General features: G+C 37.8%; 1 protein-coding gene, 1 long non-coding RNA gene and 1 pseudogene across 8 annotated transcripts; 2 read left to right on the top strand and 1 right to left on the bottom strand.

The window, feature by feature from the left end:
- Positions 1-69,287: 69,287 nt before the first annotated feature.
- On the bottom strand, positions 69,288-98,732 carry LOC308652558. Its single transcript, XR_014022821.1, has 3 exons — positions 98,604-98,732; positions 95,712-95,825; positions 69,288-71,199 (listed from the first exon to the last, which is right to left on the bottom strand). It is a non-coding gene; the product is annotated as an uncharacterized lncRNA (long non-coding RNA).
- Positions 98,605-215,317, top strand: ARHGAP12 (Rho GTPase activating protein 12). Of its 6 annotated transcripts, none has more exons than XM_081300470.1 (19): positions 98,605-98,740; positions 114,637-114,675; positions 117,049-117,810; positions 165,184-165,444; positions 171,673-171,813; positions 172,959-173,039; positions 181,893-182,018; positions 185,486-185,560; positions 192,070-192,131; positions 196,444-196,525; positions 201,976-202,077; positions 202,419-202,517; positions 205,288-205,390; positions 207,161-207,277; positions 208,735-208,833; positions 211,152-211,229; positions 211,333-211,467; positions 211,719-211,821; positions 212,769-215,313. In XM_081300470.1, exons 3-19 carry the CDS (start codon positions 117,133-117,135, stop codon positions 212,941-212,943), a joined length of 2,517 nt encoding a protein of 838 aa, XP_081156596.1. In that variant the 5' UTR covers positions 98,605-98,740; positions 114,637-114,675; positions 117,049-117,132; the 3' UTR covers positions 212,944-215,313. The 6 variants fall into 6 exon arrangements, with proteins under 6 accessions (XP_081156596.1, XP_081156599.1, XP_081156598.1 ...); XM_081300471.1 differs by lacking the exon at positions 98,605-98,740 and adding an exon at positions 107,153-107,313; XM_081300473.1 differs by lacking the exon at positions 171,673-171,813 and having other exon boundaries at positions 212,769-215,315.
- LOC308652106 (non-histone chromosomal protein HMG-14-like) lies at positions 125,911-126,212 on the top strand (annotated as a pseudogene). Its single transcript has one exon. The product of its transcript is annotated as a non-histone chromosomal protein HMG-14-like (transcript).
- Positions 215,318-288,358: the final 73,041 nt, after the last annotated feature.

The raw sequence follows: 288,358 nt of genomic DNA, 5'->3' as shown, positions 1-288,358 counted from the left end.
GTTTCTGAGACCAGTTGTCCCCTGTGTAATCCTCTCTCCCTGTTTAATTTTCTCCTGGTCACTTAAGTATACTGTAAGTTGTGCAGCATGTGTTTACTGGGCCTATATTTTGGGCCAAACTTGGGTTTACTAGGAATCAGCTTCCTCCATTGTGGGACCCCATGACACAGTTGCAAAATTACTCCTTTGTTTGTCCTCCACATGCCATATGGAGAGATGGTGGCTTCTTTCCCCACACATGGGTATTGTGCAACACGTCCTTCAGGTTTGTTGGGCAATGTCCTTGGTCTCTAAACACTCTGTACCTGGGCATGCCTTGGGCCTCCCAAAAATGTGGGTTCCTTTAATTCCCTTATCCCTCCACTATGTTCACAGAGGAACCTTCCTGGCTGGAGCTTCTGGCCAGGCTGTAGCAGCGACTGTGCCACTGGGGATTTTTTTTTCGTATTTTACTATATCCAATGTCCTGTATCCCCAGCCAGCTTTGAATGTCCAGTTTTAGATTCTAGTAAAGTCTCCATCCACTCCCCTTTCTTTTCTTTTCTTTCTTTCTTTCTTTCTTTCTTTCTTTCTTTCTTTCTTTCTTCTTTCTTTCTTTCTTTCTTTCTTTCTTCTTTCTTTCTTTCTTTCTTTCTCCCCCCCCCCTCCTCCTCCTCCTCCTCCTCCTCCTCCTTCTTCTTCTTCTTTTTTGGTTCACCTACCTTGCAGAGAAGCTTCCTGTCTGCTTTCTTCTTTACACTCCACAGAGCAGCCAGGAACACGACCTCCTCTATTCCACCATCTTGGATCTCCTGAAAGTTCTTTTGGGGATTGTTTTTATGAGAAAGTGACTTTTGACAGCCCATTGGAAAATAAGATTGTATTTTTCAGTAGCCCAATGGAAATGGCATTGTTAGGAAAAGTCTCCATGAAGCTATTCATACACATTTCCTGACACCTGTCACTTCACAACATCTCATCTGGCAAATTGACTCATAGATTCAATTTGCAGTGGCTTTGAGAGCCTACTACCACCACCCTGATGTTTTACTGTAGGTACTGGGAAAGTATTTGCAATGTTTCCAATTTTAGCTTTCTCCATTCTTTTGCCAATTTCTGCTGTGTATCTGCGGGCAGCAAAAGTAAACCAGATCTTTGAACCAATATTGGACTGCCAATCATGTCCTCATTTTCCCACACTCCCTCCCCAACACTGAGATCCTGTTCAAAAGGCTGTCCGAGTCTTTCAACTTTCTCATTGGTGATTAAGTGTAGGAATTAAAAACCTTCTGTGCTGTTATTGGTAACTTTCCTTCAGTGGGCAGTAAGTCCACCCATTTAAAAGTGTAACCTCTAGTTAGTGTATGACACAGACCTTCTCTTCTTTTGTAAATTCATGCAAAGTCTTTCATGAGAACATTCATAATAGCTTCATCTTTAAGAACTGAAAGTTCACCAGATGAGGTGGTGCATGCCTATGATCCCAGCCACTCCTGTGGCTGAGACAGGAGGATTGCAAGTTCAAAGCCAGCCTCAGAAACTTAGTGAGAATCTAAGAAACTTAGAGAAACACAGCTTCAAATTTAAAAATAAAATGAGCTGGGGATGTGGCTCAGTGGTTAATGGTCTCTGGGTTCAATCCTGCAAAAAAAAATCAAAATATAGCCCAGGATTCTAATGCATACATCTACCAAGCCTGGCTGAAGAAAAGAAATTCACCATGGGAAGCCTGAAGCATGGAACCCTATTCCTTTCCAAATCTTTATGCTTGACATGAGGATCCAAAAAGACCTCATTAACTCACTGACAAACAGTTCTTAAATGTGACATATCTTGATATATCTCTAGTGATATAAATCAGATGAGCACCTTTTTGGGGACATGGAGAGTTAGCATGGAGAAAGGGTGAGAGGCAGGGCACAGGATGGGGCATGAGCAATCTATTTTCAGTAAAATAGAGGTTCATTGTGTAAAGGGTTTCATGGGATGTGCACATATAAAACCTATGAAATAATATTCTTTAAGTGTATAAAACTCATAGTTTGTCTATTCTATTTTGATACAACAATTTCTCAATACTCAGACACAGGAGTGTGTTCCAACCAAAGTATACAATTCAAGAATGGAGAGTCCTGTTTGGACCATTTCTACAGGCTGTCATAAAGGTGGATATTTCAAGTCCTCTTCCCTGAGACAAAGAATATTTGAAGAAGTTCTGGCTCCACCCATCACCTCATATATTTGCCACTTCTTTCTCCACCATCTAGGCAAAGACCAAGGAAGACTCAGGAACTGAGACACATGAACTAGAAACAACAGGAGCTCCCTCTGGAACCAAGGGCAGATCTGAATATCACTGCATTAGAAGGCAGAGTAGCATCCGTGGCAGTGACTTCAGGTTCTACAGTTGGCTGTGGATCTGGAGTGCAGATGCACTAACTCGGGTGATGGGAGAGACACATGTGGGATAGGATTGGTCAATGCTCATGGGGTTGCTGGGAGAAGGGATTAGAGGAGAAGTGGGAGAAGAAAGAGGAGCAAGAGAATCTATGTACATGGGGGTTGGGGACTTCTTTCAGCAGATTGTAGGGATGAGAGAGAAAGGCTCCAAGATAGATGTGGAGAGGTTAAAAAAAAACTGGAGGTGCTGAAGCTCTTGTCAAGTGAGGAGGGTGTTGATCCTCACTGGCCAGTACCCTCACATTGGTGCTTGATCTACAAGGAGGAAGAGGGCTAGTGGGAGGAGGTAAAGGAAGACAACTAGGTATTCTTCTCTCATCTCTATTGGGCTTGGGGGAAATAAGAGAGACAGGATCAGAGTCCAGCAGTACGGTTTGCAAATTGGGAAATGGAGGAATAGCTGGCATCTGGCATCTGTCAATGAGTGAGGTTAATGCAATCCCTGCTGGGACCACAGGTGGGGAGAAGGAAAGAGCAGGCTAAGTGGTGGTCCAGGCTGTAACAGCCTCCACTGTAGCTCTGAGGTCTCTGTGTCATCCTCCAAGCTTCTGTTCTACTTGAGACCCAGAACCTTCTTCTGCAGGATGCCGAGACTTCCTCCAGAGAAACAAGAGGAGGCTTAGGAGGTGAGGGAAGCTCACCTTGACTTCTCAGTTTGGGCAGTGGCAGGGCTATTGGCATGGGCCTCTTTCTCTTGAGGGGCCTCTGGCTAGCAGCTATGTGTGGAGGACAGCTTCTGTATGAACCACAAGAAGGCCTTTTTTCCCTGAACTCTTTTACCTGATTCCTGGAAACCTAGAGAGCTGGGCAGATGTTCATCCAGCCCTTCCATGACCCCATTCTCTGGCAGGTGGGTGCTGTCTGGGGCTGCCTAGGGGAGCACTGCTGCCTCTGCATCAGGCTGCTCAAGAGTGTCAGCACACCTGCAGCAGGGCTGAGCCAGTTAAGGACTGCATAAGGGCCAGAGCAGAAGTTCCTGAGAGCACATGGTCCCATAGCACATTATTTCCCTCCTGAGGCTCAGGATTGGGCTACACTGCAGAGAGTTCTCCCTGGACCTCCAGGGATTTATCTGATGCTACTTTCCCATTCCTAGAAACATGCATTCCCCATTCTCCGGTCATCTGTCACTTCCTGTCTTTGAGCCTGATCTTTTTCCTCCTCTTTCTTCTCCTCCTCCTCCTCAACTTCCAGGGCTTCTCTGGGGTTCTCACTTCTATTTCCTTAAGAGGAGGACAAGGGAGGTGAGCTGGTGTCATGGGTTCCACAACCCAGTGGAACTGCTCAGGTGGTGAAGACAGGAAAATGTATAGGTGCTGGAGAGGAGGGATCTTTAAGGTTCTGGAGGGTCAGAATATACATGAGTTGAGAGTTGACAGACAGGACTTTTTCCGTGAGTCCCCTTGGATAGAGATTGGAAGTTGCCCAGAGACGTGCACAGCCTGCAGGAGTAGAACTTTGTAGAAGCCAATTAACCAAGGCACAAGAGGACAGGGTCTTGGTTGAAAAGCCTGCAGACAGGGTGCTTGGCAGATTCTGGAAAAGCAGGGGCAAGGAGCTGGAGTATTCAGGCCAGGCCAAAGGGTAGGCAACTGGTTGACAAGGGCGGGCAGTGCAGAGGCACCTGCAACTGCGCTGAGCACATTTCCCATTTAGAGTACTTCTTAAGGGTCCGATCCCTAAAGCAGAGAAGAGATCAAGGGAGTTTGACTTGGACACAGCATCCAGGGAAGGCCAAATGCACACTGTTCATGAACTGTTCCACCCAGCCCTTGTGACATCTGGCTAGAATGAGTGACACAGAATAAGCATGCAACCAGCTCACTGTAAAAGCCTGTTTTGCCAAGAGAAGGTGCCAGGGCTATAGGCTCACTACCAGGAACAGGGATGTGGCCCTGTTCTCTGCTTATGTGTGTCATCTGGTAAGCCACTATGTGGGGACTGTTGGGACTGAGCCCCATCCATCATTACTCCTGTGTCCTGTGTTCTGGTTCTGAAGGCTCCTCAGTATCACACCCACAGCACTAGCTTGAGCACTGTTTTAGTCCGCTTTTTAATTGCTGTGAGTAAAGAATCTTACCAGAATAATTGTAGAAGAGGACAAGTTCATTTAAGAGCTCATGTTTTCAGAGGTCTCAGTCCATGTACGGCCAGCTCCATCATGGTGAAAGAGTATGGCAAAGGGAAGGAGCTTACATGATGACCAGAAGCAGAGAGAGAGAGAGACTCTACTCCCTGGATACAAAATATAGACCCTATAGCCATGCCCCAATGAACCACTTCCTCCAGCCACATCCCACCTGCCTCCAGTTACCAGTTAATCCCATCAGGGATTAATTTACTGATTATGTTAAGGCTATAACCCAATCATATCTCCTCCAAACCTTCCCGCATTATCTCACACGAGAGCTTTTGGGAGACAACATCCAAACCATAATGAGCACCCAGTGCCTGTGCATGACCTATGACTCACACAAAATTTTGGCTTTCTCTCCATATCACTATGCTTAATGTGAGGATTCAGAGATCACACTGTACTAACTCATTTATATATCTTTCTAAAGAATGACATATCTCTAGTGATAGAAAGCAGATCACCTGCCTGGGGACATGGAGAGGTAGTGTGAAGGAAGGCTAGAAGGCAGGGCACAAGCAAATTTTTTCCAGTAAAAGTCAGGTCCATGTTCCTAACTGGGTAAAAGGTCACATGGGAATGTTCACACCAAAACCTATGAAACCATATTCTTGAAGTATGTGGAGCTCATGATTTGTCACTTCTATTTTGAAACAACAATTTTTCAAAAGCAAGGCACTTTGAAATTTGACTAACATCTAGAGCGTCTGTTGTGTATTCATTGATCTGTCTGGCCTCTCTGTGCCATTAGGGCAGCCACTTCAGCTCCTGGTCCTGGAACCCAGAACATTTGCTAAAGATCTGGCTGTCCATGTCACCACACAAAAAACCTCTTCTTTCTCCACTTCCAGGTCAACAAGGAAGGAAAATGCAAGAATGGAGACAGATGAAATAGAAACAACAGGATTTTACGAATCATCCAGGAAAGAGGAAGGCCATTGAGGCAATATGTGTGGAGAAACCCAAGCCAGGTCCAACCTTAGGAAAATGGCCCAAAGGCCGAATCATCCAGGGTAGTTGTCAAGCCAGGGTAGGGGGAGTGTCGAGCTGAGCATCCACAAAGCTCTCCTTTGTGCTCCACTTTGAGATGCCTCAGATCCTGGACTTGGACACAGGACCTGGGTTGAGCAGGTCAAACCCCAAATTCCTTCAATCGTGGCATGAACAGTACCCCAGGCAGCCATAGGGGTGGGAGTGATCCTGGCAGTAAGTGAAGCACCATCCATGGGGCCAGTCCACCTTGTGTCAAGTCCCTTCAGAGATCATGTTGCTGTGCTCATGTGCACAGGACCAGGGTTCTGAGAGAAATCTGGTCAATAATTGGGTGTACCTCAAATGGGGTCTGGGGTGACAGCATATCCCCAACTCCTGGCCACCTGTGCTACCCAACTCACTTGTTGAAACCCTGTACTGGGTTTCCTGATAGCCAAAGTGTTTTGCTGTCACTGTCCATGAGGAGCCCTTGCTGTAAAGCAAGGGGTGGCCCCTGGGCTGCTCCCATGGTGGAGAGCTGTACCCAGTCCCTGAACCCACTATGCATGCCAACTTTTGGAGCTGGGGGTGGCAGCTTCCCAGAACCAGGAAGCATCATGGAATATGGGCCCAAGTGGCTGTGAGAGACAGAAAAAGACTGGAATATGATAGCCATACAAAGAGGAGTGGCATCCATAGCATCCTCAGTGGCAGGCTGGAGGATGATGGTACAGAGGCTCTACCCACTAGCAAGGCTGCCTGTGCCCGTTCCATGAGCAGGAGCACCAGGAGCAGCAGAGCCTTGTGGAAAAAGGCCCTACATTGTTGCCCAAGAGGTGGGCTGAGGAATGGTCACTGGTATAGAGGAATGATGAAATCTGGGATGTTGGGGAAGAAGACACTAGGTGCAGGTGGGTCAGTAGGGATAGGTCACTTTCCTGGCTGACTGTGCAGCTTAGTTCAGTACACCTGGGGGGAATGGGCAGTAGCTCCCTTTGAAGCCAGAGGCAGATCTGAAGATTACCACCTTAGAAGGCAGAGAAATGTCCGTAACAGTGATCTTGGGTTCTACAGTTGGCTGCCAGATCTGGAGCACAGATACATTGGTTCTGATGGTGGTAAAGAGACTTACTGGAGGTAGAGATGGGCCAATGCTTATGGGGTTACTGGTGGAAGGGACGGGAGTTGGGGTAAGGTAGGAAAGGAGGAGGAGGAAGAGGAAAATCTATCAACACTGGGGTTGGAATGTCCTATCTCTAAGCCACAGGTTTGTGGGAGAAGGGCTGTTGGTAGGAGATATGAGGAGGAGAGAAGTTATAAACACCCCCTGGCCAGAACCCCCACAATTGGCCTGGTCCTAAAGGGAAGAAGGGAGCCAGTTGAAGGAGGCAAAGGAAGACAAATAGGGATTCCGCCCTCATCACTATTGGGTGTGGGGAAGAGAGAGAGGCAGACAGGATCAGGGGCCCAGCAGCCTGGTCTGCCAATTGGGAGGTGGCAGGAATAGCTGGCATCTGGCAAGTGTCAGTGGGTGGGGTTAGTGGGCCTGCAGTCCCTGCTGGGGGCCAGGTAGGGAGAAAGAAGGGCAAGTTGAGTGGTGGTTCAGGCAGCCACGCCTCCACTGTACCCTCTTAGTCCTCTTTGTCATCCTCCAAGTTCTTGCTCTTCTTTGAACCCAGAATCTTCTTCTGCAGGGTACCTGAGTCTTTCTCCAGAGAAACAAGAAAAGGCTTAAAGGTGGGAGCAGCTCACCTCAATTTCTCGGTTTGGGCAGCAGCAGGGCTTTTTGCATTGGCCTCTTTCTCTTGTGGGGGCCTCAGGTTCTTCCTGCCCCTGCTCTTTTTTCCCACCTCTTATTCCTCCTTCTCCTAGGTCACCTCCACAGCCATCTCTGTTTGGGGCTGCTCTGAGATATTCACCTCTATTTCCTTGGGAGAGGTGAGCTGGTGTGATGGGCTCCACAGCCCCGTGAACGTGCTTGCATGGCAAAGGCAAAAGAATGGGTGTGCTGCAGGGAAAGAGGGATCCTTCAAGTTCTGAGGGGTGGGAACCTCCATGAGTTGTTAGTTGATAGCACTGGCTTTCCCAGGAGTCCTTCCAGGACACCGACTGGAGGATCCCCAGAGAGTGTGCACAGCCTGCAGGAGGGGGACTCTGTATTATCCAGAAAACCAAGAAATTCAAGGACCGGGAATCTGGTTGAAGAGCAGGGTGATACCGGGGAGGAGCAAGAGTATCACGGGCCAAAGGACCAGCGACTATCAGAGAGAGATAGGTGGCCTGGCACATTTGGACCCCGCGGACTGAGCGGACAGCCCATTCAGAGCACTTAATGCAGGTCCGATCCCCACACCAGTGAAGACACCAAGAAGTCTTGACCTGGACATAGCCGTTCAGTGGAGGCCAAATGCACCACTATTTACGCACTGCTCAGCCCAGCCCTTGTGACAGACGTCTGGCTGGAACAAGTGACGCAGAGGGCGAGGAGCCAGCTCACAGTAAAACCTAGTTCCGTCTAGAAAAGGTGACCCAGAACCAAAGGTGAGGGCTATTGCTCACTACTGGGATATACACCCTGCTCCTTGCACATGTGTGTCGCCATGTGAGCCACTATGTTAGTACTGTGTCCTGGTTTCCAGTTTGGAAGTCTCCTCGGTGTCCGGCCCAGGGCGCTAGCTTGGGCATTGACCTATGGCCTGTGTGTGGCCAACGCTCTTCTCTGGGACGTGGAGGCCTATGGAGCGAGGGAGGGGCTTCACTGAGAAGGGGGGGCGGGGGGGGGACAAGTGGGAGCGAATTGCATAGGCGGGGACTTAGGGCATGAGTAGGAACTTGGGGCAGCTCTGCATGTCCTGTTCAAAGCACAGGGCCAGGGCGAGTCAGATCCTGCTAGTCCCATTTAGCAATCTCTCTAGTGCCTCAATGCCACCTTGGAAACTGTGTCCTATCCTCAAGACATGGGCTGCCTCACCCACTGAGCCTGCGCTTCCAAGGAGAGGTAGCAGTGGCCTGAGTGACTGGATGGTGTGACCCGCCCCACCCCTTCCTGAGAGCACAGGGAAGCACATCTGTAGTCCCAGCAGCTTGGGAGGCTGTGGCAGGAGAATCGTAGGTTCAGACCTAGCCCTAGCAACTTAGCGAGGCCCTATGCAACCTAATAAAATCCTGCTCAAAATAATATATAAGAAGGGCTGGGATGTGGCTCAGCCCTTAAGCATCCCTGGGTTCAATCCCCTGTATAAATAGATAAACAGTAATCCCTACAACCCTCCTGAGGTCTGTTACCTAATAGTGACCCAACCAAGCCTTGCACCCCCAGATAAGTTCTGTTCATATATTGGAAAATGCCATAATTTTGTTCTTTTTATGGCTGAGTAATATTCCATTGTGTATATATACATTATGTATATTTTATATATATATATATTTTTTTCTTTATCTATTAACCTGTTTAAAACCTCCTCAGTTGGTTTTCATAGCTTTGCTATTGTGAACTGAACTGCATAACAGTGCATAAAGACTGATGTGGCTGAGTCACTGTACTATGGTGCTTTTAAGTCCTTTGGGTATAGACTGAGGAGTGGGATAGCTTGGTTAAATGATGGTTCCATTCCAAGTTTTCTGAGGAATCTCCACACTACTTTCCAGAGTGGTTGTACCAATTTTCAGTCCCCCCAGCAAGATGAGTCTACCTTTCTCCCCACATCCTTGCCAACATTTATGGTTACTTGTATTCTTGATAATTGTCATGCTGACTGGAGTGAGATGAAATCTCAGTGTAGTTTTGATTTGCATTTCTCTAACTGCTAGAGATGTTGGACATTTTTTAATATATTTATTTACAATTTGTATTTCTTCTGTCGAGTGCCTGTTTAGTTCATTTACCCATTTATTGGTTGTGTTATTTGGTTTTTTTGGTATTAAGTTTTTTGAGTTCTTTGTGTATCCTGGAGATGAATGCTGAATCTGAGGTGCAGGTGGCAAAGACTTTCTCCCATTCTGTAAAGTCTCTCTTCACGATCTTGATTGTTTTCTTTGCTATAAAGTAGCTTTTTAGTTTGATACCATCCCATTTATTGATTATTGATTTTACTTCTTGTGATTTAGGACCCTTGTTGAGGAAGTCAGTTTCTAAGGCTTCATGATGGAGAGTGAGGCCTACATGTTCTTCTAGTAGTCACAGGGTTTCTGGTCTAATGCTTAGATCTTTAATCCATTTTGAGTTGAGTTTTGTGCAGGGTGAGTGATAGAGTAATTTCATTTTGCTATATGTGGATTTCCAGGGTGAGAGATAGGAGTTAAATTTCATTCTACCACATATGGATTTCCAGTTTTCCCAGCACCATTTGATGAGGCGGCTATCTTTTCTCCAATGTGTGTTTATGGCACTTTTATTTAGTATGAGATAACTGTGTTTATATGGATTTATCTTTGTGTCTTCTATTCTGTTCCATTGGTCTGCATGTCTGTTTTGGTGCCAATATCATGCTGTTTTTATTACTATAGCTTTGCAGTATAGTTTAAGTTCTGGTATTGTGGTGCCTTCTGCTTCACTTTTCTTGCTGAAGATTGCTTTGTCTCTTTTGGGTCTCTTATTTTTCCAAATGAATTTCATGACTGATTTTTCTCTATGAAGACTGTAATTGGAATTTTAATAGGAATGTTATTAAATATGTATAGTGCTTTTGGTATTATGACCATTCTGAGAATATTAACTTTGCCTATCCAAGAACATGGGAGATCTTTCCATCTTGTAAGGTCTTTTTCAATTACTGTCTTTAGTGTTCTCTAGTTTTCATTGTATAGGTCTTTCACCTCTTTAGTTAGATTGATTCCCAAGCATTTTATTTTTTTGAGGTTATTGTAAAGGGATAAATTTCCTAATTTCTCTTTTGGCTGATTCATCATAAGTGTATAGGAATGCAATTGATTTATGGGTGCTGATTTTATATCCTACTACTTTGCTGAATTTGTTTATGAGTTCTAGAAATTTTCTGGAGGAGTTTTTTTTTTTGGTGGGGGGTCTTATAAATACAGAATCAAGTGATCATCCAATGGGAATAATTTAAGCTCTTCTTTTCCTATTCATATCCTTTTAATTTCATTCTTCTAATTGATCTGGCCAAATTCCAGGACTATGTTGAATAGAAGTGGTGAAAGAGGGCATCCTTGTCTTGCTCCAGTCTTTAGAGGGAATGCTTTCAATTTTTCTCCATTTAAAAAGATGTTGGCCTTGGATTTAACATAGATAGCTTTTATAATGTTGAGGTATGTTCCTACTATCCCTAGTTTTTCTAGTGTTTTGAACATGAAAGGGTGCTGTGTTTTGTCAATGCTTTTTCTACATCTATTGAGATAATCATGTGGTCCTTGTCTTTAAGTCTATTGATGTGATGAATTACATTTATTGATCATTCCACAGCAGCCTTGCCCAGAAACCCTACATGGATCCAAGCTGTCTGGATTCGGTCACCTGTTTGAATAAGAAGTAAGCAAAAGATGGAAAAAGGAAAAGTGAAATTTATGCAATTTGAGCAGCAGTTACGATTCATAAAAACAAAAGCCAGATGATGTACATATGTAGATGTGGTTGGCCTGAAGAGCAGGTAAGAGGGACCATCCCCATTCTCAACTTTCTTGGTGCCCTGATAATATTAGGGCTGTGATCTTTCAGTCTCTGCTCTGGGCATGAGGAAATTACTCTTGATTCAGAGGAGGGACTTCAAAATTCAGTCTGATTCATCTCTTTCTCTTTATATCTGCTTCTCCGCATCTATCTCTCTGGGCCTCTCTGATGCTGAATTTCAACAAATTCAGAGATGATTCCTTTATAAATTTTGAGTGGAAGCATCTCATTCTCTGATCTTTCTTAGCAGTGAAAATGCAAGGGGTTGCAAGGCCAAATACAGAATAAGAGCAATTTGAGAACTCACACAACCCCTACCTAAGACACTAAACTTTGCGGAGACAGGAGGAGTACCCCTCCTCCCTCAAGTGAACTTCTATCTTGCCTTTTATTGAAATCACTGCTTTTTGTTTTTTAGGTTTTTTTTTTTTAATACCAGAGATTAAACCCAGGAGTGCTTAACCACTGAGCCACATCCCCAGCCTTTTTAATTTAGTTTTTATTTTGAGGTAGGATCTAACTAAGTCCTTAGGGCCTCACTTAGTTGCTGAAGCTGGCCTCGAATTTGCAATCCTCCTGCCTCAGCCTCCAAAGCCACTGAAATCACTGATGTGCCACTATGCTGGGTTTGAAACCACTTTTTGTTTCATCCTAAGACTCTTACCACTTGTGTTTGCATTCCTAAAATTACAGTTTAACTACTTTTGAACTTTATATGATGGAATATCACTCTTCATATTTTTTATACATTATTTGATCTTTTTCTAGGGCTTTGAAATGTAATGTTAGGTTATTTTATGTCTTTTAATTTTTTTTAATGAATGAGCTCAATGCAATGAACTTTCCTCTTAGAACTGTCTTCATAATGTCCCAGACATTTTAATATGTTGTGTCATTATTTTCATTTACCTCTAAGTATGTTTTTATTTCATCCCTGATTTCTTCTGCTGTCCGTTATTTAATATCATATTATTTAGTCTCCAGGTGTTAGTGTAGGCTGTATTTTGTATTTCACCATTGATTTCTGATTTCATACCTTTTTGATCTGATAGAGTGCAAGGTATTATCTGTAGTTTTTTGAATTTGCTACATTGTTTTGTTGCTTAAAATGTGGTCTATTTTAGAGAAGGATCTGGGTGTTGCTGAAAAAAAAGTACATTTAGTCATTGATGGATAAAATTTTCTATATATGTCTGTTAAGTGTAATTATTAATTGTATGTTTTAGTTCTATAGCTTATTTATTTTGTTTTTGTTTGGAGGATATATCCAGTGATGAGAGAGACATGTTAAAGTCACCTAGTATTATTATGTTGTGGTCTGTTTGATTCTTGAAGTTGTGAAGGGTTTTTTTTTTTTATGAATGTAGATGGTCCATTTTCTGGGGCATAAATATTTACAATTGTTATTTCTTGTTGATATATAATTCACTTTAGCAGTATGAAATGACCTTGTCCCTTCTGATTAACTTTGGCTTGAAGTCCACTTTATCTGATATAAGCATAGAAACCCCTGCTTGTTTACAAGATCCATGTGACTGACATTTTTTTTTTACCATCCTTTTGCCTTCAGTCTGGGATGTCTTTGCCTACGAGGTGAATCTCTTGGAGAGAGTATATTATTGGGGTCTTATTTTTTAATCCGATCTGCCAGCCTATGTCTTTTGATTGATGAGTTTAGGCCATTTATAGTCAATGTTATTATTGAGATATGTTTTTTTATTACTTGTCCTTTTTATTTCTTTCGGGTTTTTAATTTGAATTAGTTTCTCCTTTGATTGACTATTCTTCTAGTGTATTTCCTCCTTCTTTTGCTGTTTTTCACTTTTATTTTTTATTTCTCTTCATGAAATGTCTTGTTGAGTATGTTTTGTAGTGCAGGCTTTCTAGTTGTAAATTCTTTAACTTTTGTTTACCATAGAGGGTTTTTATTTTATCATCAATCCTGCAGCTTAATTTCGCAGGATATAATATTCTTGTTAGGCATCCATTTTCTTTCAGAGCTTGGTACATATTACTCCAAGACCTCCTAGCTTTGAGGGTCTGAGTTGAGAGATCAGCTGATATCTGGATTGATTTCCCCTTTCAATGTTACCTGTTGGTTTCCTCTGATAGCCTTTAAAATTCTATCCTTATTCTATGTTAAGCATTTTCATAATAATTGGCCTTGTTGTGGGTCTGTTGTAATTTTGTGTATTTGTGGTTCTGTAAGCTTGCTGTATTTGATTTTCCATCTCATTCTTAAGGTTTCAAAATTTTTCAGATACTATTTCATTGAAAAAATTGTTCACTCTGTAGGTTTGTATCTTTGAGTCTTCATCTATCCCAATAAGTCTTATATTTGGCCTTTTCATGTTATCCCATATTTCTTGGAAGTTTTGTTCATGGTCTATTAACATCTTTTCTCCACAGTCAACTTTATTTTCAAGATTATATATTTTGTCTTCATTGCCTGAAACTCTGTCTTCCAAGTGCTCTAGTCTGCTGGTGATACTTTCCATTTAATTTTTAATTTGGTTTATTGATTCCTTTATTTTGAGCTTCTCTGCTTGATTTTTTTTCAGAATCTCTATCTCTTTATTGTGATCTTTCACTTCCCGTATATTCTCTCTGATTTCACCCCTTACCTCACAGATCAGTTTAACTATGAACATTCTAAACTCCTTCTCTGACATTTCTTCCACTGTGATGTCAGTGGATTTTGTTATTAGAGTATCTTGGTCTGTTTGGGGGCAATTTGTTCCCTTGATTTTTCATGTTTTTTGTGTGTCTACCCATCTAACAGTATGGATCTGAAGTAGTAGAGTTTCAACTGTGTGAACTTATAGTGATCCTGAAGGTTTCTAGTACCTCAGCATTTAGGGAGAGACAAATAATAACAACAAGCAATTAAACAATATACAGCAATTAAACATTAAACCAAATAATTCCTGCTATGACATCTTCAATGTTAATCATCATAATAAACATAAATGATGTGATCAGTTATTGCTTGCAATAAAACAGTAAGTTTTCAAAAGGATTTACAGTTTTGAATGGTGAAGAAGTGGCGTAGGATGTAGTGATTATGAGGGAGGGGGAGAGGAAAAGACGTAAAAAATTAAAGGCAGAGTGAAACAGAGATCAATATAGATTGGCATTAGCAGAGATAAAGAGAGAAAAACTATGGAAAAGAAAAATTTTTTAAATAAAGAATACAAGAATAAAACTGAAATATTCTAATCCAACATCATAGTCCTCAAAATACTGATCCATGAAAAATGACTGCCTTCAAAAAAATTCTAGAAATGAAAACACACACACACACACACACACACACACATGAACATGTATAAGTGTCCATGAACCATTCAGGTCACAATTAAACAAAGAAAACAGAAGGGGCTGGGTTTGTGGCTCAATGGTAGAGCACTTGTCTAGCATGTGTGAGGCACTGGGTTCAATTCTCAGTACCACATATAAAAGACTCAGGCCAACTACCATGGTGAGTTTTTTCAGCTTGGTGGATGTCTACATTACAGGTGTTCGATTTTTAGATTTTAAAAAGGAAATTAACCAGGAATTGAACTCATGGCTGGCTAACCACTGAGCTCCAGCCCAAGCCCCTTTTATTTTTAATTTTGAGATGGTGTCTATGTTGTTCAGGTCCTAAGTTGCTGAGGCTGACTTTGAACTTGCAATTCTCCTGTCTCAGCCACAGAAGTGGCTGGGATGACAGGCATATGCCACCTCACCTGGTGACTTTTCAGTTCTTAATAATAAAGCTGTTGTGAATGTTCTTGTGAAAGACTTTGCATGGATATACAAAGGAAGAGAAAGGCCATGTCATATGCTAGGTAGAAGTTTCACTTTTAAATGGGCAGATGTACTACCCACTGAAGGAAAGTTACCAATAACAGCATAGAAGGTTTCTAGTTCCTTTACTTCCTCCCCAATGAAAAGTTGAAATATATATTCTGATTGCTTTTTGAACAGGATCTCTTGGGATGGGGAGAGTGACACCAAAGTTTGAATAGGATCTTTTCTTAGCATTGAAGAAGGACTGTGGGAGAACAAGGATGTGGTTGGCAAGTCCAATATCTGGTTCAAAGTCATGGTTTACTTAAATATGTGACTTCTGCTCTCTGAAGATATACAGCAGGAACTGGCAAAATAATGAAGACTAAAGAATTGAAAATACTGCAAATATCCTCCCAGTACCTAGAGGAAAACATCTGGGTGGTGCTAGTAGGCTCTCAGCGCCACTAGAAGGAGGAATCCATGAGTCAACTTGCCAGATGAGAATGTTGTGAAGTGACAGGTGTCAGGAAATGTGTATGGGTGGGTTCATCCAGACCTTCTCTAGCAAGGCTTTTTCTATTGAGTTACTGAAAATAGATCCTTCTTTTCTTGTGCAAACAATCCCCAAAATAAGTCTCAGTGCACTGTAAAGTGCTAAGAATAAATGAACAATGTAAACGACTTTCTCCTCCTTCTCCTCCTCCTCCTCCTCCTCCTCCTCCTCCTCCTTCTTCTATTATTATTATTATTATTAGTAGTAGTAGTAGTAGTAGTAGTAGTAGTAGTAGTAAGGCTTAATATTCACAAAGACAGTTTATGACTTTTTTTTTCATCTTCAAACCTACTCCACAGGTAGGCATGATTGTCCTGTTGGATATTATCTACCCTCTATCCTGAGCTCAGAAAAGCTGAATGTTAACATCTGTGAATGCTGAGTTTCGGTTTTGTCCTATGGAGACACTTGATTTTTTAATATTTCTTTAATTTTAAGATGACAGACCAAGGACAGAGATTATCTTAGTGTCCATCCTAAAACCATACTTTAATAAATGTACACTACTGCCAAAATGAGTGGATCAGTGAAAGCAAGAAATTGTGGAAGTCTTCAACCATAGACAGGTTTTCATCCATTCTTGGAAATCAGTAAGGGGACAGAGAATTGATGACAAAATTGCCCATTCAGAGTACATCATGCTTGTCCAATCCCAACATCAGAGAAGGGACCAAGGGACAGTCCAGTTGGGGCCAAAGGCACACTGTGCACTGTTCAGCCTAGCCCTTGTGACATCTGACTGCAATGAGTGATAGAGAGAGGACACACAGGCAGCTCACTGCTAAGCCGGATTCTGTCAAGAGAAGGTGACCCAGAAAAAGGGTGAGGCCCACTGTCCACTAACAGCCTTCATTTTCTAGCTTCTAGGGATATGACCCTACTCCAAGAACATGTGTAGTGAAGTATGAGCCACTATTTCGGAACTGTTTGTACTGTGGCCCCATCCAGCATTGCTCCTGCATTCTGGTTGCAGGATCTGAAAGCTCTGTGGTCCCTGGTTAAGGCTCTACTTTGGGCACATAGTGCCTTGTGAACGTCTAGAGCGTTCGGGTCCCTGGGTAAGGGTCGCGAAATAACCGGGACACAGGGGATGCAGAGCCAAGGCAGCAATTGCAACTGCATGCTGAGGTTTATTTGCAAGTTCCTTTTATATTCTTCTTCTAACAAAGCAAGCAATTCTTCAGTAACACTTTACCCGCATTGCCCAAAAATCATGCCTCAGCGGGTACACAGAGCTAAATTCAGATTGTTCCTGTTCATTTGATAAGTACCCTCCCAAAGTTCTTTGTAAACATTATCTAATCCCCGAATGTACTGTTCCCAGGTCCAGTATGCAGGAAGCTTCTTCCTCTTGGCCAAACCTTGCAGAACTTGTGACTTGCGATAAGGGGAAGAGAACTTTTCCTCCTCCTAACTGAGGTTTGCCTCAGCTGACCTAAATCACAGCCACAGCTCTTGCAAAAAGTCAGGCCTGAGGAAGCTAAACTCTGCAGACTCAAACCCCAACAGTGCCTATGTGTGGTCAACACTCTCCTCCTGGGCACAGAAGCCAGTGGAGGGAGTGTGTAGGAGGGGGCCTTACAGGGAGTTTGGGGAGAGGGCAGAGAATTGGGGCAACAATGTAAGTCCTGCTGAAAGCCCAGCAGTAGGGCATATCAGATCCTGCCAGTCCCCTCCAGCAAACTCTCCAGTGTCTGGTTGAAACCTTTCAAAGAGGGTCCCTTTATCAAGGCCACCAACCACTGAGCCTGGGTTTTTGTGGAGAGGGAGCCGTGCTCTGAGCTGACTGGAGGCCGTGATCTGCTCCACCACTTCATGGTGAGAAGCTTCCATTTACTTTTTGGAAGGCATGTCCTAAGAATACACCCTTCCTCAAGTCAGTCAGCTGGTAGTGTGGCCCAGCCAGGCTTTACATCCAAACTGTGTGACTCCATAGCTAATATTCTTCCCCTGGTGCCCCCATATGATATATGGATGTATACTATATTAACTTCCCTTCTTTCATAGTTCTTTACCCCTGAGCATCATGTTTTATCAGTAAAGAGCACATCATTCATTACCCAGGAGGAGGTCCACTCAGAACAAGAACAAGGTCAACATTAGGATCTTGTCTTCTCAAGAAGATTCAAGACACTGGATGGGGTGGCACACACCTGTAATTCCAGTGGCTTGGGAGGACGAGGCAGGAGGATCCTAAGTTCAAAGCCAGCCTCAGAAATTTAGCCAGGCCCTAAGCAACTAAGCAAGACTTTGTCTCTAAATAAAATATAAAAAAGTGTTGGGAATGTTGTTCAGTGGTTAAGCACCCCTAGGTTCAATCCAAACAAAAAAAAAAAAAAAAGAAAAGAAAAGAAAATTTAGGCCACAAATATCAGCAGAGCTTCATCCATTCATCCCTCTGCCAAATGAACCCTGCAGGACTGTTCGCTTTTATGTTGACTTCCAGGGATCCAAATGTGTAAAGGTCATATTCTAGAACCACTGGGTTCATGCAGAATGAAATCCAGCAGTGTCTTGTTACACAACGTGATAAGAAGCCAGTTGATGTGGCCTTCCTTGAAGACGTTGTCAAAGCCAATATACCATGAATTTTCAAGTGAACAGGGGAGCAGTGTGTTGGATTCAAGTCAGATCAACTGAAGGTGGTCATTTTGAACATGCCACTGGGTCCACTTTTCACCACGCATTATTGTCTCCTTTTTTTTTTTTTATTGTTGGTTGTTCAAAACATTACATAGTTCTTGATATATCATATTTCACACTTTGATTCAAGTGGGTTATGAACTCCCATTTTTACCCCGTATACAGATTGCAGAATCACATCAGTTACACTTCCATTGATTTACATATTGCCATACTAGTGTCTGTTGTATTCTGCTGCCTTTCCTATCCTCTAATATCCCCCCTCCCATCCCCTCCCCTCCCCTCTTCTCTCTCTACCCCCTCTACTGTAATTCATTTCTCCCCCTTGTATTATTTTTCCCTTTCCTCTCACTTCCTCTTGTATGTAATTTTGTATAACCCTGAGGATCTCCTTCCATTTCCATGCAATTTCCCTTCTCTCTCCCTTTCCCTCCCACCTCTCATCCCTGTTTAATGTTAATCTTCTTCTCATGCTCTTCGTCCCTACTCTGTTCTTAGTTAATCTCCTTATATCAAAGAAGACATTTGGCATTTGTTTTTTAGGGATTGGCTAGCTTCACTTAGCATAATCTGCTCTAATGCCATCCATTTCCCTGCAAATTCTATGATTTTGTCATTTTTTAATGCAGAGTAATACTCCATTGTGTATAAATGAAACATATTTTTATCCATTCATCTATTGAAGGGCATCTAGGTTGCTTCCACAGTCTTGCTATTGTGAATTGTGCTGCTATGAACATCGATGTAGCATGTCCCTATAGCATGCTCTTTTTAGGTCTTTAGGGAATAGACCCAGAATGGGAATAGCTGGGTCAAATGGTGGTTCCATTCCCAGCTTTCCAAGAAATCTCCATACTGCTTTCCAAATTGGCTGCACCAATTTGCTATCCCACCAACAATGTACAAGTGTACCCTTTTCCCCACATCCTTGCCAGCACTTGTTGTTGTTTGACTTCATAATGGCTGCCAATCTTATTGGAGTGAGATGGTATCTTAGGGTGGTTTTGATTTGCATTTCTCTGACTGCTAGCGATGGTGAGCATTTTTCCATGCACTTGTTGATTGATTGTATGTCCTCCTCTGAGAAGTGTCTGTTCAGGTCCTTGGCCCATTTGTTGATTGGGTTATTTGTTATCTTATTGTCTGATTTTTTGAGTTCTTTGTATACTCTGGATATTAGGGCTCTATCTGAAGTGTGAGGAGTAAAGATTTGTTCCCAGGATGTAAGCTCCCTATTTACCTCTCTTATTGTTTCTTTTGCTGAGAAAAAACTTTTTAGTTTGAGTAAGTCCCATTTGTTGATTCTAGTTATTAACTCTTGTGCTATGGGTGTCCTATTAAGGAATTTGGAGCCCGACCCCACAGTATGTAGATCATAGCCAACTTTTTCTTCTATCAGACGCCGTGTCTCTGATTTGATATCAAGCTCCTTGATCCATTTTGAGTTAACTTTTGTGCATGGTGAGAGAAAGGGATTCAGTTTCATTTTATTGCATATGGATTTCCAGTTTTCCCAGCACCATTTGTTGAAGATGCTATCCTTCCTCCATTGCATGCTTTTAGACCCTTTATCAAATATAAGATAGTTGTAGTTTTGTGGATTGGTTTCTGTGTCCTCTATTCTGTACCATTGGTCCACCTGCCTGTTTTGGTACCAGTACCATGCTGTTTTTGTCACTATTGCTCTGTAATATAGTTTGAAATCTGGTATCGCTATACCGCCTGATTCACACTTCCTGCTTAGCATTGTTTTTGCTATTCTGGGTCTTTTATTTTTCCATATGAATTTCATGATTGCTTTATCTATTTCTACAAGAAATGCTGTTGGGATTTTGATTGGCATTGCATTAAACCTATAGAGAACTTTTGGTAATATCGCCATTTTGATAATGTTAGTTCTGCCTATCCATGAACAGGGTATATTTTTCCATCTTCTAAGATTTTCTTCTACTTCTCTCTTTAGAGTTCTGTAGTTTTCATTGTATAAATCTTTCACCTCTTTTATTAGGTTGATTCCCAAGTATTTTATTTTATTTTTTTGAGGATATTGTGAATGGAGTGGTTGTCCTCATTTCCATTTCAGAGGATTTGTCGCTGATATACAGGAATGCCTTTGATTTATGCGTGTTGATTTTATATCCTGCCACTTTGCTGAATTCATTTATTAGCTCTAATAGTTTCTTTGTAGACCTTTTTGGGTCTGCTAGGTATAGAATCATGTCATCTGCAAATAGTGATAATTTAAGTTCTTCTTTTCCTATTTTTATGCCTTTAATTTCTTTCGTCTGTCTAATTGCTCTGGCCAGTGTTTCGAGAACTATGTTGAACATAAGTGGTGAGAGAGGGCATCCCTGTCTTGTTCCAGATTTTAGAGGGAATGTCTTCAATTTTTCTCCATTCAGAATGATGCTAGCCTGAGGCTTAGCATAGATTGCTTTTACAATGTTGAGGTATGTTCCTGTTATCCCTAGTTTTTCTAGAGTTTTGAACATAAAGGGATGCTGTACTTTGTCGAATGCTTTTTCCGCATCTATCAAGATGATCATATGGTTCTTATTTTTAAGTCTATTGATGTGGTGAATAACATTTATTGATTTCCGTATATTGAACCAGCCTTGCATCCCAGGGATGAATCCTACTTGATCATGGTGCACAATTTTTTTGATATGTTTTTGAATCCGATTCGCCAGAATTTTATTGAGGATTTTTGCATCTAGGTTCATTAGAGATATTGGTCTGTAGTTTTCTTTCTTTGAAGTGTCTTTGTCTGGATTAGGAATCAGGGTGATGTTGGCCTCGTAGAATGAATTTGGAAGTTCTCCCTCTTTTTCTATTTCCTGAAATAGCTTGAAAAGTATTGGTATTAGTTCCTCTTTAAAGGTTTTGTAAAACTCTGCTGTATACCCATCCGGTCCTGGGCTTTTCTTAGTTAGTAGTCTTTTGATGGTTTCTTCTATTTCCTCAATTGATATTGGTCTGTTTAGGTTGTCTATATCCTCCTGACTCAATCTGGGCAGATCATATGACTTAAGAAATTTATTGATGCCTTCACTATCTTCTATTTTATTGGAGTATAAGGATTCAAAATAATTTCTGATTATCTTCTGTATTTCTGAAGTGTCTGTTGTGATATTGCCTTTTTCATCCCGTATGCTAGTAATTTGAGTCCTCTCTCTTCTTCTCTTCGTTAGCATGGCTAGGGGCCTGTCGATTTTATTTATTTTTTCAAAGAACCAACTTTTAGTTTTGTCAATTTTTTCAATTGTTTCTTTTGTTTCGATTTCATTAATTTCAGCTCTGATTTTAATTATTTCTTGCCTTCTACTTCTTTTGCTGTTGTTTGGCTCTTCTTTTTCTAGGATTTTGAGATGAAGTATGAGATCATTAACTTGTTGATTTTTTCTTTTTTTAAGGAATGAACTCCAAGCAATGAATTTTCCTCTTAGAACTGCTTTCAATTTGTCCCGTAGATTCCGATATGTTGTGTCTGTGTTTTCATTTATCTCTAAGAATTTTTTAATTTCCTCCTTGATGTCTTCTATAACCCATTGATCATTCAGTAACCTATTGTTCATTCTCCAAATGATGCATGATTTTTCCTTCCTTCTTTTATCGTTGATTTTCAGTTTCATTCCATTATGATCAGATAAGATGCATGGTATTATCTCTACTCCTTTATATTGTCTAAGAGTTGCCCTGTGACATAATATATGATCTATTTTTGAGAAGGATCCATGTGCTGCTGAGAAAAAAGTGTAACTGCTTGATGTTGGGTGGTATATTCTATATATGTCAATTAAGTCTAGGTTATTAATTGTGTTATTGAGTTCTATAGTTTCCTTATTCAACTTTTGTTTGGAAGATCTGTCTGTCTAGTGGTGAGAGAGGTGTGTTGAAGTCTCCCATGATTATTGTATGGTGGTCTATTAGACTCTTGAACTTGAGAAGAGTTTGCTTGATGAACATAGCTGCACCATTGTTTGGGGCATATATATTTATGATTGTTATGGCTTGTTGGTGTATGGTTCCCTTGAGCAGTATGTATTGTCCCTCTTTATCCCTTTTGATTAACTTTGGCTTGAAATCTATTTTATTTGATATGAGTATGGAGACTCCTGCTTGTTTCTGAAGTCCATATGAGTGATATGATTTTTCCCAACTTTTCACCTTCAGTCTATGTATGTCTTTTCCTATCAAATGCGTCTCCTGTAGGCAGCATATTGTTGGGTCTTGTTTTGTGATCCATTCTACTAGCCTGTGTCTCTTAATTGGTGAGTTTAAGCCATTAACATTTAGGGTTATTATTGAGATATGGGTTGTTCTTCCAGCCATATTTGTTTATTTATGTTACTAAACATGGTTTGTTTTCCTCTTTGATTATTTTTCCCCCCTTTACTGTCCTACCTCCCACTGTTGGTTTTCATTGTTATTTTCCATTTCCTCTTCCTGTAATGTTTTGCCGAGGATGTTTTGAAGAGATGGTTTTCTAGCTGAAAATTCTTTTAACTTTTGTTTATCGTGGAAGGTTTTAATTTCACCTTCCATCCTGAAGCTTAATTTCACTGGATACACGATTCTTGGTTGGAACCCATTTTCTTTCAGTGTTTGAAATATGTTATTCCAGGATCTTCTAGCTTTCAAAGTCTGTGTTGAGAGATCAGCTGTTATCCTAATTGGTTTACCCCTAAATGTAATCTGCTTCCTCTCTCTTGTAGCTTTTAAAATTCTCTCCTTATTCTGTATGTTGGGCATCTTCATTATAATGTTTCTAGGTGTGGATCTCTTATGATTTTGCACATTCTGCGTCCTGTAGGCTTCTAGGATTTGGGATTTTGTCTCATTCTTCAAGACTGGGAAGTCTTCTCGTATTATTTCATTGAATAGATTGCTCATTCCTTTGGTTTGGACCTCTATACCTTCCTGTATCCCAATGACTCTTAAGTTTGGTCTCTTTATGTTATCCCATATTTCTTGGATGTTCTGCTAATGGTTTCTTAACAGTCTTGCTGAGCTGTCTATGTTCTTTTCAAGTTGAAATACTTTGTCTTCATTGTCTGATGTTCTATCTTCTAAGTGTTTCTACTCTGCTGGTAGTATTCTCAATTGAGTTTTTAAGTTGGTTTATTGCTTCCTGCATTTCTAGGATTTCTGTTTGTTTTTTGTAACCTCTATCTCCTTGTATAGTTGATCTTTTGCTTCTTGGATTTGTTTATGTAATTCATTTTCAAAGTGATCTTTCATTGTCTGATTTTGCTGTCTAATGTCTTCCTTGAGACTCCAGATCATCTGAAGCATGTATATCCTGAATTCTTTATCTGACATTCCATCTGCTGCAGCTATTACCTCTTCTAAAGTTGAGTTGACCTGCATTGCTTGTGGTCCTTTCTTTCCTTGTCTTTTCATACTGCTCATGTTTCTTTCTGCTTGGTGAAACTGTTGTGTTTTTGAAATTTTCCCCCTATTTATTTATATTGCTCTTGTAGAGTTGGAAAGTCTCCCTTGCAAGGGCGGGCAGCGGCTGCGCTCCTCCTCCAATTGGGGTGATCTGTCTACCACGCCCACAGACCCCTGGGCCTGTTCTGCCGGTTGGTCGCAGGTCTGCCTACCTTGCAGGCGCAGGAGGCGGCTTGCTCTGCCCCTACTCCAATTGGGGTGACGTGACTACCATGCCAGCGGGCCTCTGAGCCTGTTCCAGGCGCGGGCGGCAGCTCTGCTCTGCCTCTACTCCAATTGGGGTGACGTGTCTACCATGCCGGCGGGTCACTGGGCCTGTTCCTCCAGTTGGTCGCAGGTCTGCCTACCTTGCAGGCGCGGGCGGTGGCTCTGCTCTGCCCCTACTCCAATTGGGGTGACGTGACTACCTCGTCGGCGGGTCGCTGGGCCTGTTCCAGGCATGGGCAGCGGCTCTGCTCTGCCCCTACTCCAATTGGGGTGACGTGACTACCACGCCAGCAGGTCGCTGGGCCTTTTCTGGGCACAGGCGGTGGCTCTGCTCTGCCCCTCTGGCTTGTTGACAAAGTGAGAGAGACTCGGGTGTATGTGACTCACTTTCTTTACCAGGAGACCAACTGTTTCTGTCGCCACTGGTATCGATAAAGTTATCTCCTCCGCCGCTTTCTGATGATATCAGATCTCTGCCATGTCGGTATCCCATGCAAATGGCAGCATTTCGTTCCCTTTGCCGGGTGACCAAAGCAACGGGTGAGTCCTGACCAGCCCTCACAAGCCCCGTCTCAATCCTGTTGCCACTGCCTATGAAGGCTCCGTTGGTATTTACCTCCACAGTATTCAGCAGGACCCGGACTGAGAAGCAGTTTCCGTGGGTTATTTAGCCCTGGGCCAGAGCAGTTCCGGGAGCCGGAATTTGGCCGCTCCAGGCTCGGTGTATATTCTGATAGGAGCAGGCTCCAAGAAGCAGTTTCCGCAGGTTCTTTAGCACTGAGCGTGAGTAATTTGTCTGCGAGACGCAGGCGAATGGCACCCTGAAGTTTCCTGTTCTATAGCTGAATGAGCTGTGATCAGTCGAAAACAGGGATGGTGACGTCAGCTCTCCAAGATGGTGGCCGCTGGCTTCCTCTGTGGTCTGACCGGTGTGGAGAACCGAATTGGACCGCTTCCTTCCCCCGTCTCAAACCCAGAATTCAGCACTGAGTGCAGTGATTGCACAGCTGGCAGGAGCCCACAGAATCTGTAGCGCTGTATCTTTGCGTTGCTATCTCGTCGTTTCCCAGCGCGCGCCGCAGACTCTAGCCGCGGGGCGATTTGCTGAATAAGCAGCGTGACCCTCCTTGCGGACAAATCGCTCGTGTTTGAGCCCCCGTAGCTGATCCTCGTGCAATGAAAACCCTTCCTCCAGGTTTTAGAGCACCCCAATTTTGCTGGAAATTCCGAACAAGATAGCTTTTAGCCGTTCTAACTCGTCATTCTCCCGCACAGTGACGCGGTACACCGGGGTGATGCACTCCCTTCGCTGCCATCTTCTATATTTCCACATTATTGTCTCCTTAATGTCAATTGAGGTATCCAAGAAAGAGGACATGCTCTTGGATATCAGGACAAGGGAAATACATTCTATTATTCTAGGAGATGGGATATCAGCATGATGAGAAAGATTTGGAAAATTCTACACATACATGACTTTATCTATCCTGACCCTTGTTTTCTTTCCTTTCTTCATGTCAGTGTTTTTTTTCCTCTCTCAAGGGTAAGGACACATAACAGACACATGGCTTGCAGAATTTTCAGAACAAAAAAATGATAGTTATCAGGAAAAATATCTCTTATATAGGTTTTAGTGTTTTAAAATTGTTTAAAAATGATTTGGACATATTCCATATGTTTCAACATTTGCTTTGGCCCTCTTCCCAAAAGATCCCTTTCCTGCTACACCTCAACAAGTTTGATCTTCCATCCCCAACAAATTTTGAGATTGGGAGGACCCAAAACTTTTTCCTTTGACCCAAATTGAGTCTTCCAAAACTACTAGAGAAGCCTTCTAAAACTACTAGAGGAGCAGAAATGATCTACATTTATGACTTTCACACTACCTGCTTGAGAGTTCAGAGAGAGTTCAATAAGGGAAAAAAAATTTGGTTTGTTTCTTTAAACAGAAATGAGCTAGTAGGAATCTGAGACAAGATTTTGAACATAGGCACTGCAAAACATGACCTCAAATCAGATTTCCATGAAAGCAATCAATTACAGTGAATTTTTCCCATGGTTTTGTTTTCCTATTATTTGTTTTGCTTAGTTTTTCTTTTTTAACCAAAGAATTGAATTCATTTACTATTGCTTGAATGTTGAGCCTCACAATAGTAAAATGGAGTTAGGAAAAGAATGTCCCAGGGCCCCAACCTGCACAGCCCATTAATTCAGAAACCAGCTTGGGGTAATGGGAAATTAGAAAAAGGAAACAGACACACATAGAGAAAGAAAGCTGGGACCCAGAGCTAGCTTAGCATGTTTATTATATAGGTTTTATCACCAAAAGGATTTTCTGGGAGAAAGTTTCTTCAAAGCAGGCAAGTTCAAGAATGAAGCCAGACAGACCTTTAACCATGCTAACGAAGAGAAGAGGAGAGAGAACTCAAATTACTAACATACGGGATGAAAAAGGCAATATCACAACAGATGCTACAGAAATACAGAAGACAATTAGAAATTATTTTGAAAACCTATATTCCAATAAAATAGAAGATAGTGAAGACATCGATAAATTTCTTAAGTCATATGATTTGCCCAGACTGAGTCAGGAGGATACACACAATTTGAACAGACCAATATCAATGGATGAAATTGAAGAAGCCATCAAAAGACTACCAACCAAGAAAAGCCCAGGACCGGATGGGTATACAGCAGAGTTTTACAAAACCTTTAAAGAAGAATTAATACCAATACTTTTCAAGTTATTTCAGGAAATAGAAAAAGAGGGAGCTCTTCCAAATTCATTCTATGAGGCCAACATCACCCTGATTCCGAAACCAGACAAAGACACCTCAAAGAAAGAAAACTACAGACCAATATCTCTAATGAACCTAGATGCAAAAATCCTCAATAAAATTCTGGCAAATCGAATACAAAAACACATCAAAAAAATTGTGCACCATGATCAAGTAGGATTCATCCCTGGGATGCAAGGCTGGTTCAATATACGGAAATCAATAAATGTTATTCACCACATCAATAGACTTAAAGATAAGAACCATATGATCATCTCGATAGATGCAGAGAAAGCATTCGACAAAGTACAGCATCCCTTTTGTTCAAAACATTAGCAAAACTAGGGATAACAGGAACTTACCTTGAAATTGTAAAAGCTATCTATGCTAAGCCTCAGGCTAGCAACATTCTGAATGGACAAAAGTTAAAGGCATTCCCTCTAAAATCCGGAACAAGACAGGGATGCCCTCTATCACCACTTCTATTCAATATAGTTCTCGAAACACTGGCCAGAGCAATTAGACAGACGAAAGAAATTAAAGGCATAAAAATTGGAAAAGAAGAACTTAAATTATCACTATTTGCAGATGACATGATTCTATACCTAGAAGACCCAAAGGATCTACAAAGAAACTACTAGAACTAATAAATGAATTCAGCAAAGTGGCAGGATATAAAATCAACACGCATAAATCAAAGGCATTTCTGTATATCAGCGACAAAACTTCTGAAACGGAAATGAGGAAAAACACTCCATTCACAATATCCTCAAAAAAAATAAAATACTTGGGAATCAACCTAACAAAAGAGGTGAAAGATTTATACAATGAAAACTACAGAACCCTAAAGAGAGAAGTAGAAGAAGATCTTAGAAGATGGAAAAATATACCCTGTTCATGGATAGGCAGAACTAACATTATCAAAATGACGATATTACCAAAAGTTCTCTATAGGTTTAATGCAATGCCAATCAAAATCCCAACGGCATTTCTTGTAGAAATAGATAAAGCAATCATGAAATTCATATGGAAAAATAAAAGACCCAGAATAGCAAAAGCAATTCTAAGCAGGAAGTGTGAATCAGGCAGTATAGCGATACCAGATTTCAAACTATATTACAGAGCAATAGTGACAAAAACAGCATGGTACTGGTACCAAAACAGGCAGGTGGACCAATGGTATAGAATAGAGGACACAGAGACTAATCCACAAAGTTACAACTATCTTATATTTGATAAAGGGGCTAAAAGCATGCAATGGAGGAAGGATAGCATCTTCAACAAATGGTGTTGGGAAAACTGGAGATCCATATGCAACAAAATGAAACTGAATCCCTTTCTCTCACCATGCACAAAAGTTAACTCAAAATGGATCAAGGAGCTTGATATCAAATCAGAGACTCTGCACCTGATAGATGATAAAGTTGGCTCCGATCTACATATTGTGGGGTCGGGCTCCAAATTCCTTAATAGGACACCCATAGCACAAGAGTTAATAACAAGAATCAACAAATGGGACTTAATTAATCTTAAAAGTTTTTTCTCAGCAAGAGAAACAATAAGAGAGGTAAATAGGGAGCCTACATCCTGGGAACAAATTTTTACTCCTCACACTTCAGATAGAGCCCTAATATCCAGAGTATACAAAGAACTCAAAAAATTAGACAATGAGATAACAAATAACCCAATCAACAAATGGGCCAAGGACCTGAACAGACACTTCTCAGAGGAGGATATACAATCAATCAACAAGTACATGAAAAAATGCTCACCATCTCTAGCAGTCAGAGAAATGCAAATCAAAACCACCCTAAGATACCATCTCACTCCAGTAAGATTGGCAGCCACTATGAAGTCAAACAACAACAAGTGCTGGCAAGGATGTGGGGAAAAGGGTACACTTGTACATTGCGGGTGGGACTGCAAATTGGTGCGGCCAATTTGGAAAGCAGTTTGGAGATTCCTGGGAAAGCTGGGAATGGAACCACCATTTGACCCTGCTATTGCCCTTCTCGGACTATTCCCTGAAGACCTTAAAAGAGCATGCTACAGGGATACTGCCACATCGATGTTCATAGCAGCACAATTCACAATAGCAAGACTGTGGAACCAACCCAGATGCCCTTCAATAGATGAATGGATAAAAAAAAATGTGGCATCTATACACAATGGAGTACTATGCAGCAATAAAAAATGACAAAATCATAGAATTTGCAGGGAAATGGATGGCACTAGAGCAGATTATGCTAAGTGAAGCTAGCCAATCCCTAAAAAACAAATACCAAATGTCTTCTTTGATATAATGAGAGCATCTATGAACAGAGCAGGGAGGAAGAGCAGGAAGAAAAGATTAACATTAAACAGAGACATGAGATGGGAGGGAAAGGGAGAGAAAAGGGAAATTGCATGGAAATGAAGGGAGACCCTCATTGCTATACAAAATTACGTATAAGAGGTTGTGAGGGGAATGGGAAAATAAACAAGGAGAGAAATGAATTACAGTAGATGGGGTAGAGAGAGAAGATGGGAGGGGAGGGGAGGGGGGATAGTAGGGGATAGGAAAGGTAGCAGAATACAACAATTACTAATAGGGCATTATGTAAAATTGTGGATGTGTAACTGACGTGATTCTGCAATTTGCATTCGGGGTAAAATTGGGGGTTCATAACCCACTTCAATCTAATGTATGAAATATGATATGTCAAGAGCTTTGTAATGTTGTGAACAACCAATAAAAAAAATTAAAAAAAATAGAAGCAAAGCTTGGCTACAGGAGCAGCGGTGGCTTACTGGAAAGGATGCTGTGGCTTACTGGAAAGGGCGCTGTCTGAGAATCTGGAGTTTCTGCCCTGATTCTGCTTTGCAATAGCTATGTACCTTCAGGTAAATCCCCTTCCCTCTTTGAAACTAAGTTTTCTCGTCTGGCAAATGAGGATGACCACACTCTTTGATACCCCTGTGAGTGTGAAGGTGGTGTGGTGCCTGATATGGGTACTTGGTGAACTATCAAGCCTTATGCAAAAAAGGTTATCCCAGGACTCAGGAGAAGTGGGGTTAGGTGTTTGAGAGACCAGCTGCCAGGACCCCACCATTCTTCCTAGACAAAAGAAATCTACAGAACTCTTCAGAGGCTCTCTGAAACCACACTTCCCTCCTCCTAGCAGCTTGGTTTGATTGTCTTGCAGATGGCCCTTTAAGGAGGCCACTGTCTTCCCACTCTCTCCACCCACCTGCTTCTAGCTTCAGCCCTTCAGCAAATGCTGGGCCAAAATTTCCTCCAGCCTGGACTAACTCCACTGCCACCTCCACACTGCCCCTCCACCCTCTCTGGGTGGGCTGGGAACACAGGATCACATCTTTTGGGGGAAATGGGCAAGTGACACTTCTAGTGGCACCCAAGGCCCCACGTGGCTCTCCTGGATGCTCCTACCATCAGTGTTTGCTAGCAGACCTGCAAGAGCATACTAGCTCCACTAAATTTCTGGGGACAAAAAAAGGAACTACAGCAACTTGGGAAGCTGAAGCATGAGGATTGAAAGTTCAGCAACTTAGACCCTCAGAACTTAGCAAGATGCTGTCTCCAAATTAAAAAAAAAAACAACAAAAAACAAACAAACAAACAAAAAAAAGAATGAAGCCAATTATAATCATCTACTCACACTCATTCTTCTCTACCCCTAACAGTTAGTGTCAGAAACTTCCCAGTGCAGGAGCAGACTCCTGTTGCTAGACAGTCAGAGACCCTAAGCCAAGTCACTACGATCCATAACTCCCTCCTTTTTATTACTTCAGCACAAGTGATGAGCTATTATTTGGAGTTGTCAGATTTCTTCTCAGAAGATGCAGCATCCTATTGTTGTAACACAAAAGAATATTAGTAGCAAACACATAACTCCAAAAATGTACTACTTTGTATGTTTTAACATATTCCAGAGATTAAAGCCATTTAAGTCATCATGTATTTGTCTAGCAATTCATATGGGATCCATAAGATCATTTTTGCTCTTCTTAATATCCTGGATGTGATGATGTAATGCCATAATGTCTAGATTGTTTTTCTACCAAATGCCTATTAAGGGATTTTTAACTTTTTCCCGATCCCACTAAGAAGCATAATATCTTGCAGCTGTAACAAACAAATTTGTAGCTAGCATGGCAGTGAAGCTGCTGTCTGAACTTAAGAGCAACAGACTCATTTCCTATATTTATGACCATAGATTCTCAGGCATTCGATTTAGTTTCTGTTTTATCATCAAATCTACCTGGTTTTGCAGGGCTTTGGAAGGATTCTGAGCCAAATCATTAAGAAAATGAGCATTTTGAATGCTTTGGGATAAGGTTATAGTGGATGTCACAGCAGAGACCAAAACAGATATCAAAGTAACTATTCCAAAAGCAATAATAGCAAGAGCATGCTGGTGTCTTTTTCAGCTGGATATGAATCTGTTGTAGGATGTGAACTCCAGTATCAAAATACCAGGGTTCTGAAATGCTAGCTGGGATTAAAACAAAGGAGGGTTGCTGTAACACGAGCACTCTCTATCTTCTATTATACCTAGTAATGCAATTAGTCAGATTACAACTTTGACAAGTTAAATGGTACTTTTCTCCTGTCCTATGTACTTTTATATTCCCAGAAATTAAAACATAAGGGGATTGTACACAAGCCTGTAGCCCATAGCAGGGAGTCACTTTACAGGTCTTTTGCACAAGATTAATTAGGGAGCTGTCCATATATGCCGTTCCCTATCCACAGGGGCAGATGAACTTGAGGTCACTCATGTGAATTTCCAGGGACACCAAATAAAACACAAACACACACTTTACCTTTAAACAAGCTTCAGGATGGCGCCTCTTCTCTTGGCCTCAAGCTCCCCAAATGGGAGAGTGAGGGATAGTCAGGAGAGACTGGTGAGAGAAAGAGCGAGCACGTTCGGAAGTGGGCTTGTATTGGGAGGACCCTCATTCTTAGAAAGTTCCATCCAAAAAAGGTAAGAAGGGGCGGAGTTACAAGGGACATCTGAGTGTAATTGGACCCAAGGGCTGTAGGGCAATGACTACGTCTGAAGATGCGTCTTCAAACTTCTGGGACCAGGGCAATGTCCAAGTCACTATGAGATGGAGTGACAGTCAAAGCCTCTCCACTCCAGGAGGGAAAACACAAATCATTTGGAGTGGCTCCCCACAGGTATAATTGATGAAATCTAAGGAAGCTGTCAAATGCCACAGATTTCTTTGTATGCCACTGTCACTGAAGGTCAGAACATTACTTACAAATTCTCCAGGAGTCATAAATTCCTGATGTAGGTGCCTCTTATCAAATCTACAAGACCAAGGCCAGTCCAGGATATGTCCACTTATGATGGAGACATTATGTTACACTGGCAAAATATTAGCACACTCCACCAATTTAGGAAAGGCATCCAATTCTATTGTAGTATAATTAGGGCAATAGGGTATTTGTGGCTGTTTCATAAGAACCATGGTCATGTCATTGGGGAGTCCCATTTTTATCATTGTCTGGACATAATTTTTAAAATCCTAGGGGCCAGTGATTTGACTCCCCTGGCTCCCAGTACATTTAAAACCAATTGTATGAACAGGAATAATCTGTTTTACCTGAAAAGACCTCCCATCATGAATGTATCATTAATAAACACTGGAATGGATTCTCCTGTCCACAGCTAGGTGTACTAAAGGTGGATCTGGGAAATCAGTCCAATAAGTTTCCCCATAAACCCTACTTACCTAACAGCTCAGTGAAGCCAGCATAGCCACAAACATGGTGGATGGAGATTTAGTACTTCCCTGCTGTTTGACCATCTGCTGAACCTGATGTGTCAGGTTCTTCAGTTGTCCCCATATTGGCAATTTGGCATTCTGGGTCTGCCAAGTCTTCTTCACATTCTTCTTCTTCCTCAGCATCTTGTTCCAGGTGGAGGTTAGGGTCTACACCTCTAGTGTGAGCTTCAGTAATTTGAACTGCAACTCAAGATACTCCATGGTGATGATGAATAGCATGCTCAGGTACCCAGAAAGGATGAGTTGCAACTTCTGGAAAGACATAGTGCAACCTCTACCCTGCATTATCATGGGATCTGATCTGGTCCTTTCCATTGTCCTGTTTGTAAGTCTCTCCATCAGTCTAGGCCTGATGGACCTACTTCAGTGGAAGCCATGTGTCACTTAGTAGCAGTGTGACCCTCACATCACTGTTTGAAAAGGTTAAAACAAAGAGAGCATGATTCAATCAATTTTGTGGGGTTCTATCTCCCCTCTTTTTTGTAATTGTAATTTAAGGGATAAGTGAGCCTACTTTACAATGGCCTGGCCTTGAGGATTACAAGTGATAGCTGTTTGTGATCAGTATGATATTGATTATAAATATTGTCAAAAGGAGGAACTGGTATAAGCTGGAGCATTATCAGTTTTAATTTGTAGAGGATGGTCCAGCACTGTAAAAGCAGCCAAATAGTGGGAAATGACTTAATGAGTATTTTCTCTTGTTCAAGTGGTGGCAAAAATGGAGCAAAAGCAAGTGTCAATACTAACATGAACATAACACTCTTTGTTAAATTCAGGGATGTGAGTTACATCCATCTGCCCACTGGGTTGGCTGAAAACCATGGGGATTAACCCCAGGTGGTTGATTAACCCCATGTATTACACAATGAGGACATTGGCAAACAATTTGGAGAGCTTGTTCTTAGGTAACATGGACTTCCTGGCACAAGCTGAGAACTTTTTGATGTTGTAAAATATAAGAGGCTTGAGCTCAGTCATAAGGTGACAGTTGCTGACAGGCTGCAACAAGACAAACAGCCAGTTTATTAAGAAATGGCCTGGAAGTTAGCCTTACATCCGGTTTGTCCCTCAGATGATGGCCTATTATCTTAAATCAACTTAGGTTGTTATATTGAAAGTTGTACTTTTGTAAGGCACTAACAAACAACAGTTATAATAAAGTATTAAAAAATATAAAATGAAATTAACAAGAATAAAAATGTATTTAGTTTGTATAATAGCAATGAACTAACAAACATAATTATTATAATCCCAAATCTTTAAATTTTAGTTTGAATAATACCAGCTTTTAAATCTTATACCTTAAAGACTTTTGTATGCTTGGAAGATATGAACACATCCAGTATACAAAGAAGCCAGTAACAGCACCATAATTACACTGATGCTTTTATGTTAACTAAGAACTCATCTGATTGCCCATTCAGATCATGTAGTGTGGGCCTCACCTGAAACCAGAAAAGAGACCAAGGGACTCTTGGTCAGCTAGACACAACATCTTCTGGAGGGCAAATGCACTCTTGTTCAGCTCAGCCTTTGTGACATCTGGCTGGAATGTATGTTTGGGATAGGACACTAAGTGAGGTGGTGGTGGTGAATCCCTGTTTTGCTAATTTGTCCAGTTCCTGGGATATACAGCTGCTTCTTGCAGTTGTGTGGAACCCCTTGGGCCAGTACTAGCGATTGTTGGAACTGTGGGCCAAAGGGACCTATAATTTTTTTAAATATTTTTTTTTTAGTTGTAGTTGGACACAATACCTTCATTTTATTTATTTATCTTTATGTGGTGCTGAGGATGGAACCCAGGGCTACATATGTGAGAGGTGAGCACTCTACCACTGAGCCACAACCCCAGCCCAAAGGGACCTATAATTTTTGAAAGAAATTTTCTAGAGTTTGATTTTTCAGGCCTCAGATGGACTAAGTCATCAAGTGGCTCATTTGAGCAGAGTGTTGAACACCAGTCCTAGCTTCTTGACCCAGCCTGGAATTCTGCTTGCTCACTGTAGAAAGAACAGTGAATTGTCATTTGTAAAACTTAAGGTGACTCTTTGGTTTCTTCTTCTCTTTAATCTGTGGTGTTATGTAATGCTTTCTATAGCTATAAATATCATATATGAAAGGTTGGGTCTGTTTTAATTAAGCCTCCTTTATCAATGATTTTATATGAAAACAAACTAACAAGGTCTTTCAAACAAGCACTTTTTTTCCCCATCAAGTAAATATTTCCAAATTTTGAAATTTTTAAGAGAAAAGTTTTATGAAAGTGTGCTAAAATACACATAAGATAAAAGTTATCACTGGCCACTTTTAAATTGTACAGGTTCAATAATGTTGGGGGAGAAGCAATTTTTAAAGGAAAACATACACAGAATTTAGTTAGCACTGGAAGGACTTATGTATTTTGTCATGAGTGTGTTTGACGATATACACCAAAATATTTGTTTAATGTACTTCAATTCATATTAGCTTGCCAGAATAATATTAACATTATACTAGACTTTCAAATGTTTCCTTTGTAGATAAAATTAGAATCTGTGGTAACTATTTAAAATATTTAAAAAATTAACTTATTTTTCTCCCACTTACTTAAGAGCCATTTGGAATTTAAAATAAAGTATTGTAATAACATCTAAGCAATCCCAACTAAATGCCCATTGTTTCTTGAGAGAGAGACAAGATACCAACAGTATGAAAACACCCACATTAACATCTCAGATATATTTATTTGTTCTCTGAATAAAAACTTAGGCACGCAGCTTTTCTATACAATAACTGGAATTGTGTACGGACCCCCCTCCACACTGCTCTGAAAATGAACTTTTGTTTTACACAGATGTAGGCGAATTAGAAAGAACAAGGCCTACAGTTTAAGGCTAGAACAATTAACTCAAAAAAAGGGGTCTTTCTTCTCTTAGGAGACCAAATGTATATGTTTATAGCCAACAGGTTAAGGCAGACTTGGCATCTTTTAGTTGTGTCCCTTTTGAAAGTGGCAAGTACTTTTTGAATACTACTGTCAAGGGACCTGGAACATATAGGAAGAAGCCCAAACCTCTTCCTGGTCTCCTGTGCCCCAGTATCATCGGTGAAGGGGACCAAGTTCTTCCCACACTCACTATTGTAGTAGCTAGTTCATTCCAAGGTCCACTTGCTAGAGGATTGGGCCCACCAAGACTTATTCGACAGAGCTGGGAAACTGCCCCAGATCCTTAAGCAGAATTCTTACACAGGAGGAGGCCCTTCTTAGGAAGGCTGATGAAAAGATGCTGGTTACTAAAGAATGTTGAGTGTCAGGTCGGTGACTTAGAATAAAGCAGCCCACTCGGGAAAGAAACATCAATCAGGCGCCCACAGAAACGCCTGTCAATCAGCGGGATCTCCTGGTTTATACCTGTCAATCAGCAAGACCTCCTGACCAATCCTGGATCTCAGCCAGTTCCCTTCGACCAACTCCAGCGGGACAAGGGACTCTAAAAACATTTCCTGTCCCAAGCCCTTCCCTTCCTACCATGAGCCCTATAAAATTCCCATCCGTTCAAGCTCCCATGTGGTTTCTCCTCAGACTCTTCTCCTGTCCACTCTGTTCTGATGGAATTCTGCCTGGGAGTGATATCTCAAATAAAGCCCTGTTAGGTGGCCTTTTAAAATCTGCCTCCTTTGGTCCCTGCTCGCCTTGCCTGATCTCACAGCGAGGTCTAGATCCCCGAGCCTGGGCATGGAGGAAACATCAAAAACCCTTCATCCCCACTCCCTGCACATATATGCCATGATATTAATTCTTTAATCCAATAATAGCTCCACTGAGATCTTCGCAGCAGCATAACTCTCCAGTGTCTTCCATGGCTGTAGCGATTGGTCACAGCCCAGAATGGACCACACTTCAGCTTGACTCGAGTTTTCTCCTCCATACTTACCTTAGCTCTCAGTGTTCTTATCCACCCCTAAAACATTGATTTAATGAATTTTGCAGTTTCCAACCAGATGTATGGTATCCTGTGGCCACATCCAGGTCATTTAGCATTTCCTCCTAACCCTCTTAGCCTCACTTGGATTTAGATTACTCCTGCAAAGAACGACTCTTCAGCTGCTGCTATGTTAAGTGCAGCTTGCTTTATTCATTGCCCAGCCATTAAAAATAACTCATTAGTAAGAGTTTTTGGTTACAAACAACCAAAATAGATTCTGGCTAACTTAAGCATAGAAGGAGTTACTGAAACTAAGAGGGGGCCCATGAACACAGTGGGATGAGAAAGATACAGCTGGAATGGGCCAGGACCAGAGAATTCCAAAACAGCTCAGGAGTTGTAAGAAGAGTCACATTGCTAGCCTCACCCACAGTGCCACAGTGACACTAAGATTGCCCCCTGAAAGCTCTCCACTGCCTTGGGAATCAAAGCTTCTTGGTTTCTGTGAGAGGAGGATATGAGCTAAAAACTGCCCTGCCCACAGAGGGAGAAAGATTATTGCCATGAGAAAACCAAGATTTTATAAGAATGCAGGATAATGCTGGACTCCCCAAACCCTATATATGTCTGCTATAGATAAAATGTACACTGGGTATACTGGTGCAGGTGTGTAATCCCAGCTATTCATGAATCATGAAGATCACAAATTCAAGAGCAATCTGGGCAACTTAGCAAGACCCTATCTCACAATAAAATAATAATAATAATAATAATAATAAAAGGCTTTTTGTGATATAGTTCAGTGATAGAGTACCCCTGGGTTCAATCCCCAGTAATGCAAAAAAATTATAATAATATGTTTGTGTATATGTATATATACACATATAAATACATAATAATAATAATAATAATAATTAGAGTTTATTTAAATCATACATGCTCATTGTTCAAAACATTTTAGCATAGTTTTTTTATATTTTTTCTAAAATTGGGATTATATTGTATTGGTATTTTTATCATAGCCAACTTTTTTTACTTAATATCTTGTGATCATTTTTGAATCATTAATTATTTGCACCGTGATTTTATCTCGTGATACTATGGTATTTCTTCTCTGTATTTATTTTAAATCACTTAAAGAATTTCTATTTAGTTTTAACCATTATAAATAATGCTGGGTTGAATATATTCTTCTTTCTTTTCTTTTTTGTTCAAGTACATTGAAACCTTCCCATATTTCAGGCACTAAGCTAGAAGTGCTTTATGTGTACTTTTTCATTAATTCCTATGAATATTCCCATGAGGTAAGTACTATTATTATCTCCATTTTACGGATGAGGAACATGCTGAATGGTGGCTGTGAATAACTTGCCTAAGCTCACACAGCTGCTGACAATCCCATGTTAACCCAAGGTCACCCAGCTAGAAGGTGGCAGAACTGGCTCTAGTGTAAACTCAGGCTTGCCTGACCCCACTGCTCAGGCTCCGAGCCTCTTATCCTCCTTCTCAAGCAGAAATCATTGGGTGATCCAAGAACATTTCCTTAGGGTAAGCTTGGAGAAGTGAAATTGAGGGAGTAAAGGCTTTTGATATGCACTGTGGATCTGCCCTCTAGAAGGTCTGCACCAATTTACACCAACACCCAGAAATCTATTTGAAGCTCCTGTTTTCTATGCTCTTGGCCCATATCTGCTACATATGCTCTTCAGAAACCCTTTGCTCAGTGCCAAAAAAAGGTGTGTATCTTGATTTAAAATTTTTTCATGTTTAATATTATAATACAATCTGCCTTTTATGATTGCCTACTGTGTTTCAAGGAGAACGTCGGCCCTGAAAGGGCAAAGATTATTATTTGTTTTGTTTACTGCTGATTCCCCAGCACCTATCCAGCAAATTGTGTGGCATACAGTAGTCACTAAATAAAAATCTGCTGAATAAATAGATGAATAAGTGAATGTGCTGGGCACTGAGGTCAGCCCTTAACACAGATTATCTCATTTAGTCCTCACAACACCTGGATGCCTTCACTAGTATGAATACAATGAATTCAGGTCTGTCTGACCATCAGGTTTGGATCTTCAAGTAGGACTGCCCATCTCTCTCTCTCAGTTTTCCCTAGAATCCCACCCCCTACATACAAATTCTCTGTACAACAAATAGCCTGTATTTTCAATGTCAGATCACCCCAAATACATCTACAAATTTGGTAAAAATATTTCCATTAATTTTCCCATAATGTCATAACAGACAAGCTATCTTAGTTCATATTATGCTGCTATAACAAAATACCACAGACTGGGTAACTTATAAACAATAGGATTTTATCACAGTTCTGAAGACTAGGAAGTCCCGATTGAGGGGCTGCATCTAGTGAGGGCCTTCTTGCTATATCATAACATGTTAGAAGTTATCTCATGGCCAGAGAGCAAATGAGAGAGAGCAAGTGGGCACCATACTCATGCTTACAAGAAACCCACTAATTCATAACAACATTAACTAATTTGTGAACACCTCATTAGGCCCCACCTCCTGACACCGAAGCATTTTAAGTTTCCAAAACATGAACTTTGCAGGGTATATTCAAACCAGAGCACAAGCCCTTTGATATTGTTGGTGGTGGGTTTTTTGTTTGTTTTGCTTTGTTTATAATACTGGGGTTAAAATCTAAGCATGCTCTACCACTGAGCTACACCCCAGCCCTTTTAATTTTTTTATTTTGAGACAGGATCTTGCTAAGTTACTCAGGATGGCCTTAAATTTGCAATTGATCCTCCTGACTCAGCCTCCCAAGTCACTGGAATTACATGTCCCATGGTGCTGGCAAGCCCTTTGATTTTTAAAAATTATTCAAAATGAGCTTTATTTATAAATTTAACTTTGTGATTGAGCTTGTGCCTTTGATACTTAAAACAACAGTTTTGCTCCTCAATAAGAAAAGCATGCTTGATCTTGTCACAGACACATTTAGGGCATGTAGGTACCACTGGCCCTGCTAACATATGGTTTTGTTTTAAACAACCCCATGAAAACGTCAAGGCTCATGACATTGTTACCAAAAGCTCAATCTTTGTCCCCAATGCCAATCCAATAAATGGTTTTGAGAAAAAGGAAAAAGAAATTTTATTGCTTTGTGAAAAAAAGGAGAAGCAAAGGAGACTCCTGTCCCAGAGGCTGTGATTTGGCCCATCAAAGGGAATGGGGTGGGGGTGGGGCTTATAAAGAGATGATTCAAAAGCTACATTCCATATGTTTTCTGTCAGAACTTCATTCATTTGTTAATTTGGGAGATACTCATTTCTGAGATCTTCTGGTACCGACCCCAATATGAATTACTTCTTTTCTGTAGTGGGTAGATGCTCAAGGACAGATAACTCTGCATAGCATGAGGAAAAAAGATAATTCTGTTTCTCCTGAGATTAGGGAGAGGGAAAGATTAGGGGGAGGAGGGGAAGAGGAAGAGAAACACATCCTTTCAAAACTAAGTCACACTGGCAGAGCAGCAAGGAATATATTAAAAGCATAAAATGGACCACTGTTTACAACATGAACCCCTCATGCTCAGCCGGGGGAACACAACACATCTGGATATTAGTCCTGTCCCACTCTAAGGTACAATTCTATTACCAGATATTCAGGCCAACCTAGTTTTATTACAGTTGTATAGGAAGATAACCATGATGGAATGTCAAACACTGGACTATTGGGAATGCCTCTAGACATCATCTTCAAAAGAGGAAAAAGAAATAAAAATTTTACTTATAAAATTGGAAAGAACTCTATGTATCAATGTTGGCTTTGACCTTTTGTTATATATTTTGCAAATATCTTCCATTATTTTCATGTACTTGTTTATTTATGGCATTTTAAAATTTGCAGATGTTTTATCGATTTGGGTAGCACAATCTATCACTCTTACCCTGGATGGTTTCTTTCTTTGATATTTTCTTTCTTACTCTAAGTTGGCTAATAAGTATGTGATTGTGGTCTATTTCAACTTTTGAGTATATAACCCTACTGCTCTCAGGCTTATTTTAAAAGGGAGATGTTTTTCTTATCCTCTTCTCCCCCTTCCATTCCCTCCCCTGGGGGGTGAGAAACAAGATAACCTTTTCCCTACTAGGCAAGTTATCTGTCCTTGAGCACATACTCACATAGGAAGGAGCTATCACTGGAAGATCTAGGAAGGGAGTATCTCCCAAATTAACAAGTAAACTTCAACACACCATCAGGGAATACCTGGGACCCTCACTTGGGGCACACCTGAAATATAACCTTTGAAGAGCTTCTTTAAAAACCCTCTATTTTCCCTTATGGGGAGAACCATAGTCTCTGGGACTGGAATTCCCTGTGGTTCTCCTTTGGTAGCAAAGTAATAAAATTTCCTTTTCCTTTTTCTCAAAACCATGTCCTTGTTACTAAATTGGCATCAGGGACAAGGACTGAGTTTTGGTAACAAAATCGGGTGACCATGAAGGGAATTGATAGCAGCCCTTTCTCTGGCTTTATTGGGCATGCCTGGCACTCCAAGTAAACTCACTTCCATGCTGAGGATGTAAGGACTTGTTGAGAGCTGACTGTTGGAGAGTTAGAAAAGGATGAGTTTGCCTGGGTTGTGCCAGAGGCATCATTCCTGTGAGTAAAGGAGGGGGTGCTGAGGGACCATCCCAGTGGTATGTATATGTGTGTGTGTGTGTGTGTGTGTGTGTGTGTGTGTGTGTATACCTGACTAAGAAAAGGCTAATGCTTTACTGTAACAATCTGGCCTTTGAATGGTTTTCTGAATTATTGAACAATCTAGTAGTTGGAGTTGGTCTGTCAGAGATAAAATAAGTGAAAGAAATTCTGTATGTACAGGTATTTATGAAATTACATAATAAGGAGTCTGAATAGTCAAAAACTAAGTTGAGGATACAAAAAAGCATTGCCTGTAATGTGTGAGGATGACAGGACACCAGAAGAAAGGATTTTAAAAAACTAAATCCTTTTAACCCATTGCTGACAATCCCAGCATTGCTTCTCTGCTTGGCCTCAGGTGTTATGCTCGAATTCGAAACCTCCAAAAGACCACCAGAGACCAAGATCCATGTAAGCAGTAAAGAGGTGTTTATTGTGAGATAGTCCTCCACACTCACAGCAACTGGAGATGCTGACAGGCCCCGAGACCAGGGTTTGCAGCAGTTTTTTACACTCTTTGGGGAAGGAAGGGACTTCCCATACATCATAGCATCTCTTAGCAAATCATCACACACTGCGGGGAAAATCATAAAACAACTCTAAAACATGATTAGCAAATTCACTGGCCGGAACAAGTTGGGTAAGTGTGATTGGTTAGTACAAGAGGGGGATTCATTTGAACTGTTTGTTTTAAGCCATGAGGGGTGTACGTGCTACACCACATGGTTTCCCAATATGTTATCAACCACCATAAACCACTGGGAGGGTCATCTGGCATCCCAGGTATTTTCCCTGTCTCATGCTGATTGGTGGTTGCTAGGGAGTTGCTTTGGGTCCTCACCTACCCTGACTGAGTCAGGGACACCTGGCTCTGAAGATCTCTCCTGTTACTTGTAGATAACAACTCAGCAGGGTAGGTACCTGCCTAGGAGTGCTCTGTGGGTTTTTCCAAGGACAAGCGTCATGCCCCCTTCCTTGGACAGGCTTTGCTCTGAGGTAGAGGCTGGTTTCTCACAGGCAGTTGCAAATCATCCTGCTGTGGGTCAGAGATGCCTCCTGGACTAAAGGAAAAGAAGAGAATCCCAGGAAAGCTGCCTGGTCTGTAGAGAAATGGGCAAAGAGGACCTGGCCTCAACCCTGCCTTCCAGCCACTATTTGCCCAGGGGATTAAAATAAAAGTTTGAGAACAGGGCTCAGTTCGCACTTTTGCAGACAAATGAAGTCTATGTGGTCTGTAGACCTCACTAATTTTCTTTCTGGGTTCTTGTCTCATGGGTTCACAGAATGAAAGTCACAGATGGTGACAGAGGACAAAAATGAAAGAAATAAATTTTGTTTTGAATGAGAGGAGAAAGGATGGAACTCCCTGTGATACAAGGGGGAAACTGGCGGAGAGCTTTTCCACTTGAGTGTTTTTTCTAGTCTGGAGACTTAAGATTCTGGATAAAGAATCTGGCATTGATAAGAGTCCATGCTGAACAGACATTAAAAAGCATTGGGGCTAATTGTTGAAATCTTTGCTATTTAGATGTTGGGAGGATACTAAGGCTCTAGGCTTGGCCCATGACTTTCCAATTGGCAATGTGCTGTTGGTCCTTAAGTCTGAATGCTTCTGTAACCTCCATTTGGGTCCACCCCTCATTTTATTTTCCTGAGCTCTGGGGTAAAAGAGTGGACTAGAATGATTAACCTCTAAGGGTGGTCCTTCCATTTGGAAAAAGACTTAATTGGGGCCCATTACCCTCCCTCCTTGTTTGATGATTAATTAGGCTGTCTTATGGGGATGGGGACATGAAAGCTGCCAGGCAGAAAGACAATGGCCATGGGTTCTAGTACTACAAAATGACAACCTGGGGACAAAATAATCTCCCATTTTTAAGATCTGAGAGGATGCCCCATTTGGCCAGAGGAACTTCTTGGTGTAGCCCTACCTGTTGCCTACAGAGCTAAAATACAAGGGTCTCCTGGAGTCCCCATGTATGGAAATACCTGTGTCTTGCCCCTGCTGATTTCCACAGAGAGGTCCCTAATAGTCTCTGTATGGACAACGTGCCCTTCAATAGAGTGCCCTGGAGATAGATAGATATACGTATATGAGAGAGTCAGTCTCTGGTACAATTGACATTGAAGAATTCACTAAGATCTTAAATTTGATGGCATTGTGATTGTCAAACACCAAAGAAAAGACCACCAGCTCCAAGTTTAAATCAAAGCAAGCTTATATTTGCGTATACACAAAGAGAGCTCATCAGCAACTGTCTCCTGTAACATGGGCTAGAGACCAGCCCCCGAGCTTTCCAGGGACAAGGTTTTATAACACAAAAAGTTGCAAAGGGGGGGTGTCTTGAGAACTTACAGATAACAGGATTTTGACAAGCATAATAATACTAAGGCAGATAGTAGCTTAATGAGTTATATGGCATGACATTTCAAGGTAGGGAGTAAATTCAGATCCCAACATCAGAATTTATGAGACGCTGCTGAGGTTTCAGAAAGGGTTGTTATCTGGTCAGGGAAAGCCAGCCATAGTGAGTTCAAGGCATCAGCAGGAATTCCAAACAAGTTTAGAAATCACAGTAATTTATAGTAAAACAGAAATTAACTTCTCATGACTTTGTGATAAGATGGCTCCCAATCTTGAGATGGAATTAGGCTGAGTTCATCAGTGATGATAAGGGAGATTGGTCAAACAATAATATCCTGTGCTCCAACCCCTTGATTGCAAATTGAGAAGAAAAAAGAAAGAAAGAAAGATTCAGGCATGGGGTTTTATTTTTGTTTGTTTATGATATTTTGTTTTTGGGTTTTTTTGTATATGTAAGTCTGATCCCTCGTCTGGGATAAAATTTATTATGTAAATTAAATGTACCAATAACATACTCACCCCAAAAGCAACAACTTCCTCCTAGGAAAAGAAAACAGAGTCTGCTCTGCCAGAGGTCCACTGAAAGTGAGTAAGGCCTTTTAGCCAAAGAGGCCCCGAGAAAGGTGATCAGTATTATCTTAACCAAAATTTTGTTTTAGGAGGAAATAACTTGCCCCAGGGGGAAAATAACTCCTTAAGTGAGAAGCATTAATGAGGATTCATTCTCTTTTGTACAAATTTTTAAAATGTGAATTGAGTCAGCTTTGCCAGACACCCTACAATATGCCTGTTCTGCCTCTAAATAACCTCACACTAATGAATACCAATTTGACTTGACAGCTATAAAATATTTATTAAAATGTAATATCTATTGATTTTAAGATTTTTCTTTATCAGAGAAAAAGATGACTTAAAATTTTGATCAGGCTTAATTTTCATGAAAAACCTAAACATATGTGACTAGAAATTATATAACTCTGAAACTAAATATGTTTGAACCTTATCTAAATGTTCTGTTAAAGTTTATAAAATGAAAGTTCATGTAGGTTTAACCAATAAGTGCTCTCTTTAATACATTTTGCATCTGGCATAAAAGAGCCATACTGCCATTTGAAAACTGGCTTATATCTATTTGCTTTGGCTAAATCTATTTCTGTTCATTAATACTGCTTCCTAAATATATAAAAGATTGAAGGCTATCCTTAATTTTTACTTGAACTGCTAAATTCTGTAAACCTCTACTTTTCTGTGGATTCTGAATTTTACTGTGAAAGTTAAACCTAGTTAATATAAGGACACCTGTGTTATTGTGACATTAACTATTAGTGGCTTCTTTGTATATTGAATGTATTCATGTTCTTCTAGTATACAAGTTTTAGAGTATAAATCTTAGAAGAGTACTTTATCAGGCTGGTGGTCTCCAAACTAAAGTTGTCTGTAATGGTAATCTCTTTTAGACTTATATAGATATAGCAATTTTAATTTTAATTGCAGATTTATTTATGCCATTTAATATTCTGAATTTGGATGGGGGTAACCTGTATGTGTATATATGTGTGTATATATATATATCACACACACACATACACACACACACATATAATTTTGTGTTACTTTTTATACTGGCATGGACATTTAAATGTATTTTTGAAAGATAATGAGAGCCTGATCTGTTTCAAGGTTAATATTGTGAAACATGAAAACACTTTGACACTTTCCCACCAAAAGGGGTTAGGATCTCTCTTAGCTTGTTTGATTCATATTACAGACATAATGTTATGTTGTGTTAACCAATATGCATATAGACTTAGGAAACAATAATGAGAACGTTATAAAATGATATTTAAGAAAGAAGCGAAAAATCAGTTTCAGAAATAAAACACTTACCTAAGATTTGTCAAGAGACCCACCTCATCTGAGGAAGGACTCTGCCTCTCACCTTACTCCATGTTAGGATGGCTCCAAAGTAGGCTGGACCTAAGCTCATTTAAAGTTACATCTAAAGGCTGTGGTTGTGCTTCAGTGGTAGAGCGCTTGCCCAGCCGGTGTAAGGCACTGGGTTCATTCCCCTGCACAGCATGAAAAACTAAATAAACAAAATAAAGGTATAGTGTCTATCTACAACTAAAAATATACTTTTTAAAAAAATAAAGTTATCCAGAGCATCAGAGTAGGTCTCCCAACTACTTGCCCTCTCAGCACTACCAATTACCCAAGTGGGACCATCAACACCCATGCACAACTTTTGGCCACCCACCAGAGCAGAAATCACCCACATCGCTCCCATGCAGGGCATCAGGCAGTTTCCCACACAAAGGAATTCCAGCTGCCACTCCTGTGTGGACCCCCATCTACCAATATGGGGGCTTCCACAGTCACCACCATCTTGGGACTCTGCAGCAGCAGACATAGTTGACTAGGCGCAGTAGCCTGCCTGCACCCAGGAACTTCACACAGGCTCTGAAGTTAGCCGGCACTGAGAGCCACAGAGCTCATCTCTGAACTCAACATCCAACACCATTGCTTAGCACTCACCACCAGACCCGACACCCCATCACTGAAAGCAGGAGCCTCCATCTTGGGTCATCTTCATCACCATCTTCCAGGTACCCAGTTTCTAACCCCACCCCTCCCCAGCAGCCACTAACCTGACAGAGTGACACCCAGGTTACCTTCACCATCCTGAGGGCGGAGATACCAGCTAACAATAGACAACCTCACCTATTGGATGAAAAGGGAAGCAGGAAAGTTACTGATCTCCAACCAAAACAATCCCTGTGTCTTCCTTCAAGATTTTTTTCCCCATCCGTCTCCTTTCTTCTGCCCTCACATGCCCAAAATATGTGAAACCAAGTACTTTTCATGAATTAGGATTTTGAAGACTGGGACATCTGAATAGTATATTATAGTTGTGTTGGATATTCTATTTATTCTTTTTTTTCTTTTTTCCCACCAATTTCTATTTTAACATTTTTAATTTTTCTTGATATATGTGTTTGTTTTATGTACTCTACTGTCTTCCCACTTACTTGTCTACCAAAAATTACTTCCTCTCCCTTCTTCTGTTACTAATCTTCCTCTTTAGATTTCTCTTTCACACTTCCTAAGATATAATAACTCTATAACCTCAACTACTGTCTCCTTAGCATATCATCCTAATCCTCACCCCCAGTTATTTGTTCATGATCAGAAACTGTAAACCCTTTTATAAACCTATTGAGTATATTGTAGATAATAATTGAATTCACCATTTCTGTATACTGTGACCAAACTATAAATGTCTTATTAGCAAACATTTGTTTTTAGGGTGTATATTGTTTATATTGGGATCTGATAACATTGCCCTTCCCCTCAAAGGAGAGGTATTGTATCACTACAAGGCCCTATAAGCCTATAGGGTAAAAACAGTAACTCCTGGGATCTACAGTGTTAGAAGGGAAGACACACAAGCAATGTGAAAAGACAAGGGAAGAAAGTGCCCCAAACACATCAAGATACCACATTATTAGAATCCATGACCAACACAGCAGATGAAATCACAGAGAAGGAGTTCAGGATGTACATCATTAAAATGTTCTGCAAATTAAAGGATGATATAAGAGAGTAAACACAGGCAGCAAAAGATCATTTTGACAAAGAGCTACATAAACAAATACAGGAAGCAAAAGATTACTTCAATAGGGAGACAGAGGTTTAAAAAACAAACAAACAGAAATCCTTGAAATGAAAGAAACAATAAATCAAATTAAGAGTTCAACTGAAAGCATTACCAACTGATTAGACCACTTGGAAGACAGGACCTCAGACAATGAAGACAAAATATATAATCTTAAAAGAATGTAGACCACACAGTGAAAATGATAAGAAACCATGAGCAGAACATTCAAGAAATATGGGATAGCATAAAAAGACCAAATGTAAGAGTTATTGGGATAGAGGAAGGAATAGAGTTCCAAAGGAATGAACAATCTATTCAGTGCAATAATATCAGAAAAAGTTTCAAACATGAAGAATGAATTAGGAAACCAAATTTAAGAGGCTTACAGGATACCAAATGTACAAAATCACAACAGATCCACACTAAGGCACATTATAATAAAAATGCCTAACATGCAGAATAAGGATAGAATATTAAAAGCCAAGAGAGAAAGAAATCAGATTACATTTAGGGGGAAACCAATTAGAATATGTGCAGATTTTTCAACCCAGACCCTGAAAGCTTGAATATCCTAGACCAACATATATCAAGCTCTGAAAGAAAATGGATGCCAAACATGAATCTTATATCCATCAAAATTAAGCTTTAGATTTGATGATGAAATAAAAAGCTTCCATGATAAATAAAAGTTAAAACATTTTACAACTCAAAAGCTTGCACTACAGAACATCCTTGGCAAAATTTTCCATGAAGAAGAATTGATAAACAACAATGAAAATCAGCAAAGGGAGGAATTACACTAAAGGAAAAACTAATCAAAGGAGAAACCAAGTCAAGTTGAATACCAAAAATAAACAAAAGTGGTTGGGAATTTCAAATCATGCCTCAATAATACTCACCAATCAAAAGACACAGAGTGGCAGATTGGATTAAAAAAAAAAGACCCAACAATATGCTGCCTCCAAGAGTCTTATCTCTTAGGAAAAGAAATCCACAGACTGAAGGTGAAAGATTGGGAAAAATCATGCCACTCACATGGAAGCAAGCAGGAGTTTCCATCCTCATATCAAATAAAGTAGACTTCAAGTCAAAGTTAATCAAAAGGGATAAAGAAGGATATATCATACTGCTTAAGGGAACAATTCATCAATAAGACATAATAAGAATAAATTTATATGCCCCAAACAATGGAGCATCTACATTCATCAAAGAAACTCTTCTCAGGTTCAAGAGTCAAATAGATCACAACACAATAATTCTGGGTGACTTTAATACACCTCTTTCACCACTGGATAGATCTTCCAAACAAAAGCTGAACAACAACAACAACAACAACAACAAAAGAAAAACTATAGAACACAATCAATAACTTAGACTTAACTGATATATATAGAATATTTCATCCTTCAATGAACAAATACAGTTTCTTCTCAGCAGCACATGGATCCTTCTCTAAAATAGACCATATATTATGCCACAAAGCAACTCTTAGCAAATATAAAAAAGTGGAGATACTACCCTGCATTCTATCATATCACAATGAAATAAAATTAAAAATAAATGATAAAATAAAAAATAAAACCTACTCCAACACATGGAGAATAATATGCTACTGAATGAACAATGGGTTGCAAAAGATATCAAGAAGGAAATTAAAAGATTCTTAGAGGTGAATGAAAATACAGACACAACGTATTGAAATCTCTGGGGCACTATGAAGGCAGTACTAAGAGGAAAGTTCATTGCATGGAGTTCATTCCTTAAAAGAAGAAAAAGTCAACAAATAAATGACTTAGCTTTACATCTCAAAGCCCTAGAAAAAAAAGAACAAATCAACACCAAAAGCAGTAAAAGACAAAATAATTAAAAATCAGAGCTTAAATCAATAAAATTGAAACAAAAGAAACAATTGAAAAAAATTGAACAAACAAAAAGTTGTTTTTTGAAAAAACAAATAAAATTGACAAGCCTTTAGCCATGCTAATGAAGGAGAGAAAAAACTCAAATTACTAACATATGTAATGATAAAGGAAATATCACAACACAGTACAGAAATACAGAAGATAATTAGAAATTATTTTTGAAAACTTGTACTCCAATAAAACAGAAAAAATCAAAGGCATTCACAAGTTTCTAGAGATGTATGATTTGAAAAATTGAATCAAGATGATATACACAATTTAAACAGATCAATTTCAAGTGATGAAATAGAAGATGCCATCAGAAGCCTACCGACCAAGAAAAGCCTAGGACCAGATGGATACACAGAAGATTCTCCAAGACCTTTAAAGAAGAACTAATACCAATACTCTTAATTTTATTTCAGGAAATAGAAAAAGAGGGAGCACTTCCAAACTCATTCTATGAGGCCAATGTTACCCTGATTCTAAAACCAGGCAAAGACACATGAAAGAAAGGAAGCTTCAGACCAATATCTCTAATGAACATAGATGTAAAAATTCTCAAAAAAATTCTGGCAATTCACATATAAAAACATATCAGAAAGATAGTGCACTATGATCAGGTGGGTTTCATCCCAGGGATGAAAGGTTGGTTCAACATATGGAAATCAATAAATGTAATTCATCAAATCAATAGACTTAAAGATGAGAATCATATGATCATCTCAATAGAAGCAAAAAAAAAAAGCATTTGACAAAATACAGCATCCCTTCATGTTCAAAACACTAGAAAAACCAGGGATAACAGGAAAATATCTCAACATTGTAAAAGCTATCTATGTGAAGCCCAGGCCAACATCATTCTAAATGGAGAAAAATTGAAAGCTTTCCCTCTAAAAACTGGAACAAGACAGGGATGCCCTCTTTCACCACTTCTATTTAACATAGTTCTTGAAACACTGGCCACAGCAATTAGACAGACAAAAGAAATTAAAGGGATACAGATAGAAAAGAAGAATTCAAATTAGCACTATTTGCCAACAATATAATTCTATACTTAGAAGACCCAAAAAATTCCACCAGAAAACTTCTAGAATTAGCCAATGAATTCAGCAAAATAGCAGGATACAAAATCAACACCCATAAATCAAAGGCATTTGTGCATATCAGTGACAAATCCTTTGAAAGGGAAACGAGAAAAACTACCCCATTTACAATAGCCTCAAAAAAATAAAATAAAATACTTGGGAATCAACCTAACAAAAGAGGCGAAAGACCTCTACAATGAAAACTATAGCATGCTAAAGAAAGAAATTAAAGAAAACCTTAGAAGATGGAAAGATCTACCTTGTTCTTGGATAAGCAGAATTAATAGTCAAAATGACCACACTACCAAAAGCATTATACAGATTTAACGCAATTCCAATCAAAATCCCAATGAGATTCCTTATAGAAATACAAAAAGCAGTCATGGAATTCATCTAGAAAAATAAGAGACCCAGAATAGCTAAAGCAATCCTTAGCAAGGAGAGTGAAGCAGGTGGCATTACTATTCCAGACTTTAAACTATACTACAGAGCAATTGTAACAAAAACATCATGGTATTGGCACCAAAATAGACCTGTAGACCAATGGTACAGAATAGGGGACGCAGAGATTAACCCATATAATTACAGTTATTTTATATTAGACAAAGGCACCAAAAACGTACATTGGAGAAACGATAGCCTCTTCAACAAATGGTGCTGGGAAAACTGGAAATCCACATGTAACAAAATGAAATTAAACCTCTATCTTTCACCATGCACAAAACTCAACTCAAAGTGGATCAAGAACCTAGGGATTAAACAAGAGACCCTGCACCTCATAGAAGAAAAAGTAGGCCCAAACATCCATCATATCGGATTAAGCCCCTACTTCCATAATAACACTCCTATAGCACAAGAATAAAACCAAGAATCAATAAATGGGATGGATTCAAACTAAAAAGCTTCTTCTCAGCAAAAGAAATAATCAGTGTGGTGAATAGAGAGCCTACAATTTGGGAGCAAATTTTTACCACTTGCACATCAGATAGAAGACTAATCTCTAGGATATATAAAGAACTCAAAAAGCTAAACACCAAAACAAACAAACAAACAAACAAAAAACAAATAACCCAATCAATAAATGAGCCAAGGACCTGAACAGACACTTCTCATAAGATGATATACAATCAATCAACAAATATATGAAAAAATGTTCAACATCTCTAGCTATAAGAGAAATGCAAATTAAAACTACTCTAAGATTTCATCTCACTCCATTCAGAATGGCAGCTATTGAGAATACAAATAACAATAAGTGTTGGTGAGGATGTGGGGAAAAAGGTACACTCATATATTGCTGGTGGGACTGCAAATTGGTACAGCCAATATGGAAAGCAGTAGGGAGATTCCTTGGAAAACTTGGAATGGAACCACCATTTGCCCCAGCTATCTCACTCCTTAGTCTATACCCAAAGGCCTTAAAAACAGGATACTACAGGGATATAGCCACATTAATATTTATTGCAGCACAATTCACAATAGCTAAACTGTGGAACCAACCTAGATGCCCTTCAACAGATGAATGGATAAAGAAAATAGGTTATATATACACAATGGAATATAACTCAGCAATAAAAAAGAATAAAATCATAGCATTTGCAGGTAAATGGATGGAGATGGAGAACATAATGCTAAGTGAAATTAGCCAATCCCAAAAAACCAAATGCCCAATGTTTTCTCTGATATATGAAGGCTGATTCATAGTGGGCTTGGCAGGGGGATTATGGGAAGATTAGACAAACTCTAGATAGGGTAAAGGGGAAGGAGGAAAAGGGAGGGGACAAGGGGTATAAAAAGAAGATGAATGGAATGAGATGGACATCATTATCCTAATTCATGTATAAAGACATGAATGGTGTGAATATACTTTGTGTACAGAGATATGAAAAATTGTGCTCTATATGTGTAATATGAATTTTAATGCATTCTGCTGTCATATATAACAAATCAGAATAAAAAATTTAAAAAATTAAGTTATATCCAAAGGATACATTTTTGTTGTAAAGATTACAGTGATCTTGGGGCTGGGGTTTTGGCTCAGCTGTAGAGACATGCAAGGCCCTGGGTTCAATCCTCAGCACACATAAAAATCAATAAATAAAATAAATAAAGGTATTGTGTCCAACTACAACTAAAAAATAAATGTTAAAAAAATTTTAAAAAAGATTACAATGATCTCAAAATAAACAAGGGATATAACATATTTAAATAAGGTTTGGGATTATGAACATTATGTTTCTTGGTTCATAGCTATTATACAAACTGAAGATATTTTGCTATTGTTAATTTCATTTTGTATATTCCTCGTAATCTTTATAATTGTTCCCTATTACTGTTTTGTAGTACTCCTAATAAAACAACCCGAGTTAATTTGAATAATATGCCATCACCTGTAGAACAGACAGGATATAAGGCTGCCTTCCAGTACTAATACAATTAAATGGAAGAAGCACAGCTTCTGGGACTAGAGTTGTCTGTGCTTCTCATTTGCTAGCAAATCAATAAACCTTTTTCCTTTTTCTCAAAACCATGTCTTTACTATTAAGTTGGCATGAATTGGCGTCAGGGACAAGGACTGTGCTGTCAGTAACAAGTACACAAAAGTAAACATTTATTTGGGGAATTACTTGGATCTAGAATACAAACCTTTATTTTGTGCGTATATGAATATATAACAACAAATTCCATCAATATGTACAACTATAATGCACCAATAAAAATTAAAAAAAAAAAACAGAATACAAACCTTGACTTTCCCATGTGAACTTGACGTGATATATGGAAGCACTCCAATTCTAAACTTCACCAGACAAGCTTTGCAAAAGTTCCAGAGTGATCAAAACCACTCAGGCCCGGGGCATCAAACTGATTGGCTCCAGTAGGCTGCTCTGACGTTCTCTAGAGAGCATCTTCTATCACAGATACTACCTTAGTCACTTGCAGCCAATAACTCTGGGTTTAACCAAACACTAGGTAATAAGGACATACTTGTGTGCATATTCATGCAGTTTTTCACTTATAGCTTCAAGGAACTGACAACAAAAACTAAATAGCTTCAAAACAGTCCTCCTGTTTGGCGTGGTAGCAAGCTTCTGTAATCCCAGCTATTCAGAAGTATCACAAGTTCAAGGGCAGCCTGGGAAACTGCGTGAGATTCTGTTCCAAAATAAAATCTGTAAAAGGGCGGTGGAGATAGGTCAGTGATAGTGATGGCAGGCCCTGGGCTCAATTCCTGGCAAAAAAAAAAAAAAAAAAGATTCCTCTACAGTAGTAGAAAACATACAAAGAAGGAAAATTAAAGACTCAAATGTAATATTTGCTACAGCCAGAATTTTCTATGTACAGGAGAGAGAATTGGTTAAAATGAAGGAATCTTAATATACAGATGAATTAACTGGCAATGAGTGGTAATGCATTCTAAGTATTTACTGAATTCCAATAAATTCAAAGTAAAAAACTCTGCTTTCTGTCCCTTGCAAGAAAACCTGGAGCTTCCAAGAAGGAGAGAGGCATATTGGGTTTTACACTGAGTTCACAAACTGTCTGCACACAGTTATATCCTAGAGAAATGCTAGCAAATATAATATTGCTTCATACTATGTAATTATCAAAAGCACCCTCAGGACTTGTTGAAGGCTGCCACTGTCATATCAGAAGACATAAAGTGACAGCAGCAGTGTAAGGGATGTATGAGGATGAGGTGGGAGAGTAATTAGTTCCTAATTAAACTTATCTGAAATATGAGGGCAATTATCATAGAAAAATTCCACTCACATTACATGTAAGTTAAAAATGCTCCAGGGTATCTATTAATTTCTGAAAACAGCAGCAAGGTGTGAGCACTTTGGTTGAGGTTAACCAGCTTTTCTACCACCTACTCAATTTGCAGAAGTTACAACCTGAGTTTTTTATGAAGCTACATCATTCTACTATTTATACTCAGATGATATGATTTATAAATATAAAAATACCTTATTTTATTATGAGCTGCTGTCAAAAAAAGAGATTTTAAAGGAAATTGGTTTTATACAACGTTTTTCTTACATTGGATGCAGTCCGCTTTCTTTTTCCCTCGAAGGTATTTTTAAACCTTTCATTAGGGAGCTGTAGTCATGTAATCTACAACCATAGAGAAACAGTTTGCAAAGACAAAATCACATTTTCCTAAATGGACCTTTACTTCATGGTAATATGTTTCGGATTTTTAAACAATTAGTCAAAGTAAACTTGGTGACAATTTCAAATTACACTTGAAAATCTCATTGAACCAGTAAAAATTAGAGAAACAATTCTAAACACAGCCATAATGTAGTCTATATTTACCTTGCTACAAACTGCCATGATTGCTATATCTTTATTTAAAATTTATATTTAGTAAAATGCAATGCAGCTAGTTAGTAATGAGTTTATTCAAGGATTAAAATAATACACAATAATTACATCTAGGGAGGAAAAATTATATCACATTCAATAGAGAAAAAATTCAAACATACCACACAAGTAATTTCTGACATTTTAATAGATGTGTTTGTCTGGTCTTGTATGGATTTATCTATTTTGGGTCATTTCTATATAAAAACATAAATATTTATCAAAAAGAAATCAGAAAAGTTTGAGAAAATTGGTTTGACCTGATTTAAACATTATACAGTGTATCTATGTATCAAATTATCACATCATACCTCATAAATACAATTTTATGTATCAGTTAAAAATATATTTGATTTGAATATTTAAAACCATAAATATTGCCTTATTTATGTTTTCCAGAGCAAACATTCAATAATGAACATTTGCTGGGTGTAGTGCATGCTTATAATCCCAAAACTCAGGAGGCCGAAGCAGGAAGATTGCAAGTTTGAAGCTACCCTCAGCAATTTAGCAAGGCCCTAAGCAACTTCGTGACACCAGTTTCAAAATAAAAAATAAGAAGGTCTGGGGATACAGCTCAGTGGTGAAGCACCCTGGGTTCAGTCCCCAATATCCCACTCCCCAAAAGAATGAACTGTCCAAAATAAGCCAGAAAAGTTAAAAGCATCCAAGACACAACCCACAGTCTTTATGACCTAATATCAGAAGTGACATATTATTGTTTTTGCCATATTCTTCTCTTTAGAAGTTAGTCCAGTGCTCATAATGAAAAGGAGGGGGTTATACAAAGGCATGAATACCAGGGGACAGTAACATAAGGAGTCATCTTATAGACTGCCTACCACAACAGGAAGTCAGTCAGTCTGAGACAGTTTTACATATAGAGGAAGAAGCTAGTCATTTCTTTTCTTTTCTTCCTTTTTTTTTTTTTTTTTTTTTTTTTTTTTTTTTGTCTGAGCACCATCTATTTGGGAAATGACTCTTTGATTCTTGTTTATGTAGTTCTGGGAGGCTGACTTCCCCGCAACACATCCAATTCTGGCTCCTGGAGTAAGCAACTGGGGTGTCCTTGGCCTGCCCATGAATAATACTTCAACTTTCTGACTAAAGTAAGTAAGGGATGAGCCATTCAGAGTATTTTTTTTCAGGAATTAATATGGGCACTGAGTGGAAAAAAAAAGATCTCCCAATATCACAGCTGCTATGGAACATAGAAAACTGAAATTTCTTCCATTTTTCATGCTTGCACATAGGCCATCTTTGTTCCATGTGGGAAAAAAAAATAGTCTTAGACTGAAATCAACATAAAATAAAACAGCTGAAAGATGGAGATTTAGTGAGTTATACCAATTTCTTATAATATCTATTGCCTACCTGTGCCCAGTTGTACCTGAAGCTAGTCTTGCCATTTTTATCTTTAAATTAGTTTTGATTTTTATCACTTATAACAAAAGTGGTAATCCTTTAATATATCCAGGTGTTAGGAATATATCTTCTTAATAAAACTATCAGAGCAAGGCCCTCTATAAAATTATCTAAATATGTTGAAGTATATTTACAGTTTTTCTGCCTTATTAGTTTAACACTTAGAAAACTAAATGGGATAGATTTCCTTTTGTGTGAATAATTTCCTTAAATTTACTTTTTTCAAGATTCAGAAATTATTTTTTGTTCCAATTTACTTTACCCATAAGCTGGGAGAAATGCTGTCTTATTTACGTCCTCCCAAAATGAAACACAACATGGAATTACATGGTAGATCTTCAATAACTGTCTGATGAATGAATGAGTAAATGAATCTTCTAAATATAATTTAGATTACTTTTCCCTAAGTTTATTTTGCTTATGTGAACACCATTTTAATTTTTTCTGTCTGTTCACATAGCATCATACTCACTCCGGGTTATTCCCATATACTTGGGCTTTTTCATAATCAGAAGAACTTAGTGTCATTGTGCCTTCTCTCCTCCAAATAATTCATAAAAATCCTAAACAAGGAGAGTCACAGGGGAATGTCAGAGTTTACACGCCTCCCTCCAAGAAGCCTTTTCATCCTAAACCATTGTTTCTTGTCTCTGAGCAACTTCCCCAGGCATGACACCAGTCCCCATCCTACCACGATGATTCAATTTTGAAAACAGCCTTTTGTGTGGAACTTTGTGAAAGGCTTTTTGAAACTCTAAATAGACACCATTCATAAGCCTTTGTCCATATGCCTATGTGCCTTCTAAAAGGGCTTTAGTAGATTGATGAGGCTCAATTTCCTCTTCCTAAGCCATACATTCTCTTCTAGTTCCTTCCTTGATTCATATGTAGTATCGGCACAAAATTTATCTTTTTCAGGAAAATGGCTCAGCCCTTCCCTGATGATCTGCTTTGACTGGGTTTTTAATTGGTGGAATAATGTAGTAGAATCAGTAGAATAGTGTAGGATGAAGATTACCAAAATCAATTCTTAAAAAGAATAATAACTATGGTTAAGTTAGCATTCTGAGGTTAGAAACAGAGAAATATGGACTCACATATGTCAATATGGATAGAAAAAGTAAAGTAAGGTTAGAAGTATATGAAGTTGGTAGTTGCTAATCAAGGGTCAGGAATGTTTTAAGTTCTTTAGGTATTTGATAATGTTATTGATTTTCTTTTAAATTTTCCCTTCTTTTGATTTCCTCAACATTATACTCTCTCATCCTGCTTTTGAAGACATTCCGTCTTGGATTGTGTCCCTAGATCCTCATATTTTTGTCTCTCTAATGTGGCTTTTGTCCAGGTGCCAGCCTCGGCTTTGTTTCTGTCTACATTGTCATTTTCCCTCACTGTCCATTTCACATACTTCCTAGGTGGTACCTAGAGATGAAGAGAATACAAATGTACACTTGGGGTATATGTATGTTCTCTGAACTTCAGATGCCTAGTGAACCTTTCTACATTGATAGGCCATGGACATCCCCAAGGTATAACAATGTTCAAAACTAAATGCTTATCTCTATACAAACTAAGCCTTTTTATTTTCTGTGGAAAAAAACAACCACAACCTTATTTCATGGAATTTGAGGAGCAGCTTAACAGCACTGGGCTCTAGAAAAGCTGAAACTGAGACTCAGAAAACTCAATGATTTATCTTTCCAGACTATATGTCTACTTTCCTCTGTATGTCTTATCTATTTCCCCTGTTACAAACTGACTTCTGCTTCTCAGTCTATATGGTGGGAAACCCAAAGATTTTTATGTTCCTGCTTCAGTCTCCCAGAGCAAAGCTAGCTTCATTCCCTCTGGGTTCTAAATTCAAAATCCCAAGGAAGAAATTCACTGGCTCATCCATAATCAAGATATCTATCCATAGACCAATGTGCTATGGTTTTGATGAATGTCTCCCAAAGGTCCATATGTGTAAAGGTTTGGCCTCCCAATCTTGGACCTGAACCTCCAAAATTATGAACTAAGGAAAAATATTTTTGTTACAATTACCCTGTCTCAGGTATTGCATTATAATGATACAAAGGTGACAAACCCACAATGCGACTTGAACTTGCCCCCAAACTCACTGATGCTCTCTTCATTTTGTTTTTGACGTTTTTTCCTCCGTTCATTTTGGATTATTTTAATTGCTGAGTATTCAGCTTTACTACTTGTTTCTTCTGCTGTGTCTATCTGTTACAATTCCATCCAGCATCTCTTTCACTATAGGTACTACATTTTTTTAATTGAAATTGTTTTTTTTAGATCATCAATTTCTCTATTTAACATTCTCAAAGTTTCTTTTAGATTGTAAAACATTAGAAATACAGTTATAATTATAGTTATGGGGCTGGGGTTGTGGCCTAGTGGTAGAGTACTTGCCTGGCATGTGTAAGGCACTGGGTTTGATTCTCAGCACCACATAAAAATAAATAAACAAAATAAAGGTTTATCGACAAATAAATACAAAAACAAAAAAACTATAGTCATGTCTTTCCTACTAATTTGATCTTTGTCCAATTTGTTTGTCATTTCTGGGTTGTTTCTATTGGTCTGTTTTTCCTAATTGTCATTGAATTTTTCTGCATGTGAGCATGCCCTATATTTTTTCTTTTAAATTGGATGCTAGCTGCTGTGAATTTCACCTTCTGAGGTGTTGGATATTTTTCTATTCCTACAGCAATTTTCTTGAGCTTTATTTTGGGAAGCAGTTATATTACTTGGAAATGATTTAATCTTTTCAAAGCTTTTAAAAAGTTTCATTAGGCAGGATGAGTGCAGCCTTTATTCTAGAGCTAATTTTTCCATACTCTAGCAGCAATGTTCTTTCGATGCCCTGTGAGTGACATTGTTCTTTATTCAAGGATTGTTCCTTCCACTCTGAACCTGTGATTATGCTCTCTTTTTCTCTAGGAAGTTCTCCTCTTCTCCTTACTCTGCCATGTAAACTTGAGGTGCCATGGCCTGCCCAGACACCCAAGCTCCACCTGAGTTCCCCCTTTCTAAATCACACCATGGAAGCTCTCTCCAGGCAGTGGGCTAAGAGAATCACACAGATGACCTCATTTGTTTTCCCTCTTTCAGGAATCACTGAACCCTGCTTCTGGTACAAAACCCATTGTTTTATATATATTTGTCTCTCTCTTCATTTTTCATATTTTTATTGGTACATTATAAGTGCACATACTCGTAGGATTTGCTGTTACATATTCATACGTATTAATACATTCACGGGATATAGTAATATAATTTGATCCATATTGTACCCCAGTATTTCTCTTTTCAGTCCCCTCCTCCCTTCCCTCATTCCCTTTCCTCTCCTCTACTGATGGAGACCAGACTTTGATTTTCATAAGATCCTTTCCCCCAACCCTTTCTTTTCCTTTCTCCCCTCCAGCTTCCACATATGAGAGAAAACATATGATCCTTGATTTTCCAAGTTTAGTTTATTTCATTTTCATGCTCTCAAATTCCATCCATTTTATTTGTCTCTTTTCATTTATTTCTGATGGAAGAATAAATCCAATCCCTGTCACTCCATCTTGGCCAGAGTGAAATTCAGGTCAGTCTTTCAGAACAATCTGCATTCTGTTAAACTCTGTTGCATGTCTCTGTGCTTTTGTGTCAGCTTGAAATGCCTTCCCTCCCACTCTGTCTGACAAGACTTGGGTCCAGCACTATCTCTTCCCAAACCTTCCCATCCCTATCCCCACTTCACCATCCCTCCCATGGGTTACCTGGCATCCCAATATGATGTAAAGCTCTGTTCCATTCATAAAAACCTAAGTCCTTGTATGCACAGGTCATAATACATTCATCCTGGCATCTCCCAACCTAGCACAGTAGCTGAAACACAGGTTTTCTACATACTTTTGATGAAATGAATCACTTCTTAGATTTCAGTGGACTCCTTAAATGTAAAATTGAGCTGGACATAGTGGTGCACAGCTAAAGTCCCAGCTACTTGGAGGTTCAGGCAGGAGGATCAAGAATAGCCTGGGCAACATAGTGAGAATTCATCTTTTTTTTTTTTTTTTTAGAGAGAGAATTTTTAATATTTATTTTTTAGTTCTCGGCGGACACAACATCTTTGTTGGTATGTGGTGCTGAGGATCGAACCCGGGCCGCACGCATGCCAGGCGAGTGCGCTACCACTTGAGCCACATCCCCAGCCCGAGAATTCATCTTAAAAACAAATAAGCTGGGCATGGTGGCACATATCTGTAATCCCAGAGGCTTGCGAAGCTTAGGCAGGAGGATTGAAAGTTCAAAGCCTGCCTCAGCAATTTAGCGAGACCCTTTCTCAAAAAATAAAAGGACTGAGAATGTGGTTAAGTTAACCCTTGGGTTCAATCCTCCAGTTAAAAAAAAAAAAGAATGAAAAAGAAAATTGTAAGGTGAAATATTACATATAAAACACTAAAATGGAGGATAATCTTTACTGTTTCAGAATATTTCATAAATGGTTATCCGCTGAACTTACTTATCATTCTGTATTGCAACTACTAATATTGCATTTCTTTGAATTGAGTATGTCATTAGCAAAATCATTAGGCATGAAAGAGTGATGATTCTGAACCAAGTACTTATGTGTAGCTTTCCTTTTAGGAGGGTTCCAGATTTATTGGGCATATGTTTGTACAGTTTGCTTTGGTTACTTATGCTGAGGATGAAATCTTTTCAAATCTTTTCAGTATGTCACAGATTTTGAAAAAGGACTTGTGTACTGACAGTCATGCTGAGCAGAATTCAACTCTAAACTGCCAAGCAAACATCCTCATCATTTTGTTTCCATGTAGTGAAACGTTTCCCTCACTCAAAACAAAGTCACAGAACAATGTCAAACAGTGCATTATATCATGTTTAAGATCAACGCCTGCTTAGGGGAAATTAATGTCAAACTTTTACTTTCCATTTGTCAGGAGTTAGATATCTGCGATTCCATTATGCATCCTTTGTGGACTACATATGTTCTCCTCTGCTAAAATGTCTCCCCACACCCCATCTCTAGAACACTTTGTTTATGCAGCTTGTGCTCCAACCTACTTGAGAACTCAAATTTTATTTTTTTGACTTATGTAAAAATTGAAGCTGGGCCCAGGAGCAGTTGCCTGTATTCTCAGCTACTCAAGAGGTTGAGGCAGGAGGATCACTTGAGCCCAGGAATTTGAGTCCAGCTGGGACAACATATCAAGATATAATCTCAAAGGGGGGGGGGCGCTAAGTAGTAGAGTACATGCTTAGCATGCACAGCTCTGGGTTTAACTTTCAGTGTGTGCATGCACACATGTATACACAGAAACACCCACCCACACACACACACTCATATAATAGGTATATAATACCACTATACAATAACACTATAAAATAGGACACATTAGCAGTAGAAAACTCCCAAAACACATGAGTGCATGCATTGTGTCTATATGTTTTCATGAACAAATGAATGTATTTATATCACCTATAATCATACCACTCAGAGTATCATTAGAGTCTTTTGGTGTATGTCTTTTCAATATTGCACCTCCTATTTTTTAAATTGGAATCTGCTCCACCCCATATCTTTCCAAGTCATCTAATGTCTTTTCTAATTCCCCAAAGAAAGCTGTAAAATGTAAAATAGAATCTTTTACAAATGTTACTTTTTGTCATATTCCCTCTCTCTGTTCTATCTAAATTTTAATAAAGAATTTTTGAAGACATAATGCCTAACCCAAAAGAATTACTGTCAATTGCTAGAATTTCAGGTATAATGGAGATAAATATTTTGAGTGTTTCTAAATTGCCACATGCTGCTTCACTCATGCATAAGGTTAGCCCTGTCATATGATGAACAACACAGATAGTGTCACAAAATAGGAAGAGTAGGACTAGAAGAGATCATTTTAAAAAGTTCCAAATGTGATGTTTCAGTGGTGTTCTACCACTGAGCTATATCCTCAGCCTATTTTACTTTTATATTTTGACACAGGGTCTTGTTAAGTTGCCAAGGACGACCTCAAACTTGGGATATTCCTGCCTCAGCCTCCTGGGTAGCTGGATGAGGTATGTGCCACCATGCCTGCCTTCATTTAATTTCATTTTGTATTTGTATCTTGAGTTAAGTCAATTTCTTTCCCCATTTTTATTGAAAACAATCATACTCAGAAGTAGTCTAATTTAGGCTATGTGTTAGTCAGCTTTTCATTGCTATGACAAAAATACCTGAGACAAACCGCCAGGCATGTTGATACACACCTGTAATCCCAGTGACTTGGGAGGCTGAGGCAAAAGGATTGCAAATTCATGGCCAGCCTCAGCAATTTAGCAACACTCTGTCTCAAAATAAAAAATGCTGGGACTGTAGCACAGAAGTAGAGCACTTGCCTAGCATGCATTACACTCTCTGGTCAATTCCTAGTACTGAAAAGAATTAATATTCCTTGATAATGACATTCTTGCTTTCTTAACCATGAGGTGTGCATGTTTAAGGAGTCACATCTGGGTTATCCTGGATCTACCAATGACTAGTCATATGATCTTGTTTATCCACTCAGGGCAAGTTCTTTCTTTTCTTTTTTGTACTGGAGATAGAATGAAAAGGTGCTTTACCACTAAGTCACATCCCCAGCCTTATTTATTCATTTAGTTAGAGACAGGGTCTAAATTGCTGAGGCTATCCTCCAACTTGTGATTCTCCTGCCTTGGCCTTCTGGGTTGCTGGGGATTACGGGCATGCACCACAGTGTCTGGCTTTCGATTTCTTCATCTGCCAAATGAAGATGATAGTAGAATCTACTTCTAGATGACGTGTTCTTGATACCAAAGGATCCATACTTTTATTTCATTTTCACACATCATTTTTGGTGACTCCATTCCACCACATTATACTAAGCAAAGCAAGATAATTTCAGGATTAATTTACATAAAATATAATTGGGCATACACAGCTGTCTCACTATTCTATTTATAAATTATTCTTGTTACTATAAGTGAAATTTGACCAGTATTGCTCCTCATTTCTATTAATATTAAGTGAGAAATCAAGGATTTCTTGAGAAGAGAAAAAGAATGATTTTAATAAATTCTTAATTTATCCCCACATAAAAAAATCTATTTTTGATTCATGTTTCAGGTAATGATTTTTTCTATGTGAATCACATCAACAACAATAAAAAGTACTTACATGGTATTTACCTCTGCCAGGCACTATTTTAAGGAAATCACTTAATCCTCAATTTATAAGGTAGGTAAATTTATTATCTCTATATTAAAGGTCAGACTACATTTAACTAATAAGCAGTAGAGCTTAGATAAGAGCAAAATAGTCTGGGCCTAGGGTTGTCCTTAGAAGACTGTAGGAATGTAAAACTATAGCAGCAACAAAAACACATACATAGGACTAGGAGCTCGGTTCCTTTTGGATTTTCTTTCTTTCTTCCTTTTTTATGGGGTGGGTGGGGAGGGGAATTGAACTCAGAAGTACTTTACCTCTGAGCTACATCCCCAGTCCTTTCTATTTTTTATTTTGTATTGCTCTGTTGTGTAGGCTGGTTTCAAAGTTATGATTTACCTGCCTCAGGCTCCAAAGCAGCTGGGATTATGGGTATTCACTACTGCACCCAGTTTCCCTTGAACTTTCTTTATTTTTTGGTACCTGGGATTTAACCCAGGGGGCTTAACCACTGAGCAACATCTCTAGTCCTTTTTTTTTTTTTTTTTAATTTATTTAGAGACAAGGTCTCACTATGGTTGCTTAGGACCTTGCTACATTGCCGAGGCTGGCTTTGAATACTCAATCCTCCTGCCTCAGCCTCCCAAGCTGCTGGGAATACAGGGGTGTGCCACTGCACCTGGCTTGAATTTTCTTAATGTTTGTTTTGTATTAAAATCATGATTTCCCATTATCACTATGAAATTGAATGATAATATCCCAATTCAATTATTTTCTAGCAATTGAAATAGTTAAATAGGTTTGAGATGCAGCAAAGTTAGCAAAATATACTCAACCTAGAAAAGTATGTTGCATTACATTTTAAAATAAAGGTTTTCTGGGTGTGGTGGTACACACCTTTAATCCCAGTATCTCAGGAAGCTGAGACAGAAGGATCATGAGTTCAAAGCCAGCCTCAGCAATTTAGGGAGACCCCAAGCAACTCAGTGAGACCCCATCTCAAAAAAAAAAAAAATTAAAAGTTCTGGGAGTGTTTCTCAGTGGTTACTGCCCCTAGGTTCAATTTCCAGCATCAAAATAAATAAATAAATATTCAGAGGGTGGGATATTACAAGATAATGGAATAGGAGGCCCCAGCTCCTGTTCTCTTATAGAGACACTGACTTCATAACAACAACACGGATCAAATTGCTTCTGTGGAAACTCCACAAATCAGTTAAGAGTTTGTAGCACAGAGGCAAGTGCCAACGCAAAAAAAGAGCTTCAGGAAAATTTGTTGCATTTTGGCTGCTCTAACTTCTTAATGCAATGCTGTGTAATTGGGAGAAAACTCACAGCTCCTTACTATTTCATCAGAGGGAAGTAAAAAAATTCAAATATGCCTCTAATATTATTGGGGCCTTCCCAAGGGAATGGTGTCCATCTTTCTTGGCTCAAAATACTGAGATATAACAGAATAGTTGGGCTGAGGATTTCCCAAAACAAAGGTGAGCTCAATAGCACTCTACACACCAGGGAGACTAAAGAAGTGCAGAAAGACACCCAAAGGATGAAGAGATTTTATGATCAAGAAAAGAAATGGGCAATCCTCTCTAAATGGGAAATTACATGCGCAAACTCAGAAAACATGCATGCCAAGAAAACATTTAAGAGGTCCTAGAATCTCTAGGGCTAATTAGGAAAGATCTATTCCTGAATGAAGCCAGTCTATAAAGACAAAGAGATAGCTATTTTGCAAAAGATCATAGGCATACAAAGAAATAGGAAAACATGGCTAAATTAACAAACAAAATAAATCTCCAGAACTTCAACCTAAGGAAATGGAGATCTATGGATTATCCAAATAAGAATTTAATATAACTATTTTACAGGTACCCAATGACTTCCAGGCCTGGTGGCATATGCCTTCAAAATCATCTATCTTAAGCCAAGGCAGAAGAATTGTACATTGGAGGTAATTCTGGGCGACTTAGAGAGGCCCTGACTCAAAATAAAAATTGCAAAAGGGCTGAGGATGAATGAGCTCAGTGGTAGAGTGCCGTTGGGTTCAATTCCCAGTACCATAAAAAAAGACATATAATCAATCATAAAGACATGAACTTGTGACAACCTCAGAAAGTGAATGAGGTAGAGATGTAAAGGAGTCAAGTTTCTGTAAATGATTAAAGTTGTTAACTGTTTTAATTGGTTTTTATAGTGCATGGGGTTACAAAAATAAAATGATATTGGCTTTTATGACATTAAAATGATTTATGTAATCTGTTTAGGTTTGGACATGAGGAGGCCCCCTAAAGCAGGTGAAATGATTAGATCACAAAAGCTGTGACTTAATCATTGAATTAATCTATTTGATGGGTTAGTAATTTGAATGGATTACTGGGTGGTAATTGAATGAGGTATGGCTGGCAGAAGTGGGTCACAGGGATTATATATTTTGTTCCTATATCCTCTTGCTCTTCCTTTCTGCTTCCCATCTGCCATAAACTGAGAGCTTTCCTCTCCACACCCTTCCACCATGATGTTTTGCCTCACTTCAAACCCATCTCTGAAACTGTAAGCCAAAATAAACTTGTGGTTCTTTTTGGATATTTTGGTCATAGTGATGAAAAGCAGACCAACACATAATCCCAGTGATAATGACTTACAATATCTATAGGCAAAAAGGAAATAAGAGTCTTTTGATTTCTAAAGAAGCATCTAAGGACATTAAAAGTCATCACTCTAGCTTAAAAATGAATAAAAAGCTGAGAAAACTTGTTTTTTCCCCTCAAGTACTGGGGCTAAACCCAGGGGCACTCTACTACTGAGCTATATGGCCAGCCCTTTTAATTTTTATTTTGATACAGGGTTTCACTAAGTTGCCCTGGCTGCCCTCAACCTTTGCCCCTCCTGCCTCAGCCTCATAAGTAGCTGGTATTTCAGGTGTGTGTCACTGTGCTTAGCCTGAGCAAACTGAACCAACAATTCTTAGATCTGTCAGAAAAATGAGGATGTAAGGCAAAATGGTATGCATTTGACATGCACATAGAGAGAACTGTTAATAGAGCAAAATCATACATACACAAACGTTAGCATAAACCAGCTATGGGGTAAGAAACCAAAAGTATAATTGTAATAGATCATTCGAGGTCAAGAGGTGCAATGTTCACAAGTCTGAGAGTTATAAACTCCAGAGGAAGCCAACCACAGAGGGGTCTCAGGCTTTTGTGAGTTCTATCTTTAGGAGCTCTACCAGGTTTTCACAGTGAATATAAGACCAAATAAGTAACAACAACAATAAAAATAAAAACGTCATATTTCTTGCAAGGGGAAGGGGAAAGTAACCATTTAGAATATCAGAGAATTCTGGTTCTTCACAAACCTGTCCTCAGTTTCTGTGGTCTTATCAGATCCTAATTAACCAGGGAAAGGGAAATTCCAGTCAGCTCTAACCTTCCATGTGGTGTAAAATAAATATTCAACTTGAGTTACCTCTAATCATCCTGCCCCACCTTGGTGGACAGAGAACTCATAGAGGATAACAAATATGGGGAAAAAACATAGATGATCTTGTGTATGACAGTGATTTTTTTAAATACAACACTAAAGATATCATCTCTGAAATAAGAAATTAATAAACTGGACTTTATTTAAAAAAAAAGTCTGCTCTATAAAAGACAATGTCCAGAAAATGAGAGTTTTCAGTCACAGGTTGAAAGAAAATACTTGCAAAACATACATTTGATAAAGGTATATTATGGAAAATATACAAAAAATACTGAAAATGTAACAATAACAAAATGAAACCAGGCGTGGTGGCATAGGCCTGTAACCCCCGTGGCTCAGGAGGCTGAGACAGGAAGACTGCAAGTTAAAAGCCAGCCTCAGCAACTTAGCGAGCCTCTAAGCAACTTAGCAAGACACTGTCTCAAAATAAAAATAAAACAGGGCTGGGGATGTGGCTCAGTGGTTAAGTGCCCCTGAGTTTAATCCTTGGTAGAGGAAAAGGGAAAGGGGAAAGGAAAGGAGGAAAGAAGGAAGGAAGAAAGAAAGAATATAAATGAACAACCTGGTTTTAAAAAATGGACTAAAAACAAATATCTAACCAAAGGAGTTATAAAGATAGGAAGTAGCCTATGACAAGATGTTCAACATTATGTGTCTTTAGGGAATTCTGTATAAACATCAATGAGCTCTCACAAAATACCTTTAATTTTGTCAATATCCAAAACATTAACACCACCAAATACTGGTGATTACGTAGAGGATCGTGGACTTTTGAATTTTGCTGGTGGGATGTAAGATGCTAAAAACACTTTGGAAGAAAGTTTGGTAGTTTCTTATAAAAATAAATATGGTCATTAAAATATGCCTAGCACAACAAAATACCATATACCAGGCAGCATGTAAATAACAAAAATGAATTCCTCACAGTTCCAGAGGCTGGTAGGTCCAAGATCAAGATGCTAGCAGACACAGTTGTCTGGTGAGGGCCTGTCTCAATGCAGCAATATTCAGAGGTCTGGCCTTTGGGAAGTGATCAAGTCTTGATCACTCTGTTCTCATAGATAAGATTAGTAAGTACCCTTAGAAAAGGGTTTGAGGTCAAAGGAAGTGTTCTCTTACTCTTCTGCCATTTTGACCAGCGGGGACACAGTGTTCCTCCTTTCCCGAGGATGTAGCAACAGGCACAATCTTGGAAACAGGGAGCAGTCCTCAGCAGATACTCATCCTGCCAGCACCTTGATTTTGGATTTCCCAAACCCCAGAACTGAATACATTTTTATTGTTTATAAATTACCCAGTCTGTGGTATTTTGTTATAGCAGAACAAATGGACTAAGATAGGCACTAATCTGATCCATGACTGTTATGGAGTGGATGTGAGGTGTCTCCTAAAAGCTCACATGTGAGACAATGAAAGAAGATTCAGAGGATACATGATTGAGTTGTGAGAGTCTTAACCCAATAATCCCCTCACAGGGATTAACTGTTAATGAAGTGGTATGGTGTGGTTGCAAGAGGTAGGAATTAGGGATATGTATTTGGCTTTGGGATATATATTTGTATCTGGCAAGTGGAGTCCTCTCTCTCTGCCTTCTGATCACTATGTGAGCTGCTTCTCTCTGCCACACTCTTCCTCCATGATATTCTGCCTCACCTAGAGCCCCAAGGAATGGAACCAGCCTTCTATGGAATAAGACCTCTGAAACTGTGAGCCTTCTTATAAACCTTTCCTTCTCTACAATTGTTCTGGTTGGGTCCTTCAGTCACAGTATTGAAAAAGTTGACTAAAACAATAACCAAATCACCTCCCAAGGCTCCATCTCCAAATACCCTCACAAAGGATTAGGGTTTCAACATATGAATTTGGGGGGACTTTAACATTAAGTCTGTAGTTCCCCATGATCCAGCAATTGTACTTCCTGGTATTCTGTCAAAAGAACTGAAAAGTCTACACAAAACCTGCATGTGGATTTTTATAACAACTTTATAAATGCCAAAGCTTGGAAGCAACCACTATGTCTGTTAGCAGGTAAACAGATGAATTAACTGTGACACATCCAGAAAACAGAATATTAGTATTAAAAAGAAATGACCCAGTAAGTCATGAAAAGACATGGAGACAACTTGAATGAAGATTACTAAGTGAAAGGCTACATGGGATACTAACCATAAGACATAAAACAGTAAGAAAAGATAAAACAGTAAGAAGGTTAGTGACAGCCAGGCACAGTGGCACATGCCTGAAATCCCGGCAGTTTAGGAGACTGAGGAAGAAGGATCATAAGTTCAAAGCCAGCCTCAGCAACTTAGTGAGGCCCTAAACAATTCAGTGAGACCCTGTCTCAAAATAAAATATAAAAAGGGCTAGGTATGAGGCTCAGTGGTTAAGCACCCTTGGGTTCAATCCCTGGAACCCCCACCCCTCAAAAAGAAGGTTAGTGATTGCCAAGGGTTAGAGGAAGGGAGAGATGAATAGGTGAAACACAGAGGAATTTTAGGGCAGTGGAACTATTCTGTATAATACTATGATGGTGGATATATGTCATTAATCTTTTGTCAAAACCAAAAGTTTGGGTGTTTTGGACAATATCAATAGTGAATCCTAATGTAAATGATGTACTCTGAGTGGTAGCTTTATAGATTTTAACAATTCTACCAGTCTAACTAAGGACTGTTAATGGTAGGGCAGACTAGGCACCTGTGGGAGAAGGCATATATATAAATTTTCTGTCCTTTTCACTCAATTTTGCTATGAACCTAAAAAGAAAAACTGTTCTAAAAATAATATTTACTAAAAACAAAAAAGTAAAATCTGAAACAAAGAAACAAATAAGCCCCAGAACAACAACTACCCCTAAACAAACAAATGAGATAGGAATCAATGACCAGATTATGATTTAAAACAAAAAATAAGAAAACCTGTATTATAATAATTTTGGTATACAGAACTTACATAACAAAAAGTATTTTTAAAAGCATAAATATACGTTAATGGGAATATAATATTAGAAAGATGTAGTTGGTGGCATTGAGTATAGGAATGAAGAAATAGAGGTTTTTTGTTTCATTGATTTTTGGTACTAGGAATTGAACGCAGGGGTCCTTTACTGAGCTCCATCCTCAGCCCTTATTTTTTATTTTTTTTATTTTGAGGCAGGGTATCTCTAAGTTGCTTAGCACCTCTCCAAGTTGCTCAGGCCTTCACTAAATTCCTGAGGTTGACCTCGAATTTGCAGTCCTCCTGTCTCAGCTTCTCCAGTGGCTGAGATTAGAGGCATATGTCTTGATACTTGGCAGCACAGAGGTTTTGTATGTGGTTGAAATGATTATCAGTTTCAAACTGAATGCTATATAATTTAAGATATTTTATGTAATTTCATGATAACCACAAAGAAAAAGTATGCAGAATATACACAAAATAAAGAGAAAAAAAAATGAGAAAAGAGGCAGGGCATCTCACTGAAAAACAATAAAATCAATAAAACACAAAGGCAGGCAGAAAAGGAGTAAAGGAGGAACTAAGAAAGCTACAAAATATACAGAAAGTAATGAACAAAATGGCAATAGTAAATCTTTCCTTATGGGTAATTACTTAAATACAAATGAACTAAACTCCAAAAGCAAAAGACATAGATTGGCTGAATAGATACAAAAATAGGATCCAAATACATGCTGTCCACAGTGGCTCCATTTAAATCTAAGGACCCAGATAGAGGAAAAGAGCAAGAGTGGCTAATATCAGATTTTAAACCCAACAGTGCTACAAGAGAAAAGGTAGGACATTATGTATGGATAAGAGCCAACTCAAAAAAAAGATATCACAACCAACAGGTAAAAGAAGAAATCATAAAGGAAACTAGAAAATGTCTTTAGATAGATGAAAGTGAAAACACTGCATGCCCAAACTTATAGGACCCAGTAAAGAAAGTTAAATAAAAAACGGGGGGTGAGGGGAGTTTATGGTTACAAGTGTTTATGTTAATAAAGAAGAAAGAGCTCACATCACCACCTAACTTTACATCTAATGGAAATATAAAAATAAGAACTAACCCCTCTCCTCCTCTCCCTCCTTCAAGTTTTATGCCATGATCATCTGCTCTGTGCTGTTTCAGCTGTGGCCTCAGTCGCCTGCTGTGGAGAACATGAGCAGCTGTTCATGCAGCAGTTCTTCAGACAGGCCTACGCCTTCACTGTGAGTCAATGACACAGGGGTGGCCCACCTCCAGCAGCATCATCTCCAATGACTAGAGCTCCAAGTGCTGTATGCAGATCACCAAGCAGAAGCTGATGTTCCTCAAGCCGAGGGCCTCGTCCTGTTCCTTGGGGCCATCTTTTCGTCAACCGAAGGCTCCAGTGCTGCCCCAACCCACCACAATAGCTAATTTGGGTGAGCAGAAGGTCAGGGAGAACCTCAAAGTGTGGATCTTCCCTAAGGGCATGTGCAATGAAAACAGGGACCTGCTGTCCTTCAAGAAATGTGCCTTTTACCTGGCAATCCAACCCGTTGTACCTGTGGTATATTCTTCTTTTCCCTCCTTTTATAAACTCAAGACCAGGTTCTTCACCTCAGGGACAATCAAGATGCAGGTGCTAGATGCAACTCCACCAGCAGCCTCTCCGTGGTCAAGTTCATGGATACCTGCCATGCCATGAAGAGGACCTTACTCCATGTATCCACGATACCTCAGGAGAACTGGCCAATGAAAGGCCTGATGTCCAGCCAGCCCAGTAGCCTCCGCCACTAGGTAGGGGACCTGGGGAAGGGTAGGAGGGAAACAGAAGGTTAGGAATGGACAGAGGGACACTGTCTTCCAGGCTGCCAAATATCACTGTGTCTGGCTCCCTGGCTCTCACTTTGCCCCTGGAAACAGAAGCCCCTGGAGATCACTAATGTCTCCTCCAATAGAGTCAGCTGGACTCTTCCACCCCTGGGAGCAGGGAACTTGACCTCATGCCTATGCCTCCAGGGTCCAGTGTATGGTTTCAGGTGGGCTGAACTGGAAGGCCATGGGGGAGCCTGGGAGCCCCTGAAATGTCCAGAGCTGAGGCCAAGCCCCTGCGCTGGCCCCAGGCTGTCTGGTAAGGCTGCCTAGGGCCCACAGGGTACAGAGTCAGGCTCCGGTGTGCAGGAAGAGAAGGAGCTTGGAGACCAGTACTGCACAGTTTCATCCAACCTGGGCCATAGGCAGCTAAAGGGCAGGGTCTCAGGCTCCCACAGGGCTCAAGGAAGCCTGTGCCATCAGTGTTGTGCTCAGTTCCTTAAAAAACAAAACAAAACAAAACAAAACAAAAACTCTTGGGGCAAAAAGAAAGAATAAGGATTATAGCACAGGTAAACTAGAGAATAAGAAAATAATTTTAAAACCAACAAAATTTCTGGGTGCCATGGCACATGCCTGTAATCCCAGCGACTCAGGAGCCTGAGACAGGAGGGTAGCAAGTTCAAAGCCAGTCTCAATAATTTAGCAAGGTGCTAAGCAACTAAGCAAGAACCTGTCTCAAAATAAAAAATAAAACAGGCTGAGGATGTGGTATGGTAGTTAAGACCCCCTAGGTTTGATCCCTGTTACCAAGAAAAAAAAATTAAATTTTTAAAAAAATCAACAAAATTAACAATTTTTCCCCTTAGATCAGTAACTAGATTAAGGAGAAAAAAAGACATGAGACCCAAATAACTAAAATAAAACAGGGGACATTACAACTAATGCCACACAAATAAAAGGTATTATAAAAGACTGCTATGAATAAAATTCTATAACAACAAGTAGGACAATCTAGAAGAAATGGATAAATTTCTAGGAACACAAAACAACTGAATCAGGAATAAACAAAATATCTTTTTTTTTTTTTTAGAGAGAGAGAGAGAGAGAATTTTTTTAATATTTATTTTTTAGTTTTCGGTGGACACAACATCTTTACTGTACTTTTATGTGGTGCTGAGGATCAAACCCAGCGCCCCATGCATGCCAGGCAAGCGCACTACCGCTTGAGCCACATCCCCAGCCCAAAACAAAATATCTTAATGGTCTTATTACTAATAAAGTGATTGAATCAGTAATCAAAATCTTTTAACAAAGCAAAGTCCAGGACCAGATGACTTCATGGGAGAAATATAACAAACATTTAAAGAATTAGTACCAATTCTGCCAGGTATGGTGGCACATACCTGTAATCCCAGTGACTCAAGGTGCTGAGGCAAGAGGATCCCAAGTTTGAGGCCAGCCTTGGTAACTCAGTAAGACACTAAGCAACTTAGCAAAACCCTGTCTCAAAAAATAAAAAGGACCAGGTATTTAACTTAGTGGTAAAGTGTCTCTGGGTTCAATCCCTAATACAAAAAAAAAAAAAAAAGGATTAATACCAATCTTCTTCACACTCTTCAAAAAAACCGAAGAGGAAAACTCATTCTATGAGGACAACATTTCTGTCATCCCAAAGCTACAAAAAGATATCACAAGAAAACTACAATATCCTTTATGTATACTGATACAAAAATCCTCAAAAAAAATGAGCACGTGAATTTCAGTGGCATAATAAAAGGATTATACACCATGATCCGGTGGGATTTATTCATGAAATTCAAGGATGGATTAATATACAAAAATCAATCAGTCTAATATACCAGTATAAGGAGGGGAAACTATATGATCATCTCAATCCATGTAGAAAACACATGTGACAAAATTCATCACCCCCTCTTTTTAAAAACTCTCAACTAGGAACAGAAGGAAATGACCTCAGCATAATATTAAAAGGCTTATGTGAAAAGCCCACAGCTAACATCAAACATAATGGTGAAAGACTGAAAGCTTTTCACCTTTAGTAACAAGTGGGTCTGTATATGGTCCCTGTTGGGAAAAGTATAAACGACAGCCGTACCCCAGAGAAAAAAACCCCAACATGGCGCCTAAGGACTTCTCCTTCCTACCTTCTTCTTCTCTGCAGTGGCGCGAAAAGTTCCTGCCCTTGTGAACTCTCCCGCCGGCGCCAATTTCAAACCTCACTGGCAGGGAACCTTAGCCCCAATGAGAACTAATGCCTGGGCGCGGGAACTCATATCTGGAAGAACTTGCCAATAAACGGGTGGCCTGCCATTTATCTAAGCCCTACCATCTCCCCTTTAGTTCTATATAAGCACACAGCTTTTGCAATAAAATTGGAATTCTCCCAGCAAAGTGTCTTTGCGTGGGGAATTCTTTCAGTCCCTAAAGGCCCATGAGTTAAGTACTTAGACCTGGCCTGTGGTGCTATTGAGAGAAGGTGTGAAACCTTCAGGAGATGAGGCCTAGTAGAAGGAAGTTTTCCTCCCTGCTGCCATGAGAGGGAATCAGATTTCTCAGCCATGCCTTCCCAACCTGATGCACTACTGCCTTATCCTAGGCAGAAAACTGGGATAAAAAAGCAAATGAGAAAATTGACCATGAACTGAAATCTAAGAAACCAAGAGCCAAAAGAAAACTTTCCTCCTTATAAGTTGTTTAGCTCAGATATTTTGTCACAGTGACAGAAAGCTGTCTATCCTTGTCACTTTTACTCAAGTCAGTACTAGAAATCCTAGCCAGAGCAATAAGGCAAGAAAATGAAATAAAAGGCATTTCGTTAGGTTTATAATTATAGGTTGGCTGTGTTTTACATTTCTTACTTTAAAGATATTGTTTTGCTTTTTTCTGGTTTGCACTATTTGTAATAAGAAATTAGTGGACTGAATGGGTCTTTTCCCTTGCTTGCTTTTAAGATTTCTCTCTTTATAACTAATTTTAAGTAAGTTGATTAAAATATCATGATATAAATTCCATATAACTAGTTTTAAGTAAGTTGATTAAAATGTGATGGTATAAATTCCATTGTATTGTATATGTGGGGAATTCATTGAACTATTTAGATCTTGTAAGCATATAATTTTCATCAAATATGGAAAAATGTTGGTCAATATTTCATTTGAAATAGTCTTTCTGCTTCTACCCTCTCACCTTCCCACATCCTCTACTTTTGGATCTCTATTTATAGGTATATTATATTGTTCCATGTTGCCCCTCAGCTCATTCAACTCTATTCATTTCTATCTCTAGTCTTTCTTTACTTTGTGCTTTACTTCCGATGGTTTTTTTATTGCTAATTCACTAATTACTTTTTCTCTGGTGTCCAGTCTGCTGTTATACCTATCTAATGTATTTTTTTTTTGTATTTGAAAGATTTAGAAGTTCATTGTTACTTATACCTTCTGTTTCTTTTTTTTTTTTTTTGTCATGATTCTTTAACATGTGAAGTGGATTTATAACTACTTTAATATCTTTGTCTATCACCATATGTGCCATTTCTAGGTCTATTTCTTTTGACTTGACTTTTCTTCTCAGTATTGGCGGTATTTTCCTTCTTCTTTGCATGCTATAATTTGGTTAGATTCCAAACATTGTAAATTTTATATTGTTTGATTGATAGAGGACATTTTTGTTTGTTTGGTATTCTTTAAAATACCTTTTGAACTTTCTCCTAGGATGCAAATAAGTAATGTCAAAATTTTTGTGTGTGGTACAGGAAATTGAATCCAGGGCCTTAAACATGCTAGGAAAAGTAAATGCTCTACCACTGAGCTACATTCCCAGTCCTTTTCATTTTATTTTGAAACAAGTTTTCCTTATGTTGCCCAGGCTGTAGGATCCTCCTGCCTCAGCTTCTGGATTGAGTAGCTGGGATTCCAGGCATGCACCATCACATCCAGCTTCATTTGATTTTTCAAGGTTTACTTTGAAACTTTGTTAGTTTGAACCCAAGTAGTCTTTGGTTAGCACTCATGTGGCCCCTCCAAATGACAATACCCTTCAATGTCTCATAGTTATGTTTTTTTTATTCTAGTTGGTGAGCACACAAATTATTCCCAGCCTAATGTGACTGCCAAGGATTATTCTACTTCCTTCCTTCTCATGGTATTTTCTCTAGTTTCAGGTAGTTTCTTTCAAGTATGTGCTGATCAGTACTCAGATGAGCACCTAAGGAAAACTCTCTGCAGTTCTATAAAACTCTTTCTGTATAGTTATTTCCTCTCCTGTACTGCAATTCTACTAGATCATTTTCAACTCCATTTTCTCAACTTGTAATCCACTGGGCTCTATTTGGGTTTTCCTTTCCATGAGCTGCAACTCATACACTCTCTAACTAGTAAACAGGGACAGAGGTAGGGCCCAACTCATTTGTATTCCTGTTTCTAGGGAAAACTATCCTGAGCTTCCTGTTGACCAATGTGTGCAAACCAGTGTTTCATATATGCTAATCAGTTTCTTGGTTAAGGTGGGAGAGTAAATCCAATTCCTGTTGTTCCGCCATGGCTGGAAGCAAAAACCACTTAATGCCTTTTGATCCTACTCAATGACCTTATTCATGATCTGACATCTAGTAATAAGGCAAACAGGTCTATAATTAGAGTAATGCACTGAGTCAATTATCTATTTTATATCAGTGACATTTCTGATGTTGTTATTTTTGATGCTGGGGATTGAAATCAGGACTCATGTATACTAAGCACACTTTCTGAGTTACAATCCCAGTCCAGTAATATTTTATATTATGTTCAAAGAATTTCACCCCTCTTGAATATTTTTTAAAGACCATTATCTTTTTGTATTTTACTCCCAACTGTTTTTTTTTTCCAAAAGGAGGAAGCTTATGTAAGATTTGAAGAAATTAAACAATGGAATATGCGTAAGCCCTTCACTTAGATTCACCGATTATTACTATTATGCCACATAGGGCTTATCTCTTTTTTGCATTTTCCCACCAATTAAAAGTTCAACACCTAAATATTCATCCTGCATCTTCCATGAAGATGAAATTCTCTTATACAATAACAAAATAACATTATTCTTCCTAAGATATCTAATATTGATATCATAACATTAGCTAATATACCATTTATATGAAAATTTCTCCAATTATCCTTCATAGCTTTTCTTTTTCTAGATCACAGTCCTATCAAGAATCACTTACTTTATTTGGTAATTATGTCTCATTAATTTATTTTTATCTAGAACCATCCCTGTTATGGTCTAAATGTTTGTCAGTCCCCAAAATTCATATGTTGAAATTCTAAACCTGAAGGTAAGCTCTCATGAATCAAATTAGTGTCCTTATAAAATAAGCCCTAAAGAGCTCATTTGAGTCCCTCCCATCATGTGTACATACAACATCATCTATGAATCAGAAAGAATCCTCATCAGATACTGACTTTGCTAGCACCTTGACCTTGGACTTCTCAGATTCTAGAACTTTGAGAAATTAATTTCTTATTTTTATCAGTTACTCAGCTTTTGTTATTTTGTTGTCACAGTATGAACAGGCTAAGAAGAACTGGCCTCCCCCCACACACTTTTTTATGATGTTGGCAGTTTCCAGAAGCTTGGCCTGCTATCTTGTTTATTTATTTATTTATTTTAAAGCATTATGATTCTGTTAGTAAATTTATGACAACTTTGGAAAGAGAAACTCATTATTTTGGATTTATACTCATCCTATCACTTTGAAGACTATTCTAAATTTTGAATATGAATAAAACTCATTTAAGATCTAAAATTGCTCAATGATCCAAGAGTGCTATTATCAAGCTTAGAAGTAGAAGATAGCTAATACTGAATTATTTTTTTAAAAATATTTATTTTTTGGTTGTAGTTGGACACAATACCTTTATTTTATTTATTTTTACATGGTGCTGAGGATTGAACTCAGGACCTTGCACCTGCTAGGCAAGCGCTCTACCGCTGAGCCACAACCCCATCCCCTAATACTGAATTCTTTTTCCTAGCAAGGTGAGAAGCAATTGAGACATTTTAGCGCTATTTTTTGGTGACATTTTTGTTTTAGGATAACAGGGTTGCTTAAAAATGTGGCTCACTTTTTCACAGGCGCTATTCTTGTGTGGTCTTTATGTAAAATCAATTCTGTCATCTATTCAGTAGCTGAACTTGCTATGTACTTCCCTAAGTGAAATGGAATGGAAGAATGCTTCTTGTTATAGAACTCTGGGATATGCAGGAGAGAAATAAATTATTTTATTTTTCATGGAGGAAAAAACTAACTTCACTTCCGGAAAATTTTCATAACTACCATCTGGTAGTCAACCCGGTTTTTCCACCAGATGGCAATAACCCATAAAGGGTGAGTAGGGTGAATGGAATGTGCACAAAAGTGCAGGGCGTGAGCATTAAAAGGGCTATGAGCTCGCAATGTGGTAATGTGGGGGAAATGACGAGTCCCAGGAGAAGAGGATAAATAATGGATTGCTAAATCTGGCACACTAGGAACTAATAACATCCATCATAAAGGAGTCATGTCGTTCATCTTTGATTTATTAATGTAAAAGTTAAGAGCAAAAAGGATTGCACCATTTGTTACATTTCTTGGTTTTGTTTTTAGAATTACATATTACAGAACAGCTGATTAGAATGGAAAAGTTTTTGATATTCAAATAGAATTAATCAGATTCAGTACCAAAAAGACATTGCATGTTCCTAACAGAAGTAATAAATTCAGAGAGAGTATTTTAAGACAAAAGAGGGGGAAAGAAAGCTGAGGAATTGCTGATGAAACATGCAGATCATTTTTCTTCCCTCTACCATGACTACAAACACTTCACACTTCTCTCTCAAAATTGGAGTATACCCTCTTAGTTTTGCTTATAGGAATATAAAACAAATCCAACCCAATGCTACACTACCTCATTCAAATAATTTAGTGTACTATAACTCAACATTATTGAATATTTTCTGTGATAAGGTTTTATGCACAAGGACTTTCTCCCATGAATTGTTGGCCATTTTCTCAGGCTCTGGGTTTTGTTTCTAGGAAGTACAAATCCCTCTGATAAAGGCCATCTGCACTTAAAAACCACCCCCCCCCCGATTTTTTTTTTTTACCATTTTCCTTTCTTTAATTTTGAAAAATAACAATATGTCACTCAATTAAAAATTTTAAAAATATTTATTTGGTTGTAGATGAACACACAGCATCCTTATTTATTTTTATGTGGTGCTGAGGATTTCAAGGCAAGCACTTTATCACTGAGCTACAGCCTCAGCCCCATCAATTGAATTTTAAAAAGAAGTTCTAGCTTATCAGATAAAGATTAGAATTTTATTTTATTTTAATTATTTAGGTACTGGGGATTGAACCAGGGGCATTTTACCACTGAGCCACATTCCCAGACCTTTTTTATATTTTATGTTGAGACAGGGTCTCATTAAGTTGCTTGGGGTCTTGCCAAGATGCTGAGGCTATCCTTGAACTTGCCATCCTCCTGCATCAGCCACTCAAGTCCCTGGGATTACAGGCTATTCACATATTAGTGCAATCCCCCCCCCCCCATAGTGTTATTTCTAAACATAAGTGGGGTTTTTTTCTTCACCTTAAAAAAAAACTTTATTTTCAAGGTTGTTTCGTGGTTTTTATTAGCTGATTTCTCACATTGCATAATAACATGCATTTTCCTACGTGATTAGAAACACTTCATAAAATAATTTTAATTGCTTCACAATGTGTTAGGAGGAGGAACAGTATTTTATTATCAGATATTAGTTTATTCTCTTGCTATCACAAATAGCACTGTATGAACTCTTCAGTGTATACAAAATATTTTCCATATTTAGAGTTTCTTAGAATGAATTCCCAAATGTGAAAATACTAGTTTAAAAAGCTTAAACTTTGTGCTTTAATTTTGCTTTATATCACTTTAATTTTTTTTTAATAGAACTGACTCTATAGGGCTACTAGCAATGTATAAGAAAACAGCTTTCACACTGGAGCTATTACAGAACATTATCATAAAAACAAACCACCAAACACTTTGGGAACTGGTCTCTCATTAGTGTTTTAATTTGCACATCTTTGCTAGTGAGATGGAACCTTTTCCCACTATTTGTCAAACAACCGAATTTCCTCTTTTGTAAATTATCCAGTATGTCCTTTGTCTGTTCATCTCTTGGGGTCTTTGTTATCCCTATTTACATAAAGAGCTAACAAGCACTGCCCAGAGAAAGGCATTCTGTATGCAACACCATGGAATTCTTCCCCTTTTAAGTTATTCCAGACTCAGCATTCAAGCAGCAGTATGAAGGGGAAACCAGGAAGAGCAAGAAAGATAATTGACATATTTTTCTCAGCTGTACAAATGAAATAAAAAGCTAATGTTACTGTGATAAAATAGCTATTTCTTTCCTAACTCAAAACTCATTTTAGTACTGCACATTGTTAAGTTTGGACTATTTTCAAACCACTCATCGTATATCATGTAATACCAGGAGTACATCTGAGCCTAAGTTGGCACATGGAAGCCATGGTGATTCCATAGAATGTTGCCATTCGAGGCTCATCTTTTAAAATAATTAAGTTAAATGAAATTTCAATTTAATTAAGATGGAGCATCGTCCTTTTTTCTGTAACCACTTCCTAAAAGGGTAGTACTTCCATAGGTAATTTTTCTTCTGGATACAATTAGAGCAAGCACAAGAAGGATACATAAATACAGACTCCCTGGCTTTGATGTAGAGATGGATGGGCTGATGTGCCCTCACTCTGCACTGGTGAGCATCTAGACTCAAGCTCAAATAACAAGCTCCACTGGCAGTGGCAGGGTATAAGACCAGTCAATAGGACTCATGTGCTGACCCTGATTCTGTGACAGCTTTTGTTCCATTTCATCAATTAAGGAACTTTCCTAAGCTTCTCTATTAAATAAAATAAAATAAACCCCCCCAAAATGGGGTCAGCTAGTAGCAGTGGGTTCACTCCTATATACCCAGCTACTGGGAGGCTGAGGCAGAAAGGTCAGAAGTTTGAATCCATCCAGGAAAACTTAGCAAAATCCTGTTTCAAAATAAAAACCTAGAATTGCTGGGGATATAGCTCAGTAGTAGAGTGCCCCTGAGTTCAATACCCTTTATCCCCTCACCCCCCAACACAAGTAAATAAATAAGTAATAATGATGCATGCACAGTGGTGCATGCCTGTAATTTCAGTGATTCAGAAGGCTGAGGAAAGAGGATCACAAGTTCATGGCCAGCCTCAGCAACTTAGCAAGGCCCAGAGCAACTTAGCAAGACCTTGTCTTAAAACAAAAAATAAAGTGGCTAAGTATAACTGGTTTCAATCCTTGGTACCAAACAAATAAATAAGTAAATGGAATAATAATACTTCTTCCTATGCAAAGGATATTTGTAAGATTATGTTATAGTGCTGGGATGTAGCTCAGTGGTAAAGCCTAGCTTTGATCCTCAGCACCTTAAAAAAAAAAAAAAAAGGTATTCTAAGAGAAAAATAGTTTGAGGACGAAGAGTATTAAGTATTATTATATTGTTATCAATGTTATTTTAAAATATAAGCTAAATACCTAAATTACCTCCTTTGTCAAACATCTTGAGGTCATAAAGAGAATCAGGCAATACTGGGACTGAATGAGATTTAGAATCACTCAAGTTGATCTTCTCATTTGACAAAGGAGTAAACTGAGGACATCCAAGCTGATACTTGTCCAACATGGCCCTGATGAACAATGGCTGAGCTAGAATGTTCATCTGGGAGTCCTGAACCCTCCTCAGAAAAACTTTTTACTGCCTCCCTCCAAGACTATAGTGAATGGAAAGTTAGAAAGGACAATCAAGTAAAGAACTCCACGTTATTTCTTTTTAATGTTTAATAAAAACTGCTTTGGGCAAACCTTCCTCCTTTATTCCATGATTATAGTAAAATACCTTCTTTGTTCTTTATTTTTGCAATACTGGAGATTTAACCCAGAGACATTCTACCACTGACCTATATCCCCAACCCTTTTAATTTTTGAGTCAGGGTTTTGCTAAGTTATTAGGCTGGCTTTGAATTTGTGATCTGCCTGCCTCAGCCTCCTAAATAGCTTGGATTTCAGGTGTGTGTCACCATACTCTGCTAACTTCTTCTTTAAATAGGCTAAAAATGCATGTGTATGAGAGCCAGGCATGGTGGCGCATACCTGTAAACCTAGCAACCCAGGAGTCTGAAACAGGAGGATTCCAAGTTCAAGGCCAGTCTCAGCAGTTTAGTGTGTCTCTGAACAACTTAGTGAGACTCTGTCTCAAAAAATAAAAAGGGCTGGGGATGTGGCATAGTGGTTAAGTACCTCTGGTTCAATCCCTGGTTGCCTTCCCCACCACAAAAAAAAAAAAAAAAAAAAAAAAAAAAAGCTTAAAAATACATATACAGAAAGTTTTCTGACAATAATGTGAATTTATGAAAACTTAAAACATTACATGTTTAAAAGCTTGAGAAGAATCAAGAGCAGATTAGCAGATTTTAACCAAACTGAAGCCTCGTTTTAGAGTCATATTTGCAATGTAATATCACTCTATCAGCCAGTGTACTGCAAACACAGAACGAAGGTCACTAAAATGAAGTGGAACCAGTTTGACAGAGAGTGTGCAATCTCATTTCACCAGATTGATTAATATGGGCAAAAGTGAAATTCTTAGCTACTAAGGAGACAGGTCTGGAATCTTAGCAATTTAAAAGAAGTTCATCACAGACAAAAATCTACCCTTCTTTCCAGCTAACCATTTAAGTGAAAGTGAATGGAACTGTCTATATAAATAATATGGATTGCAATAAGGAAACTTGTAATCAATACATTACAATATCTTATTCATAAGAGACTGGGAAAACAGGCAGCAAGTTGGTTTGCATAAAGCTATAGGAAACTGCATCAGTATTCCTCAAATTATTGTGTTCTTTTAATGACTAAGAATTCAAAAGTGTAAAAGTTCACATGGAAAGTTGACACAATCATCCTAATTAAGGATGAGGGCTTTACTCCTTCAGTGTCTTTCACTATTACCCAACTTTTGCTTTCGTTCATATATTTTCCTGCAACCTAAGGAGAATTTAATATGTATGTAGATACACAAAGTCCTCTCTATTTCACTGTAAACATGCACATGAAATAGTACAAAAAAGTTAAACAGAAACATGTTAAGAAAGTTCTACATGGCAAGAATTTTTCTAGTGCTTTTTCAAAGTAGCCAGATTATTTGCTTATTTTTATTACTTTTGTTAAAATAAATCTTTAATTTAACACACTGTGGATGCTCAACAGATGCTTCAGAGTCAAGAAAAAACTCACTTGGATTGCACAGACCTTACAGAATAGGTACAGTATAGGAGTTTCACAACTCTAGATTTTAATTTGGTAGTCCTGACAATTCTCCATTCTGTGACATTACCCCAAAAGTGAACAATAAATATATCTCATTTTAGCTGTTCATTTTGATTTCTTCTCTCACTAACCTTCAAACAAAACCAGTTAAGTAGTAAAAAGAACAAGTTTTACATTCTCATTGACCTTTTACCCCAAAAGATGAAAGTGAAGATTATATTGTGATTTGTCTAAAAGACAAAAGAAGGAAGAGTCATGACATTAGGCACACAGCAAAAATTTATCTCAAAATCAATGCAAATAGACAATACAGGAATATTTAAAGAAGCCCACACTATGCTGTGGTAGAAATTGTCACAGATCACTTAGTGGCTGTGTCTTAACATCTCATATAATGGTGCCTCTAGCAACGCTGAGTGAGCGCACTGGTATTTTCCTGACTCACAGGGACAAGAGTGTGCCGCCTGCTGACTCACCCTCCTCGCTTCCTGGGGTGCCTGGGTGTTCCAAGACTCTAAGGGAGGATTAAATTAAGGTTGCCATGACAGCTACCTAAATGCTGTCATGATAACATCAACAGATGTAGTACAGAGTTCCCTGGAAGTTGAACATTTTCTTTTCCAAAACTTCAATAATTTTAATAATTAAATTTCCTCAATAACCAAGCACAGTTGATTTAAAGAATGGTAAAGTGCTTTTTTCTTAAGTAGGTAGGCTGCCACATTAAGATATGGCCTACAATTTATTTCTTTACATAAAGTGTATTCCTTCGAGTCAATGGAAATTGACACATGATATTGCTTTGTATTTTTAGAAATTAAAATGAATAATATCAAAGTTGAAATGGTCAGGCACTATGGTGCATGCGTGTAATCGCAGCGACTCAGCAGGGAGGAAGACAAACTGGAAGCCAATCTGGGCAATTTAGTGAGACACTGTTGCAAAAAAAAACAAAAACAAAAACAAAAACAAAACCCCAAAAAACAGAAAGGAGTAGGGATACGGCTCAGCAGTAAAGTTCCCCTGGGTTCAATCCCCAGTACCAAAAGAAAAAAAATGAACTGAAAAATAAAGAGTTAACAATTGGGTTTTGGTTTTTATTTATATTTATTTATTTATTTGGTACTGGGGATTGAACCCAGGGGTGCGTAACTACTGAGCTACATTCCAACCCCTTTTTATTTTTTATTTTGAGACAGGTCTAGGTTTCTTACCCCCTTGCTAAATTCCTGAGGCTGGCTTTGAACTTGTGATCTTCCTACCTAGACCTCCTGAGTTGCTGGAATTACAGGCGTGTGCCACCATGTCCAGCAAATGTTAACAGTTTTGTTTTTTTAATGTGAAAGTTTGGGGAAAAAAATATGAACACCTTAAGCACTAGCCATTAGTCAGTATCTTGTGGTAAGAGGTCTGTTTTTGTATGTGCCAGTGTTTATGCCAAGAATCTGCCTATGATAAGGTGTGCTGTCCCGGTCTTCCCTACATTCCAATGCCTACAGACATCAGTGAGAGCAGAGGCAGGGCAGAAGAAGATGTTCCTAGAAAACCACTATTTTTATTTTGAAAATCCCACATTAGGGAGGTTTACAGTACTTTTTAGGCAGATTTGCTTTATATCTCAACTACTGAAGAGTAGGTTGAGTCATCAAAATGAACATCACAAAAAATTCAATGACCTCAGGGATTATTTAAACTGGGCAAGTCTTGACACTTGATGATTTTTAAATAGTGATTTTCTCCTTTTGGTTTCATTTGGCCTCATGATGTTGGTATGAACTTTAAGAAAAGCTGGGTCTCCAAGAAGGTTCCCAAGTGGCTAACTGGGCTTTAATTCACAATGGAGCCTGGTAGACATTTGCCCATTGAGGAGTCCCTCATGTACACTATGTTCCTGGAAGGAACCACAAACTAAACTTTGTGGTCCTTGCCTGGGCATGTTCCTGTTTGAACTGCCAAGGTAAACAGCCCTTGGAAAGTCTCATTTTGCCACTGGGACCTAACCAGTGAGCTGTGATCTGTAATCAGTTAGGACTGAATGCTTCTCTTGCATTCTTCATTTTTATATAAGGGACTGAGTGGGAACCTGGGTGGAGTTTTTCTCTATATAAGGCAGTTCTTTTGGAGTATACATTGGATTTGTGGGGAAGGCTGCTTCTCCCTGTTTTTGAATTATTTTCTTATTTTGAAACAAAGCCTCCCCTTCCCTTTACCCCTTTTCCCTTGAGTTATTTTCTGGTGAATTTTTGTGGACATTCTTTGGTGTTGGAGGTGGAATCTGAAGTTGGACATACCCTAGTGTTAGAAGTGGAATCTGAAGAAACTTCTAGTTTCTTCCTGGTATTGTCCTATACCAAGGTTTCAAAGCCTGCCAGAGCCCCTTGAGCTCCATTTCCTCCCCATCAGTGCTGGGGCACATTGGAAAGTCTTCTTGGCTCCAGCCTCCCCTCAGGTAGAGGTTTTAGAAACTTTATTTCAAGTTAGGAGCAGACTCACTTATTCAAGGTATAAGGCTCAGTCCATAAAGATTATGGTGGGGACTCTCAGAGTTGTCTTACATTGCACAGGAAGGGACTTCTCCATTAGATGAGTGCAAAATAGGTAACCATGTTCTAAGACTTCTGTGGCTCAGTCACCTCCTCAGAGTCTAACTGACTTTATGAATAAAAATTATGGTAGGAAAAACTGTAATTGGTAAGTGCCTAGACCCAGCTCAAGGTGACCAACAAAGGGCTTTTTTTGAAATTCCAAAAACTTGTCTATTTTCACAATTACAACAAAGAATATAACTCTCAGAGGCAGTGAGAGGCATTCCTTTATTGGTATTTTGAAATTTCCAAAGGAGCCCAAGGAAACCCTCCAGGAAGTGTTGTCTTTTTCAAAGGGAATAATTCCAAATTAAGTGTGACCTAATAAATTAAAAAAGAAACATGTGCTAGTAATAATAAAACTAAAACCACAGGTACACAGCCACTGCTTTCCCTGTTTGTCATCTGCCCCTTCCCTGCGGCCTCTTTGCTACCTCCACTTCGCTCTTAATCCCCTTCCACTCTCCCCAAGCTCCTCTTCTTTAGCTTCCCCAACATCCTCACTCCTTACTTCAATCCCTCAGGTACTTATCTAATATATCTTTTAAGATCCCAAACTCCTTGCATTAAATCAGACATCTAAGCTATTTTCCAGGATTTCTTGAACCCCTAAACTAACTACCTTGAGTTCAAATGACAGTTCAGCCTCATCTTTAGCACCTACCAACCTGGATTTTCAGATCTTTACTAACTCATTTGTATGTTTGTAGGGAATGCACTGGTTTGGGTAGCTGTCACCAGGAAAGCCCCATTAAAGACTTTAAATGAGCTGGAGGCCTAGGATACACCATAAGGCACAAGGACTAGCAGTCAGTTTACCAAAGGCCTTTGATTTTTCCCCCCCATAAGGCAACCTTGAAAGCTATATGAGCTGGAAAGTCATACAATGTTGCACCTAAAAAAGGATAAGTCAGGGTCAAGTGCAGCAATGTACACCTGTAATCCCAGCTACTGGGGAAGGCAAGGGTCAAGGCAGGAGAATCGCCAGTTCAAGGCCAGCTTCAAAACTTAGCTAGATCATGTCTAAAAACAAAAACAAAAAGGCTCAGATGTAGTCCAGTGGTAAAGTGCTCATGGATTCAATCCCTAGTACCAAAAACAAAACAAAACCAAAGACAAGTCAGTCCTTGATTACTTTGATAGATTTGAGTAAACCTTTCAGCAAAAAGGCATTAAGGAATTGAAAGATGAAACCCTTAACTTACTTAACTCAATCTTTGTGGCTGGACTTTCTGAGGTTCTTGGCACATTGGTCAAATCTCTATTGGGCAGCAAAAGGTGCCAATGAAGTAGCCTTCCTAAGTAACTAACTGTTAAAGATCCTGGAAAAAGATGAAGAATCTAGGGTCACCTGAGTCTTAGATTGTCAGGAGAAAACTGCCAAACTAACGGTCCTCCGATTATAACAATTAAAGAGGGACACACCTCAACTGATTCTTCATCTCAGAATCAAAGGGCCTGTTTGTGGGTTTTTTTTTTCTTCTCTCTCTCTCTCTCTCTGTGTGTGTGTGTGTGTGTGTGTGTTAAACATACAGGCAATTTCAAAAAGGACTAGTTGCTTTTTGTTCATTTGTTTGCTTTGATTTTGTACTGGGGATTAAACCCAGAGATGCTTAACCACTGAGTCACATCCCCAGCCCATTTTATATTTTATTTTGAGACACAGTCTCATGAAGTTGCTTAGGGCCTCACTAAGTTGCTGAGACTGGCCTTCAACTTGAGATCCTACTGTCTCAGACTCCGGAGTTGCTGGGATTACAGGTGTGCACTACCACACCCAGCATCAAAAAGGACTCTCTTGGGGCTGAGGTTGTGGCTCAGTGGTAGAATGCTTGCCTACTACTGCATGAGGCACTGGGTTCGATCATCAGCACCACAAAAAAATAAAATAAAGATATTGTGTCTACCTAAAAAACTAAAAAATAAATATTTTTTTTAAAAAGGAATGTCTTTAAAAGAAGAAAAGAAAGTACTGTCTTAAATACAAATGCTGGCTACAACTAAACCTGATAGGGTTACTTTATCCTTCCCTTTCATACAAAATGAGGGGTGATCAAAAGATATTTTACCTACTTAAAACAAGCCAACTAAGAGAATTAGATATTAAAATTGGGAATAAACTAGTCAGAGCTCTGGTTGAATTGACATAAGACTACTCTGTCCTTAACTTTGACACACTTACAACATCCCCTCCTCAGAGCTCTGAATTCATCCAGATGGTTTAGGCTTCTAACCAACTTATGACAGTTCCCAAATCTCTACCCACTTCTTTCCAATTAGGCCCTGTCTCAGGAAGTCACTGTCTTATTCATCTGGTCGGGTACCATACTTTTGGGTAAGGATTTTCTGGAAGTATATGAAACCTAAATCTTTTTCTCCCCAAAGGGGGAAATCACACTAGAATTAACCTCACCAGAAGGCTCTGGACTTATAAAAGTACTCCCTCTCCAAGCACCCATCTATTTGTCAGCCTCATTAACCCTACAGGAATTGCCCAAGAGCCTCTGTGGTATATTCCAACACTGACCTCAGCCATATACATTAACACCTTCAGTTAAAATCCAGGTGGATCATAACAAGTCTCTTCCTCAAATCAAGCAACGAACCCTCAAGTCACAAGGTGTTGGCTGGCATATAACCCAGGGTGGAGGACTTTATATGTAAGAAACTTGTTCCTAGGCCGGGCATGGTGGTGCATGCCTCTAATCCCAGTGGCTTGGGAGGCGGAGACAGGAGGATCTTGAGTTCAAAGCCAGCCTCAGCAACAGTGAGGTGCTAAGCAACTCAGTGAGACCCTGTGTCTAAATAAAACACAAAATAGGACTGGGGATGTGGCTCAGTATCTGAAGGCCCTAGAGTTCAATCCCTGGTACTCCCCTGCTCCCCAAAAAAGAAACTTGCTCTTTGAACCAGCCCTTGCAATATTTCCATCCAACCTGTGTGCAAACTTAATGAAAGATGATGGAGATTTGCACAGAATCTCAGAGCCATTAACATCATAGTAATTCCCTGACATTCATACAGACTATAGGTTGCCTTTGGGGCAGCATGTGAGCTTTGGCACATTCTGGAAGCAAAGAGCATTTTTCACTTTCTCAGGAAAACAAATATAAAATAAAACCATGTCCTTGTCCTCTTGGAGAGCATCCAGGCTTCAAAGCCTATAACTGTCATTAAAATCCAGGGTCACTTCTCTACAGATGGAAGAAAGCAAAGGAAGCAGAAGCTCCAAGGGCTCTGGTTATGATTAAAGTCCAGGGTCAACCCTCTGTGCAGACGGAAGAAAGTAAAGTTCTTGCCAAAGAACTTACAAGAGGCCCATGTGTCACGGTCTCTAAAATGTTTCCCATTTCTATCACCTCCCAGACTCCAGATTTATACCATAGTCTATGAAGGGCTCAAGCCACTTCTCTGATGGCCAAAAGGGGAAATAGGAAAAACAGGGATGTTCATTTGATAAAAGTTAATATCCTTGGGTGGGCCCAAATTGTCCTGTCCTCTCAACCACCCTGTAAAAGGGAATTTTGTCCCCCCTTTTTTGGTGGTGGTGGGGATATTATCCTTTACTCTTGACTTGACTTAATGGAATACTAGCAAGATAATCCAATGGGGAAAGCAATATTATTGGAGACCTTCACACATTGTTGCTAAACAGACGTATCAACTTTAAAAAAAAATGTCTGTATAATAGCGACTTCATGTTTCTATGGGTTATTCTCCCTTGGTAAATGGTTCTTTAAAATCTGGCAATTAGATTTTATTCAACTCCCTACTTCACAACACAAAACATGTCGGTCATTGTTTCCATGTTTCACATTGGGTTGAAGCTTTCCCTTGCTGGTAAGCTACTTTTGTTCCACCATGTGTTTCTGTCATGATGTTCTGCCTTGTCCTCGGCCCAAAAGCAATAGAAACAAGTGACCATGGATTTAAACCTCTGAAATCAGGAGTCAAAATAAACCTTCCTATTTTTAAGTTTATTTTTCATCTGATTTATTTGTTACAGTGACTGAAAGCTGACTAACACAGAAACCTTCCTTCACTACTGCAAGGGATTCATTAACATTCTACAACATAATGCTAACTCTGTTAAATATCCCTCAACATTGAGCTCCTAAGAGGTGAAGATGACTTTTACAAGGCCTTGAGATTACATTTATTGGAAAAGACACTAGCTTAAAGATTTCCTTCATTTTCAGTGGAAGGGACCTTAGTAGGAACTCTTAACTATCCTATATATAGTTTATTTAAAGGGTAAAGACTTGGGGACTAACACTTCTCATTTTAAAAAGCTCTTGATTTCCCCACCAAGTCAACTCCTCACGCCATCACTGATACAAAAACTCAAGTTGAACAGAACCAGATGCTGAGGATAAGAAGCAGATGATAGTTGAGGGGGACAGTGAGCCTAAGGGCCCCGAAATGATTTTGCTTATCCTGATCCTTTTTATTAGGATTCTTTTTAAAAAACATATATTTTTAGTTGTAGAAGAACACAATGCCCTTATTTTACTTTACTTTATTTATTTTTATGCGGTGCTGAGGATTGAACCCAGTGCCTCACACACGCTAGGCAAGTGCTCTACCACTGAGCCACAACCCAGCTCCTATTAGGATTCTTTGGTTCTTCCCTCACCAGTCTGTACTCATAGAAGGACAACATCATTATTCAAATATCTCAACACTGGCTTCTATAGCAATCTTACCACTTGCTGGATTTGTCATGTGTTGCCTTTTGATTCTTTCCCAAGGGATAATGACCCAAATGTTACACCTATAACTAATTTTCCTCAGTTTTCCCCTTTTATGTATCTCAAGAGGTCACCTAATGAATTCATCTGTATCCCCTCATATCCCCTGTGTTTTTTTTCCTTACCCTTCCTGAATGCTTTATATGCAGCAATCCCATGGCCTACAATCAAAAAATTGAAAGACTGAGCGACAGTCAGAGGACTCTCATCTGCCTGCTCAACATTTTTCTACCTGTCAGCACTCATTTCCACTAAATTCTTACCAGAGACTTGTTTTAATAGGAGAGAGCCATTACACCAAATCCCCTTGTGTACAACTCATTCAGGTTCTTGTCTCTGGAATACCTTCAGATTCTTTTCAGATTTTTCTGTCTAATTTTGCCTCACCTCTGGGATATCTCTAATTCTGATCATTGGTTTTACAATCTCACCATAATTTTATCTAAAAATGAGCTCTTCTGGAAAATGTCTAGACAAAGATACAATCCTTCTGGTTACATCTTTGTATATGGCTACAATAAATACCCTTGGGCATGTGACTGCTTAAACTCCTGGAAGATTAGAAGGATAACATTTATTGGGGTGCTTGACTTCCCCCTTTTTCATTCTTCCATTAATGGCTCAGTGCCACCCTATAAGAATCCCCATTCTTGTCAAAGGAGGGACAATTCTATCATAAATTGTTATCCAGACAACTTCTCAGATTATGAGAATGACAGCTGTTGGCATTCCCAAGGATGAGATTTACCAGGAGAGGTTAGTTCTAGAGCTGGCTTAGATTTAGAAGAATGTCGGGATCCTGGCTAGGAATTGGCACAGCCTGGGATGAATACATGATCAGAAACTTTTCCTATGCTGTGAACAGAATCATCCATGACACCACAGAGGCCATGAGAGCCCAGCAAAGGTCTTTAGATTTCTTTTTTGTTTTGTTTTCTTTCTTCTCTCTCTCTCTCTCCCTGCCCCCCGCCCCCTCGTACCAGGGGATTAAACCCAGGGGCACCTAACCATTCCAGGACCTTTTTAGTTTTTTATTTTGAGGCAGGGTCTTGAAAGTTGATTAGGGCCTAAGTTGTCGAGGCTGGCTTTGAACTTGTGATGCTTCTGGCTCAGCTTCCCAAGTCTTTGGGATTATAGGCATGTGCCACCCGACCCAGCAAAGATCTTTAGATTCTTTTGTTCACACAGTCCTGGATAACTACGTTGCAGTAGGCTACCTCTTTCTTGTGCAACATGGAGTCTGTGCTGTCCCAAATACCTCATGTTGAACTTAGATAAATACTGCTTGCCAGGTTGAATTGGAAACTTCCAAAATCTTAAAATTGGCTAACTCCTCGAAAAAAGAATACCATCATTTTTAGCTGAACACACTCCCCTTTCTCAGATCTTTTCAGCTGGCTACCCTGGCATTGGTTCTCTCCTGCAATCTGCCTGGCAGTTTCTCCCCACCTAAACTAGGACTAAGCATCTGCCTCCTTTTAAAGACCATTCTAGTTGGGCACAGTGGTGCATGTCTGTAATCCCAGCAACTTGGGAGTCTGAGGCAGGAGAATCACAGGCTTAAAGCCAGCATTAGCAACTTAGCAAGACACTGTCTCAAAATAAAACAATAAAAAAGCTGGGATGTGGCTTAGTGGTTAGCACCCCTGGGTTCAATACCTAGTACAGAAAGAAAGAGCAGAATCTCCAAGAAGGAACCTACATGGCTTCCTGGGCCTGAATTCATAATGGACTCTGGTAGCCATTTGTTGATTGTGAAGTCACACAAGTACTCTGTTCCAGAAAGAACCACAAAGTAAACTTTTTAGCATTTGCTTGTACATATTCATGTTTCAATTGGCAAGATAAACAGTCTTTGGAGTCCTATTTTGTCAACTGGACACCTAACCGGTGAGCTGTGATTTGCATTTAACCAATCAGGACTGAGCCCTTCTCAAATATTTGCATCCACATTGATGTAAGTGGACCACAATGAGAACCTAGGTGGGAGCTTTATATAAGCCCCCTCTCTCTGTTTCTTTGAGTACCCTTTTCTTTTGTACCAAAGACTACATCTCCCTGGTTTGCAAATTGGTTTCCTTTTTTGAAATAGAGTCTCCTCCTACACCTTTTATTTCTTGAATTCTTTCCTAGTGAATTTTTGTGGACATTGGCTACTACTTTTTGGCTAAGGTGTTCCTTGGAATCCCACTCATTTCAGTTGTGTAAACATTTATCAAAGACCTGTTATGTTTCTGAACTGCTCCTTGTTTGAAAAACACTTAACTAAATGCATCCATTGGGATCTTGTCAGGAAAAAAACCCACTGAAATGAATTTAATGGAAGAGAACTAAAGGATGGGACTAAGAGGTATAGGCATGGTTACAGGAATCAGTAACGGGATGGTGAAGCACACAGAGACTATGATAGTCAGGAGCCATTTTTACTCCTGGGCCTCCAGTTGTAAGAGGAAGGACCAATGTTACAGAGTCAGGAGGAATAGACATCATAAAAGAAGGGCTGCCCAGTGGGAACAGCATCTATGGAGGTTAAACAGCCACTTTCAGAGGCTTGGCAAGGCAGGGAGTGTCGAGGAATAAATTCCCTAAGCTTTCTGTCCTCCTACCTCTATCTCCCATCAGGCCTTCCAATCAAAAGTTACAGCTTAAGATGGCCTGGTTGATACAATTCCTAGGAATTAGCCTCTAGGGCACAGAGCAGCACAGAGAAGTGTGGAAAATAGATCTGGGAATGACTGAAACCTATGGAACTCATCAGAATTTTGGAGTAAGTAAAAGTTTTATGCATGAACTCTGTTCTCTCTGAGTACCAATGCTTTGTTCGCTTTCTCTCTCTCTCTCTCTCTCTCTCTCTCTCTCTCTCTCTCTCTCTCTCACACACACACACACACACATACACACACACACACACACACACACAAACACACATATATATTTATATTTTTCTTAGCTATTTGGATAGTCTATTGCCATATATCTGACTTACAGCTTTGTAGTCATCTCGTTTGGATTGATTGGGAAATGACAAGGTTATGCTTTATATAGCCATAAAGATGACAGCATACATTTTAATATTCTAATATTGTTAACATCAATCTGACAGCACAAAATCAAATGTTTCTTCCTAAATATGGAATAGAGAAAATTCTCCATGATTGCTTACTCAGTACAATTTTGTACACCATTATAAAGGCAAATTGGCAGTACATATATTGTGTGCAATATAAATTTCCCATGCTCAACTAAAAGTGGCATAGGCCTCTGCTATTGTGGAGTTGAAGAAATCATTCAGCATTTCCAGGAAAATAAAATTAGGATACCTGACTCCATCCTGCACAAAATCCCACAAAATCAAGTTTGTGTTTCAAAACAGAAGAAAGGTTATTTTCTCTCTGCTGTCAGAATTTTCGTATTGGGCTTAAGCTCAGTTGGCTTGAGTGACTTGATTCTGCTCCCTTTATTGACTGCATACTTCCCTATTTCAGTTCCTCACTTCCATTACTGGTGCTTTCTTCTCCTCCCAAATAAATTTCTTGCATTCTAATTCTTGTCTCAAGGTCGACTTGTGGAGGAATCTAAATTAAGAAAGGCGGTTTCAATTACTACTTGCACAGATCTATAAAAGTCTATCTTCCACTACTTTCTAACAAATTATTTTTTACTAAGAGTTGGAAATCGCCATAGAATTTCAACTTGATCACTTACTGACTACCTACCATTTGCCCGGATTTTCTTCTGACATTATTTTAGCTGTGTGCTTCTGAGGCTCTTTCCCGTATATTTCTTTGTTTTCTCTTTCTAAAACTAAACCAAGGACAGACTGCAAAAAGGAAACTGTACCCGGATAAGAATGTGCTGAGATATGTTATTTAATTTAATCCTCCACCCATCCTGATAGACAAATCATATGGATTTTAGTAATGATATTTGTTTGGATGTTTATCTACTATAACAAATTACATACATTTATAGAAATTTATAGATGTTTCTAGAACCTCCAGTACTATTTCCTTGCCTTGTTTCATTATTAAAAAATAAAAAATATGATTTCTTATCTTAGCTATTCTTTACCTAGAAACATTGCTCTATTAATTATGACAAGTAGTAAATAGATTTTATGAAAGATAGTCTTAAATAATGAGTTATCAATTACTGCATAGTGCCTGTATCTGAGCTCTATTGCAAACCATATCAGTGCATTTTAAATTTAAAGGATAATAGTAGAGACAATTCACAATTAAAATATATCAAAATTATTGACTGGTAATAACTTATTTAAAGGTCAATTACTAATTTTCTTTTCTTGGGCAAATTAGGTTGGGTGGGAATTTATAAAACTGATCGTGTGAATAAATATAGTAAAAATAGTGAGATTTCATAATAAAATATTAATAATCCTTAAAGAAATGATGTTTTTAAAATTTGATTAGTATTGTAGTCAAAATTCTTTCTGAGGTTTCTGAAAACTAAACACACAAATAAATGTAACCAAACACTGAAATATAACAGTCAAAATAATTCACAGGGCTTTTGTGTAACTGTTGGAAACAGGAGGCAGTTGACATTACAAAGTGGGCAAGGGCACAAATACACATAGAAACACATGCCTTTAGTGTTTTTTCCAAAATGTATTTTTTTCTTTCTTTTTTGGTACTGGGGATTGAACTCAGTGGCACTCAATCACTGAGCCCTAGCCCCAGCCCTATTTTGTATTTTATTTAGAGACAGGTTCTCATTTAGTTGCTTAGCACCTTGTTTTTGCTGAGGCTGGCTTTGAATTCACCATCCTCCTTCCTCAGCCTCCTGAGCTGCTGGGATTATAGGCATGTGCCACAGCACCTGGCCAAAATGTATTTTTTCTTGACTTTAATTAGCAGGCAATAAATGGTCCATACAATTCTAATTTTATTGTTTAAAACAAAGGGTACAACTCATTAAAACCTTTTCAGGCAAAGTTCTACTTCAAGAAAAATAAAGCACCTTTGAATATTCACATACATTTGGTAAAATGTATGGTAAATCCCTAACTGCAACACTTGGAGCTTAAATTATTACTGTCAGGAACAGATTGTGTCAATCTGAACTAAAGGTAAAGAACTCTAAACTTTAAAAAGTTTGCTGGATATGTGTGATAGTTTGCCTGATATGTGTATGCTACAGGTAAATTTAATAAAATAATGGAAACCTATAGTTTTAATAATAAAATAAAGGTACCAGAAAATTTTTAGTTTGTTTTATTATTAATATTTGTGGTAATGGGGATTGTACCCAAGTCCGTCACAGAGCTGGGCTAGAAAAATTTTAAATTAAACATTTTAAATAGGTTATTCTCATGGTTCAAATATCAAAACATTTAAATATAAGTGGAGTGAAAAGTCCACCTCCTATGCCTCCTGTTCATTGAGTATGCATATTTAATATAAGTTTGTCCTAGTTTTCCACACATATAAGCTAATAAATGATTCTATATCATTTTATGCTGTTTTTCATTTAAAAATATCTTGTAAATCTTAATATCAAAACATAAAGAGCAGGGTGTAGTGGTGTACAATGTAATCCCAGTAATTTGGGAGGCTGAAACAGGGAGATCTCAAGTGTAAGGCCAGCCTCAGCAATTTTCCAAGTCCCTCAGCAACTCAGTGGTACACTGTCTCAAGATAAAAACCAGAAAGAAATGGGGATGTACCTCAGTGTCCCTAGGTTCAACCCCAAATACTAAGTGGGGGATGGAAAGAGAGAGAGAAAAAAAAAGTTTATTCTTGTCTCACAGTTTTCGAGGTCCTAGTTCCTGATTGGTAGGTCCTGTTGACTTGAGTCTTTGGTGAGGCTGCAGCACATAATGGTAGGAACACATGGCTAAAGCAAAACTGCTTATCTTATGGCTGGGAAGCAAAAAAGAGAAAGATAAACAGAGTTTCACAATCTCCTTCAGTGATGCCTCCTCCCCCAGATGACTTAAAGGCCTCACTCTAGCCCTAACTTTCAAAGATTCTACTATCTCCATATAGAGCTGTCCTGGGAACCAAGCTTGGATCTTTGGGGTTACTTATCCAAACTGTAGCACTTTAGGATTACCTTATCATTTCTTATATGTGGAAATGTCTCTTTGGGACAAATCCCTAGAAGTGAAATTGGAGATTCTGAGTATATATGCATTTTTAATTTTGATAGATACTGCCAAATTCCCTTTTCCCTAAAGCCTAGCCAAAGTCGTGATGCCAGATATAAATTAATGGTTTTCCATTTAGAAATACACAATAAAAAGTAGGTTGCCTATTAAAGAATTAGAAAGAAAGTGGGACAAATTTATCCAGCAACTTGCAGAGCTCATTTTCACTCAAAAATACATTCAACAGAATTTCTTGAGGATCTACCCTGTGCCAAGAGCTTTTAGGCACTTGGGATACATTCACAAACAAATCAGACTCACATTCCTGCCTGGGTGTGGAACTTACATTTGAGTTCTACATTTTGGAACTCTCTGCTTCTTCCTGAGAAGCCAGTTAAATGTCAAAATCCCGAAAATGATCTATTGAGATCCTGAGTACGGGTTCCAGACATATGCTACAAGTGTTATTTAAAAACTAGAGGCACTGTTGCATATGATTTCATAACTCTCCATCAGGTCCTTTTAAACAACACACTGGTGAGAGAGCTCCTTTTATCTGACTCCATCTGCTGTTGGTAGTGATCAGCATACTGTGGGCATTGTGGTATCATCTGAGATTAGGTTGTGAAATAGGAAATGGAGTTACAAGCAGATTTGCAAGTGTATGCAAACTGTTCGTTTCTATATCTTGCTGAAACTAAGGGCGCCCAATTCAGGTTTGGGGAATAGGCAAGACAAGGTTATCAGCACATTCCTATCAGGGCACAGTTTCCTTTTTGCAGTCCGTCCTTGTTTAGGTTATAGAAAGAGATCACAAGAAGGTTCCATGGAAAATAGTTATAGAAGCAGACAGCAGTGATGATCTATTATGCTGAACAAGGGCATGGAAAAGGAAACATGTTAGAAACTAAGAAAAGATGATAAATGTAAAGGGAATAGCAAGTGCAAAGATACAGTATAGTCTCAGAGTTATTTTTTAAAATTCTTAATTTAAGCATCTTTCTTAGAGGAGAATCTCTTGAAAAGTTAGCACCCATTAGATTTAATTTAGTAGAAGGCTGTTGGCTATAGCTGTCAAAGTCTTGTCAACATCCCAGTTGTGTTCCCTGGGGAATACAAGGAATTGCACCCAGGGTCTGGCATGAACTAGGCAAACACTACCACTGAACTACATCTCCAGTCTCATCTTAGTGGACTTTTTGCATCATTTAAATGACAGTGGGGCCCGGTGCAGTGGCATATACTTATCATCCCAGCTACTCCAGAGGCTGAAATAGGAGGAACAAAAAGTTTGAAGCTAGCCTGGGCAAGTCAGCAAAACAAGAGGACTGAGGATATAAGTCTGTGGTAGGGTGCCCTGGTTTCAATCCCCAGTCCTGGGAAGCGGGGGGTATATATATAAATCGGTATATTATAAAATGAAGCACAGCAAAAAGGCAACTCCAGAGAGTGGCTCTTGAACCATATCCTGGTTTTTATTTTTTTCTTTCTGTATTATTAAAATTTCATCCTGGTGTCACAATAGTCACAATAAACAAGTGAATAAAGAACGAGTGATTTCTGAAGCCCCAATAATTCTCAGTTTCTCTTCCCAGTTTTAAAATTCTACAGCTAGACAAAAGAGAATTTAAGTCAACATTCTCATCTGGTAGTTGAGGTCCACTGTGTGAAGCAGCAATTAATGGAAGCCAGGTCTCTCTTCTGATTCCCATTCCAGCAGAGCTCTTTCATCATTCCAACAGAATCACCATCAAAAACCTTCAATGCCTATGATTTCCTGGCTCTATGGGTTCTATGCTACTATGCAAATGTTGCAAACTGGAATGAGTTTGGCCAATGATACTGGACCTTAAAGGCTGGGGCCATGGACCCATTAATGAGCAGTCACACTGCTCTGGTGCTGTCTGAGCTTGGAGCCTCCATCCATGGGTCCCAGGGGTCTCCTCAGCCTTGAGTGAACACAGCTGGTCCAGCACTCTGCTCTGGTTGTCTAGGCCAAGGATAGCTGAGCACAGACCTGGTAATGGACTCAAAGTCCCCAGAGTTCCACTTGGTTCCCCTAAGGCAGCGTGTAGCAATTTTTGAATCTACCAGTGGGATTTCCTGACCTTTGAACAACTGCCCTAAGCCTGGCAGTAGGTGCCAGGGCGCCAAGGGAGCGGACAGGGTCCAGGCCCCACTCTTTCCCTGAGCTCCATTCTTGCCACCCTACTACTTCATCTACTTCCCGTGCGCCCTTCCATTCTTGTCTCCGCGAGCATTTTCTCAACACTTCCCACTTCATGTTTACAAAGTGCTTACGCCCACTTGGCCGCCAGCTTTCTCGCCCGCTCCAGTCCCTCGCCCCTCCCGCGACTCGGCCCCTCCTCTCCCGGATCCCAAGGCGCCGCCACCCCGTGCCCACCCGAGCGGGTTCAGGAGTCTCGCGCCCGACCGCGCGGCCCATCACGTGAGTCCGCCCAGTCCCCGCCGTCACGTGAGCGCGCCCGCCCCGCCCCCACTCCCCGCCCCGCCCCCGCGCCGGCGCGCTTCGACGTGCCCTGGAACTTACCCTCCCTGAGAGACCAGGCTGCAGGGACGCGCCGGCCAAGGCGGCCGAGGGAATGCTCTCCAGGCTCGCCTAGGTGTTCCGCGCCCACCGTGCTGGCTGAGGAGGGGGTCTCCCGCCGCAAGGCCGCCGGGCCCTCGGTAAGGAAGCCGGGTGCGGGTGCCCCAGACGGAGGGCAGGTCGGTGAGGCGCTGCACAAAGGCGCTTCTGGGCTCGGGCAGTGCCCGCGGCGGGCGGCGGGACTGGGGGAGGCGTGTGCAGGAGGCGCGGCGGCGCCGAAGGCGGGAGGTGAGGCCGGGCGCGGCGAGAGGAGTCGGGGCTTGGGGTGGGCGTCCGGGGAGGGGAGGCGGTTGCCAGCCGATTGGCCGAGAGGGTCGGGAGGGTTTAAATGGCCCTAAGTTATGCCTCTTTTGCTCCCTAGGTTTTCTGACTTCCTGTGTGCGGGCAGCGCCCGCCGCCCCGCCCCCGGGAGGGAGGGTGTCTCCGTGTGTGTGTGTGTGTGTGTGTGTGTAAGTGTAAATGTAAATGGCCAGCCTGGAGCTGCCCTCCCTGGAGGGCGGCTCTGTTTGCGGGCTTCCTAACTGCTGTAGGGTAGGTAATTCTCTGCCCACCTGGAGCGCCCACCTGGGTTCTCCCACCTGGGTCCTCCCCTGGGAGCGTTGACCTTAAACGGGCCCGCACTTCTTTGCAGTCTTAAGAGGTGCCCCACCCCTATTCGATAGGCTTTTGCTACCTTCCCGCTCTGCTTGGAGGAATCTCCTGAAAGTCCTTGAATTTAAACAACAACAACAACAAAACCCTCTTTACAAGGCTGCTGCCGTCTTGCCATCCCGGGGTAGTTGCTGGTCTTCCTAGAATGGGTGTCTTTACGTGTTGTGTCTTGTCTTACTGCAGACCCTCTGACAAGAAAAGGCCACACGGTCGTCCTTAGAGAAAAAGGCACAGGCCTTCGGTTTTAGAAGCGTGTGATGTTTTCCTTTTGCTTGCAGCAGCAGTTTAAAATGCGTTTGCAAAGACGAAAGCGGAGTGTTTAAAGTATACCTTCATTGAAAGTTCTAATGTCATTTCAAGTGAGGTTTATTATGGGTAAAAAGGCGTTCAACACGGATACACGATTGGTTTTGTCTTACTTTATGGTTAATGATGACATGCGGAAGTAGCTTTTATTGACTAGGCACACATTCCTAAAAGGCAGGTAATGTGGAGGAAAGGAATATTGAACTAAGAGTTACTCAAGTTCTTATTTAGATCTGCTATCCAAGTTGTTGAGGTGAGGCCTTAGAAGACTCAGAATGTTGCAATAAAAATATTGTTAAAAAGTATTAGTCCTTAGTATACTGCCTCTTTCCTACTTAAAAAGTGGAGAAATGGTGACCCAGAGATGTATTTATTTGTCCATATCCAGTTTTTTTTTTTTTTTTTTTTTTTTTTTAACTTGCTCCTCCTCTCCTCGTCTGAGCACCCAGTCTGGCTGCTGGTGCAATATTTGTCTCTTTGTTTTTAAAATTCCCTTGGAAACGTTTTGGAGCAAGGATTTGAAAGCTCAAAGCAGTGCCTAAGAGTAGGCAGAGAATGCATAACCCTGATCTGTGCCACCTGAAGAGCAAGCCAAGCTAGCTCTATGTTCCGCTGCTCTAGAGGTGTTTCTTTGTTGGGGGTAAATAAGGAAATAAAGCATAATATGACAGATTATATGTGTATGTTTATGTATAAGCCTCAGTATCTATTGATACACTTTTGTTCTATCAATAGAAGCTGAAGATTGCTCATTGATTCTTAATGTTATGCCACCTGTGTAGGTTAGTTGTGCTTATATAATCAATACTGTATGTATTTTTAGGTTTTAAAATTTGCTATACTACTTGTGATGCAAAGGTGAATGTAAGTAAGTGCTGTAGAAAAACAGTATTTTATTTGTAGTTAATCATTTGGCTTCTGTTTCATTAATTTGAAAATATTTACTCAGTGCTTTTTAAAAGTAGGCTGAAGCTTTATAGATTTAAGTACTTCAAGTTATGCAAGTGACAGTGCTGAGCATAATAAGGGTCATGATTTCAAAGTGACTAAAAGTGAATAGTGGTAATCTGTAGTTGTTAAACAGTAGCATTTATGTGAGAAAATGGACATTACCATTTTATAATAAATAGTTGGAGACAAAATTAAGGTTTTATCATACTCTATTTAACAATTTTAGTTATAATTGTGAATATTCACTGTTCTGTAGAATGAAACAGTTTTGAAAAGGTATCATGATACCTTTTCATGATATCACATAGCATCATTATACTTCAAATAATTCTTAGTTGAGGACTCATTGGGCCACCATCTGTGTCTTTTTTTGGGACAAAGGATTGAACCCAGGAGAGCTTAACCACTGAGCCACATCCCCAACCCTTTTTATTTTTGAGATGGGGTCTTGCTAAGTTTTTGAAGCTGGCTTTGAACTTGTGATCCTCCTGTCTCAGCCTTCTGAGCTGCTGGGATTATAGGTGCACCAGCCATTATTCTGTGCCCTTTTTTGAATTAACTGGTGTAATTGTGCCAGATCCTCATTTGGGAATGGCTTTACCATGATTCAGTCATTTTCATATGGCTTTGATTGACTTAATATCCTGAAGTTTAATTTTGTAGTTGACTTATGTTTGAACAGAACTGCCAAATGCTTGAAGCCTTTATCCCCTGTTGATAATGGGTTTTATTAAGCTTTAATTTACATGGGAATCTCCTTAACTTCTAATGTCTTAAAGTCATATGGATGCTATTCTTCTGCCCTGACCACACATACGCTGTATCTCATAGAAACACAATGCCAGCCACAATGTAATTTTAAAGTTTCTAGTACTCATATTCTAAAAAGTAAACAAGTTAAAAAAACCCAAGTAAAAACAATTAATGATTTAATTTAACTTAATTAGTATATCTGAAATAGTTTAACATGTAATCAGTATGGAAATTCCATGGTTTTTGGATGAAGTATTTGAGATCTCATGTATTTTACACTTACAGTATAACTCAGTTTACACTATTCAGATTTCAAGTTTTCAATAGCCACTTTGGCTAGTAGCAACTGTACTGAGTAACAGTTTTGGAGTCTAAAATCTAGATCAATGCAATTCTAGTTGTATTTTCAGATTGGCCCCAATAGCAACCCTTGGGAACTTGTTAAATATGTAAATTTCAGGGCTTTGCCTCATACCTGCTGAATTTAGAATATCTAAGGTTGGGATCCAGTACTCCCAAGTTTAATAAAATCTCTCCAGGAAATTACTATAGAATGTATCATAGATGGGATCTTGGAAAAGAAAAAGGACAGAAGGGTAAAACTAAGGAAATCTAAATAACTATATGGATATCATTATGTGTTAGTTTCAATTCATTAAATGAGACCAATTTACCACACTAATATTGAAAACTTATAAAATACTACATTAAGTGTTTTACACGTATTCACTATTTTAATTCTTTCTATATGTAGCATGTGCTGCTAATATGCTCCATTTTTGCAAATGACAAAACTGAGATTCAGAGAGATTAAATAACTTGTGTTAGGTCACACAGCTAATAAGAGATAGGGGATGTTCACTATTTCTTAAGTGATCAGCATTATTTGTGAATATTTTTCTACTCACAACTTTTGCTTCCTTGAGCATGCAGTGATTAATATGAATATACTGTGTCATGCTTTATAATTTACATTATAATTTGTATTTTCTACTAGTACAACTTTTCTCTTTCCATTCTCAGAAGGATCTTGTGAAGTTTATATTATTTCCTTTGTTTTACCAATAAATAAAGTGTCCAGGATCTGAGAACTGTTAAATGGCAAAGGGTAGATTTAAATTTCAGGACTCTGATTTTGAGTTCTGTGTTCTTTTTCTCATACCACAACAATTTAGGATATGAGATTATATTGGTGCCTATGAAAGTTGGCTGAAAATTATCTGTATTTTGCTATATATTATTGAATTTAAGAATTCTAGTTTTATTGAGGTATAATTTTCATATCTTAAAATATACTAACACCAAACAAAAAGAGGCAATGAACAGATACATATGACAAAGGTAGATAAATCTCTAAAGCATTATTCCGGCTGAAACATTCCTGACAGAGAAGGCTACATACTGTATAATTTGTATTTTCTACTAGTACAACTTTTGCTTCCTTGAGTAAACAGTGATTAAAGTGATACTCTTTATCATGCTTTATAATTTACTTTGTACTTTTTTAACATTTCCCTGTGTCCTCACAAGAATCCTTTGAAGTTTGTGTTGCTATTTTACAGAGGGATGTATCAGTTTGTTCATTCACTGGTTGGTAGGCCTTTGAGTTGTTTTCAGTTTGTGACTACTATGAATATTCATGTAAGGTCTTTGTGTGGACTTAAATTTCCATCTCTTGGGTAAATACCCTGAAGAAGGACTGCTGGGTCATATGGTAAGTATGTTTAACTTTATTAGAAACTGCCAAATTGTTTTCCAGAATGAAAGTACCATTTTGCATTTCTAACAGCGAGGAATATGAATTCCATTTACTGGTATTCTTACAATTTTTTTCTATCTAGTACATTTTAAAGCCATTTTGGTAATTGAGTACTGATATTTGGTTGTTTAAATCTCCATTATTTGCCCCCTCCCCATTAGGGATTGAACCCAGGGGCTACCCTTAAGACAGGATCTCTTTAAGTTGCTCAGTCTGGCCTTGAACTTGCCGTCCTCTTGTCACAGCCTCCTGAGTCCCTGGGATTATAGGCATGTGCCTCCATTATTAGAGTTTTGTTGAGGTTTAATTGCTGCATAATAAACTGAACATAGTTAAGTGTACAGTTTGATGAATTTGGTTATTTATGTACTTGTGAAACTGCTGTGCTTTAGATATAGTTTGAGTGTAGCCTTCAAGTGTTAATGTGTTGGGAGCTTGATCCTCAGTGTGGCGGTGTTGGAAGGTGATGTGGAACGTTTAAGAGTAGGTCCTAGAGGGAAATAATTCATATTGAGGGTGATGCCTTCAGAAGAAATTGATGTAATTCTTGTAGAACCTGATTCTTGAGAGAGGTTTGTTATAAAAGAGAAAGTCTGTCCTTTTCTGGGTCCTGCTTTGGTTTCCTGTATTGTGTGAGATCTTTCCTTCTCACATGTGCTTGTGTAGTTGTGCTGCCATCCTCTCTGAGGTCCTCACCAAAGCCTTGAACCTTCAGACTATGAGCTAAATGAGTGACTACATAAGAAAGTTATTTTGTTATATGGCCTCAGTTATTTTGTTATAGTAATGGAAAACTGGCTAGTACAGAAACTATTACCATCATCAACATAATTGATATATTATCTAACCCTCTCATTTCCTTGACCACTTTTTTTTTTTTTTGGTGGTGGTGGTGGTACAAGGATCCAAGTACCAGGTCCTTCCACATGCTAGGCAAGTGCCCAGCCTCTGAATTACATCTTCAGCTCTTTTAACTTTAAGACGGCATTACCCAGTTGTGGTCCTCCTTGCCCCAGCTTCCCTAGGTGCTGGGATTATAGATGTCCCTGGCTTAGTGGTAGTTTTTTTTTTTTTTTAATATTTTTTTTGCTGTAGATGGACACAATATCTTTATTTATTTATTTTTATGTGGTGCTGAGGATCGAACCCGGGGCCTCACATGTGCTAGGCAAATGCTCTACCAATGAGCTACAATCCCAGCCCTTAATGGTGGCTTTTTTTAAAAAAAATATTTTTTTAGTTTTCAATGGACTTTATTTTGCTTGTTTATATGCAGTGCCGAGAATCAAACCCAGTGCCTCACATATGCTAGGTAAACACTTTACCACTGAGCCATAACCCAGCCCTAGTGGTAGCTTTTAAGAGCACAAGTTTTTCATTTTGATGAAATCCAAGTTGATATATTCATGTTTTTTGAATTATTTTAAGGAAATCTTTTCCAATAGCTACTAATATTTTGCTTGTAGAAGTTATATAATTTTAGCCAGGTATGGTGTTCATGAGTATAATCCTAGGGACTGGGAGGTTGAAGCTGGAGGATCGCAAGTTCAAGGTAGCCTCAGCATTTTAGCAAGGCTCTAAATTTAGTGAGACCCTGTCTCAAACTGAGAAAAGTGTTGAGGGGGCTAGAGTTGTAGCTCAGCGGTAGATCACTTACCTGGCGTATGTGGGTTTGATCCTCAGTACCACATATAAATAAATAAAATAAAAGATCCATTGACAACTAAAAATATATTTTAAAAAATAAAAGGGTTGGGGATAAAACTTAGTGATAAAGACCTCTTGTGTTCTATCCCCGGGTTTAAAAAAAATAAATGGAGAAGAAGTTATATAATTTGTGTAATTGTATTTGGTGTGGACTAATGAATTCTCCTCTTTTTGCCACATGACGGTTGTTCACTTTTCTGGTTAGAAAAGTTTGTTGAAAAGGTGGATCTTGCCCATTTGAATTGCTTTTTCCCTTTTTTGAAGATTAATTGAACATGTGCACCGGCCTATTTCTGGATTTTCTATTCTGTTTTACTTATGTGTATGTTTTTATGCCAATTTCATATTATCTTGATTACTGTAGCCTTATAATAATTCTTGGTATTAGGTAGCCTTCTAACTTTGTTACTGTTTTTAAAAGTTGTTTTGGTTATCCTAGATTATTTGCTTTTCTCTGTAAATTTTTGGATCACTTTGTCAATTAAAAAAATTCTGAGATGTTGAATTGAATTGCAATGAATTTATAAGTGGATTGTGGGAGAATTGAAAGCAACATTGGGACTTTTGATCCATGATCACAATAAATCTTTTCATTTATAGATCTTTTAAAATTTCAGTGTTTTACAGTTTTTACTATATAGTTCTTTGGCATCTTTAATCTTTTTATTCCATGCTGGTGTTGTTTGATATTTTAAAATTTTAATTTCTGATTTTTGTGTCAAGTCTGAATTATCACATAGATTTTTCTAGCCTCCTTCCCTTATTGTTAAACTTTCATTCATTGAGAAACCTGGTTCTTGCCCTGGTCCATTGGATTGTTTAATTCATGAATGACAGTACAGTACTATACGTGTACAACAGCTGTACCACTGAGTTATGTTCCCAGTCCTTTTTAAAAGTTTTTTCTTTTTATTTTTGAGACAGGATCTCCCTAAATTCCTGAGTCTGGCCTCAAATTTGTGATTCTTCTGTTTCAGTCTCTTGAGTCACTTATAGGCAAGTACCACCATGCCCAGGTTGAGCTTTTTTTTTTTTTTTTTTTTTTTTTTTTTTTGAGGGGGTGGTGCTGGAGATTGAACCCAGGTCCTCATGCTTTCTAGTCAATCATTCTACCTCTGAGCCACATTACCAGTCCCCAGGTTCAGCATTTTTGACTTGTACGCTCAGGAAAACAAGTATAACTTTTATATAGTTCCTTTTGTTCTTTTCTTACTACTTATTTGCAAGGAACACTTTGGTCACTATTTTACACTCACTCCTTTGAGGTTATTTCTTGTGTTTGTAATACAGTTAAACTCTTGTAAATTTTGTCCATCCAGGACTCCTCCTTCCCACAATGATTTAATATTTGGATATGATAAAGTTCATATTTGTATTGTAAAGAACAATGGATTTGATAAGGACATAATGTTATAAATCTGCCATTATAGCATATACAAAACAGGTTTATTGATCTGAAATATTTTTACCTATGGAATCCATTCTTTCTTCCCACCCCTTGCAATCACTGTCTCTGGCATGCCATAAATTGAAATCGCTTTGTGACATTTTTAGACTGGCTTGCTTTTTTACTAGTGCTCTTGCATGCTCACATGTTCTTTTGTGTGTGTGTGTGTGTGTGTGTGTGTGTGTGTGTATTTGCATACATGTGTAGAGAGAGTGGGAGAGGTGATCCATTGTGTAGCTTTTTAGTTTTTTTGTTTGTTTGTTTGGTTTTTTGGGGGTACTGGGGATAGAATCCAGGGGCACTTAACCACTCTGTCACATCCCCAGCCCTTTTAAAATTTTATTTTGAGACAGGATCTCATTAAGTTGCTTAGATCTTCACTAAATTGCTGAGGCTGGCTTTGAACTCACTTTTCTGCCTCAACTTCCCAAGCCGTTGTGATTCCTCTCCTGTATCCTACCCAGCATCTGCAGGTGTGTGCCACCACGCCTGGCTCTATGTGTGTGTCTTTGGTGGTTGTTTAGCCTATTGCCTTTTATACTGAATGATATTCCATTGTATGGATCTCTCAGTTTATTTTTGATCCTGTTGAAGGATATCTCGGTTGCTTTCCATTTTTGGTAATTACGAATTAAGGTGTATGAATATTGGCATGCAGGGGTTTTTTTGTGGACATAAATTTTTAACTCATTTGAGTAATTCTGCATTCCTTCCATAAGTGAATGAGAGTTCTTTGTTTTCTGCATTCATGCTAGTGTTTGATATTGTCAGTTTGTTGAGTTTTAGCCATTCTAACAGGTGTGAGGTAATAATACCTCATTGCTCTATGCAGTTTCATAATGATATTGAACATGTTTCATGTGCTTAGTTGCTGTCTGCATATTTTATTTGGTGACATTTCCTTTTAGATCTTTAAAAGTCTGCCACCCACCCACCTCCAACTGGGAATTGAACCCATGGCCACTCTCCTACTGAGCAAATCCCCAGTTCTTTTTAAGATCAGGGTCCTGCTGAGTTGCTGAGAAGGCTTCAAACTTGAGATCCTGCTTCCCCAGCATCCCAAGTTGCTGGGATTACAGGTGTGTGCCACTGTGCCTGGCTTAAAACACTATTTTCTTATAACTCCCATTACAGTTTATTTATCTAATTATTTAAGTATTATTTTTTATTTGGCGTACAATAATTAAACATTTATGGGGTACCACTTGGTTTTGATATAAGTATACTTTGCATAATGTTTAAATCAGTGTAAGCATAGTTACCTAATCAAATGTTTATCATTTTTTTTTTTGTGGGGAAAACATATAAAATCCTTTCTCATGTTTTTTTTTTAATTATGCACATTACTATTATCTGTAGTCACCCTGTTGTACAATAGCATACCAGAACTCACTTTTCTCATCTAACTGTAATTGACTATCCATTGACCATGTTTCCCTAGCTCTTCTTCTCCTGTATCCTACCCAGCATCTGGTAACTGCTCTTCTACTCTCAACTTCTACAAGATCAGTGTTTTTAGATTCCACATAATTGAGATAATGGCATATTTGTTTTTCTGTGCTTGACTTATGTCACTTAAAATAATGTCCTCCATGTTGTCACCAATAACAGGATTGTATCCTTGTTTATGGTTGAATAGTCTTCCAGTGGGTATATAACCACATTTCCTTTTATTCACTCATTAGTTGATGGATTTTTGGGTTGATTGCATTTCTTGGCTATATTGTAAATAGTCCTGCAAGAAAGATGGGATTGCAGCTGTTTCTTTGACATAGGGATTCAAAGAAATTTTCAATTTTAATAAATTTCAACTTAATTTTTCTTTTATGGATTGTGAATTTGGTATTTGAAAAAATTCCTTGTGAAACCCCAGGTCCTATTTCTTTCCAATTTGAATTGGAATATTGTCTGTGTTCTTAAAAGAATGCAAGAAAAAGTCATTGAGACCACCCTGTTCATAATGCTTAATGACACAAATTTTTGTTTTTTTTTAGAGAGAGAGAGAATTTTTTTTTAATATTTATTTTTCAGTTTTCGGTAGACACAACGTCTTTATTTTTATGTGGTGCTGAGGATCGAACCCAGCGCCCTGCGCATGCCAGGCGAGGACCGCTTGAGCCACATGCCTAGCCTCAAGTTTTTTTTTTTAAATACTATATGCAAATTTCATTTTTGTTAAAGCTTGCTCACTCCTCTAAATGCTGTCTTTACTATTTTGTCCTTTTTGTTTTAGACTTAAATCTTGCCTTAAATTTCCTTTAGCAGTTTCCACTTGATTACATTCTTTACTGCCTTCTAGCTGTCCATTTTTTTCTATATTCTTATTTTGCTGTTTCATTATGTTCAGACTGGATTATAATATTTTAATTTTCCTTTCTATGTTTTCCTTCCCTTCTTTAGATAGTTTATTTAAATTTAGATGAGAATTTTTAAAATTTGTGTATCTTTATTTTTAGCAGACATGTATTAAGAAAAAAATTTTAAATACTTAATAGTGGCCTATGGCTTCCTTTTTTTTCTTTTTAAAATTTGTTCTAATTAGTTATACCTGACAGTAGAATGCATTTTTGACACATCATATGTAAATGAATATAATTTCTCATTCTTCTGGTTGTACATGATGTAGAATCCACTGGTCATGTAGTCCTATATGTACATATGGTAATAATGTCAGATTTATTCTACTATCCTTTGTATCCTCCTACCCCTCCCTTCTCTCTCCCCTAATCCAAAGTAACTCTGTTCTCTACTAGCCTCCCCTGCTGTTAATTAACATCCGCATATCCCAGAAAACATTTAGCATTTGGTTTTTGAGGATTGGTATATTTCGCTTAGCATGATATTCTCTAGCTCCATTCTTTTTCCTGCAAATGCTATAATTTAATTCTTCTTTAAGGCTGAGTAGTATTCCATTGTGAATGTATACCACATTTTCTTTATCCATTCATCTATTGAATGACACCTAGATTGGTTCCATGGTTTAGTTGTTGTGAATTGAGCTGCTATAAACATTGATGTGGCTGTATCACTGTAATGTGCTGATTTTAAGTCCTTTGGGTATAAACCGAGGAGTAAGATAACTGGGTCAAATAATGGTTCCATTCCAAGTTTTCTGAGGAATCTTCGTATCACTTTCCATAATGGTTACAACCACTATGACTTCCTTTTTAAAGAAATCGGTATATTATAATTACACAACAGTGGGATTTGTTGTAGCATACATGCACATAATGTAATTTGATGTTTCATTATCCAGTACCTTGCTTTCTTTTTTTTTTTTTTTTTTTTGTTACTAGGGATTGAACCCCAGGGGTGCTTTACCACTGAGCCACATCCTCAGCCCTTTTTAAAATATTTTATTTAGAGACAATGTCTCGCTGAATTTAAGGCCTTGCTAAGTTGCTCAGGCTGATTTAGAACTTGGAATCCTCCTGCCTCAGCCTCTGCAGCTGCTGGGATTATAGGTATGTGCCACCGTGCCCAGTCCCTTTATTTTGTATTTTGATAAAGGGTATTATTAAGTTGCTTAGGGCCTCACTAAGTTGCTGAGGCTTGTCTAGAACTCACAATTCTGCCTCAGCCTCCTGAGTTGCTGGCATTCAGGCATGTGCCACTGTGCTCAGCCTTAGTACTTGATTTCTTGTTAAATGTACAATTTAAAAAATTGTTTGGTGGTGGGCAACCTCTGTTAGGATCCCCTCTTGCCCTTGTAGAGATCTGTTCCTATTCTTCACACTTGAATAAATCCTACTCCTTTCACTCTTAAAAGAGGAGAAAATTATTTGGTGAAGTAATTTCTTCTTCTGGAATTAATATAAAATTGTTACTTTTTTAAAAAAATACTGATTAAATTTAAGTTTTTCTATTCTCTTTTTCTGTACTGGGAATTGAACCCTAGGCCTCTCACATTCTAGTTCCACTACTTTTAGCTACACTTTCAGTCCTTTTTAAATTTTATTTTGAGACAGGTTCTCACTAAATTGACCAGTCTGGCCTGGAATTTGCAATACTCCTGCCTTCCCCTTTCTAAATTGCTGGGATTATAGGCATTTGCCATCATGCCTGGTTAACTGATTCTTTAGAAGGTACCTGTTCTGGGATTATTATTTTACTTATTTTTGTTTGTTCTTGGAGTGCTGAAGATTGAACCCAGGACCCTGTGTATGCTAGGCAAGTACTCTACTATACACCCCCAATCCTGAATTATTAATTTTTAATAAGAACTTTAATTTTGGAGGACTTAATAATCAGTGCTTAAGGTTTTTTTTTTTTTTTTTTTTTTTTTTTTTTTTTTTTGTATTAGGGATTTTGAACCCAGGGGTGCTTAACCACTGATACACATCCCCATCCATTTTTATTTTGAGATAGGGTCTCACTAAGTTTCTTTGGGCTTTGCTGTGTTGCTCAGGCTGCCTTTGAACTAGTGATTCTTTTGTCTCAGCCTCCCAAGCCACCACCTCACCCAACTAAGCTTTGGTACTTTTAAGTTTAATATCTACATATTTGAGGTACACTGATATTTTATTGTTCACGATATTAAAAATGCTGAGTAGGTTGTAGAAACTGGATTGGTCTTAAGTTGTAAACTTGTTAATTTTGGATACTTGTCTGTATCTTAAGATTTTTGTTTATTTGTTTGCTTTTTTATTGGAAATACCTAGTTAGAGTAGTTGGCTAGAACAGATGCCCTTGGGGAGGAAGATAGCAGGAAGATAACATTTTCTGAGCTGTATAATTTATGGCAGCCTCCTTTTAGTTTACATGGGAAAGATGATTTTTAAAATGAGCGAATGGAAATAAAAGGCTACTAGTTTGTGAAATAGTATGACAAAGTTTTGAGTCTGACTTGGGGTCCAGAGTAAGTGTCTTTCTGTTCTTGTTGAAACATGGGGATGAAGTGATTAGAGTAAGGGTAGAGGATAACTTGAAAGAGTCATGAAAAATATGTGTGGATATTTTTGAAACTGCTAAGAAAAGTAGGTGGGGTGTACTGGGCAATAGATATGCAAAAACTATGTATATTGGTGATTGCCTACTTAGTTGAAAGCCTGTGGGATGAATATGGATGGAAGAGTATAATGATATAATTACAGCATAGATTTCAATTAGAGGAGTGTCCTGATCAGAGAGCCTTATAGTTGAATAAGCAAGATCCTACCAAAATACTTGAGAGAATAAGATACTAGAATAAACAATATTCAACCTCATTTAGAGAGGAGAATTCACATGTTCCAGAAATAGAGGAAGAAACAATCCAATATTAAAATTATAAGCTTTGTTTTAAAAGAGCTTATTTTCAAAAATAAAAATAGAATATTCACATATTTGCATATAATTTTCACTTAGATATAATTTTTTAAAGCTATTCCATAATTTTAATTTTCTTTTAATCCATAATTTATAATAAACCTTTTCATTTATTCAACTTATTCTAGACATAAGATTGCAATACTTAATTCCTGCTATGTGGCTTTATATAAATATAAGATATTTATAAATTCCTTTCTTTTTCTTTTTTTCCCCCTCTCAGAACTGGGAATTGAACGTGGAGCCTCATGCCTGCTACAGGGCAGCTACTCTGCCTCTGAGCTATAGCCCTAGGCCTAGACGTTAATAATTTTAGTGGTTTCTCTTAGGGTTTTTCCGCCTTCATTCTCCACTCTCATCCCGGCTTTATCTCATAACCTGTATTAGCTCTTATTCTTCTTCTCATTGTATCCAGTCTGGCCCATTTGATCTGCCTTGGTATTTAACTACTTTTCTATACAGATATCTTTTATTGTTGTTGTTTGGGGTACTGGGGATTGAACCCAGGGGCACTTAACACTGAGCCACATCCCCAGGCCCATTTTATTTTGAGACAGGGTCTCACCAAATTGTTTAGGGCCTCACTAACTTGCTGAGGCTGGCTTTGAACAGTGATCCTTCTGCCTCCGAATCCCAAGCTTGTGAGATTACAGGGGTGGGCTACCATGGCGCTGGCTATAGATGTCTTTTAACATCTATAGATGTCTCCCTTGCCCTCCATTTCTCTTTGCTTTAACTAAAACTGTGGATTGAATATCCCATGTTGAACATAGTGGAACTGACTTCCTTATTGTTCTCTCTAACTCCTCTTTCATACTTGTCTTTGTAGGCATTATGAAAGATATAAAGCCTGACAATGAATGAGCTTAAACTCGGACTGGCCTTTAACCTATATAGTTGTTTGCCAGCCCCAAAGTCCCTCTCACACCAGCATGAACTCATATAGCTTATTTTATTCTTTGTACTTTCCTTTTCTTCATTCTTATGGATAGTCGATAGATTGATATGTCAGAACTACAGTAACCTGAATATTACCTTCATATTCTCTTACTCATTTTTATATCTTCAGATATTTCTTGTTATTTCCCTGAAAAAGAGAAAAAAGAAAAAACACAAGTCATCCCCAAATAAGCACAGTCACGTTTTGCTTAACAGGAAAATACATTGTGAGTTATTGATCACTGGATATTTCCTCACTGTTGGACCATCACATTATACTTACACAAACCTAGATGGTCAGTCAATTCATGTGGCCTCTTGATGGGGTACAGAGATGTGGTAGTCAGGCTTTATGACACACATGCAGTCCCAGCTACATGGAAGGCTGAGGCAGGAGGATCACAAATTCAGAACCAACCTCACAACTTAGTGAAACTGTGTCTCAAAATAAAATAAAAAGGACTGGGGATAAAACTCAGTGGTACAGCACTTTGTCTAGCGTGTGTGAGGTCCTAGATTCAATCCCCACTACTCCCCCACTCCCCCACAAAAGAGAAATAAATGCAATATTTATGAGACTGCTGCCAGCATAATACAGCATTTACAGTAGGCTGCTTTCCAGTAGGCTTTTTAAAAAACAATAAAAATATAGCATATTAAACATAAACAAGTAACATTGTTCTCACCAATTATATAATGTATATAATTAAATATGCTATACTTTTTATACTATTGGCAGCGTGGTTAGTTTGTGTATATTGGCATTACCACATGCCTTGTGCTGTAATGTTTGTATGCAATGATAGGAATGTCTCAGCTCCATTATAATATTTTATTTTTGGTGGGGGATATCAAACCCAGGGCCTTACACATACTAGGCAAGAGCTTACCACTGAACTATACTACTAGTATGATCTTTTTTTGAACTGAGGTTTGAATCCAGGGGCATTTTAAACTGAACTGCATCCCCAGCCCTTTTTATTTTTTTATTTTGAGATAAGATCTGACTGAGTTGCTAGGGCTTCTCTGAGAAGCTGGCCTCAAACTTGGGATCCTTATGTCTTAGCCTCCCGAGTCTTCGGGATTTCAGGTATTTGCCACCATCCCAGCCCACTAGGATAATTTAATGGGATCATCATTGTGTATATTGGTCTTTTTTTGACTGAAATGGCATTATGCAGGGCTGTGATTGTGGCTCAGCGGTAGAGCACTCGCCTAGCACGAGCGGGACCCGGGTTAGATTCTCAGCACCACATTAAAAAAGTAATAATAATAAAGGCATTGTGTTGTGTCCATCTACAAAAAAAGATTCTCTCTCTCCCCCACACACACTTAAAAAAAAAAAAGAAAAGAAATGGCGTTATGCCATGCATAACTATAGTTCAGTGTACAGTTTCGAAAAGTTGTAACAAAAAATTTATGTCTCATTTTCTGGATTTATTTCCTAAAATTTGCTCATGTGAAAATACTTTTGTCAAGAATACAACATAGGTAACATTGTGTATGTTTTATCCTCTCATGTTAGGAAGAATATATTATTAGACTGTCCCACTATTGATATTGCTAAGTTTGATCATTTGGTTAAGTTCAGAACTCTTTATTGTAAAAGTCGGTTTCCATATTTTATAACTTGTAAGTAATGGGAGGGTGTTAGGATTCCCAATAATTTTATTGAAAATTTAATTGGCATTCTAAGTATTGAACCTAGGACTTGGTGCACTCCAGGCAAGTGCTCTAGCACTGAGCCACTCCCCCAGCCCTTCCAATAGCTTTTAACATATGTTTTTATTCTATTTGCCCACTCAGTACCATAAACTTTAAAATCTGTTCTGTCCTCTTAACAATTTACCAGAGCTGTTTCTTATATAATCAGAAGTTTAAAAGATTTTCTCATCTGCCAGAATAAAACCTAAGGGACAGAAATGAAGTTGCAACAATGGAAGTAAAGCAGGAGAGGCCAGTGGTAAAGCAGACCTCAATGGCTCTTAGTGATTGTATTTGCATACTTGGAAGGTGTGCTAAACACAATCATGAAATATAAAATTGTCCTTTGTTCCTTAGAGCTATTATAAAGAAGCTATTTTAAAACTCTGAGCTAATGCTTTGCCTTCTTTAAGGAATCTTGGTTAGAGTTAATATATTTTTTTATTTTGTAGGTTTAAATGTAATGCTGGATATTTATATCTCCTTTTAAGGTAAGTTTCTTATTTTAATTTTTTTTTTGAAACTACAGTATTCTTTTAAACTCAGTACTCAAGTAGCTTGTCTAGAATTTTACTTGCTGAAATTCTATTAGTAAATATTTACCACCTGAGCTTATAGATTTTATCATAGAGAAGAATGTTATCCTCAGGAGAATGGTCTTTTCTGTACATATAGTGTTTAATATACCTAATATTTGAATGCTGAGGAAAATTGGTAGGTTGTCTTAGAATCTGGGGTTTATACATTTTTGGTAACTCTGTTTGCTTTAACATTGACATACTTGAGTTTGGAATTGTGTATGTTAATTCCTTAAGGCTGTTGTAATAAAAATAGAGATTGAATATCCCTTATTTGAAATGCTTGCAATCAAAAATATTTCAGATTTTGGATATTTTAAAATTTTGGAATATTTGCATTTATATAGTATCTTGGAGATGGGACCCAAGTCTGAATGTGAAAATCATTTATGTTTCAGGTATAGACTGAATATATGGTATTTTTAATATAGCTGCAGGTTGACTGTGACCTATCAAATGAGGACAGGTGTAGATATTTTGGATATTTTTTCTTTTCTTTCTCTCTCTCTTTTTTTTTTTTTTTTTTTTGTACCAGGGATTGAACTCAGGAGCACTCGACCACTGAGTGACATCCTCAGCCCTATTTTGTATTTTATTTGAAGACAGGTCTCACTGTGTTGCTTAGCACCTCGCCATTGCTGAGGCTGGCTTTGAACTTGAGATCCTCTTGTCTCAAGCCTCCCAATATTTTTCCATTTTTGTCTTCATGTTAGTGCTCAGAAAGTTTCAGATTTTGGAGCATTTGGGAGTTTTGGATGAGGTATGCTCCATCTGTACTGCAAATAGGGTCACTTAATACAGCAGAAATTATTCTCTTGAAGATCTGGAGGCCAGAAGTCCAAAAATCAGTGTTGGCAGAGTATATGCCCTCCACAGACTCTAGGGGAGACCTCCTTCCTTTCCCCTTCCCAGCTTATGGTGGTTCTTGGTTTTCACTTGTTTCTGTTCAGTCTTCACTTGGTCTTCTTTTCTCTGTCTCCAAATCTACTCCTTATAAAGATACCAGTAATGGGGTTTGGGAGCCCACGTTAATCAACTATGACCCCATCTTAACTTTTATGTCTGCAGATACCCTATTTCCAAATAAGATTACATTTTCAGGTCCTGGGGTTAGAACTTTAATGTATCTTTTTGGAGTATACAGTTCATCCCATAACAGTTGGGAGTTGACATACTCAGGTTGTAGCAAAATTGAGCTACTGTGCTTATTTTGAATCTTGAGCCCTATGGTTCTAGAGGTACCAAAATATTTTGGGATTGGAATGGAAATAAAAGTAAATGCTAGATTTCTCAAGGCAGTTTAGGGCTATTTCATTTCTTTTCTTTCTTTCTTTTCTTTTCTTTTTTTTTTTTTTTTGTGGCACTGAGAATTAAACCCAGGGTCACATGCATGCTAGGAAGCACTCTACTACTTAGCTACACCACAGCCCTTTATTTTATTTTGTGATAGGATCTCACCAAGACCAGGGTGGCCTCAAATTTTTCATCCTCCTGCTCCAGCTGCTCAAGTAGCTGGGCCATTTCTAACAGATTTTGAATTAGAGGAACAAGTATATTTTTTAACGTTTATAAATAAAAAGACTGGTTATCTCTTAATATTTGTGAATTTGGCCTAAAAAGGATTGTGGCCCTACTGAGTAGTGGTAAGAGGGAAACCAAGTAAACAGGTAGTTTCTTTTGGTTATCTATGTGTAAGTTTTGCCTAGTAATAGCATTATTTAAAAAAAAATTATATTAGGAACATACTCTTTTTAGTTGTGTAACTTAAACCTTTTTAAAGCTTGCTAATAATGTTTTAAATCTTCCCGAAACATAAGAAGTAAAATATTAAGGTGGGGTCATTGAAGTCCACTTTCAAAAGCTTTCTTAGGTGTTGCATATAGTGAACCTAGCTCAGTATCTGGCCATTGACAGGTTCCCGAGACATTAGTTATTATTATTAGTGAGCCTTCCTAGGAAAATGAAGGAGGTTTGAAGTAGCCATGAAAATTAGGAAAGTGCTTTCCAACTCTTACTTTTGATAGTGTTGTGTTGGACTGGTTAGTATGTTCACTGTTCCAGTCATTAGTTTTAGTTTGGGTCATGAATTACTGAAAAATTTAGATTATAATTAAAATGAAAGTATTTTTTTTAAATGTAGGATAATACATATTATGTATTGTTTCTTTTCTGGGGTTTGAGATTTGAAGGTAATGTTCTGTATTACCTGTATTATGTGATGTTTGTGAACAAATAGCAAATCCAGATTACATTAAATTTTTTCTTTGTTCTCTTCTTCCATTTAAGTAACATACTATATTAATGCAGCAAGTCCTAAAGCCATAATGTGGCATGCCATCCTTTTTGAGAGGTGAATAATATTGAATAAAAATGGCTGACAGAAGTGGGAAGATGGTTCCAGGACAAGTGTATATTGAAGTGGAATATGATTATGAATATGAAGCCAAGGACAGAAAGATTGTGATAAAACAAGGGGAGCGGTATATCTTGGTGAAAAAGACCAATGATGACTGGTGGCAAGTTAAACCAGATGAGAATTCCAAAGCCTTTTATGTGCCAGCCCAATATGTTAAGGAGGTCACCCGCAAAGCTCTAATGCCGCCTATTAAGCAGGCAGTTGGACTGCCAAATAATTCTATGAAAATGATGCAGAGTCCACACCTTCAGAGATCGACAGAAAATGTGAACAAATTGCCTGAGCTTTCAAGTTTTGGGAAGCCATCATCGTCTGTTCAAGGAACAGGTCTTATTCGTGATGCCAATCAGAATTTTGGACCCAATTATAATCCAGGTCCCACTCTCAATCTAAGCCTGGACCTGACCCATAATAATGCAAAGTTTAACAGTGACGCACATTCTCCTAAAGTTTGTAGCCAGAACAGGACGCGCTTATTTGGTCACTTTCCTGGTCCAGAGTTCTTGGACATTGAGAAAACTAGCTTCTCCCAGGAACAGTCTTGTGATTCAGTAGGAGAAGGCTCGGAAAGAACCCATCAAGATTCTGAATCTGGAGATGAACTTAGCAGCAGCTCCACTGAACAGATAAGGGTAAGATTTAGAATAGAATGGTGAAACACATGTCCTACTTTAATTAAAAATTAATTTTGTATTTTATTTAAAGTCTTTATATAAGATTTAGGACTTATTTGTTTTGCTTTATATTTTCAGAATATGTGGATTCTGTCTTGATATAAAGAGTTAGAAAATATGTCACTTTATGGTTTTCATAATTCTTTGCCTTTCAGGACTAGGACTACTTTAAATTTGGGAAAGTTATTTTTTTCTCTTTATTGCCTAAGGCAGAAGGGATTTACTTATTTTAGGCAGTGATGATATTTCTTTTTACCTTTTTCTTGTATCTGGAGATCAAACCCAGGACTTCTCACGTTCTGTGAAAGTGCTCTGCCACTGAGCTATGACCTTGCTTTTTGTTTTTCTATTTTGAGACAAGGTCTTATTCAATTATGCAGACTAGCCTTGAACTTGTGATCCTCCTGTCTTAGCTTCCACATAGCTGGGCTTTCAGGTGTGTGCCACCACACCTTGCTTAATGTTTCTTTTAATAGAAAAACTTTTACTGTTTCCTTTCTCTGCTCATTTTTGACTTATTTCTAATAAATCTCAGACAATAATAGATACATGAGATGTCACTGGAGTATTAACCACTAGCTATTGCTCATTGAAACTAGTTTACTAACCTTAAATACCAAAAAATGTAGAGCAAAGGAACCTTTACTTCCACTAATATACTTTTGTGACTTAAATATCTAAATATTCACTCTTGACTACATGGAACTTTAGCCTACAAAAAATTTTAGGTTGTTGATTTCAGGGTTGATTCCCCCCACCCCTCTTCTCTTAACCTAATTTTGTTTTGCCTCCTATTTTTGCTGCCAGGTTATGCCAGTTTATTTTTCATGTGAAGTAAAGCCATTTTAAAAGCATATTCATATGACTGGCGATGTGGCTTAGTGGCAGAATGCTTGTTCAGCTGTGCAAAGCCCTGGGAGTAGTGGCACACACCTGTAATCCCAGCTACTTGGGAGGTTGAAGCAAGAAGATCACAGGTTGGAGGCCAGTCTCAGCAACTTAGCAAGGCCTTATCACAAAATTTAAGAAAAAAAAAGGTCTGGGATATTCTTCAGTGGTAAAGTTGCCTCTGGGTTCAGTCTGCAGTACTACTCCACTGCCCCCCAAATATGGGTGAAATTAAAATTTGGGTGCATTTAGGAAAGTCTAATTTTAAGTAAATTTAAAAATTATTAAGTTTGGGGGTGAAGCTCGGTTGTAGGGTATTCATCAAGCTAAGTCAGTGTATGACTAGAAGGTTACTTAGTTGTGGTCTCATTGTCATGGAAGTATATTCTTTTTGTAGGTTGTAACTTTTCTTGTAATATTTTTGAATGAAATAGGAAAAGGGAAGGTTCTCTAGAAAAACTTAAGGTGTTTGAGATCAGTTTATCATTGTGGGTATCAGTAGACTTTCCTTCAATCTTTATATGACACTCTGACATAGAATATATAGTGTTTCCTGACGTTTTTCTATGTTAGCTCCTTATCAAGCTAATGGGCTTTGGGAGATACATGTTTTCTTTTCCAACCAGCTATCTGTATATTTCACCCATTGTATTTACTTGCATGAACAATTATGTGTTCTTTTCATTGTGGTCATCTTAAGTTCACTCCACTGGAAGTTCATGGTTCCCAACTTCTACTTGGTCGCAGTACTATTTGGAAGTACTACCAGATTTCTTTGACCAGCTGTCTTCCTAACTCTGAGACAGTTGTTTTAAACCTTTTCCATTTTCTTAATTTCACTGATTCATTTGCTTTTTCCTGTGCTCTTACTAGATAACTTTGTTGCCTTCTACTTCATAGCAAAAAATAAAAGCCATGTTATCAGAACTACTTCAACTTTGGTGAGCACATTTTGCATAGTAGTTAATAGTTTTGGCCTTAAATTTGAATCTGGTTCCATATCACTTGCCAGCCATGTGATAATCAGAAAAAATTACTTTTATTTTTCTTTGTGGTGGTAGGTGTAGAATTCAGGGTCTCACACATGTGAGGCCAGTATTCTACCACTGAGTTTCAACCCAAGGAAAACTTACTTAACCTCCATGTGGCAATTAACTTCATCTTAAAATGAGGATCATAGAGTTGTTGAGTACATAGTAAATACATTAGGTATCTATTGATGATTAATAAATTTTATTATCTCTCGATTTCTGTGGACCAGTAAATCAGCAACTTAGCTGAATAGATGCGAAGGCTTGGGGTCTCTCCTGGGGTTGCTCCAGTATTATACAGGCCTGACTGGCCTGGGGGAGCTGCTTCTGAAGATGATTTAGTCCAATGGTTCTAGTTATGCCTCTTTACAGCTGCTTGAGTGTTGTTTTTTGTTTTTTTTTAATTCGTTATTCAAAACATTACAAAGATTGCAGAATCACATTGGTTACACATCCATATTTTTACATAATGCCATAATAGTAACTATTGTATTCTGCTACCTTTCCTATCCTCTACTATCCCCCCTCCCCTCCCCTCCCATCTTCTCTCTCTACCCCATCTACTGTAATTCATTTCTCTCCTTATTTTTTTTTTTTTTTTACCATTCCCCTCACAACCTCTTATATGTAATTTTGTGTAACAATGAGGGTCTCCTTCCATTTCCATGCAATTTCCCTTTTCTCTCCCTTTCCCTCCCACCTCATGACTCTATTTAATGTTAATCTTTTCCTCCTGCTCTTCCTCCCTGCTCTGTTCTTGGTTGCTCTCATTATATCAAAGAAGACATTTGGCATTTGTTTTTTAGGGATTGGCTAGCTTCACTTAGCATAATCTGCTCTAATGCCATCCATTTCCCTGCAAATTCCATGATTTTGTCATTTTTTAGTGCTTCGGAGTACTCCATTGTATATAAATGCCACATTTTTTTTTATCCATTCATCTATTGAGGGGCATCGAGGTTGGTTCCACAGTCTAGCTATTGTGAATTGTGCTGCTATGAACATCAATGTGGCAGTATCCCTGTAGTACGCTCTTTTAAGGTCTTCAGGGAGTAGTCCAAGAAGGGCAATAGCTGGGTCAAATGGTGGTTCCATTCCCAACTTTCCCAGGAATCTCCATACTGCTTTCCATATTGGCCGCACCAATTGGCAGTCCCACCAGCAATGTACAAGAGTACCCTTTTCCCCACATCCTTGCCAGCACTTGTTGTTGTTTGACTTCATAGTGGCTGCCAATCTTACTGGGGTGAGATGGTATCTTAGGGTGGTTTTGATTTGCATTTCTCTGACTGCTAGAGATGGTGAGTATTTTTTCATGTACTTGTTGATTGATTGTATGTCCTCCTCTGAGAAGTGTCTGTTCAGGTCTTTGGCCCATTTGTTGATTGGGTTATTTGTTTTCTTATTGTTTAATTTTTTGAGTTCTTTGTATACTCTGGATATTAGGGCTCTATCTGAAGTGTGAGGAGTAAACATTTGTTCCCAGGATGTAGGCTCCCTGTTTACCTCTCTTATTGTTTCTCTTGCTGAGAAAAAACTTTTTAGTTTAAGTAAGTCCCATTTGTTGATTCTAGTTATTAACTCTTGTGCTATGGATGTCCAATTAAGGAATTTGGAGCCCGACCCCACAATATGTAGATCGGAGCCAACCTTTTCTTCTATCAGACGCATAGTCTCTGATTTGATATCAAGGTCCTTGATCCATTTTGAGTTAACTTTTGTGCATGGCGAGAGAAAGGGATTCAGTTTCATTTTGTTGCATATGGATTTCCAGTTTTCCCAGCACCATTTGTTGAAGATGCTATCCTTCCTCCATTGCATGCTTTTAGCCCCTTTATCAAATATAAGATAGTTGTAGTTTTGTGGATTGGTTTCTGTGTCCTCTATTCTGTACCATTGGTCCACCCGCCTGTTTTGGTACCAGTACCATGCTGTTTTTGTTACTATTGCTCTGTAGTACAGTTTGAAATCTGGTATCGCTACACCTCCTGATTCACACTTCCTGCTTAGAATTGCTTTTGCTATTCTGGGTCTTTTATTTTTCCATATGAATTTCATGATTGCTTTATCTATTTCTACAAGAAATGCCATTGGGATTTTGATTGGCATTGCATTAAACCTATAGAGAACTTTTGGTAATATCGCCATTTTGATGATATTAGTTCTGCCTATCCATGAACAGGGTATATTTTTCCATCTTCTAAGATCTTCTTCTACTTCTCTCTTTAGGGTTCTGCAGTTTTCATTGTATAAATCTTTCACCTCTTTTGTTAGGTTGATTCCCAAGTATTTTATTTTTTTTTTGAGGATATTGTGAATGGAGTGTTTTTCCTCATTTCCGTTTCAGAAGTTTTGTCGCTGATATACAGAAATGCCTTTGATTTATGCGTGTTGATTTTATATCCTGCCACTTTGCTGAATTCATTTATTAGTTCTAGTAGTTTCTTTGTAGATCCTTTGGGTCTTCTAGGTATAGAATCATGTCATCTGCAAATAGTGATAATTTAAGTTCTTCTTTTCCAATTTTTATGCCTTTAATTTCTTTCATCTAATTGCTCTGGCCAGTATTTCGAGAACTATATTGAATAGAAGTGGTGAGAGAGGGCATCCCTGTCTTGTTCCAGATTTTAGAGGGAATGCCTTGAGTTTTTTTTTTTTTTTCCATTTAGAATGATGCTAGCCTGAGGCTTAGCATAGTTTGCTTTTACAATGTTGAGGTAAGTTCCTGTTATCCCTAGTTTTTCTAATGTTTTGAACATAAAGGGATGCTGTACTTTGTCAAATGCTTTTTCTGCGTCTATCGAGATGATCATATGGTTCTTATCTTTAAGTCTATTGATGTGGTGAATAACGTTTATTGATTTCTGTATATTGAACCAGCCTTGCATCCCAGGGATGAATCCTACTTGATCATGGTGCACGATCTTTTTGATATGTTTTTGTATATGATTTACCAGAATTTTATTGAGGATTTTTGCATCTAAATTCATTAGAGATATTGGTCTGTAGTTTTCTTTCTTTGAGGTGTCTTTATCTAGTTTGGGAATCAGGGTGATATTGGCCTCATAGTATGAATTTGGAAGTTCTCCCTCTTTTTCTATCTCCTGAAATAGATTGTGGAGTATTGGTATTAGTTCTTCTTTAAAGTTCTTGTAAAACTCTGCTGTATATCCATCCGGTCCTGGGCTTTTCTTGGTTGGTAGTCTTTTGATGGCTTCTTCTATTTCCTCACTTGATATTGGTCTGTTTAGGTTGTTTATATCTTCCTGATTCAATCTGGGTAGTTCATATGTCTTAAGGAATTTATCGATGCCTTCACTATCTTCTATTTTATTAGAGTATAGGGTTTCAAAATAATTTCTAATTATCTTCTGTATTTCTGAATTGTCTGTTGTGATGTTGCCTTTTTCATCCTGTAAGCTAGTAATTTGGGTTCTCTCTCTTCTTCTCTTTGTTAGCGTGGCTAGTGGTCTATCAATCTTATTTATTTTTTCAAAGAACCAACTTTTAGTTGGCTTTGTTATTCACTGTAATTCTCTGGAGATTGATCCAGGTTTGTGTGTCTATCAATATTCATTCTTTTTATTGTCGAGCAGTCTTCTGTGATATGGTTATGCCATAGTTTATTTAACCATTTATCCATTTAAGAATGTGTAGGGTTTTTTTTTTCCCTTCTAGTTTTTGGCTTCATTAAAAGAAAACTGTTCAAAACATGTTTGTACAGGTTGGTGTGTGAAGGTAACTATTTCTCTGGGATAAATGCTGGTGAATATAGTTGTATAGTTGTTTCATGTTTAGTAATTTTTACTTTTACGTATTTGTTTATTTTTTGATATTGGGGGTTGAACCCAGGGCACTTAACCATTTAATTACATTCCCAACCCCTTTTATTTTTATTTTGAGGCAGGGTCTTGCTAAGTTGCTGAGGCTGGCCTTAAACTTGTGATCTTCCTGCCTCAGCCTCCCAGGTTGCTAAAGGTGTGCACTGCCATGTCCAGTTTATATGTTTAGTTTTTTAGGAACCAGCCAAACTGTTTTACAGAGTGGCTGTACCATGTTATATCTCAGCAGCAGTGAATTAGTTTGTCTCTGTGCTCACCAATATTTGGCAATGTCATCTTTTCTTTGGTAACCCATTCTGATGGGCGTGTAGTAATATCTCATTGTGATTTTAATTTACATTTCCTTAATGGCTATTCATACGTGACTCTGTTTTTTTTTTTAAATTGGTGCTGGACATTGAGTTTAAAGTTTTATGCTTGCCAAGCATGTGCTCTACTATTGAGCCCCTCAGCCTCAGAAATCTTTTTATGTGTGTGTATTTTCCATAAATAATGTATCCTCTTTACTGAAAGGTTTTACATGTCTTTTGTCAATTTTCTAATTGGATTGTTTGGTTTTTTTTTAATGTTAATAATAATTATTTGAAATTCCCTATCTGATAATTCTAATATCTATTCTGTATCCAGTTTGATTCTGATTCTTGCTTTGTTTCTTTGTTTTTTTGCTCTGGAGTTTTTAGCTCTTTATGTGGCTTGAATACTAGTCATTTGTCAGATAAATTATTTGCAGATATTTTTTCCCAGCGTATAGTTTGTCTTTTCATCCTTTTAGTGGGGTCTTTTGCAGAGCAGAAGTTTTTTATTTTGATGAATTCCAATTTATTAATTTTTCCTTTTATGAGTCATGCTTTCAGTTCAAGTCTAAGAACTCCTTGCATAGCTCGTTCAGGCTTCTCTAGAGAAGCAGAACCAATGGGATGTGTTGTATACATATTCATATATGTATTTATATATGGTGGGAGAGAATGATAAATTTAAGCATTCGGTTCTTGTAAATATGGTGGCTTACAAGTTCAGAATCTATGAAGTGGATCTGCAGTCTGGGACCCAGGGAAGAACTGATGTTGCATTGAAATTCCAAAGGCCACTTATTGGCATTGCTTCCCTTTGCTTTGAGGAGATGTTTTGTTCTATTTGTTCCTTTATCATTGGATGAAGTCTGCCCACATTATGGGGGTCAACCTGCTTTACTAAAAAACTGGTTAGAAAATGTTAATCTTTTCTAAAATACCAACAGAGAAACATCCAGAATAACATTTGACCAAATATATGGTCCCTGTGGCCCCTCCAAATTGACACAAAAGTAACTATCACAGAAGCCCTGAATATTAAATCTTGTTTCCTTCTATGTTTTTGTTCCCTTAAAAGTCAATGTTTTACATTTGAATATGTGATCTATTCAGATTTTATTTTTTGATAAGATTTGAGACTCAGATCCTAGTTCTTTTATTTTGACTTATAGATCTCTAGTTATTACAGTAGCAGTTGTTGAAAAAACAGTGTTTCCTTCAACACATTGTTTTTTTATATTTTTGTCAGGCCTGGTGGTACATGCTTGTAAATGACTCGGGAAACTGAGGCAGTAGGAGTTCAGGTCCGATGGCCAGCCTGGGCAACTTAGTGAGATGCTGTCACAAAAATCCTGAGAACTGGGGGTGTAGCTTAATGGTTAAGCTCCTGTGGGTTCAATAAAGTGCCCCATAAACACCCACTCCCCCCCGAAAAAAAAATCAAGTGGGCATATTTGTGTGGATCTGTTTTTTGGTTCATATGGTTCGGCTTCATTCTTCCCTGTTCTTTTAAATAATGAGAACAATTATTGGAAAGAGGACTAAGACAAATAGGCTGATTTAAAGATAAAAACACTGATGAAGGAGGCTATGAGGTGAGGTAATATTGTGTAGCCTTAATTACTATAGTTATGTAATAAGTCTTGAAATTGGGAATGCTGATTTCTACCACTATTCCTTTTCATAATTATTTTAGCAATTGTAGTAGGCTGAATATATCAACCCCAAATATCAGATCCTATTCCTTGGAACCTATCAATATTATCTCATATGGAAAAGAGGTCTTTGCAAATGTCTTTAAGTGAAGGATCTTAAGATGAAGAGATTATTCTGGGTACTTGGATGTAGTCACTAATGTCTTTATAAGAGGCAGAGGCATCACACACACAGAAAAAGTGATATGAAGATGCAGCAGAGGGGTCACAGCAGCAGCTAGGCAGCGCAGCTTCAGAAGGCTTCCGCATGCCATGGCTCGCAGCACTGGCACGTGCTCCATGTGCCGCCAGGATGCCCAAGAAGAAGGTCAGCTCGGCCGAAGGCACAAGGAAGGAGGAGCCCAAGCAGCGGTCAGCCCGCCTGTCGGCTAAGCCTGCTCCTGCCAAGGCGGACGCCAAGCCCCGAAGGTGGCGGGCAAGGATAAATCATCAGACAAAAAAGTTCAAAAAGGGAAAAGAGGAGCAAAGGGAAAACAGGCTGAAGTGGCTAACCAAGAAACTAAAGAAAATTTATCTGCAGAAAATGGAGAAACGAAAAACGAGGAGAGTCCAGCCTCTGATGAAGCAGAAGAGAAAGAAGCCAAGTCTGATTAATCATACACCATGTCTTTTCAGTGGTCCCGTTTCCCTTCTTGTACAATCTAGAGGAATATTTTCATCAACTATTTTGTAAATGCAAGTTTTTTAGTAGCTCTAGAAATTTTTTTTTAAAAAAGGAAGGAATCCCAATCATCCCATTTTTTAAGTGTAAATGTTTTTTTTTAGAAGTGAAATCATTTGCTGGTTGTTTATTTTTGGGTACAATCAGAAAATAGTGGGATATTGAATTATGGGAGGCTTGGACTGTCTTTGGTGTCAGCTTAACATTCCATAGGTGGGGGGTTAGTTTTATATCCTACAATACAAAGCATATTAAATGACAGTTTGGAGTCACAGTATTGCATTTAATGTCTTGAATATTTTAAATTACTTCTATTCCTGTGTTTTTTAGTAGAATTGTTTCCTAAAGAAGACCACTACAGGATCATTGCTGTCAGAATCATATGTACTCTGTAACATCTTTGGTTGTGGAAGTCTAGTTTTCCTAATATTTTTAATGTGCTGTGAAAGATGAAAAATTTGAGTTTGTTGTGTGTGACAAAGTTTTGAATTAGTGGGATCTAAGTAACAACAGCATTCAAAGATACTGGTACTTGATATTCTATTAAGAAAAAATTGCCTCCAAATTAAAAGCTGGAAAGTCACTGGAATAACTGAAAAAGAATCACAGTATAAGGCTTTTTAGATTTCTGGTACATGTGTTAAGAATTGTGTACAAAGTGAAATGTCTGTGTACTGATTCTCAATACAGCCAATAAAATCTCAAACACACACACACACACACACACACACACACACACAAAGATGCAGCAGAGAGGTATTTGAAGTTATTTGAAGATATTCTCTGTGAAGACAAAAGTAATGTGGCCACAAGCCAAGGAATGCTAGCAGCCAGCTGAAGCTAGAAGAGGCAAAAAAGGAGTACTCTCTCAGAGTACTCTACCACTATACATATCAGAACTGTTAATTGTACTCCAATGAGATAAAACTTTATTCAGTTGAACATAATGCTTATGTGTAGTTCTTTTAGTTTTTAATTTTCAGGATCACCCTTCTTTTGTCATTTATGAATAGGAGTGACATAAAAATTGATTTGTGTTTTTTCTGTGTGTGCGCGCGTGTGTGTGCGCGCGCGCATACTGAGGATTGAACCCACTGAGCTGCAACCTTAACCCTTTTATTTTTTTACTTTGATCACTTAGGCTTCAAACTTGCAATTCTGCTGCCTTAGCCTTCTGAGTAACTGGAATTACAGGTGTATGTCTTTGCACCCTGTATATGTAGGCTTTTGCATCGATGTAAATTTAGATCAGTTGGCTAAATAACCTATAAGCGTGATTCCTAGACATTATGGTACATCTATATTTAACTTTCTAAGAAACTGCAAACCTGTCTTGCAAAGTGATTTTATTATTTTGTATTTCCATTAGCAGTGATAGAGAATATTTATTACTCCATATCTTTACCAGCTTTTAATATTGGCATTTTTTTTATTTAGACATTTGAATAGGTGTGTAGTGTTTTTATGTTTTAATTCAAATTCCCTGATGAGAAACGTTGTTAAAGCATCTTTTTATATGCTATTTTGCTATCGATTTTCTTTGGTGAAGTGTTTCTTTTTGCTCAGGTTTTTTTGGTACTGGGGATTGAACTCAGGGACACTCAACCACCAAGCCACATCCCCAGCCCTATTTTGTATTCTATACAAAAAGAGACACACCCTCATTGAGTTGTTTAACCCCTTGCTTTGCTGAGGCTGGCTTTGAACTTGCAATCCTCCTACCTTAGCCTCCGAAGCCGGTAGGATTACAGGTGTGCGCCACAGTGCCTGGCTTGCTCAGTTTTTAATGGACTGGTTTTTAACTTTTTTTTAATACTATCAATTTGTGTGTGTGTGTGTGTGTGTGTGAGACAGACACACACACACACACACACACACACACACACGAGTTAGGTTCAATACCCAAGGGTGCTTTACCACTGAGGCATATGCCCAGCCCTTTTTTGTACTTTATTTAGAAACAGGGTCTCACTGAATTGCTTAGTGCCTTGCTAAGTTGCTGAGGCTGGCTTGGAACTCGAAATTCTCCCAACTCGGCCTCCTAAACCTCTGGGATTACTAGCATGTGCCACTGTGCCTGGCTCAATTTTATTCTTTTTCAAGAGTATTTTTATTTATTCTAGGTCTTTTGAATTCCATATAAATTTTAGAATTAGCTTGTCAATTTCTACAAAGAAACAAGCTGGAATTGTGTTAGGTATTATTTGAAGTATGTAGATCAATTTGGGGAGTAATGCCACCTTAGCAGTTTTTAAATTTTTATGTTTGCAGTGACTGAACCCAGGGTTTTTTGCATCTTAGGCAAGCATTCTACCCCTAAGCTATAACCTCAGTCTCAACAATATTAACATTTCTTGCAGGGAAGGTCTGATCTGGTAGCACTGAATTCTCTCAGTTTTGTTTGACCCAAGCAAATATTTCTACTTCGGATGCATCATTTTTAAAATATAAAATTCTAGTTGGCGATTTTTTTCTTTCAACACTTTACATTATTTCACTCCATTTTGTTTGCATGGTTTCTGATGAGAAGTTCGTTGAAATTCTCATCCTCATTTCTCTGTAAAGATGCACCCCACTTTACTTGTTTCAGAATTTTCTTTGATCTTTGGTTTTTCTGAAGTAATTCAGGTATTATATGCTGATGCATATGTATAGTTTTAGGGGACATTTATCCTGCTTTCAGTTTGGAACGTTTGTATTGGCATATAATCAGACTCACTGATTCTTTCTCCACCGTGTCCAGTCTACTGCTTATATCATCAAATAAATTTTCTGTTTCTGTTATAGTGTTTTAATTCCTGGCATGTCGTTTTGATTCATGAAACTTTAAAAAAAATTTCTCTGCTTAAATTCCTCGTTTATTTTTGTATATTGTCCCCTTTTCCTTTTATACCTTAACCTGTTAATAATAATTATTTGAAATCCCCTATCTGATAATTCTAATATCTATTCTGTATCCAGTTTGATTCTGATGCTTGCTTTGTTTCTTTGTGTATTTTCCTACATTTTGACATGCCTAATAATTGTGGTTGAAAGCCAGATGTGTTGTATCAAGTAAACAGGAATTGAATTAAATATACCTCTCAGGTAGACATCAGGTTAATCTGGCTAAAGATTAGATTGTATTTAGTTTGCTGTAGTTGCAGGTACCAGAGGCTTTAAATTCCTAAAGTAACTGTGTTTGTCTTGGAGGCTTCTCAAAGAGCTCCTTCCTTCTTATATATCTGTTTCTTGGAGATCTTTCCCCTGTAATTGAGTATTGTTACCCTAAAGCCCTGTTGGTGTGATGGTAAGAAAGTGTTGGGGAAGGGATACTATTCTGTATCTGTGATTGTATTTCAGGTCTTTTAGTGTGTCTTTGGACAATGAACTTCACAAGTGTTTCTTCCCTCCTCCTTTCCATTTTGTGAGAAGGGGAAGGCTAGAGAGGACTACAGTCTGGGAAATGCCCTTTCTCCAGGTTGAATAAGGCTTTTGGTAAGATCTTATATTGTGGAAAGTAGGTCTTCGTTGTGAGAACTATTTGAGGTTTTCTCACTTGGTTACTTTTTCTCTCTCTCATCAGAGCTGTGGGAGTAGCTCTCTTGGCTCTTTAAATCAGGTGTGTTTCGGAAATAAAACCCAGAAAATGTAGGGTCCCTCTTAAGATGGTTCCCATAAGTTAGTTATTCTTACCCTAGTCTCTATTCAGCCTCCAGAGTTCATCAAAATTACTATTTAAGTGTTTCTACTGGTTTGTTAGCTCCAGTAGTTTCTGCTTTAGATAAGTAAATCTCCTCCGTGACTGAATTTGCCCCATTTTCAATATTTTGTGGTAATGGTTTGCCATGAGACCTTGGCTCTCTAATGGGTCCACAGAAATCATTTGTTCAGCCTTTGTGTTCATGTTAGAATGTTAGTTGATGATTTCCAAGTTTTCTTCATGTCAGAACTAAAATTGGAAGTTCTGCATTTGTTCTTGTTTTGTATCCTGATACCTTGCCTAACTCAACTTATTGATTTCAGGAGAGTTGATTTTTGTTTTAATTTTAATTCTTGGTTATTTTCCATGTAGACCATGATGTTATCTGCAAATAGGGATAGCATTGTTTCTTTCTTTTTGTTATGTATGCCTTGTATTTCTTTCTTTTTCTTTTTTTTTTCTTTATTGCATTTGCTAGAACATTCAATACAATGTAATAGGAAAGTGTTAACATAGATATCCTTGCTTTGTTACTGGTTTTAATGGGAAAACATTGTATTTCACTGTTAAATATCCTTTTATGTATAGGTGTTTTGGAAATCCTCTTCCTGAAGTTGAGGAAGTTTTCCTCTATTCCTGTTTTTTGAGTTTTTTTTTCCCTTGAATCATGAATGGATATTAATTTTGTCAAATGATATTTTCGCATGCATTGATATGATTATGATTTTTAAAAAATCTTTAGCCTAAATGTGGGTTATATTGATTGATTTTGAACACTGATAGCTTTCCTGAAATATACCTCATTTGTTCATGGTCAAATTAATAACCTAATTTGGTCATTTTTTTAATGTATTAATGAATTCCATTTTTTTCTTTTTTTTTTTTTTTGCGTTTGTATTTAGAAGAAATGTTGGCTTGCTTTGTTTTTTGTACTTCATTTGTTGTTGATCAGTGAGAATATCAACAGGATCTAGCTTCACAAAATGAATGGGGAAACCAGACATGATGGTACATGCCAGTAATCCCAGGGACTCGGGAGGCTAAGGCAGGAGGATCACAAGTTCCATGTCAACCTCAGCAAATTAAGACCCTAAACAACTTAGCAAGAGTCTGTCTCAAAATAAAAAGAGCTGGGGATGTGACTAAGTGGTAAAGCACCCTGGGTTCAATCCCTAATACCAAGATGGGGTGTTCTTTACCTTCTGTTTTGTATGAGAAAATGTGTAGAATTGGTGGTAATATTGGTGGTAATTAATCTTTAAACTTTTGATAGTGTTTTCCCATGAAACCTTCTGGGCATGGAGATTTCTATTTGAAAGTTTTTATTTATTTTTTTCTGTATTAGGGATTTAACCATAAGGTACTTATGCTATAAGCACTCTTCACTGAGCTATACTTCAACCCTTTCCCTTTTTTTGGAACTGGGATTGAAACCAGAGACATTTTACCACGTAGCTGCCTCTCTAGCCCTTTTTACTTTTTATTTTGAGATAAGGTCTTGCTAGATTGCATAGGGCCTCACTACAGCTCTTGAGTCTCACCTGGAACTTGGAATCCTCCTGCCTCAGCCTCCTAAATTGCTGGATTTACAGGTATGCCAGCCCTCAGTTCCTTTCGAGAAATTTTTATATCACCAGTTTGCTTTATTTGATAGTTATTAGGCTGTTCAAATAATCTAGTTCATATTATGGGAATTATTACATTTTGGTTTTAAGGTATTGGTATATATCATTGAAGTCATCAAATTTATGTAGGTAGAATTACTGGTAGTATTCTTTTTCTTTCCGTGAGTACAGTGTTTATGTTGATATTCTCTATTTTCTTCCCAATATTAGTAATTTATATTTTTTCTCTCACTTTTCTTTGTCTGTGTTGCTAGAAGTTTGTCAATTTTATGAATATTTTCAAATAGCCAAGTGTGTTTTCATTGATTTTATTAAATTTTCTGTGTTGGTTTCATTGATTTCTATTCATTGTTATGTTCCCTTCTCTTTAGTTGTAGTATTGTTTTTTTTTTTATCCCACTGGGTTCTTGTCATAGCTTAGATGATTGGAAACCCCACCCCACTTTTTTTTGAAACTCTACAGTTTTTTAAAGTGAGCACTTAAATGCTATAAATTTCACTCTTGGCAAAAGTACAATAGACTCTAATTGTGTTTTTATTGAATTTGGGGTATTTGTTTATGTAGTTTGTGGTACTAGGGATTGAACCCAGGGGCATCCTGCCAGCTAGGCTACATATCCAGCCCTTTTTAAAACAATTTTTTTATTAAGACAGGGTCTTGATAAGTTGCCCAGTCTGGCCTCAAATGAGCAGTCCTCCTGCCTTAGCCTCCCAAGCACCTGGGATTACAGGCATGTGCTACTGTCCCCAACTCAAATTCAGTGGATTTTTAAGATTTTATTTATTTATTCTAATTTGTTATACATGACAGCAGAATGCATTTCAATTCATAGTACATGTATAGAGCACAATTGTTCATGTCTCTGATTGTACACAAAGTAGAGTCACACCATTTGTGTCTTCATATATGTACTTAAGGTAATGATGTCCATCTCATTCCACCATCTTTCCTACCCCCATTCCCCTTCCCTTCCCCTTCCTTCCCTTAAATTCAGTGTATTTTTAAATTCTACTCAGGACTTCCTTTTTTGACTCATGGAATTTTTTGAAATGTCTTTTTTAGTTATAGCTATTCCTACTTTTGTATTTAAATAATGTTTTCATGATATCTTTCTCTACATTTTTACTTTATCCTGCTTACATTATCATTTGAAATGAATTTAGAAATTTTATCTTTGTGTTATTGGTTTATAGTTTGATTCCATGGTTGGAGAACAATCATGATTTTAAAATTTTAAATTTTTGAGAATTGTTTAGGACATGCTTTATCTTAGTATATGTTCTGTAGACACTTAAAAATAATATGTATGCTGAGCACAAAGGTGTTCATCTGTAGTCCCAGAGACTCTGGAGGCTCAGGCAGGAAGATCGAAAATTCAAGGCCAGTCTGGGCAACTTAGTGAGACCTTGTCTCAAAATAAAAAAGGTTAGAAGGACTGGGGAAGTAGCTCAGTGGTAAAATGCCTCTGGATTCAATTCCCAGTACTATTAAACAACCAAAAATTTTATTATATTTGTTGAAGGGGTCGTGTACCAGGGATTGAACTCAGGGACACTCAACCACTGAGCCACATCACTAGCCCTATTTTGTATTTTTTAATTTAGAGAGAGGGTGTCACTGAGTTGCTTAGTGTCTCCATGTTGCTGAGGCTGGCTTTGAACTCCCGATCCTACCTGTCTCATCCTCCCAAGCCTCTAATTACAGGTGTGTACCACCGCAGCACCCACCTTTATTATATTTTTGTTGGGTATAGTGAACTATATTGGATGAGACCCTTTTGGTTGATGATATTGTTTTGGTGTTTTATATACCCTTACCAATTTTTTACATCTGCTTTTTGTATCACTTTGTTGAGTCATGTTGAAGTCTCCAAGTATAATTATTGTTGAGTATATTTCTGTCATCAGTTCTATCTACTGTTGCTTTACATATTTTCAACTGTAATTTTGGTGCACAAACATTTAAGATTATATTTTATTGGAGGATTGACCTCTGAATAAAATGGCTACCTTTTTATTTCAGTAATGTTTTTATAATATATTTTTCAATATTTTTACTTGTATCCTATCTGTATTATCATATTTCAAACAAATGTTTTGTAGAATACTGTTTGCGTTTTTCTTTAATCTATTCTGCAATCTTTGTTTTTAAGTAGCATTTTCAGGCTGTTGAACTTTAATAACCTATGTGTCTACTGTTTTACTTCTTGTTTTGTTTGTTTATTCTGTTTTCTTTTGGGACATTTTTCAGAATTTCTATTTGGAATCATTGATCTTGTTTTTGATGTTTGTGTAAGCTTTATAGTGTTTGCTCTAGGTATAGTGATATATGCATAACTTAGTCTGCTGCTGTCATTTTACCAAGTGGAGTGAACTATAGAATAATGTTACCTCTCTCTACTTGTTTTTACTCTTCAGCATTTATAATTGTCTTAATCCTTCATACATTAGAGAACTCATCATAAAGTGTCCTAAGTTTTGCTTTTCCACTATTATACATGATTTAGAAAACTCAAAAGGAGATGGAAAGTCTATTGTATACACACATTTTTGTTTTCTGTGTTCTTTCCTCCTCCTCGGTATTCCAGGTTTCCTCCTTCTGTTTCTTCTACTTTAAAAACTAGGATCCTCTGATCATTTTTTTTTAAGTGTATACACACTGTCTTTGTTTATCTTTCATGTGAGAATATTTCAGTTTCTCCTTTATTCATAAAGAATATTTTCTGCTGAACATTGAATTCTGAGTGGCTGTGTGTGTGTGTGTGTTTTTTCCCCCCTATCAGCATATTAAAGTACTATTCTAGTTCCTTTTGGCTTCTGAGGAGAAATCAGCTGTTGTTTGAACTGTTATTCCCTTACAAATAAGTCTTACTTCTCTTTTAACTGCTTTCAAGATATGTGGCTTTGGGTTTCAGAAGGTTGATTATGTGTTTTATTGTGGATTTCACTGGATTTATCCTGTTTAGGATTGGCTCAGTCTCTCAAATCTGTAAGCTAGCCGTTTTATTTATTTATTTATTTATTTGTTTGTTTGTTTTATTTTACCAAATTTGGTAGGTTTCTGACATTTCTTCAAAAATTGTTCAGCTTTTTCCTTTTTGTTCCTTCTGGGACAATGATGGTATGAATGTTAGATCATTGATTATAGTCCCACAGGTACCTGGAACTCGTTTTTATTTTCAGTCTGTTTTCTCTCCATTGATGAGACTGGATGATTTCTATTAATAATTCATCTGTCTCTTCACTCTGTTCTGATGTCCAGTCAATCTATTGAGGTGTTTTTGTTTGGGGTTGAGGAGAGTCGAGATACTGGGGAATGAATTCACAGGTACTTTACTACTGAGCTACATCTCCAGCCCCCCTCCCTTAATTTAAGACAGGGTCTCACTAAGTTGTTTAGGGCCTCCGCAAGTTGCTGAGGCTGGCCTCAAACTTGCAATCCTTCTGCCTCAGCCTCCTGAGCTGCTGGGATTACAGGCATGTGCCATTGCTCCTGAGCATACCTGTTGAGTTTTTTGTTTGTTTGTTTTGTTTTTGTTTTTGTTTTGGTGGTGCTGGGGTTTGAACCCAGGGCCTTACACATGCTAGGTAAGTGCTCTACCACTGAGACACATTCCCAGCCCTTTTGAATTTTTAAATATATCTTTTTCAGTTCTATAGTTTTCATTTGTTTCTTCTTTTTATATTATTTTTCTTCAACTTCTTATTTTTTATGGAGATTTTATATTTATTTGTTTCAAAACCATAAGTGTTAATTTTAGCATCTCTATCATCTTGAAGTTGGCATGTATTGATTATTTTTTCATTCAAGATTGTTTTCGGTTTATAACAATATTGTTTTGATTGAAACATAGGCATTTTTATGATGTTATAAAACTCTAGATCCTGTTTAAACCTTATAGTTTAGCAGCTGTTCTAGCTGGAACCTTTTGAAGGGGCAAGGAGACACAACTTTGTTGCTGCTAGGTTGGATGACACCAGAGAGGCAAGTTTTCTCTTTACTGTTGGATGAGGGACGTGGTCTTAACTTCTACTAAGTCTCTTTCAACCCTTCCTGGCTGGTAGGAGCTGAGTGCCTCATTAAATGTTGATGTGGCTTTCATTGACATGGGCGTGTTGGTGGCAAAAGATCTGACTCATCATTAGTGCTTCTTTAACACTATCCCAGTGAGAAGAGGGGCTGTGCTTTGCTGCCAAATTGGGGAAGTCTAGGCTCCCTCTGTGCATTAGGATTGGGTTAGGGTATGGGGAGATATTCTGTAACTCACTGATAATAACTCTCCTGGTTCCTTCTGACACCATACTGGTAGGAGTATGGGGGTATCTTGTTACAGGATGATGAGTGTAAAAATATAGATGCCCACTTAGCCGTTGTTGGTGAGGTGTGACTGAGGCCTTTGTTTTTTCTATTGCATTTGCCTGAAATGGAGTGGTTATAAAAGCTTTCTTTCTGTTTAGGCTACCTCTCTTCTGATTCTTTTGCTAGGTAGAACAGTGATTTTAGGAGGCTTTTTTGGGTCTATTTCTATTGGTGTTTTTGTATTGCTGATATCTTCTATAAATCTGAGATATATGAAGTCAAAAAGTAAACTTGGGCTGAGGTTGTGGCTCAGTGGTAGAGCGCTTGCCTAGCATGTATGAGGCCCTGGGTTCAATTCTTGGCATTACATATAAATAAATAAAAAGATAAAAGTCTATTGACAACTAAAAAATATTTTAAAAAAGTAAACTCACAGAACTCAGCTTCATGTTATCCATCGAGTCCTGAGATCACTAGTCCATCTGCCTTCTCTCTACCTTTCAGAGAATTCTTGTGTTTGTTTCATATATTAAGTCCAGTGTTTTTACTTGAACTTGGTGGGAGAAATAGATAAAAGTAAACTTACTCCTCCTTTCTGGAATTGCAAGTGTTTAGTAAGTATTTAACAGCAGTTCTTCTTCTTATTATTTATTTATTAATAGGCTTATTGGCTCTTGGATTATATGAGGTATCCTATCAAAAACTTCCATTATGCTCTTTAGTTTTCTTTTATTATCCCAGCAACTTGGGAGGCTGAGGCAGGAGACCTGCAAGTTCAAAGCCAGCCCAAGAAACTAGTGAGCCCCTAAACAACTTAGCAAGATCCTGTCTTAAAATATAAAAAGGGCTGGAGATGTGGTTTAGTGGCTAAGCACCCTGGGTTCAATCCCTGGTACCAAAAAAAAAAAAAAAAAAAAAGGAGGAGGAGGAGGCAGTCAAACACTATAAAGTTTAGAATCATAATGAGTGCTTATGATGATGACCATAAATCAAGAAATGTTTAGTCAAAGTATTTTGGAAGGGGGATATTGATAATTGAATCCAGGAGTACTTTACACACTGAGCCACATCCCCAGCCCTTTTGATTTTTTATTTTGAGATAAGGTCTCACTAAGTTGCCTAGGGCCTCCTCACTAAGTTGCTGAGGCTGCTCTTGAACTTACAGTCCCCCTGCCTGAGCCTCTAAAGTTACTGGGATTACAGGCATGCACCAGTGTGCTTGGCTGGAAAATTTTATTTATGGAATAGTTCACCACCTAACATTTTAAAGTGTCATTGTCATAGTATAATGGGTTCACAAAACCAGTTCTCTAATTTGTTACAGATTTACGCTTTGATTCTTATCGAAGTTATTTCAATATTTCCTTTTAATCTTTTAAATTGTATGTATTGTTAATATAGATGTTTATTGTATTTACACATACAAGTGTTAGGTACTAATATAAACATTCATATATATACAAAGTACAATCATCCTGTGTGTGCAGTTTCTTTATAAGAAATGCTGAAAAAAAATCTATTGTACAAATCAAATTTCAGCCCAAAGAATGCTTGAGGGATGTGATTTTTTTTCAGATTAGCCGGCTTTTCTGGTTAATTCAGGATAAAGTATAAAGTCCCTTTTGTTTTAGAGTTTGTTTGAGCTTTTCCCACATCTCTTTTCTCCTAGATTGTGCTGAATCTAGAACCAAGTATAAATGGGCTTTGTGTATCTAAAGCTTAGTTATGTCCTCTCTATCCAAACCCTCACTCATTGCTGATAAATCTTTTTAAGAGGTCCCCTCCTTTCATGCTCTTGGAACCAACCAGTGGAGTCATTACTTAGATTTTGTAAAACTTTCTGAAGTGCTGTTTGCCACCTGCCCAGCCTTATGATAAACATCCTTCTTTATTCCTCCTTTATTATTTAACACAGTTCTAAAGTTAGGAATCTAAATATGGGCTCTAAATCTTTTAGTATTGCTCTATAGCATTTCTGTAGTATTTCTGCTATATAATGGTTTGAATAAATTTTGGTGAATTTGTCTGAAAACTCAACGTAATTTTTATTAGAATATGATTAAAGTTTCAGTTGTCTTATCTAGAATTCTAACACAGTGTCTTCATAGGTTGGAATTGTGTCTTGAGCCCTTATAGTACTGTTGTTTATTTTCCATTTATATATGTATGTATTTTTATTTCAGTCAATGTGGTATTTGAACTTGGGTTAAGAGAGATGTGACTTTTTAGATTTGGTTTTAATGTTGTTTTGCTATATGACCTTGAGCAAGACACTCTCTGAGCCTGTTTTCTTACTTTTAGAAAATGAACTCCATATTGTTGCTAGGTTTAGATGAAATCCTGTGTGAAGCTACCTGTGAATCTGGTATAAAAGGTGACATTGGCATGATGTTAGTACTGTTTGCTGCTTAGTGATAATAGATACTGGTAGTCTTAGAGTGACGGAGCACAACTGTCTGAAGATCTCACTGCTCTTTAGGTCCCACAGCTTGTTTTTTAATTCACGGTTTTATTTTACGTATATTTTTTAAAATACTAAACTGCTTTTTTGACCCATTAATTCAAAAAGATAAAATTAAGTAGATTTGTAAACACTTTCAAAGTTATTAATCTTTTTTTTTTTTTTTTTACAAAAAGAAAACAACACCTTTACTTGTTTAAGTGCAAAGGTGAGCTTTCTAACAATTTTTAATAGAAGTTGTAGTGTATGAATAAATGCTTCATAACAAAGAAACTAGTAAAATCACTCAGAAAGCTGAATCATGTGGCTGGCAGAATATTAGTTAAGGCAATGATAGAGGTAATATTCACTGGCTTTGTTTAAGAAAGCTGTGTAGCTAAATTACTGCCAGATGCTGAGTTTTTAAATCCCTATGCCCAGAGTGTATTACCTAGTATTATCTAGTACTTGGTTCTGTAAAAAAAGAAAATTATTTGCTGGGCATGGTGGCTCTAGCCAGTAATCCCAGCCATTCAGGAGGTTGAGGCAGAGGTCAGTCTTAGCAACTCAGCAAGACCCTGTCTCAATAAAATAAAAGGGAAGGGAATGTATCTCATTGGTAAAGTACCCTGGGTTCAAAACTAACAAAAAACAATTGACTATTTTATGACAACCACTGTGTGTGTATCTGTGGACTTAGTTTTTAGAATATAAATGAAAAGCTGATAATCATTTACTTTAAGTAACTAGAGAGGAGGGGAAAAATGTAAGAATAGATTGTATGGCATTCTAGTGAATACTTAATATATACCTGCCTATGTACAGGTAATGTTTTATTGTGAATGAAACCTGAAGATAGAATAATAAAATAGCTGTTAGTTCTTGACACTTTGATCATCAGTCATTTTATTATTCTTTGATGTTACCTTAGTATGAATATGGATAGAATGGTATTTTAGTTCCATTCCATTCTTTTTATTATCCTTTGATTTGAGCATAGGAAGTACTGAAGGGAAGTAAGAAGGAAAGAAAAATGGTTCTAATGATCCACAAAATTGATCATCATCTCTGCATAGTAAAAAGTTGGTTATATTAAAATTTAATCTTATTTCAATAATAATTTAGTGAGGAAAATCCCTGGGAGTAAAAAAACTAACACTTTTTTTTGTTGTTATTTTTTTTTTTAAGAGAGAGGAGAGAGAGAGAGAGAGAATTTTTAATATTTATTTTTTAGTTCTTGGCGGACACAACATCTTTGTTTGTATGTGGTGCTGAGGATCAAACCCGGGCTGCACGCATGCCAGGCGAGCGCGCTACCGCTTGAGCCACATCCCCAGCCCTGTTGTTATTTTTAATTTGACTGTTTTTGGTTTCTAAGTCAGCCTAACATATGTAGGCATAATCTAAGCATATGCCTAAAGTAACTAGCAAGACTAGCCACATTTAGGCAAAATTATGACGTTTTTAAACTTACTTGTTATTGTATTTTTCTTCCCTGAATAATAATGTGGGAGATTTCATTTTCTGTTGTTGCTTCCTAAGGTCATCTTCTTGTTAAAATTTTCTACTTAACTAAAACAAAAAAGAAAATAATTATTGGATTTTATTTAATTGTGTATTCAGAAGGTCACATGACTCTTCGAATTTGATAAAAATATTTTTTTACAAAGTGCACATTTACACTATATTTTAGTATAATTTCAAGAAATTCAGAAACCCAGATTGTCTGAAAGAGAGTGTTCTAGGCGAAGTAATTATGGGTTAAAAAATTATAAAACTTCAAGAAAATTTAGGCATAAATGATCAGGTAGAAGAAAATTTGAAAGAGGAGCTGGATCAGTTTGAAATTATGTTTGCATCAATCTTAAAAGGTGAAATTGAAACACTTTGGATTGAGTGGTCTTATTTCCTTTAACATACTTCTTGCTCTCCAAGGAAAGAACCTAGGGTTAAAATGGCTAAGGGTCTTTTCTCAGAAACTGCTGATATTAGAAAGAAACTACTTTATTTTAAATAGCTTCTGGAACAAGGAGACATCTTTATTTTAGCATAGATTGGACTATGAGGTTTCTACCTTCACATTATTCAGTTGTGATCTTTATGAGCATCTAGTGGAAGCCATAGACTATTGTTCCATGAAAATGCCTCTGTGTATACTCATGCATACAGTTTCACTGGGTCACAGTACACATAGAAGTTCTTTTATGGTCACCCTCTCTTTCATCTCTTTTCTAAAATCCTTGCTTTGACTCTCACCTCCTTTTCTAAGAGAAGTTGGTTTCTTCTTTACCTTTCTCTTAAACTCTGCCCTCTTACCTCATGTTTCCTAGATGCATTTGGCTTTATTTTATCTTATATTTTTACTTTTTTGCTGCTCTAATCCCTGTTTGTTTGTTAGTTATAGAAACACAATCATAATTGGCTTAGACAATAGGGAATTTATTGGCTTTTGAAACCAAACTAAAGGACAAGTTTATTCATCTGGGCATATGGAGTAATTAGAAATAGGTCCTATCCATGATTCTTTTCAGTCTCTCATTTCATCTCTCCATGGTTTTGTCATTCTTCCAAATATATATCTTCCACGTATCTGTAGATAAGTTGCTGACAACTGCTAGGATTATACACTTAGCTTTTCTATTAGAGAATCTCTTTTTTCTTTTCGTAGCTCTAATTGAGGAAATCTTGAAGGAGCAATCTGGCTTAGTTTGCGTTTGGATATGCCTACACTTATGACCAGGGGCATAATTGAATCTCATCCAAACTTCATAGTTGGAATTTGAAGAGAAACAGTTTTTTAAAAGGTGGTATTCCCCAAATAAGAGAGAAGTGCCAGACAAAACAGTGGTTTTTTTGCCACATACTCTGAGTTTTCAAGTCTCTACATCTTCTTACATTATACCTATTCTGTAGCAGTCCAGGCACTGACACCAACTGCTGTGAAGGCCAGGGAGGGAGCTGGCAAAGAATAGATTTCCCAAGGCTATTCAGGAGTCCTATGTGCTCAATAAAATAGGAAGACCAAAATAATATTCTCTTTGAATGAGTTTGTGTGTGTTTTTCTTTAGATTACGAAGTCCTTAATGCCAAGAATTCTATCCTACCTATGCCAGCAATCTTTTGACAACAAATAATGTAGATCATCTACTATATAGTGAAAGCAATACGTATTTTAAAAAAACAGTCTTAATATAATACCTACAGTTGACAAGTGGTGAGCTTGGTGATGGTTAATTTTATGTCAATTTGGCTGAGCCAAGCAAGTTGGTGCAGCATTATTTTGGATGTTTCTGGGATGACATTTAGCATGTAAATCAATGGGTTTTGAGTAAAACATAGTAACCTCCCTAATGTGAGTGGATCTCATCCATTTAGTTGAAAGCCTTGATAGAACAAAAACTGACCTCCTCTGAGTATGGAGGATTTCTGCTGGCTAACCACCTTTGGATTCAAATGGCACATTGTCCCTTAATCTCATCCTTCAGACTACTCTGCAGATTTTGGATTTGCTAAGCTTTCACAATCATGTGAGCCAATTCCTTAAAATAAATGTAAATTAAATCAATTTACCTTACTTCCCCTCCCTTTCTCTTTCTCATCCCTTCTCTATCTCTTGCTTCTTCCATTCCTCCCTTCTTCCCTTCCTTTCTTTTGTTGGATCTGTCTTGAGAACTCTAATAGATAGCCACTGAATTTTCTAGGTTTTTATAATCACAGTAAAATACCTCAAGAAAGCCCTGAAATTTATATGTAAAATTCTTTGCAGAGACTTCTCGTCTTGGTTTAAATGCTGTGTTCATCATTTTTGGTTCATTTAGATAGATTGATTAGATTTGTCAGAATGGTATTTTGTGACAGTCTTCTTAACAAAGAAGGTGCAGTGTAGTGTGACTAGGAATCATATCAGTTGGTGGGGATAGCAAGAAGATGTGTTGGTGGTGCTGAAAAGGGGGAATACTAGGCAGGCAAAAACAGTAGCTGTTTGCTAGGTATCGTGGCATGTGCCTATAATCTCTGCACCTTGGGAGGTTGAAGCAAGAGGGTATTGCAAGTTCAAAGCCAGCCTCAGCAATTTAGTGAGGTCCTAAGCAACTTAGTAAGACCTGTCTCAAAATAAAAAATGAAAAGGGCTGGGGATGTGGCTCAGTAGTTAAGCAAATTTGGGTTCAATCCCTGGTATCCACCACCCCACCAAAAAAAGAAAAGAAAAACAATATGTGTTCATATAGCACAGTTATTTGCTATACATTGGGATATAGTTATCTTTTGGAGTATGGATGAATTATACTGTTTATATCTCAGAATTATTGGTACTATATAAAGCCAGTTGCATATAAATTTCCTTTGCATTTTGATAGACTGGAATATTCATGCACTAAAACCTGTGATTTAAAAAAATACCTGAGGTAATGTTTAAGGACTAAAGTCACAGTGTCAGTTGACTCAGAGTATCAGCAATTTCTCACTATATATATCTATATCTATATATCTATATAGATATATAGATGTACATATATGTGTATGTATACTCGTATACAGACACATAAGTCCTAGCAATAGAAAATGTGGTTGAAAAGATGGTGTAATCTTCAAAAGAGTCATTTAAAAATGTGTACATTCTCTGTTTTCATCTTATGGAAGAATTTGCTAATCTAGGTGTCATATCAACAAAAACAACAGATGTGGAAACAGTTTTGCATTTTTTTTTTGAGAAAAATCTCATCTGTATGCATAGAATATCTTTAGCAGTTGCTTCAGTAAATGCCAAACAGATGGTTTAAACCCTACACAAATTATTTGATCACAATTATTTTGAAGCCTTAGTGTATATGACACATAAGATCGAATTTTTGGAAAAAAAAAAATAACTGATGTACATTAAAGAAGTATAAGAATAGGCTTATAAATCAGAGAAATTTATGTTAAGAACCTTTCTACAAAAGGGCTGGGGGTGTAGTGCAGTGGTAACTTGCCCCTGTGTTAAACCCCCAGTTGCCCCCACCCCTGCAAGGAAAAGAGCCAGAATGGGTATTTATACATGTGATTCCTTCGCAACTGCTTTGTAAGTTAGGGAGGGATACTACTACTACTACTACTACTTCTTCTTTTTTTTTTTTTTAATAATTGAAAGAAAACTCTTTTATGTTCCTAGTTTAAGAAGGGAAGTAGTTACACCTTTTAAAATGTCCTTAAAAGCAGTTATAATTTTGACATTCTTCTTTGAGCTGAACCAGTCAGTTTTTACATAGAACACCAATTTTACTTGAAAGCACGACAAACTGGTTAATCATACTAGAACATAAACATTTTCCAAAAAAAAGAACAAAATAAGTCCAGCACTTTAAAGAAAATAACCAGGTTTTGTTATAAGTAGTAAAATTTAAACTTTTGAGTGAAAGATACAATTTTGTAAACTTCTGATGAAAGCAATGGTGATATAAAGGGTTTTTTGGTTTCAGTTTTGTTTTTGGTAAGGTATATTGTGTCATGAAATGTTTCAACATTTGGAAGATAAACATAATTCAGTGAATGAATATTTCTGAAATGACCAGAGCATGGATTTTAATGTGACAAAGTAATTATGATTTTAGATTCCACATTGCAACTAATCTTGAAGAAACTACCAATTTTGGTAATTTCTGTCAAGTATGGTGGCATGTCAGAGAAGATGAACATAATTATATGAAAAGGCAATTAAAATACCTTTTTTTGTCTATCTACATATCATTATAAGGCTATTGTTTCTTCATGTACTTCAACTCAAACCACCTGTTGCAACAGACTGACTGTAGAAGCAGAGAATCCAGGCAATAAAGAGATCTGTAAAAATACAAATAATGTCATTTATGTCAGTAATATTTAAAGGGGAGATTATGTAATGGGTTTATAAATTTTATGATTTCTAACTTTCTAATCTAAAACTCTGTGGTAACAAGAGCTGTTGTTCTTGTTATTGCAGTGTTGGGGACCAACCCCACAGACATTTTAGCAATGAGCTAACCATCTCCCTTTCACCCCCTGTTCCCCAACCATTTTTATTTTGAGACAGGGGCTTTCTAAGTTGCTGAGGCTGGGCTTCGATTTGTGATCTTCCTGCCTCAGCCTCCTGAGTCGTTGGGATTATAGGTGTGTGCCACCACACCCAGGTCTAAAGCAGTTTTTAAACAGCCTTAAGAAATGATTACTAATACTTATGATATTTATGGAACAATATGGGTAATGAGTAATAGACTGGACTTTGGAATCAAATAGATCTGGCTTTAATCTTGGTTTAGCAACTTCCTCATGTGAAGAGGCATGATTAAATTCTAGAGTTTTGAAATAGTTAACAAGATTAATACATCAAATGCTTCAGCAAATGTTTAATAATATTGTCATTTGTTATTTTTGTTGTTGCTAAAGGAATTACATTGAAAGAAATACTTTGTGGATTTCTATTTGAGTTATTTCAGAAGAGCCTATAAATTCTAAGGAAGTAAACAAAAAGTCTTAAAATAAGCCTGTGTGGCACACTCCTATAATTCCAGCTGCTCAGGAGGCTGAGGCAGGAAGATCACAGGTTTGAGATCAGCCTTGGCAATTTGGTGAATTCCTGTCTCAAAACAAAAGGGATAAGGAGGTGCCTCAGTGGTAGAAAGCCCTTGGGTTCAATCCCCAGTATTGTCCAAAAAAAAAAAAAATTAAAAAGTCTTAAATGTATGGTTTCCTTATAGAAATGATTAGTTTGATTTTTGTTTTTGTTTGGTGATTTGTATGCTATTTTGGACTTCTAATGTACCCGTGGGCCCAGGACAGTTATTCCTGTTTTTCAGTTAAAGAATATTACATTTTATTACTATTTTACATGTTTTTTTTTAACATGATATGGTGTGTCTGTCACATTTATTTTATGATTAGTCCTTTATCAGTTTTAATATTCTTATGGAAATTGATTTGATGCACTGTTTTTTAGGGAGGTACCAGGGATTGAACTCAGGGGCGCTCCACCACTGAGTCACATCCCCAGCCCTATTTTTGTATTCTATTTAGAGACACACCCTCACTGAGTTGCTTTGTGCCTCACTTTTGCTGAGGCTGGCTTTGAACTCAGGGTCCTCCTCCCTCAGTCTCCTGAGCCACTGGGATTGCAACTATATACCACAGCGCCCAGCTTGATACACATTTTTGTGTCTTGCTTCCATATTTGAGTTGTAAAGTTTCTCAAGGAAAGGGATTGCATCTGTTACTCCCCCCCCCCTTTCAGTAGTAAGGATGAGCCCGTGGGTGCTTTATACCCTTACCCCTTTTTATTTTCTGTTTTGAGACAGGTTGTTTACTTTTTTTTTGCTTTTGTGGCCAAAAGGCCTGACAAGAACAATTGAAGAGGATGAAAAGTTTATTTGGGAACTCAGTTTCAGAGGTCCTTAGAGAGTGGGCTCCATTCCTTGGGGTTGGTGGTAAGGCAGAAAAGTATGATGAGGGAAGTAGCTCACATTATAATCAGGAATAGAGAGACTCCACTCGCCAGATACAAAATATATACCCGAAAGTTATATCCCCAGTGACCCACCTCATTTGGCCACACCCTACCAGCCTTCAGTCATCACTCAGTTAATCCTATCAGGGATTAATTAACTGATTGGTTAAGGCTCTCACACACCCATTCCACCTCAGAATGTTCTTGCATTGTCTCATACATGAGCTTTTGGGGAATACCTCACATCCAAACCATAGCACAGGTTCTCACTGGGTTGCTAAGGCCGGCCCTCAAACTTGTGATCTTCCTGCAGGTAGCTGGGACTATGGCCATTCGCGACCATTCCTTCTGTTACTTTTTTCTATCTGGGCATTAGAGAGTATGACTTCTTAGTACTCCATTCTGATTATTATAAACATGCTCAAATGGGAATAACATTTTGTTTACTAACTCAAGTTCTTTTCTTGTTTTTCTAATCTAGTCTTTAATGAACTTCCAAAGGTTTGAGTTTTGGTATGGTTTAATTTTTATAACTTAACAACTGCTAACCATTTCTAAACATTAAATATTTAACTTTATAGTATATTTAGAGTTTCAATAAATTTTTCAATGTTTTAGTAGCTTATAGAGGTGGAGTAGTACAAGAGAGGCAGAAAGCACACATTCTGGAGCCAAGTTGCTGGGGTTCAAAGTCCAGATTGATAACTTTCTAGTATCTGATCTTGGACAAATAATTGAACTTTTCTGAAATTATTTTCCCATCTGTAAAATGGGAAAAATAGTAGTACGTATTTCATGTAGTTTTAATGAAGATTAAATGAATTAACCTAACTTCTTAAAACCGTGCCTGGTTCATAAAATGTACTATATAAATGCTTTCTATTATATATAGATGTACTCTTGTTGCTTTGTTCTCAACATATAGATCTGTTTATTTTTTGACATTTTCATTAAAAATAGAAGAAAATTGGTTAAAACCTGTTTTAATATTTATTTAGGAAGTATAATTTACTTAGCAATTCAGTATAGAAATGTAAAAGTTATAGAAATAGAATTATGTGTCTGAAATAGTAAATGTGAAATTTAATTGCATGAAATGATATGAAGCTATGTTGTCTATCTATATAAGCTTTTTTCCTGAGGCCATAACAAGGTAGGGTGTTTGCAAATAGAAGCTGCAGTATCTTCCCTGTGTTTTAGAAAAGTTAACACCCATCAAATGAAAGAAAAGTTTTGAATACCCAATGTGAAAAACAGTCCTTTTCTTTAAATACATATTAACTAAATATTTTAATCATTTTTTATTTGGAACGGAAGAGGAAACACTAAAGGAAAAGAAGAAAATAAAGTAAAAACCATGATTTCAGGTTTATTTGAATAATTCATTCATATATATTCATTAAATAAATACTTATTGGGCATTAGCTATATACCCTGTATTGTGCAAGGTTCTGAGCAAGGAGCATATCTTTTGACAGAAGCATAATTAGGGATCAATGTTAGATACTTAAAAGAAAATAGTGTATTATTTCTGTTGCTTTCCCTTACCTGCCATAAGAAAGTTTTTATTGAAGCTGACATTCCTGACTTCTGGGTTACTAAGGTACCAGCAGAGAATGACCTACCTTATAGAAGTATTTATGTGGCATTATGGAACTATGTAGTATATTCCAGTAGGAATTAGGTAATGTAGGCATTGGCAATTTTACTGGGGACTTACTTGATTTAAAAACTAGCTACTTAAAGGAAACAATTGGAAATATGAAGAGACAACCCACAAAAATTGGAGAAATTTTTGGTTAGCTACTTTTCTGATCAAGTATAAATATCTAGAATATATAAAGAACATAAACTTTACACCAAAAAAATTAAATAACCCAATTGATAAATGGGAAAATGAATTAAACAAACACTTCTCAAAAGAGGAAATATAAATGCTAACAAGTATATGAAAAACAAAATTGAACATCATTAGCAATTAGGGAAACACAAATCAAAACTACACTGAGATTTCATCTCACACAAGTCAGAATGGCAGTCAACAAGAATAACAAGAAAAAGGAACACTTTTACAGTATTGGTAGGACTTTAAATTAGTATAACCACTATGCAAATCAGTGTGGAGGTTTCGCAAAAGACTAGGCATAGAACCACCATAACGATCCAGCTATCCCACATCTTGGTATTTCTCCTAAAGAATTAAAGTCATCATACTACAGTGATACATCATACCCTTGTCTACAGGAGCACAATTCACAATAGCCAAACTGTGGAACCAGCCTAGGTGTTCATCAACAAATAAATGGATAAAGAAAATATGATATACGCAATGGAGTTTTACTCAGCCATAAGCAAAAATTACCAGTCTTTTGAGGAACCTCCATCCTGAGTTCCAAAGTGGTTATTAATTTACAGTCCCACCAGGAATGTAAAAGTGTTTGCTTTTCTCCATATCCTCTCCAGCATTTATTATTATGTCATTTGCAGGAAAATGAATGCAATTAGAGACCACTATATTAAGTGAAATAAGTCAAAATTAGAAGGTCAAGGCACATGTGTTTTCTCTCCTGTGCAGAAGATAGAGAGGAAAAGGGCAAAGAAAGTTGGGGTGGACCTCATTCAAATAAAAAGGCGCTCAACAGAGGAAAGAGACCAAAAGGTGGGAAGAAGGAAGGGAGGAAGGGAGAAGTGCTGGAGAGTGATATTGGTCGAATTATACTGTTATATTGTGCACATGTGCAGATATGTATCAAATCCTATTATATGTACAACTATAATGCCCAGGGGTGGGGAATGGTTGCATAATGCCTAGATTGACCTTTTTAAAAAATATACTATAATTCAAGCGTAAGTGTGAGCATGTTAGGTAATTTGTCAGGATGCAGATAATTAGGAGGAGACAACGAATAGAATGGTATGGGATTTGAAGTGAAAGGAAGATTATGTAGGAAAGAATATATTGAGTAAAATAATTATCAAAGTTATTTTTAGGAACAAACATAAATAAAGTTATGTTTCTGGTTGGGGATGTGGCTCAAGCAGTAGCGCGCTTGCCTGGCATGCGTGTGGCCCGGGTTCCATCCTCAGTACCACATACAAACAAAGATGTTGTGTCCGCCGGAAAAAAAAAAACACTAAAAAATAAATATTAAAATTCTCTCTCTCTCTCTCTCTCTCTCTCTCTCTCTCTCTCTATCTCTCTATCTTTAAAAAAATTAAAAAGTTATGTTTCTAAAGTAAATTTTTTCATTTTTAAAGAAAAATCACTCAGATTTTTTGTGATAATTTTTTCCATAGTTAAACAAGAGAAATAGTTTTGCCTTATGTTTTTTGTTTATCTTTTCTGAGGTTAGAGATTATAAAAAGAGAATGTTAGCCAAGTGTGGTGGTGCATACCCGTAGTCCCAGTGACTTGGGAAGCTGAAGGAGGAGGATCCCAAGTTCAAGGCCAGCATCTTAGTGAGGCCCTAAGTGGACCTTAGCAAGACCTTGTCTCAAAATAAAAAGGGCTTGGGCTGTAGCTCAGTAGTAAAGCACCTTTGGATTTAACCTCCAGAACCAAAAAATAAAAGTAAAAGAATATTAATGTTGATGTATGTTATTATTATTATTAATATTAATGTATGTTAAAGTATTCAGCTCTGCCATAGTAACATAACAGTTACATCAATGTATGACCCTATATATGGCTGCATTTCAATAAAACTTTACCAAGACCAGCAGCAGGTTATTATTGTAATGTAAGGGAATAATATAGAGGGAAATAACTGTTCTATCCCTCTTCTCAGTTTTCAAACTTTGCCTTATTTTAATAAGCAAATATATTTTATATACTATATTTTAATATAGTATATTTAATATATTTAAAATGCTATATTTTAAATATAGTAAAATAATTTAAATGCAAAATTGCAGAAGCACTGTTTGATAGTCCCTTGAAGCTTCTAGAATAGAAATGCTGCCGTTGTGTTATTTAGAAGTAGATAAGTGGTGAACAGTTTAGAGTTTATCTATTACAGGAGTTTTAGTAGGAAATTGTGAAAGTGCAAAATGTTTGAAAGCTGAAAATTCTTTGTAAATGATCACAACATATACCTGCTATGATTATCACTTTATTTAAAACAACATTATGAGTTATACTTGAGTGGAGGATTTCTGGATTTTTTTTTTCTTCATTTTGATTCTTTTTTCTCTTTTCCATATCTATCTCTATCTCTATCTCTCTCTCTCTCTCTCTCTCTCTCTCTCTCTCTCTCTCTCAAGAAAAAGATTACTTTTGTTTTTTGTGTCTACATTTCATAGTTTTAAAAAGAGTATATTACATAGCTTTTACATAGCTTGATGTCTTCTCTTTTTTCTAGGTAGGAAATGTGTCATTTTAAAATTTTATTAATTATCTGATAATATCTTCCTTAAGTATCAAAGTTTCCTTCATTTATTTTTGAATGCTGCTGTTGAAAAGCACTGTCAGGGTCCCATGTCATGTGGATGGTACTGCTAAACACTCAAGTAATATAACATATACATAGCAATTAAAACTTGTTTTTGTAGAAAAACCTTTGTTTCATTTTTCAGTTAATTTTTCTTCATTGACAGTTTTGTTGATGTTGTTTAAATGAGAAAGTAATTTGTCAGTTATAATTTGTTAGCCAAGTGGAAAGAAGTATCATTTTTTTCAACTTTTAGTTCTAGATTTAAAGTTTTAAAATGGAAATTGATAAATGTCATTGTTCCTCTAGTAATGATATATAATTATCATTACTTGCTCTGCTATATTATTATGCTATATGTCTAGTTTTTATGTTAATGTATTCATTAAAATAGACTATGTTGACCAGAAACTGTGATAGCCAGACTTGTTCCTTCCTCTGGGCAGCACTTTTCTTCTATTAAAAGGAACCATGTATCTTTATGCCACTTTCAGTATGTTTTATTCTAAAGAGCAACAGTATCCCATAAGGAAATGCTGGGCAAGAAGTGCCACTGAATTTAGATCTCTGTTAATAGATTTTCTCATTCGTCTATCTGATTTTTCTCGAGAGTGTTCCGATACCTGATGCAAAGGAACAAGTGTATAAATAACTGATTTAGAACCAAAAAGGGGGTTGACACATATTTTAAGTGGGCCTATTAAGAGGATAGTGAGTTTTAAGATGAAGAATAGGAGTTAGTTTTATTAATGGACAACATCCTTTAGGTATTTTAGAACCGTTCTTAAAATTCTGAACTGAGAGCTAGTTTGAGGAAGAGAGGTTAGAATAGCCCTAAAAAGAGATTAAAGATCCTTCAGAAACAAATTACAGATTTCTTTTCTTTTGTTTCTTTCTCTTTTAAAATAGTACTGGGGATTGAACCTATGGTGCTCTACAACTGAGTTATACCTTCAGTGCTTTTTAAAATTTTTTAAATTTTGAGACACCAGGGTCTTGCTAATTCTTTCAGGATGGCCTCAAACTTTTGATCCTCATGCCTGGGTCTCCTTCGTTGCTGAGGTTACAGGCATGTGCCACAGTGCCTGGCTTAAACGGCAGTATTGACCAGTGCTAATTCTTTGCAGGGCTGGAGTACCTTTATTAAATATCATTATTTCCTCACTTTAAAATAAGTAGAATGATTTATATTTCACTCACTGGGAATGGAGATATGAAAAGAGGTAGAGATGAGTTAAATTAAATTGCTTTTAAACTTAGTTGCTGACTGTCCCATCTTTGGTTTAAGGGTCTTTGATGCATGTTGGGAAATGAAAAATATGTGAAATATTAGTGTAATTTTAAAATAATGACCTTTAGAGTTAAAGATAAGCTTTATTTATTTATTTTTAATATGGGGGGGTACCAGGAATTGAATCCAGGAGTGTTTAACTACTGAGCTACACCACCTTGTTATTTTTTCTTTTGAGGCAGGGTCTTGCTAAGTTGCTTAGAGCCTTTTAAGTTGTTGGGGCTTGCTTTGGACTTGGGATCCTCTCTCTCAGCATCTGGAATTGCTGGGATTGCACTGCCTTGCCTGGCAAGATAGGATTTGAAGAGTTTCTTCTTAAGAGGAGTACTCTAGGTATATTCCCCAAAGAATTGAAAATGGAGGCTTCAATAGATATTTGTACATTGCTGTTCATGGTGACATGATTCACAATAGCCAAAAGGTAGAAGCTAACCAAGTATCCGCAGATAGATGAATAGATAAACAAAAAAAGTAGAATATACATATAATGAAATATTATCCTACAACATGGATGAGTCTTGAGGATGGTAAGTGAAATAAGCCAGTTGCAGAAGGACAAATATTATGATTCCTTTTAAATAAGGCACCAAGAATAGTCAAATTTATAGAGACAGAAAGTAGAATGGTGGTTGCCAGAGCCTGGGGAAGAAAGCAGGGGCTATTGATGTTTAGTGGGTATGTGGTTTCAGTTTCACAAGATGAAAAAAGTGCTAGGTATAGAAGTTAGTAATGGTGATTAATGTCACTTCACTGATCTGTACACTTAAAAGTGGTTAAAATGGTAAATTTTATGATATACATCTATATCTATATCTATATAGATATAATTACCAAAGCTAAAAAACAAAACAAAACAAAAAAATCCCAAGGGAGAGAATGATTAGTGTCTAAACAGGCCTCATTTTAACGAACTTCAGGATGAACTGCCTTGTCAGAGAGATGCTAGACTTTTGACTACTGTCATTATGGAACAGTTTTTCTGTCTCACCCCTCCTACCCTTTCCTACTCAGTCTTACCCATTGGCAATTTGGAGAATTTAATAATTGAAACTGTATTTTCAGTGTGGCTTGTTATAAAGATTATAAATCTTAACTCTGGATATATTCCTGAGCTAAAATGAAGCCAGAAAAATCCATGACCTGCAATAACCCCTTGCTCCTGTCTACTACGTGTAATCTGGGTAAGCTTCTAAGTTTTGAATATTGACCTCTCTGGGTTCTGTCTGAAGTATTCTATGCCTTTATAACATAGCCATAGAACTTCCTAAACATCACTCCAGATTGTTACATGGATTTAAAAGTAGTGGCCTTTGCTCTTCCATAATGATTTCCTTTTTCTTTGAAATCTTATTTTACAATAAATATGTTCCTTGAGAATGAATTTTCAATAGTACCTATAAATACAAACGCTGGCAATAATTCTCAGAAATAAGCTAAATGGTCTTCTGTTCTTTTATATGTATGCATGTGTGAAAATGTATATGAACATATAATTTATCAATTTACACATTCATACTATATTATCTAATACCTATTTTGAATATCTTTTAAGTAATTCAGGGCTGAAGTATGTCTTGCTTTGGTGTAAAAATGACATTAAATGTTGGTAAGTCATCTGTTTTCTTTATGAGAACCATATATTTTCAAGACAGCTAAGGAAATACTTTAAAACTTGTAACTCCAAACTTAGTTTAGACTTAATACAGTAATAGATTATCCAAGCAGCTGTGTTGTAATGTTCTCATGCAAACTTTTTAGCAAATTGGTACATGGATACATTAGAAACCATTTATTTTAGTTGGGTTTATTTAAAGTGACCATGGGGTAAAGTCTTAGTATTTATGAAAACTTTTTGTTTCAAAATCTTCTGGAAAAAAAAAAACAGTTTAATTATCAGAAAATGAGAAGAGAGAGAGGGAGAGAGGGAAGATGGCATGTCATCCATTTAAATGTGTACCATGAAACTGTGGATTAATTCTGGATGTTTTAGGAATTAATTTTTTGGCAGGGAGATGGGATTGAAGTCAGTGTTCTACCCTGAGCTACATCTCCCAGTTCTTCTTGTTGTCTATTTTGAAACAGGTTTTTGCTGAGTTGCTGAGGCTGGCCTAAAAATTGTGGTCCTCCTGTCTCATCTTCATATCACTGGGATTATAAGCATCTACTCCTATGCCTGCCCACAGGTTTTTTTTTTTTTATGCTGCCAGAAATCTCAATTTCTAAACTTAGACTTCTGTGTGTATTCCATGCTTTCAACAAGTAATCACAGATGCATTTTTTCATTTGTAATTCTACTGTTAACTTTTTAATCTCTGTTTCAGCAGTAGAGTATTCTTTAGTCATTCTCTGAATGCTGATGATAGAGTTACCATTCAAGTCCCTAGGAAGGGAGATTTGTAATAATGAATGGCAGTGCACTAAGTCATTGCATGTTGCTTCTTCAGCATAAACTAGTAACAGTCTTGCTGTCTCAGCAAAATGTCCTATTGAAGAAATTTTGTTTGCTTTACTGATCAAGGACAAACATATCTGGATGGATACTTTTAACACGGTAATAAAAAGGTTTCATCAGTAAATATTAGTTTTTAGCAGCTATGTCTGTTGCCTTTCCATTTCTTAAACTATTCTGTGTACTAGGAAAGCAGTTAACTGAGAAAATAAAATTTATTAGAAATTGAATCGGGGCTTTGAAGAAGGTCTTCAGTTTATTCTTTGTTTCTTGACTTTGAGAATACATAGTGATTAAGACATAGTCTTCTTCTTGACTCTTGAGGGGTTTTCAATTTGGTGGGAGAGAAGAAAATAATTATAGTGTTACAGGGACATTTGTATATGTGCATACAAAATGCTTTAAACTGGTACTGTTCAATATAGTAGCTGCTAGCCATGTATGGTTATTAAGCATCTGAATGTGTTTAGTGGGACTAAAGAACTGAAGTTTAAATTTTATTTTATATAAGTTGAAAATTTAAAACTAATATGTGGTTCATTTCTTGGTAGACTTTAAAGAATGTTGAATAGTTTGGATATGTGAATCTATCTTTTTATTTATTTATTTATTTAGGTTCTAGGGATTAAACCCAGGGGCACTCAGTCTATCACTGAGCCTCTTTGTACCCAGCCCTTTTTATTTTTTATTTTGAGATAGGTTCTTGCTAAATGGCCTCTAACTTTTGATCCTCCTGCCTCAGCCTCCCCTATTACAGGCATGTGCCAACTCACCCAACTAAGCTATAAATTTAGCTATAAATTTTATGAAATCTAACTAAATTATTTGTGATGAAAATTTAGTATCTGAATTGAGATGTGTTACAAAGTACGTACTGGATTTCGAAAGTCTGGTTTTTAAAAATTAACTTTCATGTTGATTATGTGGTGATATGATATTTTGGATATATTGTGTTAAATAAATTTATTAGTAGAATTCATTTAACCTCATTTTACCTCTTTAAATGTAACTATTGGAAAAATTTATATTATTTGGCTCATTTGTATTTCTGTTAACACTGTTCTAGGTGCACAAGAAATCTGTAAATTCTGGGCAGCATCTCAAAGAATTGGAGACAGCTCCTTTTGTTTTTTGTTTTGTTTCTGGTTTCAGGGGTTGTTTTGTTTTATTCCTGTTCATGGTATTTTGTTTGTTTTGGGGATGGAACCTATAGCCTCTAGTGTGTTAAGCACTTGTTCTACCCACTGAGACACAAGCCTAGCCATCTTGTTGATTTCAAAATGTGTGTGGTTTGCTGGTTTGTGGCTAGGGATGGGACATCTCAGATAGAGGTAAAAATTTCAAGGTATGGAAGAAAAATAGTATGAATGAATAAAAGAATTGTGAACAGCCTAGGGCTTGGGAGTGAAGAATGTTAAGAGAATGACCATAAGTGAGGTAGAAAAAATTTTGTTTTAGGACTGGAGTGTTTAAAAATAGTCTCAGATTCCCTGTGATATTTGTACTGATTCTGTAGTTTGTGAAATATTCATTGGTGTTTTTTAAGCAGGTGAATAATAAGGCCAGGCTTGTGTTTTTAGAAAATAGCATACCAAGAAGATCGATTCGACAGAGTAATGGGGGCTCTAGACCTCAATAGATGATTGGAGTCACTTGGCAAAAGAAAAGTAGTTATCTTGGGATAGAAGAAGAAGGAACTCAAGATACATTATAGTGGAGAATTAGCACAACTTTATTAGATAAAGTAAAGAGACCCAAAATGACTTTCAGATTTTGATTACGTAGTTAATGACACTAGTATTTTTGATTAGGTAGTTTATATTACTAATATTTAATATTATGGGGTGGTATGTTAAGGAAAAAGGTTTAGGCAGAGGATGTAATGAGTTGAGTTTTATGTGGAATAGCAATGTTGGTAGGTTTTTTAGAATACCTGACTGTGGATTAAGGTGAGAAGTTTGGGGAGATCTAGGCCTTATTAAACAATGGAATCAAGTAGATTTCCCAAGGAGACTGTAAAATCCAGAGGAGAGAATTAATTTTAGCATGTGGATTCACAATAGCTTTTTTAGTTATAATAAAGTAGTTTTCATCCAGGAACATATTGGAGGGCTTATTTGTGCAGGTGTGAAACCAGGCTCTGAAGATTAAGGGATAAATAAGACAAACATTTTTGCTTTAAAGATAATCAAATTGTAGAGGGAAAAGTAGAAAAAATAAACCTAGGTTTTACTTGTATAGTGTTATAAGTATTCTAATAATAAGTGGCAGAGCAGTAAGGGTAGAAGAAAGGAAGCGTGTGAGAGCATAACAGAAAATGTGATTGCCAAGGTGTAGCCTTGATCTTGAAGGGGAAATTCTTTATTTGTTCTTTTTTGGCAAAACTTTTACCTATGATGAAATTCCTAAGCGTGCACTTCCATGACTGGTGCGTGTTTTGGTCCATGTTACCCAGGACTTTTCGCTGTGGTGTTAGTCAACTCTTATACACCCTGTAGGTACTGAAAGTCTGTAACTACCAGCGGTGGTTATGTTTATAGCATGGTATGATTGCACTGTTGTCAGTTTGCAGCTGTTATTGAGGGTTGATAGCAGAGAAATGACTTCAGGAGTATGTTTGTGTATGGCTTTCTAGAAATAACTTGTTAGGCCATACAGCTTTTCTGTTTGGGACCTGCTTTATTATCATCTGTGTCAGGGGAAGAGGGTGAAATGGTGCAAAGAGATTGTTCATGTTGTTGGTTAAGGTGATACAAGGAGAGGGAGAGGACAGCAAGTTGAAAGATAAAGGCTAACAAAGGTTTAACATGTGAATATATGTATTTAAGGTATCAAATCCTGTAGTATATTGGGCAGCCTTGAGTATTCTGGAGTAACTAGAAAACACCTGAAAGTAAGGAAAATCATGTGCCTATCATGAAAACCATCATTAAGGATATCACAGTGTGGAATTTAGTTACAGTTATGGTTCCTGATTGAAAGACTGTTAGGTGTGTGTGTGTGTTTTATATGTCAGGTAAGTGTAGTAAGGTAAGCATGTACTTGGAATGCTCTTCATCGCTTCCCTTGGCATACTCCTCTTTTCTTTTACAGATTCATGCCCTGCTCACTTCAGTGCTGCTTTTGGTTCTGTTTTTAGAGCATTGTATACACAGTTTTCTCTGTAGCCCTTAGCCACACTACTCTGCAGTAGGGTTCTTTTGCAAGTGAGAGGGCGCTGATTTTTTAATTTGTCTCTTTCCTCTTTACTAGTGTATTGGCTCCTTAAAGAAAGGGACTGTCCTATTTTCAATGTTAGTTAAACCAAAGAAAATAGCACTATACTTTATAGGGTTTGAAACCTCACCAGGTAAGTGCTTTAAGATATGAACATAATAAGAATTTGTAAATTTTTATAAATATTTCAAAATTATTAAACAGAGGAAGGATAATGTCCCCCCTCCACACACACACACACACACACACACACACACATACACACACAAACAAAAAAAAAAACACATAAACTTGGTTTAAGTGAAAGCTGTCCTTTGGAAAGTTCAAGTGTCCAATTGAATTTGCTATGCAATTTGTATCTTTGAAGGTAAAACAATTTTAGTCCTATGTTAATTTAATGTTGGCTTGTTGAGATGCTTTTTTCATTCTGCCCTTTATTATTGCTATTAACTGGCCCAGTTACAATAATAAAAAACAATGATTGTGAAGTAGACCTTGTCTAAGCAGTTAAATTACAAGAACACAAATTGAAATAGAATCTAATTTTGGGACTAAGGTCATAGCTCAGAGGCAGAGCACTTGCCTAGCATGCACAAGGTTGTGGTTCAATCCTTAGCACACCCCATCACCACAACCCTCTCCCCCCACACACAAAAGAAACTGAAGCCTAACACTTTAGGATTTTTTTTCCTCATCAATCTAAATTAAAAGTCTGCTTATTGGCTGTAGAGATTTATACTATTGCATAATATAAAAATAAACATGCATTTATAGTAAGGTGGCTATCTGAAGGATTAATATTGAGTAGCATATGTTGTTTAATTAACAACAGGTGTAGCTCTTTAATGTGAATTCTGCCATTCTCTAAAGTTTGTTACAGAAGCAATTCTTGAACCAGTGCCAAAGCTTTTATGTTTCTTAATATTTACGAATTTCCATATTTTGGGTATTATTAAAAGAAGGGATCAGGTGCAATCTGAGTTTACAGTTACCTTCTTATGTATATAGTTTCCCCAGTTTTTCCTTCTGCAAATAGTGGAAGGATTATTGGATCTATCTATATATAGTTAAAGTGGAATAGGCCAAGTCTTTTTTTAAATATAAAATTGGGACATGTGCAGAGGTGCTAGTCCCAATTTAATTGTTAATTAATAACAGATATAGTTCAAGAAAGTATTAGCCATTCTTCTGTTGTTGGATGTTCAGTTGGATTCTGAAAAATAACACTGGAATAAAATTAACTTTTTTTGTTTGTTCTCAAAGGTTCATTTTTTTTTCCTGGTGTGCAAAATTTATTTATTTTTGTTGGTGACAATTCATGAACAGAGTTGTTTTCATAATGTTAGAAAGCAATTTTTTTTATTCATTTATTGGAAGTACTCCTTGTTGCTTATTCTTTTGTTTTAACTCCTTCCTTTGACTCATTTGCAAAGTAAGGAGCAACTTGTGGTGAGAACTTAATACTTAAAGTTGTCTTTTATATTTCTCATAATATAAATTTATTGGTCCCTAGGACAGGTTTGCCTTCAGTCCACTAGAAACTTTACATTTACCAGTGTCTTTTCAATAATAGTATACATAAAAAATCACATAGGAAACTCAGAAATGTAGATTGACACCTCGTGCTACTACTTTCTTACCCCAAGTAACTCTAGGATATGGCTCAAGAATTTTAATATGAACCCCAGGTGACTCTAATAGAGATAATGTAACAACCATCTTTTAAAAATACTAGTTGGTGTTAAAAAATATTATTGTCACTTTTATGAGTCCAGTGGGCTAGGCATGTGCCTTTTTTGCCCCAGATTCTGATCCCTAACCAAACTCTAAACATATTAATTCTTATTATAATAAAATTGGAAAGAGAAGAAAAATGTAGGGAAAAAAATCACACCTAATCCTAATATTAGACAAAACTGATAATGTTTTAGTTTTTCTTCATTTACTTTAAAATTTTAATTGGACTTGTACTGTATATTTTATATTTCTTAACATCATAAAAGTTTTTATCTAACGTGTTACTAAGAAACCATTCATACCTTTTTTTTGATTCTTACATAAAAGGAAGTATTAACTATTCTTCTATTGTTGGATGTTCAGTTGGATTCTGAAAAATAACACTGGAATAAACATCTTTGTCAGGAAAACATTTTTTGCAACTATAACTTTTTTCCTTTTTCTCAGTGTTCTAAAAATATTTTTAGGAGTTCTTGAAATACACAGCCAACTTTTTCAAAAAGAGTGTGCTAATTAAAGTTACCAGCAGTAAAACTAGTTGTTATATCCCACTTTTTACCAGCATTGAGTATCTTCATTAAATAAGTTGTGTTTTGTTCTCTAGAGAAAATATTGCTTTATTTTGTAACTGTTCCTATTGTAATTTACATTAATTTTGTGTACATTTAAAAAGTAGTGAACACTGTTTTTTTTAATATCAAGAATTTATATTTTCAAGTGTCTCAAGGAAAATTGTTGAGTGATCAATGCCAGTTGCCTTGAATCTTCCCAGTGATTTGGGCAGTTGATAATAAATATGTATAGTTTCTTTTTGTTAGAATTTAAAGTATAGCATTGTACAGGTACTGAATAATCTTCTATTGTTTCTGTACCCATTTAAAATTAGATGTAAACTGATGATAAGTGTAGAGTTATTTAATTAATAAGTTAACAGAGTCTTCTGCTAGAAACTGTTTCTAATAGCAAATGAACAAACAGTAAGTATTTCAAAAACTATTAGCAATAATAAAATTTTTTATAAAAAATTATTAACAGGGACAGAAATGAAAAAGCTAACTTTTTTTTTTCATTTTCAGTAAATCTCTTCTGTATGTATTGCTGTCAGACTTGTTGATGAATGTGTAGAGTTCAGACAGATATCACCTCTCTGGATCAGTTTTAAAGAATTACCCTCCAATTTTGAGGAGTCACTGATTACATAATTTTTTTCATGTTATATTATTCCCAGTATATCTTTTAAAATAATAAAGTACTCTGTCCTGTGCATTGGTGAAGGTTGCTAGGCTCTGAATTTTCTCTTCCTGATCCAATTTCTGGAAACTGCTTCCAGGTACAAAGCCTGGGAGAGGTAGGATTCACCTGTTTCCCTTCTGAGGAACCACAGTCCTGTGCTGCTTATTATACAGTGCCTCAAAATACTTGTTTCCCACTCTTTATTTACTTTTTAGTTTTTTATTATAGGAAGGCATTTTTCAGTCCTCATGGCTGATTGCTGAATTCTTTAATGACTTTTTAAATTGCTAAATCAAATGATTGTTTTGAAGTCTTTTAGTTTAATATTGTCCAGTTCTCCCTTTTTTGGAAATTTTTCTTCTCACTGACTTTCAAATATTGCCTTCTACTTCTACTTCTACTTCTACCTTCTACTTCTGACTCTCTGTCTCCTTCACTGGATCCTTTTTCTTTTTCTGGACCCTCAATTATATTGGTTGCATTAATACTTATAATAGCAATATAAATCATCATGCTAGAACATGTGCTACCTTTAAACTTCTTATTTAATTCACAAAACAATTGCTTAGTATTTTCCAGGTTATCTTATCTTCCTTTTATTCTGTATGCTCTCTTTTTTTAAGTTATTGACCTCTATCTATAAGCCCATGACTTTTACATTCATGTTATTCAGCCTGCGTGTAATTTAACTTTTTATTTCTGTACTGAGTTCTAAATCTATATGTCTAACAATCTATGAGCATTTCTGCTTGGATTTTGAAAAGGTTTATCAACCTAATAGAATCTAAATAAAACCCTCTTCATCCCTCTCTTTATAAACTCCATATGTATATGCAGGGAAAAGAGTGAGAGAATATTTACTTAGCTATCTTTATTTATTTATTTTGGGATTAGGGTTTGAACTTTGAACCCAGGGACACTTTGCCACTGAGGTACTTCTCTAGTCCTTTATCTCACTAAATTGCAGAGGCTGACCTCTAGCTCGTAATCCTCCTGCCTCAGCCTCCCAAGTATGTGCTACCACATTCACTTTATTCTTTTTAGTTATATATGACAGTAGAATGTATTTTGACACATTATACATACATGGCCAGTTTATTCTTTATCTTGACATTAATCTGTTGTTAAAAGTACCACCATAACAAACTTACTTAAATAAACATCCAGCCTGCATGTTAATTTAACTTCTGATTATTTTTTTACTCTGGCCTGCTTCTTCATTCCTACTATCTTGTCCTATTGCAGCTGTCTTCCATTTTCTGTGTGTACTGTTTATTGTACCAACCCTCAACTAATCTCTACTTCTAGTTGGGTCTCCCTCTAAAACCTAGAGAATTTCTGAAATTCCGATCATAATGTACTTTCTGGCTTAAAGTCTTAGTAGTTCCCTAAATGCTGCAGAATAACATCTATGCTTTTTAATATGGCATATACACTCTTTCTTGTCACTTAGAACTGTCTCTTGCTGCTCCTTTCACATGGATTACTCCCTGACTGTATCATGCTGTTTTCTTAATTTTTATGCTGCCTCCTATCTCCCCAGCTTTGCTGTTACAAATGCTTAGTCATTTGTTTTCAGGTCTCTTCCATTTTTCTCCTATTTATTATTGAAGCTCTAGCATTGTGTTTATTATGCATTCAAATGATGTTTGTTTCACTTTCCTTTACTGGTTTTCCCAAACTAGAAATGTGGATATTTTCTTAGTTTCTTTTCTTTTTATCACAGCTAACCACTTTCAAGTGCTTTTATTGAAGCATTTGTGTTTGCATACTTTTGGTCACATTTGTTTCTTTTTTCATTAACAAATTTTATAAACTGCTACTGTTGTGTTAATGCATATAAACACTACCAAAAGCTGAATTTTGCATTGAATTTATAGAATCTGTGGTTTAAATTTTGGAGAATTAGAATGTTTATAAATTTAAACTCTGTTTCTAAATGAGAAAAACTTATCTCTTGAAGTCTAATTTTTAGTTTCCAGAGGAATGTTTTGGTGGCACTTCAACCTTGTGTATGCTAAGCACTCACAGTACCTCTGAGCTACAACCCCAGCCCTCAGATGAAAGTTTTATAAGTATTCTTGTTCTATTTTATACATTTCTTTTAAAGCATGTTTGTTTTTTGTTTTTTTTTCCTATTGCAAATGAGTTTTTTTCCCCCAGTTACATTTTCTTATTTTTCGTTATGTATGAGAAGCTGATTGGATTGTATGCATCAGGCCCATTTATTAAACTTTTCTAGTAGTTTTCGTGGACTTAGTAATTTAGATATTGATTATGATGATGATCATTTTTGGTACTGGAGATTTAACCTATGGGCTACACCGCCAGCCTGTTTTATTTTATTTTACTTTATTTTATTTTGAGACAGTGTCCCACAAATTTTCTAGGCTGGCTTTGAACTTGGGAGCCTTCTGACTCAGTCTCCTGAATTTCTGGGACTACAGGTGTACTCCACGGTACTTAAAAGTGCTTCCTCTCTCTTTTAACTATGATGCTTATTTTAAATACTAATATTTTTTTAATGGCAAATTAAAGAAGCATCACTATTTTTAACTTGCTAAGAATTTTATCCTAAATTGCTTTCTTGGCATCTGTGGAGATGATCATGTTAATCTGTGATTCTAAAGAATTACTGTATGAGATTCCTTTCCTAAAAACAATCTTCTTAACATCTTCGTTTTTTCCCGATTTATTTAATATAATGTTGGGTTTATTATTAGTATTTTATTTAGGATATTTCCATCTTTATTTGCAAGGGAGATACATTTATAGGGTTCTTAAATTCTTCTGCTCTTTTGTTTCAAAATTATGCTGGTCTTATAGACTATGCTGAAATATTTTAGTTGGAAAAACAGTTTGAGCTGGTTAAAACACAGGGAAAAAAAACACACAGGAATTAGTTGTTCCTAAAGATTTAGTAGAATTTGTCCATAAACATAATTTTTTAAATGCCTGTTGTTCCTCCAAGTTTTAATCAAGAATCAGGAGCAAAGTAAGAACTCCTTTAACACTTACTGAATTAAAATCTCTAAAAAAAGTTCTGAGAGGTGATTTACTATACATAGGGTTATTTATTATTTTAGCAGAATATATTTTTGTCAGAAAGCATTGTTATGACTACTTCACCAGAATATGAAGTTAATCTGTAAGAGAAATAAATGGATATGTGTCTTCATGAATATATTTTCTTTGTAGAAAGATACTAGTTAGTGGTAAATTCAAAGCTACCATTTTTAGGAAAATAGTCTAATTTGCATCATCAAATGTAGTACTTGCGTAACTATCATGTGCAAAAAAACCAAAAGTATCCATTGTACATGTGTTTGTATTTTTTTTTTTTAAAGAGAGAGTGAGAGAGGAGAGAGAGAGAGAGAGAGAATTTTTAATATTTATTTTTTTAGTTCTCGGCAGACACAACATCTTTGTTGGTATGTGGTGCTGAGGATCGAACCCGGGCCGCACGCATGCCAGGCGAGCGCGCTACCGCTTGAGCCACATCCCCAGCCCCATGTGTTTGTATTTTGAGTTATTTTTCTTTCTAAAGTTTGTTCTATGACTTAGACTCATTAAAACTGTTTTATACACAAATACTATTTTAGAAGTTGAAATACTTTAAATTTCAGTGAAATTTAAATTTCATATTTCCATTTTAAATTTCAGGGTGTTTTTTTTGGGGGGGTGGAGGCTGGGGCACTACTGGGGGTTCACCTAATGCCTTGTGCCTGGTGGGCAAGCACTCTACCACAAAACTATCCCAGCCTTAAATTCAGCATTTTTAAGCATTCAAAAACTATAGATACATGACCAAGGTAATGGAACATTTGAATATAATTTTAGGGTTTATATGGTAAAGCAGTAGTTCTCACCAAGCCCCAGTTTTGTCCCTAGAGAACATCTGGCCATGAGTAAAGACTTTGGTTTTCACATGGAGGTTAGTGTATATGTGCCGCTCTCATCTAGTGGGCAGAGGCCAGGTGTGCTGTGAACATATCACAGTGTACAGCATAGTCCTCACAGCACAGAAAGATCTGTCTCCAGATGTCCATGGTGGTGAGGTTGTAAATGGGAGATACATACGTAAATACCAGTGTGTAATATAAATGGTTTTCAGATCTGAGCTTTTTTTCCTTGCAGCAACTGGATATTTGTGTACAGTGTCTTTAAGCAAAGTGTATGGAGAAGTGTTTTGCTCTTTACTGACATCTAGTGAAATATTTTAAAACAAAAATTAAAACCCATTAAGAGTAAATGTCTTAATCAGTATTGCTGCTAATTCTTCTTCTACAGTTATAAAACTCACAAACAAGGAAACTAAGTAGAAATTAAATGATTTGTTTATGGCCACTGAGAAATTATAATTGAGAAGGAAATTCTTAGGTTTTATTCTTTTATGTTTGGCTTTTATTACTAATTTAACATTAGAACTTAGAATATACAATCTTTCTTTTAGGAGTTTTCTAAATAAAAGCTGAGCTACCCATGTGTAAGACATTTTATTTTATTCTTTTAGATTTTTTTATGTTTTAAAAATTTGCCAAAAATGTTTGGTTCTAAAGTTATTTTAGAGCCAAAGAAGACTTTGCTGTTTTAGTTCAGTTCTTTCACATATAGAGATTTAAAAAATCACTATCAGAGAGGCAAAGTGATCTACCCAACATCATAATTTTTTTAGTGACAGATATTGAACTAGAATCCAAAGCTCTTACTCGAGTGTTCTTTCAGGCTGAAAGAAAATATTAAATACACTTTGGATTCTGCTTATAGTTTTTATTTATTCATTTTCAGTCAGTCTATAATTATTAAAACTGAAGTCATTATTTCTTAGGAGATTTTTTTATTTATGTGTTTATACACATAGATATATACACGTTTACATACCCGCATAACTCTTTTTTCTTTTTTTGTCTTTGTTTCTTTTTCCTTTTTAATTTACCACTTTTTATCCTTTCTGTGTTTTAAAGTGAATTAATATATCTGTTTATAAATCTCCTTGTAAATGTTATACCATTTTAAACATGAGATTTAAAATTTTTATTTTACAGGCAACTACACCTCCAAATCAAGGAAGGCCAGACTCTCCTGTGTATGCTAATCTACAAGAACTGAAAATATCCCAGTCTGCTGTCCCCCCACTTCCTGGGAGCCCAGCAATTCAGATTAATGGAGAATGGGAAACTCATAAAGATAGTTCAGGGCGTTGTTACTACTATAACCGAGGAACACAGGAAAGAACTTGGAAGCCACCCCGCTGGACTCGGGATGCAAACATAAGCAAAGATTTCCAAAGTCCAGGAGATCAAGAGGTATGAGTAATTAAGGAGTCAACCAGTGAGTCACCACATTTTCTCTTTTCATTATTCAGAAACAAAATAATTGAATAGTTTAGTTTCTTGGTATCAGTAGGGTAGAAAACTTAAATCTCTAACAACGCTAAAAATTCTTTCCAAGCTTCATTGTGTTAATGCTAGTAACGTCCTAATCGCTAACTAGTAAATAACACTATAGTGTACTTTCTGATTCTAGAACTGAATCAAAGTTATCTGCTACCAATGCTTTCTTTTACATTAGAAGATACTAACTTACTGCATAAACCAGTCACATTTTTCAGAAAAAGAAGAAAATAAATGATGTACCTAGCCAGATAAATAGAAACAAATTATTCAACTATTCAAAACTGATACTTTCCTTTATTGGTTTAGTATGGTATCAAGCTCACTCTCGTGTCATAAATAAATCTTTTATTTCTATGTGGGGAAGTAATGATAATTCCTTTGCTACAATTAGACCATTCTGTAAGTATAATTTACTTTAAAACCTTTATTTTCTCTAATAAATAGTGTTTTCACCCTCTTGTTTCTCATTCCCCCACATATCTTGTAGGGTGGTGTAGAGAATGGCTAGTTATATATTTTGAGGAATCCTCATTTTAGTGGTCTGATAAGGTGCCTTGGGACTGTTTAGATGTGCAGGAGAAAGGTAGGTAAGATTGATAGAATGGAGTGAAATCTTGTTCTTTCGTGGATCAGAGCCCTGCCTTTGCAAGGGACACCTGCAGTTCCAGGAAACAGTGAACAAAATCACGTAGCTCCAGGAAGGCAGGGGCTGTAGCAGTGAGGTAACACGTCCTGCATTTAGCAGAATCTAAAGCTCTTTGTAGTTATTAACTCCCTTCTTGTCCTATTTTTTAGTTGGTTATTTATAGCCTTGATTTGCTGCAAACTTTCAGTATTCAAGAATGAAAGCAAAAGTCATGAGAGAAATTGTTCATGCTTAATTGTAATAAGAAAATTAGGAAAAATTTTATTCAAATTGTAGACTAGAAATATTTGAAACTCTTTTACCATTATAAAGCATTTTAAACTTCACTTGATTGGTACTCTGAGTAAGTTGAATACCTGGAAGTTTCCTCCCAGGTTAAAATCTTTGGGTCTTTCCATTTGGATTAATCATTCTCCATAGAAGTCTTTAGCTCTTCTGCCTTAGAAGATAAGCACTGCCAAGGTCTTGGGGTCTGCATTCAGTTTTCAGGTGGTCTCTTGGTCTTTTGTCTCTGTGGCACACATGTCCCACTGGTGTCTATTGTCTCTCAACTGAGAACATTGCCCCCTCCCCTCCTTCATAGATGGGATAAACTTCCATACCCTCTGCTGGGGTAGGGAAGAGTACACACCTAGTTGCTGGGCATGATGAAGGGGATTCTGGTAATTTGAACCTACTTTTTGTAGTGCCACTGCCTTCACCCATCTGTTCCCTAGATGCCTAATACTGTCAGTTCCTAAGCTGTTTGTAGATTCTGCTCTGTAAACTTATTGAGTTGCCTTTGCTCCCATTTCCTCTGCCTGCCAGTTTAGATTTTGCTTTCTCCTGCGTGAAGAGTTAAGCTTTTTGGTCATTTGCTGACTCTTGGCTCTTTTTGTGTCCTACCTGTCCATGTGGCTTTGTGTTTTAGGGATGTTTGGGAGGGAGCAAGCATTCACTTTTATCTTAACTCAGAAGCTTTTTATTGTAGTGGTTATCCTAAAACAATGGTTCTTACCTGCGGTGATTTTTACCTGCCAGGGACATTTGGCATTGGTCGGGGACTGTTTGATTCTCTTGGTGAGGGGATTTTGTGTAGTGTGTAGAGAGAAGCCAGAGATTCAACTAAATATCCAACAGTAAATAACAGCTTTCCATAACACAGGGTTATGTGGTCCTGAGTGTCAGCAATGTGCAGAGAAACTCTGCCCTAGATATTTTAATAAGTGTCTGTATCAAAGCCTAAACATTTTTCAATTTCCTCTTGACTCTTTAAAGCCTTGCAAAAACTATATTGCTGCTGTTATATATTTTGTTTCTATTCTTAGCCCTCTTATTGTCATACATGATGATTCTTGATGTTAATCCTCAATTTTATTACTTTATTTTCTTTACTTACTTTTTCCTGTCTGTTGTACATGCTCATAAAATCGCCCATGAGCATCTTTGTCTTTTTTCTGGAAATTGGTTTTGCTTTTATTTTTGAAGACTATTTTCTATGGATATATAATTCCACATTGAATTCTTGTTTTTTCCTAGTTCATTGAAGATTTTATTCTCATGTTTTCTGGCTTTCATTATTGAGCTGAAAATGGAACTGGTATTTTATTCTTTCAGAGTAGTTTTTCTCTTCTTACTGGTAGCTTTTAAGATCTTATTTCTGGGGGCTGGGGCTGGGGCTCAGGCTCGGGCTCGGGCTCGGGCTCGGGCTCAGCAGTAGCACACTTACCTGGCATTGTGTGAGGCACTGGGTTTGATTCTCAGCACTGCATATAAATAAACAACAAAAAAGGTCTATTAACAACTAAACATATATATATAGATAGATAGATAGGTAGATAGATAGATATAGATATAGATAGTTTATATATATGATCTTGTTTCTGCAGTTTCACTATGATATGACTTAGGTGAAGGTATCTTTTTTATTTCATGATAGGACTTTGTTTGGAACTCTTGAATTGAATGAGTCCCATATTTCACCAGTTCTTGCAAGTACTGAGGAATATCACCTCAGCCACATTTTTTCCTCCTTCTTCTTCTTCTAGAACTTTTGTTAGATGAATGTTTAATTGTGCTTGTTTTGTTTGCCTGAGCTTCATTCTCAGTGTTCCCAGATCTCACTCCTGTTCACTTATTTTCTTTTTATCTGTTCCTTTTTTGATGTTAAACTAATACTTAAAAATTTTAAAACTATTATCTTATTTCTTTGGAAGAGTTTCCCCATCTTTTTTTACATTAAAAAGCTTAAACCTACAAAAAGTTGCAAGAATAATAGAGTGAGCATCAATATACCATATGTTCATCTAGATTTACCAGTTGTTAACATTTTGTCACATTTGCTTTCTCTCTCCTTTCCTCCATTTCCCCAGCATGCACACAAACGTGCATAATTTTCTTCTGAACCATTTGAAGCTGACAATGTTTTTTATTCCCTGAGGGCAAGCATATTTTCCAGCAAAAACTACGTTTATCAAACCTCAGAATTTAATATTGGCATATTATAATGCAAAGATTATAGTCAAGTGTTTTTCATTAGTCAAGTATTAGCCTATAAAGTTGTTTCTTTGCAGTGATGGATCATATATTGCATTTATTTGTCATCTCTCTCTTTAGTCTACATATATTTTTTGTTAATCCTAGCACATAAAATTTTTGAAAGCCTAATTATTACATCTGTTTGGTTTTTTTTTTTTTTTGCCTACTCTTTCATTGTGAGAGTTTTTTAATATGTGTGTGTCTTTTAGTGTGAGATTATAGTTCTTGGAAATTCATAAGTAGGAAGTCTTTAATGAATTGAAAGTTAGTTTCTTCAGAGAGGATTTGCTTTTGCTTCTGCCAGATGCCCAGAGAACCTAGTATCCCATGAATATTTAAAACTAAATCTTGAGCTATAGTTTTTACACACCATCTGGGTGGTAGTAATTTTGGATTGTAATAAGACTGCCTTGTGTTTAAGCACTCTGCCTTCTCTCCCAGTTATTGGGGAAGATTCTGTGATTTCTCTAGTGTAGAATAAAGGGACAGGATTTGTTTCCAGCTCACTCATAAACTGTGGGTAGAATTCTTTGAAGAGGGAGTGGTCCCAGCGCTGAATTATGAGGTATCCTTTTAGTTTCCCAACTTTGGTAGTCCTGAGTCTGGTTCCCCAACACTTCTTCATCGCCTTAAAAACCAATAACTAATGTTCTTACGTGGGGCCTAGAAAATGCCTTCAAGGAGACAGCCAGGCTTTTTATTCTATTTAACATTCTGGATTCTTCCTTTTTTGACCTCTGAGTCTGTCATTTTTCCTCCCTCCCTCTCAGGGATTGAACTGGGGGATGTTTAACCACTGAACCACATGCCAAACTCTTTTTATTTTTTGAGACAGGGTCTCATTAAGTTGCTGAGGCTGGTCTTGAACTTGAGATCCTTCTACCTCAGCATTCCAAATCACTGGTGTGTGCCACCATGGCTAACTCTTAACCTCGTGCTCATTGATAATTGGATTGAATGGATTGGTTGATTGATAGATATTGGGGATTGCTCAGGGATACTTTACCACTGAGCTATATCCCCAGCCCTTTTTATATTTTTGGAGACAGGGTCTTACTAGGTTGCTTAGGACCTCAGTAGGTTGCTGGGGCTGACCACAAGCTTGTAATCCTCCAGCCTCAGCCTTCCTAATTTTGGGATCACAGGCATGCATCACCATGCCTATCCAGCTCATTAATAATTTTTAAAAAATTTTAAGAAAATCAGCTGTTTTCATCCAGGTTACCAGATGGGATACATCCCTGCCATTTTTTTTTAATATGAAATGCATATGATAGCCCCCTCATCTTTCTTAAGGGCACATTTGCTGCAGAATATACCCCAAAGTTATTGTGCCAGTCACCCACCTAAATGATAAACTGTCATCAAATAGCTGTTTTCTAGCTGTAGATATCAAGATCTTAAAGCTTCTCCTGATTCTACAGTGTAATAAAACATACCAAAATATTAGAGGTTACTTTTTATGGCTGAAGATAATATTTTACTTTATAAAAATTGGAAAATTATGATGTGCATTTTGTCAACTAAAAAGTTATGTTCATTAAAAAACTGATTTTGTGATTTTAATTATCTCTTAATTTTACTAATTAAATGACACTTTTCTTTTTTCAGTTTCTAAAACTTTTGTGTGTGTGTGTGTGTGTTTCTGGGATTTGAACCCAGGGCCTCCTGCATGCCAGGCAAGCACTTTATCACTGAGCTATAGCCTCAGCCCCATCTAAAAGTCCCTCCCCCCCAAAAAAAAATTACTGGGGGGGTAGGGAATGAAGAATTTTTTTTAATGCATTTTTTAGTTGTCAATGGACCTTTATTTTACTTAGTTGTATGTGGTGCTAAGAATCGAACCCAGTGCCTCACACATGCTTGGCAAATACTCTAGCACTGAACTACAACCCCTGCCCTGTTTTCCATTTTTTAAAAGTGTTATCATTGCAAAACACAGCTTACTTTATGTAGTACTTGTGCACAATTCTCTATGTCAGTTTTTGTGAACATACTGACATAAGGGCTGGTATATCTTTACAACATTGAGAAACTGTCCAGCATGGTTTTTTAGGCCACGTTATAGTGGTAGAAGATAGCCTGAGTAAGGTTTAATTGCAGAAAATGTTTTAGCTAAGGTTAATAGGAAGAGTCATCACACTAATAAATAATTGTTGAAGGAATTAAGTTTAATAAAGTGGTACCTCTTGTTTGTTAATGAACTTCAAAAATTGTTGTTTTCTCAGTCCTCTAACTTCTCTGCCATGTCCATGCATGCTTATATTACTTCCATATCGAATTTCTGATCTTTCTGCGTTGTATCTGAATTTTCTGAATATTATTACTTCTTATTTTGAAGTTTAGTTTACAGTATTCTTTTATAAGCATTTGGTTGAGTGAATTGGGATAATTTGCCATTAAATGAGAACATAAAATACAGTGGCACAAAGGCTTTTTCACAAAATGCCTTTTTCCATCTCCTTCTCCCATATACTTTTTAAAAAAATAGTTAAAGGTATATTTATTTGACAGGCATTTGTTTCAGTACTCATGATATAGAGATGAGCAAGAATTTTTAAGAAACACAATCTAATGAAATCCCCTCATCTCTATCTTCATTTTCATGTAGACGTGTATACCCATTCACACCCCTGTCAGTTTTTAATATGAGATTTCAGTTTGAAAGCAGCATTAAATAGAAGGTAGCATTTTATCACTCCTTAGTCTGAAAACAATGTTTTCAGTTTTATTGGTAAATTCTGCGAGGATTGCATTAATGTGATAAAATAACTAAGAATTTTCAATTTTACCTCACCATTTGCAATGTATTATTTAAAGACTTTATAATTTGTTTTGAAAATTAAATATTCAAATACATTTAAGATATTTGCCAAGTATTACTTATAGCCAAATAAATTCAACCTTCTCAGTTTTCAGTTGCTGAATATTTATATTCAAAAAAGAAAACTCCTTATTTTTCTGACTATTTATAGCTTCTTTCATCAGAAGAAAACTACCACAGCATTTGTTACAGCCAGTCAGATAGTCAGTGTGGTTCTCCTCCAAGGGGTTGGTCAGAAGAGTTGGATGAACGTGGGCATACCTTATATACCAGTGACTATACTAATGAAAAGGTACTTTCTTTTTTTCTCATCTGGTATTTCTTGGCAGAAGTATCTCATAAAGAGTTGTATACTGAAATTTTAATAGTTTTTTAAAAATTCAGGAAAATGTTTGCCATTGTAATTCTATAATCATGCACTTGACAACATGAAAACAGTATACTGATTCATGGTTTTAAACTACTACGATGATAGGATTTTTGTGGTGTTGATAATTCAATACAGACCAGCTTTTAAATAACAGACCAATTGTTATTTGTTTAGATTTTCTCAATAAGCATATTTCTTTAGGAGTAATTTTTTGGAAATTGCTTTCTCAACCTACCATTTTTATACAGTGTCACTGCTTATATATTTTTTTCTCATTACAACCAGATTTGTATAAAACCCATGAATCTAGTATTTTATGATTAATTGATTTGGCAGTGAATATTGGAGCTTTGTGTGTGTATTACATCTGGTACCATTTAAGAAAGTAACTGGTTGGTGGTGCTAGTTTATAGAGAGAGTAGACTCTTGGAAATAAACAGAGTAGGGCTTTATCTTTCTTCCTCACCTCAATTATTTGACACCAGAACAGTTGGAAGTGACAGTTTTCATTTATATCACAATCTAGATCATATGATTGTATTTGATTGTATTAGTAACCATTAGTGTCTTTCCTCCCTCATATTCCCTGTATTACACTGCATGAAGTTCTCCTGTTCCTGATATCTAAATTGTATTGAGTAAAATGCATTGGCTAAGGGAAGCAGGGCCTAAGAGTTTGTGTGAAGTGAGATTTACATTGTTAGCTTTCATACTTAAACATTGAAAAATAATTTATTTTGTTAATGTCTCAAACCTGTTTTTAGGATGGGAGTATATCTATGTACATCATATGTTTTTATGTCATGTTTCTTGTTATGTTGTTAAGAAGTGCTTGAATCACTAGCCTAAAGTTTGAGGAAAGAGAAAATTCACATTAATATTGAGTGTTATATTCATTCTTACCAAACTTAAAATGCAAGTCTATTGGTATAACTTTGTTAATTTTTTTGCAGTTTTCTTGAGTAAGTAAAATAAAATTCATTAAAAAATAATGTCTAGTATCTTCAGTAGTAGCAGTTTAAACTCACTTTTATGTAAATATTTAAAAACCTATTATGTTTTTATAGTGGCTCAAGCATGTTGACGATCAAGGTAGACAGTATTACTACAGTGCGGATGGATCTCGGTCAGAATGGGAATTACCAAAGGTAATAACTTCAATAGTGAACTTCTGTTTCAAGTAGTAGATGAAATGATATCTTAAGACAGTTTCAGCAGACTTGTTTTTAAATTAGTATTTAACTTTCTGAAAAGTAGGAAGACTTAAGTTTTTGAAATTTCATTGAGAATCTTGTATCACTAAATTTTTCTAAGATGTTCAGTCATCTTCAAAATACTATTACTGTAATATTATTACTAATACTTCAATACTGACTGTTCATATTCAGAAATTCTTTTTGTTTAGCTTGAAATGGTCTTTCATTATTTCTGAAGAATTCTCTTCAGTACCAGTAGTGCCATCTTGTATCTAGTTGGCCTGAGTTTTCTACATGAAAGTAGTCTTGGGCTGGGATTGTGGCTCAGCGGTAGAGTGCTCGCTGCATGTGCGAGGCCCTAGGTTCAATCCTCAGCACCACATAAAAAATAAATAAATAAAATAAAGGTATTGTGTCCAACTACAACTAAAAAATAAATATTAAAAAAAGAAAGTTGTCTTATTAATTTTTAAGAGAAACCAAAGTGACTAAATATTTAAGATTATCCTCTTAATGTAAATACGTGTTATAATTGAGTCAGTGTTATAATTGAGAGAGGCAGCATGTAGTATGATCTTATAGGGCTTTGAGTAGATTCTCAGTTTTTAAGAGAGGAAGGAGCTGAGTTACATCAGAATCTCAAAGGATGGTTCTGTAGCAACAAGTGCTGGGTGTCTTGTGATCAATGTGTAGTCCTCAGTTTTATGATATTATTTCATCTTCTGCCATCATTTGCACTTAGGATAGAGTATTAGAATGTCTTGGCAATTTCATGAACTCATAATTAAATCAGTTACAGAGAGGAGGTATGAGAAAACAGGGAAAATATTATAGAAACTTTACTTAGTGCAGTTTGGGCTGTATAATAAAGACAACTACAGATTAAATTCTGTATCTTAAGAAATTTATACTTAATAAAGCCTGAGGTAATTTTTGTCAGCAATGCTTAAAATGCCCAATGCAAATACTAGAAATTTAATTTAACTACTATTTTCTGGAATTCATCCTCGGTGTTCAGTGCTATTGTCTTTAAAGAAGTTTGTTACGAACTTGGAAAGAACGGTGTTCATATAACAACTAAGTAAAATGTGTATGTGTGTGTGTGTACATACATAATGTAGTTCAGTATCAGGAATAGGGAACCACGAAAACTACTAGACAAGGAGGAAGAATTTGGAAAGAGAAATAAAAGGGTGAATGAAGAGAGGGGAGAGAAAACCAAAATTATCTCCCACTAAAAATTAAGTCTGTGGTTTAAAATTGCAAATAAAATGTATGAAGAAATATAATGCTACCGTCACAAGAAATTAAGAATGAGAACATTTTACTCCAGATGAAAGTAATTTTCTTAATAACTTAAAGACTTAAGTATACTATGATGACCAGAGTTAAAGGCTTTCATTTTTAAAGATGGATAAATTATGATAAACAAATATGAATATGGTAATAAATAAATTAGCAATCTTCAAGATGAAAAAGATGGTCATTGAAATAAAAATGTAGTAGATAGCATAAGCTCTAGACAGAGGGACAGGAAAATAACAAATATGAAAAGATAGTTAAAAGAATTGAGCTATGGGTTGAAATTTTCCTGTATTTGTGTACTAGGAATTCTAAAAGAAGAGAGTAGAGGAAATGGTGGAGAAACGATATTTGAATATTCCTGGGCATTTCTAAAGTTGAAAGAAGGCATGAGTTTTTAACTAAAAAATCTACCATGAATACTGATTAGGATATATAATAAATCTCCTTTTTGTAATCCTGTACCCACTCTGGGATGGGTGAGGTGCTGCCTGTGCTGTTGTTCATTTAGTGCATGGTGAGGGTAATTCACATGCTGCTTGCATTCAGTGTGGGGTTGGTTAGTCAGCAGGGCTCTTTCCTCACAGTCTCCATAGCACCCACATCGGGTTAGAAGGGTGCTGTTTCATTAGTGCTGGTTAGGGATGGCTGATAGGGCTCCATCCTCCATCCTGCATTAACTCATGATGCAGAAGGATATGCTTTCTTTTGTGCTGGTCACCCAGAATAGAGCAGCAGAATGAAGGTAAGAACAGAACTACAAGACAAGGAGGAAGTATTGATATAGGAAGGTCCTGAAATGGAAGGGCAATGATAACTGAAGAAAACTTGGAAAGTCCGGAATAAAAGAAAGGGTGAATATCTGAGGAGATTGTTATCCTGAGTTTTTAAAATTATGTTTGAAATTTGAAACAAAAAATATAACATTTCTAAAGTGTAATACTCATGTAGAGATGATATGTAAGACAACTATATCATAAAGGGGGAAGAGCAAAGGAATGTCATTATTGGTAATATTTCTGTATTCTACTTGAAACAGTAAAACGTTGATACTATTAGACTGTGATAAAGTGTGTATTATAATACCTAGAGCAAGTACTATAATAAGAACGATTTAAGAAACTAGATTTATTAAAATATAGCAGTAAAAATTGCTCAAGTAGCTCATAGGAAGAAAAAGAAACAAGAATGGTAAACAGGAATAAATGGTTAACAGATAATAAAATGGCACACTTAAATTCTAACATAAAAATAATTACATTAAATATAATGGTATGCACATTTGTTAGATTTTCAGAATGGTTAAAAAACCAACTTAAGTATATGCCTCTACAAAAAAGTTACTTCAAATATGAGACATAATACTAAAGGTTATCTCTCAAATCTACAATAAGACTCATGCTTTATGGTGAGATTACAGAAGCTTTCCCCATAGAGCTAGGAATTAGAAGCAAGAATTTTTTGACCACTGCTTCTATTCAACAATTAAGTGAGGAAATAATAGAATTGAAAAGGACGAGATAAAATTGTACTTTTGATTATTACAAAGTCCAAGAGAATCTAAACTTAAAACTGATGAGGGTTCTGCAAAGATGCTAAATATAAAACCAACATAAAAATTACCCATTTCTCCAGTAAAAAGTCATCTTGAAATGTGATAGGAATAAAGATCCTACTTAACGTTTTTAGCTACAGCAATAAGTGTTATATATCTAAGAATATTCCTATTAAAGTTCTATAGAACATTAAAACCCTTGAATTAGGAGCTTTGTTTTCTAAAAATATTCAAATTAGCCTTCATGTTCACTGCAGTCCTATTTGATACCTCCTCTCTCACTACTTTTTGGAACTGATTTTGAAATTTATACTTGTAAACAAAGGTCTGTGAAGAGCTAAAATATTCCTGATTAGAAGAATTGGAAGTTGGAGCAGGGGGCATTGGGTTCCTGCTAGTGATTTAACTTAGGATAGTAAGGGCACATGTGTAGATAGAGATACAGACCTGTGGAATAGAATAGAAAACTCAGATGTGCCAGTACAAAGCAATGGGCAAGGCAAAGACCATCCAGTAAATGTCGCTAAGATTATTGGTTATTCATTTGAAAAATGTAAACTAAAAGTAGGTCTTGATCTTACTTCATGTGAAGTTCAATCTGAGTTGAATAATAGTATATACCAAGGAATATCTTTGACTTCACAGAAGGAAGGATTGCTTAAACAGAACCTAGAAGCTCTCTTATAAAAGGAAAGATTGCCAGATATTACCATGGTAAAACTAAACACAGTGGCTAAAATTCCACACATAAAAAAATACCATAAACAAATGGAGAAAATGAGCTACAGATCAGAAAAAAGATTATATACCACAGAAAGGTATAGAAACCAGAATATATAAAGACCTTTCTAGTTCTCTCTATATACACCAGTAAGTGAAAAACACAGTTGAAAATAGGGAAAATATATGAGTAAGCATGATACAGAAGAGGAAATATTCAATAAATATCTGAAAAGTTCAAATTTATAAGTAATCAGAAAAATGTTAATTACCATGAGACAGTATTTCACCCTTCGGATAAATTTTAAAGAATATATGTGTATACATGGGGCTGGGGTTGTGGCTCAGTGGTAGAGCATGTGTAAGGTACTGGGTTCTATTCTCAGCACCACATATAAATAAATAAAATAAAGGTCCATCAACAGCTAATAAAAATATTTTTAAGAAAAGAATATATGTGTCTGTATTTGTGTGTGTGAACACACAAATTTATAGCTGGGGAGGCAGGGGAAAATGGAACATGGATGTTGTGGACAGAGGGCCTTTAATGTGTCTGTAATATTTTATTTCTTTTATTTTTATTTTTTGCTACTGGTAATAAAATTGAACTCGGGGGCGCCAAACCACTGAGCTACATCCCCAGACCATTTTTTTTTTCAGTTATTGATAAACCTTTATTTTATTTTATTTTTACGTGGTGCTAAGGATCAAACCTAGTCACAAACCTTGTCACAAATGCTAGATAAGCGCTCTGCCACTGAGCCACAGCCCCAGGCCTCCCCAGACCCTTTTAATATTTTATTTGCAGTCAGTGCCTTTCTAAGTTGCTGGGTCTGGCTTTGACCTCGAGATTCTCTTGCCTCAGTCTCTGAGCTGCTGGGATTACAGGAGTGCACCACCATGCCTGGCAACATTTTATTTCTTTAGGGAAAAAAATACCTGAAGCATTTCTTAATATGACAAAGGTCAATGGTGGGTTCCTGTTGTACTCTCTATTTTTGCAGATATGTTTAAAATAATTTAAAACAAAATCTCAGTTAAAATTCTTTAAGAAAAAAATAGAAGTTCCTAAGGGAAACAATTTTTAAAAAATAGGTGTGCCTTGGGGCTGGGGTTGTGGCTCAGGGGTAGAGTGCTTGCCTACCACGTCCAAGGCCCTGGGTTTGATCCTCAACACCACATAAAAATAAATAAAGCTATTGTGTCCATCTACAACCAAAAAATAAATATGTAAAAAAAAAAAAAAGTAGGTGTGTCTTTGTGTCTGTTTTAACTATGGGGATTTTCTTGTTTTTCGTCTCAAATTATGTGCTCCTTACTACTAGCTTCTGTTATTTTACATCTAACATTTACTTCCTTTATGCCTTATTTGCTTTTATAAATATGTTGTTGCTTGTAAATTTATGAACACATTTAAAATTATGATATTATTACTCAGTTTAATTTTACATTATTTTTGTTGTCATATAGAAAGGATTTATAAATTGTAGTAATTATAGGCTTAAAAGCTAGGTTAGCTTCCAGTAAAGTTTATACACAGGCTTACATACAACTACACATTTTAATTATCATTAGTGATGATTCTACTGCAGGGAAGATATAGCACTCTATAGTAATTGTGTCTTTTTATACCTAGAGACATCTGACACAGAATTTTGTGGGGGAGAGAGGGTGCTTTAAACATCATCATTGTTTAGTCTAGAATTATCCTTTGTGAACTTGATAGTCTTAAGACTATTGATTGTCAGTTAATTAAAACTGTATGTGATTGACTGGCTATGGCAAATTTTAATGTGGAGAAGGAAGTAAGAGCTTTGGGAGACATTTTGGGAAGGCCTGGCTGGACTAGTTTGGAGTGTTAATAAGTGACATATTGCGGAGAGGAGGATCTTGGGAGATTTTTTAGTGGTAAAACATCCCTAACATATAATTTTAAAATTATAATGAGGGTCATTACAAGTTAAGATTTACTGGACGGTTTTAGGGGTGAGAGGAGTGGATATCAGGTATCCTTTGGTTTGAGGAGAAGAATTTATCTGTTAAAAGTAGATTATTTTGTCTTTTGTGAGGGAGGGTAGAGGGTACCAGGGATTGAACTCAGGGGCCACTGAGCCACATCCCCAGCTCTGTTTTGTATTTTATTTAGAGACAGGGTCTCACTGAGATGCTTAGGCCCTTGCTCTTGCTAAGGCTGGCTTTGAACTTGCGGTCCTCCTGCCTTGGCCTCCCAGTTTCTGGGATGACAGGCGTGCTCCACCATATTTTATCATTTTTATTATAATTTATTGAAATTTCCTACATAAGACAGCATGACTCTTAAGGCCTTATGTCTCTCAGATGTTTTTTTTTTTCTTGGTGATCTACATGTAATATCAATTCTTACATGATTTAATATCTTACTGGTCATGTGTTTTTAATTTTATGTGTAGCAATGTTTTTAGTTTTATATGTGGCAACGATTACCTATCTTTGTAGGCAAACAGTGTGTTCAGAATTGACTTTTAGAACTAGTATCATCACTTTAGAAAAACAAATGTATTCTGACCTTAATGAAAACAAAAACAAAACCTGAAACCCCAATTCCCCCTTTTTTGTCATTTTTTTCAAAGTACAATCTAAGCGCTTTATTGCATATGTCATTTTTTGTTAGCAGGCATTAATTCTACAAATTAATGGAATTTGGCATGCATGCATTGATGATGTCCCTCCTGCTCTTCTGCACTCTGTTGTCCCTCCAGTTCTAAAGTCCCTAATTGTTCCTTTTCTACCTTCAGGTTATTTTGTTTGTTTGTTTCTTTCCACATATGAGAAAATATGTGGTACTTATCTTTCTGTGCCTGATTTAGTTTGCTTAGCAGGGTGACCTCTAGTGCCATCCATTGGCCTGCAAATGACAAGATTTCATTTTTCTTTTTGGTTGAACATTCCATTCCACATTGTGTATATATGCCATATTTCTTATATACATTCATTTGTTGATGGACACCTAGGCTGATTACATATCTTGGCTTATAGTAAAGAATACTATACTCAACATGTGTATGTAGGTGTCACTTGTATGCTGACATTATTTCCTTTGGATAAATACCCAGGAGAAGAATAACTGGATCATAGGGTAGTTCTCTTTTTAGTTTTCTGCGGAACCTCTCACCAATATTGTATAAGATTTGCTTTTTCTCCACATTCTTTCCAGCATTGTTTTTTGTTTTTTAAATAATAGCCATTCTAATGGGTGAGATGGAATTTCAGTATGGGTTTGATTTGTATCTCTGTTATGACAAAAGATGTTGAGCATTTTCCATGTTTTTATTGGCCATTTGTACTTCTCTTGAGTGTCTATTCATATTATTTGCCCACTTTTTGGTTGATTACTTGGCCTTTTTTGTTGTTGTTGTTGTTTGAGTTCTTTATATATTCTGGTTATTAAACCTCTATCAGATGAATACTGACAAAGGTTTCCTCCAATTCTGTACATTGTCTTTTTACTCTATTGTTTCCATAGCCATACAGAAGCTTTTTAATTTGATATAATCCTATTCATTAACCCTTTGCTTTTGTTCCCTGAGCTATTAGAGTCCTGTTCAAGAAATTATTGTCTGTGCCAATATATTGAAGTGTTTTCATAGTAGTTTCAAGGTTTTAGGTCAAAGATGAGAAAACTGAAGCTGAAAAATTTTGTATCCTTCTACTTTATTCGATTTGTTTTATCAATTCTAAATATCTTTTGATCAGTGGTGTTAGTCTGGTAAAATTCAGTAGTGAGTCCATTTGGTCCTGGTCTCTTCTTCATTGAGCAGCTTTATTACTTCTTTAATCACATTACGTGCTATTGATCTATTATAGTTTTTCAGTATATTCCCAAATGATCCTTTGAATTTTAGTGGTATCTGTTGTAGTATTTTCTTTTCAGATTTAATTTTTTTCTCTTTTTGGTTAGTTTAGCTAAAAGTTTGTCAATTTTGTTTATCTCTTCAAAGAAGTAGCTCTGTTTCATTGATGCTTTAAATTTTATCTCTATTTCATTGATTTCTGCTTTGATCTTTATTATTTCTTTACTAATTTGTGAATGGTTTGTTCTTATTTTCCTAAGACTGTGAGATATATTATTACATTATATATTTGAGATCTATCTCCTCTTTTTTTTTTTTTTTTTTTGTAGGCACTCATTGCTATAAAACTCTCATTTTAGTACTGCTTTCACTGTATCCATCAGGTTCTGGTATGTTATGTTTCCATTTTCATTTGATTCAAGGAATTTTTAAATTTCCTATCTGATTTCTTTAATAACCTATAGTGACCTGCTATTTTTAGTATTGTGTTGTTCAGTTTCTATGTGTTTGTATAATTTCTGCAGTTTCTTTTGCTATTGTTCATTCCATTGTGATCAAATAAGTAAATAGCAAGAAATTATTTCAGTTTTTTAAAAAAATTTAAAGACTTGCTTTGTGGCCTAATATGTGGTCTCTTTTGGAAACAGTTCCATGTGCTAATGAAAAGAATGTGTATTTTGCAGCTGTTGGATGAAATATTTTGTAGATATCTAATAAGCCCATTTTTTACAGTACAAATTAGCTGTTATGTTTCTCTGTTGACCTTTTGTTTTGTTGATCTATTTGTTGGTTAAAGTGGGGTATTGAAATTATTCATTATTTCTATCTTGGGGCCTATCTTTCCCTTCATATCTCTATTTTATAAAATTGTGTGCTTGTCTTATAAAATTATGTGCTTTAATGCAAACTCTTAAATATATGAATACTATTGTGTATATTGAAGCATGATTTTAAAAACTTAAACCAAAAGTTAAATTCAAGTAAAAAGTAACCTTAAAAAAATAAGTTTGTCCAGTGACATCCTTTTATAAATTATGACAGATAATATTTATTGAGAATATACTGCCAGGGAAACATTTATACATTTTTATACTTTGTTTACTCTTTAGAACAACTCTATGAATGAGATGATGTTTCTGTTGAATCTGTTTTTGCAATTGAAAAAAATTTAGATTAGATATTTTATAAAAGATAACAATAAACCGAGTCTCTTCACTACCAAAATCTATAATCTTGTCAGTTGTGTTATAGTGCTAGTCAAAGATAAGAAAACTGAAGCTGAAAAATTTATGGTTGTGTCATATGTTGAAGTTCACCTAGTAGTCATGTGTTATTTGGAACCAGCATATTAGATTTTGCTTTTGTTTCTATTTATGAAGTAAATTTTCTTTTCTTTAGTACAATCCTTCAGCCCAGCAGCAAAGAGAAATAATTAAAAGTAGGAGCTTGGACAGGAGGCTGCAAGAACCAATAGTATTAACAAAGTGGAGACATAGCACCATTGTATTGGACACCAATGACAAGGTAGGATTTTCAGGGGGAGATCTGAGAATTTTGTCAAGATCTTTGTGCATTATATTGTGCAGTGAGTTTAACCATTTTTACTAATATTTCATTTTATGTAATATTTCTGTTAAATATGATTTTTGCTAGAACATTTGATTTCTGTTGAACTAACTTAAGCTTTTGATCTGCACATGTGATAAAATGTTACGATAATGTATTATCGTCTTCTTAACTAAATTGTCTGCCTTAGTGACTATTTTCATATATTTATTATCAGTTTGTTATGGAATAGGTTTTGGACTTGAGTTTTTACATTTTTGTGCAACGAATTGACTTCTCTGTGTATTAATAGTTGTGTATATGTATATATACACACGTTTTACATATTCGAACCCAGTAGGTGACAAATTTTTTTGATCCTATCATTTTCAGGTCAAACTTCTGTTACCCTTGTATGTCTTCAGTCTCTAGGTGGTTTCATATTAATTTTCGACTGGAATCCTACTCCATTTTGTTTCCCTAAATGCTGTGTGCACAAAGTGCTGCTTTTATCATTATGAGAAATGATGGTCCTCTGTTGCTGAGAAGTGGTGTTTTCTGTTTCACATAGGGGATGAATTTTGGTGCAAACAACACAAAGGACTTAAATCTTTACAATATGGTTTCATTTTTGGGATGGAGTAGGCACGTTTTCTGTATTTTTCTCTGCATTTTTAAGGTGAAAAAAAAAAAGAGAAAGAAACCTTAAGGCGTATTTCTTTTTTATTTGGATACTTCTAGTTTTAAATTGCTTGTATAAAAAACAATTGATTTCAATTGCTCAGTCAAAACAAGTGTAGTATTTTGGTAATACAAGTGACTATATAAAATTATTCTTTGCATGTTACAAAGTAGACTTGTGGAGCTACAGAAATAATCTACTCACATTCTGTGTTATGCAATTGAATGTAGAAGGCATTTTAAAGAATGTCCTTCTTGAGTCTATATTATTGAACACAGGCTTGAAAATATTTTTAGGATTGAGATTAGCCTAGGCAGGTAAAATTTCTGGAGACTTGTAATAGATAAATTCAGTCAACTAATCAGATTACTATTCAGAGTATATAGAAATTCTTAAACATCACATATAATACTTGAGGGCAAAAGCCATGGTTAAACTACCTCCACTGCCTCTTCAGACTAGAAGAAATAAAATAGATGGTTATTTGGTGATAAGTTTCTTTATTTAAATCTCCCTTGGGATTTCTTTTCCATCTATTTCTTAAAGCAACTTGTATGAAATTCTATTTCCTTTTTCAAGAATGTGATTGTCTTGAGACCAGAGATTACTTATTTTTAATAAAATTGTCATTGCCCCCCATCTTAAACTTTGTAAACGAATTTGTAGCTAATTGCTTCCATAAGTAAATTCTTCTATTTAAAAATAGGGCAGACTTTGAAGTTATGAAAAAAGGGACTAAACTAGAGCAAACTAGCTGATATGTAATAAGGGATGAGAGTATATATAATTTGAAATATAATCAAAGAAGCTTAATATTGTATAGCAAGTGTTACAAAAACAAAGGTCTTAATTCATCTGGGAGATAACCTTGGAGGAGGAGGTATGTGTGTGTATGACTGTGTATGTGTGAGTGGATCTCTTTTGTTTCTGCTTATGTATGGTTATTACTAAAACTATTATTTGTAAATAACTAAGACATTTATACACACACATAAATGTATAAGTGTAGAATTGTTTTATGTTTATAATAGCTATAATTGTTATGCATACATCATTACTTCATTTGTGGGTTTTATTTCTATAGGACTGACAATGCTTTAAAAAAACAAATTAGAAATAAGCTTTCATTTTATTCAGTTACTTCTTTTCTAGTTAGTGAATCTTTCCTTTTTCTCAGACTTATTTAATAATAAACACTCTCGTAGAAGGCAAGAAATTGATCTGAGAATGTCAGAAAAAATGAGTATAAAGGAGATTTGGAAAATAAGTTTAATTCCTTCTTGTAAAGACATTTTTGTAGATCTTAATATTTTCTCCACTGATAGTGTGGGCGTTGGGCTTGGTTTGTAAATTGTCCCTTCAAAGGTTTCCCTATGAACTTTCATTGCTGTGTGGAATTAATGGGTTTTGCATTGTTAATTAAAGCAAATTCTGATATGTTATCCATGCCTTTTCCAGTTTCATAAGAAAACTGGAATGATAGAAATTTGGAGATGAATATTTGAAGGCGTTGTTTGGCTTGATATAAAAATTGATAACAAATTAGTAAATGGTTTTTCTGATTCTCTTTTTTCCTAAAATTATTCAAAGCATCTAAATGAGAAAGGAGAAAATTTAAATGCTGCCAAAAAAGTTTTCAGTTTTATCATCCATGAATCATCCTGTAAACATCTGTAGGAGAAATGCATACTATTTTTAATTTTGACCAAGTCTTCTTATTAAACATGTCCTTACAGGTTTGTTTGTTTGTTTGTACTGGGAGTTGAACTCAAGGGAGCTTTACCACTGAGCTACTACTTCCCTAGTCCTTTTTATCTTTTTTTTATCTTTTTATCTCACTAAGTTGCTAAGGCTAGACTGACACCTGCAATCTTCCTGCCTCAGCCCTTCCAAATCACTCGGATTACCAGTGTGTGCCACCATGCCCAGTTCCTGGTTTGCTCTTGAGATATTCTTGTAGGCTTGGACATTAAAATATTTTTCCTTTTGAGTTATTAATCTTTCAGTCTTAGATTTTGTTTTTACCTATTTTTAATCTTGCTCATTTCTAATCATTGGGAAACTAGCTATAAATTACTTTACTAATAGGAATTTAATTTAATTTCTCATATAGCTAAAGTGACTAAAGTAAAATTTTATTTTGGCAGTTACCAAGTATTCCTATGGATATTTACACCTACCATATCAACATCAAGTTGGTTGGTGACCAATATATATTTATCCATAGGAGTTTAGATTTTAGTTATTTTAAATATAGTTAATTCAGTTGGGTATGGTAGTGCATACTTATGACACCAGTTACTTGGAAGGCGAAAGCAGGAGGATCAAAAGTTTGAGGATAGCCTGGGCAACATAGCAAGACCCTGTCTCACAATAAACTTTAGAAAGCCTGAAAATGTAGCTCAGTGTTAGAACATTTACCTAGCATGTGTGGGTCCCTGGGTTCAACTCCAGTACTGGGGGAAAAAAAATTCAAACTGGTATGTAAAATCATAATTTTAAGCCAATATACATCATTTATTTTGAGTAATTCCTTGACCATTATTTTAATTAATTAAACTAATTGCTATAAATTTTGCTGTGTTTCATAAATACCTGTAGTTTTCAAATCAGTATCCTATGAGTTTTAGAGCTGAATTTAGGAAGGTAAAATGACAAGGAAAAAATTTTCTCAACTGCTTTATTAAGCTCTCCCATTATGAGTACAGGGAAAAATAGATTTATATAAGATAGAGTAACTTTTTTCATTACTTATTTCTTGTAGGAATCTCCAAGTGCCTCAAAACCCTGCTTTCCTGAAAATGAATCTTCTCCCTCTTCACCAAAGCACCAAGATCCAGTTAGTATGATAGAAACATACAGTATAATATAGTTCAGTTATTTCAATTAGTTTCAGTAAATCAGTTTTCTCTAAATATAATGTTTAAATGTATCTTGGCATTTTATTGATAGGAAAGCCCTCTTTTGTACAAAATAAACCATGATTAATTTATATTTATTTTTAAGTGACAAATTTATATTTGGTTTTTAAAAATAAATATAAAAATTCCTAGAGGATACTATTGAATTATACTTTTCTTCTGGATACAGTGGCATACACCTGTAATTCAAGGCTGAGGCAGGAAGATCGAGTTAGAGACCAACCTTGGCAATAGAGCAAAACCCATCTTAAAGAGTTGTAGCTCAGTGGTAAAACACTCCTGTGTTCAAACCCAGTACTGGGGGTGAGGAGGAAAGACAGACAGACAGACACACACACACACACACACACACACACACACACTCCCTTTTACCTCAGACCAGCAGTCTAAGGTAAGATGCATCTTCCTCCACTTCTAATGAGCTTAGACACTCTTCTTTTTCTGTGCTGTAAAGTTCATTGTTCAGTCTGTGCCGGATGAATATTGTTGATAATGTGTCTCTATTGTAAATTTTCCTTCAAATTCTCTTCTGACATCCATCTAACTTGAACAGAGTTTTACTCAAACTCTCATTTCATTCCTTCACAGTCTGCCTTGTCATACTGATCTTGCTATTGCCCTTTGTTGGTTTCCCTGTTCTTTTAGAATTAAGTGTAAATTTTTCAATTAGGTCAAGAAGACTGTGCGAGCTCTGGCTTTTGACTGCTTCTTCAGCCTCAGCTCGTACCCTCCCTCATCCTCCCTTCTTGCTTATTTTCCTCTTGCTTCACTATCTTTTTTCAGTCCCTCAGGGAGCCTACTTTTCATCTCCAGGCTATTAAACTTGTTGTTTCCTCTGCCCACTGACCATTTCTTTCTCACATCTTTGTCTGATCAATTTATTAGGGTTCAATTCAAACTTTGCTTTTTCATAGAATTTTATTCTAATCCTCTAGATTAGATGAGGTTTTCTTATGATTATCTTTTAGAATTTAATTATACTTTAGTTAATATCATAAAAAATGAGTAACTCTTTTCAATACTTCTATAGGAACCTCTGACTCTCTGTTAGTGTCATCTTTCGGAACACAGTGTCTGCAGCACTGCAGTTACCTACTACAGGGTCATATAATAACTTCTCAGTAAATATTCGTTGAATGAATAAATGAAACTAAAGCTTTTTAAAAGACATTTTTATTTTTACTTTCCCATTTTATGAAATTATGATAGACTATTATTTTTTAATCAGACTTTAGATTTCTTAGAGGTAAAGCTTTCCCAGATAACCTTTCACATTCTTTTTTAATTCATCAGTCTTTTGTGGTTCCTATCCACATTGTACACATTTTCTTTTTTTCTTATTTTTAATTAGTACTTAGTAATTAGATATTTATTGGATACAATGTGATGTTCAAAGTATACTTTGAGTAATGATCAAATCAGGTTAATTAGCGTATCTATCTCAAACTTTAAAAAACACACACATACATACATATTTCTAGGATTGGCTTAAGCAATCTCCCTGTGTGGGATGGACGTTGGCTTTTCTGTACATGGAGCCAAATCCTGTACCTTTTCAAAAACTCACTCTTTTAGGAGGCCATGCCAAACTAGTCTCATGTAATAAAAATGGTCTCCTCTTTATTTCTGAACTTCTAAGTCATGTATTGCATTGAATAAGTACAAGTTATTTTATGTACCCCAAGTCTCTCTACGAGATAGATAGAAGGTATGTTTTTTTTACTCTTTATTTTTTGTGTTATCTAACACAATGTTAGGTACATAAACATGATTTTAGTTTTGCCAAGAATTACTGTTATGAATCTAAGGCACATTGTTACTATAATACTTTTAATTGGTCAGTTCATATGGGAAAAAAAATCAAAAAATCCTTTATAATTTATTTTAAACAAAGGTAATATACAATTTCTCTTTCATAGATATATTTTGATAAAAAGGAATTTCTAGGCAGTTATAAACCTTCTACATGAAGTTTCTAGGACTGTTTACAAATTATTTCCCCACCCTTTTATCCATTTTCTAAAGACCTTCTCCTGGATTAATGGTACCCTCTGATGGCCATCACAGGGAACTACCTCACCAATGCTTCTTATATAGCCAAAGGCCATTCTTTTTCACATAAACAAATGGCATTGTTTCCTTCCTGGATGCTTTTCTTCCCCCATTTTGTCTTAGCCTCCCTCATCTAGTCTTTTGCCCCCTTAGATTTGTCTTTCCTCCCTGTACCCTCAGGTTCCCTCCTCTCTGCTTGCTTTGTGACCTAGTCTTGCCCCTCCTACTCTTATCCAATTACTACAAGGAGTCATTTTTCTCCTATTTCTTTGTAAGTTAAAATATGGTTTTGGATAAAGGCTTAATGATAAGAAAAAGGAAATTACAAATTTAGAAGTGAAAAGTGTACCATATCTAGTTATCCAGTTAAATACCTGATGTCACCTTAAAAATCTAAGCAAATTGTCCATGTACCTCATCAATCTCCTCTAATTAAACAAAATTTGTATTTTTGTTTTTTACATAAGCATTATTATTTTCATAGTCTCTTAAAATCTTTTTAAATAGGCAGTGTATAAGCTTCTTAAAATATTAATAATTTATTTTTCTACAGTATGGATTAAATAGGCTTCTGTGGGCTGACCTAAGAAGCTGTTCTTTATTTGTCCCAGTGTGCCTGTGAGAGTGTGCACTTAAAAAGGTCCCGATTACTGAATGCTGAATAAAATTGGATAATTTGTTCTACTGAATAATTTGGAAACTTGAGCTTTTAATTTTGCCTTCCAATTACAGTATTAAAATGTATTAACCATTTTGGAGAAAAGCACATTTCAACACTTTTTTAAAAAGACTATTAACAGACAAATTTGCTGTTTCTTTCATTGAATATTACTTATTCTAAGGACTTTTTTAAAATGTGATTTGAATATTTAACTTTTTTATAATACTGGCCCTTAGACTTTTTTTTAATTGTGTTGAAAATCACATAAAATTAACCACCAACCATTTTAAAGTGCACAGTCCCATGGGATCCAGTATTACAAACTTGTTTGTTAAAATCTAACTATAGTTGGCTAGTCCTTATTAATATGAAGTTCACTTTGTAGTATCAAATAGCTACCATATTAAAGTATAAATTTGGGCATATTTTACAAGCTCTAAAATGTTTTTATGGTGTTATTTCATTGGTTTTTATGGTGTTATACATTGGTTGATTTTGAATTATATTTTATAGTAAACGTATACAGGGTAGTATGAAATTTAAAAAAAAATTGATGTAATTTTAGGAAATATTTTCCCTAAATCTCTCACCTGTATATACAACACATATTATCCACATATGTCAAATTTAAGCATTTTTGTCAAACTTAAAAACTTTGGTGTTTAAAAGTTAAGGCTTTGTTTACTGTGTCACTGACCTTCTCTTTTGTTTGTTTCATGTTACAGCACTATTAACTTGTTGGAAAATTACTTCAAGGAATATATACTGAATACAAACTACATGCTAGATGCAGTCCCAAGCACTGGTCATACATTGATGAACATAACAGATGTGGTCCCAACTTATGACCTCGTAGAATAGACAGTGGACAAAAATATGTGCACAATAGTACACAATACTAAACTTTACATTAAGCATGTCGTAGTCCATTTGGGCTGCTGTAACAAAAGCAGTTATAAACAAGATATCTTGTTAAAATTAGAAATTTTATTTTCACAGGTCTGAAAACTAGGAATTCCAAATCACTGGTAGATTTGGTATCTGCCAAGACCCTACTCCTTGGTTCTTAGATTTGTACCTTCTTGGTCTGTCCCATGGCAAAAAGGATGGGGGTTACTTTTACAAGGACACTGATTCCTATCATGAGACTCTACCTTCATGATCCAGCGAGGCCCCCACCCACCCCCACCCAAAGGCCCCATCTCCAAGTAGCATCACACTGGAACTTGGGTTTCAACGTACAGAATTTGGAGGACATAAATATACAGTCTGTGGTAAAGTGCAAGGAGGGAATCAAACTGGGGCAGTAGTAAATAACCTCAGATTACTTACTAGTTAAGAGAAGGGAAAGAACTTGTGCTTTAGAAGGGTCAAGTTTCTTGGAAAAGTGACATTGCAACAAAGGTCCCTTCATCTACTTAGTTGCTCAAGCTTGGTGTTTTCCCCAAGTTCCTCCCTTTTCCCCAGAATCCTCCCTTTTCGAAACACTCACATCCGGTTCCTATCATCTTTGCTTTCTAAATTTCTCATAAATTTGGCCCCATTTTTCTCTCACTGGCATGGCACTAGTTCAGGTCTTTGTCATTTCTTATAGTAATTATTAGATATCATTCTAGTTGGTTCCCAATCTTGCCACTCTTTTCTTAGTCTATTGTTTCAAAACTGTCTCATTTCTTGCCACTTTTCCATCTTACCCCATGTTTTGAGGGAAATTAAAAAGGCCCTCAAATATGTTAGGCTATCTAGCTTCCATGCCTTTGTTATTTTCCTCTCCTGTCATTTCCATCTTGCTAACTCCTACTCCTTAGCTCCAGGGTCTGCTTTTCTAGGAAACTGTGTCTGATTGCCTTCTCTCTCTATGTAATTTTCATAGCACTTAATACATTGTGCATTCTTTTTTGTGTTTTTTTTAAATACACTCAGATATGGCAAATTTTATTCTTAATTGATGTTTAAGTTAGAGTGTTTAATTGAGAGCATTAGTACTTGGGTCTTGATCCTTGTTGAGAATTGGTGAAAGCTCTTTACCCTTTTGAACAGTTCATATACATGAACAATTTTGCACTGCTTTCCATTCATCTGTTGACCCAGGTGAGAGCCCCTGAAGTAGATAATCTCTCTTGTCCTTAGATTGTCATTCATTTTTCTTCTTGTTTTGATGCCTGCATATCCTTCTTGCCTTTGTTTATTTTACACAATTCCAGCAGTGACACTTTTTTTATGCCTCTTTCCAGTTCCAGTTTACATAACCAGTGCCTAGCCACTCATGTTAATGTTGTTATTTACTTCCCATATTATTGAAGATTTCCCCATGCATCTAAGGGAATAGGAACAGTAAATTGAGAATGGTTTTATTTAATATCTTTTACATACTTAATTTGTATAACTGAAGTTTTTGTTGATAGACAAGAGTTCTTATGAAAAGTATCTAGGAAGAGCATATAGCTATGCTTTATGGAAAAAATTAGTGAAAACTACCTATAGGTTATTTATGAGTTCTAGTATTAAAAAAATAGCCATTTTTCAGCTATATCTACTGATAGTGAATTTTTATAAGACTGAAAACTTTCAACATTATCTTTAGATATATTGAGAAAATACTCAATATTACATTTGTCTCCTGTATTAAAAAAATATTTATATTTTCTGATTAAGATACATTGAAAAAATAGGGCTGGGGATGTGGCTCAAGCGGTAGCACGCTCGCCTGGCATGCATGCTGCCCGGGTTCAATCCTCAGCACCACATTAAAAAAAAAAAAAAAGATGTTGTGTCTGCTGAAAAAACTAAAAAATAAATATTAAAATTCTCTCTCTCTCTTTAAAATTAAAAAAAAGATAACATTGAAAAAATATAGCTGAAGAATCAGTCAATTTCTGAACTGAGAATGTTTTTTTCTATGTGAATGTGTGTTTCAGTTTAAAATTGTCACATGTGCACACAAGTATTTACTAATGATAATTACTATAGGCACCAGTACTCATTTAGATTAAATTTATTTGAATATAAAATGCTAAGGCAGTGAGAAGGTGCTTTTTTATTTTAATCTGGAAGAATTTTAAGATAACATTTAATTGGTATAATGGCTTTTGCCTTTATAGAATCTGATGATAAAGCTTGTGTCATCGTTTTTGGCATCAGTTAGCTAATCTAGTTTTTTTAAAGCTCAGTTCACCATGTGGTGTGTTTAATGAAACACTGAGATTTTTATGCCACGTTAAAGCCAGTTCTATGCAGAGTACCACTTACTTTTGGGTAATTTATTTAATAGTAGCTGCATTTTGTTCAACCTAGTTATTTTTACATTCTGACAGTGTGTTAGTATAACTGAACATTTTTCAGATTTTCTGTTTTTGTGTGTGTGTGTGGTATTTAGCATCACTGCATTGTTTCACTTTCTTTGAATAAGAAAATGTAAATCGTTTTCCAAGTATTGACTTATTCATGTGAAAATCCAACTTGATAGCAAAGCACCTGCTGGCTTCTATGACTTAAAAAAGAGGAAATGTCTAATTATAAGATTACTGAAAATAACTTTACTTATTAGGATAACCATATTATTAATGTATTCTAAAACTAAGCATCTTAACTGACTAACCTTTTTTTTCAAGCTAATTTTTAGACTACCAGACCATTTTGGTTCAGTCGCATATTAGAACTTGGACATCATTGTCTGTGTGAATGGTATATAAACAATACTACTCTGTTCCATAGGGTCAAGAGAAATATGGATTGTTAAATGTAACAAAAATTACTGAACATGGGAAAAAGGTTCGGTAAGTACACAAATCTTTATGTTCTTACATGATTCATCTGATTGAAATAAATTAAAAATTATAATTCTGTTATAGTAGAAATAATTAAAAGGTTCAGAAGAATTTCTAAGCATGTATATTCGAAGATAATTAAGATTGCTGTGAAATGTATGAAACATTTCCTTTGTCATGAAATATTTCTTAAGTAATTAAATTCAGAGATAATAGGGAAGAGAATTATGAGGAAATAACACTTTCTTTGAATATTGTCTTTCCCCCAGTAAGCAATAAATTCACATGGTGAAAAACAAAGGTCTTTTATCCTGTGAAAAGTCAGTCATCCAGCCACCAGTTCCTCTCTCCAAAGGCAACCAGTTCTGAGTCCCATGAGTTTTAGTGCTTTTCTCTAGAAATAGGATATGAATGTAGATGTTTATATGTATATAGATTAAGTCTTAAACATAATCTTTTTACAGTTTATCTTGAAGACAATTTCATTGCATTTACAGTTGCCACATTATTTTTAACTACAGCATAGTTATGTTATCTGACTGTGTTAATTTAACCTTTATTTATTTGCAAGAACATAATAACTATGTGTATTGGTTGACATTTAGGATACTTACAATTTTTGCTATTATAAACAAGACTACACATAGCATTTTGCATAGTTCCTTTTACAAATAGCATATGCAAGGTCATTTTGATAGAGTGTATATAAAATTGTGCTCTGAGATATTGAATCATTTCCTACCCCCTGTAGCAGTGTATTTTTTCCACACAATTTGCCAGTTTCATATAGGGTTGGTTGGTTTGTTTGGTATTGGGGATTGAACCCAGGGGTACTTAACCATTGAGCGACATTCCTAGCTATTTTTTATATTTTATTTAGAAACAGGGTCTTGCTGAGTTGCATAAGGCTTCCCTAAGTTGCTGAGTCTGGCTTTGAACTCAAGATCCTCCTGCTTCAGTCTCCTGAGCTACTGGGCTTATAGGCGTGTGCCACCACACTCACGCCCCTCCCCCATGTTGAAATCATCTAAAATGATGTGATTTTATAGTTAAAATGAAATCAGTCTGTTAAAGAGTTTTAAATTTCCAAGTAGTTGAATTTTGGGGGTTTAATTGAACTGTTTTTGCCAGATTGCAGTTGGAAGTTGTAAATGCTCTGAAATAGCTTTATAAGCAGTATGTGTTCCTCAGACTATTCCTTGGTCGAATTCATTTATGAAATGGATTTTTCCTTTTTCTCTATTTTGACTGAATGTGGTATACATAACTCTTTGGTCACTTTCTCTGCTTTTTATTTTATCCTCCTCCTCGTATGATAATTAGTCTTTTAGATGTCCCACTTTTTTTGAAATACTGTTTTGTAAAACCAGCATCCATTTCATCATCTTCAAATGTATTTACATGGAGTTAAGTAAAACAGTTATTTTAATCTTCCATATACTAGTGGTTTTCAAACTTTTTGGTCAGAAGAGCCCTTTAAATTCTTTTGAGTATTTCTAAGAACCTTTGTATAGGTTATGTGTATAGCTACTTATATGAGAGATTAAAATGAGAAATCTTGAATAATAATTCTTTTTATAATAATCTATTAAAAATTAATACAAGCAACTTTTATGAAGAAAAAAAATCCTGCATTTTCTTTTTTTTTAATTTTTTTTTATTGTTGGTCGTTCAAAACATTACATAGTTAAAATCCTGCATTTTCTAAGAAAAATATCTCCATGAGAAGAGAGGCATTGTTTTTTATTTTTACAAATCTTTAGTATTTTACATAATGGAAGATGGTAGAATTCTCTGCTGTTCTCTGCTTGAAGTCTTTTGTGACGTATTATTTTTGTTGAAGTTTAAGAAAATAATTCTCCCTTACACAGTATAATTATGACTGTTTTTCGTTACACCAAAACTCTACAAATATTAATTTCTTAAAGGTTGTTTTCAGTGAATACTGAAAAACTTATCAAACTTTTATATTCAGTTACATTAAAAACCATTAGTCTTTATTGCATTTGAGTGGATTTTTAACCTGTGCATAATTTTATAGTATTTTGTTGGGCATTTGGAAATACTGGTTCATTGAGTTGCTCATTTTCTAATGTATACACATTTTATCTTGTACAAAGAATCACAAAAGCCATTACGTTTTGGGAAATTATCAAACTCATAATTGCAGATGTGCCATGTTCTCCAGAATCATATTTAAAGTTTAATTGTGTGTGTGTGTGTGTGTGTGTGTATAACAAAGAAAGAAAGAAACCCACATAATGTTATGTTTGCCACCTTAACCATTTAAGTGTATATTTTAGTAGTGCATGTGGTTATGTAATGGATCTCTAGGACTTTTTCATCTTATAGCATTAATTCTCTTCCCACTAAATTCTAACCCCTTTACCCTCTTCTTCATTCCTTTGTGAGCACTTTTCTACTGTTTCTATGATTTTGAATATTTTAGATATGTCATATGAGTAGATATATACCATATTTGTATGTTTTGGAACTTGTTTATTTCACTTGCCTCATGGTCTTGGGATTCATCTATGTTGTTGAAAGTTTTTAAGTTTTTATTGTCAACAAATATTAGGATTTGTTCTCTTTGAGGTTACAGGCTCACTTTATAGTGGAAATACAGTAATTGAAGCATTTTTCATGGTAGCATGTCAGTAGATGATATCCTAAGACTGTGAATAAATTTACAAATAAAAACAAGTCATTTTAAAATATCTCAAGATTTCCACATAAAGTAAAATATAAAATAAGAATGTAACAAAATTGTGCCTTAGTAAGCACCAAATAGATCTAGTATGTCAATATCAATAAGTGCAAATGAATAATACTAATCTGTCAAAATGAAAAACTACTCAGATTGAAACATAAAGAAAAGCCCAATTAAATAGTATATATAAAAGAAACACCTGAAACTATTCAGAAAAGTTAAAACAAAAAACAATAAGGACATGTCAAGGTATAGAAAGTAAAGGAGGAATAGGGATCTTAATTGCAGACAAAGTTCTAAGATCTAGAAAGAAAAGCATTAAACATCACAGAGGTCAGCACTTTAAAATGATAGAGCATCATACTAAATTGACAATCAAGATCTAATCATAAGGAATAATCATTTACCAACTAAAGTAGCATCAACAATCATAAGCACAAACTATGGAAAATAATGGAAAAATAGAGTAGTAATTAATTTTATTTCACTCCTCTTAACCCATGATGTTCAAATAGATACAAAAGTAGTAAAATAATGAAGTAGGTCTAATTGACAGTATTAAATTCTACATTCTGAAAATGGAAAATAAACCCTTTTGAGTGCATATGAAATTTTTACAAAACTGACCATGTTTCTCTATAAGGAAGCCCTAATAAATTCTTAATGTTGATGAATTTCACACTTATTTTACCCTTCCAGCAACTGAATTTCTTTATAAGCTAATTTTAAATTATTTTTCCATTTACAAACATACATACTGTTTGAAAAGTAGTTTGCTAGGCTTGCAATAGATAAAATAAGTGAAACACTGTTTACAACTCCAGTGGGTGAGACATTTAAGTAAAAATCTCTAATACAGAATTAAAGATATTGAAGGCGGAAGTTGAGTGGTATAACATTGATCAGCTTTAAAGTTCTAGATAAGAACAATGGTAATAGCCTATTCAGTAAGAGTCTTACTTGAGTACTAGATATAGGTCTATTTCTAGAAAAGCTTCATATATACCAAACTCTTAATGTTGGTTACCTTAGAAATGTGTATTGAAGAAACAGAGGTCTTTTCCTTTATATATGTCTGGATTCAGAGTTTTTGCATAGCTGTGTTATCTTTGTAGTTTAGGATATTTTTTAAAAATCTCAAAAATAAAATTTCAGTGACTAATCAAGGCATAATTTATTGTTTATAATGTACTAGTATTTATTGTGTTTATAATCTACTGGTATCTACTGCCCCTTTTAGGAAAAGGGAGATAACCAAGAAACATAAAATAGTCTGTAAAGAATTAGGTGAATGAGTTACTAAACATGTCTGATTTTTATAATTATATTAAAAAAGTTCTTATTAGGTATGATGTTCTAAGTTTGTGACTTAAAAAAAACATAATGTCCTCGAATACACTGTGCTGTTAATTAGATATTTTGGTCATAGTTATTTTGATGATTTAAATTTCTGATCAAATTCATTTGTTTAGAGGCCTTTGTGATCAGGTTGAGACCATAAATGACTGTAAATTCTGTTAGCATTATATCCTCACTATTAGAATGTCAATAATGAATTTGGTTAGAAGAACCAGACATTGGTGCTTTAACTGGTCATTTTTGTAATTGCAGAAAGAACTGGTTGTCTTCTTGGGCAGTATTGCAGGGTTCATCTTTACTTTTTACCAAAACTCAAGGAAGTAGCACAAGTTGGGTAAGTTTTTCTCTCTAAATTTGTGTGAATAGTGTTATACCTGAATTTCAGTAAGTTACTTCCAGAGTTCTTCTAGTTACAGTTAATATGCGTCTAAAACTAAATTAAGTTTTCTAGAAGTTGCATTTTGACTTGTAAGAGAAAGAAGAGGACTAATTAGAAAAGTCTAATTAGTTATATTATTTAAATCAATGGATTCAGTTTTATCCATTATCTTTATCCATTTATCCAGCAGAAAGATGGTGGTGATAGAACAAAGATGTTTTTTGAACCTTTGTAAGAATGTTAAACTTTTCTGTGTTTATGTCTCTATTTGAGATGTTTAGTCAGAAAATAAGCAGTAATGTGGAAGTCCCACCTTCTGTTGTGACTTGACCCTTGTACATCAGTCATTGACTTGGGCATTAGTGTCTGTGTATAAAGTCAGCTAGCTTTTAGAAGAAAAAGAAATGTCACCTTTACTTTTGGGATTTGACTTTTTTGTATATTTGAGTGTTTACTATTGTTATTACTTAGTTCGTTGTTAATACAAATCCTAAAAATAATAATTTGTGACATATAATTGCAAAAATTTTTTGAATGCTTGATGTGTATCAGCTGTTGTCCTGAAAAGATTTTGTGTATTTTATCCTCTTAACTCTGGGACAGCTCTGTTTTTGTTTTTCTTTTGTTTTGTTTTTCTTAAGTCCCTCCATAGAAGAGAAAATGAGGTATCACAAGATAAGTAACTTCCTTAAGGTTTTAAACTAGTGGGCAATTTGGGTTTAGAACTTTGCTATTTTGTCTCCAGAGTCCATGCTCTGAATATTTCTAAAAATTTTTAGTAATTGAGTTTGAAGTGTTAAAATAAAATTTAAAATGAAAGTATTCTAAATGTATTTGGTCTGCTTCATATCCTACCTTACCAACACTTTCATATAATTACTGAGTATCTTTAAAATTGACACATGACCAATAGATCAGAAGGTGATAAAAGAGAAATCCATTTGTAAAATTCACTTGCATTTTTAATGCAACCATGTAGCATTGTTCTGAACTATGAATGCCATAGAGTATGCTAGTTCTCAGCTACTCTGACATGGCAACCTAAAAATACACATTGATCATGAGTGTGAATATTCTAGAATATTTCTTCTGTTTTGCTTTACTAACTCTCAATTTGACCAGTACAGTAGAAATGAACTACATTATACATCCATATTAAAAGATTGAAATTTTGGTTTGATTTATCTTAAAGTAGACGAATAATTATATCTTTTTTCCTTTTTCTTCTGAAGTAAAGCACATGGTGCTTTTTTGTTTGTTAATGCACTTCTAGAGGAATGTGTAATTATTTCTTCTTACCTGTGGCTCAAATTTTATTTGAAATTGAGTGGAGAAAATGGATGAAAGAAAAGGAATGAAGAATTAGAGATTAATAAGTAAAAACAAAATACCTAAAACTGTGTAATTGTCACTTATTTGATAATTACTAATATTTAAAGATTGAAAGTTATGGTGTGTAAGATAAAGCAAGTTATGGTGTGTAGATAGAGCAGTGTGGTAAATGAGGCCTATCATTTTAGATAGGCAGGTTTGTTGTGATTTAAAGAATGAAAACTTCTTTTTAAATATAAAGATGCAGAGTTAACATCTAGCACATAATCATTTATTCTGAACACTTGCATAAATAAAATATTTTAAGTTTTCATTCTAGAACTCCTTACATAATTCAGACCTCCTAAACAGCATTAATGTTGATTAAGTTGCAAGATCTATCTTCGAAAGTTGTGTTACTGTCTTACCATGTGGCAATAGTGAAACAAAGTTTAAAATTCACTAAGGTACACAATTTTGAAATTGTAGAATATTTTATGAAATTTTATTAATATTGTTATATTATTTAAAATATAATTTCAGGTAGACATAATTAAATAAAACACAGCTACCCTGTTTTTCATAGCCTCAATAAAGACAAAACAGACTTAGGATATGGTAAAACACTTGGTTCTATAGTCAATTCTTAATTTTATTTTTATGGCTTATTTTTAAAACTCAGACTGCCTTGCTTTAACCATTCTCACATATTAAGGGAATGAAAACCAAATGTTCTATAAAAACCAAGTAATATTATTTGAATAAAAACTATATGAGTATAGTCAAGCATTGGTGGCACACTCCTGTAATCCCGGCAATTCAGGGTAGGATCACAAGTTCAAAGCCAGCCTTAGCAACTTAGCAAAACCATAAGCAATTTAGTGAGACCCTGTCTCTAAATAAAATATAAAAAGAGCTGGGGATGTGGCTCAGTGGTTAAGTGCCCCTGGGGTCAAGTCAATCCCTGGTAACACCACTACCCCCCCCCACACACCGAAAAAAAAACAAGCCTAGGAGATCCACTTCAAGAAATAGCAGGTTCAAATCTTCTGCTCACTCTGGGACACATGTTCAATGATGAAATGCTGAGTAAAATCAGCCACATTGTTCAAAATTCTATGTTTTAACACAGTGCTTTTTTTCAGAGAATGGATAGTTAGAATTGAGTAAATGAAACACACATCTCTTCCCTCCAATTCTACTTTATAAGATAAATTTTATTCAGATGCTGTATTACCCAAGAACCTTTCCTTCTCCTTCGGAATAGTTTTCTGAAAAATAGGAAGTTACACCCCTAGTCATTTTATCAGTAACATAAGTTTATAGATGTGTTTTTTCTCATGTCATTTCACTTTAGAAATGTAGGTATTTTTTTTTTCAGACAGCAAGCGTAAAAGTCTTCAGTGCTGTATTAAACTTGGGGGTTTATAAGTAAATAACATGTTCTCTGTCTTCAGTGCTTATATTGCAGTGGGGAAAACTGGCAAGTAAATAGTTATAACACAGAATATATTCTCCCTTTCAGTTATGGCTTATTATATCTCTTAAAAATTAAAAATAATCCCACAAATATCAGTAGTCACTCGTACATTCATTTATACACACTTTCAAATTTCTAAAAATAGTTCCCTTTTGGGGCCAGATAATTCTTTGTTATTGAGGGGCAGTCCTTTGTATTATAGGGTATTTAATAGATGCCTAACAGCCTCACCTTTACTTGTGAGAACTGAAACTATCTCTTGACTTTGCCACATGTCACCCAAAGGATAAAATCACCTCTGACCTCGAGGAAGGATTAGGCAGGCTAGATGGTAAGACTACTTATTCCCAAGAGATGATTTGGAAGGGGACCAAGGAAAATTGCTCATCCTGTCACCAGGAGGAAGCTCAGGGGTTTCTGAGCAGGCTGCTGAGCAAGATGGTAGGTGGGCCAGTATTCTTGTTGAAGATAAATCCTATAAAGCAGGAATTTGTGCAATAACAAAGTCAGAAAATACTTTGGGATAAATTCTAGTGCTTCTGCAAAAATATTTGTAAGTTTTAGCTTTGCTCGTGCTGTGTCTGCTTATAGAATTGTGTTCTTGTCCCCTCTGATTCCATTATGCTTTTTTCTCTTGTGTGCCATTTGCCATTATGCACTGTTATGACATCATTTTCTTCCCTTTCCCCATCAAGTCATTCTGCCAACAGGGCTCAGTTTCTGAGTTCTTGTTTTCGCTGCTTTCTTCTTGGAAAAACTCTGTCAAGCGTCGGCCTGCTGTTGCATATGTAAAGTCAGATCCTGTTTCAGCTGTCACTGTATGTGTTCTTGTTGCATACATACCCTTTGCCACAATAATTCTTCCCCCCCCCCTTTCTTTCTTTCTTTTGTTTTTTGGCCATGAGTACATAGGTGGGAGGTGGTTATAGTAAAATGGGACTAAATTCTGGAAAAGAATAATAAACAAAACATATTGCCAACCATATCAGTCACATTTTTCTGGCATTCCATGTCCTTTCGTTGTGTTTATGTTTAGTGGGTTGGTTATTTGTATTGTAGGTTATAGCTGAATATCTGCAGAGCGTATGATGACAATAAATAATTGATTTGCCATTTTTAAGTGTATTTTCAATTTTCATAACTTTTGAGATGTGTCATTTCTATTCAGGAAGTTCTCTGTGCTCATTACATGACTTTATGGTTAAAATTTTTTTGTTTTTTTGCAAAACTGAGGATTAAACACAGGCCTCTCACATGCAAGGCAGGCACTCTGCCCACTGAGTTATATACTCATCCACTAAATGTTTTTCAAATGATTTTGAAAGCAATGACTTTGTAGAAAACAGTTAAAAATTTGATTTTTATCATGGTTCCACTAATAATTTCATTTAAATTCTGAATTTTGTTACGTTTTATTAAAACAAATACATTATTTAAGTCCATACTGCTAGCTGAAAAGAAGCAAAAGGGAACAGTTGAAGCCTTACCTCTTCTTAAATGTGGAGCAACTAAATAGTTATTGGTATTTCACATAGTGAATTAAGTTATCACAAGGTTGGTGGGTCAAATCTAATTCCAACGACAATTATGATTTGACTTGGAAACATTTTAGCAAATGAAATTTCTTATATCAAATATAGGAAATATTTGCAGTAACTCTTCATGACCTTTAAATTATCATTAAATAGCCATTAGAATAAAACAACCAACCTTTCAGTATTACAGGAATGCTATTTTCTATTCTTATTCTTAATTAGCAGACTAAACAAAATTGTAAGTTAACAATGGCAAGATACAGAATAAGTATAAAACACATTTTCTATTTGCTAATCTTTTCCTTATCTAGCTAGCAAATATAATAAATAGCTAAGCTCTTTTTCTTCTCAGACACACATTAGCTATCTTCCCATTCTTTTCACAGTTTTCATTAAATTGCTTCTGGCTTTAGTTTATAATTTCTGACAAAAAATTGAATAAAAGAAAATGGAGCTTAGGATTTTCTGTTTTCATAAATTATTGTTAGTTTTTGACAGAATAAATAGTCAATAAGGAAATAACTCTAGAAAGCAAAAAATTAGAATCGAAATTTTTATTAGATGGAAAATGCACTTGATATCTGTCTGGTATTACTTGTACATGTATAAGAATATTTTTTTTGCCTTTTTCAACATGTTATTTTATATAACCATATATAGTCTAGGATAAATTTTAAACTGCTGAGCCAGTATATACTTATTTGTCATTTTACAAATAATAGTATTATCTATTATTCTTCTTCAGAAGCTGTTACAATTCATATCACACTAGCATATACGTGTATATTAGTTTATAGCCTCACCAACATATTATTTTCCCACTATACTGAATGAATATTTCAGTGTGGCTTTATTTTATTTATTTATTTATAATATACATTTTTATTATGGAAATTGAGCCAGTTCATACTTCTAGACATTTTTCAAAGCAGGAATTGTTATTTTATAATACAGAAAGAGAAGAATTCATGATAATCTCCTATTTGATTTATTAATAACAAAGTTGCTCTTAATTCTTTTTGAATACACACATATGCATAAGTATCACATAAAGGTTTTTCCTTTTTTCTAAAATTAAGTTTGGGAGTAATCAGTCCAAACCAGAGTTCACAGTGGATCTCAGAGGGGCAACCATTGAGATGGCATCAAAGGATAAATCCAGCAAAAAGAATGTATTTGAGGTAATATTTTTTTCTTAGCATAAATCATATTTCACCCATAATAATTGGACATTCTGCTTTTGACTTATTTGAGGAAATAATCATACATTATGACTAGTTAAAACATAGTTCAGTCAATTTGTACCATAATCTAAAGCGGGCGGGGGGGGGGGGGAGTGGTGCAAAACTCAGCTTCACTTATATAACTTACTGGGACTTGGACTATATATTACAAGTCTTTTCCAGTACTTTTATCTTTCATCACTGATATACTGGTGGTTTTGTGAACTTTGAATTAAATGTATTTATTTAATTTGTTGAAAGCATTGACCATAATTTTCTCTCCTCACTTTTCTCTAAAGCTGAAAACTCGTCAAGGAACAGAACTGCTAATTCAGTCTGATAATGATGCTGTTATTAATGATTGGTTTAAAGTTCTTAGTAGTACTATCAGTAACCAGGTATGTGATTGACTTATGTAAAATTTTTATTGCAGAACTGTTTTTCTTTTGGTTTTACAATTGCTTATTGCATATCCAGATTCTAGTTTATATATGAAAAAACACTTTGTTTATGTTGACAGAGGTGGGAAAGACAATGGTCACTTTAGCAATCCCAGGTACTGGTGATGTCAGTAATTTAAAATTGTCATTTATGTAATGTTTGCTGCCAGTGTATTTGAAACAATGCTTGTCTTAGGCATTGATCCAGAAAGAAAGGGTTTTAAAAGGAACAAATAGTGTCTAGTACTAGTATTTATTCAATGACTGCACAAATTGGAAATTTTGATGGAAAGAGATCCAAGACAAAATTGTGAAATGAATACGACTCTTGTTTCTTTATTAGCTCTTTTTTCTATTAACACCTCTTTCGTTTTTCAGCCCTTTCCCTTCTGAAGATGTTCAGTACTCTCAGGTTTTCTTATTTTTATAATAACCAAAAAAATTTCAAATTTGTACTCTTGAACCTATATGCTAGGTAAGAAAAGAAAGGAGCTGTACATCTTCAAATTATTCTTACCTTGCATCATATGGAGACATAGCTCCTCATGAAGGTTCATATATTAGTGACAGAAATGAAGAGTTATACTTATGGGAAGTAGAATAGAACTTTTACCTCTTCTAGCACTTTAGTCATGAAGCTAGATATAAATACTTCCTTTGCAATTTGTAATGTTATATGATATTTCTGAATCCTGTCCCTTCCTTTCCATTTATTCCTGAAACCATGGACAAACAAGTCTTAATATCTTTATACCACAAAAAGAATAGCCTTCTAAATAATTTTTACATTTAATATCATCTTTTATTCTTAGTGCCATATAACAATGAAACTGTCTGGTGTCATTTTTATAATCCTCTACTGGTCAGAAACCTGTGACTCCCGTTAAAATTCACCAGTATAAGCTCAGTCTTGTCTGTTCTGTTGTGCCTTCTACACGACACAATGTGAATTTTCAGCTGTAATCATAGTAATCTGTTCACTGTTCCTTGAAAGCATGTGCATGCATTCATTTAACAAATATATGAGTGCCTTGACTGGGAATATACCAGAATGCAGGCAGATCCATACCTTTCTTTGGGGGGGGTTACTGTCAAAGACGAAAATACTAAAGACAGGTAACTGAAGTTAATATAATAAAATGTGATAAATATTGTGATAGTAAAGGTATACAATATATTTTAAAAATGTAATTAGGGGCCAACCTAGTGTAGTAGGCACGGCCTTGCAGGCCTTGTAGCCCTTGGTGTTTTGTTTATTTCTTCATTGAGGCCTGCAGGATCAGGAAATGCACCAAGTAAAGAGAAAGGAATATTTTTTACTGTAATATTTAAAAATACATATTGTTTCCAAAGTGTCAAAAGATATTGATAACTACATGTAGCAAGAGATGTGGAAGAACTCTGCAGGAAGAATTATCACTGAGAGACATTGATGAAAACCCTAATTAAATGAAAAATATATCAAGTTCATAGACTAAAAGATTCAGTCACGTCAACATATAACTTTTTTTCAAATGATTTATTTATTCATAGATTTTAGATGTTTGAATCTTATTCAAATCCAGTTGTTTCTCTGGTGGGTCTTGACAAAATTGTTCTCAAATTTACATAAAGAGGCAAAGGGCTGAGAAACATCCAAGACACTCTTGAAAAAAGTAAAAGGACTCACTGTATCATATATCAAGATTTTATTGAGTTATATTAACTAATAGACCATCATATCCAGGCAGGGATAAACAAACAGACCTATGAAAAAAAAATAAAGAGCCTAGACACAGACCTACATACCTATGGACACTTCCTGCCAGATTCAGCACTGTAGAACAGTGAGAAAGAATAAGCTTTTCAGTAAATGTGTTGATACAAATGGATATCTAAGAAGAAGCAGGAACCCTTTCTTACCCTGTGCACAAAAGTAAACATCAATGGAATAAAGACCTCAATATGAGAGGCAAAAGAAAGTTTTTAGCTTTGATAATTTAGTCTAGTTTTTTAACCTGTAAAAGTTACCTTGGGGCTGGGGATGTGGCTCAAGCGGTAGCGCGCTCGCCTGGCATGCGTGCGGCCCGGGTTCGATCCTCAGCACCACATACCAACAAAGATGTTGTGTCCGCCGAGAACTAAAAAAAAAATAAATATTAAAAATTCTCTCTCTCTCCTCTCTCACTCTCTCTTTAAAAAAAAAAAAAAAAAAAAAAAAGTTACCTTGGTTAGGCTGTAAATCAGTTCTAGGTTTTCTTTCATTTCCTAATATCTATGTGTTTATTAGTATAAGTCTTACATTGCTACAATACTATCGTCTCATACTGTTTTAGATAATAAGGTTATCATATCCCTAAATGTAAGTCTTACCTGTTGTCAAGAGAATATAGCTGCATTATATTTTATCACCATGTATTCTAGCCTGTCCTCCTCCTAACTGCTATTATTGACATTCATATGCAAATAGCCTCATCTTTAGTATATACCTATTTATCCTGTGAGTTATCAGCAATATTTTCTTGGTGTCTCCCCCACCCTTTCTTTTGGAAATCAAAATTAATGCCACTGTGGGGTGGGGGAGATACTTTTAAGGAATTATCAAATATCTATCTTAAGTTATTCATACTGTACTAATTGGTTTCCTGAAATCACTAGTAAATTCAATTACTTGTCATTCTGAGAATTTTGTTATTACACTGAAGTCATATCAGAGGTAATAAGTGTTTGGAAAACATCTAACCAATAGGCGGTAGAAACTGATGAAGGAATTGAAGAGGAGGTACCTGATTCACCAGGAATAGAAAAGCAGGATAAAGAAAAAGACCAGAAGGATCTTAAAAAACTTCGTTGTAAGTTTTTCTTTTTCTTATTTTGTTAATGGTTTGAGTGAACTTATTCTATTTAAATAAATGTCTATCTAATGCTGAATGCAACCTTGTATTTGGAAAACATTTCAAGATTAAGTAGTGGCAGCTCCGATGTTGTATGCTTTTTCTTCTTGTTAATTCATTCATTGCCATTGTATGTCTCTCAATGGTATCATATTAATTTAAGATATTGTTATACTTTATTATAGTATACTTCTGTTGAATCTTCTAAGAAGCTGAACTTTACTAACTTAAAAATATATAGTTACTTGGTGGCTGGGGTGTGGCTCAGCAGTAAAGCACTTGCCTTCCATGAATGAGGCACTGGGTTCGATCCTCAGTACCACATAAAAGTAAATAAACAAAATACAGATACTGTGTTCATGTTTAAAATACATGTATACTCTTTAAAATTCCATATAGAATCTTCTACTTTAGGAAATTCAAAGTCATGGGATATGTGCCATAATTCCATTCCCACTAGACACAGGAAGCCATCTCTGGACTAGGATATGTCTGTGCTGGTACACAGGTGCACACACTCATTTCTCCAGATCATACAGAAAGAACAAAACTTGAGCCAGAATTTTAAGAAAAGCACTTTCTAATGCTGACCCTTGAGATGTATGTTATTAAATATGTCATTAAAAATCAAAACTACATGGAGATTTCATCTCAACACAGGTCAGAATGACAGTCATCAAGAATACAAACAATAATAAATACTGGAGAGGATGTGGAGAAAAGAGAGTACTGTTATACTGTTTGTGGGATTGTAAATTGGCATGACCACTATGGAAATCAGTATGGAGATTCCTCAAGAGACTAGGAATGGAGTCACCATATAACCCCCACCTGTACCTCTCCTCAGCATTTATCCTAAAGAATTAAGGTCATCCTACTACAGTGCATACCCATGCTTATAGCAGCACGATTCACAGTAGCCAAACTATGGAATCAGCCTAGGTGTCCATCAGCAGATGAAGGGGTAAAGAAAATGTGACATACATATGCATATGCACAATGGTGTTTTGTGTAAAGAAGCTATAAAGAAGAATGAAATCACGTCATTTGCAGAAAAATAGATGGAACTTGAGAATATTATGTTAAGTGAGTGAAATAAACCAAACCCAAAAGGTCAAGGGTAGTATATATAGAAGCTAGAGAGGAAAAGGGGAAAGAAAGGTGGGGGTGGGGGCAGGGGAGGAGGTGTCTCATGAAAATCAAAGGGAGCTTTCTCCAAATGTAATTATTTTCAAATTTTTGTTGTCTTGATACATTAGCACCAAAGGTAATGAAGAACATTTTCTGGGGACTCTTGTTCTTTGAGTACAAATAATCATGATGAGAGTTAGCTTAAAGTATATTATTCAGATTCCTAATTTTTGTTTGTCTTATATTTTATGGATTTGTGTGTGTAGATATTTCATCTTCCAAACCTATTAGTGAGTCAAAAAAGATCAGTAGAATTATTTATGAATTAACAAGTATAAATTAGAATAACAGAGATGTTATAGCACATATACTAAAGAAAGTACAGTTGAGATCAGTTTTTAGTGATAAAAAGGAGAAGTTTTTCTTAAAATTGGGTCTATGTTAGTTTGATTCTTCACTTACTTAAACTATGTAAAAGATAGAATAATTGAATGTGTACTGTGTTTTTGACATGTAAAGTTATGTTTTGAATGCTCTGTGGAAAGATTTTCAGAAGTTTGTTATCTTATGAAATTTTTAATATCTGTTTGTCTTAAGCCATGAAAGTATCTAGCATAGATTCTTCAGAACAGAAAAAAACCAAGAAAAACTTAAAGAAGTTTCTTACACGACGCCCCACTTTGCAAGCTGTTCGTGAAAAAGGTTATATTAAAGGTAGGTATGGGAAGTAGTATTTATAATAATGAAGGTTGGTAAAAATCAGAAGTGAGCCATGCATGGTGTCACACACCTGTAATCCCAGCAGCTCTGAAGACCGAGGCAGGAGGGTCACAAGTTCAAAGCCCTCTCAGCAACTCATTGGGATCCTGTCTCTATACAACATATAAAAAAGGAGCTGGGGGTGTGACTCAGTGGTTAAGCACCCCTGGGTTCAATCCCCAGTACCAAAATGAAAAAAAAAAAAATTCGAAAATGAGACATTTCAAATTAAAAACTAAAATTTCCAAGCAGGAAAAATGTTTTCATTCTTTAATTTATAGTTTTCAAGTGCAACGATTAAAAAATATTTGAGTAATTAAAGTTAATTTTTTAAACATACATGTAAAATTTACCTTAAAACATTGAACAGACACAAATGAGAAACTAAATTTTTAGAAACCTTTTATCAGAGGAGCAATGAATGCAGTTGCAATGCATGGCCCCTACTTAGAAGTCATAACATTGAAGAGCTTTAGTTTTGAAATGTGAAGACCAGAAATTAGAAATTTTGAGTAAATAGTCACTAACAAAGTAGGAGGGGGAAAAAAAAACAAACAAGTACTTCTCTTCTTTGTTGTTTGTCTTCCATTCTCATAACACCTTTAAAAAACAAAGCCTGACAAGTAAGTTAATAGAAAGAGCTGTTAATTTGTTTATCAGGCCCTTTTCATTGAGAAATATAAACCATTGTCACTTTATGGTTGTTATTCATCCCTTGAGATATTTTGTCCCCCCCCCAAATGTTTAGCACTAATGTGGAATTTCTAAGCTATTAGGGTAAAAGATAAACAGCTTTTGAAATGTATTTTTTGGAATCACATGTTAGATATGCATATGCATGTTTTGATAGTTAATATAATATTTGAATATTTTAAAAAGGCATGAGACTGGGTGCTTTGAATACCTATTGGTGTTTAAGAACTAAAAGTTCTTACCCTCAGAGAACTTACACTCAAATGTGAGGTGGACAGGATTATTTGAATTATTTGGTGATGAATACTGTGAAATTAACATAATAATAAAAGAAAGTGAGTGAAATTGATTTATCTTAGGTAAAGGGGTGATATTTTAGCTTAGAGATCAAGAGTAAAGAGAAGGAACCAAATAAATAGGGAAGCGGCAGTAGGAGGAGGTGGCGGAGGTAGGGGGACTGGTTCTCTGCAAAAGGAGTAGAAAATATAAAGGCTTTCAGGCAAAAATGGGTTGTGGTGTTAATGGAATTTTAGTGAAGAGGCATTATTTGAAGTGAAATTAAGGAAGTAGGCAGGGTACCTGTCTATATCAAATAAGGCCCAGGTCTTGGTAAGTGATGTTTGGGGTACACTGGGTATGTTCCATTGCACTCTGAATAGTTTATCGATCTCCTGGACTAAATTTATCAAGAGTTCATCTTAAAAATAAATCTCTTTCAGATCAGGTATTTGGATCCAATCTTGCTAATCTGTGTCAGAGAGAAAATGGCACAGTGCCAAAGTTTGTGAAGTTATGCATTGAACATGTTGAAGAACACGGTAAGAGAATGATTTTCTTTTTTTTTTTCCCACACAAAGCAAATGAACTCATTGTTTCATCATCAAAATCCCTAGGATGTTTATGATTTTGAGTGAGGTAACCAAAAGTTTTCCTTATGGTCCTAAGATGTTAAGAAAAGCATTTTGTTTACAAAGCACTTACATGCTGGCACATGTTTTAGATTAGGACCTCTGCAGGCATCTATTGAATGTTTAATATGTTGAGATTAATTAAGTATATGGCATTCTTTGAAGCCTCTTTGGAGTTGCCATTTGCTAAAAATGAAGAAGGTTGTGATTGTGAAACTAAGTAATGATGTGGCAGTGTTAAAGATCTGAGGAGATTATATTTACTGTTTCTTCTGTTTTATAATAATAAGATGACATTTAAAAACTGTTAAATCAACTATGAAGTAACTAAATGACATTGTGTCATTTCCTGAAAATAAGACAAACTGATTTGTTTTAACATTTATAGTATTTATGCTGGTTTTATATGAATCTGCAGTATGTTGATAGTATAATCACATTAACTTTATCTGTATATGATCAGAAACATTTTGTACAGTTAAAACACTTTGTGTAATTTGATTTGTAGCTTTTGCTGGTTGTCTTGTCCTTGTCTCATTGACTGTTCTTGTCAACATGACAAGGGAGACCCCACATTACTTTATAATAAATCAAATAACTGGTGTACTTGGAAGCAGCTCATCCATAACAAGCCCCTGAATTACAGTTAGTTTTTGTAGTGAAAGCTTACCAGTGAAGAAGTGGCCTTGACAGGTCATCCTTAGCAACCTAGCAAGACCCTAATTTACTTAGTGAGATCCATACTTGCCTTTATTTTAAACTAAGTGAATGTAGCACATTGGCTAATATGCTTTGTTAAACATGTTATATAGCATTATTGTTTAATGAATACCTACAAGTTAATTTTGTGAATTTCAAATGATTCTGTTCATATATAAAAGAAAATAATATCAACTTAACTATATACAATCTGAACTCCTCCTTGGACATTTCTTCTACTATGTTATCAGTGGCTTCTGTTGTTTCAGCATCTTGGTTTATTTGGGACACTTTATTCTCTTGTTTTTTCATATTGTTAGTGTGTTTTCCCATCTAAAACTGTGGATCTAAGGCAGAATAAATTCTACCTTGTAGTCCTATGATGTCCCTGAAGATTTCCAGCGCTTTGCCTTTACTGGTGAGACCATCAGCACCCAGTGTACACAATATACAGTCTTAAACCTAATAGCTCCCACTAGAGCGTCTACTGCTTTCTCGTATTAAACCAAAATGAAAGTTCAGTAACTATCTATAGTACAAACAGAATATTTGCTAAAACAATTTACAATTTCAAATGGTGGATGAGAGGACAGAAGGACTGTAGTATGCAATATGCATGTATATCAAAGTACATAAATGCATTCTACTGTCATGTATAACTAATTAAAACAAAAAAATTTTTAAAGAAAATAATAAACTATACAAAATGACCTATTTCTGTAGAATCATTGGTTTCATTATTAGCTTGTATTAAGTTTATTATATGCATTTAATATGACATACACTTTGAAGAGTGGTCTTTAGTATGTGCATTTACATTATAATCATGTGCAAAAAAGTGAATGAGTTAATTTTATTTGGCTTCCTTTACTTTTTGAACTATCCCCAGGTGTTTGCAAAATTTTATCTTAAATTGTTAGTATTTGAAGCTTAGTGAGATGCTTCTTTGAGCTAAGCCACATTCTACATGATAAACAAAGTAGAATTATTGCTGCTTATTAAACAGAATTCAGAATGAATCACCATCTTTCTCCCTCTGCCAGAGTCTATAAAAAGTCATTTAGAGGAAGAGAGTATTTGTCCATTTGATTTTAAGCTGATGCTAATGAGTAAGAATTTTTAAGCCAATCGTGGTGGTATTCTGTAGTTCCACCTACTCCAGAAGCAGAAACAGGAGGATCACTTGAGTTCACAGGTTCAAGAGCAGCCTGTGCAACATTGTGAGACCCCATCTGAGGGGAAAGGGGAAAAAAAAAAGACACGCAAGCATCTTTAGAAGAGGCAAATTCTTTATTTATTTGAAGATTGAACCCAGAGGTGCTTTACCATTGAGCCACATCCCCAGCCCTTTTCATTTTTTGAGACAGGGTCTTGCTAAGTTGCTTCGGGCCTTACTAAGTTGCTGAGGCTGTCCTCAAACTGTGACCCTCTTGCCTTAGCCTCCTGAATTGTTGGAATTACAGGCATGTGTCTTTATGCTTGGCAGCAAGTTAGTACTTTAAGCATAAGTAATTAGTATTATTCCGTAGGTTTGGATGTTGACGGAATCTACAGAGTGAGTGGCAACCTTGCAGTGGTCCAGAAGCTGAGATTCGCAGTCAATCATGGTAAAAGATTATACTCCATATTATATTCCAAAGCATCACTCATAATGTTTAGAATTGGTTTAAAGTAATTTTTTTAAAATGTCTTCTTCCTACTGTTTTTTAGATGAGAAATTGGACTTGAATGATAGTAAATGGGAAGACATTCATGTCATCACTGGAGCACTCAAGATGTTTTTTCGAGAATTACCAGAACCTCTTTTTACATTTAATCATTTTAATGATTTTGTTAATGCAATTAGTAAGTATATAATTTCAACTGTTTCTTTCTAGATTCTGAAAGTCTTTTGCACCAATTAAACTACCACATTCTGTTTGTACAATATTTTAAACGAGTTTTTTTTAATGGATTATTGTTTTGCTCAAAAAAAATTTTAAATGTGACCACCAGATGTCACTGTGTATTACCAAATATGAGCTTCCAAAATAGGTTCTTGCTTTCAGTTTCATAAGAATTTGCTGCAAAATATCTAGATGTTATCTCTCTTTCAGAACAAGAACCAAGACAGCGTGTTGCTGCTGTTAAGGACCTGATCAGACAATTGCCAAAGCCAAATCAAGATACAATGCAGATTCTTTTTAGACACCTCAAAAGGTAAGAGAACTGCACAGTTAGGAGGGTCACACACAGGATCAGACCCAGAATTGGATTATACCTATGCCATAACTTTCTTTGTAACTGGGAAAAAGATAATTCTTTTAGTGTAATTCCTCATAGGTAAAATGATTTGGTGTGAAGACTATATTAAAGTAGATACTGCATTTAAAGCATTTATATAATGCTTTGTGTATGGTAGGTATTTTAAAGTTAATAAATATGAAGGTGAGATTGATTATTAAGTGAGGTATATTATTATTACCCTAAAAGAAAGCCATCATCATCTTATAAAAAGAACATTAGAATACTAAAATTATCTCAGATTTTTTTTTTAATAACATAAAACTGAGTTTTAATCTCTGTGCCCTCGTGAAAGTTTTTCCCCATCAACCTAGGAGATAAATTATTGCCTGAATTATAACATATTTACATCTGTGTCCTATTTCAAAATTAAAGCTCTAGGCACAGTGACACACACACCTGCAATCTAGCAACTTGAGAGACTGAGGCAGGAAGATTGCAAGTTTGAGGACAGCTTCAGCAATTTAGTGAGGCACTGACCAACTTAGTGAGACCCTGTTTCAAAATTTAAAAAAAAAAATTTTTTTTTTTTTAAAGGGCTGGGATAATGGTTCACTGGGTTAAAGCACCCCTGGGTTAAATCTCCACTACCCAAAAAGCAAACAAAAAAAAATTAAAATATCGTACTTGAACAAACACTTGAAGTTTGTTACAGTATGTATAATAATCCAGTTCAGCTGTGTTATCCAAAAACAAGCTTCATGTGACATTCACACTGAATTCTATTTGGTGAAATAGTTTGTGTGTCAACCTAGGAAAGTGAGCATTATTTCTCTTTTTTAAATGCAGAGTGTTAGGTTTGTAATACAGTTTGAAATTTTCCCCTCATATTTTATTTTAACAACTTTTCTTTTCCCCCTTAGAGTTATAGAAAATGGAGAAAAAAACCGGATGACCTATCAAAGTATAGCAATTGTTTTTGGTCCCACTCTGTTAAAGCCAGAGAAAGAGACTGGTAATATAGCAGTTCATACTGTTTACCAAAATCAGATTGTAGAATTAATTCTTCTAGAATTAAATTCCATCTTTGGACGTTGATTTTGTGGAAGACAACCTGTGGAATAGAAGCTGGATTCCATCAAATTTCACATCTTTATACACAATGTATTTTATTTTTGGACCAAGCAGTGACTCTTTGATTTTGCACTTTTTTGAGGGATCAGAAGGGAAGTGGCAGAGCGAAGATGCCTGTTAGACCCTCATGTTTGCTGCTTTGTTGCAAGGTGATATAACTGTGTGTAATTTTGGATTCATTTTATCTTGATTGATTGCATTTAATACTCTGAATTTTAGTAAAATGAAAACGTAAATAACCAGTCAAATACACTGGATAATTTGGTAAGAAAAACTACTTTTTTTCCCCCTCAAACTGGATAATGTAGAATTTCTTCTCATGACCTTAAGTTCTTCACTTGGTAGAATAATACTTACTAGGGAGTTATTTTAGAGACACTCTTGGGCATTTAAAACAAAATGAAGTATATCCATTTTGAAACCTGTGTATTTCTTTTTCAGGGTTTCTGCATGCAGTGGCAGTCTAACTATTAAAATTAATTTTAACTCAGATATAGTCCCTCAATGAAGGCTTGCTGTCTTCTCCTGTGTTGCACAGCATCCTTACTGGATATCTTAGTTACTTGTTTGGCAGCACACTAATATTGCTTAAAACACTGTGATATACTGGAGTTTCATTTAGCATAAGTCAGTTCAGGGTATTTTGGACTGCCTCACCATACTGAATTGTAGCTAACAATCCTAATTATATCTAGTGCCATATTGAATTCTTGGTATGACCCTGTGGAAACAGATATTATTTGATGTAAATATGGGCTAAAGATTTAATGTCCTTTAGCTTATGTATATAATTGTGTTGTATAGTCTCAGAATACATGCTAACCCTACATTTGTAATCATGATATAGGTAATCTTTCTGTGAATATTAGGTTTCCTCCAGAAGTAGACCATTATTTGGGAATGATAACTGTGTGCACTTTTAGATTTTAATAACATTTACAGGCAGATCACTGTAATGTGAATGGTACTGGAAAAATACTGAAAAGACTTGCTAAATGGTAAATGCACTACAAGAGGAACCTTTTAGGTTATTTAATATGTACAGACTACATTAGAAAAATTTATTACAGAATTCTAACTCTCCAGTTTGAATAGTGAAAACTCATGTGTAAATTAGGTGAATCTTGGTTGGAAAATAACATTGCTAAATTTGAGAATTTCTTTTTACATTACTAATGTAATTGATTTGTATAATAAAACAGGGTTTGGAAGGTTTTGTTACAGGGAGCATGGTCTGTTGAAAATTTTTTTAAATGTATTTTTCTAGATTAACTGCTGTATATGAAATGTCTAATAAAGAAAACTATAAGAGGTTTAGAGATTTTTCCATTGGAAATGTGCATTTTGGTTCTTAATTTTTTGTTTTTTTTCTTTTGCTGACATACTCCTATACCTCATTTTTAAAAAATCAACTGAATCCAATATTTCCTGTGGCAAATATATTTTTTTCATTTCATACCTTTCTATTCCTTACCATACCAGCACGTCCCCTTTCCCAACATACGCTTTTTATTTTTCGTCGCCATTATTCGAAAGTGGATGATTTGTGACCAAGATTCTTTTTCCTAGGATTGCATTTACAATTTACAGATTGCCTTCCTTAGGAACAACAAAAAAAATTTTTTTATGATCTATCTAAAAACCTCTCCCGAGTCATGTGATAAAATATTGTATTTGTTTTTGTGATCTTGTTAAATGAGTAACAAGGCAGATCGTTTGGGGTGGGAAGGAAAAACTCCCAAGTCAGAATGTTTATATTTGCTTACAGATGTTATTAACAACACAGTGTGCTTTAGGACTGGCTTATATCTTGTTTGTATATCAGGAAAACAATTAGATACAAATCTGTGATCTGTGATATTCTTTCTCTTCAGTGGTCATGAACATATCAAAGGTTAAAATGTCCTGTTTCTTGTTTCAGAGTATGTATGTGTATGTGAAGTCTTAAATGTTTTAATAGTCTATAGCTAATCATTTTATTGTGATATTATATGTACAATGAGATCAGTGTCTTATGTTTTCATCCTTTGTGAATTAAAAATTCTCAGTTGTTTTTGTAATAACAAATCTAGTAATATTTTGTCTTGACAGCTTGATTTTTTTATTAGAAAATATATTAAAAGCTAAAAATAAAATTACCAGTGGGATTTCATTTACTAATAGGATTTTCTTCAGAATGTTATAAAAATAGTAGTTGGAAATAAAAAGCATATTGAAATGTACTTTTATATTTCCAGTTGGGAGAAAAATAGTTATTTAAATTTTATAGCAATAAAATTTTACTTTTTATTCTGGAGAATATAAATTAATTATGCAGTGTTTCTAAAAAATAATGTTATGTTTTAGATAGAGGCAGGTCTATAAACAATCTGTTCTTGTATGAAAAAGACAGATGGAATAATTCAGCCAAACTTCAAGGTTAGAGGAATATGGGCTATATGTGTGTATAAAGTATTTACACCCACATTTACATATGTATGTAATGGGTGTATGTTTATACCATTGTTTACATACAAGTGACAGCTCAGCAACAACAGTAATGACAGATGCCTGAAGACCTTTGTACTATATTAGCTTGAGCCCACTCTTCTTTGCAAGCTCATAATATTGGATATTAAGATAGTAGTAAGAAGGAAAAGCTATCCCATAACTGTACCAAGAAATTTTTCCCAATTTTGGGAGAGGCTTCTAATTAAATATGTAAATAGGTCATTTCTTATGGCACCACCATTACTTCAAACGTCTAAGGCTTTCTTGTTTTTTTGGTGGTGATACTGGGGATTGAACCCAGCGACTCTTTACCACTAAGCTACATCTCCAGCCCTTCATATTTTTTTATTTTGAGACAGGATCTCACTAAGTTGCTGAGGCCCTCACTAAATCCTTAGGCTTTTTAAAAGAATACACAGAATTGTCTGTAGCATATCATTTTGGTAAAGCAGAAAATGAAAATAGTCAAATGGGCATCATGTCCTCAACGATTTAATAAGTCTAATGTTACAATCTTACATCTATATAGAGAATTGAAAATAGTTAGAAAGTCAGATTTTTGTGGAGTTCATCTTTGTTTCTGAACTTAAGCTCTCAGCTCTGATAGTCTTCATTTATAGAACATATTTCTCTAGTGTCTGACTAGAGAAGGTGTTCAATGGAACTTCAGCCTAGCCCTTATAGTGTTGGAGGTGGGGCGTAGTTCTTTTGTTTTAAAAACAGTGTTCTAGTAAACTTAAATGCAACTTGAGTTTGAGATCAAAGAAAAAAACAAGCAAACAGGGATGCAAAACAAAACCAACAGCTTCACAACAATGGTGCATTTGAATCTATTAGAGATTTGCAAGCTATAAACTCCGGCTGACCAGAGTCAAACTTAGTATTCCAAAGAAAGGGGAAAGCACAGAATGCTTAATGAGACATTCTGCAACTGCTAAGACAAGGGAGTTCTTCTGAAGAATCTCAATTAGTCTTCTCAACTGAAGTTTTGTGGACCAGTGGTGGCTGTTAGTATATTCAGCTGGGAGCTTTTACAAATTAGCCTTATGTGAATATGGCACTTAAATGAACCCTTTCATTTCCTTCATTGCTTCCCTTCTCACACAGGGGCTGTGGGGTGGGGGTGGGGAGATGCTGCAGAAAGGAAAGAAAAAAGCACTTTCAAAGTACTCTCAAAAAGAGGGCACTTGTAGAATAAGGTAACTGTTTAACAAACCACAACAATACGTATTTAGGAAAGTCTGGTTTCTCCTCCTCTCTTCCCTTACTTCCTCTCTCAGTGTTTCAGAAAAGCAGTCTTTGGTAAAGATGTTTAATTATTGATGCTGGTAGCCAAATCTTTCAGGTAGTTCTGAAAGTTGTGGCTCATACAGGCAAGTAGCATTAAAACTTGTAATATTGTCATGAACTTTATAATGTTGGTGAAACCCATAGAAACATCAGAATGACAAGCAATGTAGTAGAGGCTGTTAACAACGAGGTCTTTGCAGAGGTGGAAATCAGAGTCACTGGAGATCAAAGTCATGGTTCTGTAATCAGAATTCTGCACAGCATTTAAGGCCTCCTTTTCCTCCTGAGAGTTTAGGCAAAAATGGAATCTTAGATGCTCAAGTAAAACTCACCTGATTGATAAAGTAAGAAAAGACCAATAAGACCCCTCATATTCAATTTTTTGTACATGAAATAACTGAGCTCCAGATTGATTGCAAATATCTAAAGTCATTTGCTTAGTCATTGATGTAAGCGTGAGACTAAAAGGAGCTAATATTTTGATTAGTTATGTTACTTTTAGAGTTTGTGATCAATTTAAGTACAGTAGTATTCTATTATTCACATGGAACACTTCCCAAAACCCCTGCTAGATGCTTAAAATCACTGTTTAAGCTGTCAGCTCTTATGTACTCACAATACTGAACCCAATATAATATATATAGCGAGCCCACCTTATACATGGGTTCTGCATTCATGGATTCAACCAACCATGGATCAAAAATAAGTTTAAAAAAAAGATTGTGTCTGTACTAAACAGGTACAGACTTTGTCATTCCATAAACAATCTAGCATAACAATTATCTGTGTATGTAAGTTTATAAATGCTCTAGAGATGATTCTAAACAAGTGAGGGTATGCATAGGTTATATGCAAATGTGCTGTTTTATATAAGGGACTTGAGCATCTGAAGATTTTGCATCTGCTGGTGGTAGAGAAGCTAGAACCAATTCCCCATAAATACTGAGGGATAACTGAGCATTGTCACATAGTGCCAGTGTTAATCTGTCCTTCCATGTCTTATGTCCTGGTGCTTCCCTGTGAGTCATGATGCTTGCACTTTGGAGCCATTATTGATTGAGTAAATAAGGGTTACTTGAACACAAGCATGGTGATACACAACAGTCAGTCCAATGACCCAGGCAGATACTGTGATTACCGGGCAGGTAGTGTGTATTGTTTGGGTGTGCTAGACAAAAGGATCGTTCATGTCTTGAGTGATATGAAGTACAGTGGTGCAAGATTTCATCGTGCTGCTCAGAACAGAAAATTTAAAACTTATGAATTGTTTATTTATAGAAATTTCCATTTGAAATTTTTGTACCAAGGCCACATTTGACCATGAGTCACTGAAACCATGGAAAGCAGAACTGCTGATAAGGGTGAAGCATGTTCTGACACATTCAGTCAGTAACATCATTTGAAGAAGAAATAAGTACCTTTTTTTTCCCCCTTCCTGGTCATCTATTTTCTTTTTTTCCCACATTTTTAGTCGATTTATTATAGTTTTACATAATGATGGGATTTGTTTGGTATCTACACAATATAATTATATCATTTGGCCAATATCACTCCCCAGAACTTTCCTCCTCCCCATTTCCCACCCCTTGGTCCCTTTCCTCTACTAATCTCCCTTTGATTTCCATGAGACCCACCCCACCTTTCTTTTTTTTTTCTCTCTCTCGCTTCCACATGTGAGAGAAAACATACAATCCAGGACCTTATGAGTTTGACTTATTTCATTTAACATGATGGTCTCCAGTTCTGTCCATTTTCCTGCAAATATTGTAATTCCATTTTTCTTCATGGATGAATTAAAATCCATTGTGTATATATACATATATACACCATATTTTCTTTATCCATTCATTCATTGACAAACACCTAGGCTATAAACTTGGGTATGCATGTATCACTGTAATATGATAACTTTAATTCTTTAGGATAAATACTGAGGAGTGGTATAGCTGGGTTGTATGGTGATTCCATGCCTAGGAACCTCCATACTGATTTCCATACTGGCTATACTAATTTACAGCCCCACCCCAACAGTGTAAAAGTGTTTCTTTTTCTCCACATCCTCTCCAGCATTTATTATTGTTTATATTCTTGATGACCAACATTCTGACTATGTGAGACGAAATCTCAAATGTAGTTTCGATTTGCATTGCCCTAATTGCTAATGATGTTGAACATTTTTTCATACATTTGTCAACCATTTTGTATGTCTTCTTTGAGAAGTGTCTGTTTAATTCATTTGTCCATTTATTAATTAGGTTATTTGATTTGGGAGATTAAGATTTTTGCTTTCTTTGTATGTCTAAATATTAATTCTCTGTCAGAAGAGTAGCTAGCAAAGATTTCCTCCCATTCTGTAGGTTCTTTCTTCACATTCCTAAGTGCTTCCTTGCTGTGCAGAAGCTTTTTAATTTGATGGCACCCCGTTTATTAACTCTTGGCATCAGTTCCTGAGCTTTATGGGTCCTACTGAGAAAGTTGTTGCCTGTGCCTGTATGCTAGAGTGTTCACCCTATGTTTTCTTGTAGGAGTTGTATAGTTTCTGGTGTAATCCCTACGTCTTTGATCCACTTTGAGTTGACTTTGGTGCAGAGTGAGATATAAGGGTCTGATTTCAATCTTCTCCAGGTGGATAACTAGTTTTCCTAGTGCTATTTGTTTAAAAGACTGTCTTTTCTCCAATGTATGTTTTGGGCACCTTTATCAAGGATCAGATGACTGAATCTGTGTGGGTTTGCCTCTGTCTTCTGGACCATTGGTCTATGTGTCTGTTTTTTATGCCAGTATCATGCAGTTTTTGTTGCTATAACTCTTTAGTATAATTTGAAGTGAGGTATTGTGATGCCTCCTCAGTTGCTTTTTTTTGGCTTATAATTGCTTTGTCTATTCTGGGTCTTTTATTCTTCCAAGTGAATTTTAAGACTTTTTTTCTCTAGTTTAGTGAAGTACTTTGATTGGTACTTTGATAGGGATTATGCATTGAATTTGTATGTTGCTTTGGTAATACCGGTCATCATCTTTTTAAGCTAAGCTTGTTTTTGCATGACATATTGAAACTTCTGTTCTTGTATATATCATGTACATCTATTATGAATATAGAGGTAGCAGCGGGTACATAGTGATTTCTGCTGGTATGCCCTCATCCTAGTTGTGTACAAAGTAAACCAACATCCCTCTCCTTCCCCTGGCAAATAATCAGACCTTAGTGGTTCTGTCTAATGACATTTCTGGACAGGCCACAGTGTACACCAATCTTTGTTTAATGTGGATGTCTGCTTTTACTTGTGTTCTATACAGTTCTGTCTAAATGCTGTAGCTACATGTGGCTATTTAATTTTTGAGTGTGTATAGTAAAATACACATGAAAATTTACCATCTTAATTTTAAGTATACAATATTAAATACATAATGTGAGCAACCATCATCAATGACCATTTCCATTACTCTTTTCATCTGTAAAACAAATTTTGTGCTCATTGAACAATATATCCCCAGTCCCGCTGAGCCCCTGGCAACTACAGTTCCTTCTGTTGCTACGATTTTGATTAGTTCTTATAAGTAGAATCTTATAAGTAGAATCATATTTGTCTCTTTTTGTGACAGGTTTATTTCATTTAGCGTATGTCCTCAAGATTCCTCCATGTTGTAGCCTATTGCATAACTTCATCCTTGTTAAGGCTTTTTTAGCCCCATTGCATGTGTGTTCCACATTTTCCAATCCATTCATCCATCAGTGGACATGAATTGCCTTCACATTTTGCCATTGCGGATGATGCTGCTGTGAACGAATATGGAAAAACATCTTTTCAAGACCCATTGGATTTGACTGATTTTTTTGGATATCATACCAGAGGCAAAGCAACAAAATAAAAAGTTGACCAGTTGGATTTCATGATAGTTTTTAAAAATTTGTGAATCAAAGTACATCAACACAATAAAAAGGCAACTCACAGAATGGAAGGAAATATTCTCAAATTGTATATCTGATAAAAGGATTGATATGCAGAATGCCTAGAGGAGAACTAAAACAAAATAAAACCTGATTCAAAAGTAAGCAAAGGACTTGAGTGGACATTTCTCCAAAGAAGAAGCCAGTAAGCACATGAAAAGATCCTCAACATCAGTAAGTATTAGAAAAATGCATATCAAAACTATAAGATACCACTTCATAACCTTTAGGATGACTAGAGCTTTGAAAAGCAAAATAATAAATGTTGGTAAAGATGGTGGAAAAATTGGAAAGAACCTTTGTACAATTTACATTGCCTTGCTGGTCAGAATGTAAAATGGTACAGCCAGTTTAAAACAGTAAAATTACTATATGATGTGAGTTTCACTCAAAAGGATTTGAGTTTAATTAAAATAAGACCTAAAAATGCAATTACTTAGTCACAGTAACCACACTTCAAATGCTCAATAGTGACATGGAGCTAATGGCTACCATTTTGGACAGTGCAAATATGGAATAGTTCCATCCTCAGAAAATTCTGCTGGGCTGGCTGTGCTATGCCAGAAGATTGCTTATAAGAAATAAGCAATGGCAAAATGTGAGTTTTACAGAATTCTTTGAAAAATACAAGGCCAGGAACATGTTTCATAATTTATAATTGTCTCAAGTGCGTAATACTAGAAGCACTCAAAGCTATGGAGAGAAATACATTTTTACTATAGGTCTGCCAAATGAATATTTGTCACTATATACCCATATATTGGGGTTGAAAGGGTGGCAAATGTGATTTAATTTCCAATTACAGCTCCATTAAAGTGCTTGTGAATGAGAAGCTGTGCTCCATTTGTGTACAATGTGTCAATGCATTCTACTGTAAAATTAATTTTAAAAAAAGAAAGGACTTGCAATTTGGTGAAAACCATTCTGAAATTGCCTTTAACAAAGCCTCAGTTGTTCACTGAGAAGTTTACAAATGCTATAGCGGGAGATAACTAACATTTCAGAATTTTGTGTCACAATAGTGTTACACTTAAAATTTTAGAAATCACCACTTTGATAGAAAAAAATTTTGAAAATCTTGGACACAGAATCCTTAGACAGAAATGATTCTAACAGGAGCATTCCCTTGGGCTTCAAGCTACTATATTTATTTCTGACTTGGAACAATGCTCTATATGAAGTAGTAAAGATTTCAGAAAACCTAAATAACAAAAGTCCTCTTTAATTATGAGTTGACATCTAGCCGTGAATGAAGGGAAATTGTTGTAGATTCAAAACAAGTCAGTAGGTCTACACATGATTCACCAGCTGCCTGCTAAACTCTGGAATATGACTTAGTACATGGAGCCCTTGGAGCAGGTGGTAATTAGCATTTTTATTCTTTTTTTTTTTCCAAAATAGTATTTGATTTATTTTCAGAGTTCCAGGCCAAATTCTCTCAGAGCTGGTAGTCATATGCATATTTGACATATATAGTGCTGTAGTTGAAGAAGCTGTTACTGATGTATTTTCAATCCTGCTATAAAGGTTTTCTATTAATAAACATCTTAAATTTTCTATGTAGAGTGTATAATAGTGTGTCAGTTACCATCACTAACCCAACGCATTGACAAAAAGCTTCAGTTCAGACTTCAGTAAATCATAGGGAGAAAAAGCTTTGTCCTCGAAGTAAAATTGACTCACCAAACTATCCCATCTTTTCATTAAGTGCATTGAAACATGAAATGGTTTTCTCTGTGTCGGGTCTTCTTTCTTCCCTTTCCCTTCCCCCTCGGCCCCATCTCAGCAATTACTATTTGCCTTTGACGGTCATTTGAGTGGCTTCTCAACAGAAGCTGTAGTGGACTGACTTACTGAGGCCCTTGTATTCAAAGTGTCCAGTTTTCTTGGAGAGGGTGGATTTAAAGAAAAATCAGAGGTCTCTAGGGAAGCTGACCTTCCTGTGATGGAGAAGGAAACTACATCTTTCTTTCACACTTGGGAATCCTAATGTCCTTGAACTATGGAAAGTTGTGACTATGAGGTTCCCTGAATGCAGCCCTTGTACAAAGGTACCAGATGGGAATGTAATATTTCTGATGCCTGTATACATCCCACGGACACCCTCTAGTCAGGTCTCTGCCTCCCGACCTCTTAATATTAGCCAAACTGATTGCCTGAGCATTGCCAGCAACAATGAATGGATGTCCTTATCCATCATATCACTCTTGTCAATGCCTGTCTCACATTCAGTTGGCATCCAGGTCCCCAAACCAGCATTACACAATATACAGTTGCTATTTTAAATAATGGGTAGTTCCTGAAACATTTTCCACAGGGAAAATATAAACCTCTTCCACAGGAAGAGAGTTTATTAAACAATCTACTAGAAGTAGCTTCCATTTTTTTCAATGACCAAGTGAATTTGTTTTAGGTGTTTCTGAGTCAAGGATTGTGTTCATCTCTGCAGATACAATAGTGAGCAAAATATAATCTCTGCTCTCACATTTATAGTCTTGACAGTTATCAATTCTAATGTATGAACTCAAAATGATTCATCTCACCAGTATTTCTTACAAGTCAGACACTAGAGTTATGTTGGGCAGCATATATTGAGAACAATGTAATTCTCGCATACTGCTATGCTAAGGCAAGTTTGTCAAATGGATACCAGAAATACTGAAAACTTTAATGAAACATAGTTTCAGTAGATGAGTCCTGGTTTTAAATAAGCAGGTGTATCAACTTTGCGTGAAGCAGTCAAATGTGAAGTAGTGTGTTCTGAAGTGTCAGAAAAAAAAGCATGAATTTAACAGCAATAGTGGCCTTACAAGTAATCCATACTATACTTCTCCCTGTATTGAAACTAAATATGTGACAAAGATTCTGGGGAGACGGTGATGACAGCGTAATTTTTCATTTCCCATATTGATACAACATAATGACATTGGCAACAAAATAAGGTAATAAGGTATCTTCACAAACCCTCAAAATACAAGCAGATGGGAGCAAAACACTGGACAGCTCCTATATTTCTCTGAGAGAAAAGAAGGAAGCAATAGGTTAGCATAGGATGGGCCTGAGAACAGGAAAACCACCATATTACCATCAGCTCAGCCCCTAAAATGTATCAAATCCAACTTGCCAAAACTCCCTTCCAAAACAAATCCTAACAATGAGTGAGAAGTTGCTAAAGTGGAATAAAAATTGAACAGGATAGAGGCAATAGACCAAAGAGGTCTAGATCAAAGTGGGGAAGGGACACAGAGTCAGAAACCGGGAAGCAAGCTGCCACAGTTTTTAACACCATGCACAAACAACACAAAAATGAACTCTAGAGATAAACAAATTTTCTTAATTCTGCCTCATTCCAAAAACTTCAGTAAATGTAATTTTGCATAAAAAATGAGTGAAATAATAGTACCAAGGTCAACTCTCATGTAAAGGACATTTAAGCAAAGGAAGTAGAATAACATCCCAATAGAAAACAGAAACATGTTAGAAACACACACCCACAAAACTGCAATTTATTATTTCAAAATGAGCTGAAAGTCTTTAAGAAATACAAGATGTGCAAGAACAACATAAATCAAAATTAGAAGTAAATTAGATGAGCTGGACACAGTGGTGCGCTCATGTAATCCCAGTGGGTTTGGGAGGTAGAGACAGGAGGATCATGAGTTCAAACCAGCCTCAGCAAAAAGGCGCTAAACAACTCAGTGAGACCCTGTCTAAAAATACAAAATAGTGCTGGGGGTGTGGCTCAGTAGTGGAGTGCCCCTGAGTTCAATCCTGGTACCCCCCACCCCCCAAAAAAGAAGTAAGTTAGATGACAACTCAGGAAAAAGACAAAAATATTACAGAATTGTGGAATAGAAGAAACATAAGAACAGATAAACACAGTAAGTAATGATTTAAAGGAAATAGAAGATGCAAAAGGGAACATTTTAAAAATCAAAAATGAAAGATTCACTGATTTAAGGGTTGATATAATGAATGAGGACATATGCTTTTGGAGATGTGGCAGATTTCAGATGAGGGCCAGGAAATGTACAAGATGATCCTGGAAGATATTGTCATAACAAAGAAGCTCTCAAATATTACTAGGATCTTGTCAAAAGGATTCTAGGCCCAGAGTGATTAATGACATTGAAGAAAGGCAAAGAAAAACTAGGATTGCACAAAGTCAAAACAAGCAAAAGAAATATTAAAATTTTTATTTCAAGAACACTCCTGAAATTAAAGAAGAAACTGTATATTGAAAGGGCACACCAAGAAACTAACAGAGCTAAAACGGACAATACCAAGACACATTCTAGTTAAAATTACTGCTGATAAAGAAACAGAAGCTTATCTTTTGACCATCTATTTGAAAAAAAGAGTACTACTATATGTAAGGGAAAGTATTAGATTATCATCAGAATTTTCAACAGTAAGTATACCAGGTGAAAATGGAGCAATATATTTAAATTCTCAAGAAAAGAAAGTCGGCCCAAGATTTTCTATTCAAAAAAATGAACTTTAAGTATAAAAACATAATGTATTATCAACATTTAAGAAAAATACTCTTCCAATGAGCCCTTCTTCAAGAATCCATTACAGAAATAGAACCAAATTTCTGAAGAGACATCAACATAAGAACCGACAGTTGATGTATTGATCAGCTTTACATTTTTATAATGAAATACTTGAGGCACTTCACTTGTAAAGATTTATTTTGGCTCATGGTTGTGAATGTTCCAAACCCAAGATTGGGCAGCGCGATTCTTTGGACCTCTGGTGAGAGCAGTACAGCATGGCAGGAGCGCGTGGCAGAGCAAAACGCTGCTCAAGCCAGGAAGCAGAGAGACTAGAACCCTACAGTCCCCCACAAGGCACACGCCCCACTAGGACCTCCCACTAGGCCCCAACTCCCAATAGTACCATCCTGGGGACCACTCTTCAACCACTAAACCTTTGGGGGACAGTCTTTCAAACCATAGCAGTTGACCCTTGGGTATTTAATAGATTATATAGAAATAAGAATTGAGTGAGAATCAACAGGGAGACAATAAAGCCCATAATGACTGCATATCCTGACATGAAAATTGTATACTATTTTGGCAATGGGAGAATGAGAAGAAATGCAAAATTTTAATGTTTTCAAGAATCATATTAATGTTCTGCCTGGTGTATATGTGTAAGGGTCTGGCGAAGCGTCAGAGGAAGAGACCACACAAGAGACTGACTTCATGCATTTGGCAAAGGGGATTTATTGATTCAGCATGCTGAGGTTCCAGGCTCACTCAGGAAGATAGAGCAGCCCAGAGCCCAGAGCAGAGGTCAAGCAGAGCTTAAGTACACTTTTTGGATAGGGCGGGAGGCTTTGCATACATCAGAACAAATCATCATGAGGCGCGGGAAAATTGAACAACAACTCTGAGACATGATTAGCACATTCATTGGCGGGAACAGGCTGGACAGGGGTGATTGGTCACTTCTAAGCGGGGTACACATTCAAACTGATTGGTTTTGGGACCTGGATGCCTACGTGCCGAGCTACTCAGAGCCATTAGCTATTAAACAACCAGGGAGTCAGTGGAAATATTTACTGGGCAGTTCGGGTATTGTCCTAACAGCTACAGGGATTACAGGTTCTGGGGGTAGCAGAGGAGTTTTAACAATACCTAGTCTTTTACTTTTTAACCCAGGCCTTGCAGTTACAATGCCCGGTCTCTTACACTTTAACTCAGGCTTTGTGGCTTAGAATCAGCTTAAGAATTTTACCTTTACATATGTAATATAAGATTAGACAAACGTGTACACATGAGATATTTCAATCCTATCATGCCCTCAGTCCTTGAGAATCAGAATTATTAGAATGGAGTAAAGGAATTACAGCTATAAGTTGAAAGTATCAATATGACATCATGAACTACCTTATCTATGAATCTGTCTGTATATCTGTGTAATATATGAACCCTATCCCCTGAAAAGACCTAGAAAAAAAAATGACCAACTGAGGGAGATCCTTAGCACCTGAATTTTGACCTGGCAATATAATTTCTCATTAAAAGATACCAAGGCTTTTGGAGATGAGGCAGATTCCAGGTGTGGGACATGCACAAGATGATTCAGGAAGACCTTATAATAAAAAGGAAGCTATCAAATATCACTAGAACCTTGTCGAAAGGATTTTAGAAAACTTGAAGAGGAGCCCACTGACTAAAAATGAAACAGTCTGAGCATCAGTAATAAGGATAATTTCAGTGAATTGAAGCCATTGATATGTTTAACCCCATGAATTTTTAATTGATACATATTAATTATACAATTTTATGTTTCATTGTGGTATGTTATACGTACTTACAGTTTGACCAGTTCATTCCTACTACTTCCCCTTCCCCTCGTTCACTTCCTCTCACTAATAGTCTCCCTTTTACATGCATGACATACCCCCACCTCTTTCTCCCTTTTCTGTGGCTTCCACATATAAAAGAAAACATGAGATACCTGTCTTTCTGAGTTTTGCTTATTTTTCTTAATATGAGCCTCTCCAGTTCCATCCATTTTCCTGAAAATTACATATTTTTTTGTTTCTCTTTATGGCTAAATAAAAATCCATTGTGTATATATGCCACAATTTTTTTTTATCCATTCATCTGTTAAGGGACACCTAGAATGGTTCCATAACTTGGCTATTGTGAATTGTGCTGCCATGAACCTGGGTATGTGTGCATCACTAAAGGATATTAAATTTAATTTTTTTTTATCCATGAAAATTTTTTTTCTGGTATAAGGATTCAACCCAGGGGTATTTTCTAGGGCTTTTTTTTCCCCTTTTTATTTTGAGGCAGGGTCTTGCTTATTTGCAGAGGCTGCCTTTGAACTTGTGATTCTCCTGCCTCAGCCTCCTGGGTCACCAGGCTAAAACCTTGAATTTATAATGGTATTTAAAGCCAGAATTGGTCACCCTAGGATAATGAGCAGGAACCAATTCCTATCTTCTTGAAAACTGATAAGGGAAAGAATCAGTATTTCTTCTGCCTTTCTGAGTGCATTTTCCCAGAGAAAGCAAATGGCAGATGAGGGAAAGTACCTTGTTACAAAAACCTCTAAATAATTGAAAAGGAAATGATGTAACATTTCCCATTTTATATTTCCCATTGAATTAATAAAAGCATCAATCATAGCTAGCATCATACAAATAGAAATAACTAGACATTTTATGTTTTCTGGTGGAGGAAAACAAGACATCTTCATCTTGTCACAGACAGTGAACATTGAATTTGGATCAGGCTCTGGATCCAGCTTCCAGGAAATACAGAAGACAGAGAACTACAACATGAGTGCAAAATCAAGAAAATCCAGATTGTGACTTAAGTCCAAGGGTCTGGCTTCTTCAGTAGATAACATTGTAACAAAAAGAAAGTGTGGATCCTATAAATGTGTACATCATTTTGTTTTCAGTTGAGACTTGAGTATCATTTAAAAACAAAGGCAAAAATCAAAACTGTTTAATGACTACCAAGAGTGTTGATAGTGGGTTAAATCCCCAGCACTACACACACACCAAAAAAAAAAAGAGTGTTGATACAGTGGTTTGGTGAGATTGGGGGTGTTATTAACAAATTTGATATTTTGGATGTCGTATAATGGTCATTATTTTGGAAGATGAGCACAACTTAGTGAACCAATATTATCAAATGGAGACCAGTCATGATTATTATAAAAATTTCATGGTGGTACAATATACAGAAAGAATGTTTACAATAAAGGATGTCGGGACCAATATCTTGCCTTCAGGTATCTATAAATGCAGGCTATTTAAAATAAAATAGAATGAATGGCATATTCACTAATGAAATATCCTATAGTCATTGCAGAGGTTTACAAAAAGAATTCACAGGACTGGGAGTATAGCTCAGTGGCAGAGTACTTACCTCACATGTGTGAGGCCCTTGGTCTAATTGCCAGCACTGGAAAAAAAAAAGAATTTACAGAATTCATAACCATATAAGAGCAAGAGACCTGTGAGGTCCAAATCTATAGATTTTAAGGCCTTAAATCTTCCTGACTAAAAGAAAGTGCCTGGAATAAAGACCTACCTTTCTGATGCTTTTAGAAGGGGAACAGTTTTGTGGGGAATTTTAATAAACAAGGAGGAGCTAGTGTTGGTCTGGATACTTGAGGGACAGCGGTACCTTTGTCCTAAAGTTTAAAATAGCAAAGAAATGGAATACAGTACCAGGTTAATCAACCACGCATGGAGTCTGGTTTCCTTCAAGTCAGAGATAAATATCTGATGGCTTAAGAATTTAAAAATGAATATTCCCATGAATTCTTGAGAAAGTATATAAAAAGTGAGATTTCAAGTATGCAATTAATGAAAGGCAAAATGGGAATAATCAGAAACTGAATATAAAGTGGTATGCTCGCATAGGAAAGCCTCCGATGAACACAGACTCCAAAGGACAATATATAATCAAAACGATCATAAAGAGTACAAGTTTGTAAAACTATTAGGAACATGAAGTCCTTCACAAGCTTTAAGAAAATGCTAGTCAACAAAAAGTGCCTTTAAACTATATTAATATCAAGAAGTACGAGAAAGCCTTATATCTCCAACAAGCAGAATCAAATAGGCAGGATAAAATAATGTGGAGATGAGATTCTAGAACCCCACCCCAAAAAAATAAAGCCATGGAAGGAAAGGAAAAGTTTAAAATGAATTTATGTCGATGACCAACTACATCCCAGTATGCTTCTAATTCTTGAAGAACTTTCAGATAAACTCCCAGAACCTAGGTCAATATTGCTAGGTAGGTAGTATAGAAAATATCCGAAAGGCTCAAAGTGAACATGATTTTCCCAACGTAAGAAAGAAATGAATTTTTTTTCAATGAAAAGGCTACTGTAAATACAATTTGGAAATCAGCAATGCCTTTGGCAAGATTGCCCACAATATCTTATAAGTAACAAGATTAAAAAATGCTATCTTCTGGGCTGGGGATATGGCTCAAGCCATAGCGCACTGGCCTGGCATGCGTGCTGCTTGGGTTCGATCCTCAGCACCACATACAAACAAAGATGTTGTGTCCACCGAAAACTAAAAAATAAATATTAAAATTCTCTCTCTTTCTCTCTCTCTCTTAAAAAAAATGCTAGCTTCTGTCACTTTTAAAGAAAAATGCAGATGTTTAATAACTACCAAGAGTGTTGATAGAGTGGTTTGGTGAGATTGGGGGTATTATTAACAAATTTGATATTTTGGATGCCGAATAATGGTCTCTATTTGGAAGATGAGCACAACTTAGTGAACCAATATTATCAAATGGAGACCATTCATGACTATTATAAAAACATGAATGAATAAAATATTCATTTAAATTGCAAGGTAAAATAGTTCATTTAACTTAATAAGGTCAGAAAATTTTATTGATACAGTTTCATATTTCAGCTGTCATATTTTGGGATAATATGAAAAAATAATATCTAGAGTTCTCTAAAAAGACTATAAAAATACTCAATTTTCCCACGTGTACTGCAGCCAGAGCAATAGAGTGAATATAGATGGGAGAGTGAAATAGGTATGAGACCCCTGCTATCTTCTCCAAAGCCAAATATTAAGGAAATTGGCAAAAGAGTAAAGTTGATCATGTAGATCATTAAAATGATCATAAAATAAAAAATGCTCACCATCTCTAGCAGTCAGAGAAATGCAAATCAAAACCACCCTAAGATACCATCTCACTCCAGTAAGAATGGCAGCCATTATGAAATCAAACAACAAGTACTGGTGAGGATGTGGGGAAAAGGGTACACTTGTACATTGCTGGTGGGACTGCAAATTGGTGCAGCCAATTTGGAAAGCCGTATGGAGATTCCTCGGAAAGCTGGGAATGGAACCACCATTTGACCCAGCCCTTCTCGGACTATTCCCCAAAGACCTTAAAAGAGCATACTCTAGGGATACAGCTACTTCGATGTTCATAGCAGCACAATTCACAATAGCTAGACTGTGGAACCAACCCAGATGCCCTTCAATAGATGAATGGACAAAAAAAAATGTGGCATTTAGACACAATGGAGTATTCCTCAGCACTAAAAAATGACAAAATCATGGCATTTTCAGGGAAATGGATGGCATTAGAGCAGATTATGCTAAGTGAAGCTAGCCAATCCCTAAAAAACAAATGCCAAATGTCTTCTTTGATATAAGGAGGGCAACTAAGAACAGAGTAGGGACGAAGAGCATGAGAAGAAGATTAACATTAAACAGGGACGAGAGGTGGGAGGGAAAGGGAGAGGGAAGGGAAATTGCATGGAAGGAGACCCTCATAGTTATACAAAATTACTTACAAGAGGAAGTGAGGGGAAAGGGAAAAAAAACAAGAGAGAGAAATGAATTACAGTAGATGGGGTAGAGAGAGAAGATGGGAGGGGAGGGGAGGGGGGATAGTAGAGGATAGGAAAGGCAGCAGAATACAACAGTCACTAGTATAGCAATATGTAAAAACGTGGATGTGTAACCGATGTGATTCTGCAATCTGCATACGGAGTAAAAATGGGAGTTCATAACCCACTTGAATCAAATGTATGAAATATGATATGTCAAGAGCTTTGTAATGTTTTGAACAACTAATAATAAAAAAAACAGAAAATTAAAATAAAAGAGTACAAATTTATAAAATGTTTTCCATATTTTTATTGGTTCATTATAGTTATATGTAATGGTGGGATTTGTTGTTACATAGTCATACATGAGCATAATATAACAATATGATTTGACCAATATCATTGCCCCTTTTCCTCCACTCCTCCCTTTGATTTTCAAGAGATCCCTGCCATCTTTCCTTTCCTTCCTCTCTCTGGCTTGTATATATAAGAGAAAACATAAAGCCCTCGACCTTCCGAGTTTGGTCGATTTTGAGAACATAATGCCCCCAAGTTCCATAATTTCATTTTTCTTATGAATGAATAAAAAACTATAGTGATTATATATAGCACATTTTCTATATCCATTTATTCATTGACAGATACCTAGGTTGGTTCCATAGTTTGGCTACTGTGAATTGGGCTGCTATAAACTTGGGTATGCATATATCACTGTAGTATAATAATTTTAATTCTTTAGGATAAATACAAGGAGTGGCATACCTGGGTCAAATGGTGATTCCATGTCTAGTCTTTTGAGGAACCTCCATACTGATTTCCGAACTGGTTATACTAATGTACAGCCCCACCAACAGTGTAAAAGTGTCCCTTTCTCTCCACACCCTCTCCAGTATTTATGATTGTTTGTGTTCTTCATGACTGACATTCTGACTGATGTGAAACGAAATCTCAGTGTAGTTTTGATTTGCATTGCCCTAATTACTAATGATGTTGAACATTTTTTTATACATTTGTCAGCCATTTGTATTTCCTCTTTTGAGAGGTGTCTGTTTAATTCCTTTGCCCATTTATTATTTGGGTTATTTGATTTGGGGGGTTGAGGTTTTTTTTTTTGTTTTTTTGTTTGTTTTTGCTTTCTTTATATATTCTAGATATTTATTCTCTGTTAGAAGGGTAGCTAGCAAAGATTTTCTCCCATTCTGTAGGTTCTCTCTTCACATTCCTAAGTGTTTCCTTTGCTATGCAGAAGCTTTTTAATTTGAAGCCACCCACTTATTAATTCTTGGCATTATTTCCTGAGCTTCATAACAAATTTGATATTTTGGATGTCGAATAGGATGTCCTACTGAGAAAGTTATTGCCTGTGCTTGTATTCTGGAGTGTTGACCCTATGTTTTCTTGTAGGAGTTGTGTAGTTTCTGGTGTAATCCCTAGGTCTTTGATCCATTTTGAGTTGGCTTTGGTTGCAGAGTGAGAGAAGGGATTGTTTTCATTGTTCTCCATGTAGATAACTAGTTTTCCTAGTGCTATTTGTTAAAAAGACCGTCTTTTCTCCAGTGTATGTTTTGGACACTTTTATCAAGGATCAGATGACTGTATCTGTGTGGGTTTGCCTCTGTGTCTTCTGTTCTGGACCATTGGTCTATGTATCTGTTTTTATGCCAGTATCATGCAGTTTTTGATACTATAACTAAATTTAACTAGTATAATTTGAAGCAAGGTATTGTGATGCCTCCAGCATTGCTTTTTTGGCTTAAAATTGCTTTGGTTATTCTGGGTATTTTATTCTTCCCAATGAATTTATATATATATATATATATAATATATATATATATATATATATACACACACACACACACACATATATACACACACACACAGAGAGAGACAAACAGACATTCCTCAACTTAAGATTGTAGATACCAAAATGTTGGTTTTAAGTTGAATTAAAAATACATGTAATAACCTAGCCTTCTAAACATCACAGCCTAGCCTACCTTAAATGTGCTCATTTACGTTAGCTTACAGTTGAGCAAAATCACCTAACACACAAAGTGTATTTGATAGTAAAGCACTGAATATCTCATGTAATTGGTTGAAAACTACACTGAAAGTAAAACATGGAAAGGCTGTTTAGGTACACTTTTGCACAGTTGAAAAGTAGAATAATTGTTGAGTCGTAACTTTGTAAGTTGGGGAACATTAGTAAATACACAAGTATATTTTTCAGGATTTGGAAGGTTTAGTTTTGCCTAAATTGTTCCCCTGACTGTAGATGAGATACAAAATTAATTGTAGGTTATTGCTATTGACAATAGTATAGGGGGGGAAGACAAATTCATTAAGTTCTTTGTTTTTTTGTAGACTGTATCCCTCACAACAGTTTATGAGTAGTAATACTAATATTTTAATTATTTTTATATCATCCTTTATTCTTCTTTGTAGCAGAATGTGCAAGGACTAACGTTATAAAGCTTTTCAAGCTTAATAATCTAATAGTCTCATTATGCACAAAACTTAACTCAAAATGGATCAAGGACCTAGGAATAAAAACCAGAGACCCTGCATCTAATAGAAAAAAAAGTAGGCCCTAATCTCCACCGTGTGGGATTAGGCCCCAAGTTCCTTAACAAGACTCTTTTGGCATAAGAATTAAAATCAAAAATCAATAAATGGGATGGACTCAAACTAAAAAGATTTTTTCTCAGCAAAAGAAACAATCTGTGAGATGAATAGAGAGCCTACATCTTGGGAGCAAATATTTACCCCTCACACATCAGATAGAGCACTAATCTCTAGGGTATATAAAGAACTCAAAAAGCTAAGCACCGAAAAAACAAATAACCCAATCATTAAATGGGCCTAGATCTGAACAGACACTTCTCAAGATGATATACAATCAATCAACAAATATATGAAAAAATGTTCATCATCTCTAGCAATTACAGAAATGCAAATCAAAACTACTCTAAGATTTCATCTCACTTCAGTCAGAATGGCAGCTATTATGAAGACAAACAACAATAAGTGTTGGGAAGGATATGGGGGAAAAGGTGCACTCATACACTGCTGGTGGGACTGCAAATTGGTGCAACCAATATGGAAAGCAGTATGGAAATTCCTTGGAAAATTGGGTATGGAACCACCATTTGACCCAGATATTCCTCTCCTTGGTCTATACCCAAAGGACTTAAAAACAGCATACTACAGGGACACAGCCACATCAATGTTTATAGCAGCACAATTCACAATAGCTAAACTGTGGAGCCAACCTAGATGCCCTTCAGTAGATGAATGGATAAAAAATGTGGCATATATACACAATGGAATATTACTCAGCAATAAAAGAGAATAAAATCATGGCATTTGTAGAATTGTAAATGAATGGAGTTGGAGAATATAATGCTAAGTGAAGTTAGCCAATACCAAAAAACCAAATGCCAATTGTTTTCTCTGATATAAGAAGGCTGATTCATAGTGAGGTAGGGATGGGGAGCATGGGAGGAATAGACAAACTCTAGATCGGGCAGAAGGGGTGGGAAGGGAAGGGAGGGGGCATGGGGCTAGAAATGTTGGTGGAATGTGAGGGACATCCTTATCCAGAGTACATGTATGAAGACACGAATTGGTGTGAATATGCTTTGTGTACAGAGATATGAAAATTGTGCTCTATATGTGTAATAAGAATTGACTCTGCTGTCATATATAAATAAAATACATTCCACTGTCATATATAAATAAAAAATTTTTAAAAATTCTCTAATATCCATCTGTGATAGCTTTAGTGTTAATGTTACTCTAATAAGTATCTGACATAATTGACTTTTTAAAAAAAGGTTATTTTGGCCCACAATTACATATTAGTCAGTACATATTAGTCAGTCCATGATCAATTAGCCCTGTTTCTTTGGGGTCTATGGCAAAAAGATAACATGATGGCAGGGATTGCATGGTGGCATAAAACTTAGCACCTGTGGTATCCAGGTGGTATCCAGGGGCAGCAAGGTTTATTTATGGCTCACAGGTTCAGAGGTTTAGTCTATAGTCAGTAGAATTTGTTGCTCTGGGCCCACGTTGCAGCAGAACACCATGGCAGAAGGGAATGGCAGGGGATTTCTGCTCACTTCATGGCGACCATGAAGCAAGAAGGTATATGGGGCCACAGGGAAGATGAACCCTTCCAGGCCATGCCCCAGCCATCTAGTTACTACCCAGTGAGTTCATTCAAACTAGGAGGGACTGATTAGGTTACAGCTCTCACAATTCAATTATTTTGCCTCTGAATAGTCCTGCATTCACCCAGGAGTTTTGGGGAAATGCATTGCATATCCAAATGCCAAAATATCTAAGACTTCCCCTAACCCCCACATCCTAGGGTTTTCCAACATCTCCTAATCCAGTCAACCTAGGGAATAATCCTTTAATACCTGGGCCTTTGAGGTACACTTTTCCAAACCACCATGGCAACATCTTTCCCTTTTAGCATTAGTGGTGATTTTTCATTGTTGTTTATTTGTTTGGTACTGGAGGCTGAACCCAGGAGCACTTAACCACTGATCCACAACCCGCCTTTTTAGTGTTTCAGCTTGAGATATGGTCTCACTAAATTGCTTAGGGTCTCTCTAAGTTTCTGAGGTTGGTCTTGAACTCATGATCCTCCTACCTCAGCCTCCTGAGTTGCTGGATTACAGGCATGCACTACCACACCTGGCTAGTATTGGTGGTGTTTTAAGTATCATCTTTTCACTTCTAAGAATACACCATCTTAAAACTGAAGATGACTTGGTTGGTAGCTGGTTAAAAAAGGATTTGATGGTAAAATTAGGAACATTTAAGTAACATTTGAAGCATAAGGAATCTAAAATCTTTTCAGAGTAAGTACTTCCTTACTCTTTTATTGGGAGGAAAAGTTTTCCCATATGGAAAAAAAAAATTCTTTCTGAGGCTTATCATTAACAACTTGGCTGTGTTCAAAAACTCAATTGCTGAAAAGTCTGGCAAGCAGCAGGATCTATTAAAATTTCTTTCAGTCATCTTTGGGTGCATTTATACCTGGGTTTGGGACATCAGAGTATGTGTGACATTTCTTAACACATTCCATATTGACATCAGATTTTCAACAACTTTGGGTTTTGGGTTGGGATAACACAGAAGTGTCAACTTAGTTTAAAATGACTACAATTTGCACAACATTTGAAAGGAAGAAGGGAAACATCTTTCATTGAGTGAATATCAAAGTTGTTTGCATAGAAAACGCCCTGTTTCCCTTCATTTCTCCTAAATGTGTTGGTAAATCTGCATGGTTTTCTAATGCCACACTCATCATCAATAAAAGGCACATGGTCTCCTTCAAATTGCTGGGCTTGTTTGAAACATTTTTTTTGGGGGGGGGGGTAGGTGGGGGTGCTAGGGATGGAACCCAGGGCTACACCTGCAGCTCCCTGTTTGAAACTTTAATGGTACTTTTTTATTAGCTGAACTGCTTAAAGTTTTTCTCTTAAAGAATGGAAATATTGTATCGAGAATAATTATGCTTCTAGGTAACGAAAAATAAACATTAAACACTGATACCATCATCTCCTTGACTTGTCTAATTTTCCCGGTTCATAATACACTGTGGCTAGACTGATGAAATTCAAGCTGTAATGGTAAATTACCTGTCAGATTGATTTGTCTGCTCTGTTCATTATCTTTGGTGCAAATACAGAGATGGTTGTGTGTCTGTTTTAATTTCTCAGAGCTTTCAACAGTAGCTGGAAATGCCTCTTTGCAGAAGGAAACTTAGTATGTATATATTCAAAATAAAAGTTACCCATGCACAACCTGAACAGATGTTCAAAAAAATAATCATCAAGCTCTTTCACTTTGATGTTTTCTTATTGAAAATTAGTAATTAATCTTAGGGTACAAGAAAGCAATAGTGAAAACCCTTCTAATTGTCACTGTTGTTCTTTATTGTCCAAAGGATTTCTAAAGACACGCCTGTGTATATCACTAGGCGAGGCACCAAACACAAGAAGCTTCTTCTGTTCTTGGGTAATTGAAATTGAAAACCATTTTTTTTTTTCACAAATACATGAAGGTCTTCCAAAGGACAAAATAGAAACCATAAATCAACTCCATAATAACTGAAGTATAGTTCTATTAAAAAATTAAGGTCATAGTTCTTTTGGGAGTGGAGGCAATGGGAAAAATTTTAAAACTGGGTTTTGTCCTAAGGTTGCATGTTAGCTTTCTGTTATTATAACAAAAAAACTCAAGATCATCAACTTATAAATAGGGAAGTTTTATTTTGACTCACACTTTGGGGGATTTCAGTCCATGATTGAATGGACTCATTGCTTTGGGGCCTGTGAGGAGACAGTACATCATGGAGGAAGCCTGTGGTAGAGCAAACCATTCACCTCATGGCTGCAGGCAAAGAGAAAGAGGAGGTGAGGTCCCACAATTTCATTCCAGGGCTTATGGCTGATGACCTAATTTCCTCCCACGAGGCTCCACTTCTTAAAGGTTTCGCCACCTTCCAACAGCAGCACCCTGGAAACCAAGTCTTTAGCACACTGGACTTTGGGGACATTTTGGATCCAAACAATGATAAGTTGAAAGAAAATCTTTAAGCCTTTTGCTAATTGAAAAAGAACTTTCTTTAGTAATAGCCTCTCCTTGCATGACCTTTACACACTCAAGAACTGCTCCTCTGTGCCCTTGAGTGGAAGGCAAGAATGAAGCCATCATGAACTGAAGAAGATCATGGGCAAGACGGGCCAAGAGGTGCTGTCATCAAAGTCACAGGAGAATTTATGAGATGGCAGGGGTTAGGATGTGCTGTGTTTTGGATATCATTTAATTCTTTAATTTGGATGACCTCCAAAAGTTCATTAAATTAAAGGCTTGATCTGCAAAGTGGCACTATCTGGAAGCTATAAGACCTTTGAGCATAGTGCCTTGTAGGAGGTCCTTAGTTCACTGGGGGTGTGTCTTTGAAAGGGATTGTGGGACCTCAGTCTCTCTCTGTTCTGGCTAGAGATGTGACAACCCAAACACTTGTTTCTGCCTTAATGTGCCCTCACCAGAGCCCAAACCCATGGGACCACTCTACCTCGGACTACAAACTTCCCAAACTGTGAGTTAAATAAATCTTTTCTCTTTATAAAGTTATGATGTCAGGTATTTTGTCATACTAACACAAACTGACTAACACAGGATGCTTTGCAGAACTGGCTTTCTCTGCCAAATCCAGTTCTTGCCAAACTGTCTTTGTTTTATGGAAAGCTATGCACTGAGGGACTCTGAATTTGTTCTAGTAAGTTTGGGAAGGACACAGATAGGAGAGAAACTTTGATGTTTCCCCACTTGACTCCTTGCCAACAAGATGATCATCTCCAGGGTGGATATGGCTGCTTCAAAGAAGTGCTGGGTGAAATGGAATCCTAAGGGCATGCAGACTCAGAGAGTTCAGAGTGTCTGGGCTCTGGGATGGGAAAGATCTGTGCAGCTACCAGACTTCTTAACTAGGAGAAGCAAATTTCTTGATCTTTTAGAACTTTGGTTTCTTTATATGTAGCATACAGAAGAAAAAAAAAAACTTCACAGTTTTTAAAATAAGGATTAAATGAGAAAATGTAAGCAAAGCACTTTGCTTAGTGCCTGGTTTATAATAAGTACCCAATAAAACTAAGTCATGTAGAAAAGTTTATATTGCTCTAGCTACAATCCTATAATAAAATTCCTTGCATTTTTCATATCTTGGGTTTCATTTGATCCTTATAAGAATCCTGGGAAGCAGTTGGGGGAGGTCCTATCATTTTATTACACAAAGGAATAACTGTTATAGTTTAGAAATGAGGTGTCCCACAGCAGCTCATGTGTGAGATGATGCAGGAATTTTCAGAGGTGAAATGATTAGATTTCAGAGGTGTAACCTAACCAGTGGACGAATCCACTGATATGCATTAACTGAGTGTTAACTATAGGCAGGTGGGGTATGGCAAGGTAGGTCACTGGGGATGTGCCTTTGGTGTTTGTCATTTGTTTTTGGTGAGTGGAGCTCTTTCCCTGCTTCCTAGTAGCTATGTCCTGAGCTGCTTTCCTACACTACGGTGTTCTCCATTACCTTGGGCCCAGAACAATGGAGCTGGCCCCAAATAAACTTTTTTTCCTCCTCTATATTGTTCTCGTCAGGTATTTTGGTCACAGTGACAAGAAGCTGACTAAAACAGTAAGTTTTTGAAAGTTCAAGGGCCAGGCAAAGTGCACTTGATAAGTGCCAAAGTTGGTGTACACTGAGTCTTCTAAGCCCCTGCGGCACATCCATTGAAACACAATTTTGAGTACTTCCAATGTGTTAGACACTGGGATTTACGGTGAATATGACTATTTAATATTTCCATCTATTAGAGGGTCTGTAGTCTACAGAATAGAGATAATAATCAAATAATTCCACTTTTAAATGTTTAATTCAAAACTGATTCAATCACTCTGAAAGCAAGGAACACAGTTGTCTAAAAATTTATTTACAAAGGGACATGGTTGAGACTTGGGGTCAGAGCAAGCTTCTCCTGAAAAAGTGACCCTGAAACTGAGATCAAAAGGGAGGGAAAGGGGCTGGGGATGTGGCTCAAGCGGTAGCGCGCTCACCTGGCATGCGTGCGGCCCGGGTTCGATCCTCAGCACCACATACCAACAAAGATGTTGTGTCCGCCGAGAACTAAAAAATAAATATTAAAAATTCAAAAAAAAAAGGGAGGGAAAGAGGATGAGTGGCTGGTCTCAAAGAGAATGCAGAGCCCCACGAGAGAGGCCCAGGGGCAGGAGACATGGCTGAATCCAGGAAATGCACAGAAACCCATAAGGTTGGAGGTCACAGAGGAGGCAAAGTAGTGAATTTGGGGGAGGTGATGGCAGAGGTGGTATGGATGGTGGTGGCAGTAGCTAGTTTTCATTGGCCCTGTGCTTGCCAAGTGGGCTGAGCCAGCCTAGGGCCACCTTACAAGATTTTTGGCTTGAGTTTCACTGTGAATCTAGGTTGCAAATCCATTATGGGGCACATGGCCAAGCACCTGTTGTTCCCTTCCCTTTACCCCTTCCTTGCAAGTTACCAAGACAATCTGTGTGACCTCTGGATATGTGTCCACGTGGGGGAGAACAGCTTTAATTATGACTCATCCTAACGCTGACAGTGTGGTCCTAATCTGTGGAGGGTCTCTTGTGAGGTTTCCTAACCTGGGCTGGTCTCCACATTTTGATCTCTGTTTTCTTGTCCAAAAGACTGTTAAACCTAAACTCAAGTTTGCCCCTCTTAGCAACAGCTCTTAGGGTAAAAGCAGCTCTGGTATTTGGATGTTCCGTTCTGTTTCTAGGTTCCCTCCCACTTCTGCTTAGATTCTAACCTGATAGTTACTATCTGGTCAGCTTGACATATAGGAGTTTGTTTCTAGTCTATCTAGGTTTATCTCTTTTCAGACAAAGCTTGGTCTGAAAACCTGGCATGCAATTGCTGGAATTAAAATTTCACCTTTCTGCTTCTCCCTCGGCCTATGAATTCTTATTAACCTGGAGGTGAGGAAATGGACTCAACTGATACTCTTTTCCTCCCAAGAAATTAAATACATAAAGAATTCCTTTTAGTGTGATAAAATATATGTTACCACATCTACTTTAATTTTTTTTTTTTGCAGTACTGGGGATTTAATCCAGGGGTGCTCTACCATTGATCCACCCACCCCCAGCCCTTTTTATTTTTTATTTTGAGGTAGGGTTCTACTAGCTTGCCCAGTCTGGACTTGAACTCTCAGTTCTCCTGCCTTAGCCTTCTGAGTAGCTGGGATCATTGGTGTGTGCCACTGTCCCCTGGCTCTTTCAACATTTTTAAGTGTTACAATTCAGCAGCATTCAGTACCTTCACCATCACCACTGTCCACTCTGTACCCGTTCAACATTAACTCCCCACTCTCCTCTCTACCAGCCCTGGGTAACCTACTTTCCGTCTAACTACTTTCCATCTCAATGAATTTGATTACTCTAGTTACCTCATTTAAGTAGAATCTGACAGTGTTTTTTCTTTTGTATCTGACTTACTTTTTCACTTAGCATTAATGTTTCCAAGGTTCATCCATTATGTAGCAAGTTTCAAGGTTTCATTCCATTTTATGGCTAAATAATATCTCATTCTATGCAGATACCATGTTTTGTGTATTCATTTCTGTCAGTAGACATTCAGAGTGAGAATCTGACTCTTGGCTACTATGAATAATGCTATTAATAACTTTGGTGTACAATTACATTTGAGTCCCTGATCTTGATTGTGTGTGTGTGTGTGTGTGTGTGTGTGTGTGTGTGTATACCAAGTATTAGAATTGCCAGGTCATATGGTCATCTGTGATTAATCTTTTGAGGAAAAAATTATAGATGTATATATATATATATTTTTGAAGTCACTTTTTTTTTTGGACATATACTTTATGTTTCAGATCCATCATGAGTCCTTGCTATAGTTTAGATCATACGTGTCCCCCAAAGTCCATAAGTTAAAATTTTGGCCTCTGCCATGGAACTACTAGAAGGTAGTACAGCCTTTCAGAGGTGAATCCTCATGGCCACATTCTCCCCTGCACCTCCTCTCTTACTCCCTGACCATGAGATGAATGATTTATTCCACTACATTCTCCTTCATGATTTTCTGCCTTGACACAGGCCCAAAGTAATAGGGCCATCTGATCAAGGACCAAAACCTCTAAAAGTGAGACACAGCAATTCTTTTTTCTTTGAAAGTTTATTATCTCAGGTATTCATTATAGTAATAGAAAGCTGACTGACAGCGCTCACACCTGATCCTCTCTGAGACAGTGTCCCTCTGTGAGCTCCTGGAGCACGTGGGTGGGCCCCGTGATCACATGGGCAATGCTTCTGTGCACCTCCCAGGGGATCCGCCAGCACATGGTGTGTGTAGGCCTAGCACAGAGCGCTCTTTAAACATCTGCTGCATGTGTTCCCTTTGATGGCTGTTTGACACTCTGCCTTGTGCAGGTTGTGGCCATAAAACACAGCTTTTGAGAACCCTTTCCTCCTTCCATGAGACCCAGGATGAACACAGTGTGGTCTGCAAGCTCTGAGCTCAGCTGAACTTTGACTATGGTCTTGTGGAGGCTGAGCATCTGCCCTGGTATCTGAGGATGAGGGCGAAGGAGGGAACAAGGTGCCCCAAACTGATGTGAGCCTCTCATTGCTGATCTGTGCTGCCAACTCAGGATGCTGGACTCTGAGCTGGGTGTTTCTCCTACATGCCTGTGAATGTCATAGGCCTTGTGTCGTCCCTCCAGAGGCCACCTCTGGAAACAATTGCACAACATTTTTCTTTATTCCCCTTAATTTTTTTCTCCTTCATTAAAAAGTGTGGTTAAAAAATACATAATTTTAAAAATGACCATTTTAGCCATTTTTTAAGTGCCCAGTTCAGTGACACTAGTACTTTCTCACGGATGTCATGCATTGCCACGAGTTTCAAAAAGATCTCTATTTATGGTCAAAACAGATTTTTGCCTTTCCAAACACCAAGAGGATTTTTACCTTAAGGAAGCAGAGAGCTCTCAGTGTATGCGATTTTCATGAATTTGCACAGCAATGCAAATACTGCAAACAAGAAAAGGTGGACGCTGGGCTACTGAGAGGCAGCGCTGCCTCACAGGCTCGGGCCCTTCTCCCTGGTCACCTCTTTCTCTCCTTCCTGGGCCTCCACTCTCCTCAGCTTTGTTTCCACAGCATTGGGAGTCAGTGCCACAGGATGCCGATGCCTGCAGGAAAGGAGCTGTTCTGTGAATAATAGTGATTAATTCCTGCTTTTGTCTGCAGTAGGTGATGGGGGCGGGGGGTGGGGACACCAAAGCAAAATGAGAGAGTTGAAGCTGAAGGCTTTATTTTTTTTCACCAAACATCATTGTTTTAAGCTGGGAACCTGTTAGGTTTTATTTTAGTATCATCATTTTTAGAGAGCAAGTCACATTTCAGAAACTTCGCAGCCACAAAACAGAGATGTCACCTGTTCACTTGCAGCACTCCTGACCAGCATTAGGCTGGTCATCAAGAGACCATGAACCTTCATCACGGACCTTAGGCAAATGACTTCTCTGAAACTTAGCCTCCCCATCTGCAGCCTGAGGGAGGGGCCTCCATGTCTGTTGAACTCTCTCCCTGCTCCAAAGTGGCAGGACCACTGTCCTTCCATCTGCCAGCCAGGCAGGAAACTCACTATTTTGGAATCGGAGAAATGGATGAGAAGGAAGGATGGAAGGGACTCATTCTGTAACCCCATTTTACAGATGAGTCCATTGTGGGTCTCAGCAAGATGTATCTTTTTGTTGAGGCTGTCAAAAGCAGAAGCAATCTCTTTTGGAGGGTGGGGTAGCCAAGCACCTTTTGAGACCATCCACTCCACTGTTGGACCCACAGAAACGTACTGGGGGTCTAGAGAGGAGATTGGGGGAATCCCTGTGGGTCCTGACCCAAGCCCGAGACATGGAGCCTTGCCAACAGTGTTTTCTTGCAGGATAGCTACAGATCCCTTTCTTCCTTCTTTCCCCCTTCTTTACTCAGCCATAGGCATGTTTGGATCCCCCAGGCTTGCAGGAGCCTTCTCAAAGATGTGAGCCTGTTGTTGATTTACAGGGGCATGCCTCCTCTGTGTGCGCCTGGCTGCATAACTTAACGGGATCTGTCACCTTCAATAGGCCGCCTGCACAGCTGCGTGCAGGAGCAGCTGCCTTCTCTGCCTTTGTTTGGTCTCAGCTCTCATCTTATCCGGCGGCAGCGTGGGGCCCTGTCCCCTCCCAGTACCTTGATTAGTGCTGACTGTCCCCTGCCCACCAAGTGCTTTGGGTGGCCCATGAATATACAGTGTCTTACACACAGTTTATGATAGTAATGGTGAGCAAAGGCCATTCATAAACAGTGAGTCATGGGTGGCAGCATTAGCTCTTAAAAATCATAATCAACTCTCCAGGTGGCCTCTTAAATTTGCGTGGGGCTTTCCTGCTCATCCATAAAATAAGCTACTTTAGCCAGAGGCCCCAGAGCTGGCAAGAGTACAGAGCACATGTTTGGCCTTTGGGGCCTCAAACTAGAGCACAATCCCCATCTCGGGATTGATGAGAATCTATTTCCCAACACACACATGCATGTGCACAAATATACAATATGCATTCACACTCACATGTGCACACTCATGCACAGCTCCATCCTTCCATGTTCAAACATGCCCATGTGCATCAGAAGCACATGGCCACAGTGGGGTGCACTCTGGAGGCTGAGGAAGTTGGCACAATGGCTGCCACAGTTTATTGCACACTCAGGGGCTCAGGAATGTTTCTGTCCAGGCCCCTGACTCCCCATTTCCCTGCCTCAGAGTTCCCCCTTTATTTTCAAATCTCAGTGCCATCTACCCTATCCCTTACCACATCTTTGAGAAATCCTGAATCATTTGTTCAGACCTGGGTTGTGTTGTGACATTCCACATGTAGGCAGGCAGGTGCTCCAGGGAGCTCTGCTCACCTCCTCCCTACTGCTATAAGTTACTGGTCACCCTGGGCTGCCTAGTGCCAACAGACTTGTCTGACCCTTTCCCCTGTGGATGACAGAGTGGACCCTGGAACAAGAGTTCATAACTAGCCCTAAAATTACCTGCTAAGTAGGCAAACTTTCAGCAGTGTTCCCCAGGAAGGACACAGCTGGGTTCAATAGGTCCCAGCTTTTCCACTTCCTGGGCATGAGACCTCAGACAAATTATTATTTTTTTAAAGGAGGGAGGGAGAGAGAGGGGGGCGGGGAGAGAATCTTTTTTTGTAGATGGACACAACACAATGCCTTTATTTTTATGTGGTGCTGAGAATCGAACCCGGGTCCTGCCTGTGATAAGCGAGCACTCGACTGCTGAGCCACAATCCCAGCCCCCAGACAAATTATTATTAAACCTCTCTGAGCCTCATCTGTAAAATGAAGATAAAAGAACTGACCCCAGAGGAGCTATTGATGATAGGATTATGAGAGAGTGTGGCGTGCCTATTGTCTTACCTGAGGCTCAATACATGCAACTAACAGAAATAATAATAAGATCTTATTATCTATTTGGTTCAAGGTTTTGATCTAGGAAGTGGAGACAGACTCAGAGAAACCAGGGCTGGCCGTAGCAACAGTGCCAGCAAAGCCTTTCCTTTTAGCCATGTGTCTAATGGAAAGGGAAGCCCAGGGCAGGGAGCCTGCTGGACAACCCAGGGCTTCCAGTTTGTCCCCTCCTTTTATAGGCTTTCCTGAACTCCTTGGCACTGGCATGACTCAGTCTGGGAAACCGAGCCTCACTATGATGACTGCTGGAGAAGTCACCATGATGATGCTGACTGGCCATCACCACAGATGATGATGGTCCTGGTTTCCTCGGGGATCTGCCCTAGGCTCCTATCAGTCCTTATAAGAACTGCCCAAAGAGAGAGAGGCCATGTGTGCTGAATAACATTGGCAAGAGGCCAGAGAAATCCCCACCTTCAAAGAAGGAAAGGTGTAGAGATGAAGGCCACGGGGACCTGAGGGCTGAGCAGCACCAGAGACCCCATGCAGCCTGGACCCACAGCCTCAGGCCAATGGCTGAGTGTTTCCAGATGCTAGATCCTTTCATGTATGTTCAGCACATGAAGAGCTAAACTCTCCTGACTTGAGAACGCCACCCACAGCCTCTGGAACATGAGGAGACAGATCTGACATGGTCCCTTGGAGGGACATGTATAATAACAGAGGTGGCTGCTTAAGACCAGACTAAGAGAAAGGCTGCCCCAGGACTGGACTCAGCTGGAAGCTTGGAAGTTTACCTTCTGGCATGTGCTTTCTGTCCCAGCCCCCACCTCGATGCTCCTGATACCCACCCAGTTTTCACATAGCCCATGGCTCACCTAGGCTGTTTGTAAGCTGAGTCCTGAATTTAGGACCTTGCTCATGCTAAGCATATGCACTACCACTGAGCTATACCTGCAACCTCATAAAATAATTTCTAATGACTACAGAGTATTCCCTTGTTGTCCTCAAAATGAGGGACATGCAAGATGATACAAAGGGTAGGGGAAGAAAACCTTACAATTTCCTTTCATATTTATTTTTATCCAAAAATAATAAATAAATTAAGCTTGATTAATATTCTAATACCTTGGTCCACCCTGGGGTTACAACCACTCTCCAGGTACCTGAATGTGTTAGGCAGCTTTTCATCACTGTGACCAAGAGGCCTGACAAAAACAACTTGGAGGGTGAAAAGTTTATTATGAGCTCACAGTTTCAGAAATCTCAGTCCATAGACTCCATTGCTCTAGGCCTGAGTGAGACAGAACATTATGACAGAAGAGCATGGTGAAAGAAAGCTGTTCATCTCATGGCAAACGGAAAGGAGAGACAGAGCTAGAGAGTGGCAGGGTGGGGGTGAGGGTGGGGGACTGGGGAGAGGAAAGGGGAAGGGACAGATATAATCCCTAAGGCCATGTCCTAGTGACCTACTTTCTTCAGTCACTCCCCACCTCCCTTCAATTACCATCCAGTAATCCATTAGGCTCTCGGTGGATTAATCCAGCAAGTGGATTAATTTTGCCACGTAGTTGGATGAAATTACAGATATCCAACATGATTCATTTGTGGCATTTGCTAAACTGCTAAATCTACTTGCTGGATGAATCCACTGATGAGGTCAAAGCCAGCATTGCCTAAAGCCTGAATGCTGAAACTTATTTATTATATTAGGAACCATGCTTCTAATACATGAATTTTGAGGGAGATAATAAAGATCCAAATCATAACACCGTGGTACCTGTGGGATCCTGAGTAGGGGAGGCAGAGCACTCCATAGGAATACCTGCATGATTTTGTTTGCTTTTAGCAAATTTCAATTTACTGTAGTTTCTCAGTGTTTGTCTAAAGGAAATTTCAGAATATTTTTATTTTATTTTATTTTATTTTATGGCACTATGGATTGAACCCAGTGGTGCTTAACCATGAGACATATTTCCCAGCCCTTTTATTTTTTATTTTGATACAAGAGCTTACTAAGTTGCATAGGGCTTCATTAAATTGCTGAGGCTGAACTTGCAATCCTCGGATCTCAACATCCCTAACTGCTGGAATTATAAGCATGCGCCACTACACCCAGCCAGAATATATTCTTTTAACTAACAATCCTCACAAAATGGATAGGTGGCTTGAATAATTTTCTGGAAAGAAAATGCAGAGCATGAGATGAGTACATGATAGCAGAGTGGATTCTTCTTCAACTTCCAGTGTGGGCTCATCATAATTCTCATTAGATGTAAAAACAACAATATAATCAGACTTGAAAAGAAATTAGCCAAAAATATATTAAAGTTTTGGGAAGATTATGTGAATCAAAGATATAGAACCACTTCATTCATTATGGTCTTTCCCTAAGTGTATGTTTTACCGTGAGATCTAAGAGAATGAGAATGTCCCCACAGGCAAGACATTAAAAAACAAAATATGGAGAATATACAGAAAAAATTTCAACATTTTCCCACCAAGTGATACAATATTGTAGCACTTAAAACATTTTTACAAAAACAATAATAATAAATGTTTAGAAGCCACATTCTGTAGTAAAACTGGGCAAAATAACCTATGGAAAAAATATGGGGATGTACTTAAATGTACTTTTTGTCATAAAATACTACCGATATGCACAGAAAGCAGTTGCTGATAAGTTGAAGAAAAAAATGCTAGACTACATTATGCAGTAGGGGAGTTTTGCTACATAGTTGGATGACAGTACAGGTTTCCAACATGATTCGGTTGTAGCATTTGCTAAATTCTGTTTTAAAAATGAAACCCAAGGGCCGGGGTTGTGGCTCAGTGGTAGAACCCTTGCTTAGCATGCGCAAGGCACTGGGTTCAATCCCCAGCACCACATAAAAATAAAAATAAATAAAATAAAGGTATTGTATCCATCTTCAACTAAAAAAAAATTTTTTAAATGAAACCCATGAAGTATGTTTTTGTAAGCCATATGGGAAGGACAATTGAAGGACTTATGTTTTCAACAATGAACAACATCTTCAATAAGGGTAAGTTTGTCAGCTTTCCATCACTATAGCAAAATACCTTAGATGATTAATGTATAAAGAGAGGAGTTTATTCCGGCTCATAGTTTTGGAGGTTCCACTCCATGATCAGCTGGCATGGTGAGGTAGCAGCACATGCTCATGTTGGAGCAAAATTGCTTTTACCTCATGGCCAGGAAGCAATAGAAAGTAAGGAGGAGAAAGGGGTGCCAAGTCCCCTTCAAAGGTGTACCCCCAAAGCGTCCTACTATGCTCTATCTCTTAAAGGCTGCAATACCTTCCAATAGAGCAGCACCACCCTTTAAAGGGACCATACCTTTAAAGCATGAGCCGTTGGGCGATATTTCAGGATCTAAACTAAAGCAAATAGTTTTAAAATAACAAAGGTATAAGTGCAACCTGAGCACTGGCTTTGACCATACTAAGATTCTTGAACATTATCACAAAGCTGACACTGTAGCACCATGGACAATAGCACCATCACCAGACCCAGATTACTGTGGACCCAGATTGCTATGGTTTAAACTCCAGCACTATTTCTTGTTGAGTACAAGATCTTGGACAAGTCACCTAATGTATTAATACATTTTTTCTCACTATGAGGAAATACCAGAGGACGGCAACTTTATAAAGATAAGAGTTTCATTTTGGTTCACAGTTCTGGAGGTATGAGGTTGAAAAATCATATCTTGTGATGGCCTTCTCAGTGGCAGTTTCCTGAGGTGGTGCGGGGCATCACATGGCAACAGATAGGGAGTTCACATTTTTTCATATTTGATTTAGAGACAGGATTTTACTGAGTTGCTTAGCGCCTGGCTAAGATGTTGAGGCTGGCTTTAAACTTGGATCTTCCTGCCTCAACCTCCCAAGCTGCTGGGATTACAGGCGTGTGCCACTTGCCTGGCTCTCTCTTCTTATAAGGCTACCAGTATCAAACTCATGGGGGTTCCATTCTAATGACTTTATCTACTTTCCCAAAGACTCCACCTCTAAACACCATACTTGGATTAAAGTTTTTACCCTCTTAGCACCTCACAGTGCAGATTAAATTTCAACACATGAAGCCTTGGAAGACACTCAAACTGTTTCCAAACCATGGCACCTAATCCCTGTGCCTTTGTTTCCTTGACTATGAAATGGGGATAATAGTTGTATTCCATAATTGTATCTGATTATATCTAATGAGAGATAGTTGCAAAAGTAAGTGAATTAATATATGTGAAGTGCTTAAACTCTGGCTAGCACATAATAAGTGCTCAACAAATATGGGCTAGTAGTTTGCACTGCAATAGAAATTAATTTACAGGTAAAGTACTATAGAAAAGAGTTGGAAGCTGAAAGATCCAAATTCTGCAGTGTATATCAGTGATATGGTTCCGTTTGTAAAATATAGCTTTTAATATACATTGGAACTTTTATAATATTTTATAGATCATATGTAGAGCATGAGCAAAAAGTCTTTCCTATACAAAGCTTGGATGTGTATATTGTACCAAATTTTGCGAAATAAATACATATATAGATGAGTTAGGAATTTTTGCAACTTTCCATATTATGTTACTTAAGTTTCAAAATATTTTTAAAAAATACTTTGGAATCTGTCTATTCAAGTCATGTGCTATTTAACAATCAATAGTAAAATAATGCCTTTTGGAAGAGATAGTGAGAGTTATTTTGATTTCCAATGTCATGTTTTATTGATAGAAAAAGGGCAGTGTTACATAAAGCCTGTCAAGATGTGGTAAGGATCTTGTGTGTAAATCCTTTAGCACAACCCAGCTTATTTCCTAGGGATAGATTCTTGGGAGTAGGAATGTGTAATCAGATTATGCTTATTTAAGAGAATATTTATTCTCATTTATTTACATATGTTACAGTTTTCCTGCAGAGAGATTGTAATATTTGACATGTCCAGTAGCATCAATGAGAGTGTTTCCCTCCAGTTTGGGGTTTGTTGGTTGGTCTGTCTGGGAGCAGTAATGGGACCCAGGAGCCCTGGGGAAGGTTCTTTTGGGCGGAGGCCTGCATGTCCACAGAGGATGGCCTGTGCACGAACCCAGGAGCAGCCTATGTTTCTGCTCCTTCCTTTCTGTGAGGATAAGTTCCCCGGGGACTTGGGCACATGGCCCTCTGGTTGCTGGGCAGCAGTCAGGTGCAGGATGGTGTGGGAAGGTGGTCATCCCACTCAGAGGTGGGGATGGGAACTCAGTGAGAGACTTCTGATTCTGGAGACTTGTCTGTGGGATGAGGATTGTTTACATCCTGCAGTGTCTGTGGGTCAAAAGCAAGTGGAAAGAAGCCTCCTCCTCTCAGGCCATGTGGAAAACATTTGTCTCCATTGGAGACCTTGCAGAACAAAACAATCCCTTGAAGACTGCTTTCAGGCCCTGTGTCAAGGTCTGTAATTGGCTCTTTCAGCCTTTGCTAAGGGAGCAGAGTGGGACTTCCACTAGACTCAGAAAAGCCAGGTTTCCTAAGCAATGGGGATTCTCAGCAACATGATAGCATCTTGTTCTTCATTTCTTGCTCTCCCTGAACAGGGATAGTACTTTCTATCGGGTCACCTTCTCTGTCTGGAGGCCCATCAAAGTCTTGCTAAGTGAATGATTGACCTGACACAGGAATTCAGATGGGGATCTCTTGGTTGAAGGTGATAACCTCAGAGGTGCATTTGCACTTGGCCTTGGATTCCTTTCTGAAGGTGTTAGCTACTAGGCAGGTTCTTTCAGGGGCAATCACCAATGCTTGTGTAGTGTGGGTGGGGAGAAGCTGCTGTCCCTTTAAATTACTATTAATCCTCCTTCAAAGTTTTTGTTTGTTTGTTTGTTTCAGATAAAGCCCTCCAAAGAAATTTACAGGGAACCAGTCAAAATCACTGAGTCACTCTGACTCACTTATTTTAGTTCAGTGCCGGGATACCCAAGAAACATGAAATAGCCTCAGAATAATGGGAGTGATCCCGAAGGGATGTTAATCCCCAGAAATGTTAGTGACAATGGTGAAATGAAGGCTTTAAATGACTTTTTAGGCCCTCGATCATATGTGACTACAGAAAAGGAATCTAGGAAGACTCAATGAGCACAGGTAAGAGAGACTCTGAGACGGTTGAGAGGCACCTGAGATCCCTAGCAGTTTTGCTCGTAGGGGTTCTGAGTTACCAAAGCCTGAGCATTAACACTGATGAAGACTTGTTTGAACGCACTGAGTAGTGAGTATGTGGGAACTTTTCAGTTAGGCTTGTCCTGGGTGTCCTTAAATGCATGTGCTCTGCCTGATGAATTTTATTGTCAGCTCTCTGAAGGCAACTATATTTTGCAAACTTGACGAATGCCTACATCAATTAAGGAGATTATAGGAGTTCAATAAATGCTTAATGCTAGGGTACAGGATACTGTTCAAGTAACAGGTATAGAGAAGGAGAAGGATTTGGTAAAATGAGGAAATCTATGGTCTGGTTGCTGAATGTCTTTACAGATACCAAGCCCAGCAGGTTCTGTGTTGTGGGGTTTGGGTAAATTGGGAAGTAAGAAAAGCTGGTTACCAGTCATGACATGCTAACCTAATGCTTCATCATTCTTGTCCTTAAGGTTTTAAAAGTTTGTGAAATCAGCTGTGGCCTTCAGAGTCAAAGCCTGCAGGCTGCAGAACCATGGGACTTCAGAGCCTCAGATTGTGGCCAACTTGAAGGCAACTTTCTTCAAGGAATCAACCTTTGCTAGAATCAGAAAATTCAGCTTGGTCCTTGTCTCTTGTTGTGAGGGCTGAGTTTGCACATTAGTGATTATTATTGGACATTGTGAGAGGAGGAAAAAGAGGGAGAGGAGACACAAAAAACTGAAGTTCCCTAGGAAAGCAAGTAGCCAAAGCTACTTGGTATAGTAGAAAGAGAATTGATTTCTATGCAGGCTCTTGACAGCTGGGCAGCCTTGTGCAAGTCCCCTTGAGTCTCTGGGTCTGGCTGCTCATCTGTAAAACCAAGGGGTCCGACTGGATTATTTATGGCTCCTTCCGTCCTGACATCTGACAGTTCTATCAATCTTCATCCCAGAGCTGTCCCACATCTCTTTTCGTTAGATGGGAAATTCATCTCCCTTGCAGATTAAACACCTATTGATTTTCCCCCTCCGGTAAAGGCGAATGAGACAGCTATTTCTTTCTCTGCAGAGTTAAAGAAAAAAAGCCAAGTCAAATCAGCTTCCCATTCGTTGTTTCAGGACTCAGTCCTGAATGCTAAAACAGTATTAGCTTCCAGGGGGTGACTCAGACTCTGCAGCTCCTAAAAAAAAAAAAAAAAAAAAAAAAAAAAAAAAAAAAAAAATAGTCGGAAGGGTCTGGACAGATTATCCAGTCCTTCTTAGTTGAGGAACACCCAGGTGGGATGCGACACAGAGTCTAGATAGCCAGGATAGGCATAATCTGATGGCTCCTTGCCATAGGAACCTGCCAGGGTTGGTTATTAGGGCCGCTCGGGCTCTGGTAGTGCTCCCTTAAGTATACACGATTAGGTAATGCTGTGAGCGTTTTTGCTTCTCTGATTGGAGTTTACGTTAACCTCAATTAAGCCATCAGCCTGGTTTCTCCAGCATGGCATGGCTTCTGCCTTGAGGTGTCTCTTTACCCTTTGTAAGGAGACGCGACCGATGATTGGTTGCTTTGTGGGAGTACCGGGGGCCAACGGCCAATGGGAAAAGCGGGGAGGCGGGGACACAGCGAGGCGAGGCTACCCGCCGGAGGGGCGGGGCGCAGTGGTTACCGTGGTTACAGGCGCCGTCCCGCCGTGAACGCTTGCTAGGCCCCGCCTCCAGATGCCCAGTGGCGCCTTGGAGGCTGAATGCCGCCACGGCCCCACCCCGAGGCTGCGCTGTGATTGGTCACTTTACAGCGCTCGCGGACCTGTGCTTCCTCCCTAATGTATTAGTATTTCGTGCGAGGTTTCCCGGCCGCGGCTGCCAGCAAAGACTATGATGAATATCGCCCGAAACGGAGCCGCATTCCCGGTCACCGACCGAGTCCTCGGAGGGAAGAGCCCTGCCTGGAACTGACTCAGTGTGCTGGGGGGGGGGGGGGGGGCGTTGGTCAGCGGAGCAGGAACGCCTCTGCCTCTGTGAAGACCCGTCATCGCCCACCTGGACAGCTACGGCTACTTATGCCACCTGCCCCATAAATCTGTCCACGCGTGCACGCAGCCTGCGAGGCAGCGGCCGGGCTTCCGCCCCCCCACCTCTAGCCCTGTCCCCACCCGGGGTTCTCGAACTCCGCTCTCCCCCAGAACCCCACCGCCTCACCTGTCCTGTCCGAGAACACAGGGGACACCCCCAAGCAGGCAGGTCAGCCGTCATTATCCCATTCTAGTCCCTCCCACCCTCACCTGACCCACCCCACCCTGGGCCGGCTCTCTCTGGCCTGCACACTCCATCCATCCGGGATTATGATCCGGCGAACTGAGAGGACTTAAACCAAGCCTGGAGCGTCCTCCCTTGCCTCTTCCCAGCGCCCGCCCGGTACTGCGGGGGTTTGTTTGATTACCTGCCTTTCCATTTCTTCTATATTTATGACCCTCCTGACCCCCGGGGGAGAGGGCAGCACAGCTAGCCAATCAGGATACAGTCATCTCTAAAGGTCATGGTAATACACATTTCCCAAGATCATTCACAGACTTCACAATCCTGCTGCCTTCTTTTCCGGCACTTAGTGATTCCTCCCCTCACCCTCCATCTTCTGGCAACCCGCAGAATAAAGTTAATCCTTCTGTTAGTTAACCCTTTTATTATAGTGTAGAGGTTAGAGTCTTCTTTTTAAGTGGATAAAATTCTTCTCACCTAGGACCTGTCTCCAGTGTTAACAGAGAGCACTGACATGGGATACACTGGTCTGGGACTTTTGCATTCTAGGTTTGTTTTCCCGCATAATTTTATTTATTTTTATTTTAAGTTTTATTTATTTTAGGTACTGGGAATTGAACCCAGGGTGCCTAGCCACTGAGCTACACCCTCAGTCCCTGTTTTATTTTTGTTTTGAGACAGGGTCTCCATAGGTTGCTGAGGCTGGTCTGGAATTTGCCAGCCTCCTGCTTCAGCCTCCTGTTCACTGAGATTACGGGTGTGTACCACCATCCCTGGCTTTCTCATAATTTTAAATAATTGCATTTTTCCCTTTAGCTGTCATCATGCATACCCACGAACTGCACCAAGTAGAAAATGGACCCATTTGAAATACATCAATTTTGTAAAGATGAAGGGGTAGGAATGCACCCCTGAGAAGTGTCTTTCAGATAAGTTTTGTGAGCCTTGTAGTAAAATGAATCTCCTCCCTTTCTCACCCTTGAAAAAAAAAAAGTTCTTTCCCGACTACTTCTGTGCTTTAAAACCTAAGATGGTTTCTGGTTTCACCTTGAAGTACTGAAAACAATCTGAGACATGGAACATGACTCTAATGAAACCAATCTGTCAGATGTGCTGTGTTGTTTCCACCTCTATGCTTAGTCCTGCTCCATATACCCTCTATCACTCAAAATTCATCTGCACACCAATTCCCCATTCTCCATTCCCATAGGGTTGGTACAGCCCTACTGCTTTTGCATGGGTGAGGACAATAAAAGGCCTTTCAAACTGGAGAATTAGTTCAGTTCTAGGTGAGGAGGTCTCTAGTTTCCACAGGTCTTCCTACCAAGCAAACCCAGCCTGATTCTGGACCTCATGTGGTCCTTGGATTGTGAAACAGCCTGGAAAGTCTGAGGAAAAGGAATTCATTTGTAATCAGTGTATTAGGCAGCTTTCCATTACTTTGACAGATTACCTGAGAAAAGTCAACTTAAAAAGGAAATGTTTATTTTGACTCATGGTTTCAGAGATTTCAGTCCATGGTTGGTTTGTTCCATCACTTTGTAGGGAGCACATGGAGGAGCAAAGCTTCTTATCTCATGGCAGCCAGAAAGCAAAACGGAAAAGATAGAGGCTGGGGTCCCTATACTATCTTCTTCTTCTTCTTTTTTTTTTTTTAATAGTAGAGCATTCTTTTTTTTTTTTTAAGAGAGAGAGAGAGAGAGAGAGAGAATTTTTAATATTTATTTTTTAGTTTTCGGTGGACACAACATCTTTGTTGGTATGTGGTGCTGAGGATCGAACTCGGGCCGCACGCATGCCAGGCGAGCACGCTACCGCTTGAGCCACATCCCCAGGCCCCTATACTATCTTCTTTAAGGGAGATAAGTTAGGCCTAAAGACCTAACTTCCTCCCCCCCACCTAAAGGTTCCATCCCTGCCCCCAATAGCATTAGCAGCTGGGGATGCACCTTTGGCACATGGACCTTTGGGGGACACTTAAGATCAAACCGTAACAGTCAACAAACAGGAAGGTAAAGAAAGGAAGTTGAGAGGTGCTAGTTCAGATTGGTGTCTACAGCCTCTGAGGCCTGTTTGGGATTTGTCCTAAGCCCCATAATAATCCTACACAAGATTTCAAAATAATTTGGAGAGCGGTGTTTTTCCCTGTCAATTTAGAACTGGCCACGTCTGGCCAAGAAAAAGGAGGAGGAAGAAGTAGGCCAGAAACGACACTCTTCAGCCAACTCGGCAAACAAGACTGAGTTTGAAACTGAAGCCGACCTGAAATTGCAGTTAGCGTGGACATGAAGATCTCTTTAGAAAAGAAAATGTCCTCAGAGCTTGTTCTCTATTGTCTCTTTTATCCCCTAGCACTACCCAGACAGCCCTGAGACAGCTCCTTGGCTCATAGACCTGGGAGTACCCAGCCAGGACAAGGGGGAGCGTCATCCATCTTCACCTGCTTCTGGAAAGTGCCTGCTGCCTGGGGTGCAGGGAAGCCGGGCCTTCAGAGGCTGGAGACCTGCAGCCTCTCAACATCAGGGGGAGATTTGCACACACTCTGAGTTTGTTGCAGACCCCCAAAGGCAAATCCTTCAGCCAAATCATGGAAAATGACATAACAGTGTTCCTGAGCATTGGCTGCCCGCCTTTTCTGTGACAGAGCATTAACTACCCGAAAAGTAGGTGCTCTCTGCAAAGGCTGAGAATCTTAATCGAAAGTCAAAGGACACAAACTCATTTACCTTTTTTGGTCATCCAGGGGATAGGGTGTCTTTTCATTCTCATCCTGGTTTTGTTTATAGAGTAGGAGTGGGAGGTCTTGAGAGTCTACATGATACTCATTTTAATGATGCTGCGTCATTTGAGCATTTACTGGGTTGCAGATGTGGGAGAGGTGCTTTGTATAAGTAGTTTAATTTTATTCCACAACTGCTCCATGCAGTGAGTACTAATATCAGTCACATAGGTTCACGAAGAGGAATTGGAGGCTCAGAGAAGTTAAATGACTTATCCAAATCCACATGGCTCACAAATGGTATGGGGGATTCAAACCAGATGATTTGACCCTGCAACCCATTCTCAGGGAGGAAAGCAGGAACCCCCCCCCCCCCCAATCCGGCAGTTTTGCCAAAGGGCAGACTTGGGAAACTCTAAAGGTTGAGAACCATAAGGCCTAGGACAAAATAATGCAGAAAACAGCCTGGTGGAATAGAATCTGCTGAGAGCTGGGGCCCACTGGCCAGGGACCAGGCTCCAGCACTGTCTCCCCACAACAGAGGCCTCACATTTTCCCACTGCCCTGGATGCTGTGTCTGGTGTCTGCTGTCCATTCCTTCCTTGGCAGCCAGATCTTGGCCGCCTCTGTCTTCCTGTCCAAAGACCCAGGAAGACCACAAAGCAAGCTCGTTACTAGGTCTGTGCACATGGGGGTAGAGTCTGGGTCACATCAGCTCTGGGTCCCCTGGTGGTCAACACTTAGTGTGAGGTTACTGACCAGTGTGTGCTAGGTCTTTGCAAGTATAGCCCACATCAAGGTCTCCAGGATGCAGCTGTGGTTGGAAGCAGTTCCCGGGCAGGATCAAAGTGTTTGCGGAGGAAGGAATGACCAAGGTGTGCTCCACACATCTGGTACCAGGCATCATCCTCATAACCCTCAAGAGAAAATATGATCACTTTTCTCGTTTTGCAGTTAAAAAGGGCATCAGAGGCAGAAAATAACTTGCCCAGTGTTATCCTGCTGGTAAATATCAGAGATGGATTTGACTCCCTGTGACAAAACAGGGAAGCTTTGGAAACTGGGAAGGAGCCAGAAAAGTTCTGGAAGGTGAGGATCTGTCAGGAGAGTGGGAATGTGGGTCTGGGGGCTGGGGTGTGTCTGTGAATGAACATGAAGGGTACAGGGTGGGAAGGAAATGAAACAAACAAGTTCTACCAGCCAGTCAACAGCTGATGTTGACACTACCCTCAAAAGTTATTTTCAACCACTCCTTATCACCCCCATTGTGGGGGTTGGACACCCCAAACCTCTTCAGAATTACCACAGCCTCCTGCCTTGTCTCCAGACCTCAGCCTTTGCCCTCCTTCAGTCTGTGCTTGACACAGCAGCCAGAATTGTTCTCCAAAAAGTCAGATCTCGGCATTCCTCTGCCAAATGGTCCAGGAGTTCTTCTGTATGAATTTTCTCCCACCCCTGCCCCCACACCTGCCTTCCTTCATCTCATAGTACAGTCTTCATTCTTTGTTCTGCTAGCACCACAGGGTCTTTGCACTTGCCATTCTCTTTGTCTAGAAGGCTACCCTTTTCCCCAACAACACATGGCTGTTCTCTTACTCTGTCATGTTCTTACTCAAAGTAACTGCAGGGAGGCTTTCCCTGACCTCCTTATCTGAAATAGTCCACCCCTGACAATTCAAATGTTCCATTTTCTGTTTTTGTTTTCTTCCTGGTGCTATCACTAGCTTATTTTACACTTGGTTACTTATTCACATTTTTTTTTTTTTTTTGGTGCCAGGGATTGAACCCAGAGTGCTTAACCACTGAGCCCCAGCCCCAGCCCCATCCTGTTTTATTTAGTGAGACAGGGTCTCACTAAATTGCTTAGGGCCTCACTAAGTTGCTGAGGCTGGCTTTAAATTTGTGATCCTCTTGCCTCAGCTTCCTGAACCACTGGGATTACAGGGATGTGCCACTGCACCCAGCTTCAACTGGCTTCTTTGATTTAATGTGGTATTCCCAGTGTCCAGCACAGTTTATGAACATAATAGACATTTGATGCAGGAAGGAAGGAAGGAAGCCCCACAATTTACCTCATGTGGTGGGAAGGAGCCAGAATCTTCTGGCAGAACAGGAAGTGGTGAGAGCAAGAAGATTGTTGCAGGAGAAGTTAAGGACACAACCTTGGGAGGTAAAGACAAAGATCTGTGGAAGGTGGTGGATATGGGGGAACCCCTTTCACATCTCCTCCATCACCTGTTTGGGACCCCCATAGGAGCCCTCCTGTTGGTCCAGGAACAAAATAGGACGTGCTGGAGACCTCAGTATGTGAAACGGACTTCCCACTGTCACACCTGGGATGAATGGCCTTGTCTCAAGTAACAAGAGGTCCAGGGAGAGCAAAGGTGTCAGGACAGGAGCTATCTTCTCCTGGGCCAGGGCCATCCCAGTCCCTGATACTCCAGCTGATTTTATCTGAGAGCTTCCAGGAGAGATGGAAGAGCCATTGGGAAAGCCAGACTGTCTCTTACCGGCCCCGCCCAGAGTCTAGGAAGCCAGAAGGCCATGAAGTGGGCCAGGAAGACCCCTGACCAGGCTGAGCTGTGGCTGCATAGACAATGTGATAAATTCTTGGAGTGTCAGCTCAGCGGTAGAGTCCCTAAGTCTTCTCCAGCTCCTCCCAGCTCTTAAGAAAGTACAGGCATCTCATTATGGGCTGTGTGGGACTTGAAGTGAGACAGACCTGGGATGGTTGCAAACTCCACCATTCTTGTGTGAATGACTTCAGGGCAGGTCTGTCTAGTGCAGCAGGGAGATTGGGAAGATTAAATGAGATACTGCATCTGAAGTGCTTGTCATGCAGGCTCTCAGTAGCCCTTACTATCTTCTTGTTTTTGCTGTTGAGGTCATGTTCAGAAACAGAAATGATGTTTAATAAAGCCCTTGGGAAAGCAAAAAGGAAACAAGAAGTAGAGAGATACAGGCTTGGCCCTAGCTCCTGCCAGTTATGTGGGTGACCTGGTCTGGGCCAGTTTATCCCACCCCTCACCACTGGGGTCTCCTTACAGGTAAGTGGAGGGGCTTGAACTCGGTCACCTCTAATAGACACTTTCAGCTCCAATGTCTTTTGATTTGTGACTCTGAGAAGAGATCGTTCTTCACTGGGCTCCATTAAATACAACGACTCTGAGACAAGGGCCCATGAGACATCATGAAAGGGGTTTCAGAGGTTTTCTCCACAGACTCGGTGGGTGTATGTATGCCAGCCAGTAGTGCCCTCTGAGAGCTCTGCTAACATCTGACTATCATCGTCGCCCATATGTAAGACCAATGAAATGCAGGGACATCCTCACCCCATGGCAAGTGGGTCAGCGATTCCTGAGCCTGGCCATGCTCAAGTCCTTAGGTGCTAAGAGCACAGATTCTCAGACCTGCCTCTTGATGGAGAATTCTATGATGAGCTCATGAGTCAGTATTTTTATCAGTCAGCCTGGGTGATATCGACAGCTACATAAAGACAAATGTTTGGGACACACTGGAGCAGCCCTCCTATGTCCTGAATGTCTGAGGAGGACACCTGAGATGGAAAGTTCCCCATGTCTGTTCACCAGACATGCCCTGCCTTGTCTGGTGAGAGCACAGCAATCAGGCGTCCAGAAGTTGGTTCTCAGATGCTTTCCTAGAGTTGGCTATAGGAGCAGTGACTTGCTGAAAGACGAAGAGGGGTGTGTTTCTTTGGCTCAGGCTGCTGGGCTGCCATAACAAAGGACCAGAGACTGGGTGGTTTAAACAGCAGACATTCATTTCCTCACAGTTCTGGAGGCTGGAATTCCAGGGCCAAGCAGTGGGCAGGGTTAGTTTCCTGAGGTCTCTCTCCTGGGTTTGTGGTTGTCCATCTTGTCCTGGTGTCTTCACATGGTGGTCTCTCTGATGTGCCTGTGTCCTCATCTCTTATGAACATACCGGCCACACTGACCTCATTTTAACTTAATTACCTCTTTAAAGGCCCCATCTCTAAATTTAGTCACATTCTGAGGTGCTGGGAATCAGCATTTTGACAAATGAATTTGGGGGGTGGGGAATGACAAAATTCAGCACACAGGGGCAATATGGAAAGACAAGGGACACGGAGACTGAAGGGAGGGGGCAGTGTCCTACCTGTTTCCTCTGTCTCCAGTCTTTCCCCGTGTTCCAGCCTCTGAGGGCTCATGGCCACCGTGCTCAGAAGGGAGACTCTCTCCATTTCCCAAAGCCCTTTCTTGGTTCTTGTCCCGTTTATTCTTCACAACCATCCCATGAGGCAGGCAGGGCAGGGATTTATTGTTATCTTGCAAGAAAACAGAAGTTCAGGGGGTTAGGCTACACACCTGAGGATGCTGTGATCAGCACCCGGGTTTCCTGGCATCTAGATAGTGTCCTTTCCTTGGCCACACTGGACACCTGCTGTGCATACTGTGTTCTTTCCCTCAGCTTCCAGGGACTGAGGGCAATGCCCGAGGAGGTCTAAAAGGTCCAAGGAAGAGCTGGCAATGGGGGTGATGAAAAAGAGAGATTTCATTGCTTTTATATTTTTATTTTTCCTTTGGTCATCTCTTCCGTTCTACTCTGTAATGAATCTCCTGGGGGAACAAAGCCTTTTCAGTGTATTTAGCCAGCAGGACAGTGCTTTTCTTAGACATATGTTTCTCTGCTTATCAGGGATAATCAGTGACTGGGCCAGGAAGTCACCCTTAGTGCTACCTACCACTGCCCCCTGGAGATCATGGCTTTTATATCCCCAACACAATCAGCAGCATACCTAGAGAAAGGAAAATTCCAGGTTGCCAGGGAGCCTTGGGCAATATAAATATTTGGACCCCTTTGCATTATAAGCTATTCTCTAGTGAGACCAAGGCCAGGACTGCTTGTTTGTTTTATTTTAAATCCTTCTGCTGATCAGGGAGTAAAGAGCTTCTTTCTTACTTCTAACCAATCGTATAAGTGGCTTTGGGTCCTTAAAGTGGATGTCACTCTAAAACCAATTCCCCCAGCTCACAGGAATCGAAACTTCTAGTGTCCAGTAGCATCAGCCAAGAGAAGAGAAAAACTGACAAAGTGGAGGGGCTGCTTCTTTAGGAGCTGCCAAGGAGGCTCCAGACTCCCAGACTCGTGATTTAGTGAGACGACAAGCCCAGGTCCCCTGGCTCATCTGTCCCTTCCTTTCCCGAGGCGGGCATTTGGCCTACAATGGTTCAGCCCATCAGTCCTCCTGGCATCTGACAGGCATCAGACTAGGCCAGAGGAGCAAGGAGGTGTCCTACCCCCACGTGGGCAGGGCCAAGTGGCTGCCTGTGGTGGGGGCCAGCATGTCAGGGAAGGTCCTGTGGGCCCTGAGTGGGGTTTTCTGGAGGAGGCCAGGCAGGTCTCAGGAGCAGCAGCATGGGCTGGGCTGGCCGCCAGCAGACAGCTTTGTTTTCTGTGGCAGTTTGCTTGTGATACTTCTCTTTCCTGAGACGCCAGCTGACGAGGGGGAGGGGAGAAGAAACAGGCATTGAAAAGGACAGGCTGTGGCTAACTCCTAGAGTAGGAGCTGGTGCTTGGCAAAGCTGCCTGGTAGGGGCTGTCTTGCCACCCCCGCCCCTGGCCCCTGTATCCGCCCTTCAGATCTCGTGGCCAGGGAAGCAGATGTCTTGCTGGAGACTCCCCATCAAGAGCCCCCTCTCTGAGCTGGCTTCCCCTTCTCCCTGAGGCCCAGCAGGGCCAGCTGAGAGATGGCCTGCCAGCTGTTAGTCTCCCTCGGGCGCTGGCCCTGGCCCGGCTTTGTGTGTGTCAGACGCCAGGTGCCAGGTAGGGGGTGCTGGCCCTGCAGCTTGTGGTGAGGGGTTGATATGCAGGACATGGGTGGACAGGGTGCTGGTAATAAGAGGATGCTTTTTAGGAGGAAGGGCAGTTACCACTTCTGGGTTTGGGTCTGGAGGGTTCTGGAAGGTCTCCCAAGAGCAACAGTTACAAAATACCAGATAAAAGTCTTGGACCAAACTTATCATTCCACATAGTCCATAATTCATTTTCACTTGGAAGAAAAAATAAGGCTTAGTCCACCCGACATCTTTTTTTCCAGACTTTCCCAGGGCAATGAGACATGGGGAAAGGGGCATGTTAATGCCAGAAGGCAGTTCCCTATCTGTTCTGGCAAAACCTGCTCTCAAGTGAAAACTGACTTCTGCTGGGAGCCCCAGGAGAGGCGACTGGCTCCACTAAGCAAGTGGCCAGGACTTCCCCAGGCTTCCAGCCTCAGCTGGAGCTGCCCACCGCCCACTGACCTGCCTCGGAACCCACTCAGACACCTTCACCCTAGCAGAGAGAGCAGCTGCGGGCTGTAAGGTCACCATGGTGACTGGTGACAGTCTGTACTCCCTGTCTACATCCTCAGGCCTGGCAAGCCCCCTGGGAGCAGAGGGACTGCAGGTCAGAGCCTGCCCACAGGCTGCCTCAGGGCACCCTTTGAGCATCAGATCTCCCCCTGGCAGCACCAGTTTAATAACAGGGCTCGAAGCAGAGGCAAATGGGCAAAGCAGTGCCCCTGGAGGAGACCAATAAGGCATTACAAATGTAAGCTATTGTTGTTGTAAATAAAATAAAATAAAATCCATTACTTAAGAGATAATAAAAATTGTCATGTTAGAAAGAACTTAACCTTGGGCTGGGATTGTGGCTCAGCGGTAGAGCGTTTGCCTAGCACGGGCAGGACCCGGGTTCGATTCTCAGCACCACATAAAAAATTTTAAAAAAGGCATTGTGTTGTGTCCATCTACCAAAAAAAAAAAAAGATTCTATCTCTCTCTCTCTCTCTCTCTCTTTCTCTCTCTCTTCCCCCCTCCTTAAAAAAAGGAAAAGAAAAGAAAAGAAAAGGAAAAGAAAGAAAGAACCTAACCTAGTCAAAATATCCCAGTTCTCCTCCTGAGTGTCCCCCAGGTGCTGTGATTCACTCATTTATCCAGTCTTTACTGAAATTTGTGTGTGTCAGGCACCAGGTGCCAGGTAGAGGGTGCTGGCCTGGTGTTTTACTGAAATTTCTTGTAAGATCATTTACTTCTATTTTGACTGAGCTGAAAAATTGAGTGATAAACTTCTTTCTCAGAAATCTGCAGCTATTTTAAGGTCAATCAAGCCTTCTTTTCATGAAGCTAAGCAACTCAACCTAATTTAGCAAGTGCTTTTTAATGACCAACATCTTTTTTTTTTCTTTTAGAATGACATTGACATATCTGCTCAATAAATTAGCATCAACTGGCTTTTTTGGGTCTTTATAAGTCTATTTGCAAATAAAGGCAAAGGGAAAAAAGCAAAGATTTAGAGGGAAAGGTAAAGGAGTCATTTAACCACTTATCAAGATAAGAGGACCAACACCCGTTATTTCTTCCCAAATGTGTTACTTTTAACATTTTTTGAGGGCCTCTTTCCCATCTCTTTAATCATCTCTATTGCTTTTCTCTGAATTCTTTCTAATTTTCAGTGTCCTTCATAAAGGGCATTAATCAAAAAGATTTTTCCATTCTAATCAGAACTTGAGTTGCTATATTATATCATACAAGAATTACTCTCCAATCTCCATGAGTCACTTAAGTGTCCTTTGCTACAGCCCAGTTATCAGGCTACTTCTCTTTCTTTGCCCTGAATAACACTAATTTTTTATTTCATATTCAGCTCATGGCCATTGGCAGCCTCTGATTTTTGTGTTTGTTTTCTATATCTGTGACTAGCTACAAAGTCTCTGGGCTAGTATGAGCTCTCTTGCCATTTTATTTAAAACTTTCTCATGGGAGTATAACAAACATATATAAAAATATACATATCATAAGTATACAACTTAATAAATTTTACAATCAGAAAATGCCAGTATAAGCAACATTCAGATTAAGCAGCATTCCATTATCAACAATCCAGAAACCCCTCTTATGTTCCTTTGCCATCCCCCACCCCCACCTCAGGTTAGCCACTCCCCTGAGAACTAAAACCACATATTAATTTCATCTGTTTTTATTCTTTGTAAAATTGCAGTCACACGGTATGTATTACTTTTGTGTCTGATTCATTTACATTGCTATTTACTTCCACTTTTCTTTATTAAACTTCCCCTCTTTATTAGCGAGCCTGAAAACTGAAGAATCCTGCTATTTTAGCCAAAGTCTTGACTGTTTTAACTTTGGCTATGTAATCTAGTCCCTGTGACATGCATGATCCCAGAGTTTGACTTTTACTTCAACCATTTACTGGATATTGTATTCCTTTTACCCCTCAAAATCAACCATTTCCCCTAGGTCAATTCATGCTTTATATCTCTAAAGACATAAATTGTGTATGAACGTGTTTTATTGCTTTGGCACTTTGGGAAATTATTTTTGCTCTTATGATTATTGAGAGTTGTGGCTATCTTAGGGAAATCTTCAATGCAGGTGTTCAGTTCAGTGTTTAATCCTTAGTTGTGGTTTCTGCTATTAGACTGTAGGAGTGGCAGATATCAGAGGCAGAGAAATGAAATATGCTGGTACCTCAGAGTGGTGACCTTTTCCATACATGGCACCATAGAAAATGATCCTATTAGTAACATGTCAAACTGAGGTAAATAGAGGAGACACTTTTGTAGCAGGAGGTGAAACCTTGTAAGACAATGTTTTACAATGATTCAAATACTTATATTTAGATAGCAATGTACAGATAGTATTATATAGGAAATGAATAATGTTGTACATTTAAATATATTTAGCAAATATGTTTATTATACACTTGTACTTAAGGAATCCAATATCTTTTTCTTTCCTCTGTGCAATACAATGGTGATTATTGCGTGTGTGACGATATGAATAGAATTTTAAATCCAAACTATTTTATTTCACCTCAATTATTTTGGAAAGAGAGTTTCTAACTTTCAGGACAAACAAGCATTGTTAGAGCAGTGCTTCATTAACTATCTTGGACACCACTAAAGAGCACATCAACCCAAACTGCAACAGGAATACCCAGTATATTTTAAAACAAACAGAGCTATGCCCACTGAAAATGTCCATCCACCCCCAGTGGCCTTCACTGGGCTCTGGGCCATGCTCCTTGGGCACATGGAACACAAAGTCCTCCAGCAGCCTGGGGGCTCCTTGCCTGTGATAGCAGCTGCAGACTTTGTGGCTGGCTGCTGAGGTCCATGGCCAAGTGGTAGGGTCAGAACAACAGGTGTGGGATGCTGCTCATTGTCCATGAAGCCTGCAGGACCACAGGGCATGCCATTAGACTCCACTGCTCCTGGCTGTCCTCCAGTGGGCCTTAGGTGAGGCTGCTCCAGCTGCTCCAGGCCATTCTCAGCTGCCCCAGAGGACAAGGGAATCATCTCCCATACATGCCTGGAACTATTTGTAGCTCTCCAGTTTGCTCTCTGTTTGGAACTTTCCTCTTAAATGTTTTAGTGTCTGGGACCAAATGCACTAGACCCCTCCAGCAAGTAAGCTAGTGTTTGAGCCAGTTTAGACTTGGAGACCCTTGTTCAACAACTTCTTGCTCATCTATTCAGAAGGCTGGTGGTGAAAAGATGTCTGAATAAGTGTGGGGCTGAAGATCTTTACACAGACACAGGTAGGTGAATCATAGACTCACTATGAATCAGGCCCACTTAGAACAGGTGGGGACTGGCATCAATCTAAGAAAAAAAAATTCATTCTAAACTTAGCGTGACTAAACCTGGCTACAGCAGAGAAGCTTGTAATAGGCGATTCAAATGGAGTAACAGAGAAGAGTTTTTAAGAGGCACTATTTATAAGAGAACAGGCTGGTTAAGAGAAATCAACAATAGTTTGAGAAGCACTTGGGAGTAGGGAAACCTTTACCACCCATAGGCCTGAAGAGAAGGAGCAAGAGGAGGGAGTGGGTCCTAGAAACCAAGGAATAAAGCACTATGCAGTGGAAGCTGTACCCTTAGGTCCAGGAATGTTGCCACAGACCTGTACCCTGGTGGAAAGGAGCTGGTGGAAAAAATGACCTCATTATCCTTCTGCCTCCCATCTCCTGCCAGTGTCTCTTACTGGCCAAACCCAGTGGGTGCGAAAGACAAAGGACCCCCTTGGCTTAGTCTTTAGAGGCCAGTCTCTTGGAAACACAGCACAGAGTGGAGAAAAGATACCTTCTAGCAGTTTTTGCCTTCCACCACCCACCTTGTCCAGATGAAGAATTTGTGTCCCCAACACAGACATGCAAAATCCCCATCATCTGTTAACTGAATGGTGACAGGTTGCTGATGACAAAGTCCCCATCATCTGTTACTGAATGATGACAGGTACTTCAACCTGAAACCTAATATATTAGCCACAGTGCTCTTCATGCAAGGTTTTGGGATAATGGCAAAGAAAGAGAAAGTAATTAACATGCAAGCTGCTACAATCCCCACTTCGTACACCTGCTTATCATGCCCCAGCCAATAACCAGAGCTTTCCTTCTTTTACCACTTATTATAAATTCCCTTGGTCTTTGCTAACACCTAAACTGATCATCGTCCTTTCCCCTCATTCATTCATAATCAGCATCCCGGATGGTTCTGTCTTTTGGGGGTTGCCTTGATTTTTCACTAGTAAACTCGTAAGAGAACGCCAAGTGGTGGTGTGTGGATTTCTGGATTTTGTACATGGTCTTCCCTGCCCTCATTATGTAGCAGTAACTCAATTCCTCCTTGCTAATCAGGTCAAACACTGTTTCTGCCTGTTGGATCACTAGAATGAGAGACCTGGGACAATTAGAAGGCAATCCTAACTTTTACTTTAACAGAACCTTGGCCATATTTCCTTGTTCTTCCCTTGTACACCAAGACCTCCAAACTCACTAGGCCAAGTAGTTATCAGAAGCATGAATCCCTCAAGAAGATTTAACAGGGATCAGAAGACTTGGGTATTCTCATTATGATGAGACAATACTACATATAGCTGTTGGTTTAAGGTATGTGCCATGTTCTGTAGGACAACATCTAGCTTTGCAGAATGTTGACCTCCAACAGGCACCAAAACAGTCTCAACAGACCATACCACTGTGGAATAGGACCATCTGCTTCTGGATGGCAAGGCATGCAGAAAGTCTACACAAATTTAATTTTATTAGAATCAACCTTCTACCATACTTTCTTTAAAATGCATTTCTTAGTCACAGGCAACATGACCTACAGTGATAGACAAGACACAGTAAGCAATGGTGGCTCTGGCAGAGTGCTATGAGCAGGGATAGCAAAAACATGTAGCATATATATCTACTCATCTAAGGACAAATTATGTCCTACAATAATGGAACACGTTCAGCGTTATCAACCTGCCACCAGGTGGCTGGCTAAATTATTTAGCTCAGGGAAGAATATCACACTGGGAGCTCAACACTGACCTCTGCTGTTGGCTGTGTGTTGTTGAGACTATAATAGTCCATCCCAGAGGGGAGGGTGGAACAGACTGGTTTGTGCGTAGTTCCAGGGGCTAAAGCCAGGTATGCCCTCTAGTAGGCATTCATGTAGCTTGTAGAGATCTTCATTATCTGTGCCTGTTCTGTGAAGTCTATGCACATACCCCTTCCCTGTCCTCCTTGCCACTAATTTTCACGTCTTGATGGTGTTGAGCTCTTGACCAATTGGCCATTTCATGAGTCTCTGTTTGAACTAACGTAAATCTGTCCTCCAGACTATTTCTCTTTCCATTTGCAGGAATGATGTGCTTCCCAAGGCGCTGCCCGCTGGAAGAGTTCCCATCACCACTCTGTTTTAGAGCCACCTCTGAATACAGATGGAATGACACTGGCCATGTATCTACTTGTGCTTGATGCTTGTATATTCTTAAACCAGGCCCCTCTCTCTCTCTCTCTCTCTCTCTCTCTCTCTCTCTCTCTCTCTCTCTCTCATTAATTAGATAGAGGATTCTCCATGAAGCCAGACATGTGTTTTGTGAGCTAGGTAGTGGAGCAATAGGAGCAGGTTCCCAGAGTCTGAGCTGACTACTTGTGTTTTCAGGGTTCTCTAGAAACAGAACCAACAGGATATGCATATAGAGAGATACATTTTAAGGAATTGGCTCAGATGATTGTGGAGGCTTGGTGGGTCCAAAAACGGATGGGATAGGTTAGCCAGCTGGTAATCAGAAAAGAGTTGCAGTTTGAATCCAAAGGCAGTCTGCTGGCGAATTTCCTATTGTTTAGGGGAAGGTCAGTCCTTTGTTCTCTTCAGGCTCACAATTGATTGTTCAAGGCCCACCTGCATTAGAGAGGGCAATTTCCTTTACTCAACTCTACCAATTTAAATGTAATTCTCATCTAAAAACTCCCTCACAGAAGCAACTAGAATAATATTTGAACAACTACTAGGTACTATGACCCAGTTGAGTTGACAACATATTTATGTAGATTGCTTATGCCTAATTTTGTAAATGAGGTAATGTTCAGTTCATGGTGGGTGATTCTGCTCACATAGTCATTTTGTATTACACAACGAGGGATTCAGTGTCTGCCAGAGCCTAGTAACAGGCAAAGAGGTGCATTTCAAGTGGAGAGTAGTTGTCGGCAAAAAAGGCCTTACTTGAATACCCGAGGATCTTCGTGTAATTTTATTAGAGTTCTCTACAGCAGAGACATTTCAGAGAGTATTTCATATACTCTACATATAAATATTTTCTCCATCACTATTTAAATCAGCTATTTCACCATTGTGACTAAAAGAGACCAGAACAATTTTAGAGGAGGAAAAGTTTATTTGGGGTCTTAGTCCATAGAAGGCTGGCTCCATTCCTCAGGGTTTGAGGTGAGGCTGAACATTATGGCAGAAAAGTATGGCAGAGGGAAGCAGCTCATATGATGATCAAGAAGCAAAGAGAGAAAGATTCCACTCCCCAGACACAAAATATATACCTATAGCCACATCCCCAATGAACCACTTCCTCCAGCCACAACCCAGCTGCCTCCAGTTACCACCCAGTTAATCCCATCAGACAGTAATTCACTGATTGGGTTAAGGCTATACCCAATCATTTCTCCTTCAAACCTTCTTGAATTATCTCAACACGTGAGCTTTTGGGGGACACCTCACATTTGATCCATAACAACCATTGAGTCTTCTTATTCATAGACTCCAAGAAGCAAAGCAGCTTGTACTACATCCAGAGAATTCCTTGATCTGGTGCATCTCAAAACCGGCAGCATAAATGGGTCAGAGCAGCATATCCAAGTGCCATTGGTTATCTTTAAAATCCACAGGTCCACCAAACCTTGTGTCTCTGTTGTTGTAGTATGAAGTGCAAGATATAGCAGTTCATCACTTATTCCTGACATCTTTTGACCCCATTGTTTCTAGAAACTTCACGATATGGAAGAATCCTAAACTTTCATGAGATTGATCTGCCATCCTCTGAAAGGCATGTGTCTCACTAAGGTGTATAAAATATTTGCTACTTCCTGATCACCAGTTCCAGTTAGCATATCACCAATGAAACACAGTGATATTCTCTAAGATATTGTGATGATTGAGTCCTTATGGACTACATTACAACACAGAACATGATAGTTGCTATAGCTCTGATGGAAAGCCTCAGGTGAATGTGCAGTTTTTCCTACACTTGAATGCAACTGGCTTTAATGCTAAGAATTGAAAAAAGCATTTTCTAGAATGAGACCTGCATACCAGGTGCCAGGGAATTTTTCATTTGCTCTAGTAAAGATACCTATCTGGACCTGTAGTTGCACAGACATCATCATGTAATAGAATTTTCTATAATCTATAGTTATTTTCTATAATCCATCTGGCTTCTGCACCAACCAAACTCATGAGTTAAATGTTAATGTGGCAAGGCACAGTGCCTCATGCAGGTGAACTGAGTGACTCAGGAGGCTGAAACAGGAGGATCATAAGTTCCAGGTCAGCCTTAGCAACTTGGTGAGACTCTGTCTCAAAATAAGAAATAAACAATGGCTGGGCATGTAGCTCAATGGTAGAGCAACCCTGGATTAGATCCCTAGTATATAAAAAAGTTAATGTGTAGGAATCACCATTCCTGCATCTTTTAAGTACCTGATAGCTGCGCTGATCTGTCATTTCCCTGTAGTTGTGATGTGTCTTCTGCGTCACAATCTTGGCACTGGGAGAAGGGTAATTCTACTTGGAAGTGGGCAGCTTCCTCTTGCCTCTTCCTACCATTCCATGTGAGGTTCTGCTAGTTGGTAACATCTATTATTTATATACATTCTGAGACTGGGGAAGTAACTACAGAATAGATCCTAAGTTCTTTTGGACCCATTCTAGCAAAGATTTGGACCACCATTTCATTCATCACCTGATCAAAATAAGTTCCATCAGACTGTGGACTACAGTGGCAATCTGAGTCCTCTGTGACTAGCATGAGTTCAGAAATCATAACTCACATTGCCTCCAAAGACTTGGATATTTCCCAATCCTCATTCTGCTAAATGACCTGAGGCCACTCTGGAGAAGGATTAGTGGAAGATTCACAGTATATATTTATGGCCACATTGCAGGAGGCTTGCTCAAAGATATGTGTCCCCCTCCTTCCTTGTCCCTTCAAGCAAAGGATTTGAGACATTTGGATTTTGGTGTCTGAATACTAAGATCCGATTCTCTGTTGTGATTTTGCCCACCAGACCCAGAAGTTTTCTGCTGACGTACTTCAGGAAGCACCTTAACGATCTGCACATCCATTGCAGTCTTAGGGACCTCCTTATTAGTTAACGAGTGCCACAGATCCCTACAGCCACAGATCCTACAGCCAAGGTGCTCCGATTTCCACACCCATCCTGCAGCTCCTTAGGGTAATTGTGCCCATTGTGCTTTTGAGACACCTGACCTCTACCACTCTCAGATCCCATTTTTGCCATAAAAATCAGGGAGCCCAATTCCACAGCAGCCTCTCCCACTTCCATTTCCTGCTTATAGAAAACAGCCAAAAAGATTTTCCAGGATGCCTGTGAACATTTCACTAATGAAATTCTTATGGCCTTTGAAGAGAGTATCTTCTGGTCCTCTTGGGGAGTGTGGTTAAGGTGGGGCTAAGCATATTTTACCGAATAGATCCCTTCCCACATTCCTGATTTCCCAAGCCTTAGAGTTCCCTTTCCTCCAGAATGTTAGAAAAGTCCTTGTGAACTCCCACCGCCACAGAGTCCAGGCTTCTGTTGGCCAACTGTGTATACCACTCCCAGGCACGCAAGCCAGCACACTAAATCTTGACTCTTGACTGAGCACACCTGTATCGTAAATTTTCCCTGATCAAATTTTATATTTTATCTATCCCTATCCAATGCTCTTAGAATTCCCTTCCTCCTCGGAAGACTCCGGTTGGTTTTCTTGCCAGTCTTTTGAAGTATAGATTCGTTTCTCCCTGTACCAAGATTTGTCCTTCTATACCTGGTCTGTGTGGAAATATGACTCTCATTATGGACCTGGAGACAATGAGGGATTTGGAAGTAGGTTCTGATTTGACTCGGCAGCCACATCTATGTCTGCTTACATGTCCCAATTTATGAGTGAGAGCCTTGCCTTTTGCAACTAGTGAAAAGCATAAAAAAAAAAAAATCTGGTGAGGTTGAAAATCTAGTGGGGCTCTGCATACCTGTCACCTTTTAAAACAGTTCCTGGCCTTGACCTTAGTCATATATGTCCTACATGAGACAAGGAACTCCCCAAAAACTACCACGGAGGAGTTCTGGCTTTCTATCCATGTTCTGAGCCTAGGTCTCTTTCAGACTTGTGGGCTACAGTGGCAATTTGATCTTCTGTGGCTAGCATGAGTTCAGAAATCATATCCTCAATTTGTCTCTTCTCTGTACGAATTCTTTAGGGCTGTCAAAGAAGCCATTCCACACCACAGACTTGTAGTCATTGTAGCCAGCATAACCAGTCCACTTAATCTTTTAAAACCTTGCTTTTCATCTGCATTTTCCTAATACCACTACTAGCTATAATTTGAATAACTATGATGCCATTATATTTAATAAATCCCATGAATTCTAGGTCCCTCTGGCATGGGGATTACCCTGGTACATCTCAAATAGGTGAGCAATCTGATCCTAGAATATCATTTCAGGGTTGTTTTCCTCTGGGGCCAATCCCAATGCCAATTACTTTATTTGTCAGGGTCCCAAGGGGAAAGGGATGGTACAATTAAGGAGGGTAATTGAAAAGGGTTTAGCAAAGACATATTTACAAAGTTGTGAGCAGGCTTAAGGGAAATCAGTAGGGCATAGCCTGCAACCCTTGGGCCAGAAATCAGTAGGGTATACTATAGTACTTTTGGACTGGAAAGACATGGTGTACATTTGAGTGGCTTACCAGAGATTTGCAGAAATGGGTGAAGAAGTATCCCCAGGCTCACTCTTTTTGTACCCTTCAGTTTCCTGTCAGTGCTTCCCATTCGTTGAGCCTAACCAGAAGCAGCAGGACAAGGAAACTCTTGATAAAGTCTGCAGGTCATTGTCCTTGTGTCACCCAGAGAATGGAGAGCGGAGCTCAAAGGATATATGAAGACTCTTCTGCATGACATCCAAACTTTCAACTTTTCCCAGATACCAACGTGACTAATGTCGGAGGAAGAGGATGAGGAGGAAATAGCCTTCCCTTTCCACAAGGGACAGAAGTCCTGCTCATAAACAGGTACTGCCGTGGTTCTGGCCAAGGTCTCAAGGGCTGGTAAAGATGAAAAAAATATCCTAACCATTAAAGGTACTACCTGTAGCCTGAAGGCTTTTTGGAAAGTGGGAGTGGTCTGCTCTTTTTTAGGTTCTCTGAAAGCTGCTACTGAAGCAGTGGAACTAATCTCTCTGATAAATAATACATTCAGCTTAATTGACTGTTACGGTGCACTGTAGTATGTAAAGGATTTTTTGTTTGTTTTTTGATACAGGGGATTGAAGCCAAGGGTGCTCAATCACTGAACCACATCTGCACCCATTTTTATATTTTATTTAGAGACAGGGTCTCACTGAGTGGCTTGGGGCTTTACTAAGCTGCTGAGGCTTGAACCTGAGATCCTCCTGCCTCAGCCTCCCTTCTCCACAGGTGTGAGCCACCACACTTAGCTGTGCAAAAAAATTCTCATGAGGAAGTGCGTTTATTGGTTTTCCAGCAAGGGAACAAAATACCTAAGATGAAAAACCTAAAGGAGAAAAGATTGATCTTGACTCATGGTTTCAGAAGGTTTTTTTTTTTTTTTTTTTTTTTTGCTCTGTTGCTCTTGTCCCTGGGACGAGGCAGTGCATCAGGCTGGAAATACATCATGGAGGAAAACTTCACCTCATGGTGGCTGAGAAGCAAAGAGAACAAGGGGAAGGAGCTTGTTTTCCAAATCACCCTCAAGGGCATAATCCCCATGACCCCAATTCCTTCTACTAGATCCCACTCCTAAAGGTTCTATCACAGAGCACCATGGGCTGGCAACCAAACCTTTAGCACATGGGCCTTTGGGTATATTTAAGATCCAAACCACAACGGAAAGCGAATCCTAGAAGTTGAGGGCCATTGGAAGAAGGTCAAGAGATACCAAAGGAAGTGATTCTCACAGGAATAAATTCATTTTGAGCCTCCATCTTGGACCTTCTACTAGAATTAGTAGGGAAGTCCAATACTGAAAGTAGCATATGAGAACAGAGACATGAGGTATCCCAACCACTGATGACTTGTGTGCAGAAGTCCACCAGAAGATAGAGGGCAAAACGGCCAAATGCTACCACCCTTCCCCTCTTTGTTTTCTCCATGCTACCAAAATTAAAACCCAAGCATTCTGAACTTGGGAATGTACTATTATCTGAAGAGTGAAAGGAGAGGCTGAAAAGAGGACTTTCCAAACCTCAAAACTGTCTTCTCCATGAATGGGATGTGGATTATGTTCCAGAACATAATATGACTCTTTGCTCCTTCTGGGAAAGGTCTGGAATCAAGGTCTGTAAAAATGTGAATAATGTAGCTCTTTGTCATCCTCCAAGGGAAAAATGCTTAAGAAATCAGACATAATATAGATAAGTATTTATTATCCTGCTCCAAATAGGTGTGTGAAAATAAATCCATATCCTGTACTTTGGTATCATATGCTAGGGAGTCTGATTTTTAGAGCTAGGCATGAGGAATGAGCAGTATCACACCATGATGAGAGCAAAGAGGAAACTTCCCATATATATCATGTGAAAAGATGTCCCTAGTTCTCTCAGAGCCCCCTTGCTACCTGTGGTGCTTCTGGAAAAAATGTTTGGTGACAATTATCTTGAAGTTTTTTGAATTTTTGATGTTTTTTTCTTTCTTGGACCCAACAGCAATTTCTTTAAGCCCTGGAAGGCTGGGCAAGGCAAGTCTAAAGACACCCTTGGTAAAAGTAGTTCTGCCAGCACCCAGAGAGTGTGTTGACATGTGGTTCCCTGGGAGAAAAGAGCTAACCAAGGAGTGGGTGGGAACCAAGTGAGGTTCCACTTCTTCTGCCAAGAATTGAGACAGAGGGAAAGATAGAGGAAGGGAGGGGTGAGAAGGAACAAAGTGGCGAGAGACTCAAGACTGGGGAGGTGGGTGGGAGCCACCAGGTTAAGGTTTGAGACTTTATCACGACAGCACTGGGGAGTGAGAAAAGTATCTTAAGAATTATGTGTATGGCAATACAGGGAAAGACATGATCAAACCTGCAGTTTGGAAAGGCCACTCTGATTTGCAGTGGGAGAATTAGATCGAGGTGTCAGGATAGAGGTAGGAAGACCAACTGGAAAGCCAATGTATGGATCCAGGCTTGAGCATAGTCCATGACTAGGGTCTAAACTAGGGCAGAGATATTGGGGGTTCAGAAAATGGGATAGAATCTAGGGTTATTCAGGAGTAAACTGAGCAGCACTTGGATGTGGTAGGGTGGGTCAAAGAGTAAGGGAAGCAAGAATGGTTCCGAAGCTTGTGACTTCAGCAGAGGGTGGATGATGCTATTCCCTGAAACAGAGACACCTGCGGAAGAACCGGTTTGTGGATGCAATTTGGGCAGAACCTGTTGACTTTTTGGTGTCTATAGGATTCAAATAAAGACGACAACTGAGCTAGTGAATATCATGTCTGAAGCTCCAGAGAGAGATGTAAATTGGAGATGGAGATCAAGAGTCTTCAGCATACGGATGGTGTCTAACACCCTGAGAGTACCTAAACTACTAAGAATAGATTGAAGCCCACCAACACCCAGTACACACTCTCTGTGTTCCAATCACCTGCTCCCCGCTGTAACTGGTCATTGCCCAACACACCATACAATGTCCCTGTTCTCCATCTCCAATTTACACCTCTCTCTTGAGCTTCAGACATGATATTCACTAGCTCAGTTGTCATCTTCATTTGAGTCCTATGGACATCTTGGCTCCTAGTGTTCCTTCTACTTAGAATGAATTTCCTCTTTTCTCTGCCTGTGACATCCTAATTATGAAGACTCAACTCCATCATTATCTCCTTGAAGGTGCCCTCTTGGAGTCTCTCCACTCTTTGAGCTCCACAGCATAGAGCACCCACTTGCCCTTTATTAGATTAGGATATGCCTGCCTTCTTCCCCTACCAGACTGGGTGCTCTGGGGTAGCAACATGGAACCATTCCTGCTGCACCCCGATGCCTTTTTCTGGGCTACTCACACCTTCACACATGCTGTTCCCTCTGCCTGGAGAATTGTCTCTTCCCTCCCCACTGTCCCCACTTCTCTTGATGTCATCTGTTGAAGGAATACTCAGGTGAATGGACAAATGGTGTCTGGAACAGATAGGCAGGGACTGGATTGCCACATGAAGCAATCTGTGGTTGACCTCTTGACCATGAAGAGCCAGAAGGTTCTAGAGCATCAGGGTGATGCATAAGATGACTGTGGCAGCTGTGAGGCTGCTTAACTACCAGGTACTTATGTGGTGAGTCTGAGTGAATTTCAGCTTATGAGTCTGGGGACCAGCTCACCCCTACTGTGCACTGACCTTGCAGGTTTCTGGGATGTCATGGTGACAGGTGACTTGGCCTCAGGGTGCCTGCCATCCTCACCACTAACAATGAGAGGGGCTTTCTCCTAGAACAAGGGAGGCTGAAGTATCATCAGCTCTTATCTCCAGGGGAAAACCAGCCACATATTTAATAGAATTTCTATCTGAGAATCACAAATATGGTAAATTATTTACCCAACTAAAGGTCAAGAGTGAAACATTTCGATTCCATTTGCTAATAAACCATTGTGTGACCTTGGGCAATTTGCTCAACTTCCCTGAGCCTCTATGGTGTCATATGTGAGGTGGTGACATTATATAAAAGCCACCTTCCCCTCTCTCCCTGGTTAGTTTAATTCCACTTTGTATGTTTCTTAAATGCCCTCTAAAATGCTTTGCAAGCATAAAATGTTATGCTAGGCAGTGAGAAAGAACAGCTATGGCTCATTATACCTATTAGCAAGGTTGGCATGGACAGCATTGGGCTTGATGCTCACAAAAAGCTCTGAGATACAAATGATCATCCTTCCTTTACAGATGAGGACACACACCTGTCTGTGGTGGTTGTATTAGTTTCCTGTTGCTGCTATAATAAATTATCCCAAATGTAGTGGCTTTAGATTTATTGTCTTACAGTTCTGGAGGTTAGAAGTCCTAAAATCAAGATGTTAACAGGAGCTGTGTTTATTCTAGGGTCTTTAAGGACATCCTTAGATAGGGCCTCTCCTTCCATCTTCAAAGCCAGCTTCTCCCTCTCTTTCTGTCACCACAGCTTTTTCTCTGACTCTCACCCTCCTGCCTCCCTTTTAGAGGTACATTTGTGAGAACTTTGTGCCCACCCCAAAAAATCCAGGATAGTCTCCCTAGCTCAAGACCCTAAATTTTATCATGCTTGCAAAGTCTTTTGCCATGTAAGGCAACTTATTACAGGTTTGGGGGTTGCTATTATTCTACCTCCCACAGTTGTGAAACTAGTGAATACCCATCTGATTCCGAAGCAACCTCCTCCCTAATCTCATGTTGCTCCCTCAAAAACTTGACCCAGTGAAATACCCAACACCCTTCAGGTCTCTTCTCCTATAGTTATACTCTTCTACACTGCCTAATTTATCAAAAGAATTTCAACCAGGTTGTGGAGCAAATGTTGGATGAGACACTTGTGCTATTATTATTATTGTTGTTGTTGTTGTTGTTGTTGTTATTATTATTATTATTATTAACTGGGGATTGAACCCAGGAGGGCTTTACCACTGAACTACATCCCCAGCCCTATTTTATTTCATTTTTTTAAAATTTTGAGATAGTATCTCACTAAGTTGCTTAAGACCTCACTAAGTTGCTGAGGCTGGCCTCAAACCTGTAATCCTCCTGCCTCAGTTTCCCAAATTGCTGGGATTATAGGCATGTACCCTGGTGACACTGGTCTTAATTTGACACGGAGACTGGCAAGAACTTTACCCTGAGTGGTGTGGCACCACTCTTGGACACCATGTTTGAAAAGGACGCAGGAACGCCACGTCCCGTACATCCTGTTTTCCTTCTGGCCATCACATTGGGTCACTGAAGAGAGGACATGGTAAATAACAAAAGGCCCAAGGAATACCGGTCAGAACAGTCCCTGAAGGTGACCACAGACACAGTGGAGACTTTGGGTCAAAGCAGAGACATGGGGAGGGCTTTTATCATGTAGAGCCTGCACCATCTTCAAGACTGGAACATAAAAAAAGCTTTCCACTGCCCCCCATGTCACCCCAAGGCACACACTGCTTTTATTTCTCTGTCTAAAGAAGCAATATTTACTCATTTTTAGGTAAATGAAAATATAGATAAGCATAAGAAACAAAATGTGAGAGGTAGATTTTGACAATTATATGTTTTGCTCCATTGTTTCTTTTATACATTTTTTCATGATTTAGATCACAGTGTATGTATAATTTTATATCTTTTTTTCTCATCATTACTCAACTCTTGGTAAAGATGCCACACCACTCAGGGTAAAGTGCTTGCTAGTCTTGTTGCTTTCTCTGTGTTAAATTAAGACCAGTCTCATCATTACTCAACTCTTCAGTAAGCATCATTTTTAATGGCTGTATAATGATCCATTGTAAGAATGAGCCACCATTTACTTAATCAATACATTCTTTTGAGGACAATTAGGTTAGATATTTTTCTTTCTTTCTTTCTTTCTTTTTACTGTTGTGTATGTTGCTTCAATTAATTTCTTGGTGCATAAATTTTGGTACATTGGTGTTGCATCTTATGCTGAAGTTAGGCTTTAAAGTCAAAGTGTAAAGCAAAAATTGAGTGTAGTTAAAATTAATTTTGAAAAATATTTCTTAAATTGGTCCCTTATATCAACCTTAATCCATTAAGGTCACTGGAAATCCAAATTCTAAGAAGTACTTTCTCTTTGCATTTCAGCTGTGACTTCCCTCCCTGGGGTAGTAGAGAAAATGTACTTTGGGCTGGGGATGTGGCTCAAGCGGTAGGTAGCGCACTCGCCTGGCCTGCGTGCGGCCGGGGTTCGATCCTCAGCACCACATACAAATAAAGATGTTGTGTCTGCCAAAAACTAAAAAAAATAAATAAATATTAAAATTCTCTCTCTCTCTCTCTCTCTCTCTCTCTCTCTCTCTCTCTCTCTCTCTCAAAAGAAAAAAAATTTTTTAAAAAAAGAAAGAAAATGTACTTGGATAGGAAAGGTTAATGAAGTAAATAAATAATCTTTTCTTTGTTCTCTCCTTCCCCTGTTTTCCTCCCTCTGTTTCTTCCTTGGATAAAGTTAAATACAGATGCTAGTCCATATTTGGTTATTTCCCTCCATGGATGCTCTCTGCAGGATAATTCCTGAGACAGAATCAGCCTCAGCCCTCAGCAATGCATCTCCTGGCACCTCTTCAGTGCTCTTGACCTGCCTCTTTTTCCACCCACCCCTTGGATCAGCCATGTGCAGGTGCAACTGATAGAGTCTCTCCTTGGCCTCTCGGTTCCCTATGGTCCCTGGATTCTGCCCTTGGGCTTTTGTGCAAGCCTGGAATGAGCCAGCCACAGGAAACTGCTCCCTGTTGGGCAGCCTGAGAACATGGATCTATGAATGCCTGAGCTACTCGGATCTGCAGGCCATGGGAGCCCAGGGAGGAATGCTTCCCCTTCCTGCTCTGGGTGGGAACTTCTGAGAAACGTTTCAAGAGCATGCTAAGCTCTAATTTCAGGGTGCCCTTCCACTCAATGACACAGGATATGTGGCTTTCTCAGGCATCAATTGGGCACCAATCTTGGGCCTGCAACTATCAGAGACATATATCAGGCTTTCTGAATGGCTCCACCAAAGCTCCTCCCGCTAGACCCAAAGGAAAGGGCAGGGATGCTCCTTGCAACAATCTGATACAGTAGTTGTGATGTCAATGTTTCTACACAAAGCATCTGAAATCCTTTGGTCTTCCTAGCAATCCTGCCAAGTAGGCATTATTATCCCCAACTTAAAGATGAAGAAACAGGTTTTGGGAGATTAAGTAACTTGCCCTGGCTCCATAAAGAAAGAGCTAGAGCCACAGTTGGAGGCCAGGTCTGCCCTGCTATAAGTGTGCTTTCCTTTCTGTATCACACTGTAACCTCACCCCGGGCTGTCCCTGAAAGGGGATTGGGCAGAGGGCCATTTCCCCACTCCATCTCTGGTGAAAGTTGAAATTCACTTTTTTTAAAACGTGTACTTATTTATTAATGTAACCATTTGTTCTATGTTTGTTTTCCCTGCTAGGAATTATGAGCTTAAACCCTGGGTCTCTCTGGATTCCCCAGCCTGCTCCAGTGCCTGGAACATAGTGGGGGCTGTGAGTGTTTGTTGCATGTCTGACGGGTTCTTGGAATGGAGAGGAGCAAGGAAATGACAATGTCCAGTGTTAAGGAATTGGGGGAAAGGAGAGAAATAAAAGACAGCATTATTGTGGGAGAAAGACATGGGGTTGTGACAGCAGGGAGAGATACATTTCATTGGCCTGGAGTATGGGTATGTCAATTCAAGTCCTGAGAGGAAAAGTCTGGAAAGAAAGGTTGGGATCAGAATGGGAAAGGTGTCCATGCCAAAGCCCAGCTTTTTCAGGAACCAAAGCATGGAAGGGGCTATCCCCAGGGTAGGAGACTAAACTGTTAAGATGCTTCTGTAGGATTCTTCAGGAATTAAGATGTGAATCCTACAGTGGTATCAACAAAGAACAACCCGGGGAATCTCATGATTTGTAAAGGCTGTTATCTCGTGGAGATCCATGAATGGGATTTTCACTAAAAATTTTATTTTTAGACAAAAAAAAAAAACCTTTCAGGGCTAACACCAAAATTCTTCTTAGGGAATTTTTTTTTCTTGGGAAAATATCTTGAATAAGCTCTTTGGGATACAAAATGAGACTATGAAAGGCAATGATTTTGGCAGGACACCAAGCAATAAAAGGAGCCCTTTAAACCTCACTGCATGAGAAAATGAGAAAATTTTTTTTTATCTCAGCTTGAGAAAAACAGGCGAGAGGACCGTGAGATGGCAGACAAGAGGCTGTGTGTTGTCAGACATTTGCTACAGAACCAAATCTGCTCACTCACCACTTGAAAAAGACCCAGATGAATGGAGGACAAGTTGTCAGGCTAGGAAAAAAGATTTATTCAGCAAGGCCAAAAAAGATGGTGGACTAGTGTCCCCAAAGCCCATCTTCACACAGGTTTTCATCTTTAGGAGGAAATGATTGATGAAGTTGGGTAACTGGTCATCTGTTGATTTGCATCAGTCTTGAAGGGGGAGGAGCAAGGTGAGGGAAGTTTGGGGTAAATCAACCCGTGCTGCTTGTGATTTTTTTTATTCTTTTTTTTTTATTATTAGTTGTTCAAAACATTACAAAGCTCTTGACATATCATATTTCATACATTTGATTCAAGCAGATTATGAACTCCCATTTTTACCCCGTATACATACTGCAGATTCACATCTGTTCCATATCCACTTTTTTACATACTGCCATACTAGTGTCTGTTGTATTCTGCTGCTTGTTTAAATGATTAACACGGGCTGTGTGCTCAGAGAGGCACACGGATCTAGCAAGATAACCATAAGTGCAGCTACACTTATCATTACAAGAAGCAGGATCTCCCTCTCAAAGTCGGTGCACCAAGAGGAAATTAAATTGTCTCGACTGTAGTTGAGAGAGCCTGAAGTTAGTGGTTCCAGAGTTGTGGGGACCCAGGCCCTCTCCACGTCTCTGCTGGCCTCAGCTCATGAATTAGGTCCTCTTGTAGGCCTGAAGACTTTCCCATGGTCTCCTTTTATTTTTACCGAGAAGGAAAATAGTTTCTAGAAGTTTCTAGGACACTTGTCTGTAGATCCCTGGCTAGATCTGATCTCTCTGATCTTATGTGCCTAGATCTTCTCTTGCCCCTGGCCAAGGGCATTGAGATTGTCATAGTCATTGGTATGTCATGGCTCATCTTCTGGTATCTGAGGGAGGACTCCTCTTTGGAGGGCAAAGACCCCATGCTTGGATACAGATGAGGTTTCCCAAATGAGGGACAGATGGGAGATGGCTGTGGGCTGGGAAACTTATGGTATCTGAGTGATGAGCAAGCGAGGAGGAGCCCCTCGTAGGGGCATAGCCAAAATGACCTTTGAAGAAAAGTCTAATTACTTATTATATAATATCTGTGGTACACCAATGGCCTCTCCTCTCATCCTTGAACACTTTGCAGAGCACCAACACTGTGTGTGTGTGCAGAGCTCAGCTTCATCTGATGCACTGTGGTGGGCTCACTCCATTAACACCTGGCAGCTATTTTGATTTTAGAACCCGTGCTGTGATAGGGCGAGCATTTATTATATCATCCTGGGCATGTGCAAATCAAGGTCAGGGTGACTTTCATATCTTGATCAGCACAGGATGAATCCAAGATACCAGGAGCAGAGATGACAATGACAATTTCAGTTTCCAAAGGAATATGTAAAACCCGTCGGAATGCTTTGGACATCTATGGGGCATGGAAAAGAAGTTGGAGCCAACCTTATCTAAATTTTAAGTGATCAGAACATTTAGTGGGCATAGAGATTATAACTACATTATGCTACTCACTTATGGAGTAGGAAATGCAGGATGGGCAGATTCTCAGAGGAGACTCAGGGGGTTATATTGTTAGATTGGCCCAGCTCCTCCTCATCCTCTTTCATCTGCCCTGAATTCCTTTTGCTCCTCCTCTTGGAGTCCAGCAGGGATTGTAGGAATTCTGTGCTGCAGCCCCTCAGGGTCCTTCCCAAGCCAGCCGGCTACAACCTGGGGAGAAGGGGTGCAGTCTTATTCCCTTTTTCCAGTTCTGGAAAGAACAGTGAACAGTTCTACCTCAGGGGGCTGCCTGAGTGAGAGTGCAGAGGCTAGGACTTAGAGATCAAGATTGGGACGATGTGCTCCTAAGGGTGTCAGACATGGGTCTCCACGCCAGTATATTTCCCCTGAACAGGGTGTCTTATCTAAAAGGAGTTTTAGAGCACATCTGGCCTACATTGACAATTCCCCTATGGGCTCCTGAGGTTTAATTGTATTTGATTCTCTTGCAATGTAGAGTCAGAGAAATTATTTGCTAGCAATTGTGAGATGCTTTGAATAAGACCTGTAAAGACAGTTGTTAAGCTAATCTAGGATAAAGGCAAGAAGCAGTTGTTAATTCTACCTGGTTTAATACTATCATTTCTCTGGTGTCTTTCAGCATAGTTGAAAGGGGGTAGGTGCTTTAGCTAAGGCAAAGCAAAAAGACATCAAGCGGAGCATAAGCAAATCATGTTGCTACCTTGGAGAGGTCACTGTCTCATCCCCAGTTTCTGCTGGGAGGAATCTCAGTGAAGAGGAACCCAATACCTCTGGGCTACTGAGCTTTCCCAAAGGGCAGGGGCAAAACCTCCCACGGAGGATGCCAGCCCTGAGAATACAACTTCCAACTTCTTCTCCTCCTTGGGTGACTTTGGATTCACTCAGTCTTTGAGGGAACTGTGCTTATCCCATGTTTATCCAGCTCCCTGAACTCCTTAAATTTTCTTGCTCCACTGTGGTGGGCCCCAAGTGTACATCATGTTCTAATGTGGTGGCTCAGCATTCATGACTGTATTCCAGCCAGAAGGAAGGAGAAAAGGGGAAGAAAGACCTTACCTTTTTCTTTCATGGCTTCTAGAAATGGCGCACTCCGTTTCTGCTAATATCCAGTTGGGCAAAACCTAGTCACAAGTCTTCATCCCTCTGTGACAGAGAGTCATTTTGCCAAAAGGATCAAAGAGAGGTACCTGAGAGTAAAAAGAATAACAAAGGGCATTCGAGTTGAGAGTAGAAGAACTGAATGAGAACTGAATGGCAGCCCCTCCCCCCAGAGATGAAGGCAGCAGGAGGTCTGGGCTTAACACCAAGCTGTACTTACCCCATGGAGACCTGGCCCTGAGTCTCATGGAGTACTAGGAAAGAAGGTGAGGGGTGAAAAGGAAGGTTGGCAACACCTCTTCCTGCAGATTTCCTATTACAACTTTCAAGACAATGGCATATACTAAAGTTGAGCATATAAACACTCTTTTGCTCGGGTAAAATTTCATCCTAAATGATAATGCTTGTTGGTGAGCTGATCACACCCTGTGTACTCACGCTCAGATGCAGAACTGGAAGAGAATTATGTCCAGGACATTGAGAGTCTCTCTCTTGCCTTTCTCTCCCATACTCTGTCCTCACTCACCTTGAGTCTATCTATCACGAAGTGAGCGTGGTTTTGCAAAGAGGATCTCATTCATGAAAGCTTCATATTTGCTTTTTGACACGATCTCCAAGGCATGCTCTGCATATAGTAGTATTTATTTGTATTTTTTTTGTAAAGGTTTAAAGTGTTAAATGTCATCTTTGAAAATTTGTTTAGGCATTCTTTCTTTATTTGTTTTTTAAAATGACAATAGCTCGAAAGTGGAAGTAGCTTACATCTACCTGTATCCACCCTGTTGGTTTTACCTATTTCCTCTCTTTCCGCCAAGCACCATTAGAACAGGAATTGACATGGTTCATCTGGCTCTCCCCAAGAGCCTAGCACAATGGATTGATTCTCTCCCCCTCCTTCTCCCTTTCTCCTGTTTTCCATTTTCATTAAATTTTGGTGCCAGGGTTCTAAGATACATAAAATAAATGAACTTTCTCTTATTTTTTTTCCCTGAAGAACTTAGGTCAACATGGTTCATCTCACTTTGACAATTTACAGAAATCCACCAGCCAGTCCATCCGAGTGCTGAGGCTATTTTGAAGGTGGCTCCTGCTTGCTCTTTTCCAGCTTCCCGGATCTTGCTGCATTGATTCTGGTTGTTGACAAGGGAATGCACTTTTTCATGGGGAGTTCCAAATTTATTACCTTAAAATCGTATATAGTTTAATCTTCTTTTTCTCTTTACGTCTGGTATCTATCACCTCCTCATTTCTGATGTATATTGTGTGTGTTAAATTTGATTTTCTTTATTATATTTGACAAATGGTTATTAATTTTGTTTCTTATCATAGAAAATGGTTTTTAATTAGTTTATTCATTTCTTCCCACTAGTTTACTTTTTTCCTGCTCCCTTTTCAGTTTATGTTCTCTTTTTTTCTCCCTCTTGTTCCTCTGCACCCTTTATCTTTCTCCAGTATTGTGTGTTGAACCTGGGAGTGTTCTACTACTGAGTTACATCCCCAGTCCTTTTTATTTTTTGAGACAGGTTCTTGACAACTTGCCTAGAACCTCACTAAATTCACGAGGCTGGCCTCAAACTTGCAATCCTTCTGCCTCAGCCTCCTGAGTAGCTGGAATTACAGGCATAGCCACTGTGCCTAGATTTCTTTTTAAATAATAAAAATAGTTGAGGCTATCGTGTTTTTTTTTTTAATTTAACTTTCTTAAGGTTTTAATAGTGACTTCATTTGGGGTTTTTTGTTCAAAATGCCCTGCATTTATATTTTTAACTTTCTTCTTGAATCATTGCTGCTAGAAGAGTATTTTTTAATATGCAAATGATTAGGATTTGAAAAATCATTGCTTTTGTCTAAGGTACTGACTTCTGGTTTTTATCATATTAATATCTGAGAACGTGGGGTGAAACATTACTGATCAAAACTTTAGTAGAAAATTTGTTAACTAGTTCTTGATCAATTTTTATTATTTCTGTCCTTTAATATTTATGAAAACTTCATTTCACTGCCTAGCATATGGTCTACTTTGGTGGATGCTTCATGTACACTTAAATTCCTGAGGCTGGCCTCAAACTTACAATCCTCCTGCCTCAGCCTCCTGAGTAGCTGGAATTAGTAGTAGGCATGTGCCACCATAAGTTAGGGTTGTATTAAAATATGACAAGTAGGTAAAGTTTGTCAATTATGATATTCAAACCTTCTGGTGTTTTTTTCCTATCAGTTATTGAAAGAAGGGTGTTAAAAGAAATCATTCTTTATACTTGCAGCTTTGTCTAATTCTCTCTTGAGTTCTTTTAATTTTTTAAATGTATTTAAAAGACCTATTTTAAATTCCATATCCATATCCTTTTGATGAATGAATACTTTCACATCATGAAATGATCCAATTTATCTCTAGGAATACTTTTTGTCTTCAAGATCACTTGGTTTGATATTGACATAGAAATATCAACTTTCTCACATTTTTACCCTTTTACTTTCAACCTGTATCTTTGCACTTAACAAGTGTGCATTTCTTCTTGCATTTTTATCCACTGTGTCAAACTCTGAAACTCATTTGTAATGTTTAGCTTATTTACAGTCAATGTAACTATCACCTAGTATGACTGGATATGTTTTCCAGTTGAAACGGTTATTACTTATCTCATTTGTTCTTTTCTTTGTTTCTTCTTCCCTGTCTTTTCCTTTGGGGGTCAGGGTAAAAAGAGTGAACTGTGTATTTGATTTGATTTCCTAACTGACCTTAGCTATACTTTGTGTTATTTCTTTTAGAGTTGCTCATGATCTACTTTATAAGAATATGAGACAACTTTACAAGCTGTGTAAGCAGTTAATTTACTCCCTCCCTCTTGTTGTCTCATGCTATAAAACCCACAATATATGTGGGTTTTTTTGGTGGTTGTCTAAGTAACAATGTTTTAAAAACATTTTTAAAATATTGCCTTAAACGGTCAACAATTTACATGCGGAAGTATATAAACATTTCTACCAAAATAAGGTCTTTCGTATTAACCCTTATATTTATCTTTCTGTTGCCCTTCATTCATTCCTGCTGCCCTAAGAGTTTATATATTTTACCTGGTGTTTTATTTCCCATCTGAAAGACATAACTCAGTCTGAAAATCTTGTTTTTAGAACCTCATAATTCAAGTATGCTAGAGATAAATTAAATTTTAAGTATCTGAAACATCTTGACGTTGACTTCAGTTTTAAAGCTACTTTGTGTTGGAGATGCTGTATTAGGTTAACATCCTGTTTTGTCTGCTGGTTGGTTTTTGATGGTGCTAAGGATGGAGCCCAGGGCCTCATGCATGATAGGCAAAGGAAGCAGACAAAAGGCTCTGCTGCCAAGCCACATCCATAACCCAACATGTATTTTTTTCTGTCAGAACTTTAACAAAGATATCATTCCATTGTCCTTTGCCTCTGTTGTGTCTCTGTTGTGCAATATGTACTTTTTCTCTAGTTGCACTTAATGAAAGAACGATCAAGGCTTGCTGTGGGAGAAAATGCCCCTTTATTGAGGCAGCTCTGCATATTTTATAGAGGCAGACATGGTCTGACAGTTGAAACAGTTTAACAATTTAAAGGTTTTTGGCAGCTGGCATGGGGTGCGTTCTAATTGGTGGGTAAGTATCATGTGAGTCAGCTGAACTCACCATTGGACAGCTCTTCTTGGGGGATGGGGAGGTTAGTCTTTGGAGCGGGGTGGACTCCCAACACTTAAGACTTGCTCTTTATATTTGATTTTCCTTCATTTGCCATAACATGCTGAGGGGGTGGTTTTTTTTTTTTAAATTAATCTTACTTGGGATTTTCTGAGTTTTCTAGGTTGATTTAGAGGGTAATTAGTGATGATCTCTTTAAAACTTTTCTTTCTACTTCTTTCTATCCTCTTCTAGGACTTCTATTACACACACATTAAACTATTTGATATTGTCACAAATCTCAAATTCTTTGCTCTGTGGATTTGGCTGGTTTTTGTCTCTTTGTTTTGGTTTGAACATTTTCTATTTATCTGTTTGTAAGTTTGCTATTCTTGCCTTTGCTGAATCCAGCCTGCCATTCAGTCCATCAGTGGAATCCTTTGTTTCTAATATTGCATTTTAAAAATTTCAGGCATGTGTTTGATTTGCTTCTATGTCTCTAGAAATTTCTTGTCTCCTCATGTATGTTTTCCTTCTAGATTTTTAAAACATTTTTATCATTATTTAAAATACTTGCCTAATAATTCCAAAATCTGAATCAGAGATGATCTGTCTGGTTCTATTGACTATTTCTGCTCTTGATCACATTTTCATGGTTGCTCACATACCTTTATTAATTAATCTTACTTGGGATTTTCTGAGTTTCCTAGGTTGATTTAGAAGGTAATTAATGATCATCTCTTCAGATGATTGATTCCAGCCATTTTGTATAACAGTAGAGAGTGAAGAAAATAATAATAACCTTCAGTAAGAAGTTAAAATTTTTATGGATGGATCTTGATTTTATTGCAGGTTTATTTTGATTTTATTGATTTAGAAAATATTTTGAGAGAACAATCAGGACTTTGCCTTCTCTGGACCTTGGAAGTCTGAGTATTGATATGATTCTGGAGAATTCTTTGTTCTTTACAGCTGAGCTGCTAGATTTCTGGATTGTAAGAATCTCTCTCTTCTCTCTCTCTCTCTCTCTCTCTCTCTCTCTCTCTCTCTCTCTCTCAGCTTCACAGCCTCTCAGCATTTTGAGTTGTGGGGAGTTTTTGTTTGTTTTGGCTTTCTGTGTTGCCTTTTAAAAAAAAAAAACTAGGAAAATCTCTATCTGCCTGAAATTTTTGGAGTAATTTCTTTGAGCTGTCCTTCCTGCCTTCATCTCTTCTTAGCTGAAAGTCAAGAGTGCCTCGTGTTGATTTTTCTCTGCTTTCCTGCTCTGCTTCATAGGCTGACCACCCTCAACCTGCTGGACCCACACACCTCAGGCAGCGTCTCTCCCTAGCCTCCCAGCCTTTGGCACACCTCTC

Source organism: Spermophilus citellus (genome assembly GCF_964194105.1).
Source record: "Spermophilus citellus genome assembly, chromosome: 6".
Lineage (NCBI taxonomy): Eukaryota > Metazoa > Chordata > Mammalia > Rodentia > Sciuridae > Spermophilus > Spermophilus citellus.
This window is presented reverse-complemented; position numbering and strand designations above follow the sequence as displayed.

Bases quoted from the DNA above. Each gene is read 5' to 3' on its own strand.
- ARHGAP12 (XM_081300470.1), top strand. From the start codon at position 117,133: ATGGCTGACAGAAGTGGGAAGATGGTTCCAGGACAAGTGTATATTGAA. The intron at 173,040-181,892 runs GTAATAACTTCA...TCTTTTCTTTAG, and splicing joins CAGAATGGGAATTACCAAAG to TACAATCCTTCAGCCCAGCA. The intron at 202,518-205,287 runs GTATGTGATTGA...TCTAACCAATAG, and splicing joins GTAGTACTATCAGTAACCAG to GCGGTAGAAACTGATGAAGG.